The sequence below is a fragment of the Archocentrus centrarchus genome, chromosome 3 (genome assembly GCF_007364275.1).
Source record: "Archocentrus centrarchus isolate MPI-CPG fArcCen1 chromosome 3, fArcCen1, whole genome shotgun sequence".
NCBI lineage: Eukaryota > Metazoa > Chordata > Actinopteri > Cichliformes > Cichlidae > Archocentrus > Archocentrus centrarchus.
In genome coordinates this window covers 14,658,617-14,946,974 of record NC_044348.1, presented here as the reverse complement: position 1 = coordinate 14,946,974, position 288,358 = coordinate 14,658,617, and the positions used below count along the sequence as shown (strand labels likewise).

Sequence of the window (288,358 nt, the reverse complement as noted above, 5' to 3'; positions counted from 1 at the left end):
TGTCATCATCTTGGTGCTTGCTTTTGGGGGTGTCCCCATAAATGAATGTGAAGTGGACCAGCTGCCTGGCAGCCAGGCTTTCTATGCCCTAGGGTAACCAGTAAAACCAGTGCTTTTACAGCACAAGGCCCTTTTGACATAACCTCCCAGCCTTCTTTTTAGTGCTTTTAACTTGTAAATATAACAATATGACATAACAAAGGCTGACCAGAAACTGACATTGACAACCCTTATTTATTTTATTGGTAGTATAAAAGCTGTTTCAGATGTAAATAACATCAAGATCAATTAGTTGTCTTAGACTTGAATCTGTCGTGAAATTTCAGACCATATCTTTATCAAAAATAAAGGTTCTATGTTGTCAAATATACAAAGCAATTTCATAATGAATACTTTGAATATATTTGCATTAAGACAACTGGTGAAATTATAAACAAGTTGGGGTGGCTGTAGCTCAGGTGGTAGAGCAGGTCATCTACTAATCGGAAGGTTGGTGTTTTGATCCTGGCTGCTCCAGTCTGCATGCCAAAGTATCCTTGGGTGAGACACTGAACCCCGAAGTTGCTCTCTGATGGAGTATGAATGTGTGTGAATGTTAGATAGAAAAGCCCTTAGGTGTAGAAAGAAGTGCCTGCATGAATGTGGGTGAATAAGGCATGCTATATAAAGCGCTATCTAAGAACCGTTCCATTTACCAAACATAAAGGTGACCAAGTTTGATTTGTCATTGTCAGTCGCTTTGGTCAAAAGTATGACACCTCTATAACTGCGACCATTACTAATTGATTATTTTTTCTTTGACAGTATATTTGTTTTGGTATTATTTTACCTGTGAATAACATTTTGAGTAATTCTACCAATAAATCTACCACTGTATTAATTTTCAACAAATTTAGTTAGAGAAATCCCCAAATCCTCACTGCTGAGTGTTCTGATACTGAAAATATAAATATCTTAGCAACCGTTCAGATGAGTGCGCCCATAAATAACCACCTGGAAAATAATTAATTTCAAATGTAATTTCAAATTTAAATTCAAAATTTAAAACTTTGTTTCGTGTTTGTATACGTTAAATGCACATATGAGCTCTACACTGCTAGACTTTGTAACATGGAAATTTAACAGTAAAAAAAAAGAATTTGATTTGATTACAACGGCAGGAAAAAAAAATCATGGGAAACACACTCCTCACACTTTTTTGTACAGTCTGATGTTCGGTAAGATAATCTGACCCCTCGCATGTGTTGTGAGGGGTCAGAGTTTGTATTGATGATCTCTGGTATGAGGTGCAGGATCCCCTTATGTAAGTATAACTGCTTTAAATATTAATTTGTTTTTCTGTCAGTTAAACTGATAAAGGAATAGCTTGTGACTGAATGATGAAGAACTTGAGAGGTTTTTGAGGTTAATTGTTTGGATTCAATTGATTATTAATTGTTATTCATTCCAAGGCCTGTATTCGCATTTAGAGTCTTTGTCTTGATTTTGATGGATGGATGGATGGATGGATAGATGGCACTGAGAGATGCACTGAGAGCTAGGCAAATGAACCTCTGCATTTCTTCCTGTTTGTGAGGAACTTCTGTCAGCTGTCTTTACAAATTATGTGTGGTTCTGCCCTTACATGTAAAAGACTTGTTGCACTTGGCAGTGAGCATTCTCAGCATCGACACTAGGGAAGTGTAACCACACTTTTAAATGTTTAGTTTTCTCTGCCATTGTCATTGACAGCCAGTGTGAGAACAGAACTGCCCCGTCCCCTCTGACAGAGAGAAAGACCTCTCTGGATTTGGAACAGCAAAAATGTCTCAAAATGTTTTTGTTGTTGTTGGGTTTTTTTGTTTGTTTGTTTTTTTTTACAAATTATAAACAGGGTTTATGAGACAGCATGTGCAAAATAACATTTATGTATCAATAATACAAACAAACATTTAGTTCATTTCTTCAGTACAAAGACATGCCATAGCTTATCAATAGGATTGCACCTATTTATTGGTCAAACATTAGTTCCAGCTGACTCCGACCTTGCTGATGACAGATACTGATGGCAGTGGCCTTTATTTTTATCTTATGTCAATCAATCAATTTTACTTTGACTGAATGTTCAAAAATAGTGTTTTGAGTTGAATGAAATCTATGTAAAGCTGTAAAAAAAATTCAATTATATAGATTATATAGATTTATTTATTTTTGTGCTATAAAGGTGGAGAAAATAACTTCCAAAACAAACAAACAAAAAAATAGCATCAGCTCAGAAAATTCAATATTATGGCCATCCAGTATTACAGTTTTGGAAAATTAGTTCCATCCCTATACATAATTATTCATACCAAAGCAATTTATCTTTTGTAGATGGTAACAGTAACATTTTTTTATCTGGGTTTAACTTAACTTAGCCCTGCTTCATGAGGTTTTCAGTGTAGATGTTTTTTTCTCATTACATGTGAAAAAAGCTATTTGAATTATGTCAATAAATGGAAATTCATTTTAAAAAAGGGGGGATACAATGACAACATTATAATAACAACAATATATTATGACAATATAATAAGATTTTCCTTTGAATACATTAAAATAATTTTTTTTCACTGCACCTTTCACGTCTCTTTCAGGAATTGTCAACCCAAACAGTGACTCAAACTCTCTCTCTTAACTAATTTTTTTCTTTTCCTTTCTTTTTAACTAAATTTTCAGCTGCAGGCCCCAACAATAGGCAAATCATTCAGAATATTGTATATTTGCAGAATATTAACGGAGATAAAAAATTTAACTTGTAAAACTGAACTAGTTTTTACTGCATGTCTTGTTGCAGTGGGTACACACTGCTGCAGTTCAACTTACTTTCATCTTGGCACTCCATTCTAATGTGCTGCAGCTTTTCAAAATCCAATCCCAAGTAAGAAATAAAAGCCCAGACAACTGCATTACTGTCCAGCCTGTCAGCTTTGTTACATATAAGCTCTATTCTGCCTGCCAGAGCCTAAAAGCTAAGCTGGCAGAGCGCAGGACTGGAAGTGACAAGAGCAGATAGCTGCATCTGTGATTTTAGGAAAGGAGAATGGACGTTTAAATGCATTTTCATACCTTTACAAGGAGTTCATTCTGTTCTCTATGAATCAATAATAAGCAGCATGCAGGAGACTGAAGATACAATTATCCACCCTGAAGTACCTCCCCTGTCTCTGCTAGGAGAATTAAAATCAACATGCTGTCAGATGCTATGGCACTCATGTTTCGTGAGAGCTCCAGTGAGCATGCCTCATGGGGCTGAGCAAACCAAAAGTAGCCTGGAAATAACACAGTTCCTGTTTAAAAATTATAAATCTGATTTTGAAAGATGGAAAAAATACCTATACTCTGTGTGTGTTTTAAAAACGTGCTATGGAATAATGAAAAACAAATATAAACACTTTTCTTGTGACCATTTTACTGCCATTATAATAATATTCAGTTAGCTCATCCCACAACATGGAACACTGAGTTGGCTATGCTGGTATTGCTTTTCGGATCATACTCATAATTCATTAACCATTCAGAATTTAATTTATCTTATATTAAGTTCATACACACTTGCGTATATTTGAAAAGTGCAGCTGTGTCTTATGTTGGATCTGAGCACCTGTGCTTGGTTGGAAGGCACAAATCCCACAGTGTTTCACGTGGATATTGACATGCTTCATACACTAATGGAAACCTCACTGCTCACATAAAACATCTATAAATTCTATCACAGTTTGTCTTTAGGTTGTGTTGCACTTCATCAGTGTGCTGTGACATTTATTCCTATTCAGTGAGTTGTTTAATCAAATAAAGAATAGAAATCTAAGCAGATCTAAGCAGAGATGTCCGTAGGGGATGAAAGAGTCTGAGCCACACTGATAGATATGAATAACAGAGTAAATTGACTCCCACTGTATAACTGTGATAACAATGATGATGTGATTATCCAACCCTTTTTCTATAGATTTAATAGAATCCTCTGGATGTACATTAAATATGCAAAAGTAAACAAAATTATGAGGAAAAATATCATATCTACAAGTAGGATATTTTAATAAAAGTAGAATTTTTACATGTACAACTGTTACTTTAGTTAAGAGGCAGAGTGTCAGAATACCTCACCCAGCTTCCTACCTCTGACCACTATATTTATTTGTATTCAAATTACTGCTGCTGGAAACCAGATAACATGTTGTATAGGAGTATTTGACGCTGTGTCAAACGTGCAGAATATAACTAATACTAATATATATAGGCTCATTGATGGGTTTTATTTCCGTGCTTATGCATTTTTATTTTCTTTATTTTGGCTATTTATGTCGAGGGAAATTGCTGTTACATACTGTCATATATTCCATAATTTGTGGAGTATTGAATATATATATATATATATATATATATATATATATATATATATATATATATATATATATATATATATATATATATATATATATATATATATATATATATATATATATATATATATATATATATATAATGATTTTTTTGTCTGCATATTTTGTCTTAAAGGAGCTGTTGATAATTAAGGAGGCGCAGGAAATGTGGGGTAAAAGACAAACATGACATGCAACAAGGGTCAAACCAGAGCAGTTGCACTTGTGATATGTTCTTCATTTCTTGTCAGTGGATTAAAAAAAAATGGAGAGAATCGTTGATTGGCAGCAGTCTGTCATTTTCAGCTGCACACTGAATTGCCTTGCTTTAAATGCTTCAAAACACTATTAAAAGAAACTTGAAGGTGTGACCACACATGCTACGATGAGGCACACTGATGAAGAGTTGTGTCAAGCTCATTAAATTATTGGGTTACAGCCTCTTTGAAAGCAAATTAAACATTGTTGTTTTTCGTAAGTAAATAGATAGAATTAAATGGTTTACTGCCATTCATATGCATCTTTTTTGTTTAGTGTATCTTTGTAGCTCATGTAAGAATGGCTTCCTCTTCAGTTATAGAGGCTACATAATTAGTTAGTTTAAAATTGACTCCATACTGTACCAAAGCAGTTCAGTTCATAGCTCTCTTCCCTCTTTTTCTTTTTTAAACATGTTGATCATGCATTTATATTGCTTCATATGAACTGATTCCAGTGCAGCAGCACAAAAACCCTGAACAGAATGGTCCAGCGACAATATGCTTGAAAGATGAGGAACTCACCCCTTTCCAGCCATTTACTGCAACCCTTTTTCTACAAAGTGCTCCAAACTGAGCCATTACACGATTGAGGTGAAAATATTTGCTTTTATCACCCATCTATTTGAACACTGGTCATATCTTCAGCCAGCAAAATGCTCTGTGTGTAGCAATCACAGTCTTGCTTTCCGTGTCATCATTTCCAAATAATTTACCAGCTGCAATTAGCAGAATCTAGTTGTCATCACAGTGCTTTATGGAGTCTTTAGGAGAGGAGTTAATGTATTGAAGAGACAAAAATAGGAGTGCACAATAAAAATGTACATAGACATATAGTCTATATGTGTATCAATGATGATTGCGCACATCAATTCAAAGTAAAAATGACCTGTGCCTGACAAATTAGAAATAAACCTGTTTGACAGGCCCCGTTTGGTTAGAACAAATGTGAGACATGAAAAATTGTTTGACACACTTTCATAAAAGCAAGTGGCGGCAACCCATCCTTTAGCATGTGGTAATGGCCTCTCGTTGTTAGATTCAATGGAAAAAGCTATTCATACTGTTATGTGATTGAAAAGAAAATTGAATCCTTTTGATGTTATAAATGTGTCTATTACCGCATTTGCACACAAAATTTCTATGGAAATTATAGAGAAAGGAGCGATTCTCTGTAGGAAATGTTTGGGAATGACATATTGAATTCTATTCCTGCCTGAATATCAATATAGTGTTCCAGAACAACTCTAAAACTACATGATTTTTCACTGGGCTGAAAGGCTAAAATTACTATACTATATGTATATATATATATATATATATATATATATATTATATATATATATATATATATATATATATATATATATATATATATATATATATATATATATATATATATATATATATATATATATAAAACGTTAATGGTTAGATATTTCTTGTGTTCTAATGAACAGGCTCTTCAGTTTATTTCTAAAGTTATGAGAAACTTCCTCTCTCTTTTACATGATGAGGTATATCTGCAGCTACTGTTAAAGTTCAAAAAAGGGTCATAGGTGGTGTGGGTCAATGTGACATTTAGTGCCTGAAAAATGATTTCAAAAAGATGGAGCTGAGGGTGAGCACTATTTTTCTTCACCTCATGCTGATATTTTGTTCTGGGTCAGGAGTGGGGTGGGGCAATAGCATCTAATATCACTGTCACTTTGAATTGTCCCATGTAGTCTACGTCAACAACAGTTAAACTAAATACACGTGTGCACACATTTTAGCTTTAAAATGGCCTTTTAATTATTTTAACTGTACTATAGAGAAACAGTGATAGACCTGCACCTTTATTTAACATTCAGTAGTTTGATCACTTACTTAAGGCAAAGTTTGTTCCTGCTTTTGGTTCTTTTGACAGTAAAATTAAAGGTATCGAACTGTCAATCTCTTTTAAGCATTTGCTGAAATAAAAGCCACACAGTCATTACTTCAGGAAATTAAAAATGTAATAAGTTTAATAGCCAAAATAAATGGTTGATTTGTTCGGGTGGGCGTGGCATTACACTGGCCTATATGTTGTCTGATAGGGTGAAACTCTATATGTATTTGTTCTGAACCATTCTTTTTATGTCGATGGTCCTGGAATAAAGTTCTCAAGAGCACGCTCCACTCCAAATGTTTTGGTGGTACACCGCTGGTTGTCCATCAGCTGTAGCATGCTAGCATGTTTTAGCCTTGCAAGATACTGATTTGTTCCTACCTTTTCCACTGGGTCAACATTTTTATGCAGAGCCTTTAAATTAACAGAAAAACTATGCTTAGAGTCCTTCACCACTCTGGATAAGGCGGATACTGTATTACCCTGATTAAAAGTGGAGGTTGACCATATAATAGGGGTCTAAACAATTTAGTGTTTAGTCAAGTTTTTGAAATGGAGGATTGCAAGTCTTATTTGTAGCCTTAATGTTGCCATGTTAGCAGTCCATTTTGGTCTGTTTACAGCAAGCATTTCAAGTTGATCTGCACTAAAAGTGTTTGGTCTGCCCAGCTTGACCTGCAGGGAGGTTTTAAAGGTTCCTGTAATGTGTTTTATTTTCGAGGTAGATAGTAATTTTCGAGGTAGAAATAAATGCATGCCAAGCAGGGAAAATACTGGCTGTAGCAGATAATGAGCTCTGTCTTCAATTCAGTTCAGTTCAGTTCAGTTTTGTTTTATTTATATAGCACCAAATCACAACAACAGTCACTTCAAAGTATAAATATATAAGGTATGGACCCTGGAATAACACAGAGAACACCCCAACACTCAGACGACCCCCTATGAGCAAGCAGTTGGCAAAAATGGTAAGGAAAAACTCCCTTTTAACAGGAAGAAACCTCCGGCAGAACCAGACTCAGGGAGGGGCAGTCTGCCGTGACCAGTTGGGTGTGAGGGGAGGGAGACAGGACAAAAGACATGCTGTGAAAGAGAGCCAGAGCCTAATAATAACTAATGATTAAATGCAGAGGGGTGTATAAACACACAGTGAAAAGAGGTGAGTGAAAAGAAACACATGGTCACGTGATGCAGCCATAATAACTATAAACTTTGTCAAAAAGAAGAGTTTTGAGCCTAATCTTAAAAATAGAGAGGGTACCTGTCTCCCAAATCCAACTGAAAGTTGAAGGCTCTTCCTCCCATTCTACTTTAAATACCCTAGGAACCACAAGTAAGCCTACAGTGTGAGAGCGAAGTGCTCTATTGGGGTGATACGGTACAACAAGGTCTTTAGGAATTGGGGCTTGATTATTTGAGCCCTTGTATATGAGTTAGACAGATGTAAAATTCAATTCTGGATTTAACAGGTAGCCAGTGAAGAGAAGCCAATATGGGAGAAATATGCTCTCTCTTTCTAGTCCCTGTCAGTACTCTCGCTGCAGCATTTTAGATTAACTGAAGGCTTTTCAGGGAGCTTTTAGGACAGCCTGATAATAATGAATTACAACAATCCAGCCTAGAAGTAATAAATGCATAAATTAGCTTTTCAGCATCACTCTGAGACAGAATGTTTCTCATTTTAGAGATGCAAGAAAGCAGTCCTACATATTTGTTTAATATGTGCATTGAAGGACATATCTTGGTCAAAAATGACTCCAAGATCCTCCTCAGTGGTGACGAGAAAATAAAATAAAGGTCTGAAAAGGCTCAGACTCTGCCGTAATAGCTTAGTGTAGTAGTAAGTAGACCATATTTTTAAGGTTGGTAACTACACATGTGTACACCCATTTTATTTAGTATAATATGCAATTCAGTAGAGATGCACCAGTCACCTGGCCAAGGACACGAATTGGCCAATTTCCAGCATGCTCGGCCCTGACTAGTGACCAGCCTGTCAGCCTACCATATCTCTGATTACAAGCTGGTCCCTTTCATGTGCAACACACGCACAGCGGCACAGGCTTCACCACATGCGAGCATGTCATTAGCATGGAAGATCTTCACTGCGAGGCCCCAGCAAGCTGGTTACTCACCTGACAGCTCTGGAAGTGTACCTGAGCCAAATGCTCTAACCGCACACAACATAAAAACAACAAACTAAAAAACAAACCAACAAGTCCCAAAAGGACCATGGTGTTATACCTACAGAGGGAGAGTCCACATCAGCCCAAAACTTACTGCACTAGAGAACCATGCAATCATTATTAATACCTCACACCTACCTGGGTGTCCTACCACACACACACACACACACACACACACACACACACACACACACACACACACACACACACACACCACACACACACACACACACACACACACACACACAAGTTACTGTACCTAAACTCACCAGTCTGAGACACAACTCAAATTACCGACAGAGTTCAAATTCAAATCCAACTCAAAATGCATTGCCCTGGACATAGGGCACAGCAAACAATCCACATTGCATGTTTCACACAGAAGTGTCCCAGCAACACTGCCACAACAATAACAAATCAAAATGGCCACAAACAAATCCAATGTGATCCCGGACGAGCCCCCACTTGTTGCAGCCAACCTCAAGAGAAGGACAAAACTGGAAGAGCCCACACATGATAGTAACAACATTTTTATTTAACTTTACAGAACTAACATAACCAAAAATATATCAGTCAATAGAGTGTGCAATGTCACAAAACCAAAAATGCATCAAATGAACTGTGAGCACTTATATAGAGCACTGGCACACATTGGGCCCAGGTGTTGCCCGTTTCACTGACTGGAAATGACCCACAGCCCTCCAGTACTTGCAGGAAACCTGCTACACAAATAGGCCAAAAGGAAGACATGGCAGAGTGGGTGGTCACAGTGAGTGAAGACAAAAAGTTTGCCAAAGTAAACTGTGGGGAGACCGCCGCAAAAATGTTTGTAACAACAAACCTAATCAGACACCTAAATCACCCTCACCCAGCTGAACATGGATAAGCTAAAGAAGGTAATACAAATTGGCTAAAGCTGAAGCTATTCAGAGCTCAGAGCCACCCACACGGATGAAGATATAAAAATACTGGAAAAATGATGTAAGTAACTGACATTAGCTTTGTTATTGTTGTTGTACCTACTTTTGCTCGGTGAGATAAAATGTGTCAGTTAAATGTGGGTGTACAGCAGCTCATTTTCACTCAATTATTTCCAGTAGCAGAACACTATATATTCATTGTTTCAGTGAGAGAAGATCCTGTAACTTACTGTGGTGTGGGGGAATGGAAAGTTTAATAATTTGTTTTGTTACAAAAATATTATTTTCCCCCGAAGAAACAAATGATTTTTGTTTATTTGTGCTGTCATTTCTAGTTCTTCGAAAGAAAATCAGAATCGGCAAAAGCCGATACCTACCAATAATAGTCAGAATTGGCCGAGAAAATTGCAAAATCGGTCAAAAAATTGATACGCTTAAAAAATTTTCACAAAAGAGAAGAATAATATTATTGACTGCTGATTTGAAAAAAAAAACAATTAAACACAAAGATGAGGTGAGTAATGAGGCCATTTTTATTCCTGCTGTGGGATCGGGATACCTCTGTTGCACATGTATGGAAGTGAAACAAATCTTGTGACCCTGTGAAAGCACTAAAATAAGTCAAAGAGGTAACCACAGTTTTTAACTCAACTTTAAGGAAAAATATTTTACTCCTATGTGTAATGTGTATTTTATGCAGCCAATCAGACTTTAATCTACCATTTTAATTGATAAGGCTATTACTTTGTTTGAGTGTAAATTTAGGTATGAATCTCTCATTATATGGAACTTGATTCTATTCATTTGAATCTTTTTTACTATCAATAACCTTGAAAGAGGATTCTTTGATAAAGTTTCTGGAGAAACCATTTTGAGTGTTTTAATAGTGTGACAAGTAATATGTGCTGCATGTGGCAAAACTACTGGCAAAATAAAAAGGAATCTGTATTCAAGGTAGTACACCTCATAATTTAACCCATCGTTGAACACAAGCTGCTTTCTGATCACTACACCACAACATTATTCAATTGCCTTAATGAGTGCATTTAAAAACTATTCAGCTATGCTCATATTTGATGTTTCAGGCCTGTTGTAAAACATTTTGAAGTCTCAGAAAATGGTTGTAATAGCTTCCTTTCAAAATTGTGATAATGATTATGGATGTATTCAAATGAAATTAAATCTCAAAGACTGTGATGCAAGTCAGTGACTAACTCGAGCGCATCAATCATTTTCCTGAATCTTACAGGAACAGTGTCAATTCAGTCTGAGGTACTTTTGATGTCAGACACAAAGGAATAATAATTGCTTTAATTCAAAGGTACACTTTTTACTTAAAATTTTAATCACACTTCAGTATACGATCAAAAAGATTTGTTTGCATTATGCTCTTGAGCAAGCCAATCCCCGAGCTTGCAGACAGATTTTTCCCAGAATGTTTCTTTAATAGAAAAGCAGATGGCAGTCCTTTTTTTCTGCACTCATTACATTAAAAAGATGCATAAAGTTTCCACCCGACAGAACATAAAACCAAAGCATCATGATTAGAATTGAGTATCTTATATGAGATGTAGGAAATATAGGCTCTGATGAATAATTTCAGAAAAAAAAATATGCACCAATTTTGGTAATTTGCTAAAGAATTGGATCAGAAGTGCTATGATACCAAAAGGAAACACTTCAAGGCTGGACAGAAGTAGGCACTGCATGAAAAAAAGCATAAAAACGGTCATACTTTTTTTTTTTCGAAATTACCATAGGAATGGCGAGGAAGTCGGGCAGAGTGGTAGATTTCGTTGTTAACGTGATGGATGTGACCTGAGGACAAGGGGATATTAATTTGCATGTGATTAGCAAGACTGTGATTGAGTGGATACAGAAGTGGCATGCTGTGGTGTGTTGTTGCCGTGTCATGAGGTTGTCATCCGGTGCGCATGTGTGTGTGAGCGAGAGAATGTGTACTGTATCTGCGCGCATATGCGTGTGTGTGTGTATTTGAGTGTAAAACAAGCTCAGTGGCTGCAGGTGTGAAAGTAGCCCAGGCTGTGAACTCCACACACTCCTGCATCCTCTCTCACTTCCTCTCCAACTCATTTATTTTTCTTTTTCTCTGATTTGGTTTTACACTGCTGCACTCTACTCATTTGCATCTGCTCCTGACACCCTTGTACCAGTCACAAGGAGCCCGTCTAACATACAGTACATAGGCTTTTTATCTTCATATGCACATGCACATGTACGCACATCCTGTACACATACACACATACACACACACACACACACATTAGTATAACATTAGTAAATTGTAATAACTATATCTAAGTAAAGAGACAAGGCATGCGTCATTGATCCAAGCACCATTCTTCTAAGAAACTGTGTGTTTTGTTAATCACAGCTTATTAGATAAGCAAGGAGACAGATTGGCCTTCAGCTTTGTTAAGGTGAACGCACCAGTCTCTTTTTAAAATCCAGTTCAGACCACAAAGCATTTGTCTAAAGCAACTTGAGATAACACAGAATCAGATTGTGGTCTAATATCGAACAAAGCCTGCAATCTTCTGTACTTAGACGCAAAGATTTCATCAAATTTGGATGAATTTAAGCTGAATTTTGATCAGACATTTACAGCATCAGGCACTACAAATGGAACACATTTACATGATCAGCTGTAGATCTCTTATAAACAAGGGAGTACTGCTAATGAAAATTATAAATGTTATTTCTAGTAATGTAATTATACACACACACACACCTACACCTACACACACACACACACACACACACACACACACACACACACACACACACACACACACACACACACACACACACACACACACACAGGCTGTCTTACGTTCATCAGAAACACTTTTTACAGTTTAAGAAAATGGATAAACTAACAGAGCAGAACAATAAGCTTTTACAAGTCACAGGTCAGACTAATTATGTCTTCTCATGAAAGATAAGCCTGACCCTGTACAACTCATACAATCGTGCATTGATTTTCTAAAGAGAGCGTGTTTAATAAATTTAGCTACAGTAGCAGGACCAGGTGGTCAATCATTGTCCCATTCTCAAAGCCCTTGATGAGCACGGAGAAAGATCACAGAAATAATACACCATTGTTCTGTCTAATTACAGCATGTCACAGACAAGAGCGGATTAGCATTTTAAACAAGCACTTGTTCTGATTGAGGAACAATTGTTATATATTTCATTAAATGTGTGAGCCACGCAGAGCGCAGCACAATCCCCCCCCAAACAGCAAGAAGGGGACATAAACCGCAAAGCATCCAGTTTAACTGGAACATCCTTCTATCAGCAGTTCAAGATATTCTTTAATATATGTTTGTTTGTTTTCATTTCTTTTACACTTATGCATACTTTAGTGATATTTTTCCTCCCATCAGCGATTAATTTAATCTCTCAGCCTTCTTCAAGGTCTTTTTATATCACCCCCACTCCCAGTTCAAGCAGAAATGAGAGAGGGTCTGAGGAGAAAGGGAGAGGAAGAAGAACTAAAACAAGATGCTAGAATCAAATACCCTTTAACAGTTTGTGACTGCTTTTGCACTATTTTCTTAGAGTGGATTTGAAGCAGGGCTGGGCTGCTTCCTGAATATCTTACAGCCTCCTCAGTGTCTTTATCTACAATTCCACTTATTTACAGATCACTGGAGGAACATCTGCTCCAACACTTGCCCCAAATCTAAGAAGTGATGTTTTGCAATATACCATTTAATTTTTAATGCCGAAATTCAGTTCTCCTTCAAAACAGAAGAACTTTCATGGATAAGCTCCTTTTGATGACAACCAAACAACATCCAATAGCCTGGAAATATACTGGAATTCAAGGGATAAACAAAACTGCGGCAAACAAACAACTAATGGTAAACTCTGCAAAAGTTGACAATATCACAGAAACATTAAAGTAGCAGCACTATTTAATCTTAGTCATAAACAAGTCGAAATGCAGATAATGAAATGAGATGAGTCACGATATGTCAAAGAATGCACAACAAATATACAAAAAGTCCTCATTTTAGTTTTATAGAAATAACCACACAGGAAAGGTCACGAATGCTCCAATATGATCAGAATCCAACAACAACAGCAAAAAAAAAAAAAAAATAGACGATCTTGACATACATAGATTTCAACGCATACACATATAGCCCCAAAACACCTGCTTCACAAAGGAGCTTATGCAATTACTCTGAAGGAGATAGCTGTCATTGTTACAGATCCATTTTGTTACCCTGACGAGCACAGGAAAGTTGTGATGCACCTGCATGTGTTCATCTGTACAGCAAATAGGCTGGCCTCATGCCAACACTCGGCACTTCAGCTACTGCCAAATACTACACATATTTGATTTGCAGTGCAGCATAATAAGCCATCAGCTTAATAATTGCCGAGCAGTTATCATGCTGAACCTTTCTGTACAGAATTGCAGGAATGAAAAAGAGTGGCTGATAGTACCAGCATTTGCATGGGGGCTCAACAACAATGTCGATTTTCAGCTGCTCGTTGAGCCAAGGTTTCTTGTTTTATTGTTTTTCAGTTCCTGTTGTGTTTGGGAATACAAACAGCAAAAGAAACTGAAGTTGTACAGTTACGCTGTAGTTTCTGGGAAAACTGAGAATAATAGATTCAATTGCAATTTGAGTAATTGAAGCAAATTGAATTAAATGAAAGTTAAAACAAAACAAAATAAAGGATTAACATTTGTGTTTTATGGGTGCAAGAATGTAATGCAATGTTAGTTTTTCAATTTAATGTAATGTAATTATGCATGCTGCCCATATTCTAGTCATTAAAAGGAAAAAGTTTTAATAATGTAATTATGGAAGAATGATGGACAATGTTGTGGTAGTTTTGACTTAGAACATTATTAATGTTGACTATTAACATTGTTATCAATCAATTAGTCACTTTAACCACTGTATAGATGCATTTTTTTAAAAACCTTGCAGGTCATTCTATAGATTGAAAAAATATACACTGTATAATAATGTACCTTTTTAACAGTTTACCAGTCAGCTCTAATGTTTTTGCATGCTGTGACTCAGGAGTTACACCCTGATCAAACTGAAACTGTGAATAACACTTCTATGATGAAGTTTGCCAAACATTTATACGGCTGTTTGTGTTGGATGAATGACATGGAACTGATTCCACAACAGCTAACTGCCTGTGCCCTGCAGCCTGCAGTTTCTTTTACTTCAGGCAACATTTATCTTCACTCCAAAACACTGTCAAAACTGCAATATGTCATTAAATATAGTTGTGTATATTCACAACTGCAGTTACAGTATACTGATATCATACCACAAAACCTATCTGCTGCTCTCTAGAAAACAAATTGCGATTATCTTGCCTATCTACACAATACGAATAAGATCTCCACATGCTATCACTGAACTCGCATTTTAGACCCACCTAACCCAACAACTCTACTGCTGACATTTACTAACAGATATTCTGCAGCTGCTGTTCTTATAAAAAGTGAAGTCTGACCATTAGTCAGTTTCTACTTTTGAATAGATAGCACATGTCAGCAACATTTAAATCATCCTGACAAAAGAACTCTTCAGAAATCTTTCCATCTGCACTGGCCTTGTAAGATCTCAGGACAGAAGAATAGGGCGGCCGCTTCCCACTGTACCTGCCCCTGCCTGGCGTTCTTCTCTGTTTTAGTTGGCACAGTTCATACAATATATCCATCATAGTTATTCTGCTTTGTGACTGTAGTCTTGCAGAGGGGAAAATGCTCAAAATAAAGTCTAAAGTAAGTAGAAGTATGTAATCTGATGAATGGTTAATTCAACAAAGTATAGCTGAGTTTAATTTGCTGAATATTCTTGCAGTTTCAGTATTTCTAGCTGTTGTGGTGATTTGACAGTAAATCACATTTTAAAGAGCATTACATATTTTTTCTTTTACTTTCTTTGTATTTTTCCCTCTATCTCTTTCTCTCTCTCTCTCTCACACACACACACACACACACACACACACACACACACACACACACACACACACACACACACACACACACACACACAGACACACACACACACACAAAGGCATTCTTTCCTGTGTAATTGGTGCATGCTGATGCTACCTATGATTGCTGAGCAGCTGTTATGAATTTTCTCTTTAGCAAACCACTCACAGAAGATGTTGTCCACTAAGCTACAGGACATAATTATAATAACCATATGCTTGCTCTGATATACTAGTTTGGCCCTCTGTGCATGACTCTGCATGCCACAGACAGGAAACACAAATTTGGTGGAACAGGTATGTTTTTCTGCACGTAGCTAGAAATGTTTTAATATTACTGCATATGTGACCATAGACTGTTTATAAAAGACAGACAAAGGCTCTGTGTCTGAAAATGAAATCAGTGTGGATGTGTCTTAAACCTGCATTCATCGTTTTAGCCAGCAGAAGGTGACTCTTGAAACAGGGGGAATTTACCCTGCCTCTCACTTGATTTATGGCCTCGGTAAATGTTTTTTTCATGAACTTGTGCTTTTTAATCGCTTGTTTAAATTCTTATCTAACATAGTATGATGTTCATTTTCTAAATGATTACATTTAAAATTAAAAAAATGGTGATGATTACCATTTGGGGCATTGTTCCCTTGTGATTGATCGATGCATAAGCATGAGCTTGAAACTTCAAACAAAACAACAGATGACGCTTCAGATATATTTCTATAACTTACAAGATTTAAAGACAAAAACAGTCATTGTGACACTTCAGTAGCCTTTTGGCCACATTGCTTCACTGTCATACTGCCTAGTGTTCTACATCTCCTCATGCAGGGCTGCAGTTACTGTTGCACTTTGACAGTTTGACAGAAAACAAAAGTATAACTTTTGTGGAATTGGAAACAGTCAGCCCTCATGCAGCACAGACCTGAGAAACAGCCACTCAGAGAAATCACAGTAACTGCTCACCCTTGTTACACAAAACACATGTGCTCACATATAAACACACAGTGCTTTTTAAAGGCTGCCTCTCAGTGGTTCCAGGTTCTCAGCGAATACACATCAGTGGTCATTCCCACTGTGAGTGATGTCATTGTCAACTTCCTCATGTTTGTTTGACAGCTCCTAATCACACCTCTTGTGTTTTGGGGACTAGCCCTTCAGCATTGCAGAGCACTGCTACTTCTATGTGCCAATCACTGTCAGTGGGTGATAGTTTCCCTGACGTGCGGTTGTCTGTCAGGATAGGGTTGGACACCGTATTCACATGTGGCCCATCACCTGTTTTTAGATTGATACCATACAAACCTGAGTGGCCTTTCAGTCTTATTTTTCCTTGGTTACTTCAGCTCTTTCAGACTAGCCAAGAATGGGCTGCTAGCCTTGTATTGACAATGCAGCAACACGATTCAAACAAAAACCCAAGTCTTTCTACTTTCTTTTTTTTTTTTTTTTCTCAAAGTGTGATCAATATATTGTGCAGAGAAGTTGCTCCCACAAAAGCAAGAATATGTAAACTTTTGTTTTACACTATCTGTCTTTGGAAAAACTTCAAATAGAGGATACATCAAACAGAGAACCAGAACACTTTGATCTCACTCTGAATGCAATGAAGTTACATTGCATTAAAATTTAAGAACTGGACTTGAAAATAGAATACCATGGAGAAACCTGTATAGTAAAAAGACCTGTGTATTGAAAAGAATATTGTATAATACCTTTGGAAAACGCGAGCTTCAAAAAAACTTGTGTACCTGTGGATGATAAAAGCCAGATTCACTGTGAGGTCCTGATAGGTGTTATTAGAAGTCTGCTTCAGCATATCATTTGATTTGTAGACAAATCTTTTAATTGTGTGTTGCATTATGGCAGCGTATTGATTAGTCTGCAAAGCCCCCCTGCTCCTCATGTGTAGTGGACGACAAAAAGAGATTGGTCCTTTATATTCATCCATCCATTGAAGTCCACTGTTGCCAACAGGCATCTCAATATGATAAATGACCTTGGAAGGCAAGACAGTATAATTTACCACATATTAAACAGCTCTTAACAAAGAGCTAGCGTCCGTACGGTTAACACTCAACTTCATGCAAGCGTATATTATTGCATTACATGGGTGACATGCCCTGGCTACAAACACAAGTAAACACAGTTCCTTGTTCTGTCAAAGTGATATAGCATATAATGCAGCGATCATAACAAAACACAGGAATACACAGGGAGTTCAAAATGCTATTGATAATATGAGACTAGACAGCCGCTTTATTTAGCCCGGAGTGTAAATCAATAAGTGGTGCAGAAAAACAGACATAATAAACAACATGCCAAAATGCATTTGCAAAATGTAAGCATAATTTCATATGTATTTTACACAGAAATCTGTTGTCTCATTCTCATTTCTTCACCTTAATTTAAATCAGCATTTTTACGGCATTTTGTTCAAATGCACCTGCTATCAGTGTCATTTATTCTTGTGTCATTCTAATTAGGTGTTAATGTTTGTATTTGTTAGTGCCTTTGCTTTTACAATTGATTTGTGTGATATGTAAATGAACAGGTATGGGGATTAGGTAAATTGAAACCAGGCTTCCGCCTCTCTGTGCACAACTGCTGAGGTGAAAGGCAGAACAAGCAGACTGATAGTATGAAGTTTACAGCTACAGCTGTTAACATATTTGAAAATGATTAAGTTTGGAGGTGGGTCTATATTTGGGGTGGGGATCTTTTCCATTAGGGAATGATTAAATAATGATAAGCTTGTGAATATTTACTGTGATATTACAGTGAATGCAGTGTGTGACCCACTTTAGACTTTCACATCTAAAAAGGATAAACCCTTTGATAATTCTTTGACTGCAGACACTATTTGACAGTCAGTTTTGGGTAATAAAATATGCCCCCCCCCCCCACCCACCCACCCACCCATACACACACACACACACACACACACACAATCTTAGTTCTGTTGAAGATGCGCTTGTGTTAGACCAAGAGATGTGTATGAGATGTGCAGTCTGAGGTAAATGTGACTGACTGATGTGTCATATAATCTCTTGGACATATCTAGAGGACGTTATTTCAGGAGAGGATATGGGGACTGCCTCATGAAACATTTATCTGGGAAGAGTATCACAGCGATGGCAGCGAGATGGAGTGACAGAATGGAATGAGGTAGCGGAGGGAGAATAACAAGGAAAGTGTTTGTATGTGCGTCCGACCATATTCCTGTCTTTCTGTCATCCTGGTGCTTTTTTTTTTTTTTTTTTGCGTGCGGTACCACAAATTTGATTTACATTTAAAATGAACAATCCCACAACCAGTGGACAAGTATATACATCAGCGGATGATGTGAAGATATACACATCAGACATGCGTGTGCACACAGTTTTAAAAAACATGCTTGCAGAGCTTAGGGAGGCTTTGATAACTCTAACAAAAACCCTGAGGCTGAGCTCTTACACTAAGCTTATAATCCAGCCAAGTGTTCCAGTGGTCAAACTTAGCAACATAACTGAGCTGCACTGGACATACTTTTGTTTTCCAATCACTTATTTGTTTCTTATCCTGTGAGAGCAGCTCTTTAAATATGCTAAATGCATCAAGCATTTCTTAAGTGCTCCAAAACCTGTTAATTTACATTTCATACTTTCATGAAGTGTCACTCAAAATAAGCAGTTTGAAAAATGTCGTGTTGGATGCTCAAAACATGTGAAGACAGTCTATATGTTATCAGATATTTACATCATTTACTTTGGCCAGTAAAAGTCAAAATCTTTATCTCTTTCTAAAATCAGTCACTTGAGTCTTTATTTAAACTTGACTTCTGTTGGTGCTTGTCAAGTGAAGACCAGGACCTTGAAATAAACGACTGTGGGCCATGGGAAAGATTGCTCATCGTAGTCTTGGTTGTGCTTGGCTGGGCCACTGTGGCGCTTCGGCGCTGGATCTTCTAATGCTGACACACACCAGAGCCTAGTGGGAGCCTGGCGGACTGGCCTCTCTCAGAAGCAGGGAGGCTGTTCCCACCCAGACAAGGTCATACTGGCCTCTTGTCATTATACTTTGAAAAGACAGGGAAAAAGCATTCCTATCCAGCTGCTATTAGTGCCAGGCAGAGACCAATTACCTCTAGGCCAAGGCCAAACAGTAAGCGGACATGAATGAAGCCAGACAGGTCAAAGTGGTCATACATAGCAAAGGGCAGTGTTGTCATAATTTTAGACAAGTTAAGCTGTAAATAGCTCCCCAGATAAATACATGAGCAAGAAGGGTTAAATTAAGTACACATTTCCTGAGTGCAATAAATTCTGTCCATTAGGGATCTTATGTTCTCTAGAAGAGCATTATTTTCATTTTATGAATTGTCTTTCTGTAATCTCTTTATCTAAATTATTCGCAATAGGAATTTATCATACAGTAATTTGCTGCAGATCAATAAAGGCTTTTATTCTTTAGATAATGTTTATGTTCTCCTTGAGTCAGAAAATCCTGACCCAGCAAACTGATACCAGCGACCGCTGCTGACACACTTCTATCAGGCCTTCCCTGGGGTATAATGAGACCCAGGAAGTTCTGCAAAGCTTCTGCACAGTATGTACTTCATGCTGCAGGCATAGCTCTGTGAAAAGTTTTCTGTGTCTGGTATAAAAAAGTGTACTTGCAGGGTTTTTTTTTTTTGACAACTTAAAAAATTAAGTAAAAACACGTACTACTTGACATGCAGGATGTAGGGTCAGCGAAGCAGCAAATACAATTTTGGGGGTTTATATACACACGGATCCTTGCGCTTGGCTGTGGAGCACTGTAGAGAAATCATAGTGCTTATCACCGCTCCTCCTTTAACTGTTCTGAAGTGAGAAAAAAAAAAAAACCTCCACTAACCCATTAACATCCACAGGAAAGAATCCAGTTAACCACCTGCTGTTTCACAACTCTAATCTCGTCAATAGCAACATGTTGTCACTAACAGGTTGTTGGGTTTGCAGGATATTCCCCAGGTCTTCCTTACTGTTTAGTCACAGTAGAAAAAAAATAGGTGTAATTATGATCAGCAATCTGTTTGTGATATGTATCAGACATCTTGTCCAACTGCTTAGAAGATGAAAGACCATGTGCCAGGTACATAAAACTCTGTGTGGGTTCAACACTAAAAGTCTTTTCTAAAATCAGCATTTGATATTTTTTCACTCCCACATTAATGCATAAATGGACTTTGGGACACTGTTAACTACTTGCATGCACACTTCAGAGCATCAGCAGAAATATCTCTAACATCATACTCCTCAAACATCAGAAAGGTCAGTAATGTAATTTATTTATTTTTACTTTTAAACAGTTTACAAAGAATGTCTCTACCAAGTGTCTCCATGTTGGATATCCATCTATCCATCCATCCATCCATCCATCCATCATGTATTCATATTAAACCTACTGGAGCTGTTTCAGGTTCTATAAAATAATATACATTTCAAACATAGTTGGTAAATTATGATTTTGAACAGAAAGAATAATTATTCAGTGTTTGGCATAGATATCTCTTTTCAATTTCTACATCACACTATCACCTGCTCATTTTCACTAAACCATGTTAATGCATGTTCTTAAGTAAGTTTCTTTGGGAAATGCCCCCCCCCCAAAAAAGAAAAAAAAAAAAATCGGGCTAGCCTCGACCCTTTGCTCCTGTGAGTTGGCACAGAGGGGGAAAAATGTAGAGGACTGCAGGAACTGCTAGCAATGGGGACCAAATATCATGAATCTATCATCATCTATGCATTTGGTAAATTTTCATCTCTTTCTTGGTGTTAGATGTGTAACTAGAAATTTTCACACACCTCCTCCCACTCTGCACTTCCATGCCACATAGGGGTGATCAGCTGGAGGAAATCAAGCCCCTCTCTAAATTTCCTCTCAACTGATTAAGATAAACTGCTTTTCAGCCATGGTTACCCCCCAACCAATCAATTAAAGTAATCAATTAAAGGCCTGCCGGCTGAGCCTTTGGTAATTGAGGGTTGAATAAACACAGGCTGCTGATACTGATGATAAAGCCGTAACAAAACCATGGGCATGAAAAGGGCTTGAAAAATGTAATTTCTGGGATTTGAGTAGGTCTCAATTGTAAGATATCTAAGGAAAGCTAGCCTTAGTTATTTATTTCATTTCATACACAGCACAGTCCTGGCTGTTTATCCCGTGCTGCCAGAGATTTTGCCCTAAGACTTTAAATATTAAATAAAATCTTCAGCCAGGTCTTTCCAATTGGCTATGGCTACTATTTGAAAAAAGTGCCAGTAGAATTCAAACATGGCACTGTGTTCCAGCATGTCCTCCAGTGAAAACAAATCCTCAGAGGCGAGTGAAAGAGACTCTTTGGCCAAGCTGGCCTTTTCACTCCTGGCTTCAGGTCCAGGAGGTGAGGGGGCTGTGTGTACTTTAGGATTCTGAAATATACCCGCACAAGACTCCCTAATTGAGTCACATCCACTTAAATATGCATTTTTATCTTTCTGCTACTAAGATTTTAAAATGAACTTTGATTTACAGACAAAGTAAACTTGGCATAGAAGTATGACAGAAATATACTAATATATATATATATATATACTGTAAAAATAATTTGCATAATCTTTAAAATAATTACATTTCTTCTTGCTGCATGAATTTGTTTTTGTTTTTCCTTTTTGTTTTTTGTTTTTTTGCTTTTATTTCACTTTGATGCTGTAACTCTATAACCTGTGAGCTCTTGCTGCTTTGCTGTCTGAGCAGAGTAGAGATACATCAGAGAGAGTGGGATAGATCCTTGCTTCACATTTGTGTGACCTTGCTTCTTTATGAGGTCAACATTTACTGTATATCTGTTAGCAGAGCGCAGACCTCTGATAAATCACATCTTGACACGTGTCCTGGATTCTGGAAGCGAAACGGTACAGTACAGAGACACCTGCGTTTGGGTATTACTAAGATGAGTTTTTTTTAAATGCATCCATGGTGCCAATTTCACTAGTAAAGAATAGAAAAAAAATCCTGAAGAAATAAGTACATAAGCAAAAGGGGGGAGAAGCTAATATTAGACATAGCCCTGTAACCTCTTTAAAAACACTCCTGGGCATAAGAATGATGGGGTCAACACTGTGTTCCCTTTCTAAGGTGTTGCAAACAGTAAGACTGTAGTGTATGTGTGGACTGTACTCTAAGCAGGGAGGAAAGTGCTGTGCCTGCTCCAGCTCATTATCTAACAGCTGCATAACATAATTTAACATTTCCTTTGTGTTCAGGGACACCACTGCAATTAGCTAACAAGTGGGTCATCCATTAACCAGGCCCATGGCCCTGGGAGAGATATAAGCCTCCAGGGCAACACTCAACAATTCTCTGTAATAGAATGGCTAAGAGAGAGAGTCCATTAGTAAACATTTAGGAAATCAGTGAGAAGGCAGGTCTCCACGGGTAATTATATTACTGATTATTTACAACAAATACAGTCTACACTTTATTGTATTTTGTTCCTTTATCTCTCTTGTGATGTTGTTTTCGACTTTGTTTTTCTGCCATTTGCAGGTTCACATTAATGAACTAGGAGCTTATAAATAAGTGTGTTGCCTCTTAGAGTGAGACAGCTGGTGCCCTTGAGCTTACAGATGAGTTTAACTAAAACACAAGATTCTTGCTTCTGCTTTTTTTTGAATGACATAAATAATGAAAGCATGTGGATTTTTCCAGAGATTGCAATTATGATTGTGCTGTCCGAGGGCTGACGCTGCTCTTTTGAGGATCCCAGGTCAAAGCCTGAAAGACTGGTAGATGCTTCCTGCTATTGACGTCCTCCTTAACTGTGATTCCACTCTCTCAGACCCATGCACAAAGAATAGGCTGCACTGTTGGACCCTGATCTCAACAGGGGTGATATAGTATGGACACTGCTTTGAAATAGTTTGCTTCAAAAATAAATACTTAATGCAGCTTGCTTTTTCTGATGAAATAATTCATTGAACACACTAACATTTGTAATAGCTAACCAGCCCCTCACAACAGTGTTAGAGTAAGACTCAAGGCTGATCAATAGAGGCCTTAGGGGTTTTATTTTCTGTTCCTTGATCAAGGCTGTCAGATTAGTATAGGTACAGTGTAAATAGGACTGCTCCTTGAGCATAGGCAGCGGCTCTGCAGCCCAGGTTAGAGCATCGCTCCCTCATTAATATGATTAGGAAAACAGCCTTCGGGCAGTAAGGATGCAGAGCAGCCCACACTGAGGCTCGCTGGATACCAAAAACAGTTCACCGGCACAATGGTAGAGTGTCAATGTGGTTTTTTTTTGCCCTCTTTTTAAAAATCAACAAACCCCATATAGATGGGGCTCAGAACGAGGAATTTCTGCGACCGTGACCCACAGTGAGGTCATCGGTTGACATTTATTGGTCTGTGTGGAAATTTGTTAACTGCGGAGAACAAAGATTTTAACATTCTGAAAACTTGCTCAGTCATATTTGAGAGATGTTTTTGATCATTTTTTATCCTTTGAACAGCATTTTGGAGCTTTCTTGTTGTTTGGAAAATATTCCTCACTCGGGCTCTTTGTCCTTGTTTTTCTCATTCTAGTGAAGAAATTTCAGAGCATTCAGTAAAACATTACACATTGTGATAGCTTTGTCATATCAAGTTCAGGGTGTGACAAGTGAGACTATGGTACATTTCTAACAGGTTTTAAGTGCAGATTTTGTTTTTTTGCTTGCTTCATTAGTTGTTAGAAATGAGTAAGAGACTTGAATAAAGTGAAATATGAGTGATAATATAATTGATTAGAGGCAGTAATGCTTCATTTCTCATCTGATTTGCAATCCATTTGGTTCTGAAAATCACCAGACAAGGTTTTTTCTTTTTCTTTTTTCTTTTTTTTTTTACAGTAGCTGTCATCTAGTGAGTAATTATCATTGGTCTGTATGTCATAAGCCAGGAAGGATGGTGACACTTCTACTGATCTATTCATCTTTTAGAGAAGATGACATCTCCCTCCTGGCTTCGGAAACAGGTTGTCACCTCAGTTCAACAGACAGACAACACAAGTGTTATTAGAATGTGTTCCATATTCAGCAAAATGGGTGAAAGTGAAAACGGGCTTTACAGCTTTACATAGCAAAATCACTCCTTTATGGCAGTAATTATGTTCAGAGAAATCTTGTTTATGATAAACAATAATTAATGGAATTTCACGGAGAACATTAACTTACTCATACATCATTGCAGGGACATATTATTCCAGTTTAAATAAACCTCAACTCCTTCAAGTGTTAAGGTAAATAAATTATAATACTAACTTTAATTTTTGCTGTTTTCTGTGCTTTGTATTTTTTCTTTTTTTTTTTTTACTTACATTTGACAAAAAAAAAAAAAAAAAACATTATTTTTTGGCATGTTGGATATCTTGAAACCCTTTTTTTATGTTACCAAAGAAAGCACAGTTATAAATAACTCAGCTAATTCACAATGCAGCAGCTTCTATGTAAAAACCAACAGCACAGTTTTTGTGCTTTGCACTGCAACTTCACTTGATATGTGAATTAAATGACAATCTATAAACTGATCAACAAGCAAAAACCGTGCAGTTAGAAATAAATTGCCTTATTTTAAGTGACCTTTGTGCTGCACATAAGTCAGAGTTCTGTTATGAAAGTGCACAGATGATATGGTCAGTCATATGTGTGCCTTATGATTATATTATTTTAAGGAAGAAGAGAGGATGAGACTATGCAGCTGACTGAGTTGTCTGTTGGTTCTATATGTAATACCACAGAGGGCCAGTAGGTGGTACTCTACTGTGGGGCTAACTCAGATCAGGGTAGTGTGCACTGTTAATGTAGCAAAAAGGGATTCTCAATCACAAGGTCATTAAATAAAGTAAAACATTTTTATTTTGTTTGTTTTATTTTGTTTTTTAAGGAATGATTTGATTCTCCACAGTGCATACTTGAGAATTTTATACACTGCGTGGTGGGGACTGAAAAGCTTTGAAAAAGTCACAATTCACAGATTTAAGTTTGGAGATGGTTTAAATAGAGGCTGTTGTGCCCCATTTCTGGACAATGCTGTGTCTAATAGACAACAGCAAAATGCCCATGGCATACATGGCCCTGTTTGTGAGAATGTTAGGTAGAGGTTACTTTGTTAGGTGATGGGAAAGGCAGATTATTCCTGTCAAAAAGCAGGCAACAATGCAGCCTGGGGCTTTGTTTCCCTGCTTTCAAAGGCATTTGTTCTTTGATAAGGTACCGGAAACAGTTAGCAACATGATGGTGGGAACCTATGGAAAAGAATACACTTTCTATCAATTGTGTGTTTCTTATCCCCTGGTGGTGTTTGTTGGGTGTGGGAATAGGCAGCATTCTGGGCACTGCTGCTCTGAGATAGCATTCACAGACCAGAGCACAAGAACAGGCTGCATTCAGTGTGAGGAACCAGGGGCCCTACACTGCAGAATTGTACACAGGGATGGACAATGTACACTATCTTTGGTTTGGACACAAAGAACCAAGGAAAGATTTTATTGTAAGGTTTGGCAGGTCTTATTTTGCAGACCCTCTCTCCTCTTTCTCTCGCTTTTCTGCCACCCTTACCCACTCTCTCCATTTCCTTGCTACCTTTTTTGGGGCAGCAATTGATTATTTTACATTTGTGATTCACTAATGACAGATGGTAGTTACAGCAACTTCTCTTTCATCGTCTCGCTCTCTCTTCGTGCAACTTCCATCCATGTATTCAGTCATTCTCCCATTCTGTGGCTAAATTTGTGGAAATCTGACAGGAAAAGTGAAAAAAAAATTTTTTTTGTATGATTTTGTTCAAATACAAAAAAAAATAAAAATAAATAAAAACATGGGTTAAGAAAGCTAAATCAGAAAATGCAAAAAACATCCCTGTGGCACTTACTCTAAAACAAGCAGCAAAACATTGTTGTTGATATTGATATAATTGATTCTATTTAATAATTGGCTTCTCTGTGTGCTGATGCTTCCTCTGACTTGTGATCCATTCAGTGCTGGAGCTCATCAGATGATGTGAAGGCTAAGCGTTTTTAATAGAAGTTGGACCCACTGCTGCCACCCACAGAGATACCACATTGCATTGGGTAAATTAGTATTATGATTTTAAGGGATAAATACCCGTTCCACCTAATTAATCCACCACATCACAGGGTGATATGACACCATGAGCCCAATAGATCAAGGACCGCAGATCAAAGGCACCGCCACTGTTAGAATCCTACACAGGCAAGAAGAAGGTTTCTTGTTTATTTCTATATACAGATGGCCTGTGAACTAATGACTAAAGAATACAGCAATATACGCAAATTTGTTTATTGGTTATTGACCGAATGATACTGCATCGTCAGGCCCACCACTAAACATGTGTAATTAGGCGGTGGGGTTTCAAAATACAAGATTGAAATTTAATGCTTGTTGAAATTTGAATAAATGAATTAAATATCATTCACTGTCAATCAATCAATGTCATAAGAACAACTAAAGTGTCTAAAGTGTTTAAAATGAGTTACCAAACTTTTTTTTTTTTTTTTTTTTTAATGTTTCAATCTCAGGACTGTAGGTGAGGAGAAAGGTCAATAAATAAAATCATTAAGTCACGGATATAAAGTATTTAAGTTTATGTGCATCTGTTTTCTTTAAATTCTTGCTTCATCATGGTCAGTGCGTTCTTTTCAGTTTCAAAGTTTTCATAAGAAAATAAATAAAAACAGAATCCTATAAGGGAGAAGAGCATCGTTGCTAGTTGCAGTGGCATGTTGTGATGGTTCATTATATTTCGAGCCTTGCACACACTTTGGCCTGTCCTCAGCTTGATATAAGGGGGGGAAAAAAAGCTAGTTGGAACCTTTTTTTTTATTTAACACAGTGGCTGTAGTCTAAAAATGTCACTGTTCTGCCAAGTTTACCACATATTCACTGTTTACTGATGGCTGTTACACATGTGGTTTTTGCATATGCTCTCCTCTCCCACTTAAATCATCTGCGGTCCCTGGGCTTTCTTTTGACATGTGCAATGTTGGTGCAGCCATTGAAGCTTAAATTTTTCAAGCAAAGAAAAGGCATGCATATGAAATAATAATGACCATTTCAGACAGTTATATTTTCCTCATCCGACTGTCATCTCTTCTCTCCTGTTTCTCTGACTGTGAAATATACTATAATCTCCTACATCTCCTGCACACCTCATTGCTTTAGTTGCTATTGTTATTATACTTCAGCTTTTTGTATATTTTGTGGAGTTTAGCATTGTGTAGTGACTGAAATCCTCAGTTCTCAACATTATTCTTATTTTTATTAACTTTCTAACTGAAATCTGCAACTGCAGCCTCCAACATAGCGGGGTTTTGGGCGGCCCCTGATGTGGCACCCTCCCCACTGTCACAGACTGACTGGACTGACTTGGGACGGTGGTCTTGTCTTTAATAATTCATGCAAAGTATCAGTACCTCATTAATATGTTATTGCAGGCCATATTAAAAAAGGACAATGTATCCCATAAGTGCATCACTTTGAGCTGAATTGTCTGCTTTAAAACTTTAAGCAAATTCCTGATCTGAAAAGATTTATTATTGATGAATTACATGTTGATTATCTTAACATGGTGCTTCAGGTTGAATCACAAATGCCACTCAAATCTCCCATAATTTATTAAAGGTAGCATTGTGGAAATTCCCACTTCTGTCAGGCGACATCAGTGCAATTGATGTACACATGTCTTGTGGCATAAAATCTCTTTCAAGGCACTGTTTGTTTTGTCACTGTTCCTTTGTGCAGGCACAGCTACAGTCTCGGCAGAGTGTGGATGTCACAAAGCATTAGGAAGTATGAGATTCAGGATGTTACATTTAATCTCCTCGACTTCCCCAGTTAGCAGAGGAGCCAGGCAGCAGCTGAGGGAGTCCCAGCATCCTGTAGAACAAAGCTGGCTGACATGATGTTTGCCTGAGGGGCCTGCACTCACTCTCTCACAGGCATAGTCTGCAAGCTTGTAAAACAATGAGAAACCAGTCAGCCGACAGATACACTAAGCTGCAGTCACTTTGAATGACAACAGTGCATAAGAGAAGCAGCGGCAGCCCCAGCCTGGGACTCAGTACAAACAGCTCTCCAAGCAGACTGAAGGCTCTATCACAGCTATCAGTTAGGGCTTCTTAGATCACACTGTTGCCATTTTATTGCATTGTTGGAGAAGTGCTGAGAGATCAGCGTGTGTATTGTAACAATATTCTGCCTGCCCGTGGAAGGAAAACCTGCCTGCATATCGTCACCCTCTAAAAATCATGGCCTAAGCCGTTTTTTTCAGGTTTTTCAGAAAAGACAAAAACAAAAACAAACAAACAAAAAAAACTGAATCAAACATTGAAAATATGATGATTTAGGCAAAAATAAAACTTTTATTAAAAAAATGACTTAGGCCATTATTTTAAGAGGGTGACGATATGTGATGGCGATTTGTTATCCTTCATTGCAAAGGTGATAAATAAAGCACAGTGGTAACTCTGATTACCCTCAGCGTGTTTGTGGCCTGGGGTTAAGTAAGAGCAGATGCCTACTTTGATAGAAGGGTCAATGACTCGCCTCACTCAAGGCTGCCCCCCCATTCCAGTTTTCCTCCAGTGTAATAAGGATCCACGGCAATATGACACCTTTGACATCAATGAACCCAAAGGTTATAGAAATTATAATCAAGCGAGTTATTTAGATTAGCCCAATTCGACACTCAGTTGATGGTAGTGTACCACTGCTGCGTGTTGGTGTCAGACTGACCCTTTCCTGTTTTTCATAAGCTCTGGTTTTAGGTTACGGCAAAAGAAGTGACTGTGATTGAGGTTTGAGGCCACCCTGTGTTTAGAAATGTGAACAATTTGTTACAACAAACCTGCAAAAAGAAAGAGGTTCAAGAACACAGATTTCAGGGTTGCTGACAGTAAAGTCATATATGTGGAGAAAATAGGCCTCTGATAGTCAGCTGGTGCAGGTTTGACCAGTAAATAAAGGATATTCTGTAATAACGATGCTTAGCTGACACACATACACCCCTGTCCCAAGGGTGTGCAGGCGACACCACCATCGCTCCCTCTACAGGTAAAGAGGCCCTCTCAACAGGGTCATATGGCTCAGCCTTTGGCTTTTCTGCCCGTCCTCCTGTGTATCTCTAGGGTACATGAGACTCTGCGGCATCCACCACTTCTCTCATTAACACATGCCAGGCTGCTAGTTACTGTGGTTGAATCCAGGGCATGTCAGGAGCCATGTCTAGGACCCACTTGAACTGACAAGATGAGAATGAGAGGCCAGGAGCTGGCATATGGTGCTGATTTGCAGTCAAGTTTACAGGGGTTCTCCATCCACGGAACATAATCAGGCCTACTCTCAACATCCTGCCCACTGAGCATCATCTCACACACACTGATTCCCCCGTGGATAGCACTGTGCCATCTGAAAAAGAAATGATATTCCATTATTTTAAACATTTGCTCTGAAAGCAGGCACAAAACTTGTGTCTTTTTAAGTGGGTCTTACTTGGCTTAAAATGTACAAATATGTATTTGATGATTTTCTTGTAAACAGGTCTTTTGGAATTAATGAAAATGAAAAGCGAATTCTCAGGCTTGCCCTGAGGGACCTTGTCAAATGTTGATGGATTTCTGTGTGCACTGACAAGTAAAAACTAATATCAAGAAAACAAGAAATCACAAAACTATTCTACATATTAATGAGTGATTTCAAACAGTCTATGCCTGCCCTGGATGCACCTCCCTGCCCACCAGGCACAGAGCACAACTCCCCTCAAACAAAACTTTCGGTGCCACAGTCATAGCAGCAACATCTGGCTCCTCATGTAGACACTTATTAGGATCAAATTAAGTAGAAATGAATGGGATGATACATGACAGGGTGCAGATGTTCAAAGCTGTGGTGTGAAAATCTGAGGGCAGAAAACAGCTTAATGAATTCTGCGTCTACAGCAGGGGTGAGGCTTTGGGTTCACAGGTTAAAAAAAAAAGGCTAATTAAATTCTTAAGCAGACGCACAAGAAAATGAATGTTTGTTGCTTGTTGCTCCCCTGTTTACTCGTGGCACGCTTGGGGACAGTGTTGTGATTTGCAGTTAATCAAGCAATGCAGGAAAGTGTAAAGTGAGTGGTCTGCTCTTTTGTGAGGTATGAACCGATGCATATCAGACTTGGCACTCTCGTGTCCCCGGGTGAAGTGCTTCACATGCAGTATTAGCTGATCCGTTACTCAGACCATCAGAAAATATTGAAGCGCCGGCTCTGTAGGTATAGGTTTATAGGTAGCACAAGAAGAATGTGGAAGAATTTATCATTCATTAGCGGACATGTTTACTAGTAAGGAAGTGTTGTAAATGAAATAAAAGAAATGCTATACATTTATTTAAAAAAAAAAACCCATTTGTCTCTCACTGCAGCAACATGACAAAACTAAAACTGGCAAATATATGTAAATGTTTATTGTCCGCCTTGTTAGAGATCATCTATACAACCCTATCATTGTTCCTTGGGAATAGGCAAAGCGGTCCAAGTACAAAAACATTCAGGATGCTGCAATGGTGACATTTTACCAGGTAAAGTGAGTTTATTTCATATTGCTGTTGGTTGTGCCTTTTAGTGTAATTCCTTTGTTATTTTCATCATTGCTTGAGGGCAGTGTTAGGAAATATCATCACATCTGGCTCCTAATATGGGCTGCAGATAGGTACATAGTGTGCATATGTCTTTCTTAACTGAAGTGATACCTCTCTAAAAGTAGTAAGGACATGCTAAAGGATCACAGTATTCACTCCACTTGAAATGCTAACCTTTTGTGCACCAACCAGAAGTAGTTCCTCTTGCAAAAAATGAAATGTTGAATAAATCTGTTCCCCCGAAACGTTTAACCCAGTGGACATGCTGCCATGACAACCAATCCAAGAAGAGTTTCAAAGATCCACAAAAAAAGTAACTCAAGCTCCATCGCCTGTCTGACATTACATTCACTCCAACCAATGTCCGTGGGGGTGGACATTCAGTTTTCCCTGACCAACCATCAACGTTTCTGCATGAATCTAATGTTTTAAATCTACACTAATGCATAGCCATACCAACATATTGGTTTTGTAGAGTAAAGCTAACATGTCTCTCCATTTGACATTGGTTGCTGAAAACAAATGAGCACTGGTTCTGCAGTTGCTTTAACCCCACTATCGGTGTTGACTGAAGTTGGCCAGTCATTAACTCTTGTGACAAATCAGTCAAGGTGGTAGATTGGACAAATTCAAAGGGCCGGACTCAGGCGCATGTTTGCGCTGAATCATCAACCATTTAAAGAGTGAACAGGCTGCTTTCTTTTGTTTTATTTTTCAGAGCCAAAGTTCTTGTTCCAAAATGGGAAAATTGCTTAAGTGATGTCATCAGATGTCTAGAAAGTGACTTTCACCTGGCTGCTGGGGGTTAAACTGTTTGATAGTTACCTCAGTGTTGAATAACAATTATTTGAAATATATCATCAAGATCTATTATATCAGGTTATTATGATTTTTTTTGGTGTCTTTTAAATCACAGAGGATCCCCTTCCTTGTTAATATCTCCTCAGACTGCGCACTGACTCCTTGAGCTGGGCAGGGCAAAGTCTAATTTACACATTTTCACCAGGATAATGTTTATGGGTGTTTTCCCCCCTACTGACTTCATTACAGATTATGAGTTTGTGTGTGTGTGTGTGTGTGTGTGTGTGTGTGTGTGTGTGTGTGTGTGTGTGTGTGTGTGTGTGTGTGTGTGTGTGTGTGTGTGTGTGTGTGTGTGTGTGTGTGTGTGTAAATCATGAGTTTGTAGATGATGCACGACTAAAGGCTAAAATAGAGCTAGGTCCTTGTTGAGTTCTAATTGGTTAATTGGTTTGTTGTTTATTGTCATTTTACAAAGACATATAGTCTTGATTTGGATTGAATATTTTGATTTCTGATTCCTTTCATTGTCGTGGCGAGGCAAATGCATTCTTACTGTTTGAAATCCTTCAGATGCATTAAAATAAACTGGCTTTTTGTATATGTTGGAATTATAAAAGTAGCTGTAACAGTATGAATAACAGCAGAAACATTTAATACCAAATAATTATGCATGCATGTGTTCTTCCTTTTGTAAAATAGCAAAATGTTAATTTGCTCCATAAACTTGGGGGTAACAAAAAATCTTTTATTTCAAAATCTTTTTTTGATTCCACATGCTGTTCTTTATTGACCCAAGCATAATGCAGTACAAATAGTCATGTCCAAGGCCTTTCTATTGGTGGCATCCAGAGGGAGCAATCTCTTTTTTACAATTCCAAGTAGAGGGCAGGTGAGTTATTTCTTTGGCTGTGTTTTACACATGACTGTATTCCTGCATATTATAGAGAACCCTATAAAAAATTTGAAGTGCAGACCCACTTCCCTGCACAAGAGACTTATCACACTTTGTTCCAAGTTGTTCTCGCACATAAACACACATTTTTGGTAATTCACAGTTAGGGAAACATACTGGATCAGTTTCTTCTATGTGTCTGCACTAGTATATTACTGCATTAGATGATGAGAGGTCTTCAAAATTGGGAATGTTGTGTGCTGTGATACAAAGATATATATATATATATTTGCTATATATATATATATAAACACACACACACACACACACACACACACACACACACACACACACACACACACACACACACACACACACACACACACACTACTGTGAGTTTGCAAGCGCACTCCATCTTTCTGGGTTGGCGCGTCCAACAGGAAACTGACTAACAGTATTATGTGACACCATGGAATGTTCTAGGGAGCAGCAGCCTAGCAGCACTGACCTACACCCAACAACAATACCTCTTTTTGTCCTGCCTTTCCCTTAAATTCTCAGCTCCCTTCTCAAATGCAGGTGTGGTGCTCCACAATAAACATTTTTCAACAGTCATAATTAAACGAAATGAAGTCAGTGTTCCTTAGTATAAATCAGAGCACTCAAGGGAATGACACAATTCCCTCAATTCAGGGATCTGGGAAGAACAGCATGCTTCAATACATGCCAACTCCCATGTAAGCTGAATTTGCAAATAGAATTTGACTGGTGGACCAGTTAACAGTATCTTTTTTCAGCTCTTTAGTATATTCTAGTTGAGAGGTTTAGAACAGAAGTAAGTCATTTGTCATTTTCCACAAGTTGTTGAAAAGTAGCATTGCCACAATAGCTGGGGTAAGTATAATACACAGAAACAGAGTCATTCACCTTTAAAGCAACTTATTTCTGTGTATTTTTTTATGTATGTACACGCTTCATGTGTAGGTACTTTCTGTTGATCGCCAGCAGGACTATAATTTCACCAAACAATATATCCGAGTCCTTTCTGAGAAGGTATACGGTCCATTTTAAAATTGGATGTTGCTTGCAAACAAAAGAAGGAACGTACTAAAAGAAATGGAAGTCTAACACTAACATATTTTAAAATTTAATACACAAATCTTTCATCAATTCATTAGACTTAATTTATTTCAGGATACGATAGAGTTGGTTTTACTGCTTGTCCTAATGTAGGGGATTTGAGGCTTGCCACGGCTTCATTGGGGTTTCAGCCCCACAGCAGGAAGAAGATAAAAAAAAAGGGGGCTTTGCGGGAAGAAAAAAAAATCACAGCGCATTAAAAACAAATCTACTGGGGGATCCACCAGCAGCTTAAGTGAGCCAAGACGATTAAAGGGTCAGTGGTCATAGACTGCAGGTTGAACGTACCTGATGCCACTCACCTTGGTCCACAAGAGGCATTGCCAACACCAATCTTTCAAACTCAGATATGTACACAGGAGACACTGTGAAGGTCAGTACAAAGTTACAATACATAATAGCAACCTGCTCAGCAGATCTTTTGGCTTGTTCAGCCATTCTTGTTCTACATGTCCTCTGGAGTATTAGACTTTTTGGAATTTTTTTGTTTTCCCAACTTACTGTTGGCCTAGTTTATTTGTATTTAGCACTGGAAGTAAACCTAAATATAGGTGGCATGTGGCAGGTTGTTTTCCTGCCTGCATGAATATTTTGTATCTCTTTGTGATTCTATGCATCAAATGAACAAACACTTTTCTTAAAATGTTAAGATGTTATGTTAAAAAAGTTATGTGTTACCATGTATGTAATGCATTTTTGGTGCTGTAAAATTGAAAATTACTGAAGAAACCTGTTGAGAACACATTTCTCTCTTGGAGTTTTTCTTTAGCGAAGCACCGAGGATGGACTGCAGTGACTCAACATTTCACTGTATCAATAAGGGCCTCTCTCTTTCCTCTGTCTGGTGTCGCTAGTGGTGACTGTGAGTGGCTCCCCAGCCAAAGACCTGCTTTATCAAGCAGCCAATTTAACAAGACAGCTCCTTTCATGCTTCTTGGCTTCTCCAGTGGTAATGGATTTCCTCAATGAGTGTCTCTCTTTCTCCAGGTTTCACACTTTTCTTTTTGTACTGCTGGGCCCCACTCCAGATCAGATCTTCTGCCACTAACTTTGATTTCTTAAGGTAAGTGATCCATCGCTCCAGGCCTGACCGTTGCCTGAAATCTGGCCTCACTTTGGCTTCCTGTGCCTGATATTGTACACTCTAATGCAAAGTGAAGGAGCACATCTAAGTAGCCTGTCACGCCACCTCTTGCCCCACCAATCCACCTACCTTTGCTCGCCCAGCCTCCTGGTCTTCCTTGCCACTGCCTTTAGTTTCCATGCTGCTCAGCTTGGCCTCATTTCCAGTGTTTGTAGGGAATGTAAATGATGTAAATGACTTTGGTTGGGGAAGAGGAAGACAGGAACTGAACAGGGATTTTATATATATATATATATATATATATATATATATATATATATATATATATATATATATATAATTTAATAACATTAAAAACTGTTTAAGTCATGTTTTGAATAAACTCTCTTCATTCAACCGCTCATCGAGATCAAGTTTGATGAATTCCATTTGCATTTGCTTTGTTTCGACTGCACCAGTGTGTGGTTTCCCTCTTACATTTTGATTGTTTTCAGGACTCCATACTTTCATTAGGGAATGAAACCGAAGAGTTGAGGAAACGTGTGAGTATATTTTTGTTTAAGTGGCCAGCACAGTTACTCATCCTGGGCCTACTGAACATGCAATTAGGGCGTATGTTTGTCAACACGAAAGAATAAGTTCAGGATCAAATTATAGGAAACACAGATAATCTGGTGCTTCAGTGCTCAGCGGCCTGCCATATGATCTCTAAAACCAAATTACTGCTGGCTGCCTTGTAGGCCAGCAGATGGCTTTGCTCACACTGTAATCGAAGCCAAGAGCAAAATGGCAACTTCTGAAATACTGACATTTCTGTATGCTCTTTTTGTTCTTTTGCAGTATGTGTGTCTCAGTTTACAGAAGCTAGACTTTAGTTTCAACACCCATTATACAAGTTTGATGGTCAACGTTAAAAACTGCTGATTGGCCAGAACTATGATATCATCAGCATTACTGATGCTACCTTGCAACTATTCTTGACCGTGCCCTTCTTTTATAAAAGCACAGCTACCCCTCACCCACCCAGTGCTGAGGTCCAACAACTTATACTACGTGTGAGAAGACTGGTACTTGTGCTTCATAACTTCATAACTTCAGCACTTCAGATTATTTTTAGCAGTTGACAAAACTTTAATCCAGCCCAAAAATGGTGTGTGCACTAATTAATGCTTCGTATTAGACTGATATCCAGTCTAACTGGAATAGCTGGTTTGGGTGTTTGTGATAGATTGTGCCAATTCAAATCTATCACAGTAAATAAATAAATATATTTGCCACTGTCTTTTTCAAGGTTGTCTCCTTGTAAGGCTCTCTGGGTGTTCCAGCAGTCCTGCTTTGTTTGGATTGCACCCTGATAGTCTTGTGCAGAGCACACTGGTTCTCCTCACTGTGTTGAAACGGAGACACTTCAGCTTGAGTTGCATTTTAGAGCAGATGATGCAGGGAACTCAATCTGGTCGGTAGGGCTAGTGGTACGCGGCAGTCGTACTTCATATTGTACTGTACTGTCTTCAAATATATGGTGAACGTATGTATAGTGATATGGAATTACCTGTCTCTTAAGTAATTTACACTCACCACTCACTTTGTTAGGTACACCTTTTTAACTCATTTAGGCATGTAGACATGGTCAAGATGACCTGCTAAATTTCAAACCGAGCATCAGAATGGGGAAGAAAGGTGATTTAAAGTGACTTTGAAAGCAGCATGGTTGCTGGTGACAGGCTTTTCTGAGTAATCCAGAAACTGCCGATCTACTGGGATTTTCTGCATAATCACCTCTATGTTTTAGAGAGGCTGATCTAAAAAAGAGAAAATATCCAGTGAACAGCTGTTCTCTGGGTGAAAATGACTTGTTGATTCCAGAAGTCAGAAAATGATGACTCGATTGAGTTGATAGAAACTCAGCAGTAACTCAAAGAAGTGCTTGTTACAATGGAAGTATTCAGAAGAGGATCTCTGACACACATTATAGCAGTAGACCACATGGGGCACCACTCCTGTCAGCTATGAACTGGAGACTGAGGCTTCAGTTCACCAAAACTGGACAACAGAAGATTGGAAAAAATGCTACCCGATCTGATGAGTCTCCATTTCTGATGCGACATTCAGATTTTAGGATCAGAATTTGGTGTAAACAACATGAAAGCATGGATCCATCCTGTATTATATCAGTGGTTCAGGCTGCTGCTGGTGGTGTAATGGTGTGGGAGATATTTTCTTGGCACACTTTGTGCCCCTCAACTGAACATCACAGCCTACCTGAGTATTGTTGTTGACCACGTCCAACCCTTCATGACCCCCAGTGCATCCATGTACTGATGGCCAGCAGGAAAACGCGTCATGGCACGAAGCTCACATCATCTCAAACTGTTCTTTCTTGAAGATGACAATGAGTTCACTGCACTCAAATGGCCTCCACAGTCACCAGAACTCAATCCAGATGAACAGAAGCAAATTTGACATTCTTGGACTTGATTGCCTTGAAAGAATAAGGGAGGAACTTTACAACACACACACACACACCAGTGACGTGCAGTCAGGGGAGGCAGGTGAGGCACGGCCTCACCTGTCATCGTGGAAATATAAAATTAATATAAAATCGCTGAATTTTTGCATTTAAATTTGCAAATACTAAGAGACGAACGGTGAGGCACCAGCCCGGCGAGCCGCACCACGGATTGCGCAATCCGTGGTGCGGCTCAGTATAGTCATTGCCAATGTCTACTAACTGTGCTGGCATGCTATGCAGTGAGACCGGATTACTTTCCCTTTGCATGTGGCTATTAAAATGTTCTAACACTTTTACTATATGAACTAAATTTCTATATTTTAGCTGGTGTATATAATGCACAGTTTTTTTTTGTTGTTTTTTTCATTAACAACTGTATGTGTGTAATGCATTCTTGTGTTGAGCGATCATGAAACTGCTGCGAAGAGACACTAGGTGAGGCACGCAGTTCTCGTGCCTCATGGTAGGGGGCGCTGGTGATCCCAGGGACTCTACGACTCCTCAGCGGCAAGCTACCATAAACAGTTAGCATGGCCAGTTAGTTTTTCCTGTTGCTTGGCCTTATGTTCAACATGGAAGATTACATAACTCAACTGAAAGAATTTTCTAAACTGGACTTTCAATCGAAGCAGAAGATAATAATTAAAGGAAGACCAACACCGGAGCTAAAAGGTTTGCTTCAGACTATGTTAATGTTAAACAAAACAACTGTTGCCAATCAAATGGTGAATAAGCTATATGTTTGTAAATCTGATGTGATGACGTCAGTGCCTCACCAGTCACGACCCTCACCGCACGTCACTGACACACACACACACACACACACACACACACACACACACACACACACACACACACACACACACACACACACACACACACACACAGGCCCCTTCTACTTCTTTGACATTCATCATCCACTGAGCATAAATTTGGAATAGCTTGAACTTTATACAAGCAAGTAGAAAAAATATCATCATGACTAAAATCTGAATAAAAGTCCCTGAAGCAGGCTTTGAAAACCTGTGTTCACCCTGACTGTATCTTTTTAAAACTAAAACTGGGTCAGCAGAAAACCATACCATCAAATGCTTAAGCTTTGTTCAGACTCCAGGCAAATCAGATTCTTTTCTCAAATGACTGATCACTGGATCCGTGTTTGGATATTACTGGAATATCTGCCTATCTTTGCAGCTACACTGGAGACATGGCTTCAAAATGATTTACTGTGTTCTTGGTTGTTCAGCATGTTGTCCTTCCCATCTCCAGTAGATATTATGTCATCATTGTTGACAAATTTTGTTTCAGCATCCAAGGTGTCCGGACTGGAGCCTGACCAATATAGTATTTTTTTTAGACCAATACTGACATTGATACTTGGTGATTTAAAACTCTGATATTCCAATATTTTCCAATTATTTTCTTTTCTTTCAGACACACAAAACAGATTTTAAAATGCTCCATACCCCTTAATAACTTAAATATTCTTGGTTGTAGAGGAGAAATTAAAAAGAAAATCTTAAAATGAACTTTAATTTGCGAGTGCAAGTGAGTGTACGCTCACTCAGTTCAAACTGGGAAGTCACTGGCTAGTAACTATGGCAATAACTGTAAAATAAAATAACATAATAATAAAATTAAAATTTCCTTTTTTGTGCACCAGTTACTGTTTACAAATGCAGATCAGTTCAAATGACATCAGATACAAGCCGATGCATTGAGATGACGTTTTGATTGTGGCGGATGTGTTCCCTTATATGTTCTCCACACGGACTGTTTACTGCATGTAATCAAGGTCTTCTCAAATGTGATTGGTCAGTAGAGCCTTAAAGCAGACCACGAAGCAGAAAGCTTCAGGTACAGCAAATTTTGTCCCCTGGCTACATATTCTGCATATTCGTATTCAGACATCTGTTCACAGTGATTACAGTAAGTTAAAGTTTCTGAGTTTCTCTTTTTTCAGGAGACAGTCATTTTCTAAGTCTAAATTCTCATGTTTGCAGCCATACAGGTTCAGGTTACTTCATTATTATTAGCCTTTGGTAGATTTAATGTTTGCCATCCCCTGCCTTCCCAAACTTAATGTCACTTAATGCATTTCTTCAGTAAATTTCATCAAACAGATCATGTTTTTTTTTTTTTAACTACAGGGTTAGCTGCTAATCGTTCGCCTTGATGCTTCTATGTGCAGCGCACAGTTTCCGCTGCAGCATAAACTGATTTAATTATTTGTTTCTTTAATCAAAGTGTCACAAGTTGTTTGCCATAAGCTCAAGACTTGTCCATACTCCATGCAGATCTTCATTTTAATCTGTTTTTTGAACGTTCTTGAGGAAAAATCTAAGTCTTTTGGTGAATCATGCAGTGATTAATCCTTGAAACTTAAATGCTCAAGTACATTTGAAAATTCAACCACAGGAGTTACCAAATGGCAATAAAGCCAGTTCCCAAATTCAGTCTTTTTTTTTTTTTTTTTTTTCGAGAAGTGAAATTTAACAGCTTCCATTTCCCTTCCACATCTTGTCTCGTGAATGCTCACTCATAATCATACCTATATGTGAGGCCTCTGATGGGGGACAGAGTCACAAGAAACCAGATGACAGCTGTTCCAGGGAGCCAACATTATATTTCAAACCACACACCATTACATCCTTAACTGTAGGAGCCACATTGAGAACACGGGGTCTGGAAAAACTGCATTACAGTTTAGCAGACTAGTTTGAAGCTTTTAAAACCAGAGTCTTAATATGAAACAGACGGCAAAAGTTTGATTTTGCTGCATTGATTCCAGAAGCGAACATGTGTCTCAACAAGGTGCCAAATTTCTGACAACTTAGATATTCAGGGCACCACCACCATTTATACCATTTATCCCCTGAATTAACAACATAAATGGACTGCAGTAATTCAGTCTTTTTTTCGCTGTGGAAGGTAACTTTTAAAAAAGTGAGTGAGATTTTTCTTTTTCTTTTTTTTTTTAAAGACAAGGGCTTTTATATCTTTGGAGCACAAATCCACAGCGGCGATAGCTGCCAAATCCTTATATGAAATACCCCATACTTAGCTGCAAAACCAATAAACTGATAAATTAATATGTTTCAATATGATCTCAGTTCCTTCTTTCTCTTTTCATGTGTAATGCACATTATATTTAAAAATGCCAGCAGTTTAAATACATGGGAGGTTTTCTCGCTGATGTTCATTATTAAGATATTTTCCAAACTCTGTGCCGCTGACACATTATATCTTTCCTCCCTTTTCCTTCACCTGCTTCCTTTAACTTTCATTCATGTTGTGATGCATTACTTTGCAGCATCTGAAACATAATTCAGAATCTGTTGTCACTGCTTGCAATTTTTATTCCTTAAATTTTCTTAAATGTCTAATATCACTGACATGTCATTGTAACTACATTATCTGATCAGTCAATATTTTTAAAACTCAAAAACATTTTTAAAACAAATATTTCTGTGGGTTAATGATCAACTGAAGCTAACAGTTTGAATCGCTGAGGGGGTTCTTTATTCTGAGAGTAATAAATTGTGTTTTTGGTGCTTTCAAATTAATTGTGATTGCTCATAAGGCACCGAGGCTGAATATTCTGGATATTCCTGTGATCTTTCTCAACGTTTATAATTTGCTGGCCAGTACTGAGGCAGTGGCAAATAATGAGACTTATTAGAATTACACTAGATATTTAAAAGGCAGGGTAAATCAAAAGGCCTCGCAACCTCTGGGTTGAGGGTAATTGAGCTAGCTGGCTACAGAATATAGCCAACTAGCTCAATTACCCCCAGTAGCTCAGTGGGGACTGGGAAACAAAGCCATGCTAATCATGCCATTATAATTGATACTAAGACCACTTTTTGTTCCACTAGTCATGCTGCAAGCATACAAACCCTAATAATAGCATAGTTCGCTTTTCTTCAGTCTTACAAATATACTGGTTTGATGCATGGTGAATACAGCGTCTAATTAGATGATAATACAAAGATGATGCATTTACTTCTGAGTACTTAGCTGTTTGGAGAACCAGTAGGGATTCTTATGTAGTCAGATTTTCTACACGTAAACTTTCAGAAAGAAACCTTCGCTGACATATACATGCGCATCTTTCAATTATTTGCGTCTGCCAAGCACTAATTATTTGCTTTGAAAAGTATATGGTTTTAAAATACATGCAAGGTGCCTGCTTCCTCCCAGTTCTTGTACTATTAGTACTGCATTAAATCTTTTGTTCCAGCTGTTTTTTCAGGTTCTGTTTGTGAAGTACTAAACTACAGAAACAAATTCAATTCAATTTTATTTATATTGTGCTAAATCTCAACAAACAGTCACCTCAAGGTGCTTTATATTGTAAGGTCCTTGAGGACCTTACAAATTAACCTGAGGACATTTTGCTAACATTGCTTTGGATTGCCAGTAACCATTTCATCCTCTTCAAGTAGTCGATATTTCTGTCTCTGTAAAAAATGGGTGGAGGGACCAGTTGGATTTCACTAGTGACACTTTTTCATCTGTTTAGGTGTTTGTAATAATTTTTCATAAAAAAGGTTTTTGTGTTGTATATGTTGTGTATCTTAGGCATAGTGGCTGCAGTAACATCTTTGGCCACTATGTCAAAATCAAAATGTGTGAGTACTTGATTATTAATACTGAACTTTACCACAGCTGAAGTTACAGTAACACGACCAGATGTGGAAAGAAAAGGGACAGTTTCATGTTGCAATAAACTTTTAATCATTTCCAACACAGTGTGTATGTATTGCATGCATCATCTGATTTTCACTGGTCTGACTATGACTCTAGGTTATATTTTTTCACAATATATTTCCTTCCCTTTCCCTTTCCTTAACTTTCATTCATGTTGTTTTTTTTATGATGCATTCATTTGCAGCATCTCAGCACATAATTCAGTATTTATCGTCATTACTTGTAATTTTTTCCTTAACCTTTTTTATGATCAAAGACATCCTCTAGCCTGCTCCCCATCATTCATGCTGCGTTGATGAAGATTTCAGGTGAAGCAGAAAGATTTCATTTTGACTGCAACTGTTTAGATAAACTGATCTTCATACATTAGAAATTGATTTTCAGTGCCGTACTGTCCTTACCTTATCGCAGCATCAGATATGCAAAAGCATTTTTGCCATTGTGTAATATTTGCTCTATAGAAGCGATTCATAACCTCTTTTTTTGTTCACAACAGATGCTTAAAATATGACTGCCATGGATATCATTTTATGGGTCATGTACAAAACATGATCATACCAACTTAGTGTGCTAATGAATGGATATATGCCAGTGTAACAGTCATCTGTGTGAACATCTCCTTTGATGCTCCTTCGAGCAGAAAGCTCTTAAACAAAATGTTTGAAGTGTCTGCCTGTGTAATAATGATTTGTAATTCTCTTGAACTAATACAAAATTTGATGGTAAAATTTTTTTGAAATAAAAATAAATTGTGCCCCGAGGGTCAGGCCAAGATTCAAAAGAAGATCACCCAAGAGCAGCAAATGATTTAATAAGCCACCAGCTCCACTAGGGCATGGAAAAAAGCAGAACGGAGAATTTTAAAGTGTGTCTAATTAACATCAGTTTATTACTATGTCAATCTCTTCAGCTGGTGTGTGAATAAGGGGAGGGTTTAGAAATGTAGAACCGGTCTGCTTAAATATAAGGGAGAACACTTAACTCCTTAGGTTAATATGAAAGTCTTAGCCCAGCCTCCACGCAGAAACATTTGCATGTGCCTGTTTTGCCACAGACACAAAAAATATGAATCTCATCAAAACTGGCTTTTTTTTTTCTTTTTTTTTAAGAAAACAACTTCCAAGATATTTCCATCACCATTATTCCTCAAGGAATGACTAAATGAATATTTAATACCACTTGCATCTATATGATTGCATAGTAATTATTAGAACCCAAATGTTTGACAAGCTCGGTGTAATATAATTTGTAATATGTTAAATTTGCAGAGGAGACAATGTTAAAATCCTCCGACACCGTGTTTTAATCTTAGGTTGACTTTTCATCACCGCTACTGTGTCCACAGAGACCTGAAAGATCCCCAACAGAAGGGAGTAAATACTAAAGAATCACAAGTAAAAGCCCTGAAAAGCAGGAATAATTAATATGTCTCTTCCAACATATCTGGATAACTGAATGGTTTCTTATGTTCCTTATTTACCTCCTACTGTCCTTTTAAGATCGCTAAAGGTTAAAATACTGTACATGGTCTATAAAATGTACACCTTTGAGATCTAACCACTTGCTGTGGTGTGATCGTGGTCCTGGGTTCTAAAAACCTAAATAATAATACATAATAGACATAATACATGTATATAAGAACCAAAATGGAATCAAGGCATATAACAAAATATGAGGAAAATTTACACACACCCATACTGCTTTGGTATATAAATTAATAATGTTCTTGAATGTAAAAGACAAATTGGGAATACAACCATCTTCATCTTTGGTCCATTCTGTGTCCATACTTGACAGAATTGCTGGCTTTCATAAAAGCTTAAACTGCAGAATCTCATTTTAGCAGTGGGGTTTCACCAGTCTTGTATGTTTCACTAGGCTTCTGGATTGTCTTGGCAAATGAATGAACCTAATAATGGCAGCAGCAAAGCTCTGTGGTGAAGTAGAGGGCAGGGATCTTGCGTCATCTTACAGTCTGGACACTAAGTCATTTGTAAAGTTAACCACATGTTTCATAACATACGTGAGTACTTTAGGTAATTCATCCATGAAATCATAATTGAAATCACATTGAGGTGCAAGAAGCTGCATTTAAAGCTTGACTGACGATCAACAACAGCAACAGTTTGGAAATAGGCATGCACAAAGACTAGATCTGCCTGATGCCTGTCAGTGTTGGAGTCATTACTCAGTCAACTTCAAGTAATAATATTTTAATGATTATTTATTACTTATTTCAAAAGTAATTACTTTACTTATTACTTCCTAAGAGAAATCTGTTGAACAATTTGTCATATCATCTTTTTTGTTTCACACTATAATTGTATAAAGCTTACCTTCAGGCCTAATGTGTGCTTTACAGTACCACTGTGTGCTGGGTGAATTTGTAACTGTGTATGTGATAATGACTAATATGATAAAAATCACAGCGCTCATTGTCTGTGTGTTCAAATCATACCTGGCGTAGAGTAAAGTAGATAATGGCTAATTGCAGAAAAACGTTCAGGGGTCTGATAACAAATTCATGTTTACATTGGAAACTGCACTTTATTGCAGGACTTGACTGAAAAACACAACACATGTCACAGATAACTGAGTGGGAATAAGCTATTGGATTTTGGTTAGTGAGCCACAGTAGTGTACAAAAGTCTTGAGTCACCCCCTCATTTCTTTATATTTTGCTAGGAAAATGAAGAAGAGTTGCAGGAATTTATTGAAACATGTACAAATGTATATGGAAATACTGTATATAACACAAAAGCAGAGTCTGCACACAAGCTTCAAAGCAAATATTTGATACGACCATTTTTATTCTTCAACATAGTCTGAACTCTCTTTCGCAGCTTTCTTGTCCTTTCTCTAAGTAGTCTTCAGGAATAGTTCTCCAGGCTTCTCTAAGGACATTCAAAGCTCTTCTTTTTGCTCTGTTCTCTGGCAGGATGATCACACACTACTTCAATAATGTTGAGATCTGGACTCTGGGGAGGCCAATCCATGACTGATAGTGTTCCACTCTATGTTTTGTATCCAGGTAAGTTTTTACTGCCCAGGCAGTGTGTTTGGGATCATTGTCATGCTGATTGGACACTTTCCAGGTGGTACTGCATGGTGGATCAAAATCTGATGCTGTGTTCATAATTCCATCAATTTTGACAAGATCTCTAACACCACTGGCTGAAATGCAGCCACAAACCATGACAGAGCCTCCACTGTGTTTTACAGATGGCTGGTGACACTCACCTCTTGCCAGACCTTCTCAGTGCATATGAATTTAAACCAAAAATGTCATACTCTGTTGCCACTGATTTTCAGTCCAGGTCTTGTGTAATGTGGCATACCTCAGCATTTTCTCCCCGTTTCCCTTCCTAAAGAACGGCTTCTTGGCAGCCACCCTCCCACTATCTCTGATGAGACTTTGGTGATCAGTAGATGGATCACCTGAAGGGCCAGCTACATCTCTCAGGTCCTGTGTCAGGTCTTTGCTGAATTCTTTCCTATTTCTTAAGGACATGACTTTCAGATAATATTCATCTGCTGTAGATAGTTGTTTAGGCCTGCCACTTCTTTTTTCCTTCACTGTCCAGTTTCTGCAAATCTTTTTTTTTTTTTTTTTTTTTTCCATTTTTGGCCACAGCAGCTTTTTGTGACAGTGGAGAGAGACAGGAAATGGGGGAAAGATACAGGGGAAGACATGCAGGCAAATCGGCGCCGGGCCGGGACGCGAACCCAGGCCGCCCGCACCGCAATGCGGCGTGTGTATGTGGTCGCCGGCTTCACCACTAAGCCACCCAGGCGCCCTTCTGCAAATTTGCCGAGATATACCAAGTTTTGGGCTAATAGCTCTTTGGAAATCACCTTGTTGGTGCAAAAAATACTATTTTATTTCATTATCTTTGGCATTTTCCATAGAGTCAACAAAAAAAAAAAAAAAAGGAAACAAATTATGTGATTTTGCAGCAGGCCTCTAGTAACAAAGATACAATTTTAATTGGTTATTTGCTAAGTTGTCTTTTATGTGTAGACACAGCACTGGTTCATCTCTTGAGTTAGGTGCCTTTACTTGTTTTAATAATTTCATAGGTCAGTGTTAAGCGACCACAAACAAAAACATTCCTCTGGACTGAAAATGAATGAAAAAGCAGCAAAATAAAAAGTCAGAAAGCCTGGAGAAATATTGCTTAAGACCATTTTTTTTAAAATGACAAGAAATTCTGGCTCCTTGGAAGCACAGTATAAAGAAATGAGGGGCAGCTCAACATTTTTTCACAGTACTGTAGCTCAGAGAGAGCAAAGACATTAAATACAACCCCACCCCACACAAGCCATTATTCAACAGTTTTATTTAACATCATCTGGATGAATGATTTGATGTTGCACTTTTGAATTTTAATGTGGTATATATTATCATTAAAGATTTTTTGTGTATTATAACTCCCTGACTCACCGTCATATATACTGTTTGAAAGTTTCTTGGCACCATTTCTTTAGCATATACTCATGTTTAGAACAAAGGAAAGCTTGTCCATTTACATAAATATATCCCTGCACCAACAGGGAGTCCAGCACAAAGTGACTGCATGCTTAAGGTATCAGACTTTAATTCCCAGCAGAAAAGTCAACATCACCAAGTGCTTCTGCTTCTATGCCTTCATGTTAAATTCATGGTGTAACACTTTTCTCTGATATACTGTATTTGCACTCTGTCTTGGTTGGTGTGCAATTTTTGTGAAGGTGGTAATGATTTAATGGGTTTGTTTAAACACCAGGACAGTACTGCTGTACACAAGTAGTGTATTTATAAAAGTGAATATCAGCATTAAACACGATGCTCACAACTTCATGGACAAGCACAGACACAAAATAAACCAAGAAAGAAACTCTGTAGATGTGGCATTGATGACTTGCACATATGGGGAGTCATTGATGAACTATTTGTTCTGACAGAACACAGCCAAACAAATGTATTCGCTGCTTTATTGGCTGTCAAATCTAAACATTTGGCAACCAAAATCTGTAGTGAATGTGGGTAATTCTCTAGAAATGTAAATTTAAATTTTATTTAATTCATTTTTGTGCTATTTTATGTCAAACACACGCACAGTTATGGGCAATTTGTATGAACTTGCAATCCTACAAAATGCTGCAAAATGTTTGAATCCTACAATAACTGTTTTTCTATTTTTAAATACAAAAATAACAAAAAAATAAACATTCACACTCTTTCACTGAAGAACGACTGCAAAATCTGGTTGAGATGGTTCTGTGAAGCTCACTGAATTTGTAGCACTTGGGCATTCTGACTTCACATTGCTGCAGCATGTGTTACATGAGATTTATCTTTTGGCATCGCATCACTTTTCTTCATGACTCTCCTAAAATGATCAAAACTACAGAGCGATTACCTTAAAAAGAACATATTGAGAAAAACAGAGATGCTTGGATTTTAATTTTGTAGGCAACTATCTAAATGGAGAAATATGCCTGTTACCATTACCATTAGAAATCTATAGATGGTTGTATCACAGCTGCAGTGATACAACCATAAAAATCTAAACAAGTCATATTCACTGAATCACACAAATTACAGATGTAACCAAATACATCTGAAAACGTGATGATGGATCCCCCTTTTTTAAACTTCTGGCTGATAAACCATCAGTCTACACTGGCAAAGTATTGGGCTTGTGAAAAATGCATGAATTACTAATTAATGAGGCATTCTCGCAACATTTCCATATTCATAAAGGTGTGTAATTCACATATGCATGAGAGAGCTCAGTGATAGCTTTGAGAGAGTAACACATATTCCAAGAAAGAAACCTTTATTTTGTTAAATTCCTCAAAAAGCTGAGGGAGCAGAGATGCTTTTAAAAAAACATTACACATTCATTCTTCCCTACAGAAATGTAGTCAAATGCTTTGGGAGACAAATGCACCGAGAAGATGCAATGATGTGAAACATATGCAAAATTACATTTTCTGAAAGATTGTCCCATGTGGATTTTCAAAAGTTCATTTAGCGACCCAGTGTTCGTAACAACTGTGCTCAGAAAATTTGATTTACAGGGACAGAAATATATTTTCAGTATCATCTCTGTTTAGCAAGAAGATATGTCTTCTTGATAACATAGTACATAGCTTGAATGTTTTTTGTTTGAAGCAGTTTTTAAAAAAAATAAATCTAATCTACTTTGAAGGTCATATATTACATTTAAAATTTGAGCTTGTGACACGATGTCTAAAAATACAAATGCATTCATAATAATGTCTGAACATCATTAGGTCATTATTATTTGCTTTTTCAGCATGGTTAAAATCAGCCATTAGCTCTGCTATGATGTCAGCCTTTTGGATGCAAACGCTTTCAATGAAGCAGGTCCAAGATGGCTTGGCCGGAATTGCGGCCTGTCCCTCATCTGAAAGGGCCTCTCCATTGTTTCAACCTTCTCACAAGGGCTTTGTGAAAGCTGTCCCAAATATGGGTCAAAAAGCACAAATAACATTGAGATGGTTCCTAGGCTTTCCTCACAGCTATGCACCAAAGAATGACAAGTCCAACAAAACCATGTCGAGTTTTTCATCCTATGCAATTGTCTTTTCACATTAACTCCAAGCTGGGCCTTTTCAGCTAGGCCAGAGTTGTGTCAGGCCTACTCGGAAACAGACCAACTATAGCAGCAGGCTTGGCCTGTTCAAAATACCATGCAGAGACTGAGTCACTCCTTTATTTTGTTAAAATGGCTGTTGGATGCATTGTATAAAATATGTAGAGAGAAAGAACACAAAGTACTGTAAGAATCATCTCTGTGGCCAAAAAGGACAAATTCTATTCAAAATGAAATCTGTGCGCTCTAGGGTATTGTTTCACTCATGAACAGGAAGGCTACATTTTACAAGGTGATGTATACACGTAGACGCATACACACACACACAAAACACAAAAAAACCAGGCACCAGGAAACTAAGATACCATTAGCAGAAACAAACTGAAAAAAGGTCTTCATTGTCTTTCAGGTAAGTCAGAAATAGTTCTAAGAAACAGACTCAGACCTAATCTTTTTTTAGATGGTGGACAAAAGAAGAGTTAAGTTAACTGAAGATGCAGAAAAGCTTATAACAAGGTTCACAAATTTTCAAGATACTTAAGTTTGAGTTTAACCTTGCAGGACTTTTGGAAGGCACTTCTGAGCATCAGGCGCAGGGTTTTGGCAGCTGCACAGGGAGCCTGGTGGGTCAGCCCTTCTCTGCGAGCTGCTACTCTACACTAATCTATTTTAAACCATCTGTGAAATTAGCAAGATTTCCTAAGTCCTTCACCTCCAAGGATTAAAACATTGCTAAGGCTGTGGACTGTTCTTACATACTGTTCTCATATGCATGTTTGATGACTCTTGAGATCAGTATCAGCTTCTCTTTTTTCACCTGTACTTGAAATGGATAGAAATAAGCAGAAAAAAAAAAAAGTTAAACATCTGGTTGAGAGGTCCACAGAAACAAATAGGAATTATAAATTTGTACATGCAGTAACATCAAGGAGTTCCAGCCTTTGCTGTTTAAAAGAGACATACCTAGGCATGCAGTACGTCTGCCAAAGCCAGTACAATGAAGTCATGAGTCAAATCTAATGAGAAAATCAGATAAATAGCAGCTGTTCTTGGGGAAATGGTGCTGTTTGACAGATTCACTGGGCGCAGCGGCTGTAGCATTGAGCAGATCCAAATGAGTAAAATATTGTTCCAAGCGCCCCTCACTGCTTTCCTTCCCTCCGGTGTTTAGTCATCAGAGTTGTGAAATAGCAGCCCTGCCGCTACACGACAGAATTGCTGTATTAATTATTTTGCGCTGTTCACACATACACATCTTTGTACTACAGTGACAGTTCATCTAAACAGGCCACTTACAAACAGCAGTTTTACTAACCTCAGCCCACCAGCCCCCAAGTTATTCCTCAAATGTCTTATTTGTTTGATTATTTTGAATAGTTCCAATGAAAAGCAGAAACAGTTCAAATGGGATTTAAAAAAATAAATAAATAAAAGTGTTACATTTGCAACTACAAACTCGACTGCTGTTAAAATGTAGCACACTCAACATGAACGGTAATGTAAAGACAAATATTCCAAGCAAAGAGCTTTGTCTATGCTATTAGATTTCATGCAGGCTTGGAATATTATTAAGATTTATTGTGCAAAGTATATGTCTAGTTTTCCATTTACTGCTAGAGAGCGCTTACACAGGCATCTATTACAGACACAGCCGTTAACTGTATTTTTCCTGTGCACTTGGGAAGGAATGGTAAAAGATGAAGTGAATGATTAGGACAACAAATTAAACAGTTTTCCCAAATGGTTAAAAAAAGACTTAAGTTCCAGGGAGTTATATTTTGTTAAACTGATTTCCTTTTCTGTAGATAAATAGGCTAGCACTGAGCTAGAACACCGAGTGTAATGCTGATTTGTAATAACACTGACTCAAAATTTATTTGAAATGTTTTACCCCTTGCATGATGAAGGAAGCAGGGTGTAGAACTCATGATTATTATGATGATAATGAGCATTAGATGGCAGAGATCCAGCGAAGAATGATGGGCATAGCCCCGGCTTACAAGTCTCATGATGACCTCTGGCTCTGGCACACACACAAGAAACACCTGTCTCAATAGACACACACACACACATACATTCACACTCTGAGCCCTCTGAATGCCTTTCATGAGGTCAAGGATCCTTTGAATGCGTGCTTTCGCAGATTGTTTTTTAAAACCAAACCAGGAATAAATCCTTCTTTTGGGATGAATCTATCAAACTGCATGTTGTGTCTTTTCACCTATGGTTGTGTGTTTTTATGTGCATTATGCTTGAGTGGTATTACAGAGTTCCTGATGGTATAAACACCATTTACTTCTCTTTCTGTTAAACTGATGCGCTTGCTGTGTAGAGGTGTTGCCCTGTTTACCCTCCTGTAATTTAAAGCTAATAAACTAGCCTAAAAGCAAGAAAGCACATGGAGTGTGGCTAACATTAGCAGTGTCAGCAGCTGCCTGCTTTCCTTGAATATTCCAATTGTCTTACTTTGTAATGTCAGTGGAATATGTTTACCTTACAATTTCTTACTCTTTTTCTTCTTGGTCCTATTGCTGAGGCTGGCCTTTTAGGCACACCCCCAGGTTGAAATAATGAGGCAGATTGTAACGTCAGTCAAATCCTGGTTCTTCTGGCATTCATTGACACCAGAAAATGCCATTACTGAGGTAAACAAAGTTGATACAGTTGCATGCAAAGATCAAGGTAAAGGGCTTGATGCGGTCCAAAAATACATATGCTGGTAGCAGTGGTGCATTTCAAGTTTTGCCATGCAGGATGTCTACATACAGATTGTCGTCACTCCTGTTTGTATTCAAATACTGTCTTCATGATCGCGAAGTTTCAGCTCCACAAACAGGTGCACGAGAGATTGTAATTCACAGTCAAGTTCCTATTTTGCTGCATGGCATTATAAACAGACAATAGAAAATATTAATAGAAACACAGATTTTCCATTCAGAATAACTTAAAAGCCCTTAAAAGTATGTAAAGCCTGGATTATAATTTGTACCATGGTTGTCATGATACTAGAATTTCAAACTTGATACTGAAACACAGGAAAACACATGATACCACTTGTATCAAGAGGCAGCATTTTTCTAGATAAGGATTAGAGCAATACTGGTCTGTGTGAATGTATGTGTATTATCTGTATGTTTATTTCCTGTGTTTCTGGTGACCTAGAACCATATTCTTGTTGCTGATTAAGGTAAATTGCGTTGCAGCTCTTTCTGTCTTATTTCTGGCACCTTTCTTAGCTTCAATCTGGGACTTTTTAAGAGAAACTGAAGACTTTTTAGTCACTGCGTAACTGTTACCCTGTTAAATTAAGACTGTTTAATACCATTACAGATGTGCTGGACTGGTAATGTTTGCAGCCAATCTCCCACATTAATGCTATTGTGTTATTGCTAGCTGCTACCTTAACAACTTAGCAGATGGCTAATGTGGGTAATTGCTAATAGTTAACTGGCCAAGTTAGCTCTTGTGGTAATGGTTTAATGTGTCAGTGTTGTTGAAACAGGAGCTTTAGTGACAAAAATCTCACAAAATTCTTCATAAAGACCAGGGTGTCCTTTAAGATGTTTTCCTAGTGAGGTGATGGGCTGACTGCCTGCCTGTCTGCAGCAGTGCTGTGTGAAGTTGGGTGTGAGAAGCAAAGATGGCATTGTTGGTATCAGTACTGTTGCAAATGAGTGTCTAATCTGCAATTTTCCACATCAATTAGTATCCAAGTATAATTTTTATATATATATTCTGTCTGTAGTACCTATGATACTGAAAAAAAACAAGTACTGTGGCATTTTTGGTACTTTGATATCAGAAGGAACCCTAAGTAGTGGTTCTATTGACATCCCTAATTTGTACAGTTGTATACAATGGTATTTAAAAAAAATAAAAACAGTTTACAATGTAAGGGACATCAAATATGTTGAATTATTTCTCATTATAATTTCCTTAGAAATGTCTAAATTAGAAGTAGTATCAAAACAAAGCTGGTTTGTTTTCATGTTCATAAAAGTCTTCAGTTTTATTACTTGAGTATCATCATTGGAAAAATATGAGACCTGTAACATTCTCATGAAACTGTAAAGAGTGATATACTGGTGTCATTTTGGAGAATGATGTTGCCTGTGGTCTAAAAAACTTTGCCCACCCCTCGGTTTGCTTACATTGCAGACTTAAAGAATGCAGTGAATGCCTTGAGAATACAAATAATTACGCAAATCTTAAAACAAAATGTCTCTTTAATTTGTAAGTGTCAACAGCAGTACAAAAGATGGAGTGATGTGAGCTTTTTGTAACACAATTTCTGTCTTCTTTTACAGAAAAGGAGGAACTTCTTGAGGTAAATGAGCTAAAACAGGCAGTTATTGAGCCCACTGCTGCATTGTTACAATGGACTGAGATATTACAGAAATATGGTGTTACAATATGTCTGAATTGATCCTGTGGGGATAATTTAATCATATACAGTATACACATTCTTAAGGTGCCTAGATGCACCCAGTGTGTCCATCATCAGTTTGTTTTTACTTGATATAGTGTATTAATACTACCAAAGCCAAAGAGATTGCTTTCCACACACACACCAATGTAAAATTATTCACCTTAAGTTTACCTCACGTCAATACTGCACATGGAAACCAAAGACTTGCTGATGTACACTTTGAAGCCAAGCAAAACAAAACAAACATAAAACAAAAACTAAATAACATTTTAATTTTTTTTTTTTTTTTTTTTTTAGCAGTAATACCCCTAGCAAATAATTGACCTTTTGTACTGTATAAAGAACAATGTGAACACAAACGTGATGGCAACATTTTTAAGTTGAATTAAAAACTTTACATTGGACTGTACAAGATATTATGATAAACTATTTACATATTCCGACATAAACTTTTTTAAAGCAGCAACAGACACTATTTAATTCATTTCTCTAATAACACCCAAAACAATACTTTCCATGGGCCTAGGTACCTGCCAGGGAAAAAAAGAAAAAACACACACAAAAAAAAGTTTTCTAGGCGGAAAATTGTATCAGGCTGCCAGCAATTTCAAAACAGTGGCTCCAGTGATAGAAGAGCCCCACACAGTGTTGCTTGAGAAACAACGCCAAAAAAAAGCAAAGTACCAAAGACAACTATAAATGTCATCCTGAACAATAAATTTTACACTTTTGAACAGCAGCTACCATGTCAGTCCAGCATGTCAGTGAATTGTGCTGATTAAATTAACACAGAGAACATTCCCACCATATACACATCACAAAGTTCAGATGGAAAAAAAAAAAAAATTATGAAATTACAGTAAGTAATGTTGAAACAGCATAGACGCCTTTGTCTTCGGCTGTTCATTCAAACCATTTGTAAGTCTAACAAGTGGAATAAAGGAAACAAATTGCGAGGGCTACGCTTTCAGATGGCTGGATAATCATGGACATGTTCATTCAAAATTGGCAACGTACAAAAAAGATGGCAAGTAGAGAATTAACTGAGAAGAATGCACAGTCTGTGAATTTTGCCACATTAAAAGAAATAAATACTTGCACGCTCCCACATTTAAAACAAAAAAAAAAAAAACTGATATTTGTGTTTGAAACAGTCATTCATTAAAAAAAAACCACACATTTGTTTGTTACATTAATGTAAATGCAAGCTAAATGCATGCAGATTTCTCCAGATATCTGATACTCATTAAAAAAAATATTTTGCCACGTACTATGAGTGCTGTTATAAACACAAAGCACGAGTGAGCATTGTACAGCATACTTTTTAAGTTCTACAATGATTGGAAACAAATGATTTAATAATTCTTTTAAGTGCTTGTTGTCTGATTAAGTACCATACTTGTTACCAAGTCTGAGTATAGTTTTTTTGTGGATTATTTAAGTGGTCCGGGAACATTATGAAAACATAAGGAAGTGAGGTGCTTCTCTTTGTTTCAGGACCAGCACTGCTGTCTTCTAACAAGCAGAAAGAAAATAAGCATCTACATGAGGTACAGTGACTTGTCGGGCTTTAAAAACATGAAACCACACACTAAACAAAAAAAAAAGGAAAAAATTATAAAAATAAAATAAAATAGAACAGCCAAATACATAAGTTATACTTCACTAATGAACAAAAATATATTTCCTATGTTGTATTTACAATTAAATCTTAATGAGATGGAGAATTAACTGAAAACTTTTAGCTCCAATTAATGAAATTGTCTTTTTTTTTATTTCTGTGATTGTCCATGATGTCTTTAACTGAAAATTTTAGAGCCAGAAGTGGCAAACAATAAATATGTCGTACAATATACAATGCACTGAAGTCTGGTTTTTCATGGCTCACTGAGCCTGCTGCTGAATTTCCTGCTCACTTTTCTTGTGCTGAGTCTCTCCCCTAGGCAGCCCTGAAGATTAAACAAAGTGTTCATTCATCACATGTGTCTTTGCATAAATAAACAAAACAAGTAGACAAAAAAAAAAAAAAAAAAAATGACTCAATCTGGTAACTGTGAGAGCAAACCCACGTGAGTCCAACTGGGGAATTTTGTTCATTCGTGTTGTTTTTCCTCAAACAGCTTCACATTAATCAGAATAGATAAAAATACAATTTATATCCAGTGCTTATAACACTTATGAAACATTGTCTCTTTGTGAGTTCTTGTTGTCATTATTTTCTCTTTTTTTTTTTTTGTTTTTTTTTTTGTTTTATTTTTTTATTTTATTTTATTTTTTTGCTATTTAAGCTCAGTCAAGTTTCAGTTCCATGAAGAGTCTTTTTTTTTTTTAACTACCAGCCCACTAAAGTAGTGTGGCATAGTCATGAAAATATTTACAATCGCATACAAATACATCTAACCGCCAGCAAACAAGAGCAAACAGTTTAAAAATACCGAACAGTTTGACTTGGAGGGAAATCCACTTGCGTTTGTTTGCAGGAGAGCATCCTCATAACGTGTTCCTCAAAATGAGAACAATATAGAAAAGATGCAATGGCAAAAATAAAATCTGAATTATCTATGAGGTGGTAAAAGAAAAGAAAACTTTCATGACTTAATATAAATATTTCCAAAAGTTAAAACAATGTAAGCCAGCATTGAATGGGTATTAACAATAAAAGTACAAAAGATAAGAGAGCATTAAAGAACCATCTGTACCAATTTGAACTAGGAGAAAAAGGCAGTGACCAGCAGTGAACATCTTGACCAGTTAAAGCCAGTGATGAGATATTCATATCCTCCAAAAGGCGCTGCACGCTCTCTGAAATGGACAGGTTCAAGGGCATGGGAGGGGAATAGCTGGACTCATGCATTAATAATGCTGTATTTCAGATGATACCCAGTCGTCAGTCATTTTAATAATCCCCCACAGCTTGATGTACTTGTTCCATCTGCTCACCAGTGCCTGGTGATTGGGCCAGGGTGGGAGCCCTGTTGAGGCCTTACTTCCAGCACTTTGATGGAGAGCACAATGAGGGACACACACACCATTTTTATTGTTTTCCATCCTTCCCTGGTGCTTTCGCTTTCTCTGAGCCAGATGGCGCCCCCTGGGTGCTGAGGTTGCCACAGGCTGGGGTCAGAGCAGGGCATGGCAGGGAGGAGAGCCACTTAGACCTTCTGCCCTATAAAGAGGATCTGAGTCTCAACATCAAGGCCTTGACCGCTAGAGGAGCTTTATCTAGCTGCCGTCACTGGAAGGTCAGCACTTGTCAGGTTTGAAGCTGACATTAAGATTGACGCTTTGAGTCGCCGCTTCCTGATTCTTGCATTAAGTCTTTTTTTTTTTAAGTGCAAACAATAAGTGCAATATAAAAGCTGACCAGATTATTGTAGAAAAGGCTCAAAGGTGAAAGGAGGTTTATCACTGTGCTAATGCAAAAATTCTGTATTTTATGCCATGTGAATATAGCACAGTATATGTACACGACAAACAAGCAAAGTAAGCCTTTTCTTTCTGTCCTTGCAAACTGTCATTCCTTTCAAGACTACTTCAGTAATCAACTCATTGCATCAACCCGATGACTCTGCTCTCCTTTAAGACTTCTTAGTGTCAGTTTAAGATTTACAATGTCTAAAAAGAATTAAGATTGAAAAAAAAAATTACATTTTAAGACCTAAGACTTTAAACTTGCCATCCAAATGGGGCTAAAGTGTTTAACAGAGCGTACTGTAGCTACACATTGTACAACATCAATTTGAGATTGTAATGCCACCAAAGCTGCCTTTCGCTGCTGTTCCAATCCCACAGATTGGAGGCCTTTGGCCCTTTAGCATTCTGGCCTGATTACAATCACTCTGATTAAGATCTTGGTGAGTCAGAGTGGGCTGCAGAGCTGGAAATAAGTGAAGGATGCCACGGTGCTCTGTGTGGACAGGGATGAGAAATGAAAGGGCTGGCTTGCTGGCTTCATTGATGATCACTGCATTGGCCTCCCCAAAGAACAGCTAGCATCACAAGTTACCATCCACAGATGTAACATATTGTAACCTCCTGCAGAGCTTGCTGCTTCCAAGTTCCTGAGTTTAATTTGTTTATTCTGTTTGGGTAAATTAAAGAAAGACTGGATGATGAAGCTGCATTAAGAGATGAAGAGATTGTCTAAGACTTGAAGACTTAAAACAACTTGAAATGTTTGGCACTTGCGCACTAAATTATGTAGTTCTGTAATAACAAGAAGAAAAACAATAATAATAATAATAATAATAATAATGTGTAATTAGCCTCTGTACTACATTGGAATCACTCCTTATTCATTTTGAGATATTTTGTTAATATGTATCTCTTGATTAAAAACATTCACAAGCTGTTGGCTGGCACGCTATACCTGAGTGAGAATATTATTCCCATCTTGAACAGTTATGTAATGTAACAACATCATCAATTGAAGAGGAAAATAAGGTAAATGACAGTAAGAATTACCTAGGTTCATATCAAAGGTTTCAATTTCAAGTTGTCTTTTGTTTTAGGCAATAACCTAATTCTTTTAATGTCCATGAACGTAACAAAAAATAAACAATGAGATTAAAATTATATATATATATATATATATATATATATATATATATATATATATATATATATATATATATATATATATATATATATATATATATAAAAATTACCACAACCAAACTGCTTTACACACTTAAAGAAACACTTAAGACCAAATAGCTTTTGATTCAGGTGAAGCCACAGCTGCATGCTGGCTTCAATATGGTACATCAGTATTTTTTTCAACATTTTCAAACCTTTGTGGTGTAGTTTTTGTTTTCTTTTGTTCTTTCCCTCCCTCAGATCAGACCAGCCCTCTGGGCGTCCTCCTGTATGAGTACTGTTTCTGCACTGGCCTCCTCAGTGAAAAAGGTCTCAGTTGGCACTGACTGGCTCTTGTGTGTCATTTTCACTGCTATAGTCTGATTTGGGCTCATCCTCAAAATCTTCATACATGTCCATTTCATCCTCGCCATTGACCGGCTCGCTGTTGTTCACCATAGCACTGGGCTCTAGCTTCATGTTATAGGTGCTCTGAATGACAGGAATGGATGGCTCAGGACTCGCTGAGGCACTCGAGCACTCTGATGTCATCTGAGGTGAGGGTGTGGTGGTTGCCATGGTAATGGCCCCAGGGTAGACCATGCTGGCGCTTGTGGTGATGGGAATCTGTGGTGGCTGCCTATATGTATAAGAAACAGATACATTTTAGATTAATTGCAATCTGTTCTCATGATGTGCTTGATTAAGCATTGATCAGCCAAATCTGAAAAAAGTCCATGGAAAAAGTGTTCAGTGTTGCTCAAAGTGTGATTGCTGCTTGGGTTAGTGTCTACATGTCTCTAAAAAAAAAAATATATATATATATAAATATATATTTTTTAACAGCACTGAAACTGAGATGGTTGGATTACCAACTGGTTTCCAGCAGCAGTCTGCTTGAAGCCAGCAGCTCTGTGAAAATGATTTGGGAAAAAGAGAGGTTCTCCTGACAGCTCCCGTTCTGAGCCGCTCAGAAACACTGCCCAGTTTATTGGTGACATAAAACCAATACGCTGCTGCTGCTGCTCTTTGCTGCTGTTACGCTGGATAATTGATACTCCAGCCACTGAATCTTATGACTGACATGGGAACACCTGGAGAAGGACTCTCCTGATAACCACAAACAGTAAATTAAAGTGTTAAGCCTTAGACTGCTGCTGTCCAGGCTTATATAAGTATATACTTAGAGCTTATATCCCATAATAATGTCTGCGCATGATGTGCCAGTAGAAGACTACTATTGTCCTAAATTACTGAAGCTATTGAAAAACACAAGTTTATTGTACATATCACCCTCTGAGTTGAGTGGTGAACACTAGTGGTTACTCAGCATTCACTTTTGGAAAAGCTGCTTGTATTGCATGCATATTTTTGGTATTTTTCTCGAGTATTAAGTGTGGTAACGTTGAGGTAATCATGAGTACCTACCCCACAGTAAAAAATTGCCTCATCTCCTGTCGCCGTGAACGCATCATCTGCTTGTACTCTCCGATGCGGAGTTTTTTTCCGTCAATAATGCAGGTCCTCTTAGGCCGTGGTTTGTACTTGTAGTTTGGGTACTTCTCTAGATGGAGCTTACTTAGACGAGCCTGCTCCTCATAGTAGGGTTGTTTGTCCTGGTTAGACATGGACTTCCACCGAGAACCTACGCAACACAGTACATTCAGATTTCAGTAACTGGATAAACAGTTTCTCCAAAGTGAAAGTAGGAAACTGAATGAATGTGATAGATGCTGCTTCAAAATATAACCAAGAATTGGTTCAAATTAACAGAACTGGTGATCTTGTACTTACATCAGATAACCAATAATGCACGTAAAATTCAAAATCCTTTTTACATTTTACTACACTGCATAAAAATGTAATTTAATACAGAATTACATTTAATAGGCGTGGAAATTTTCTAGAAAAATGTGCTTAGATTTACTGTCCATTCCACAACAATCTATTGATAGCTCTGCCTGTGCACATTATCTGAAACCAGAGGCAGGCTTTTTCCTTACTGTCAAACAGCAAGGAACAACAAGCTGGAGTAGTAAATACTGCAGCTCTGTGAAGTGCCCTACACTGGCATGGATGACAGCACTTTTAACAGCTCTGATGTATGGACTCCAGTGTTGAGGGGACAAGACCCATTTAGTCTCTGTCATTTTTCATGACAAACACTTATGGTAGTGATGGGCTATAAATCCATCTGTACGCTGAGGTGAACTGATGCACAGTGGCCTACAAGATAGTGTGCATACTCTCCTTTAGATACCAGCTACTTTCTAAGATATATGCACTTCAGAGAGCGGTAATGTACAAAACTAAAGAAAAAAAAAAAAGCTTTATTAGTCACTATCAGAGAAATATTATTAGTATTAGAAAAGTGTTAGAAAAATTCAGATTGATTACAGTGCTTTTGTACACTGAAAATTAGTTGCGCACCTCCTCACAAGCTATGAAACAAGCTGTGGTGCTTGCAATAAACTATAAATAGTGTATGTGTGTCATTTTTGCAAACAGCAAAGAAGTCAAGTGAATGCATCCAGCTCACAAATACAAATATTTCCTGCAGCTATATTTGTTTTACACTCCTACCCAGAATCTTGCTTATGTTGGAGTTGTGCATGTCGGGGAAAGCCTGGAGAATCTTGCGCCGCTCATCTTTGGCCCACACCATGAATGCATTCATTGGTCTTTTAATGTGGGGCTCGTTGTTGTTTCTTCCTCGGGATTCCCTGAAGACTCGTGCCTCGGTAGGTCCAGCGCCTCCTGTTGGCCAACAATAATAGAGTTGGGGGTTAACTGTAGAGCCACTGACTTCCTTCGACCCTGGAATAGCCAGAGCAGGAACAAGAAGAGAGAGTGTGGCGAGGCATTAATTAAATGATGTGCCATATTTAAACTCTCCTTCATCTGCTATCTGCATCATGAAAATTGTTTCAGATGAGTGCAGAGATGCAAACACTGTGTTCGAAGTGTTAGTTTAAGGGGGGGCTGATCTCTTTAAATTAGGTCTATCCAAAACCAGAAGAGGAAGACCTCTGACTTCAAAGATGCTTTGTCCACAAGTGCTCCAGCTTCTCTGCTTCCGTTCATCAATCCATTTTCTTCTGCTTATCTAATTTGGGGGGTGGGGGTTAGGGGCTGGAGCCTATCCCCGCTTATGCACATACATTTCAGACTCACAAAAGAGTGCCAGCATAAATATAAGATTAAAAAAAGACAGCTCAAGGAGCAAACACAAACTCTTGCAAATCTTTATGAAAACCAAAGTACATTTTACTTATATATGCACAACTAAAATCCTTCAGTTTACTCTTGTTTCTCCCCTTGTTTCTCGCTCTCTTCCTCTCTGCTTCAAGCGTACACACAAACAAACAAACCAAGCACACATTAGCGAGGAGAGAGTGTGCCGATTCTGCAAAGTGCTGTTTCTCAATCAGGGCATTCACAATCAGCATAAGAGAGTTTCTCTCAGTATTAAACTGTACATCAGACTGATAATGATTTCTGTTTGCATGCGCATTTGCTTCCTTTTATATGTAAGATGTGAAAGAATTAAATAAAAGCAATATGAATATTTAAACAAACAAAAATATGTTGATAAACAAGGCTTGAAAAATAAGACAAAAAAAAAGCCTTCCATATGCTACGATACATCTTTAATGATCTCAAATCTGGAAAAGAAAGCTTGGGATGACTCATGCATATTTCATCATCCACATGTGAAGCCTTCTCATTAGACCATTCCACTAGCAGCCTTGGCACACGTTACCTGGGGTCTGATTTCTATTATTATTTCAGTTGATAAACAAAATCAAACTCTTAATGAGTAATGGAGGGCTGTGCAGAGACATTAATTCCAAATCCACAGAAACCTCGCCCTGCTCCAATCACTGAAGGTAATACTGCAGCATTTTCAGCCTTAGGAAGTTCAAGTGTCTTCGCTTCAAAAGAACATGTCCTATTTTCAAAACTATTATAGGAGACAAGTCATAAAAAAGGCAAAATGCTTGCAATACAATAGAGATGAAGGTATGCTGGAACTTTGTTTTTGTTTACCGGGTTAGAATTCTTGAGGTCTAGCTACCTGCTAGGAAAGCCTGTTTCTCGCAGTGCAAAGATGGGCAAATTGACTTTTCAGCAGCCCGTGTTTAAAGAGCCACATTTATGATCTCTTCCTTTGCCTGGAAGGCCAATAAAAAGCTGTATTTACACTGCACCAGTTGCTGCCCAAAGAATGCCAGTGGGTCTGACCAGTGACAGGAGTCATACTCATTTAATTACCAGTGTCCCTGTGTTTGTTTTCAGCTGACAAACATATGCAGAGAAAGAAAGTATGCATATAATAAATGTATAGTTATCCTTAAATTTATGTAATTCATTTTCAATGGTTAAATGACTTTTTGACCAAATATAAAATGCCGTATTTCAATGTGAGATGTTTTTCTCGTGTTTTGTTTTGTCAGTATATAAAAAGAGCGTATTCTTCGAACCTCTCCATCTTCTAAAACAAATCAGAACATTAGAGGCTTTTGTTACTCTTAGAAATACTTTCTCAGTCTCTGGAAGCCCCATGTTTTACTCTGTTTGCTTTGCCCCCTCGAATACCGTTGGCCCGACAGCCATCATGAATTCAAAAATAATACACTACCTTTGCTGCCACCGAGCCCCACAGTACGTTAATTTCATTTAGCATGCACTCACTGTACAGGATGAATTGATTTCACTTTGTTTGGTTTTGACAACCATGTTTATTGTGCAATGAAATGTGGTGTGGCGGAGGGCTGACAGTATCCATCAACGCGGGGCAATCTGCTGACTGCCGGGGCCAGATGAAGGTATTCATTAGCTCAGGAGCGCAGCGCTCACTCAGACACGACAGCCAGTGTCTGCGCCCTGGGATCGCTTGCCTTAATTTACGATGCCTGCCGTGCCATTACTCTATCACTGACACTGATTCAGCAATTTATATACTGGTGCGCATGTATATGGGCAGAGGTGATCTTCTTATGGGGAGGGGGGACAAAACAACTGCCTGCCATCACCTAGTGCCACATCCATAGTTAGCCAGGAAACCAGCCACGTGACTAGGTTCATTGGAAGGAATCCAGATGAGGCATGGTCTTTTGCTGCACATGATTGCGCTCACGAAAAGCACTTCTCTGCTCTGTCAGATGCTACAGAAAACTGTAGACTTGAACAACAGGAGTGTTGCATCCTCTTAAGTTATTCTGAGGCACATGCTGTGCCTTGGATAGGTAAAATATCGAAAGTGATGAAAGCTGCCTCTGGGAAACAGCCTACTTTAGTGAAAGTCCTTTAACCTGAAATAATAGTGAGGTCTGTGATCTTTTTGAAAACGCTGAAGTACAGAACTGCTTCCTTATTCAGCCCCTGTAATATATATGACTTAATCGGAGGCATCCTGTGTATTCGCATAGTAAATTGCTCGCAACTATAACATGCAATTTACTGCCAGGTTGTTCCCGTATTTTCAGAGAAAATCATGACACTGCTCTGACATTTTGCAAATGAGCAATAACTATTGTTTTCCAGGAGGGGCAGGACATTTAGGAATCAGTTAGTTAGGTGTGTGATTGTGTAAATAAACACAGATGTTTAGCAGTGACAGGGCCAGGCCCCCTGGGTGGTAGCTGGGGAGGGAGCGAAACAGAGGGAGTGCTGCTTAATAGAATTTATTGTGATTCATGAGGCCCGCAGCTCAAGTGTGACAGAGCGATATGAGAATCCCCTTTTAATTTGTCTCTCCTGGAAACACTGCAGATGAGCAGCATGAATTACAGTGTGAAAGAATGGGTGTGTGTGTGTGTGTGTGCGCGCGTGTGTGTGTGTGCATGCATGCATGCTGGAATAAAAAACGAAAAGGGAAAGCGAATAATGGGGAAGCAGGAAAAAAAAAAGGGAGAAAAATAGAGAATGTAGTGAGGCCCCACAGCCTGTCACACCTGTGAGCTGCAGGCTCAGACTCGACCATATACCAAGCCAGAGGGTAGCACTGCCCCAGCTGCCCCCTCTCCTCCTCCTTACTCATCTTTGTTCTATGGGTAGACACATAATGTCACCCAGGAATCCGCTCAAAAGGATGAGCCTCAGTAAGCAGGCAACAATCACGCAAACCTGCCAAGCCCTCCCTGTTGGGATCAAATCTAACACCTCTGACTGAAGGCATTTACTACTGACAATAGAGCTTCTCCCTCAGAGCAGGATCAGGCGAGATTAATGTGTGTGGACGGACAGGACACGGCGCTCAGTGCCTCTGCTCTGGTCTGACTTAATGGCATGCTAATTAAATTGTTGAAAACCACAAGTGATGTAAGCCACATTATACCATCTCAATCATTTTACTTTTTGTTACCCAGTTAGGATCATTTGGGTTTTCTATACCCTGTGTGTGCGATAGTGTGTGAATGCATGCACGTGGGAACTTGGGAACAAACAGCCAGCGTGTTTCAACATGTCGGCTGCAGCTTTTACTTTTGTCTGCAGCACCAACTCTTTTATGCATTTAGCACGAGTTCAATCTTTCACAACTTCCCGGCCTCTGACACTCACAGAGAAATACGAACGTTTGCTCGTTTGCTCTAAATTTAAATTTGCCAGCTTCAAAACAGAACTTCCATATTGATTGTTTTGACCTATGCAGCTACCGTTGCGACTTGATCTGTCATTACGTCAAAGCCTCCTCCTCTAAGCTTTCTTCAAGAAAAACTCCCCAGCAATAAAAGCCAGAGCCTGATTCCCACAGACTCAAAGCTGAAGAAAAACAAACATCTTCAAACAATCAACCCATATAACGCTTCATAACAGCTCTGAGCTACCAGTGTAAAGAAGCTCATTGTCAGTGATCTGTAGCAAAAGTGCAAGACTACTGTTTTTCTTATCCTATTCCATGAGGACACTTCTCAGCTGAAGCTTCTCTTTTTTTTCTCTCACTCTGCTTGATATTATCTCATTGGGCTTTTAGATTAATTCTGTTTCCTGCCTCCACACATCTCTCAACAACCTCTTTGTTCCCTGAGTGATGGGGGCGTTTTAGACAAACACACAACCTCAGCTATATGGCAGCTCCATACTGCCATATGTGAATGAACAAAGGGCCTCGGGGCTGAGGCTCTTGTGGTATTTGGTAAAGACCTAATGAATTTGCCGAGGGATCATGTGTGTGGCTTGTGACTTTGTTAAATGATGAAAATCCTATCTATTCCTATTCCTTAACCACTTTCCTCCCCCCATTTTGGTCGTTCAGAGTTGGGTTTCTGCCTGCTTTGCAAATATTAGCTTAAAGAACCTAAAGCTTTCTGTGAACTGCCGCGATAACAGAAGCCACTGTGCCCGCTCAATGTGGTTACTCTGTTCTGGATGGAAAGCTGCTACACACCAAGGGGCTTTCACACCCTATGTATGGATGAGGTGGTGCACCCAGTAATTTTCCTTTTCAGGAAACACCAAAACTATGTGCAGTGTGTTCTGATCTACTTGGAATGTTTCTAAATTCATTTAACTACTATTTTTACACTGAAGTTGTTCCAAAAACTGATGCTAGATTTGTGGGAAGAAACTGCCTTTTTGTTGTAGAATTTATTTTATGACATTCATCTTAAAACATTTAAATTGCAGTATACAAATTGACAACCAAATATTGGTGATGTTTAACCTTCACACCTGCATAACCTTTGACCTTACATTATCTAGAAAGCCTAGTGTTTTCTGTGCTCTTATATTTGTGATATTAAACACAGTACAAATATGCTAGTGTAATCTATAGTTCTTTATGTTATGGTATGCCAGGAAGTCAAGCCTCCATTGGTTCAAGGAGGAGAAAATCCTCACAAGATTTCAACAGTAAACATGTCCTCAGAAGGGTAAACACTTTGTGGTTCACATCTTAAAATCCTGCTTCACATCATTCATCTCTTTGCCTTCCTGTTGGTGAAACTTAAAGACACAGACAGATATATATGTGGTGTAATAGAAGAAATGCTAACTGTGTTTTGAGTTATGTGCACTGCCCTGTCTCCAAGCTCCCCCACCCACCCCGGGAAGAAGACCTCTTCTCTCCTCTAACCTTTGCTTGCTCCTATAATCCATAGCCCACTGGGAACACTGATGCACGGCGTCTGGTGCTAGCCTTTCCCTCGGCCCTAAACAGGACTTAAAAGGACACAACTGCCCTGGTGCGTGCGCTGTTTCAGTCCTGACTCCACAGTAGCCACAGAGGGAGAGTTCCCACTGGGAGAATGAGCATTGGAAACACATCTGTCCGAGGAGTCAGACGGGTGGGATGGGATCTTCTGCTGTGGCTTACATGGGAAGCATGTCAATGCATCCACTAAATGCACCTCTAATTCTCATCTTCAGGATTGGGTGTGATGTGAAACTAGATGTGCTTTAAAAAGGGCTTTGCTTTGGAGTTGGTAAACAAACATTTTTATGGCAAGACTTTAAAAAAAAAGTCTATGTGAACCAATTAAGCAAGAGTGTTTTTTTTTTCCCCAAAACTGAAGTGAAACATGCCTAAAATGTGATTTGAAAATGTTGATGTGTTACATTGTCCTGTGAAATATCTATCCCTCTGCCCCGAGATCTTCTCAGGCATCAAAGATGAGTCAGAACCATTTTCATTTCTGCTCTGGCTCTGAAGTCCCATGGAAACTGCCACAAATATTTATGTCGGACAAATATTAGTTGCACTGAGGTACTCCTCGCTCCTGTGTAGGAGCCAACTCCACAAAAGCAGATGACGCTTTGTCACACTGGTGTAATCAGAATTTACACACATGTGCCGAGGACCTCGAACAAACGCAACAGCAACAGCTCAAGTCAAGTTTGGAAAAAAGCCAGCTTTGTCCTCAGGCACCCTTGTCCTCCACTCATCTACCTGTGAAAACCTCGGAGCCACGGCTCATTTCAAACGGCATTCACCCCAGCCCCCACGTCTCTCTTACACACAACTACATGTTTCTGCATACATCTGCCCCAAACACTCTGCATGCTGTACTGAGCTGCACGGGGTACTGGGCCTTTATTACCCATCAGAACTCTATAATCCACTCATAATTCTTAATGTTTTCTCACAAATAGTTTAGAAAGTTTAGTAAAATTTTACAAATTATGAAGAAACATAAAGTCATCAGATTTAGAAGTAAGCACTTATAAATAAAGAGATCCAACATTGGCCTTACCATCTAGATCCTCTGGCCTGGTGAGGTCAATAATTCTGTGGCCAATCTTTCCTTCCTCACCCAGCTTTCCAAGGTGGTGCCCGATGCTGTCAAAGTGTGCTCTCTCCTACAGAGATATACAAAGAGTCAGGTAAATAAACCAGCACATATACGCCTTTTTACAGTGGAAAAACTGTTTTTATAAAAAAAAAAAAAACTCCATCAGAAATGTGAATATTTGAAAAGAAAAAAAGTGTCTTTGATAAATGCAGGTTGTTTTGAAGAGCTGCTCTTTTGACATGAGCTAGATGCAGCTTTTTCCTCATCTCTCTATTCTGTAGCTGTTATAATGGATGACAGGAGGCAGCGAGACAGTGAGGGCCAGGGGTGCTCTAAATAGATTTACAGAAGGATACTTTGTGATCCCAAGCACACAATGGGGCCGTGGCCCTCTTTGCAGTGCTCAGATTTTCCTCTGTAATCTTCTCCTTACATCCTGCCTTCCAGTCTACAGCGCCCAGAGCTCAGCGCCCATCATTTATTCAGAGTTCATGCTTTGGAGAACACACCGTGTTTTCCCGTTTGTCATGTTTCTTTGTGCTCAGATTAAACTTGGCATCATGTTGTACTTGACGCACAATGAAACCCTGTCATTCAGCGCTCCGTGACAATATTAAATGTCATGTCCGTGTGCATTTACAGAATAAAATAACAGCTTTCGGGGGGTCTCTGAATAGTTGCTGCACATTACACTTAATGTATTATGCAAGGGGAGAGTGCCGACTGCTGCTGGCTCCATTGTTGAATGACCTACTTCCTCAGTGAATACACAGGGCATTAGCAAAGGGCTATCTTCCTCTCTAAAGACTCAACTAGGAGATGGACACTTTGACTCTGCATGATACAAATAATCTCTCTCCCCCCCCAGGTTTTGCCTGGATGACACTAAAAGCAGGCATGTTGCCACCATTCAGAAAAAAGCATTTGTTTTACTCCCAGGGTGCGTGTTCAATCTCTGCCAAAGATGTACTGTCTGCGCTGACCTCTGCCTCTTTTCTTTCTAAACAGGCCTATCACATGCAGTCTGAACAGACACTCAGGTAGAGTCCCAACACAATACTAACAGCTCCCCTGCCTCATAAAGCGACACCAACACACATATTAATCTTTGAGCCCTTCCTTTGTGATGCATTCCACTGTTTTTATTTTTGTTTTCTTTGTTTTTTCATTTTTTTCCCCGACGGGGCAGTTTGCTGTTTTTTTTTTTGTTTTTTGTTTGACAAGACCTAACCACTGTATCTGAACACATTTAGTTTATACCTGCTGCTAACTTTGACTTATTTCATCATCTTTCTATAATAAATAAAATCATGCTGGTCAAAAAAGCCAAAATGTGTTACAGTGTATTTTGAGGCAAGAAAAAAAGAAATCTTTGTGTGTGTGTGTGTGTGTGTGTGTGTGTTTTTTAAATTCTCTTTTTGTGTAATCTTTTTTTTTTGTTGAGGGTTAAAAATTATGACAAGATGAAGAATGAAGATAGTTCAAGTCCATTTGAGGCCTTTCACAGGATTTTGATTTTCGTCATGCTTTTATTTATTCAAGAACTATCCCTCAAAAGAAAGGACCACGAGAGAGACAGAAAGAGCACTGCAATTTACCATCATACTTGAAGGAGCAGTCATTATTTATGGCCAGCTGAGTGATTCTGATATACAATTAACCACTACCTGCTTATGGCCTGTGATTAGAGGCTGTCTATCTGACGGCCCTTTGCTTACTTAAGTGTTTTCTAATTATGACATATGTGGTGGTCCCTGCTGGGCAAGAGGACACGTTGTAAAGTGAAGATGGAGTATGGTGCCTCTCTCTGTGTCACATTCTGTGCAAAGCAACACATGCACGCACGCACGCATGCACAGAGCCGCATTCATCACCCAGCCACATTATTGCTCTTAATGAAAGAAGCTAGCAGCCTGATGACAAAGTGACTGAAGTGCGATTAGCTGGATGGGCAATGGTGCTGCTTCAGATGCTACTTGGACAGTCTGCTAGGAAGACACGGCATTCATGGGGTGGTGTGTGTGTGTGTCTGTAATAAAGTAGTCATCTCGTCCCTCTTCTGCGCTTCGTTGCTCCCTCTTGATCAATCAAGTCCTTTTATAAACTCATGATCATTAAGCATCATGTTGGGCTGAGAAGGAAAGAGAACAGGGGCCATCCGTCAATGAATTTCATTAATGACTAGCTCAGCATTGAACTTCTTTCTCCACCACACAAAGTCATATGATTAGTGAGCATCAGCACATCAGACAGTTTTGGACAAGACTGAATGAAGCGCTTGTCTTTGAGATTGCTTTACTTAATTTGATCAGAAAAAAAGGGTGGGGGGTGGGGGTTAGTTGAAAAACATCTACATATACTTTATACAACCTGTTTTATGTGCTGTAATGTAATGGTCTAATTACAGTATGTATTCCTCTCCTGTGTGCTATGCTAATTAATATCAAACTATCTGTGCAATATGGTACCACAAATTTTCATAAAATTTTATATACTGAGCTTAATATACTTATTGGTTATAATTTTGGTAATTTATATCAGTGAATTAGAAATAGACTCGAAATTAGGGCTGTAAATTATCTGCAAAGCATCACGGTTTTGTTTTAAGGTTGGAAAAGATTCAGTGAACTAATGCTTCTTTACTGCACACGCATCAAGTGCTGTGATAAATTAATGGCAGTTTTATTATTTTATAGTGTCATTAAATTTTTACTGATCACTCTGACACAGAGAAGTAGCAAAGGACATGCAGTATCTGGGGGAAGCTAGCCATCCTGCCAGAGAAAGAGAGGGAGAGACTTTGAAAGAGGGAGCCAATCAGTATATGGCTGATATAAAAAAAGTATTTATAATGTTCAGTACAAGGGAATGATAAGAGGGTTTAAAAGCAGTAAATACCACAAATTAATGCTGCTAAATTCTGCAAGGCCAGCTAAAGAAAAATATGTTTAAATAAAACAGAATAAAAGCAAATCAAGGCTGGTGTGAATAGGTAAAGATAAAGAGACGGGAAACAAAAGATTTAACAGTACACATCATTTCCCTCCCACTCTGACCACAACCGCTGGCAAGCAACTGGTCCCTCCCTTAAATGACTTCAGCATGCAGCTCTCCTCCCCACAACTAAAATTATAGCAGTGCACACCGAGCTGTAGCGGAGAACTGCCACCCACAATAATCTCATCTGCCCTGCCTGTGCAGTCTTTTGTCTTTAAAATTTGGTAACACATGTATCTGTTCAGTTGCACATGGCTGGCTAGTGAGCCAACTCACAGTGAGACTGTGAGTCACAGATGAAGAGGAGAAAACAAAGGGGGTAGATAGCAAAGTTTGTGTAACTTCTTGGGCGAGGGAACCCAAAAGGGCCCTTGTCAGTGCTGCAAGCAAAGCTTTAATCTGGCTGGCCGCAGAACATGTGCCGGAGGCCTGCTGCTCTACCCACAGGGTGTATTCTGGGCAGAGGCGGGTGGCGGACGGCCCTGTGCATTGTGCCTACTCCGCCCTATATTTAGGCAACACATTGCCGGTCCTGACACTCCTTCACTTTCTCCTTTGTAAATAGCTTTAGGCAACAGGCAAAGGCAAATCCATATGGAACTGTGGTGCAGATTGTTGTGCAGTTTTTTTTGTAAGTCAGCTCAGTTTGGTGGATCAGGTTTGGCCATGAAATGAAAACTGTCCTTTATAGAATTTAAAAAAAAAAAAAATATATCACACCACAGTTAAAGTATATACAGTAAATGGCAATTTTGACCTCACCATGAATTTTGAGAGCAGTAACTACTGTACTTGGTGAGCGCCATTAAACTTAAACCTCATCCACATTGGAAAGTGTATGATTGCATATGTTTAAGATCTCATGATTCAACCTTTTACAGCTACAGGACTCCCGCTTATATTTGATAATGTGCTGAACTGGCTCTAGTTATATCACACACCTGGTATGTGGTAAGCTGCAGGCAGTAGTTCTGACCACAATGCAGGGCTTTGTGTATCAAGTGTCAGTCACCACTGTGGTCTTTAGTTCTTGAGTGAAGACTCTGAGGGTCTCAGACTAAAGCCCTCAACAATCTGTCCCAGTCCCGATGGAGACAAAGACTGCACTTTAACATGGCTGCAGCTTCTCACAGCTCAGCACCTCATCTGTTTTGTATTTTTATTGTAACCAGTTGTAAGGTTATTTATAAGTCTGCAGCTTTCCAGTAGTTTTTGCTAGTTTTGACCCATTTAAATGTTAAGTACATCCAGGCATGCGGTAAACCCACAGTGCCTTTCATGCAGGCTGTTGCTCTCTTTTTACCCATAGATGTCCCTTTGCTAAGGCTAATGCAGGCAGCAGCAGAATCAACAGTAGCAGCCACAAAAGGCTGGCATCTGTTCCATAGTAGTCATACTCAACATCACACAGAGCAGAGATGGCCAGCTATTCCAGTCCTATTTGTACTGCCAGGGCATCAACCCATTTGTTTAAAAAGGCCTTTAATTAAATTAAATGAAGGCATTTAAACATCTTGTAAGCTAACCTCATATGTGCTTTGTCAGTTTATTTTTTTTAATGAAAAAAAGATGCACTTTCATTATTCAAGATAATTTTTGTTGGAGAGAACAAGTCAAACCCACACGCTGTGACCCTTAAGTGCTAGTTTGAAATGTGCATTTAGTTTAATCAGTTGAATTTCTTCTACGTTGCTGTGTCTATTACGAACATTTGTTGTTACATTACATATGTGGTTGGATGGAAAATGTCACAATACTGTGTCATTCTCAGTTCAACTCAGATGTGCCGAAACATAAATTGTGCATCAATCAAAGTGCTCTGAAACATTTCTAACACAGTGTTGAGTTCCCATTTTCTTTGCCGCACTGCTGAGGTAATTTGTGTTGACAACATGTACTTTTACGGGTTTCCAATTCTCAATGAACCAGAAATGTTCAATGTTAAGTTGGGCTTAAATCTCCATCCTTATCAAACCCTTTCAGGTTACAAACAGCAGGATGTTACAAACTGCAGCACTACCAAAACCCCCTTTTCACACACAGACAAGACCTCAAGACTTGTCGGACACTCTGGCCATTATGGTCCTACTGCAACAATACCATACACTATAAATGGTCCTTTTATAGCCTATTCTTTTCCTCATCCTTTGTTGAATGTGCCTTGTGGTGAGTACAGCATCACAGGTCTTAGCCACCAGGGCCAGCAGCATTTTTAATCAACTGTAGCCAGCCAGAAATTCACTATGTTAGATGACAACTGCAGAAAATAATGGAGCCACCACTGCCAAATGACCCTACCAAGATGCAGTTTTGATGTCTTTCTGGGGAAGAGACAGGAGAGCAAAAGACTTGACCTGGGACAGGAGCCTGCAGACATCCACACAAATGCACAGGCGCATTTTATCCAGAGTCATACATTATTTTTTATTCTTTTGACTAAGCTGAACAATTGGACAAAGCATTAATGTAAGCAATCTTCACAATAGCACTTGCTGGCTACAGCCAGTGTCTGGGAGCGGAGCATAATCTAATTTGGATGGGCAAACCCTTGTATGCCAAGGATTTACATTGCAGCCAAAATGCCTTGGTTTGCAATTTCCAAGACAGCAGTCGAAAAGGAGCAGAAAATTGCTTCCAGGGCTGCAAACCAGACAAGATTATATTCAAAGTCTTTGTGAGGGCTTTGCCTGAATAGAGTCCTGGCATCACATGCACACACGCGCGCAGACACACACACACACACACACACACACACACACACAGACACACATATTTGTGTGTGCATGTATGCATGAACACACATACAGGGGGAACAGTATAACCACTATAACCAATAGGTTAGGAGTCTGGATTTTTAGAGCACCAATGTAAGCTCCATTTGAATATTTACAGGCTGAGCTTTGGGAAATGGGAAATGGACAATTGTAGTCATCAATACTGAGGAGAGGAGATGTTATGGGGCAGAAAGGGTAGTTCAATAGGTTAATACACTGACCTTTCCCCTTTTGATTCCAGTTAGGTACATGTCAGCAGAGGAATATATTTTATCTGACACCCACAGAACATCAAATATGCTACAGTTTATTGGAACTCAAGCAAAAGAAACCGACACACCTTTACAGAGCGCTGTAATGCATGACTGATCAGGGTTCACAACAATGTCATAGGATAAAAAAAACAAACTAAACTGCAGATTTGGCCAAATGATTGGACCAAAATTGGATAACTTTTATTTTTTGTTTTGTTTTCTGTGTGTGTGTGTGTGTGCGTGCAAGCGCACATAACAGATAAACAGAGGCAACAATGGCTGAGGCTGAAAATTGAATTAACACTCTTTCTTAGTAATAAGAATTCCCCTAGTCATTAACAGGCAATTTACAGTTTCCAGACAATTACACTATTGATTGTACACTTGACCAGTTTTTTAGTGACTTCCAATTAAACTTTTTTTTAAATTTTCATTTAATGTGGCTAATTAGATTAAATGTGAAATTCTTTTACTTATTGGATATGTAAAATGTATAAATTGTCTGAATACAGTTTATATCACAATAATGCAACACTATTTTTGGAAGCTTTTTAAAAATATATGAGATGCTATTATACAGAAGTATAATAGCATCTCTATAAAAGCATCTCTCATATGTTAATTCAATTTGAACATTTCATGAAAACAAATTACTTAAATGACAATTCTTTCCTGCTGAGTCAGTGGAAATGTGTTAGCAGGAGGTACCTCAGGCCTGAAATGATGGCAACATGGCCGAATCTCTGCATGCAACATCTGAGTGAAAACATAGACATAGATGCTTTGTATAGTTCACATGACCCTGAAAGGCAGCATGGCCAGTTGTGTCTATAGTGCATTATAGATGGAAACAATTCAAATGGTTACAAATGGGTTTGGTTGTAGTGTTTATGACTGTAGGCATGCTGGTACATTCTAGGTAAAAGCTTCCACTGTGTGAGAAGGAGATGGTAAATAATGGAACAAAGTAATTGCCCTCTGCAGACAATAATACCTCTAGATAAATATTTTAAAAAGGCAAATTGCAGAAGGGTTGTAAAAGGTTTTATTGTACTGAAGGGATATAGTAAAAACAGACAAATAAAAAGACAAGCAAGAGAATCCGCTCCTGTAAAGCATGAATATTTTACATGTCCTCAGGTTAAAGCCTTGTATACTGTAGAACAGAGAAGTCTGATCTACACACTGTTCTCCTAGGTCAATGGCCAGGAAGGGAGAGGGAGAAAGTGAGAGCTAGAGTCATATTGATAAAGGTATGGGAGGTATGCATTGTACTGTTCAGATACACTTTGTAAGAAAAGATGAATTGATCCATCTCTAAGCAGCACTTAGACCCACTCCTCTGCCCGGTCATTACAGTGGGATAAATCAATATTTAATATCCCCCTCTAACAGCCACACTGAATGATCTTAACCTCTCCTTAATCCCATTTATGTTACCTTTCCAGAATCTTCTTCATGTAAGCTCTCACTTTGATAAACTTCCAAACAAGAGACTGGGAGGGGAGCTATTAAAGACCACACCATATTTATGTCAGGTGAGGAGCTTTCTTAAAATATTAATATTCTGAAACTGACCAAAGTGAAAGCTTTTATCTGGGCTATTCAAACCTTTCTAGTCTGCTGGCTTGTTGTATCAGCAAAAGACCCTCTCTCCTTCTTGCTCTCGTTTCACTGCTGAATTACAACTGACTGTTCTTTATTACAGCCAAAGGATGAAGATGATGGGGCAATTCTTTTGGCTGACTTGATAAAGCGTGCCTCTAATTTTACACCATCCTAATAGGACCAGTGTCACTGAAACTAAGAGGTGACGATATCTCACTATGATTTGCGCAGGGTACCGAGTCGAGCATGTGCTCAGTTAAGGTACCGTTTAACAAGACTGATCCTGTAATGAAAAGGGAACCGTATTACTTGATGTGATGCTTGTTTTTAATTATGGGTATCGGTAGGTTTTTCAAAGGCATGTGTAGGTCTAAATAGCATCAATACTGTGATCCAACTGTTAACTCTTAAATAGTACTTCAGTTTATTGCCTTTTTATTATCGCTATATATTCACTTGCCCCCCCCCCCCAACATATGCACAAAGTTTCTCTCTCTCTCTCTTTTGTTTTTAAATGCATGCTCCCTCCTCAGGTGGAAAATGCAGACAAAAAGGTCTTTTGGAGAAGAATGACTCATTTCAAGCAAAAGAAAAAAATAAAAGCAGCCCTACATGCTGAGATTATTGCTCCAGAAGTGGTTGATCATAGGCTGAGTCTAAAATTGACAGAAAGTAAAATGAAACCTTAAACAGACAAAAAAATAAATTAAAAAAAAAGTTTTACGCTCTACCTACCAAGGACAGTGTAGCTGTAGGTGTGTGCTCTTCTGCTGATTGTGCCATTGTTCTGCTCTTTTCTTGTCATGCCAGAATTGGTTGGCTGACCACAGGCTCACCTCAGTTGTGACATAGGGAGGCAACTCATGTGACGGAGGTTGACTAAAAGGCATTTACACACTCAAAACTTGCTGTGTCACGTTGTAACTAAAAAAAATCGAACAAAAGCTGACAGATCTTTTGTGCAAGGTAATGCGCCTGTTTGCTTAAATGTGGCGGCATTTATTTGGAGTTGTTTGTTGGGGAAATATGAGATTATTAGTTGGTGCCTCAGCTTTGTTCGTGCTTCTAAGCTTCTTCTCTGTCCTCTCTATGGGCTGCATCAATTTATTTGCCTCACTTCAGTAAGAGCATAGTTGATTGCCACCTGCATAGACAGTGATATCTTCCAAACACCAAATTAGAGGGAAATCAAAATAGATATTCATTGACTTTTTTACATATACATTGACCTAGTTGAGGCTGTTGGTTGAAAGTGTCAGGTGCTGAAATATTAATGAGCATCGCTCCCAGTTTCTGCCTGCTCCTCACAGCCAACTGGCAACATGGCATCAAGCTGAAGAGAGGAGGACAGCTTTTTTCTTTCCTTGATTGACTCATCGATTGAAGATATTTTTAAAGGGAATCCCTGGGAGTGTGTGCTCCTGGTACAAAGCAACCCCATCCCGTGTCAGGGGACGGAGAGGGCTGCAAGTTGGCTTTAATTGGGCAGAGACTTCAGAGTCTGCTTAACCCACACCGGGCAGTGCCATGGCCTGTCACGGCCCTCACACCAACATCAACAACGCACAAGCTTCTAAACACGCACACACAAACGTATTCATGCTAATTTGAGTAAACATACATGAACACACTAAACTATGCCAGCTGTTATTAATACGACCACCCTGGACATGGATTAAAGAAAATTATTAGTCTTAAGAATTAATGCTGTAGCAAAATCACCATGTTCCACTTTCTTGCATAGTTTCTTTCCTCTGCTACTTGCAGGGAGAACAAACAATCTCGTGGTCATCTGCTAACATTTTTCACTTTATAAAAAAGTCCTGCAATGGAATCAGTGATTTAAAAAAAAGAGAGAGAAAGATGACATGATACTTGTCCTAACCTTGTCAACTCTGCAGTTGTTGAGGCCCACTGAACTGAGGGCAGACAGCTTTGCCTCCATGCCCTGCTGGTGATGTTGCAGCTGTTCCCTCTGGATCTGCTCCCTCATTTTCCGAGCCTCCTGGATGGCCTTCATCACTGTGTCCTGGTCCCCAAACAGCGCAGTAGAGTTTAGGCTGGACAGAATATCTGTATGCACACAGAGCAAAGCAAAATTAGTCTGCTACAGAACATCGTGTCAAAAGAAGAAAAGGAGAAGAAAAATAAAAAGCAAAGTAGAGTACAAAAGATTTCTAATATGGACTCCCTGGATGTGTGCACGTGTGTGTTTGAACAGAGTAAATCTGTGCTCGTGAAGTGGAAACACTTTGGCGTCTTACCCAGAGAAGATCCCCGGCCCAGACCTCCAAGTGGGCTGGGGGTACCCCCCTTGCTGAGGAGGCTGTTAGGGCTGCTTTTACTGCCGGGGAACAGATTTTGTGTTGGGGACGTAGGAGACTTGACCAGTTCTGTCGTCTTTGGCCGAGCAGACAGGTTGAGGGGCTGCGTTCCCTCCTCCTACGGCAGAAGAGATAGGAGTATGAGAGAAGACAGATGTTAATGGGAGCCCCCACCTCCTCCTTTTGGAGGAGCTCCGGATTTTCAGACAGCACGGTTCTCCTCTGTTTCTGGTTAATTATAGAATCCCTATTGTGACCTGCACCTCCTCCCTGATTCCTCCCTCATTTTGCTTTTTTCCTTCTCTTCTTCTCCTCTCCTACCATCCCCTCTCATCCATCCTTTCTTAGGAGCTGTGCCACTGTGAGCGTCCTCACAGTTGCCCAGCGCCTTTGTTCACACTAATTAAAGCAGATTCTGTCTCTCTGTACATCTTCATCTGTTCTCCCTCTCCTCCTCCCTTCTCCCTGTGTCTGCACTCTGGTTCGAAGAATAAATAATGACCAGATAACAGCGGTGCCAGTGATCAAAGACAGCTGTTCCATTCATCAGATGTCGACTTGCATTATCTACTTCATTAACTTGTTTTCTAATTTCATTCCTCATTTGTGCATACTTGGTTTTATCGTATGCTTTGATATGCCTGTTCCTAAAAAAATATGGTCTGCTGTATGGCTCTGAGATGAGGTCAGAGAGCACGCATTTTCCTGGTGCTGTATTCCTGTGCTGTTTGTGACCTTGTAGACCAGTTAGTGATGGAAGATGAAGAATACTGTTCTTTACTTTACTATTCCCAGTGGGACATTTGGGACCAAGGATGCTTTATCTGTGGGTACCTGAAGACAAATAATGGGAGCCAGAGGCCTGGTATTTAATATGGAAATATTAATTTATGTATAATTAGAATAAAATGTAAATGTAACTATAAAATATTATTTACAGGGTAAAATATTCAATTACAATAAATATAAAACATCCCAAGATGACTGACAAACCGCTCTGGAAGCTAAGATTTGCCAAAAATCAATATGCACAGTAGATTTCCTTAAACCCAATCAAATGCTCAATGATTGTAAATAGGAACAATTCAAAGATCCCACAAGAAAAATGTCACTTTGCTCAGGAAATGTTGCCTCGTGTACACAGCAGTCTTTTAAATCAGATTAGGGCTCATGCTGTCATTAACAGTATTTTTCAAAGCCCAAGTGTCTCCTTGTCCAAACATATGGCTCTAGCATAGACTGCCCCAAGGCCTTGTTATTGCTGTGCCAATAACAGTTTGTCATGCAGTGAAGCTGAAAACAGACAAACAAAACTGAAGGCAATCTGATTCCACTGGACTGTGGATGGGGATGGGAGGATGCCAGTATATGTTTGCCATCCATTTATTTGTGAATAATTCATGTCATCAGAAGTCCTTAATTTTGGCATAATGGGTAATATTTGGACTAGAATTAGCCTTGTATTAATAATGCCATATTTGACAGGCATATACTTCAATAATAGAGATTTGTACTTACACAATGAGTGGTTGAGCCAGTTTGATAGAAATTCCTGAAGGCAGAGGACCTGAATGGGTGTGTGTTTTTGGCTGTGTGTGAGTGCAAGTACATGAACAAAAAGCTGGACAGCTTTCCTGCTATTTCAGGGCATGATTTATGGTTTTTCTCCATTGTGATATTATTAAACTAAACTACTTCAAATGGGCGTATGTTTCTGATTATGGCCTTAATGAGCGGGAGTGATGTATGTGGCCTTTCCTTTGCATGGAGGTCTAGTGGAGTCGTGCCATACAGCAGCAGAAAGCACATCCTAGTTTGTTTACAGGGGAAAAAAGTTGTCAATTCTACTCAGTAGTTGTATAGCACTGTGGTAAGAGATTTATTCCATTTTAGTTACGAAAAAAGAAAAAGTCTTTTTATTGTATAAAAAAAACACGTGTTCCACAAATTACTGGCTTGAAGCTGCCATAGCTATAGCAACCATTTCCACAGAGTTCTGGTTAAGAGAGAGGGCCTTGTTAAAGCCCTAGAGATTGATGGCCTGTTAGAGGTTGGGCTCACCACCGGCCAGCTGTAATACTGAAGTACTGAACATTGTAGATGCTAGTTTACTCAGACAACACCAAATAGGCTAGGCTAGGTCAAGTACCACTCAAGGCCTGGGCTGGTGGGTGGGCTGGATGAAGTAGTCGAGGGTTGTACCTTGACTTGAGTGATGGGGCTGGAGGAACTCTTGTCATTCTTCAGAGATGACGGAGAAATGGGCCCACTAGCATTGAGTGGCTGGGGGAGTGGAGGCATCTTGGCCCCGGGAGAGACCTGCATGCTGGCAAGCTGGGCTGCATACAGTTGCTGTAGAGAGGTGGAGAAACCCGCAAGGCGTTAACATCCAAATCCAGCAAACATTCAAAGTTTTATATTCTGTCTTTTCCTCTCCCTAGAACTCTCTCTGCTTCTGTGTCTGCCTTCATCTCCCCTCTTTTACGTCTTTCCTCTCTTTCCATGAGGCTGGCAGAGAACCTCCATCAAAGGTCTTAACTGTATTTCAAAGACTGAACCCAGAGAGAGACAGCAGTCTTAAAAACCACACAGAGATGGCTTTCATTCAAATACTTGGAGCCCCTATTTTCCACTCATCACAGAGAAAAGTTTGCCGACTGGATGCAAGTGTGTTAGCAAAGATCTCTCATTTCTCTAGCTCTACACAACTTCCAATTGAAGTTTCTGGCCTGTGTTTTGTCTCTACACAGCTACAAGAAACAGTCCCGTTCCACAACCAACCTCGGTTCAATTGCCATCACAGAAAATGTTAAAAACACACATTATTAAGACTTAGAAATCTGTACAAAGAACACTGATGTAATCACTGTGTATTCCTTGGTGTTGATTCAGTGAGATTTCCAACTGATGGTGACATTACTACACAAGAGCATGGTTCAAATGGTGAAGCACTACCTTAGGCAGGACTGAACTTTGAGGGCTGAATTTAAGAGGTTAATAATGTGGCAAATATATTAGGTATACTAATATGAGGGTTTGGAAGTATAAAAAAAGGCAGCGTGAGCCACAGACAACAAACTGGCAGATGCATCACATTTTGGAGGGTACTTTATGAGATATAGTTCAATGTCTTAAAATCAATTTGTCTATTTTTATCTATTAATTTGACAGATAAATTGATATTATTTGATTCAGCTTTTATGTTATTAAAATCTGAGTTAAATAGTAATTATAACTATTTAAATGATCATTATTGTGCTTTTTTTTGGTGCCTAGAGAGCCCAGCACTCTCATACTGCTGAGACTTTTTTCAGTCTGAGGTCTGTTTTGATTGGCCACCAGGTAAGTGATGAAATTGGGTTTTGTCTCCTGCTGCAAATGGCAGGGGTCTGTCAAATAGAGCTACTGCCTGAGAAAATGTGTTACTCCACGTAGCCTTAGCCCTCACTTCATCAGACAGATAGCAGCCCTTAACTCCCCTGCTGGCTCGCTATCCTCAGACTAGGTAAACCTTATGGTTTGCTGTGTTATGCAGTCAGACGGTGCTGTCAGAGAGAATCTAATTTCACTTCCTTACTGGCCAATCAACAAACCTTGTCTCATTTCCTGGTTTGCTTGGCCACATACAAAACGCATTTGTCTGGATGAGAAAAGGCAACCCGGCCGTGTTGTCCTCACCTTTGGCAGTTTAAATGAAGACTTAAACCAAACAAAGCACTTTACATCCACACACATATCTCCAGATATAAACACGTATGCTTCTGTAAGAAACTTTATCACTGCCACATAAGCGGCAGTACAAAAGGGCCATTCTTCCAGGGGACATAGGGATAACAACAGCACATGGGCAGCGGAAATGACAGACTGATTATGTTCCCACAATGATAGCACTGCCTCTACCTCCCTCACAAACAGTCTTTTGTCTCGGAAAGGATCGGACACAGGAGTGGACCTAACTCTGTTTTCTTCTCATCTGAGCCAGACTTAGTTAATGTCACTGTTAAGGGCACTCTTTGTGTCTGCATATGTGTGCCTGTGTGAGAGTGAGTGAGGTGAGGTGGATGGTTGGGTCAGAAACAGAGAAAGAGAGGAACAGTGGCCAGAAAGAGAAAAGTCTGCCTATCACTCTAGACTACAGGGAAGTCTTAGTCAAAGAGTCTGTTGGACAGATGTTTGCTAACAGGGCTTTCGATGGGCATGCCCCTGACCTTGTGTGAGAAGAATTTTATTGTCCCGGAAAAAGAACGTCATTAGACTTTGCCTCAAATTGCACACAGTCAGGATGCTAGCACTGATTAGCAGGTCAATGCCACAGGGGGAGAAGCAATGGCTACCCTTATGATCATGCAGGAACACTCCACGAACCAAAGAACAATAAATACAATCAAGGGGAAAGGCAAATCTGCTAACCTGCCATACACAAATATAAAAAACTGTCAGTGTTCAATGGGTGTATTCTTTAGTATTAAGGTTAGATTTAAAAAAAAACCCAAAAAAAACAGCAAATTTAATTTTTTGGCTTTGTATTTAAATTGGAGACAACAATCGCTGCAGTGTCAGAGGGTTGATGTATTCTACCAACACTGGTCTCCCTGAGCTGAACACATCTGCCTGTTTCCCTCAGTTGACTCTCTCACATCTAATGACCCCTTCTTCATAACTACTTGCCAGGTGGGGTGGCAAGAGGTTCATGGTAATGAGGGTCAAGCTGAAAGTCAGTGCAGCGTACAGGAGGAGCAGTTAAAACTTTTTTTTTAAAAAAAGAAAAATCTCAAAATCCCCTCTTAATATTTGTTATTTTGCACACATTTTTGATGAAAAACAGAGTAGCACGCTGAGTCACAGCTTGCAAATGAAAACAGCAAAATGAACATAATAGCTAATGGGATTACAGTGAATGTGTTAAGGAACTGGCAAAAGGTAAATATGTTGGTGTTTCTTATATATTATATGTTTCCTCTGAGCTTGAACTCAGGAGAAAAACACGCCATTTCCAGTTGTTAAAAGTGTACATGTATAATGATCACAACACAGTATACATAAAGAGCAAAACAGAAACAGTGCACATAAATCAGGGGGCAAACCCATAACCTAATATCCTTCTTTTGACCCCATCATTCCCCGTTTCCCAGTAGAGCAGAGCAGACCTCAGCAAGCATAGATTCAAAGTGAGCGCAACACGCCCTAGGTCAGCCTGTTAGCCTCTGGTAATTAAAAACGAGCCCTCTGGAGGCAGCAGAGGTTAAACGGGGAGGTTCACTTTTCTGCCTGTGACATTAAACTGAGATTACACACTCTGCTGATGTTGATAGACATCTCAAAAGTATGATATGCAATCAGGGCGGGTAGCCCTGTATTTGTTTAGTGAAATAACAAAGCTGATAGCTCAATAAACAATATAATCAATTACGGAATGAATGTTTTTCCTTCTGCAAACACAGGAGCGTAAGCCCTGTATTTTAATGAGAAACTGATGAAAAACAAATGTGCATCTTTCTTTTTTTTTTTTTAAAGGCATGAGTCGCAGCATGGCAATATGTGGTGGAAAATATAGTGGCAGATATTTGTCAGATTTCTTGCTGCCAGCAATGACGGTGCATTGCACATTTCCAACTGTGGCCTTCAAATTTATTAAATAGTAATATAAAGATGCTTTAAAAACCATCACAATTATATATATATTCCAACATCTTCATTTACATTAGATAAGCTTTGTCTCAGCACTGTCTAATAGCCACACTCTCTTAAACACACTCTCATCTCTTTGTGTGCGAGTGTGTCTGTATGTCAATGTCTCATTCACCTCTGTCTGGCCTGGGCACTGAGCACTGGACTGGATATGAGGGCATTAACTGTGCTTCAGTGCACCACACCATTTAAAAGGCAGCACAGCGCCAGCCCAGTTTGCCACAAGGCTTGTACAGGCTCATTGCCCAGGGCGACCATGCAGCCTGACCCAGGCTAAGCCCAGATGTCAAGAGTGGAGGAAGGCGTCCTGGTGCACTGTGCCGATGCTTTCCAGTATGGCTCAACATCTGTCTCATCTGCTGGCACCCAACCTGCTCTGCTCTCACCCCTCCTTCCCTCCCACTGCCTTTCTCAGATTCTCTATCATACAACGACTGAGTATACGGTCCGATCCTTTTCTCATTTTCTTACTTGTATATATATGCACACAATCACAGTCTGTCTTGTGTAGATGTGAGTGTGGGTACTCCAGGCCCAGGAGCCCCAGAGCCAACCCTCCCATTCACTGCTGCTCGCTGCATTATCAACTCTATCTGTCCATCTGTCCCTCTGTTCACCACTGCCTCTATCCAGCTGCTCACCTAGCCTTCCTATTAGCCAGCCTTCCACACACACTCCAGCATTGCTGCTCTGCTCTGGGTTACCTTCAAAGACCAAACTCCTTTGCTCATAAACACAGAAACAGCTGCTCTCTACAGTATGTCTGTTCTCTTTTTCCCCCTCCTCCTTTTTCCCTCTCTTTCAAAGTCAAAAGTGCTTCACTTGTTAATGATAGAAGCCATTTCTTCACATCTGTGCTACACAGGCATTTACATCCAAACAAAAGATAATGCAGGGTTTGCTGCTCTCCCACTTTCTTCCTGTTTGTCCCTGATTATGTAACACTCTTTCTTATCACTCCAGTTGTCTAAGCCTGTGAGTACTCCTTTAGATGTGTCTGTCTGCTTGAGATCTGGTCCGTGTTGTTACTAAGCATATGGGTTTCTTTTCATCTTTACAGTGGGCGCATGAGCTGAGGCTGTGCCCAGGTTTATCGTGGCCCCGGAGAGATGCTGTAGCAAATGTGGCAAAATTTAAAAAGTCTTATTTCTAGCAGCTCCAGTTCCAATAATGTAAAGCACAAGGGTTGTCATGGGCCAGGACAATTCATGGGGAAAAAAAGGCAAGAAAAACATACAAAAAAGAGCATGGAGTAATTGAGGGGAAATACTCATTAGATAGATATACAGTTTAAGAGGTTGATGGAAATTGCAAGCAAGACAAAAACAAGGAGACATCAGGAGATAGGAAATGGACCTTTGACTGAGTGAAAGTGGAGGGTTTCTTTTTTATTTGGTCTGGCAGTGGCACTACATACAGAGAACCCATATGTTTTGTTTTCTACAGTAATGCTTTCTTTAAAATGGCTTAAACTCCAAAGTCTGCTTCCAGTGGGAAAAACAAGGCTTCCTCGAAGGTTCTTCAACTGTTCAGTGGTTCTGAAGACGGGTGATATGCATTAGGTTCACATTTTCCTTAAGTAAATAGTTTTTCACTTGGCAAGCGATGCGAGGAATAGTGTACAAACAGCAAATTAAATGGTATCCCAAATAGAAAATTCTTTTGTGGAATTAGGGAAATTCCCTTCTTGTCTCTTCACTCAATTGAATATAGTAAGTGTCCAGAGAGATTGGGTTACAATCTCAGCACAATTTCCTCTGTTAGGTGAGACATGTCAGTTGTAATCAGTGAAGGACAGGCAGGGATGGAGCCATTGTTTCCTGCTGGTCCTAGGCTCATCCCGCCTCTGTGTGGGCACTAATGAAGAGGGGCATGTCGCGCTGGGATAGTTTACCCGTCTCCTCTCCTGTGAGTTGCGGACCAGAGCCAATCTGTCAGGAAAACATTGAGTGAAATTGCCCTGTGGTACAGCAATGCCTGGTGACAGCCACTTGCAGACTGCCAGCCACCAGAGTGATGCTACCACCCTGTATTGACAAGCAAATTACAGTCTCCCAACACTCAAACGCATCCAGCAAGATTCATTTACATCCATCAGCTCTGAGCCTTTGTTACCTTGTTGGGTTTTCTTCTCTTGGCGAGAAAGGGCGGGGAATGGGGGAGGATCCCAGACTGTTATGACAGAGAAGATTGTGAAGAGGCTGTGTGGCCAACATTAAGACTGACGGAGAAGCTAGCCTCTCTGGCTGGATGGCTGATCACATTACCTCGGCAGCATTGTGGGAATTAATTCTACCAATAAGATAATTTTTTAAGGTTCATATATTGCACAGTCTAAACCGAGTAAATTGGTGAAAATTATACCTTGCCATGCAGCTGACAGGAAGAGATATTTTAATTGAGGGGGGCAGCCTATTCAGCCACGTGTGTGGGATTTGGTATCTGCGTGTGTTCATGTGAATGTGTGTACAAAGATGACAAACAATGTGTTTGGGGGTGGAAACTAGAACATTTCAGGACAGTTTAATGGAGTTAATGGAGAATTGCACTAGATCATTTATAATGTATAAACTTTCCAAAAAATCTAGTGGCACTGGTATTAAACCACACTAATTTCAAGACAAAGTGTGTTTCTTTCGCACTCATCAGTTCCTTCACTCAAAAACATGCACTTATTTAAGAACACTTTTTAATAGTTTAATTTTGATGAAGGAAGGTGCTGGTGGTATTATTGGTTTAAAAAGAGAGGTAACAACTCCAACTTATTTCCATGACGGGGTTGAAATGATGGTTTTAATCATACCGGGCTCTCAGCGCTTTGTAGAGGAAGTGGTGGCAGTCACATGGTTTGTTGATCCCAGCTATGTAGAAAAGGGCATGTTTGATTTGCCTTACTGTTTTAAGGGGAATCTCTATGCAGGGTAAATAGCAGCCAGCAGGCGGAATATGTGACGGGCTGACAGACTTCAATTAATGGAAAATGCACCTCTTTTTGTTTACTGTGTTCTGTAAAGGTCAGCCAAGTCATGGTCTTGGAGGCACTGTTTTTGCCCATTCCCAGGGTTAGATACATAGTCAGAATTAATGACTCTAGACCCATCTCCCGTTCTTACCCCAACCTTCAGATATACGACTATTTCATCTGACCTCATACACCCCTATAAATAGACTGAGTATGCCTGTCTGAACTGACACTCCTTTCCAATAAACTTCACTATGATACACAAAGCCATATATATATATATATATATATATATATATATATATATATATATATATATATATATATATATATATATATATATATATATAATTTTTTTTTTACTCCAGAAAGATATTCAAAAAGCATCATCTTTTACACTTATAGACACACGTCCTCAAACATGAGCAGACTCATTTAACACCTTACGTGCTTCTGATAGCTCTACTCTTGGATGCATAATGACGCACAGCTCTTCAGAGCCAGCTGCGTGCATTGTTTGAACTTGCCAAGGCTCGTTAACACCGACAGTGGTAGCTTCTGAAGGACAAATGCCACATATATCAGCGTGTAAAGAGTCTCCCCTTAGTCTTGAGCTTGCCTTTTCAGCCATGGTTTACTTCTTTCTGCTGTTTAGCATCACGTTCTGCAGCTATAAAATTACTTTCTGGTGTTGTTGACAAAGCAGCAGTGGCAACTTAACCATATGGTAGGAAAGATACTTTTATATTCTTTGTTTGCTTCTTTTGTTCCCAAAGAACTGCACTGCTCCCAAAAAGAAAAGCTACAATTACTCAGAACTGCAAAGGAAAATGAAATTAGAGAAGCAACAATCAGCAATGTTCAGATTTCCATTGCCATTTCTTTTTGCTTTTTTTTATGTAAATAAAGCTCACTAGAAAGTTAGGAGGGAAGTAATTATCTTCAATTTCTTATTAGCTATTTATACTTATTACTATTTATAATAGCAATAAGTTGAATAATAGAATGCAGATAATTATCTACATTAAACATTATGGCCTCAGGTTAAGCCCCGACCTAGGTTTAGCTCTTAAATGCTGTGTGTGAAAACTCCTGGAGGAGCCCGTAGGGCTCGGAGCCTATCTCAACATTTCTCATTGCTCAAATCCCCTTCTCAGCTTTACTTTATATGATACAAAATTATATTTTTTTATTAGACTAATTTTACAAATTTTCTTGGATGTTTTCTACAAAGAGATAAACTATAAATAGCACAGTCATTTTCTAGATAAAAGCATTAAGAAAAAGCTTTTGTCACAGCCAGTTGTCTTCTGATAAATTCACTGGTAGGCGATTAAGACAACCAAAGTGATTCTCATTCTCTTTAATAACTATTATCTTCCTAACTCCTCCGTCTGGCTGAGCCGGTGGGGATAAAACCTCTATAATATGGGATAAATTACATATGTAGGGTGAAAAGCGTGTGTGAGCCTGGAGCCTCCAGGATTATTTAGTGTGCAGCTCATTACTTAGTGTACAGCTGCTTAGCCATCCTTTCTGCCCTGAGCTTGGCGAGCGTCACTAACATTCTTTGTCATGGTACTGTACATACCTGAAGCTGCAGGGGGCTGAGTCCTGACGCTGCTGCAGCTGCCATTGTGGATGGAATGAACTGCACCGGGTAGTTATCACCTGTCAGAGACAGAAAGAGAGAGACAACAATGCATACAGGTTCAGACAATGAGCCGGCCCACAGCGACCAGGCAAGTGCCAACACGGATTCTGGGCCCTCGACTACTTTCGCCACAGTAATGTGGCACATTGCAACGAGCACTCGGCTTCAAGCCCAAACATCTGCATTAACAAAAAGCCTACGGGGGTTTGAGTAGAGCAGAATTACTTAAGAAAGTTCCACACCATTCCCTTCTTTCTCCACCTGTGCACTACAAATCCCATGACAACAGAAAATAAGACACTGTTAAACAAGGTGGGGAATTCTTTAAAGGTGTATCTGTGTGTGTGTGTGTGTGTGTGTGTGTGTGTGTGTGTGTGTGTGTGTGTGTGTGTGCGTGCGTACGTGTGTGTGTGTGTGTTATGATTAGATGCTAAATAGCTCCCCTTGGTATTCAGTTAGTGCTTTTGTAAAAGACCAGCATGTTCTCTCAGGCAGTTCGTACAGCTGTAGACTTGTCTGGCTATTGTTCAGCGCAACATTGTTTGTTTCTGAGTGATAGCTTTGGCAACATAGTGAAAGCACTTGTATGCAAACTGGTTAGAACAAGTGTGCAATCACAATAACACTGGCAAAAAAAACACATTCTTATCTCATGTGCCACTGTGATCAAGCAAGGAGGAAATGATCTCCAAATAGCAGCACTATTCATTACTGTTGGCCTGCCATCAGCACATTTGTTACACAAGAATATAAAAATGGCTGCAGTATGAATGATATCCATAGGGTTGCAGAAGCCTTTACACAGTCAACCTTGTGTGTTGAGACAGACAGAACATCCCCAGTGAGACTGGGCAGAACAGCATTCATAGAGGGGGAGGTTGGTTTGAGGCATAGTCTGAAGGGGGGGTGGTGGGGTGCACAGTGAGACTGGGGAGGGGTAGTTGGCCTTCGCTCAGACCCCACTTCTGGCTGTCACTTCTCCTCACAAACATATGGAGCCATTAAGCCACAGACAAGGCAAATGTATATACCTTCTCTTTCACTTTACCCTCGTCCGCCCGTCTCACTTTGCAATCTTGTACAGCACAGCACAATGTGATACAGGCCATGGAAATCCAATCCCCCATTTAGTAGCAAATAAAATCACACAGCAGAAGTGGTTTCAAATGGTGCTAAGTTGGATGCAGGGGGGTACGCTGTGGTTATTTCTACACGCCTCCTCTTTTTGGTCTCGCTTTTCTCCCTGTCTCATTTGCTGCCTGTGACGTAAGGTTAGGGGATAATAAATGGCTGGATGTCTTTAGATGTCATGTGAAACCTGGGAAGGGTCATGTGCTGCACTACAACTGCTGGGGGACCTTAGGCTCCAAAGTCTGGCTCTTGGGTCACCAGAGTCTGTGTTTAGGCACCAGACTCCAGCAGAATGTGAACTCTTGCAGGTTAGCACCCCTTGTAACTGCAAAGTAATTACATTTAAAATGGTTTATTCCCTTTTTTTAAACTGGCCCTTGTTGGTTGTTGGTTGCTGTTGAGAGCCTGGGGGGGGGGGGGGTCATCGTATTGATGACGCCATGGTCACAACAGGCTATATTTCACCGCTCCTGTGGTTGCCAAGAAATAAGTCGTAGATCTGCTGAGGGTTGACAGATGTAGCTGAGACCTTTCTTAGGGTAGATCAAATTATGATGAATGAACTATGACTTCAACTGTCAAACGTCATTATCTTTTTTTTCACTGGCTTTTAAATTTCATTTAACTAGAAACAAATGAAGCATTTCTTTGTTTTTATTCGAGAGGTACACGTCACGGGAGGGTGACACAAAGATCCCGCATTGCATTGTCATTTGTACCATAGCTAAACTGAATTACAACAACTAGCTGAGCGTCATCTGACTAACTTGTTGTCCCTGCTATTTTTGTTGGGTCGTGATTTTTAGAAGCTGGTTTGTCATTAAGCCTGCACAAATATGATTATATATGCCTTTAGGTAAGTTATCTAATAATAGTTATCATTGGCTATCTCACATAATGTTAACAGCAACAGTACAGAAAAATACCCTATATCAGTGTTTCACAGGGGATGCTTTTGTCTTGCTGTTGCTCTAATCTTAACAAAGTGCTCCAGGATGCTTTCACTTTAAGTGTTTATGCATAGTAGTGGTGTGGTGAGCCATTTAAAAATTATTTTTTTTTTTTTTTTTTTATGTATACTACAGCTTTTTTGAAATTTAAGGTTTTATAGCACCATCTTGTTCTCCCAACCTACCCATGACTGCTCAGTCTTTCTTTTTGTTTAATGAGATCTTCACACTTTTTTCCCGCAACAATGTGAAGCAGATCAAATGAACTGCTGTCGAGTAAAAAACCAGACACAGCATAGGAATGCTTTTTTACATGGGTGTGTGCCCCATTATTGATCTGCTGTACCCCAGTAAAATCTCAGGTTTGAGTTTTAACAAGCTCCTGTACTTGGCAGTTAGTTGGCATTTAGACTCAAAGTAACAGAAGTAAAAAACTTTACATTTTCTTCGAATCCAAAATGTCACAGCAGCAGTTTAAACCAAGACGCAAGTTAAGGTGTGCATTTGGCAGGCACCTGCATAGACATGCAGGCAGCAATCTGTAGATCTGCACTTTGTGTGAAACAAGAATCAGAACTACTGTATCGCAACACAAACTGATTGTAAGTTGAATCACATTAACTTTGCCACAATGAAAAATAAACCAACTCTGTTTGGACTTTTTAAATGAATGAATTTTTATTGTGAAATGCAGAAGAATGCAAATAAATTAGGGGTGGGACTCGATTAAAAAAATTAATCGAATTAATTACAAGCTTTGTAATTAATTAATCGAAATTAATCGCATTTTAATCGCATCTCAATATTTGACATGAGAAATATTAATTTAAGTTTAGTTGATGAATGAATCAATATACATAAGCTTAAACTTCAAAATTTTGTTTATTTTCCCACCAGTCTACTACACAGACCAACGAAAGGTGGAAGTGCTCCTGTGATAAGCAAACACCTGAAACTAAAGTTAAGCATCATAACTGGATAGTTTTATTCAACATTAATGTCTCACTTAATATAGTTGGAAATTAATCATTCGCTTCCTTGATGTTGAAATGTGTTATGCTTGTTTTAACAGCTTATTTTGAATTAAAGACTTAAAATTAAACCACAAAAAGGAGAAAAAGTTCGTTCTCCGTTTAACAGCTGCTTTTACACAGCTGTGCTTCACACTCACGGTTGCTAGGCGACATGAGCTACTCAGAGGTGAGGGCAGGTGACGCTGATATGAAGGCTAGCCGCTCACTTCCGGCCTTTGTGGTGTTCGTGGGCTGCGAAAGACGTGGGCCGGGTCCTTCGCAGGATGCGGCCCCTAATTTGGACATTGTGCGTCGATATAATCTGTATGCCGGGAACTCGCGCACTGAGAAACGTTCCACAGTGCAAAGTGCGATTAAAATGCGTTAAAATTTTTAACGCGTTAATTTCCCCGTAATTAATTAATCGAAATTAACGCGTTAAAGTCCCACCCCTAAAATAAATATAATAATAATATAATGTAAGGAGGCTTCATATTGCACATTGTATAGTAGAATTTAATACACTAGGAAATAAATTTGTGGTTTGAGTAATCCCTGATTGAGCCCCCTGTAGTGACTTTATGTCTAGCAGTGCCCCTCAGGCAGACACTCTGACAAACAAAGACGCATACAAAGACTCCTTCCTCATGGGAAAAAAAAAAAAAATTAAGTTATTAAACATAATAAAATTCTCTTCTCAGTATATCAATAAGAAAAAAAATGTTTTTAATGACTTAACAAACAAACACTGCAAAGGCCAAACAGTTTAAATCTGGCAACTAATAAAATAAGATAGCATGAGAAAACGATCAACTGTCAGCAGGATACCTATGAGGAAGACTGGCAAAGGAACCTAAAGACTATGGGGTCATTCTGCAGGTCCATTAGAGGCACCTCAGCCTGAATGCTGCCATGTCTGTTTAAACAGTGTGAACAGGCTAGGAAGTCCAACTTGTATCTATTTGTTTAAATGATGAGTTGGTGTCTCTATGACTGTGCTTGCCTACCATGCAACACCAGGCCATTGAGCACAGCCAGTGGATGGGGTGATGACTTACCACTACGGTGCCAAAATGAATCTGTTGCCATGTGAGCGCCACAGGGTTGGGGGTCATAAGCAGTGGTCCCTGGGAGCTGTCTCATAATGATAACATCAGATTAGTGTGCCTTAGTCTTGGAAGTAAATGCTTCGCCACTCACTTCATGGAGAAGGGACACGGAAACATCCTGTACACCCTGCAGGTGGTGATGATAACATTGTGCTCTCTGGGTATTTTGTGTATATTGTGTTGGACAGGGAAGAAATAATAAAGGCTTTGAAAATACCTCTCCTGACTACAAGAGTCATTTTCTGACCCCCTTTGCTATTTCTTCATGAGCTCATGAATTATGCAAGAACTATGCACATGGTGACCCCTGAACATGATTCCATAATAGCTCCTGTTATTTGAACTAAAACATTTTCCGTGTCAAACCTATTGCAAAAAGCACACTGGTAAAAGACTCCCCCTCAGGCACTTTGTTTAAGCTGTCATGGCTCCATAGTTCAAAAATAGCTGACTTTCTTTTTCATCCTGTGGTTTTATAGTTAATTCATTAACTGCACTACCACACCTTTTAATGTTCTGTTGCAAACCTGCTGACTTCTTACTGTTTTTCTTTTTCTGTTTTTAGCCCTCTTTTTTCTCTCTCTCACACTTTTTTGTTTTTTCTTTTTGGTTTTAGTGCTGTTTTACAACAAAGACTTTTCTTTTTCAAGCCGACTAACAGTGAGGTCCCATCAGCGTAAAGCACTCTCTCATTCTGCTTTCACACATAGGAATGGAAAAAAAACCTTTTTTAATGGACATAATTTAGTTGAATTTAATGAAATAACTAATGTGCACTAAAAAAAATAACCTGGGCCAGGGACCAAGTACAAATTGTAATGTGGAAAGCTTTACATTGTGTAAAATATGTTTCCAAAATACAGAGGAAGCGAGTGAGGCATGCTGTTACAGGCAGTGCAAACAGCAATTGTGTAGGAAAACCTGTTCTTGCATCACATACAGAGTATCCAGCTCTTAACTGTGCTGTAATTACTTAATCATACACTCACAAGATACAATTGTGTGAAACAGTAATAGGAGAGTTGCTTTTTTAATTTCCATAGATTTGGAAGGCGTTTCTTGCAGGGTTCATTTCCTGTGTTCTTGGATCTCTGACAGTGGATACTTTAAAAACTATTATAGCCAACACACTCCTGTAAGATACTTTCATGTTGATGACATGTTTACATTCCTCCACTTTTCTGCCCATATCTATTGTTCCACAGAGACAAGAACATTCCCAGGCTTTGCGCTCAAATCTGTGTTCAGACACAGCAGAGCATGCCAGGAGCCTCAAGTGTGAATGAAGCATTTAAGTCTGACAACTTCTAGACTGAAAATTATAGCTGTGGAAAAATTTTTTAAGGGGGGCAAAGCAAGCAAGGAGAAAAGAAGGACAATATGACCAAAAGGCTTAAATTTGCAAGCATACCTGGCTTATAAGACATTCCTGGAGGGAAAAGAAAGCCTTGCTGGGCGGCAGCTGCTGCTGCTAGAGTGCGTTGGTCGTGTGGAAAAATGGGGATCATGAGCGGAGGCATGTGACCCTGGACCTGCTGAACAGATAGGGAGCAGAGATCAGAGAGAGGCCTAAGCATAGGCATAGTACACAGAAACACAGAGCCCACTCAGGGGGAGGCCAGATCACAGCTCTTGCTAACGCGTGCTGACAGGGGTCTCTGCAGCAATGACGGCCCTCGTGCGCTCACACAATACCTGGCTGAGCTACGCCTGCTCTTAATCCAAACCACAATTTCACCTCAGTACATCAAAGGCCCCGCATACACACATTGTTCCAGCATAAGTTAGAGGAAGTGACATGTACTGTAGGAGAGAAAGCAGAGAGGCGCAGCAGGTTTATATGACTTCTGTGGCGAGTATTGTATGTGTTGAAAGAATTATTAAATATACAAAATAACAACTCCAAATCTCAAAGATGTACAGCGTGCCTGGTTTTAATAAAACGTAAGGTCAAAGAAAACAGTAGCACCCACTGATGACTGTGCTTCACGGTGTTTGTTAAAGGCCTGTAATAAACCAACTTTCTTTGCCAGAGGATTTTTTTTAATGTTTGGTGCAGATGCAGATCCACAACTGATCAGCATATACACACATGAAGACACAAAAACCTCAAGGGAAGCTTAACATGTAACATAATCCTGAATGATCATTTGTTAATATGATAAAAACCTAAAGACATCCAAGAATTTACTATCACTGTTTTTAGGAGAGAAAATGGTAGGCAGTTGAAAAAAGCTTTTTAAAAATTATTATTATTATTTAAATGTCTTTCCCAGTCTATGTTCAACTCACATATTAACCTTCACCATGCAGCCTGTTGCTGACTTGCCTACTGGGGATATCAGCGCAAACTGCCTGCATTTGTGTGTCAAGGGTGGGTGAGTAGCTTATGTATCAAAAGTGGTGTGTGGGGGTTTGCACACACGCTGCAAGCACAATTTTACTGTCAGTCTCTGCTTCCTGAAACTGCATGATAGGGAGCAGCCTGGCTGCCATGGGCCTGTGAGGGTTAATCTAGGGCTGAGCCAAATCACCTCAGGGGAACCTGCCTGGAAGTGGGTTAATAAAGGTCATCCCCCAAAATAAACACTTTACGGAATGTTTCTCCATTCATCCCTCCTTAAAATCAACTCGCAATAAAACGGGTCTGGGTGCAATTACTGCCGCTGCATTGGGGCATGAAATCAACCTGTCCTACGTTCTGGCTGAGGTCTGCTATGATCTCCACTTTTCAGTCAGTGCCGGTCCCCCTGTAGACCCTCTACAGGAGTAGTTGCACCCAGTTTCTCTCAGAGCTAGCAGGTTAAACCTACTTTAAACAACTTTATTGATCTGTCCAGAGGTGCAAAGCTACACTGAAAACTAAATAAATAGAAGAATTTTATGCCTACTGAGCGTTTGTGGAAGTGCAAGTGCAGAAAGTACATTATAGAAGAATAGAAAAGTATGTAATTCTTCCAAAGGTAATTCTGTAAAATGTGCTGTTGCTGAAGAAAAATAAATGGCCAAGGAGACTGCGACAAATGTCCTTAAATAAAACATTGCTTTATAGGGATTTGTGTTCCAAGTTTCCAGGCTGAATGAAAGAAAGATGTAGCTTGGCCTTGCATGTGTGGAACATATGGAAAAACACAATAATTAATGTCACAACATGAGGTAGGAACACTGACAAGCAGGGGGACACAGCCTTTCTCAGCCTGTGTATATGGACTGTTAAAACAGATGGAGTCTGTTTCTGAATGTGCAGTAGTCACAGGGAAGAAAAGGACTCCCTCAAGTCCCTTTAAGTGCGCTGCATGGTAGTTCATATTTCAGGAGTTAGCTAACATGCATCAGTTATTTAAAAGTCACTTCATCTTTTTTCCTTCAGAATTTAAATTTAAAGTTAAAAATGTTTTTCTGACTATATTAAATAATATAACAAAATTGTTTAAGGGATGTATAGAGACTGTGCACATTTTATATACACTATAATGAGAGGCATCCGCACAAGTAATCTGATCCACGTATGCATTTCTCCAGCAACAGTAAATGATAAACTCTAAATGATATAATTTCATCTGGGATATAAGCTTTTATTACTATTATTACTCTAAAATATGGAGCAAATATACAAGGTTCATCGAGGCACGACAGATCAGAACTGTGCGTTGAAGGGGAAATAAATGCAATGAAGTTGAATGGTTGTGATTTTCGGTAATGAGCTCGATGCATTAAAGTTTAATTTACAGCGGCTAATGTCAGAGAAAGGCAAATCAAATTCTGAGGGGCTTCAAGGTGGCAACAAATAGTGGAGGTTAGCTGAGCTGTCAATTAACAGCTTCCACAGTGGCTGAGTAGATTATAATATTTTCATGAGTCCCGTTTTCTTATTTTTAGAATCAACTGTTAAAGCAGTGTAGCAGAAAAATAAAGTATATTTTAGGAAAATCTACATGGATGTTTAACTTGCACTCTGCTCTGTTTCTACAGCTCCCTCATCCCACCCACCTTATAAGAGTTACACTAAAGTCCATCTATCTGTGGGCAGAGTGCCCGGGATATTTCTAATGCCAAAATGATCTCGAGGAGTCGGAGAATGAAGTGGAGCAGATGTGAGTGGGGCGCTTGGGCAGTATCCTCCCTTTCCCTCATAAATACCGCAGCATTGTTATGCTGGCACTGCTATTCCTTTGTCTTAGCGCTGCTAAGTACTGGATAATGTCATTTCACACCATCTGCCCCCAGGCTTCATTAAAGATACATGAATGGGCTATCTTATGAGGAACAGGTGCTATTGTTTGTCCCTCAAGACACAGCAATAAGGATCTGACTCGGAATACTTGAAGAGGAGCATCTGTAGTGATCAGTCAGACAGACTTGGCTGAGGCCCCCGTCTCTGCCAGCACGCGCTCCAGCAGAGGTTTCCGGGGGAAACGGGCTCCCTTGCAACATGTATCATCAATTCAGATGACCTGATGAAGTCTGTAGCAGCCCAGTACACAATCTGTTTCCCTCTCAAGGAGATGCTGGTATTTGATAAATAGAACTCGCTTGCATCTACTATGTGTGGGATTCCAAACTGAATATTATAAGAGTGTTTTCTTTTTTTTAAAGAGTAAACTTCATTTAGAAAAATATAGCACACACACACACACACCTTTGTCCATTTGTGGTTTCATGATTTGATAGCTTTAAGAGATCGTTTGTTTGAGAGTAAGTTAAGCAAGTTGAATAAGAAAGCATGTAAACTCCACAATGCTATATAGGAGCAGCACATCCTGCGGTCAGACTGCAGAGGGCAAGCAGACGGTTCAGATGTCTGATGTGTAAATACACAAGGTGTAAAAAAAAAAAAAAAAACAGGACAGACTTGAAAGAGCTCCCTTTATTTCTCTAAGCACTTAAAACACATGCAACATGCTCTCAGACACACACAAAGGCAGTCTATACACACACACACAAAAATCATTTTAATACTGCACTAATTCATGCGTGATAAACTCCTCATTTTTATAGCAGTTTCATTAATTAGCATTCTTATAAGGCACCGAAAATACAGATTAGACTTAACGTATTTTAAAGGAAAGATCCACTTTTTAATTTTTTAAAAAGCAAACGGAGAACGGTGAACGGTAGCGTTTTTATAGACTAGCAAGCATCCACCTACAGCACTGACGCAAGCTGCTCCAAAACAGTCAGTGCAAATGGAGATGAACAGCGCATTACAGCACTCACTTGGGACCCTGTCAACACCCATGCTCCTCACTGTCTGTTATAGCCTCCACAAAGCACCCACGAGGCCCCGAGACCCCTGCTGGCATTCCCTTTGAACCCTTTTGCACTTGCATGCACTGACTGATGCTCAAGTTTGCTAATCACTATAGACTACAATGGTCTATGTCAAGGAAACTGTGAGTTTTTTGTTTTTGCTGCCAGAATCATTCAGTATTAACAAGATTCAAATACAAAAAGGGCCAAAAAAAGGCAAACATCCACCTCAGTACCACCACAGCTCACGTTTATTAGCTTGAAAGGACCTATGAGATCCTGAATCTTCCATTCTGATTAATTACCACTTGACTCCTTTTAACTCTTACCTCTTACACGCAGATCCTTATCTTGGATATAATCTGCACAAGTGTCATGAGGAGACTTGAAAGAAGTACTTTTATAAAATTACTGATAACAATAAAACCCCAGGTAGACAGAAGAATGTGAGGACTTGACAGCAATAGTTTTTAATTCTATAAAATTTTGACAATAATAAACAGCTGAAAAGATCACAGTCACCAGGAATCTTTTAAAAAGAGAGTTCACATTTCACTGTCACCTCATTTTAATAGAATGACTTCATCGCTTTAGTAGTTTCCAGCCCTCGCTAATCTTCATTTTCACATTTTCTGTTGGAGTGGTTCTGTAATTTCACCCAAGGAGGATAAACGTAAGCTGTTGGTGTAACAACTATTATCGTTCGCACTTTGTTTCCACCCTTCTCCCCACTGAGTTCCACGCCAAACTCTTTAGTAGAAATCGCCTTTCGTGATTCATTCAAAGGTAAAGCAATCTTGAGTTAGCTGGCTACAGTAGTGCACACAGTAAACTGACACTACACAGCAATATATGTTTAACACCTGCCACTGTGCATGTACAGAGCCTGCTGAGTGTACAGTGTACCACAGCATAACTAGGAGGAGAATCACTCAGTGGAAGCACTTCTGCTGAATACTCTTTCTTCAGGATTCCCACCAATGAAGCAATCAGATATTAATCCTTTACTACTGGTCGCTTACTCACTTACTGCTGTGCGCTGAACAGTTACATCACGCAGCAGACACCCACATTGATCAAACACAGATCTGATGGTGTTTGGATTTGTCTGTAACTAATGGTAATCAGACAAATAGATCAATAGATTTGAACCTGACTTTGATGCTCCAGACTTCTGCTTTTGAATGAAAGGCTTCATATTACCTCTTTATTTATGCTTGGCCAGATTAATGCTGGAAACCCTAGAGAGCATCAGGTCACTGACAAAAGGCCTTTGTCCTGTTCAAGTGTCTGTTTTTATCTTCTCACTTCCTTCCTGCTTCTGAAACCCTTATACAACACCCCATCCTACAAAAATCAGACATATTATAGAAAACCTGAAACTACTGACTAAGTGTGCACTGTTCGCTTAAGCTTGAGTGTGATGACACACATCCCTCCTTTCTGCGTGTGTTACACTACGTAAGTAAAAATCCAGACATTTGAGTGAGGTCAGGCAATCCAGAGGGAATAAGCAATGGTTCCACTAATTCCTTACAAAGTACAACAAGCCTTCTTGGAAAAGTGCCATTCCAATATGTCTATATTAAGCCGACGGGAGCTGAAAGCAGGGTAGTCCAACCCTCTGACCCACCTAACACATCCCACCCCAAATCCCTCCACACTCTAGCCCTCCTCCACATCATGCCTCCTCTTGACTTCCTTGGAATCCTGGATAAAACTGCGGGCTACTGTTTGCTTAAATACAGTGCCTGGCATTTACAGGAGTTCTGCACAGTGCACTCTACTCAGATTCAATGTAGTTTTAGTATTAAATGTTGAAAGAAGGAAATAAAAGTCCAAGTGTGACGCAGACAGGTAAAATAGAAGACAAAAACAAGATAAAAAAAAAACATTATCAAGCCATTGCATATGCCATGCATGAATACAAAAAAGTCATAAAAAATTTATAGAATTTAACGGTCAAGGTCTAGCCTCGAGGTATTTTACTCTGGTTTAAACTTTTTTTAATTAAAAGTGGTTGTATGTTGAAGTGATCATGCTACACTACACCTCTCTGTTTTGGTACAATCTGTGTTTGATTCTGAAAACACACACACACACAAAAAAAATACATGTTTGTTTGTTATTTAAAATTTGTGCACATAGCAACACAATTTTGCATTACATCCTTGAAAAAGAGATGATTGAAAAATACATGTGACACTGACAACTGTGCACTGTGCAAAAATGAGAATAAGTGAACTGCCTCAGGCCTCCATTGCAGGGAATTGGGATCTAAAGGATCACTGGACATCAGCTATTGATGTAACCAGCTTCATGTGCACACAGAAGGAGAAGTGGGAAATTTCACCATGAAGCACTAAAATTCTTTAAAATGTATTAAAATAAAAGGGAAACACCTCTTTTGCAGGTATAAAGTTAATAACAAAAAGTCTCTTGTCTGAATTTGAAACAGAGGGCCACCCCTAATGTGGAATTGTCTGCACGACGGCTGGGTTTCCCCCTCTGTCCTGTCTTCCCTTCATAGACTGAGGCTCTGTCTTCACTGTTACCTCCCAGCTGCTGGGGCCACAGAACACAACAGAGCCCATTCTGTTGTTCAGAAGAAAGAAGGCCTGTCAGGAGGGGCAACTTTATTACACACACAAGTGCGCGGACACTTTCAAATGTGCTCGAATTATGATGAACAAGAATAAAACATCAAATTGTGTAAAAGATAAAACAAAAGAGGTTACAGATGTGTGAAAATCGCGCAGTTTGATTGAATGAATGAAGAGTTAGCAATGTAATTAAAACAAACACTTAAAAAATTTGCATGTGGGGGAAATTGAATTTCAGAAAAAAAAAAATTTGCTACAAAAAAAAGAAGGTGCAGGACAAAGTAGCATTCATTGTGTTCAGTTGGGGAATGCTTGGACTCTCCTCCGCCCCAAAAACAAAAAGCTCCTTTTTTGAATTAGCCATGGGCTGAATGCTTTGCTTTGCCACCCCTGCCCTAGGAAAACACGCGCCCCTTTCTCCCTGCCGGCTGCCTGTACACAGTAGAGTCTATTAATGCGGCTCCTTCTCCCTGTGAGAGTGCCCACTGCTGAGGATGACGGCCACGCAAAGCCAGCGCAAAGACAAAACAGTTTGCACAACATTAGCAGAGAAAACACAGTCCATGCAGTGGGGGAGAGGAAACTGAGTCAACAGCACACTGGAGGATGTGTTCTCCCCTAACTGATATTTTTCCTCTTGGGGGTTGAGGTACAATGGTTGTTAAGTGTAGCTGCTTTTCCACGATCCAGGGAAGATTTGTGGAGCTCTGAACAGGTGCTTTATTGTGATATTCGGACCTAACGTAAAAGCGCTCCATTCATCATCATGTGTGTGTGTGTGTGTGTGTGTGTGTGTGTGTGTGTGTGTGTGTGTGTGTGTGTGTGTGTGTGCAAAGAAGAGATATTCAGCTCTCTAGATTATTTAGCACCCTGATTCATTTTAAAGGCAAATTCACATACCTGTATGCCAGGCAATCTTCTATGTTGTGTCAATTATTCTTGTCACTTTTGAGAGAGAACTGACAGAGTGGGAAGTTTGTGTCATAAATTAACCCATCCCTCGGCTGCTTTAGAAGCCCCTCAGGTGACTAATTTTAAGTACACCCTCATGTGTGATTTCACACATGACGGCCTTTCAGGTAGCACCTCTGATATGGAACCTCTTAAATTATCGCTGCTTAAGCTGCTGAGGTGTCTGAATACAAAAGGCCAATTACTCAAATGCACGGCTCCATTGTGCAATTTACAGTTTCACAAAAGAGCAGTAACTGATCTGGGTTTGTCACAGTTCTACCTTATTGGCAAAGACACAAAACAAGTAGTATATGTTACATTTGAAAGACACCTCGCATGGATCTTTCCGTCTCCTTTTAATTCAATTTTTCTTTCTTTTTTTTAACCAATACAGTAGAATAAGCATGTTTAGAATCACTCAGAGTGTGTTAGAAGAGATGGCGCATTAAATTGATAAAGAGGAGGCTGGGAAAACCCCACAGATCCTAAAGCATATCTAAAGCAACAGACAAATGGCATTACATATTAACTGCCCATCCACTCAGCTTCATTTGCAAACCATCACTGCCACCGCTGCACCTTTTTGTGCATCATTAAGTTTTAACAGGGCCGTGATGGCTTTATTGTTTAAATTGCACGTGACTTTGTTTAACGTCAGCATTTCTTCTGCTCCCTGACAAGGAGTCGCATTTCATAACTAATTAAATTGATCCGTCCTACCTCGCTGATAGAGTCCACTAAATGGAATTATTTGTATCCAAGTGTCAATATATTAAATCACAGGGGCTAATGAGTCGGGTCACCGCTTTCTTTTATCTTCGGTCTTGCATGTGCACATCTTCATCAGCTAACAGTCTCCTTAAATGGAGGATGAACATGCTGGACTGAGCCTCCCTGGGCGAGAGCCAAGCCTGTCTGACTAGGCTGTTAATGCCCCCCCACATAATCCTACTAGCAGGCTAACACGGAGCTCTTCAACACAAGGGAAAGAACAGAGTCTGCACAGACGCGAGTGCACACACACACACACAGCAGCACAAACTTCCACACTTAAACACACACACATTATCATTCCCCTGCTCTATTATTCTCTTATTATCATGCTAACACTTCCAGACTAGCTGTGCTAATTGGGGGACTTACACATTCTCTTTAACAATGTCTATTTTTGTGCTCTGTTTTTTTTTTTTTTTTTTTTTTTTTTTTGCCAGTGCATTAATAAGAGTCTCACACTGAGAAAATCATTTGTGCCGGGGAGAAAACAAAAGCATCAGAGAATACACAAATTAGCACTATTATCTTGGAGCAATTACCATACGGCCCTGTGTTTATTTAAACTCATCTGACTGATTTAAAATATTTACCATTATGCTGTAGTTTTGGGGGTTTTGTTCCTCTAAATTGGTGACCATACAAAATCAGAGCATTAAATTACTGCAAAGGATTGGACGCATATTCCTTTTCATGATGATAAAAATGTAAATCAAACAGAAATACTAAAAGACCATTTATTACATCGACCAATAGAATTTGTTTTTGTTATGGTGGAAGATCTGGTGCGATAACTGTTTGTGCAGCACTAAACAAAGATTTAATTCTTCATCTGTGCAGGGCTTGTTAAGATTGGAATACTGAAAGGAGGCCAATTATGTGTGGGAAACTACCAAACACTGCCAAAGACCTTGTACTGGCTTGATGATTTGTGTTGTAACAGGACCATGACCCTGACCCCAACCATCAAAAGCTACATCTGAATAACTATGGAATGGCATCACAACAAGAATGCAGAAATCTTGGAGCGAGCTAAAGCCAAGAAAAGCTGGATTTGATTGAAAATGCAAAGAATGACTTGACGATAGCCTCGGGTTAAGCTTGATGTCAGTCGTCTGTCATGCTGCAACTGCACAGGACACGTGAAGAAAAGTTCAAATCCAGAATTGACAAGGTAATACAGATATTTCCAGATGATGTACAAAAACCTGCTTCAGTGTTATGCATGTAAATATAAAGTTTATTGTTTGTTTAAAGAAAGGCTATCAGATGCTCCTCAACCTTCAGGAACATGTCCTGTGTCCAGCTGACTAAAACACATCACAGTAACGATTTTTTTCCCCCATCTTAGAACTGTGTTAAGTGACATTAAACACTGCCATGTCAGATATATGTTTTCTACAGTAAAACTATAGAAAAAAGTAGACAAACGAAAAGAAGCATCTATTTACCTGCATTCATTAAGTATTAGACTCTGCAAATCAAAGTTTTTTTTCTCAAATAACCAAAACAGTGCTATACAGTAGTATGCAGTGTACTGCTTATTACTGTATGATACATTGACATGAAGGGGTAGATGTGTTAGTAATAACTTGCCATTGAGGTCCTGGCTCAAATATAAACTCTATGAAGAATTAATGTAGAGCTTTTTCTATCAAACTGCACGTCTGCTATGCTCATCTCGTCTCATCTTCAAAAATCGATCTCTATATTGTCCACCTTATACATTTTCGGCAGATAAATGCCGGTGTTATTAAATTTCTTCTTTAATCTTGAGACCTTTAGTAGTTTCCCCCACTGTTTCTTGACACCATTAAAGGCACATGTGAGGAAGTCACTAAGACTTTGAAGTGTGCAGTGGACACTAATACACTGGCCTTTTCTCTTTTAATCTCTGTTTTTCATTTTCAGCAGAAGAGACATACAAAGAGACATGCTGTGTTTGTGGACACGAGGTTAAATGTACGAAAAATATGTGCTTCCATACAGTGAGGTTCGAGTTTAAAGCCAGGTCACGTGTAGAGAGAGAAGAGCAGGTCAAATGGAGATAAATTGAATGAGGCCCAGCTGATGAACAGATAATTCATCGGGTGAGAAATAAATGTGGGGAAAAAAAAAAAAAAACTTTTGTTGGCCTCCATTGAAAGCATTATCTTCCAGATTTTGGACCTCACAGTGTCGTCGGAGTTAAAGCATCAATGACAAGTGACAATGTCATGATATTGTGATGTTTTTCATGGATTAAAAAAAAATGAAATTAAATGTCCTGAATTAAAAGTGTCCCTCTGTTTCATGTGGGGAGCTCTGCTTTCTCCAGCCTGTTTGTGAAGATAAAGTTCACCCTGACCTTTCAGCCAGTATTTATTCCATTGATGTGTGTATCAGTGCGTGGGTCCCTGTGCGCCTGTGTACTGTACACCATCACCTCTGTGGATGCATATGTGTATTTACTTGCATGCAGAGTGATACCAGGGATTGTATCTTAACAGACCCGTCCTTGAGGAATACATGAACTGGGGTCATTACCGTGTGAGGTGCGGGGATTTGTTCCTTCGGTCAGGCCATGGGTGGTGCCAACACCTGTGTCCTAAAGCTTCACATCGCATAATTTATTTATCTTTTTAAATTTCATGTCCTAAAATGATGCCTTGCCTTTGCTGCTTATGCACTAGAAAGTACAAACAAAGAGAAACAGAGGAGCGTTAACTCCTCAGGATCTCTGAGTGATGATGAGCTGAAACAAATGAGAAAAAGACAAGCGTGTGCATGCTATTATCTCTTCAAGTATATGGAGAGATGAAGAACTTCTGGGACAAACCAGCTCATGGCTAATATATATATTTAAGTGTCTCATAAGTCTTACAAATCCTGAATGGTGTTTCAAATTTTCAACTTAAATCAACTCGAGAGTTAATCTAATCCCAGGATTGAATTAGTGCCAAGATGATTTCGACGAGGAGGATGAACTGAAAAATACAAAGAAGCTGAGGGGAAAACACACAAAGCCTTGAGCTTTAACTTTTGATAAGCCTCTAACACTTCAATCAAAACATCTGCTATCTTAAAACAAGTGACATTGTAATCCCAAGGGACAAAGACTAAATCTCTCTCCGTCTCTTGTTGGAGTGATGAGAAAGGATAAAACGAGAGATGGCTATTCAAAAGGAAAACTCAATACTTGCTGCCTTGCTCCAAACCTCACTAACTAAACCTTTATAACTACCTACTTCTGATAGAGTCCCTTAAAAGTCCTTGACAGCGCACGTCACAAAAACAGTCTCGACTTGCCGTCCCCTCGGTTTTATTGTCTGGCCCGTTTACGGTGTCAAATGTCACATCATCAGTACAAGACCTCAGCGAGAAGCTTTCTCTTCATTTTCCTTCGAGCCAAAACAGAAGGACTTTGATGGCAGGAGTGTCTCCTATAAAGTTTAATGCTCTCCTTGCTAACAGCAGAGTAACTCAGTCCCTCAACACTGCTTACCAATTTGCTAAAGGTCTGCGCAAAGTACAGGATGGAAGCTTGTTTACAGAACTAATTAAGTCAAAGCTGTTATATATTAAGATGGCCAGGGCATTTTTAAGAGGCAGTAGTAATGAAAACAGAGTGGTAGAAACTGTTTCACTAACTTGCCCCTGACTCTCTTTTATCTACACTCACTGGTACTCCAACTTGAGAGGAGTGGCCATAGGTTAAGGACAGAGAACATATTCTTCTCTAAATAACTTGTCGTCGGATAAACAATGTTGCACACGATGAAACTTATTAAAGTCTCGGGAGTGACTTGTTTTTGCATGGTGTGCGCCCAGTGCAGCCAGGAGAGCCTGATGGGCAGCAGAACAGATGGTCTGAACATGAGATTCTTTTATTTAATTGTGGATGTGGCTTTTTTTTTTAATCAGGAAAGATCACATTTTGTCAGGGGAAAACTGGCTATCTGGGCTCTACAAGAAAGGGCTTTACTTGTATCTCTGTTCAAGTGTTTGAAATGGATATTTAGAAGCACTTTCCCATAAACACTTGAAACCCCCCACCCTCTCTGAAAAGTATCCATCAAGGGGAATTTTCAGGTAATATTTGCCTATAACTCTGTGATGAAAGCAATGGCCTCTAAAAGTGAGCTCCTTTAGGGCTGTGCCCTTATGCTCAATGTGCATAAGTAAAGAGCTCTCTATGATATGAGTATTACCAGCCCCTCAGCCATGTATAAGGTATTTCATTTTCAAGGGTTTTCTGCACAGAGTGGCATGCTATGTGCTTGTCTGTAGTGGAATCTAGTATAGAATTGTTTTTCCAATAGACTGTCCACTGTTGAAGTGAGCGGTCCAGGCCAGTGGCTTCTCAAGAGGAAGCTGAGAATGCAGTCTTTCCCTTGTAAAGAGCCATTGAAAGAGGCATTTTGATGCCCTGGACATAAATCTGGTTGCAATGCCAACTGTTCTTTGAAAACAGAGGTTTTCTTTGACTCTTTGAATCAGAAGGACAACTTTTATATGTGGTATGATGCCCCGTATAATACACATGAGGAGAAACTACTGTTTATCAAAATGCCACAGATATCTTCTGAGGGAAGATATCTCATGAAAAGCACAATATATATATATATATATAATCACGTAACAAGATGCTCGATGATATATTGATTCCGCAAGAAGAATTTGTTACGAGTGAGTATTTAAAGAGAGGCTAAAATGAAATGAGATGATGGGGAGAGTTCTGAGAACAAGCAGAGGAGGAGGAGGTAAATGGAGAAGGATGTGCCTGACACCAAACACACCCAGCAGGATAATGTTAGCTTTACAAAGGCAGACTTGCAGCCTTGACCACTGCCAGTGAGCAACCCTGGATTACCCTGCACATATCCCTGGCCACATTCAGCTACATGCTGCCTGGGTGGTCTTCCTCTGCACCTTTGTGCTTTGTACTATACCACACAGAGCACACACACAGACAAGCATACACACGGTGAGTATGATAGCATCTGGCATGGTGCACATTTGAAAAATAACAACACATAAAAGTGCAGGAGGCAGAATGAGGAACTACAAGAAAAGGAAAGAGCACAGTGGCGGGCACACGTCACGGTGACAATGTAAGATTCAGTTGGTCTCGCGCTGTGTGGAAGCATGCCATATCACCCTTCTGGGATCTACTCATTTCAGAGGCATTTACCAGCCTCTTTCATGTCCCCCACCTCCACGCTCTTCTCCATCAACACAACTCATTAGCTGTTGTTACTTTTCCCCATTTTTTTTTTGGGTTCATTAAGATGTGCTAATTATTCACCTACATATTTTTAAGTCCTCCCGATTACCAACAGCCAATTAACATTTGATGAGAGTGACGAATGTTAGCGTGACACAAAAATCAGAGATAAAGGAATTAAAAAAAAAAAAAAATACAAAGAGAGCAAAAGAAGGAGTGGGAAACTTAAGTTAGCAATGATATTTACTTTAATGTCTAATTTTATTGATCTGTGCAATTAAATCCAGACATTTGGCTCCTGGTGACAACACCGGTGCTCTAATTATACTGAAGAGGTAGAAGTGGAGTAGTAATCATTGTAAGAAAAAAGTAGGAGGTGTAAGCTGCTGAGTGTTAAAGGGCCAACAGAAATGCATTCACTGACCTGGATCTGCTGCTGGAGGAGGTTGATTTTGTGCTGTTGCTGCAGAAGCTGCTGTTGTTGTCTTGCAATCTGGTTGGTAAATGAAGTAAAAAAAAAATAAAAAATGGGGGATTAAAACACTTACATAAAGTAGATTGAGAAGTAAATTAACTTAATATTCTTGTTCTCTATTTTAAGAACGTCATCAAACATTAATTACAGTGTAGCAGAATGCGTGCTGAGATGGACGATATAGGGCTGGATGGGAGGTGGAATTCAACATAGCAATTTTTATATGAATAAAATGTATTCTTTTATCTAAACCGCTGCAGTCTGTCAATAATAAACCAGCAAATGTTCTAAATGAACTGTCGACCTGCAGAGTCAAAATTTGTGGTGAAAGAGAATAAATGATTTACAGGACAGATGAACGTGGTTATGATGGAGGTGGCGAGCTCAGGAAGGGTGACAGGGGTCCCCGCTGCCCCCGAGTGACGAGCAACCGCACCGCAATGTTTCTCATCCCAGCACTCCCTCTTTCTACATGCTCACTTCATTGAGCATGACAACCTAGTTTTAAGTGTCATTTAATTTTCATTTTTAAATATAATTACAAAGTGTTCACTGTAAGATATCGGCCGTCTGCAAATGTGTCAAGATTAATTTGTGCTGGCTTCCTCACGAGTGTCAACAGTTAATTACTGTGTTGTATCTTGATGGCTTGATGACATCCCAGATCTCAGCGGGCTCTGTTACTCCCTCCCATACCCCCCCACCCCCACCCGTCTCTCGCTATCGCTCTCCCATTTTTATTAATATCAGCCCATATTAAGATAAGCTAAAATAATAAAATGTCTTATCTCACTGTTCACTTGCTCTGCAATGTCTACAGAGCCTACAGACTTGACTGTAGTTTGCAAATGAACATTATTGATTGAAAAAGAAATCAATACTGTTAATGTATTATTAGTGTACTATGACCAAATGCATCACTCCAAGGTATATGGTGTATCTTTTCATTTACCACAGGAGGGTCTGAGAGTGTGCTGAGAAAACTCTGAGTGAACTCCTTGCTGATAATTGACTCATAGCCATTAGGGTGGCGGGTGATAATAAAAGTGTCGCCCGTGTGGATAGTTTGTGTCCTTATTTCTTCCCAGACATTAACACACTTCATGGCCTGTGCTAATTTGCTGATTTGTACAATATGGCTCATTGGCCTGATTTGTGCCGCAAATCTAATGCCAGGCTTGTTCTAATAGGAGTCGATTTATAAGATATAGAGGACTTCCATATTTAATATAACGTTTAATTCACACATTCCCTCGCATTTGTTAGTACAAGTCATAATAACATTTTTCCTACCACGCAGCATAACCGTGGGCGAGAGAGCATGACCGAAATATCTCAGGCAATATAGAATATAACGACTCTCAAATCTAATATTATTCCAAATTTCAACCAAGTAGCAAGGTTTTATTGGCACATTTCAGGCATGAAATGTAATAGGAAATAGAGAGCTAAGCACAAAGAGTTGTATTTAAGCGGTTTATTATTGAGGTGAAAGAGGAAATTGAGTAAACAAGGTAAAAGGAAGGGGGGGTGTGTGTGTGAAAGTTTCAAATGATCAAACAGCCTGGGTTAGGAAAAGGTAAAAACAAACGAAAAAACGAAATAGTGTGGCCTATTAGCTGGCTTACACAAAAAGACTCAGTGTTTCTGTCAATGTGAGAAGAGAAAACAGCGAGCGTTTACCTGCTCCTGCTGCTGACGAGCTAACTCCATTTGCTGCCTCTGTTTCTCCATCTGCGAGGCGGCGAGCTTCTTCTGTTCGTCGTGAGCAGCCAGGAGCTGCTCTCGCAAGCTGATCAGCTGCGTGATCATCGTGGAGAGCTGGTGTTCCTTTTCGGCCAGGCTCTCTGGAGTACCTGTTGAGAAGACAGGGAGAAAGAGAGAGAACAAGGTCTAGAGTGGAAATGGGTAAATGCAAGGTGGGGGAAAAAAAAACAAAACAAATATGACCACAAGTATGTGTTGGTGCATACCTGGAAAAAAAAAAAAAAAAAGTAGTCAAAAGTTTTTATTGTGACTGTGACTAAATAACCAGGGTGTAGGCTTTTGGAGGAAATACTGCATTATATAGTCCTAAATATAGAACAGTGACCGATCATCACATTGTGCTATTGTGCAGTACACAATATTTAGTACAAAGAAAACCACACAGGCAGCAACCGACTGCAGGGAATTCACTAGAAAGTGTTAAGGTCACACACAGCCTGGAGTTGTCTGTTTTTCTGTAGCTGGTGTTCACTGCTTTCACAGGAAGAAAGTGAAGGAATTGTTCCGAGCACATAGACAAAGAGCTGCAGGGAGCTGTCAAACTGAAGTCGCAGCTTATTTCAGACTTCCATGGGTGATTATAAAGAAAGTGTTAAGAGTCACTGTTTGCACTGGCCTCTAAACAGAACTTTTATATACAGCATTTCCACCAAATATTAGAGGAGGAAATGCCTGCCGGTTTCTGCTGAATGGAATGTAGAAACTTGCTGGGAAAAAAGCCTCAAAGCAGTAAGTATGCACACAAAAATAAATGTTCAAAATTCACTATAACCATATGCACTTTATATCATAATAACTTTTAAAAACATCCTCCCTCTTTAATGCATCTTTCAAAAACAAAAGCAATGACAGTCCAGCAGGCTCGCTTCTCCGTCTACAGTTACATGTCCGCACCGTGCGTGATATAGAGAGGGGCTCCGCTGCACTGCTCTCTCTCTGCCTAATCAATGCTAAGTGATCCTACCATTGACTTACACAGCCAACATAATTGCCAGTGAGAGGCTAGACAGTAACTCACTCTCCTCCCACTGCACTCCTGTGTGACAGCTGGTATGGTGGAACGCACAAAAAACTGACAGGAAAACTGACAGAAAGAAAAAGAGACAGTTAGAGAGAGAGAGAGAGAGAGAGAGAGAAAGAAGAAAGCACAGAGGTCCAGATAACAGTGCGGTGAAGTCTGGCCTGAAGCCAGCAGGAGCTGAATTCTTTCCTGGGTGTCTTCCTCTCTTCTCTGACCACATCTGTCTTGAGTTTCTCCCGAGAGCTCCCAGGGGCCCTCTCCACTCAAACTATTTTAATTTGACTAAACACCTGATTTATTTTATCTCTCCGATGAGGAAAGCTGTTTGTCTTAATAGGGCCTGTCAACCTCCAGAACCCATTCAGGGCAATTTACTGGCAGGCTTGTCTGAACCTCAGTTCGCCTCACTCTGCCTCTGCTGCGTGCTGCAATGGAAGAGAGCTGCAATTCTCCATTTATCCTCCTAACGAAAAAAAAAAAAAAAAAAAAAAAAAGCACCTAAAAGCAGCTATTCATTGGGCCTGTGTGCAGTTTCCAAGGCCTCAATTGACTTCTTATTCACCCAACTACACTTGTTGTGAATGGCTTATCTATAAAATTGATACAATCAGCACCAATTTTATTAACCTTTGCCTGTCTTCATGAAGGAGCTGCTCAACAGCAAAATACAAAATACGTCAGTCATTGTCACAATAAATCACTATCAATACTGTTTTGCGGGAAGGAAGGAGAGGCAAAAAGAAAGAGAGAAAGGTAAAAAGACAGAGAAGAAGAACAGGAAAATCATCATCAAGATGAAGTTCCTTGGGGTTATCAGGCCATGGATGAGTTTGAGCTGGGGGAAAAAAATCACATCTGGACTCAATGATGCTCTCCCAGCCTGTCTAATTACATATCTCACACTAGTTTGGGAATATAGATACTTTGAAAAATAAGATAAAATTTTAAAGCTTGTGCAGCATGTAGAGCACATGCTGCATATTTTGTCATTTGAGCACGGATATGTAGCGGGACTTGAGCTAAGGGTCCAACGAAGGACCCGATGGGCCCGTCAGAGTGTGGGGTGCTCACTCCTGCCCAGACACCACAAGAATACTAACAGAGGGCCCATTGTTTTGATGTTGAGCTGAACTGTGGGAAGCCCAAACCTTCCTCTGCACCACAATTTAGGCCATCTCTCTTTTCTGATTTCAGTTATAATTATCGATGTCAGTGCTTAAATTCGACAGTGGTTTTTAGATTAGTCGTCAGTGCTACACACAAACATAATTTTGGCATTTAAATATCTACTAAAGATGAGCACAGTGGATGAGACTGTACAAAGTTAAAGATAAAATGGGACACATATGGTTTTTGTTGGCTGGTTAGTGTTAAAATCCCTTTCTTCCTGCTTTTGAATTATGGATCAGCTTTAAAATGCAGATAAAACTTTTATTGGGTGGTACAGAAGAGGAGAGTCGTGGTCTGTGTCTGACCAGGCTGCTGACAAAAGAGGCCGTTTCCTGCATATTGCATGGCTTTTAACAGCGGTAGGGCTGGGGTCTGCCTGTTAACATGTCTCCTCACATTGCGCTTCCGATGGCAGACAGACAGCCCAGAGATGCCTTGGCGCTACATAAACCCCAGCAGTCAGCCTAGACCTAACATGTTGTGACATCCTCCTGGTAGACAAGTGAGGCTCAGTAGGACAATACCAGCCCAAAGCAGGAAGAGGATCCCAGGAGTAAGTGGTCAAGCTGTGCTGGCACTTTTCTTGTTGTTTTTTTTTTCTTTTTTTTTTCATGACATTGGGCCAACTTCAGAATTTTTAGATTGACACATAGAAGGAGGAGATGGTAAAGCTAGGTTGTTCAGTCTAAGCCCATTCAGGATTCACCTTTTGAGATTCCTGCCTCTTTTAAACGTCACAAAGTAGGGCAGAAAACATCAACGGGTGACTAAATAAATCATAAGAGAAAAACAAGCAGAGCCATGGTTGCTTGGGGAGGGACGGGGGTATTTGAGCCTTGGGGTCTTTGGATAAAAGGCACTTTGTAGGGGTGTGATTTGTTTTGTCCAATACCCACATCTCTCTCTCTCTTGGCTCCCTCCTCTCTGCTCTAATCAAGCAGTCTCTAATTTGGGTTCCAAGTCCAGTACCGGGGAAAAAGAAGGAGGCTTGTTACTTTGAAGAGTCCCGAGTGAATAACACAGATAAAAGATTCAGGCACAAAAAAAAAAGAGAAGAAAACGAGGAGGGTGAGGGTAAAAAGGGGGAAAATCACAAGGCACCCTATTCTCTTCCCTTCCTTTGGTTAAGACAGCTGAGCCATTATGACCAGATCTGAATTGAGTTTTTTAGCACCAGAAGACTGGAATTTCTTTGTCTCTCTATCAGTCAGCTATTGTGGATGCTTCCATATGCTGCAAGCACATCCTAAGTAAATTAGGACTTGTCTAAATGGTACGATTGTACCAAGCTGTATCCGCACACAAGACCGCACATAGCTTGAATGCCTTGCATGCTGAGACGCTCTCTCACTCTGCTCTCTCTTAAAGTGTGTGCGAATGTAGGCACGAGCGTGCACAGATGTGTGTTGCACGTGCCTCCAATCAATAAAAGGTACATGTCTCTGAGTAAATGCACGTGTGTGAACTCTGTGGTCACCTGACCCTTTGTCCATTCTTTCTGTGGAAAACACAAAGAGCTAACTCAGTAGCAGCAGATGACATCTATTGGTACATGCTTTACTATTTTTAAAATAGAAGTTTTTTGTTTGTTTTTTTCCCATCCCCAGTCCTTTTACCAAAACCATAAAAACTGCCTAACAATTTTTTTTTTCATCAAATTTTCTTTTGTGATATTTAATATGACCAAAACCATTTTATCCTTAGTTAAAAAAATGTCAAGTTTTAAACTGGCAGAAAAGATAAAGTAATGGGAGCTAGTTTACCTTGCGTTTAAATAGTGTATGCACTTGTTCAGCAGTGCTACAAGGCTGTATGTGTTCCGAGTAATATGGTGTTAATGTGTCTCCATGTCCTACAACCAAGACAATATGAGCAACAGCTGTTTTACCTGGCTTGCTGCCTCTGCTATGATATAAAAGCTGTTAATCTTGCCAATAAAACCCCATTAACAAGCACGAGCAATGACTCACAAGCATGTCATCTACTGGCAGCAAATGCTCTCACTCACTAAGCTTACCTATATGATAGGGTGAACATACAGGCTGCTTTGCAATGAAAAAGTACCTCTTTTAAAAAAGTCAGATGTTCTCTAAAACTTGGTTGTCTGGATATAATAAGTTTATTATAGCATTGCGCATGTGTGACCTGTGTACGTGCATATAGGATATTTGAATATTGATGCGACTGCATCAGAATCATTGAAATGTCTCAGCACCATCTTTTAAACCTAAATGTTCTGACTGGCATATGGAGAGGTTATTAATAAAAGTACACTTCATCTACTGAGGTTCTGCTGTTCATGGTGAACAGTGATCAAGACTAACATTTTGATGATAGAGGAAGCTTCACTCTTCAGTATAATTATGCTAATGTAAGAGCTCCAGCACTTAACTGTCTATCCATGACACTGGACAAGGTACTTCATCAAAGCCAAGATAGAGGCTCGACCTGAGCATATTAATCCACGGGAAATGCCGGTGACCCTTAAATTCTCACTGAAAAAAAAAAAAAATTTCAACACAGCAACTTTACTGAATGCATCGTTCTTTGAATCTAGAACACAGTGCAGTACACCATACATACTGGCACCAAGATGTTGTATAAGGCAGTATGTAGCAAAGATCATTACATAAAAACAAAGATTATCTCGAAACCTTCTTTTCATCTCTTATGGTCTTTATAATTATAAGTCTGACCCCTGTGACCTTAAAATATAAAAAGAATGCACAATTTTCAAGGTCTTTCTCATACATAACACTTAAAGCATGTGAAACAGTGATCAAGGCAATAACTTACTGTCAGCAAATCCTTGGAAGGGAATTAGGAGTTAGATGTTATCTCATTCTTTTCACAGAACGTTTATTCATTCGTCTTACCTATACAACTGATTATTAAAGGAGAATGTACTTGTTTCCTTGAACTGCGCAAAAAGAGATCTTTCAAAAGACTTTCAGACTGCTGTCTTTCATGGATAAGTGCATCAACAATAGCCCTGTTTTGTCTGTGTTTTATCAGATCACAAGCGATAAACTGAAACAGCAGGGATAACAGGAAGCAGAGACAGATGAGCCCAAAACACGTATTCACAATAGCTTCCCGAGACCTTCTGTCCTCTGTAGCGGTCGCACAAAATGAGAAATTGAAAGATTCGTGGTTCAGGTCAGAGGTTCTCAGGCATTTAATACAAATCTAGCCTGCCAGACCTAACCAGAGATCATAAATGTTTGTATTAGAATTTACCAATGTAGCATCAGAGTCGTTTAAGTATTGAACACCAAGAAGACCCCACACACACACACACACACACACACACACACACACACACACACACACACACACACACACAAAAAACATGTCAGGGTGCAACACAAAGATGCTGCTCTTTATTGCAAAAAAATAGCTGCTTGACTTTATAGTGTGTGCATGGATGGATGGATTCTGGTCCAGATTTGTCTAATTTGTTATGCAGTCTTCAGAGTTTGGAAAAGACCAAGTATTAAATACTATTTAGTGAAGGTCTTTTCTAAAATCTGAAGACTTTAGATTTTACACTGGTAAAGATTTTAACAGTGTACTTGAACAAAATAAATAAACAAATAATAATAATAGAATCACGTGAACCCAACCAGGAAGATCATTAACCCTTATATTCTGGTCATATTTCATACCTTCACAGTATGGTCCGAGTCAATTTTGACATAATAAGAGTCGATACTGAATTTTGAACTACAGATCTATTTAGTATATATAAATAGCCTATCTGACATTGGTAAATGAATGATTAATGCCTTGAGAGAGCAGGGAGGTTTTATGACACTCGTTTTTGGAGAAAAACATCTACTATCACACAATAGCATATCCTGTTTTATTTAAGCCATGAAATCGTAACAGCCATAATGATTTAAATATATTTTATTAAAAGTAAAAATGGCAACCTGGAACTCTTGCATACCCATGTATAACCATTACAACCGTTAAACACTGTCCAGGCTGCAAAGCTTTAAAAAAATGCACTCATAGCTCATATGTTTGGCACAACAGTGCATTTGGGTCATGATTCTGATTGTGAAAACTGCCAGACATGACAGGCTAAAAAAAAATAATAATAATAATGCTCATAACTACTGTCTATAATTATCAGTATTAATTCAACATTAATTAACACTTAGGGCACAAAAACTGTTTATTGCAAACTAATCTGTGCATTCAAAGCAGTGGTAGGAAACCCTGCGTGTGTGGGAACTGCAGACGTGTTTCCCACACTCACTCACTTTCTCAGCTTATTTAGAATAAATGGATTCTAATTTAGTTACACTGCAGGTGCTTGTGTTGCAGGTGCAGATCTCTGTATCAAGACAGCCTCTGACCTTTGTGTGACCTCTGTTCCTTATGTGTACCACATATGATCACTTCTATGCTGTTCTACGATTTCACTTTTTTAGAATGATGTTTAGGGTTTTTACTGCTGTCTAATCGCAAAATGGGGCAAATTTGACCTGAACAGTATGTAAGGGTTAAATTTAAAAAGAAAAAAAAAAAAAGAAAAAAGAGAGAGAACAGTGTATCTGTGATGGCCTGAATCAAAATAAATGAAATGGGACATAATAGAGCATAGTGCTGGTTAAGAAAGAAAAAAGTCGAGATTGCGCATTCAGTGGTTTGAAGTTATTTTTGAGATCCTCCTTAACTCCAGCCTGCTTTTATACTTAAATGTCAGCTCATGAGTAAAAAATAACACCTGTTAAATTACTGATGTTCTTTTCTTTAAAAAAAAAAAAAAAAAGACCTAGAATAATGCTGGAAAGTGACAAGAGAGCTGCCACACTGGATGGTATAAAAACTGGACTGTGCTGCGCATTTATCCTTAAAGGCATTTAAGGTCTAGCTAAAAAATAAAGCTTGCTTATGGAGCCTATAAAAATTAGACTTTAATTCTGAAAACCTCTCTTGGCCATTTTCCTAAAATTTGGTTGTTGTCCATGTCTTTTAATATCTGAAAGGTATGTTTGCATTCTCTTATATCCTTATGTAACTTAGACATTTGGCTTTACGTGCTTGTAAAAATCCAATTTGCTTTGCTGAGGGAAAACGAATGAATATTTTAGGAGAGGCTCCTTCAAAAATGACATAAAAATGTTTTTGTCAGCTCTATTAATGGTTTACATTCTCTCTAACAGAAAGGAGGATTAATAAAACAATATACTGTTAAATGACTTAAGTTGAACCAACTACAGGAAAATGCGTAATTCTAAACATAACGATTTTTGTCCCTGTATATACAAACACACACTACACACATGAGCACAGCGCTTCCTTTTTTACCTCCATCACCACAAGCTAAATTCCTCAATTCATTAGAGGAGAAAAACACACAGTCCAACACTCACATGCATTCATCTGGCAAATGTGGCCTCAGGAATAATGATTTACTGTGGCTCATATTTCACCTGAGTGCACAGGGCAAACAGTTGACTGAAGTGTTGTGGAGAAAATGCTAACTGAGGCATTTTTGACTGGAGCAACAAGACAGATAACATTTTGTGCTATTTGTGTGAATGGTTTGTATGTTGGGTATAATAAGCATATTATATGAAATACACAAACCTTTGGAAATATCCGAAATTAATTTCTTCCTTCTCCATTCCAAAGCTACATAAACTCACTTTTGCTGGAGAATGTATGCACAAATATGCAGTTGTGTCCAGTAGCATCAAAACCACAATTTATAGAGGTCGTTAAGAAAAATTTGAAAGTGCATAAACATGTTTTGCAACAAACCCACACTACTAAACAATCTGCGCTCTGTATTCTCACTGTGGACTCTTTTCTGCTTGTGCAGGAGTACAGCCAGCACAGGTAGGGCCAGCATCAAATCAGTCTCAGCTGCCTCCTGCCCTGCCCTCTGTTCTCCTCCTAAAGAGCTTCCACTTATCTGCCTGCCACAGGACTGTATGTTTGCACCCGACCACTGTCATGTAGACACCATTCTCAAATTGATTGTGACAGTGCAAGAGCCCTGATTTTTCTGCTTCAGAATTCGAGCTGCCATTTCAACGGTAGTATACACTGTTAAGCTTTTTTCTTTCTTTCTTTTTTAGAAGATTCCAAGAGAATGAATACAGCTTGTGTTCCAATTTAGTAACTACATATTTTCCTCCAGTTTGAGTAAATGCTTGAGCAGTTTATGTGTGTGCTTCTTTTTCTTTTTTTTTTCCTTCTTTTTTTTTTTTTTTTCTTTTGCCCCCAACGGGGGGCCGGTAAACTGCCACTCAGCAGGGAAACTTAAACAGCTCTGTTGAGTATGAAGCTCAAAGACCCTGCACAGAGCAAGCCAAAAGACATATAAGCATATATATGTATATATATGTGCATAATGAATGGTTATTATCAGTCACTTGTGATCGTGTAACAAATAACAGATCTCTTTGAGATATATAATTATGAATGTCAACTGTCCAAGTTTCCTCAGCTGAAATCTTTTTATCTGTGCAGCTCTTTCTTGTGCACTCTTTCCACCTTGCCTCTTATTATCTGTTACTTTGTGTGGTTTGGAGCCTTTCCAGCTAGCCTCCCTTTCTTGCTCTTTGGTTTTGTTCAGGAGATTTCATCGTTCCTGCAGATTGACAGCTAAGCTCAGGTATGAAACAAACAGTTAGCCCTGGAATTGACTGGTGAAAAGAAATCCGCCACTAATGCTCCTTCACAAGCTCTCCTTTTCGCCTGCCCGTACTGATGCTAAGCCCTAACGGCATACAAGAAAAGCCAGATGGAGATTTGAAATCATTAACCCTTAATAACACTCCCCCTGTATGTCTGGATTAAGCACATTGCCTCCACTGGATTACAGCACTTTCAACTTACGCTAAAACATGAAAAATGTTTTTACCTCAAAACACCACAATATGTAGTCAAACACTCACACGACAAAAGGCTATAATTATACATCTGTCGTCTGCAAGGGGGAAAATGGCTGGTTGGGTTTTGCAGACCTTGAAAAGCAAATCTCTGATGTCGATGCTATTGTTTTGTTTGTTGACTGTACATGCATGTTCAGCTCAACAGGATAAAGTATTCGGGGCATGTTTGAACACAACTGCTGCAAAAGAATGTATTTATTTTTCATGGGAAAGCCTCAGGTCAAATTCTTGCACACCTATTGTTTTTTTTCTCTTTTCTAAGAAATCATTTCCTCACCAGTCAGATTCCACCATTTGCCTCTGCTATAACAATTACTTGTCTTTCAAGGCTTTGATGGGACAATGTCAAATGGAAGCCTACAAGGCGCTTGGTATAATTTGCTGAGGAATCAGTGAGCGATCAGCGCAGAATATACAAGGCCACGCTGCTACTAGGCACTGTAGCCTTTATCTGCATATAAACCTTTTTTCTCCGCGACCTTTCATTCATTTGTAACCTACAGATATGTTTGCCTTTTGTACTGATTTTAACCTAACAATTAATGGGACCTCTGATTCATCATAACACTTTAGATCTTAATCATAAGGTGTTTTCTGCTTGGTACCTTTGTTTGTGTTTTAATTAGGTGGACCTTGTGCATCTCCAACCCTGGGCTTCTTTTTAATTGCCCATATTTACATCAGGCAGACATCAAACGCAGAGAGAGAGACATTTGTAAGGGTGAGCACAAAGCAGCCCTTTGAAATGTCTACAGTCATATGAAATGGCATGCTAATTAAAAATCTAAGGCTGCCTCTGTGATAGGAGAAACATTTATATTTGTAACTGTGGTGTAAAGACTGTCTTCATAACTCATCAACAGACAGAGGCCATAATGTTTATTATCAGGCTCCCTACCTGTTTACAGACCACCAAGTAACCTTCCTGTTCCCATTCATCAAACAGAAAAAAATGCCCTGCCTGTAATTTAACAGACCAGCTTTCAAAAGGTGAAATCATTTTAAACATTTTACCCCCCCCCCGCACTTTGATCTATACTGGCACACAGCATACCAGCACAGGTACAATGAATCTAGTTTATCAAGCAATGATTTATCCCATTCTCGTTCATTAAGGTTATTGCTAATGAATATACTTATTAGAACATTCAGCAGCTGTTTTTCCCTGTCTATGAAGGTGGGAAAATGTAAATGGATCATTAAAGCTCAGTGCTTCTTATATTTCCCATCCATGTTTTATGAAAAGAAATAATTAAGCAACCTCCTTGTTTGTGAATTATTTTCATGAAATGTTAATTAAAACGTTGAAGTGCAATAATATAATATTATCTAAATGGTTTCCAAGAAATTAAAACAAGCCGCAAGAAGTTGAAAGGATTTACTGAGAGCCACTGGCGGCCTAGTGTCAGCAGCCAGCTGGTATTGTGCTTCCCTGTGCTGTATAAACACATCAGCTTTCTGTAACAGTCAGTGCTAAGGACTAAGCAGCTGCCCTGCCCATCCTCAGCCCACCTTCACCCTGTCATAAACAGAAATTTTGGGGGGAGTGCTTGAGTTGCGCTTTGCTGCGGTGCATTCGATAGGCTGCGCGGGGAGTTCACCGTCAGCGTCAAGACATTCCACTCAAACGCAAGCTCACCAAGGAGAAGACTCTGTGCGTCTCCGCACCGTCTCCTCTCCTGTCTGAGCAGCTTCTCCCCTTTCAGCTCAGCCATGGTCTGTTTACATCAAGCACACTTTGGGTTCAACAATTACCAGAGCAGCGTGAACGCACTGCATGTGATAGAGCAGAGTAGCAGGGCTCAGGGCCGTCTGAAGGGACAACAACAATAAACTGCTGAAAAGCAAAGAGAGCCTTCGAATCGGTCTAAATGGGCTGGAATCTCGAAGAAAAGCACTTTGGACAGAGTTAAGCATTCCGACAAAAGATAAGGCAGGAGAGAAATGAATGAGGAGGGCAGCCAAAGGCCTTTGTTTCATTTCAGAGTACAAGGCTTTTTTCTGATATTAAACAGCACATATATTATGTAAGTCTGATAGGAATGATGAACTCATGGTGAACGGCTATTCATACCTTTTACTTCTGCCAGCAGTTCACTGGTGTTGAGCCTGTCCATCTTCTCCTTCCAGTCTTTAGAAAGAAGTTTCTCCATGCACGAGGATTCTAAAAAAGAAAAATGATAAAGGAAATATAAAGTCATTTCTAATATTTGACGTTTTTATGTATGCAATATTGTGTAAAGTACGCAGTTTCTCTTTTTATCATTTTGTAGATGTCATAAATCCATTCACTTAAATGAAAAGTCGGTGAATCAGATGAAAGAGAGGTATTTTATTTGATGGCATTGCACGGCAAACATTAAAAAGAGACTCTCCCTGACAGTTGAGAGATGAGCTAGGGGTGGAGTGAAAAGGAAAGCAGGCATTGTGGGACTACCATAAGGGCAGAGACACACATTAAGTGGAAGGCAAGGAGTTAGACTGGGTATGTCCAAATGTTCACATAGCTGCCAATGATGAAAACAATTAACATTTGTCCAGCAGACAATGAATCAGACAAGGAATGGCTGTAATCTGCCATGCTGTCGCTGGTGTAGCTGATAAAGAACACACTGGGCTGGCTGACCTAGGCCTCCACCATCTCTGCAGTGCTTCAGGTTCAGCCTGTTCCCATCAAACACCAGCAGCACAACCCTCCACCTTGAGTCACTGCCTCCAATCTGAACCAGAGCAACACATCCAGTCCTGCTGAATTATGTGTTTTAAAGCAGCAGCCTCATTCATTTTGTGAGTACCTTCAGTACAATTAAAATAATAAAAATATAAAGGTTCTGCTGTTTCTATACAGGTTTATTTTAAACACTGCTGACATAATTTGTAAAAAATAAAATAAAATAAAAAAAATCAGCTTCTTTAGATATGGAGCAAAATTCAAAATCAAAGCACAGCAAAGCTGTGGAGCACCATAATGTTATAGTCTAACCAGCATCTGACAGCGGATCATTCATCAACATATTTCTGCCAACAGGAGGAGGAGGAGTCCAAGCTGCACATGTTAAAAAAGACAAACAAGGAGAAGGACTGAGAAAGGCCTGTCACATGCAACATCTGGATTCTTCCAGTTTCACCATTATCATCCTTGGCATCAGAGGAGATTTATACAGCTGAGGATGTATACAAATGTTGCTTCCTTTTATCCTTCTGTATCATCTCTTGCCCGCTTTCGCAAACCAAACACTGTTGCTCCATCTGACAAACACACTGACTTCAGAGGATCTGGGAGTAACAGGGGGTCACTAGTTCTTGTGGCCTTGTTTAAGGATGGCTTTCAGCGAGCTCAAGCAGAGTCACCATTTTGTTTGATTGTCCACTTCCTCCAGTGTGATGGGGGTCGACAGGACATCTTCAGCTCGGGGTCATTATAACATTACTTCTGCTTTATTGACTTTCCAATTCCCAACTCACAGTTTGTGCCCTTGACCCTAAGGAAGGGAGAAAGAAAAGGCTGTGTTTTGTGTGTGTTTTGTGTATGTGTTAACTCCCTGCGTGGCACAAAGATCACAGATCTTAAAACAGGGGGGTTACGGGCAGGGGGAGTAGTGTAGCTCAGCTTTTCTTTGCCTGCCTCTCACCCCTGGGTGAGACGGCTTCCTCTCCCAGAACAACAAACTCCCTTCAAATCATGATCTTCTGACAGACAGAGCAACACCAGTGCTTGACATTTTCCCCCTGAAGCTCAGGCATATTTAAAACAAAAAAAATGGTATAAAGGGGAATTAAACAAACACATCGAACATATGCTAATAAGCAAACATATGCTCTGACTCTCTCACACATACACACACGCATACACACACACATATGCACGCAAACAAACACACACTTTCATCACAGATGCTTCCCCAGCACTTGATCATTAAGGAATGCACCAACAGTTGGAGATAATGTGGTGCCAGCTTCCATTCTACTCCAGTCCTCCCCCTCCCTTCCACCTCCTTCCCAGGAGAGCTGCCGCTCCCTTACTTCTCTATCCCCTCCGCTGGGCCAGACACGACCTGCCAAGTCCTCCAACAGGAGTAACTACAGCTGGAATGCACTGCTGTCCTCCCTGCCTTCCACCTGGGAAAGGTGAATAATGGCCCGGATTAGTCCATAAAATCACTCTCAAACACCTTTCAGTGTTCGAAGTGTGAACAAAACAGGCGACCAAAAATGGATTTGGTAAAAGCAGAGACACTTTTTGCGCACGCGTGCGCTAGGAAAGCAGTAAATGAGTCAGATGTCTGGCTTTTTTCAAAGCGCCCGTCCACGGCCTATTTTCCTGAAGAATTTAGATTAATCCGAGGAATGCTACTTCAGTTTCTAAAATGTCTTTCTGTTTTCCCAGGAGAAATTATAGATGCCAGTGAAAACACTGGTTACCATCAACATGCTAATTACTGTCAGGTTATGACAGTGTCAAAATTGATACGCAATGCATTCACCATAAAATAACAGATTATTTGTAATAAACGATTCCCACTTGACTCCTGATTTATTTTTTTTTGTATGTGTTTTTTTTTTCTTTTTTTACTTAAATGTTCTGCGAGGAAAAGCGGTAAACTTCTGAAGTTTTCAGTGTTAGGAAGAGTTTGCAGCTCTTGTCCTTTCAAAGTAGGACATAACAAACTAGGGAATTAGCTTAAACAAGAGAAGAGTCCAGTGAGTTTATTTTTATTTTCCTATGGGGGCTCTTAAATCTCTCACACCCCCCCACCCCATCCATTTTTTTCTCCCCCCCTCTCGAGATAAAATGCTCTGTGGCTGGGGAGCAGGCCATTCAGCTGGGATGAGAATGGAATGAAAACAATAGCCCTTATCAGGCTCTTATTTACATTTTCCCAGCGTCCCTGCAGTAGACAGCTTGGCTTGTCACCAAGCCCAGATCGCCCCACTGGACCCAGACCAACTTCCTCCAGCCCCAGCGATTCCAGTGGTCCCTATGGACCCTTGGCACAGGCCCCCACCGCTCTGCAGCTAGCACAGATAGCAACATAGAAGACAAAACTACTGGAGTGTGTGAGTCCAAGATGTGTTCCCATTGAGAGGGGAATGGTTTCTTGACTACTAAGCCTGTCTGGGTCTCATTGTCTGGGACTGGTGCTATATAGCTGGAAAAATGCCCTGAACCCTTTCCCGATTTTATTTTGCCAAAATGGCATGCAGAAGAAAGTGAATAGTCATCAACACTGCCAAATTCAATATGTTTATCTCCTATCGGAGCTGTCATCTCTGGTATACAGCTCTCCTATGCAGGTACTGTGTGATCTTATGATCTTATTAATGTGGCTGAACAGGCGCAGGGATTGAGACACCTAAAGCTGAGATGATTCGATAGATTAGGCTACTTTTTTTTTTTTTAACTCTATAAAAAACAAACCTAATGATCCTCATAAATCTCAACAGAGGAATGTTTCATGGATGATGTGTGACATAAACAAAGCTTTCAGCACCTGGCAGTCAGTGGTGCCAGAATATCATGTTCAGTATAAACCACAGAAGCTAAAAGGCAGGTTGCTACTATCTGTCCTGACACCGACTGACTCCCCCGACAGTCTTGAAGAAAAATACAGATAATCATTTTTGCTCTTTGTCCATCTTTCTCTGGTTTATATCTTTCTCATTCAGCACTTTCTCCACTCCTTTAAGGGAAAAAATGCATAATCTAAATTTGTTTAGGTTTTTTTTTCCCTCTGATTTAGAAAAAGTTTAAAAAAAAAAAAACAGATCCTGAAAATGAATGACATGGAGTTACAGAGTACAATGTGGGTATTAAAGTTAGTACTCCACCACTGTTTGGGTGGAATCATTTGCATTTCATTGGTTTCAATCTCTAAAAAAGTTGAATATAACAAAGTCTTGATGCAATAAAACACATCATGTTTCAAAAGGCCGTGAATGCCTCAAAGCCCAAAAATGATTTGTTACAACATGCAGCAGTGGGTGTTTTATTACCCCGTGTTGTCAGCAGTGAAAACGTTTCAACTGTCTGCCACCACATTTTGAGCGTCTCTGCGTGCACCATTCTCCTGGGGGAAAGATGATACTTGTGTTTGAGTGTTTGTTGTGTTGAAAAGCTGCTGGCAGAGAAGAAAGGGTTATCTGGGAGGGTCAAATTAGCCATAAGTCATGGATTAGAAACTAAGAGCACCTCCCCTTTACCATTGGCCTTGTATATCAGTTGTCTCAGCCTCGAGGGGAAACGTGTAATTACCAAATCAATGATCAACTGACACTGACCTTATAAATAATTTCCTCCCCACAATGCAGAGGATGAGACAGTGAGGCAAATAGGGAAACAATTTACCCTTTGCAGTGAGGGGCAGAAGGGCCGAGGAAATTGAGTATGCTTTATACAATTTCACCTAATCCAATTATAGTCAAACAAAAGAAAATAAAATGAACAGAAAGACTTTCAAATTCCATCCATCCAGCCATCCATTTTCTTCCACTCAAACAAAACCGACAAGTTTAAAAAGGAGTTACTCAATGACAAAGTAAATTTAACATAAACTAAGAGTAAATTTAACATAAAACTAAACTGTATCTATAGCTTAGTGATGATTAGTCTATGAATCCAATAAAGTTCAAAGGTTCAATAAAGCAGTAGGGTGAGGACAATCCACTGATATCTTGATTGAAAACTACACAAATCTTTTATATTTTACAGTGGATTATAGAGCCATAGATTATACATAAATGATTATGATGATATTAGGACATTTGATTTACTTCAATGTGTCGACTTTATCATGTGACTGCACATGCAGAAAGTATCTGGGTAAATCTAAAAAAAAAAAACACTAAACAAAACTGGAAGTATTTAAACAGATTAAAAAGGCTGTCAGATTTGTTGCATTCCTGCTTTTAGTCTTACATACAGTCTAATCCTTTGATTCAGGCATAAATTCTGTCTCAGAAATAAAACTGCCAGAATCTCAGTCAGACAATGATAAGCTAACGTCTAATTTTCCATCCACTCCGCACTGCACGGGAAACAAATCAAAAGTCGAGATTGATAAAAATGAAAATGACTGTGACACACTCCAAGGAATCCTTTGAATATCTTAATCACAGACACACTAAAAACAAGACCCCATCATCAAACCAAATAAAACATAATAATTACAAGAGGCAGCCAGGGAAGTGAAATGCAGAGAGAAAACATGTTTTTGTCATTCAGCCGGTAGTCCCTGAGACAACAGCTGTTGGATGCTGCAAATACTCCTGAAGTCTCCATAATCATGGCGTTATTGAAGTGAGGACAAAAAGGGCACTAATTGCAAGGGAGCAATCGGAACGCAATAGGTTACACACCCGGGTGATGCTGCACAATGCAAACGCTAAAGAGGGAGCTGAGGTGGGGGCGGGGGTGGTGAGGGGCCGGGGAGGTGTGCGTGTGTGTGTGTGTGTGTGTGTGTGTGTGTGTGTGTGTGTGTGCTCTGAGCACAACACTGCGTTGTCGCTCATTTTCAGGCAATTACCTTTCCTCGTTGTCAACAGTTGTAATAACCTCTACCATTTCCAGAACACTCGTCGGTTCTGTTAAATAATTCTGTCTTTTTAGATGTAATTACGAGTGCTGGCATGCGTAAATAAAAAGGTCCAGCTCCTTGAGACATGTCGGTGCATTGTGGAGCACCTGCACCTCGTGGTGGGCTTTCTTTAACTGACACCTAATCATTATTCCACTTGGTGAACAATTCTGTTAGTTCCTATTACACTATCCTGTTTGGTCATGTAAATAGTTGCTATAAATATTACATAGATAACTGAGATTAAGTTGTGAGGGAAAGTGTGTCACCTCTGTTTCCTTACTTCTTTTATTTTTCTTTCTGTCCTATTTTCCTTAACTTCTTAGATGTAACAATGCGAAAATCATTTTTTTTAGTCTCTGTCTTTCTTTTCTTTTCTTATTTGAATTCAGTGAATTTGAATTTTAGGCTTTGTAGATGCTGAGGTGAGGGAATGACATTGGATTAGCAGTTTTAATATAAAGTAGTTAACACAGATTGCACTTTATTCATAGCCATCCTGTTATCAAGTGAAGGTTTCAGAATTAAATGTCAAGTGGGCTGAAACAGTTTGACACATGCAATCACAGACCAAAGCTATTACTACCTTTATTACACAAACCTTGCAGTTTTAGGCAGAAAAAGTAGTAACGTGCAGGTAACCCTTTGAGTGTTTGTCTGAGGCAGCTAAACACTCTGGCCGGTGTGGCCACTAACTCGTCCCTTTTCCCTGGTTTTTATCTGCACTGACCAACGTGTTAATCCCACACTGTTGACCTGCCTTTTCCGAGGAACAGTACACACACCCAGCACAATGACCTCTCTAAATAGGACACGTGTCTATCAAGCATATATGAATTAACCATCCCCAAGAGGCTTCACCTCCTGAGCTGAGCAGCATGTGACCTCTCCCAATCCATTTTACTGCGGCACTCTGTGGCAATCAGGCTTGAATTATTAAAGTGAGCAGTGAGCAATGATCAATTCATTGCGGCCCTTGCTCGGAGACTGCCCGGCCGTACTTCAGCAGAAATGACATTGAGAACACTTGAGTATGCTTCCAGACAATGCACATAAATGTGAAATATGTCAGACCCAATATGTCAATAATCATAACTGTACAGGCTGAGGCCATGTCCGGGCTAATCCTACAGAAATGCTGTTGGATGACTATGGGGTGAGCACGTTTCAGCGCTGCGATTCCTTACAAATGCTTTCTTGACAGAAAACGAGGAGAAGCTGTGGGGTACACGTGTGGAGACGAGTTATGCAGAAGGCCTCTGGTATTGCTACTTATAAACAGTAATCGTTATATATTTTTTTAAACATACAGTATTTTGAACAAACACTCCCAAAGAACTGTAGGTCTTATAGAGGGTAGGAGGCAGAAAAAAAAAAAAAATCAGTTAACTGCAGTCTTACCTCCCTCTTATCTCCACAAATTAGAGAGGAGAAAAACAAAAGCAAAGACGTTGAAAGAGAGAGTAAGATTGCAGGCAAGTATGCAACTCAAGGAACCTGGAAGTAGGAGGAGGGTAAGGGGAAAATATATATATATAATCAAAACTTCGTGAGGAGGAGACGAGGAGCCAAGATAAACCAGTACTCAGAGCCCCCAAAACTGCAATCTCCCCTTAAGCCGGAGAGTGGCAGCTGGCAGAACAGCTGGTGAATAGGATTAATGTCAGAAGAATGAAATAAAACTCAACATATGTCCGAGCCTGAGGTGTTGGGACTGTGCGTGATTGTGCCCCCGATGGATGCCATGTGTGCAGCTGGAAGGAGCTGCTGTGCTGCTCTGCTTTCTACCCCACAAGGTCACTTTTAAGAACTAGGACCATTAAATGCTTGAATAGCAAAATGAACTTTTCATTTCCTCTCCTCTCTGCTCCTCTGCTTTAAAGCCTCTATTCAGGCAGCAGAGGGAGTCTATTGAGCACAGCTATCAATACAATGCACTCTAAAATTCGTCAGAAAGAAACAATTGCTGCTTTGATTGAATTAAGAGAGACCAAATAGGGCATGTTAAAAGAATCAGACAAGGTTAAAGTGAAATGGAGGTTTTATTAAAGCAAAATAAAATTTATCCATCCAGTGTCTTTCTTTAAACAATTTCTGAATTAAGGGGAAAAAACTTTTATTAAGTAAGACGTCTTAAAATACATTTGGTGCGACATTCATTCGTTTATTTGTTAGCTAGATAACAATAGTGCAAAAAGGAACAAAAGATGGGGAGTGCATGTATAGTGATGCATGTGTTTGGTTTGCTAGAAAGAAAAAGTGGACTTTACTTTTTGAGTCTAAGATGATGCTGATTAAGGGATCAGCACTTGGGAACATGAACATTACAAGGAGAAATAAGTAGACTAAATTTCAAATTATAATTTCCATTTGATGTTGGTAATCATTACGGTCCACACACTGTAATAAATTATAATAATTTCACACAAAAATTAAATTACTGGGTACCTTGCATTGGAGAGATTTTTTTTTTTTATTCTAGGGGTGGGGTTGGGGGGGGGGTGGTTCCATGCAATTTAACTGTCAGATATAAACTTGCCTGCTAATCAATGCCCAAAAACATTCACATTTATTCATCTATGTTAAATTAATAGATGTGTGAAGACAACGTGTAGTACTGTGATCATGGCGGTTCAGTGTTGATTTCGTAAATTAATGGGTGTCTGAATCTACAAGGACAAAAAGAGACTAATGGGATTCACATGAATGCGTTACAGTTTGCAGTGGAGCCAAGTGTCTGGTACTGTATAGACAGTGGACAACAAACACGGTACTCTTCAAAAGCTGAAGATACTCAAAACGAAGCAACCGCAATATAAATATCCAGGGTAATATACTGCATTGTTCATAATACACCATAGTGCAAATGTGTTATTGTGTGTTCCTTGCTCATTTTAGTTTAAGTAAACAATGTGTTGGGTGGGAGGGGTGGCTGCAGTGTGTGTGGTGGACATGATTGTTGGAGGGGATCTGAACTCACAGTGAGGGAATTATTAATTTCCATTCTGCAGTTTGGATTTTTCATCCCGAAATAGCAATTAAAGTTGTTTATTTAATCACGTAGCCAACTTTGTTTACTAAGATGCCAGAGTCCAGGATGTACAGATACAGTTTACTGGACTGTAAGACCAAAGGTCACTATTTTTAGATTATGTTTTAAGCTGAGAGAGAGAGAGAGAGAGAGAGAGAGAGAGAGAGAGATTCCTGCACCCAACAAAAATCCCCCTTTTTTTTTCCCCTCAAAAAAACTTTAAGATTTATAGGACTTTTTAAAAATTTGACCAACATATTTGACAAACAAATAAAATACACTAAAAAAAAAGTACAGTATACTATTATTTCTTGGGCCAAAACCACTAGTTAAAGAAATCATGAAGTTACCATAGCAATTCTAAAGGTTAAGCATTCCAGCTACTGGAAAGTGTCTCAATGTGCTGTTGTTCAAGTTCAGCAACAATAGAAGCTGTATTTTTCTTTACCCTTTTTTGTGGGATACAGAGCCATACAGACTACAACCTGCTGGCAAAGATGGAGAAATTTGCTTCTCATAAGAGACTGAGCTCATTGGTCCAGCTCACAACGATTAAACTAACGACAGACTCGCATTATTGACTTTGTTGCGCAAAGTGACGACCAACGAGAAAAAAATGACAAAAGAAGGAAGGAAAGGAGGAGGAGTTGTGCAGTAAAGAATGTAAAGTCCCAGTTTTCTTGTTCTAAAATAATGAAGATAAGAACGATAACAAGTAATGCTGATAACAAATGATTCACTTTATTTATTAAAATAATATCCTCAAGCTATTTTGTTGATCTCCAGGATATGAAATTGATAATGTGATATCAATTGCATGTTAAACACTGGAGAAATTATACTGCATTGAAGGTACTTTTAAAGAGCGATGACATTAGTCAACTGATTTGCTTTGCAATGCAATAAAAACCTATTTCTATTCATTTGTTCTGACATTTTCATTACATCTCATTGTGCGTGTAATGTTATTGAACAAGGAGAAAGAAAAAGCCTTGAGTGGGAGGAAACAAATGTTTCATCACTACTGATTAAATAATCTCTTTGTTCAATAGGCAGCCTGTCAGAGTTGGATGTAATAAATTCACACTTGCTTTTTTGGGGAGAAAACAATGCAAATATGTTAATAGGTTGCATCTACATTAGTTGTCATGTTTGGTTGTGTCAAGGTGGATCTCTTCGCTGGAAGGCTGACGTATCTCTGACTTACAGAACAAGTCTGAAATGTGCTCTGAAATCATTAGCAGGCAACAGAGGCCGTCTGTGCCCAGGGTGTAAGTTACACTCACACTATTTTGATCCTCGGTCAGATGACACCGATTCTTTGTCGAGTTATGTGTGGAGAATGCTTGGGAGCTGAATGCCACAGCTAGGACAGCGATACTTAGCTGGCACACAGTTTTCAAAGTGTAACCCAATTGCAGACGCACGCAAATGCGCACACACATGCACACTGCAAGGTACACATGCCCTCACTCTGCCCCACATCCCACTGAGGAATAGCCCCTTTCCTTTCCATTTCTGACTGCCACAGCCCCTCCTTCTCCACTTCTCTGCCTATGTAACTATGTGAAGTTTGACAAATATATGACCCTCATCGTATTCACTTCCTGCAAAACTGGCCTTTTATCTCTTAGTTCTGTGCTTCATGGTCCAATGACAAATATAGCACCTTATATATATATATATATATATATATATATATATATATATATATATATATATATATATATATATATATATATATATATATATATATATATATGTGAGCATTTCACCATCTCTGCTTCATTACAAAAACAGTAGTTTCATACTTGTAAATCTAAGAAAAAGCATTAATTCAAATTCTTCCAGATTTCTGCTGCAGAAGCAGTGATGTCATTAATTGCGTTTCTAGGCCGTTCGTTAGAAATGCAGTTGATGAGGCATACCTACAACCAGCGTGTGGGTGTGTGAGCATATAAAGACAAGCAAGCCTCTGTGCAACCCTGGCTGTGATTTGTCTCTCAGAGACACCCGTTTCCTCCTATCAAGGGGATCCTGTGCAGCCAGTAAGCCAGGATCACAATGGGTGTTTTGTGCTGCATGGGTGCAGGGGGACATGCTCAACAGCTGAAACCCGGGAAGATGGCCCCTGGAATGCTCCACAGCAGTTGCTACTGTTGACTAATCGGAATATGAGAACTGGGGAAGGTGATCTTGAATGCAAAGAATGGCACATTGAAGAAGCAGCTGCTTGTTTTGTCATCTGAATGACCAAGACAGCAGAAAGGGTTCCCGTTTTAAAAGGGGCAACAAAATCTATATCTTAGCTTGTGTAAAGTGAAACCTGCATTGGCCTCCGTTGCCCTATGGGGACATGCCTGTGTTATGTGAAGGCTCTGTTTTGGAACAGATAGTAAATACATAATTCAGCAGTGGACCAGGCTCTCGGAGCTGCCTATTTCTCTCATGAAGCCACTCCATTTAGCAGTGGGCTCTGATCTCAACCTGGCAGAGGAGCAACTTTGTCACTAGAGAGTAAGAAAGGGTTGAAGACAAAATTTACAGGAGGAGGGAATATGGTGATCTGGAAAGATAGTAGTGACGGGAGGAGAAAAACCCCCTGAAAAACAACAGAAGGGAGGATGAAGATGGGGGTAGGGGGCTGACGGGACAAGAGGAAATGCAGAAACCAGAGAAGAAGGAAGAGGATGGCAAAGTCAGAACAGGGAGGAGTGAGGGGCAGGGTAGCCTTTTTTGTGAAAGTTCACATGTCAGGCTGGCAGGCTGCCCGCGGCATACAGCCGAAAAATCTATTTAACGTCTGCTTCACGGGGTGACAAGAGGGTTGATTGGCAGAGAGCAGAGAGCCACTTTTGATCATGTGTCCTAACAAGCGATTCCAGCTCATGTCTCCTCAGCCTGAACAGAGCTACATTACCTATTCAAACAAAAGTGACAGACCAGAGCACTGCTCCGCTGAGCTGGTGCACCACGCCACAGGCCAGCAGAGAGCACACGCGCACACACAGACACACACACACACACACACACACAGACACACACACACACACACACACATACAGGAAGCCCACCCCCATCCCCACTGACATACAGTACCATATGTAAGCATACACACAACTACACAATATGGACTATTTGATCAACTAGATAACTTACATCAAGTAAAAGAACCTGTTAAAGTATTTAACGACAATGGAAAAAACATTAAAGGAGGTGGGAACGGGCCATGCAGAAGATATGCTGATTCTTCACTGATCCTTACTTAACCTTTGTGTGCATCCTGCCAGGAGGGTCCTGGCTTTACACTGTCCAGTAGATGCCACAGTGATAGGCAGCGTTGAGCTATGTGTGAAGAATGCCTCAAAATCTGCAACCAAGGCAACTGGGTTTCCAGCCCTCATTGCATATGCATAGAGTCAGAGGCTCATGCTCAGATCATTATAACAAAGATTCCTATTAATTAGGTGGGATAAAGCAGAACCAGATGACATGGCAGCTGGGATGAGACGAGAGGGGAGAAGGGCGGGAACTAAAAGAGGAGGTGAGAAAGTGCAGCAGTCTGTTTTGGGGGGAGGGAAGGTATATTTTTGCGAATATAATGTATAATACAGGTTATAAATATGCATTCGGAAAACCAAGATTCTTTTGATGCTGCATTTAAATGCTGCATTTAAACAAAATACAAATCAAAAAATAAATCCATTAACACTGCCGAGCACCTGCAGCCAATTGTCAGTGAGCCTCCATGTAGAGTCAGAAGAGGTTGTGACACTGACAGGGGAAAGTGTTACAACAGAGTCAAGAGTTCATCAGTGCTAATCAGACCACAGGCTTAGAGCTGATCCTATTCTCTTCCAAAGCTTTCACCCATCCCTGAATCTCATTACACGCCGTGTTGTAATAGAGGATAATGACCTGGGGCCACTCACACAATACTGATCACTCCCCCACACTCAACCTACTACACAGTCATTATACAGTGATAATACACAATCTGGCCAGAGGGATTATGCTTACAAATAGAGAAGAGGTAATAAAAGCAGAAGGTGAGGAAGACACGTCTATGTAGTAACACTGAACCACACACCGTTTGCACATATGACCGAACACAATCATTCCGGTGGCACACCCCACTGTGCTGCTCGATGTCACCGGCAATGGTTCGGTAGGGGGAACTCTTTTCTTAGTAGAAGGATATTTAATTCCTTCTACCTCGAGATAAAAAGCAGTTGCAGTTTGGCTGGTGGTACGGCTTCCCCTCGCTGAACTAATTAGCCATGACTTTGTCAAAGGGCTCCAGGTGTTGGCTGTTCTGCTGGTGCACCTACTGAATCCACTCTGACTGGTCTTGAAAGGCTGCAGTCTTAGAATATCTGCCCATCTCTGCGTCTTGACACTTTTGTTATTGTTATGTTTAGATAAAAGATTATATGTGAAAACTCTCCACTATCAAATATTATCAGGCTACCCCTTTTCCCAGTACGGTTTTCTGAATAGCATCCTAAGAACTGAGCGGCTGTATTGTAATGCTGAACACTAAAGCTTTTGTTGTCAGCAGTGGTAAAAACAGAGTAAGGTACAAAGGGGATTTTTGGATAGGAACTTTTACTGAATCCTTTTTAAATTAAAAAATAAATAAAATATATAGAATATTGATGTTTTCCAGCTGTTTGTACTCTTTACAAAAAACTACATTACTTAACAAAGAGATGGAATTAGATTGCCTGTGTTTTAAAACGTAACTGCACTGAATATTATTCTTCACTGGGCTGGCAAGGTTTCAACAAGTAGACAGTGACTCTGGAAAATCCCTAAAAGGTAAAACTGGATGCTGAAACCAAATTAGCCGTCCTTGTCTTGGGGACGATCATAAAGACTGTACGCACAAGAATTTCTCTGTTGACTTGCACAGTATTGATTCATACTTTAGTGCATTATATAAAACTGTTCTAATTGCATGTGAATCAAATCAAGGTCACCTTGGGTTTTTATAATCATGGCTATTTTTCTTTTTACCCTAATACTTTATACTGACATTTTTAACTCTTGACAAGTGCTGTCTGGAGACTTATCCATAAATAATGCATTTACAATACCTAGTAAATAAACATGGGGCACAATCGTTAGCCCTGCTGGCAACTGGGCCTGATAGAGCTTTTACAGCAAAGGTGACTATTCAGCTAAATGCAGTGCTCGCTGCTGGGAGGACATTTTCATTCATTAGCACAGTCACAAGCACTTAAAGCACTTTAAGGAGCAGAAATGGAGAGTAAAGGTGGAAGGATAGAGAGGGTGAAAGGGTACGAATATATAGAGATGAGGGGATAAAGGAATAATAGCTAATACTGAGCAGTGGCTCTATTTTATTTTATTTTTATTATATTTTACTTTTTATTATCCATTGTAGTAAACAAAGACACCTCACCAATCATTTTCAGGAATACAGATAGACTACATCCAATACTATTGGAAGAAGTCAAAAAAGTACCATCTATTAACTTAGGAATTGTCTTCACACCCTCATTCCTACCCCAACCATTCATGTACTGTATTTTTAAGTTTTGTTAAGGCTTTGAGAAGGCTGCCACTATTCTCTAACTGTCATTTGTGGTTCTTGCAGTATAGAAAAATTGCCTCTAGAAGCTCAATAGCAAGGAGACCAGAAATAGCTATTCAGGACTGTCAACAATATATGCCAAGGAAGCATTTCAGACCAAGGTTTTCTGCAATCTTCATATAATTTTACGTTTTATGTTCCATCTACAAGCAATGTAGTGTGAGAAATATACCGCAGACCACTTGCTGTCCCTCTACAACTGATGTTACTGCATTTATCCTCAGTCTATCAAGACAATGAGCTATCTTGACTAGACAAGGAAGGCCAGGGAAGAATGGTACCAGATGGTGAGGAGTCTCTGAGGACCTCAGTGACCCCGACCAGGCAGACATCAAAGCAGCAGAATTAGACACAACAGTTGTCATGTGTAGATAAGCTATATATTTAGCTCATCTGTTGCTTGTGGTATATTAGCAACATCATTAAGACAACAAATGGCATTCTTGCACGTTCTGTTGTACATTAATCCTGCCCTTTTTCATTTTCAACTGTGCCCCCTGTATAGAAACAAAGCCATAAGATTAAGATTTCTCAAAGGTTTCTCTGAGATTTTCCTTGGGCAGTTTCTTAGAGTTCTTCTCCCCCGTTTTACAGTAATCACATATCATCACCACTGAGGCTTCCTCAAGTGCTCTCCAGAAAAGAGTGTCCCACAGTTCTTGTAGCTTGGGGACAGCACACTGAACCTTGTGAGCCTCTTGTATTCTGCGTGTTTCCAGCTCAGAAACTAATTTCTGCCAACAAGGGAGTTTATTTTGGTGATGATGATACACAACACATGAGGCGGACCAAGTCACTATTATTAACAGGAGATTAAAACAGCTGTATGATACTCTAAAGCACCCTCTCCTCCCTGCGCCAACATACGGCACTGGATTACAAGCTGCACTTGACCATTTAAATTACTGCAACAACCAGCCTTCACCAGCTGGGGCTCATTACCATAATGCCCGCTGTTGCTGCCGAGAGCACTGACAGTCTTGCCCTGAAAATCAACTCCACAAGAAACAAGACACATGAAAAATTTTCTTACCTTAGGGTAAAACTCAGCAGTAGTAGCAGAACCACTTTTTAGTAGCAGTACTAACTTTCTTCTGACCAGAAATTGTCCTGCATTGGTCAGTCATTCTTGTCTCGTGGGATCAACTCCACATCTCCAAATCGCTGTCAAAACTAGTAAGAAGAATACAGCCTGCGCCTAATATGACGTCTGCTGGTGTGGAGAAAAAACTGGAGCCTTCGGGAAAAACACCCCAAAAACATGGGGGAGACATAGCAACATATCTACTGTCTGCATTTTGATATTTATTAAGAGCTTCAACTGTTTTTTCAGCTAAGTATGTTGGCAAATTGCCAATATGAGTGGTCATTAAATGAAAGTAAAAACAATTATTAAACTAATTAACCTATCTAAATCTAGCTTGTTTAATGTTGTTTAATATCTCAACTTTTATTTGTCATTGTGATCCTTTTTACATAATCAGGTTTTAAAAAAAAAAGGCTCTAATTGATTGGTATTCAGTGGAATATGGACTGTCTTCTAATATCTAAATGACAACACAAATAATCAGTCTCATATCAGGATGTGGCTAAATGATTAACTGATGAGAGGCCTGTGACGCTCTGATACAAAGATCGCCAAACGAACACTTAAAAAAGAAGTGGCAAATTATTTTTAGGCTAACAGAGGTCTAATTTATTCGTCTGATGAAGTGCTTAAGCTAAGAGCTCCCCAGACACTAAATGAGACACATGCATTCCCGAGGGGGTTTAACATTTGATTGGATGTAGTTATATTACTACAGCCCTAATTAAGAAGGGGGATGTGTTTCAGCAGCTCTTTCAAATATTTGTTTTTCCGCCATACTCTTGATAGACTGCAGGCAGTAGGAGGGAAAGCCAAGCAGGGTGAAATGGCAGCAGATATGACAGAGACCTAACAGTCTCATCACAGAAAGGGATTTCTTTTTCTCCATCTCTAATTGTAGCAAAACTGAAAAAAAAAAAAAAAAAAAAAAAAACTGAACTATTCACGGTGTATTGAATAAGATGAATTAATTAAGCACATGAAACAGGTAAAATCCTTGAGAAGGGCTTGGGTTGTTTGCGGTTAGCAAACTTTGATGAATAACTGCGCATGGTGAAAAGTGTTCTATGTAGCAAAATAAAAAGGAGGTAATGTTCCTGGCATCAGGTCAGCACTATAAGTTTTATAGTCAAAGAGTTTTCCTTGGCATGGAAGAAGACCACACTTATGTTGAGGTGCACTGCCACACAGTCTTTGTCATGTTGGAAGAAGTTCAGGACAAACTGGAAATAGTGTAACGTCAGAATTCCCAGCTTGAGTGTGCCCGCATGAGTGTTTGAGACAGAGAGATACAGGAGAAAAGAGGCAGACAGTCAGGAAGCGTGAAAACTATTAAAGAAACGGGAAAATGTGGAAAGATCAAGGACATTTAGGGGGGAAGAAGGTAAAGTATTCCTATGCCCATACCTACACGCACACACACACACACACACACACACACACACACACACACACACACACACACACACACACACACACACACACACACACACACACACACACGAGTGACGAGTCATACCGTCTTGCTCTGTCTTTGTCATCTCCTCTAGCTTCTTCTGCTTCAGAGTGTCCACTACGTCTGCCAGGCTTCCTTTGCGGCGCTCTGGAGTTCCAAACGCTGATCCGCTCAGCAGGTCACTCCGCTCCCGGGCCCCCTCCTCAGGCTTGTGTGGGGAAGTGGAATTGTTCCGGAAAGAGTACAGGGAGCATACTTTATTGCTGTCAGATTCCTGTAAGACAAACAGAAGTTGGGAGGGGAGGCAACAAGGGATGGGATTTGTATTAAGTGATGAGTGTGTTTCTGTGTTCTGTCAGGGGCTCCATTCAGTGTTCTGACAGTTTTTCATTCAAATGCAGTGATTGCTAGGTTTTTGCAGCTCATGGGCGATTTGGCCATATTAAATGGCTCCTCTCTGGCTTTTCATGCAGCAGCTTCTGTATTCTCAACAGTGATAGCTGCTCTGATAAATGAAATATGACAAGTGAAAAAATTGAGATGAAATGATGAGGTACACTTTCATGGGGCATATCCATAATGTGGCTCAGGCTTTACTTTTCATCTGCAGAGACTACACAGAGAAACCGCCCAGCTGTAATCTCTCAAATTGCTGTTGAGTGTGCATTTGTGTTAGGGTGACTGCTGTGTAATTTGTTCATTTTCTAGTGGAGACCTATTCTCAGCTGAGTGCCTCGAGCCATCGTAAATCTGTGTCCTGTCTCAAGCTGTTGTTGTTTTTTCATCCCACCTGTGTATGGTTTAGTATTTAACTAAGGGTCCTGTCTCAGGCTGACTGGCTGAGTGTTCCCTGTGCACAAACAGAGACATAAAGGAATGGGGGAGAAGAATGGGGGATGGCTTGAGGGGGAGAGAGAGAGAGAGAAAGAGAGGGGAAGAGAGTACTCTGCACATGGGAGTGTATAGTCAGCGCACAGACGATGGCTGAGAATTACATTTGACAGAAGGTGGTGTTAATTATGGTTTGTGCAGTCTGAGAAAGCAGAAGGTAGCTAAGCAGCCAGGAGTTGCAGCCTTTAACAGGGGAACAGTTACTGATTTAAACTTTGGCCCACACAGTGAAGATCTGAATCCAAAATATACTGCAGGCCTGACATGCAAGAAAAAAAAGAGGGAGCTTTAATCAGCAGCAGTGTGATAAGAGTGTATTACAACATGGTTAAGTGATGCAACCATGTCTGGAGATGCTGACAGTCCCAAATAAAAAGTCGGGAATGCAGTAAACCAGGCAAGAGTGTTGACAGTGCCGAGTTCTCATCCCCGTGTGGCACGCTGAGCTCGAGGCAGAGTTGCAGTGGAGTGTAGGGTGGTCTGGTACCAAGTGCCAGGGTGGCACGACCAACCGGCCTACTCTGCACCTCCCAGCCCGGTGCTGGATCATTATGCAGCATGGCAGAGACAGTTGAGAGTGCTCGAGGGGAGTGGAGCAGTGCTGGGTTAATCAGCTGGCGTGGGTTCAGGGCACAGCCCACACAGAGGCATGGCACAGCAATAGAGTCAGGTAATCAGCAAAGGCAACACTCTCATTCCTTCCACCTTATGCCCTTTTCTTTTCTTCATCTCTCACTGCCCTCTTCCATATTACTGTTTTTCTCTTTGCCTCATTTTGGCTTTTTTACTCTCCTTTTGAGTCCTTACTTCCACTTACTATTCAACCTATTATTCTGTTTAAATACCTCTCAAGCATAGAAGATGGCATAGATATAAAGAAGTACACTCCCAACTGCACACTATAACATTTAAGAGTGTCCTAACACAAAGGCAAGACAAGACAGTAATATAGAAATAATAAAACACTTAACCTTTAACATTTAAAATAGCTACTATCCACTTTCATGCGATGTGCTTGACTCAAATTCAAATAAAACATTTTCAGACCTGCAGACTCTTTGTGTTACTTTGATGGCTGCTGGCCTTGTTTATTTCAGTGAAAGATCAGTTTTATACTTTCTTTAAACATTTTGGTGAGTGGTGTCCTCACACTGCTTCTTCTTCTTCTTCTTTTTTTTTTAAAAAAGGTTTTTTGTATTTAGTTAAGACTTTAAAAATCATTAAGGGCTTACAACACTCAACGTTCAGTTTCTGAAATTTTCTTTAAATTTCTGTGATCTACTCTGTAAACATAGTTTTACAGATATAGTAATAATAGTATCGCTAGTATTATAGTATTTACGCTTCTGATTAGATACTGGTTGTAGGTGTTGATAAAGCATTTTTATGGCTCTACATCATAAAATTCACTAAATTCCTGTTGCTGACATACTGACAAGAACCTGAGAAATCCTGTGCCTGTGTGTGTATGTGTCTGCATGTGTGTTGTGTTAAGGTGTTGAGGGTCTCAGTGGCAAACTGCAGAGCTACTTCAGAAGCCCTCTGGGTCTCTTTACTGCAGGCCCGTCTGTCACAGACAACCACCTGCCTCCTGTGTCTATAGCCCACAAGTGCCTGTGCTCTTCCTCACTCTGCTCATATCAAAGCAGCGCTGCACTTAAAATGCGCAGCATCTGGGGGTCTTGCCGCAGATGTAGCTTACACAAAACACAAGAAACAACACACACACTGAGCATTTTTTTTTTTTTTAACAGTAACGCGATTCCAAAGCAAACCAAAGAAAGCAGATAAGACTACATGCCCTTTCCAGCTGCCATAAAGTAATTTTATGTGCTGTTCACATTTCACAGAGGAGAGTTAGAGATACCCTCTTTAACCTAATAATAGTTCATGGTTTAGTGTTTGGCAGAGTTGCCTATCTGAAGGCTTCAGAATCCCTGAGGTTTCACAGTATTAGAGAACCATGGGGCTGGAGCTGGTGATAGAATATCAGCTAAGCTTCTTTGTACAAGCCAGGAACAATGAGTGCTGCTCTGCTTGGCTCTTGAATACCCCCGAGAGGACAGTAAGACATAAGTGCATGCTCATAGCTTTCTGGTCTTTACTTAAATAAAACTTCATCATTTATGTCCCACAACAGTTCTGACAGTTTTCTTTCACTCCATAGGTACTACAGAGCCGCAACATAATAATCAAGAGGTTTAAAAACTTACAATATAATGGATAACTTTAGCAGATTTCATCGGCAGGGTGTCAAACAGATAGCTGTACTGGCTCCATTATCTTTTGACTTGAAAATTTTGTTATTGCAAATATATATTTTATACTGTGTGATGCTCTATGTGAACCATTTGCTGTCCCCAGTGACTGGTAGGAAATGAGCTCAAATCAGTCTGATTTTACAATTATTTTCATCTGAAAAAAAGGGGTTTTGTGAAAATGTGTCAGACTTTTGAAATGTTTGGCATTAGTGGTTAACCAGCATGGGCTTTATTAAAGGTTTGTTTTGCAACTATGTATGAATGTCTCACCATGCGCTGCTGGGCCGACACCAGGCTGTCCCAGTCGCTCTCTGATGGTACACTGCTGAGCGGCTGCAGTTCATCAGGGGCTTTTCCATGGAGCAGACTGTGCAGTGGCAGCTGTGGTGTGCCGTGGGCCTCTGCGCTTTCCTCTTTCTCCCAAGACAAATGCTCCTGACTCATGGCATCATCCCCATCAACCACAGAGGCAAAAGGAGACGTGGCTTGCTTGGAAGACATGACTCTGCTGTGGAGCAAAGAAACAAAATAACAGTTTAAAAAATGTTTATGACCTATAGATGGATGGATGGATGGATGGATGGACAAGCTTATAGCTGTTTCTTTAAGTGTTTCATGAATGAGTGGCAATAATATTTTTCTTTTTTTCCATTTCTGGGATTACAGGTAGTGCACCTGAGCAGATGATGCTTCATGAGCTGAATGATTAACTGGCTGTCACCTGTTGCTGAGTTTGGGGTCATGGGGTCCCTAATCCTTTGTTTAATGCAGATGGATGACTTGATCTGGGGCTGGAACCATGCCTATTTGAGTTCTGGTCCAAACCCCACAACAGTTACTCAGGCAGCAGGTCAGACAGAGAGGAACTAAAATCCAGATAAAAAGTGAAAAACCTAACAAATGTGCTAACTCCTCGTACAAGGTTGCTTTTTTCCTCTTTCCTCCTTCTCTTTAATTAATAAGCTACCTAAATAATGTTCTCTAATTTTCAAACATATTTGGCTTTGTCCTCCAAACATCTTAATTATTTAGTAATTTTCCTCATGTGGTTTTCTTTCACTTCGAAGCAATCAGATACAAACAAAAGCCAGCCTTGTCTTCTTTTGTTTCCGCGCATCAAATGAGGAAATTATTAACATTTTGGTGACAGTGTTCCCCCAGGCCATCAAATCCTACTTAAGCGGCTTAAAAACCAAAGCTCACAGGAGGACTAAATTCACAAATCTGTCACATGCTTTCATGAATATTACAGTGAAGAGTGCACTTGACATATCAGGTGCAAAGGAAACTCATGCTAATTCTAATTTCTTTCTCTTTTTTTTACAATCCAACTCTTTTCGGTGTAAAATTTATACAACCAATTCCGCGTTTTCTCACAATTAATGAGCCTGCACTCATGCTGTGTGCTACAATGAATGAAATTAAACACTGTGCCAGAAAATCTAATTATGTGTTTGGTTTTAAATTAAAAAGGGGATAATATGGCCTTCCTACTGATCTGAAGTGGAAAGAGGGAGCCAGAGCATATTTAGCTGCTAATCTACCTTTCCCTGAGCTGTTGTTCTGTTTATTCTTCTCAACTATGGGACATCGACTGTTAAAACCAGGCTTTAAATACTCAGAGTGCAGTCATATATGAGTGTAAGTCACTCTGTGTTAGTATAAGAAAGGAAATGATAGATAGATAGATAGATAGATAGATAGATAGATAGATAGATAGATAGATAGATAGATAGATAGATAGATAGATAGATAGATAGATAGATAGATAGATAGATAGATAGATAGATAGATAAATAGATAGATAGATAGATATCTGTGTTTGTATGTGACAAAATGCTCAAGGTACTTCTTGTACTACAATTCATCACTAATCAACATCTGCCCTGTTCTCCTGCTCTATCCACAGGGGTCAGTGTGACAGCACTTTAGTTCCACCCTCAGCTTGACATGTGGGGGTGGGGTGGAGGGTGGGAGCTCTCAAGGTTGAGGCAAGCTGTGGTGCGATGGTGTCCTTGCACTTTCTGTTGAGAGCCCGGCACCAAGAGATAGGCAAAGATATTTTCACATTAAGAAAGGATTTCACTAACAAGGTCTTTGAGTGTAATGGTTCTTGGTCTTTCTCAAGGAAGTCTGTCAAAAAAAGATGTATTGTCCATACACACACACACACACACACACACACACACACACACACACACACACACCACTGAATTGTTATTTTCTGTGGATCCTCCAGACAGGATTATTTATACATCCCTTTTCAGAATCGGGTGATCCAAAGTGCTGTACAACTTTCATAAAGACTGTAAAAAGTTCATAACAGAAGACAATATAATACAAATTAGTAAAATGAAGATAAATGTGGAGCAATATTTGCAGAAAGTGTCACAAAGTTTTCTTTTAAAACAAATCTTAAACACCAATTCCAGAAGATCTGAGATGTATGGTTGGAATTTATCCTAAAGCAAAGCAAATTCTGTACTGACTATTAAATAATTTGCAGTGGTAGAGTATATTTAAGTGCGACAGTCTCTATGCATTACCACCCTCTCTATGCCTCTTATTTACTCACTCACTCACTCGCACATAGTCGCAGATCAACCTGGGCACTGAATTGAGACCTAAACAATAGTAGCCTAAGCTGAGCTCTTGTGTCTGAGCAGCTGTACAAACAAACCCACCAAGTCAGGTAGACAGCACTCCGGGAGTGGACCCATGCCTGACTGCCTGTCTGCTTCTCTGTCTCTTCTTCTGTCTTTTTAGCCTGTGTGCCTAGAAATGTTGTTGGCCGGGTCTTTTAGCACAACTCAGCCCTTCATTTCAATCAGTCATTAAATTGTTTCCTCCAATTATATCAAAGAGAAAATGAGCTCAAAATTGAACACAGTTCAGTGGCAATCAGAAGTCAGAGCAAAGTTCAGAGCATGCATGTAATGGTAAGTAGAGGGAGTAGGAGCTGGTCTATTGGCGTGGAGTGTGTGTGTGCGGGCATATGTGTGTGTGGTGGGAGTAGGCCGAGCACATATTCTGACATATTTTTTATTCATGCTCTCAAAAAGCTCGAGCCTGAAGCGCAACAAGCACCTCGTCCTCAATGGAGTGTGAGAGTGAAACAAAGCACTGCTTTTGTATTACACAGTAAATCAAGTGGTATTATTTTACCACTAAAATATTCAGTCTCTCAGGCACTTTTACTTTGGTCTCCAGCCATCAGTCAAACTGGTGAGGCGTGAGTGAGAGAATGGGATAGAGAGAGAGAGAGAGCGAGAGAGAAAAACGAAGAAGAGGGAGCAATGGAGACTCCATCCTCCTGTAACATGTGTCTACAGCAATCTTGTTAAAGAATGCAACAGATCTGCAGCTCCATAACAGTATTTGTCAGCAGGAGTTAATAATTTATTAGCAGTGCTGGGAGGGCTGCGCTCAGGCAGCTAAAGAGTGCAGAGAAGCCCTTCTGCCCCACCCCCACCTCTGACAAGCCCCATACAATACTACCTCATATTATTAAAAGGGAAAGGGGGAAGTGTGGCAATAATTCTCTGGAAATATCTGAGGGCAACCGTACAGTATTTTATTTCTCATATTTGGAGTGCAGATCGCACAGAGCTGTGATCTAAAGGTGTACATGTGCAATAGATCAGCACAGAAACAACAAAGACATTTGATGAGGTGCAAAAGAGAGAGCAGAATTTAGCTGAATGAAGGTACCACCAAAGCATGTAAAATCTGATTATATGCTCTGATCAAATACACCCTTTGAATCTCGTCCGTTCAAAATAAAATCTACAAAACAGCCGGGTTTTGTTTTATCCATCTTAATACCTGACTCGGGTTTGCTTAAAATTATGACGAAATTGTGCTTTTATAAAACAATAAAAATGAGGTGAACTGAAAAGCCAGCTCATCAATTCCTTGGCAGGCTGTGCACTAATTAAAGTCATCATGATAAGTCTAAGATACACAGCCATCTCTCTCAAAGACAAAGCCCCAGTCACTTTGATGACTTAAGACAGAGATGAGGGAGGGTCAGATTGAAAAGATACCCAGTCTATATATAGCTGACAATATTGCGCACATTTGAAGGATTAGGACTTAAGTTCCCCAGCCCATGGGCTCATATGACCTGGAATGCTTTGAGTCATGAATTGTTCCCTGAGATAATGTTTCATCATCGTGCAAAGCAACCTCTGCTTAATTGGTAAGTATTAGAGGAGTGTTGTGCACTGCTCATCTTGGGGGTCTTGTGACTGGCAAGTCATATGTCCTCAGATATCCCATTTCCTCTTTCATCATAAAAGGGTCTGACTGACTTTCACCCTCTGTCTCTACTCTGTCACACAGTTTACCTTTTATAGACAATGGCCTAAGTAACTCCACACCGTCACTCCCATCACCCCACCCCTGCCCACTTGTCTGTCTCACTGCTGATGTCTTTTGCCTTCAAGTTTTGATTATGATTCCCAGAAATGAGGAGGAGATTAGACTCTTCTTTCATGTGTTTTCAGTGGAGCAAGGAGTGAAAAATTGAAATTAAATTTGAAGGGATGGAAAAGCAGACAATGACAAATAAAGAGGTTTCTTTCCCCGTGTCTCAGTGTGCACATTTGGCCAATATGCATCACGTATGACGCATTCACACTCAGCACTTGTAGTGTACTCACATGAGCTACTGATACAGCCAGTTAACAAAAGGGGTATGACTATTATCACACTGTTATCATATTGTCCTCTATTAACTGCGTACTACACATACAGTACAGCTAATAATAAATCAAAAACACAGGGTCATAATATCTTAAATTAAGCGGGGAGCAGATAACTATAATAGCGCAGACGCTTAGTGTGTGTGCATGTGTGCGCGGGAGACACAGAAAGCAAGAGAGAGAGAGAGACAGAGAGAGAAAATCATCTGTGTATTTCCCTTCAGGGGTTCCTCCTGTTCTAACAGGTGTCATGGTAGGGTTCCTCTGGGTTCTTCACCTGCCATAATGAGATATTACTACCTGACAGCTCCCAGCTGGAGGAGCATTGACACGGATTCCACCGTTTAGCACAATTAAATTATCACCCTCCATTGTGATTGTGCCATGCTGTGCAGCAGCCAGGTTCCTGGATACATAATCAACTCATAATACCGGCTGTATACCGTGCACAGTGAGCTTCCTTTTCACACACATGCACTTGCACATCGACGTGCATGCAGACCCACACATACGGTACATATAATGTGCGTACACATAGGCTTATTTTTTTTAAATGGTCAGTCCCTAAAAGAGAGCTGCTTTTTGCAAGTCAGTAGCAGCCAGTAATACAGAAGTTGACTTAAATCTCTCGCATCTCAGCTGACCAAGTATAGTACTATAGTACTGAAATATAGTAAATGCTTGAGAAAATACAGATTTTTCCAACTTGGTAACCTACTGTACAGCGACTGGAGAGTTGTCTAAATGAATTGTTTAAATTGTTCCTCCATTATTGTTGACCTTCCCCTGCAAAAAGTCAACTCAATTACGGCGCCACTTCATCCTCACTTCACTTTCTCTCCTAATGCCTTCTCTATTAGAAACTGCCACAGTTACCGCAGCTAAAAATCCACGCTCAAATGATAGCCACCCAGAGCAAATTAAGCAAGCCACCTGAAGTGCACACTTTACATACTGAGCAGAGCATTGATAATTACTTTGCAGGGTAAATTATTTGCAATAATATGCCGCAAGAGGAACTGTCTTGTATCTCACTTTAAACACTTGTGCAGCTGCTATGACAGCGTGGTTGGTGTCCTCGCCCCCCACGATAGGCAAAGGCAGATGCAGGTGTAAGAGTGCTTAAGTGTCCCTGTCTGTCTACTCAGGAAGGGTCGATGAGCACTCACGCACTGAATCCCTCTTTTACCTCCTCCCGCTTCTCCTCCTCTTTTGGTCCTCTGTGCCACTGGCCCTTTTCCTGATCCCAGGACACAAGCTCAGAGCTGGATGGCATAACAGCCTCTCAGTTCCCCGGGATACACACAAGTTCACTCATGCGTATGCCCTCACAATTGAGGGATGGCCATCCAAAAAAAATCACCACTGGCCTTTTCTCTGGATTCGCACCATAGGAGAAATTATCCGCTAGAGGAGCAGTGCAGAGAATAATATGAATCAGCCGCTTAGGGAAATACACACACCAGAAGATGCTATTTTTTTTTTTTTTTACTAATCACATTTCTTGTTTTCCGGACCTTCTTTGATGGATTTTCCAAACAGCCTTCTGTTGCTGTTGCTGCACTTAAGCAAACTTATTTGCTGAGCAACAGTGAAGCTTTGTGGCTTGCCTAATAGTTTGCAGTAAGTTATGAGCCCTTTGTGAACAGGAGAAGGAAAACAGAGATTGGAATTTGGCAGGAACATAATAATACAGAATTCCTCTGTTCATGGAACCTGAAATTTTTTTATGGAAAACAATCGAGCATTGTTTAAGGAAAGAAAAGCAACAGTGACAGATGAAATATAGAGCGGGCCCCTTTTTGTGAAACATTAAACAAAGCACTATTCAGCCCATGTCCACTTTGTTATTTATAAAGATAACTTCTTCTGTGCACTAGAGAATGCACTTCAACAAACCCAATGTAACATCTCTCATAGCTGCCAGAATAGTGAGTAGAGGAGATTGTGCAGAGTGCCAAACAGAAGTAAAGGGATGCATCCCAACTCGCCAAAGAGAAGAAAAATAAGTCTAAAGGGAGCATGGAAATCTCAAAAGGGAGGAGAAGTTTAAAAGAACAAAGCAAGTCTTGAGCAAAAGCATCCATACCACAATGTGGACAGCAGCTAATTATAATGGAGCAATTTTACAGGGAGCAGGAAAACCAATGAAAAATCGGTGACTACGACTGATTTATGAAAGTAGAGGGAAAACTGTGCTGAACAGCAGTCAGAACCTCATTCACAGGTCTCGCAAGGACGTCACCGGCAACTGAAGTGTCAAAGTGAAGCAGCAGAACTGGGTTTGGTAGAGCTGCTGTTGGTCGGTGTACTGTATGCATGTATTCTCAGTCACTATCCTTGTTCCTTTGTTTTTATCCTAATGTAGAAATGTACTTCACAAGTTCTTGTCAACAAATTGGATAGTTTTCATTTTATAAAGAAAGAAAAATAGTTTTGTGTTCCTCTGTTGGGATAAGCGAGGAAATTACCTTTAACTCTGCTGGAATTAAGCTGCTCTATTCATGTTCTAGGGGATGGGAGGATAACAGCTTATTATCTGCAGTTAGACCTACTTGTACTTCTTTGGCTTTTTTTCCTCTCTTTCCACTATTCTTTTTCTTGTTCTGAATAAATTAATGGATTTCATTGAAAACTGTTGCTCAAGGGGAAGGGACTTCTTTTCCTCTTTTGTCTTTGGGACCTTGTGTTTTTTTTTTTTCTTTTTCCTTTTTAAGGACTGTTAGGAAAACGGCTTGGATAGAACCAGGGAGGACACACAGAGTAGCCATGTTTCATGTGACATGTCAATTGGAAAATCAAAACAGGGGTAGTTCATTTGCTCCACCCAGATGAGGCCATCTAGCTGAGCCATGATGAATAGGGGTCAGACGAGCCACACCTCAAAGATTTATGATTAAGGCTTATTATGTTGGGAAACTGACATTGATTGCTGATTTAAACCTCTGAAACCAATTAATTTGCCAGTGCTGAATAGAAAGCATGGTCAACAGTGTGTGTCATTCTGACAGGTTGGATGTGAAGAAAAAGTGAAGGGCTAAATGAATGGCTGGCACCCAGCTCTGTTTGGAGGTGGTTAAAAGTTACCACATGTGCTTGACAGCTGATACAGAAAAAAAAAAAAAAAGAGAGAGAGAGGCTGGAGAAAAAATGAGATCTGAAGAGCAAAAGGAGAAACCCCAGCCACTGATCTGAGTAATTGCCCAAAAATTTGGTTCACAGAAGACATGTACAAGCTGCTGTTTTAGCAATGCTAAAATGGTTTCATTCATGGGGCCGCGCAGAGAAAACCTGAGTAAATGAATGTGAAACATAGCTCTAATAAAATCAGAGAGCTGACAGACATGGTTGAACAGGAAAATGTGCTGTATTTCCACTCCATGGAAGCGGGTACTGTAGTGGATTAGATGCTGACTGAAACACAAAATGTTCAGACCGGTCTGCTGCTAACCATGTGTCTGACCACTCGTATTGTGCTTCAGCTCTTCTTTGTATTTGTCCAGAGCGATGCAAAAAGAAGCAGGAGCCACAAGCGTTATACCTACCACAGTCTATTACCCATGTGATTTTTGTGCTGTGTTCACAGCGAATGCCACATTACACTTGGATGTATGTTATTTTTCTCTGTGGTTGTAACGGGGGAGCTTGTGTTTACTAATACCCTTTCCTCTGCATTTGCTTCCCCTTAATTCTTTTGCTGGCTAGCTCAGAAGACACATGCATCATGACAGGGTTCCAAAATGAAATCATTAACTAAATTGCTTTCTTAAAAAGCCACAAGTGTGCAGCAGGATTTGTGTGTATGTGTATGTGTGTGTGTTTGGCTGTGGGCCATGGGTCTCTGGTTCCCAGGCAGCCTGTGCCCCGGCTCTGTTGTGGTTCCCTGCCACCACACTCATTATACTCAGCCTCAGCACAGCACGGTGCAGGGCTGCAGCTTGCCTTGCCTCACTCACTGGTCTAGTAGGAAATAATCTAGTAATCTCAAACTACTCCTCCATTTCAACTGGGCCCCCAGTAACACAAAGAGACCCTTTGTCCTAAATCATTTATGACCACTGTTTGGATCTCAGTCAGGAAGTCAATCAAAACTACATAAAACAAATATGGTTTCGTATATTATGTTAAGTCTTTTCTGCAAAGTTGAACCAATTTTATTGTGCTGTTGTATCAAACAAAAATACCCCACTCTGGCTCCTCAAACTTAAATAATTTAAATAATAGGAGGAAATATCCATATCATTGTCAGATAGCCATGAACAAAGTCTCAAGTACAATACATGATAAGTATGGATAATTTGCACACAGAAACACAGTAAGTGTAAACACAGACAAAATGTTGCAAACTTTCTGGAAACTTTATCAATCTGCCTGAGATAGATTTCACTAAACAAAGCAAACAGAAGGCAAATAAAGAGTGAAGGACAGACAAATATTTGATAAGAGGATAAGGGCGTAGCTCAGCTGCTCGGCAGGGTACCTGAGGACCCCATTTACACACACAACCACATGCACACTCACAACCCTGACTGACTGCCTGCGCTCTGCTGAGCTAAAGGTAGCAGATGTGTCTTTCACAGCCTGTAGAGTGTGTAACCAGTCTGCAAACAATAGCTGGAACCTGACAAAGGTCGTTGCACTTGCAACCCACTCTTTGCAGTAAAGGGCAGTCAAATCTTTTGGCCACTTCTGTAAACCATTCCCTTTTTCACTTTATAGAAAACTAAGGCATTTAACACTGAACACAAGCGCTGTCCAAAAGTTGTGTATCTTCTGTAAGTGTGTCAGCCAATTAGTCACCTACTAATGCTGCTATTGGAACTCCTGTGTAATCCCCTTTAAGAAAGTTAAGCCACTTTTTTTTTAACCTCTTATTAATATAAGTTGGTGTCAACATGTTCAATCCTATTAACCTAAAAATATAGCATGGGGCTAGGTAAAGTGCCACAGCACCCTGCTCTTACTCTTAATTACGACATCCACAGCAGTGAAGATCCATCACCACTGTGAACACAAGGTATGGGGAAAAAAATTGCCAATTGGTGATGTTTTTGTTTTAGTTTGCTTTAAAGATAATTTAAAGATTCCCAGTTAAACAGCTGTGAACGTATTTAAAAGGAAAATTACAAACATGCACTTTTTTGAGTAAACCAAATATAGTGAGTAAAATGTGCCTCTTGACTCCTCTTTAGCAAGAAGTGGTGTCAGGTGCATGTAGCCAAGGTGAGCTGGTATTAAAGAAAACAAGAGTGAAATTTAAAAAAATAAAAAAAAATGTTTTGCATCCAGAACGTGACAAGGTGAAAAATTATGAACATTTTATTTTTTTGGATCATCAATAGCATAAACTTTGGTCACTCTAGCTACCTGAATTCAACAATTTTTTTTTTATTTTAACAGTTAATAAAATATGCATTTTGGTAAACTGAATGATGTGTTAATCTTGTCCTTATTCCGTTAGCATGTATTGGAGATCGCGTTGTGCAGCCAGTGTACATTCTTTACACTCTCTCTCTCTGTGGTGTCAGCAGGGCAATCACCCAGCATCAGGCATATGAGGCATAGCCGCTATAAATGGCAGCCACATCACTATAGCGCTAAGCTAAAAATACAGGGCCTGGTTTCTCCCCCTTCCCTGTATTCTCAATTGTGTGTGAAGCTATAGTTAAAGACTGGCTTTATGTGGAAAAAATGAAGGCTTTTTTGGACCTGTTGAGGAGTTGCAAATCTAGTGTATTTCAATGGCAAAATGCAAAGAAAAAAAAAAATTATAGCACGAGCCCTTTTTCTTTTCACTTACAAGCCAGGCTTTAAAAAAGCTCTCTAAAAGCTATCAAAAATTTAAACATTTCCCACATTCCCCTTCTGTGGGTGTGCCTGTAAAGTGCTTCGCTCCCCTCTCTGGAAGCCTCTAAGGGATTGCATCATTGGACGATGGTAGCAACATACTGTAACATGGGGGAAATACCTCATTTTGGTTGATTCATAAACACCTTGTGCACTGGTCTGTGCTGTGCTGGTTGTAGTGGCAGAACTGGGTGCTCCAGGAGTCAAGTTCCAGCTTTAGCGGCACACAGACTGTAGCGTGGCTCTGTTGTAATCGAGTCTCAGCCTTTGTGGTGTCTGTTGTCTCTGACTAATGGCATACATTGGCCCCCTCTCATTATCAGAGTGGGTCTTTATCAGAGACTCTTGTTTGATACAGTTAGAGCTGATGCATTATGAACTGCACACCAAGAGTCAGCAGTGATCTGCATATTCAATAACTTCCGTAATTATATGCGCAATTCATCAGATGGGATGTGATTGCAGGGGAAGTGGAATAGAGTGGAATAGAGAGGAGCAGAGAGGTCTGATTCCTGGAGGACTAAAGTCTAATCACAAAACTAACATGATAATTGAAATCTAAATTGAAAGGCTTAGCTCTCAGGGAGAGTATGTCAGACATGGAGAGCAGAGGCGTTAGTGAAACAGAGGGAGAGTGAGAGTGGCAGGAAAAATCAGATTTAAACTGTCCATATAGATATTAACAATTCTTGTTGGGGTCAATATCAAAAAAGTAATCTCTTCCATATAACTTCTTCCTGATTTTGCATTACTTTGCTTATTTTCTGTCTGACTTATTTACTGCATTGCTTTTTTGCGTTGCTTGGAAGTTGTTTTTTTCTTCTTTTTTTTTTCCTTCTAGAAAATTTGACTTTGTGAGCCTATAAACAATTTTCTTTTTTTGGGGGTGCATCTAATCAGAGAAAGTATTTTGTCATGGCATTGTAATGAAACAAAGATGTCTTCCATTTCACCTCAAACGCTGTGCCGTCTCCACCTTCACCTCCCACATTCTACTTGTTGTGAGGAAAAGAGACAGTGCAGAAAAAGTCCTCTGTCTCATCTGTCTCCTCCCCCCTTTCTCTGCTGTCTGTCCCGACCACAGGATTCATATTCATCCCTCAATAACATTTAATTAGTAATGCCAAATTCATTAACCTATACTGCTGTTACGCTGGCCTCAGCCATAAATTAGCTTAATGTGAGCGGACGTATTGCAGCTGTAATAAGGGACATAAAACTCAAAGAGAAACGCATAGTGTTCCTCCATAGTCATGGATCATTATAAGTCAGCAGTGTTTGAGAGCAGGAGTTTTCCTTTTTAGTGTAGCAGCTCTTTAGCAGCTCTTAAGTGTAAGCCCATTTTTCTAGTAAAGCATAAGAAATTTGTGTTAATGTTGGCTGGAATTAAATGAATGTTATAGAAAACGAGTACTCACAATGAAACCAGCATTTTCATCACCTTCCAATCACCTTCAAGGCTTTAACTAAAATATTGACACTATAGTGCTAAAAGGGTAGTTTTTTTTTTTTTTTTAAATTAAAGCTCTTTTACATAATCTGTTTGCACGTAAAAGTTCAGAATAGCTTGATGTAAGAAAGTCATGTGGACAGAAAAAGCACAAAAGACGATTTGAAAAGCTTCTGTCAGCTCCATCAGCTTTAAGTCGTTGGTGTCTTCTTCGTGTTTTTTCAGTCAGCTGAGGACATGTTTTTATATTTTGGCTGTGTGTCATAGTATTACACGAGGAGACTTTTAATACAGCAGCGTTATCTGAAAATTTCATTTTCCTTTACGCACCCTAAAATGGCCGAACATGAGTTTTTGTTTCTTGGACAGACGCATAGATTCACGAAACAAATAGCTTTTGTAAAAACCCTCGATGTCCACTGACCTTTATTTTTGTATTATTTTATTTTTTCTTTTGCTCTTCTATCCTCCGGGGATCTCGCCTAACAACTCGCACCAAAAAAAAAGCTTATTAGACCTGGATCCCACTTTGTTTTTTAAAAAGGGTCTTGTCCTTTCAGTACACTCACTTCCTTGCTTTCTGTTTTTCAAGCATAGGTGGTGGAGGAACACAAGTTCATTGTTCCCTCACAGATGGAAGTTGGAGTTACCAGGGTAACAGCGCTAATCCTCCTTTTTTTTTTTTTTTCTTTTACCATTTCTTTCATATTAACAGCCTATCGAGTGCTACCTTTTAAGTTACAGGCAAGAGCGCTCACTCACTTTTAATTAGCTATGATTCTGTTTGCCAGGAGACAGCGTGATGAGCTAATCGAAATTTACGAAATAATGACGTACTACAAGCAGCTACTTCTCTCTCCTGAGGCCTGCTCCAAGAATAACAATAATGAGGCCATTATTGAGGATCGCACTTTAAAACGCTGCCCTGCCACCAAAACAGAGGGCATAATTGTTCTGGTGTTTTCCATACAATCAACTACCCATTGTGGATGACTTGAGAACTAAGGGAGCAAAGAATGGGCGCCATAATGATTGGTCTGTGCTGCCATGAAGATCCTGTACAAAGTGTCCACAAAGGCAGGAGCTCGATAGACTACTGATTTGCTTGGACTGTGGATGGAGACAACTGTCTGTCTTTGTAGAAAAATGTCCTTACTGCTTTTTGCTCAAATAGTCCCTGGGCTACATTAGAAGAAGACTCATTCAAACACTCAGAGTCACACAGGCTCATGTGAAGGGGCCACAGAGTCACTGGAGAGAAGGGTCATTTATATAACCTCCACCCATTTGAAAACATATAACTGTTAGGACATATTTAACCAGCACCTCCATACATGTACTTTAAAAAGCCAGTTTAGCTTTGTAGTAATTGTCAACTGAGCTTTATCTTATATCAAGATTACGCCATTAGATAATCACATATCTGGCCTCTAAAGCTAACTGCATTATAAAAATGGAATCAGCTATGTGTTTGGAAGTTAAAAGATCCCAGAGAGGAGACAATGATTAAAAAAAGAGGCTGAATAATAAAATATTTTATCAGAAAGTTCCACATCTAAACTTGCTGGGTGAGAGCTCAGTGGGGTTGTGCAAACACAGTGCTATACCTATTAGCTGTGCTCCATTGTAAAGGAGTGAGAGAGACAGAGCTCGAGGGCAGGAGGAATGCTAAGTGGGCCCCTTAGCCCAGTCAACCTTCAGTGGGTTTCATTTATCTTCATCTTGTTAGACTAAATTAATTAACAATCTCAGTGTTACACACTTTCTCCTTTCATTACATCAAATAATGGCAGAAATGTACGGGGAGGTCCTGCCCACTGGGAGTAGACAGAAACTGAAGACATCTCTCTCTCTCTCTCTCTCTGTCTCCCTCCTCCTCCTCGCTCCCTGATCTACCTTTATGCTTATCTCTCTCTCTCTCTCTCTCTCTCTCTCTCTGTCTCCCTCCTCCTCCTCGCTCCCTGATCTACCTTTATGCTTATCTCTCTCTCTCTCTCTCTCTCTCTCTCTCTCTCTCTCTCTCTCTCTCTCCCTCCTCCTCCTCGCTCCCTGATCTACCTTTATGCTTCTCTCTCTCTCTCTCTCTCTCTTTCTCTCTCTAGCTCTCTCTCTCTCTCTCTTCATATGTCTGCATTCACTCTTTCTTCCTTCCCCTTTCTCTGTCACACTTATTCTCATTTCCCAGCCTGTGTGACTACACAAACAAAAACCTGTTAAATACTTATCATAAACCTATAAAAAATTGATCTGAAGTGGAAACACACCATCTTTTCAACATGAGAGGCTTACGATAATGCAAGCAAAAACAATTGTCCTTTAAAGATACCGTCTCCACTGCATGCTGTAATTTTACAAATACCAAGAATTTGAAATGTATGATATTTTCCTTATACAATAGAAAGTCTGCGAGCTGTGGGGTAAATAAGGGTATTTCTGTTTGAGTTTGATGTATTTTTCACGATGGCTGTGTATCAGGTGCCATTAGGAAGCAGCAGTTGTCAAAAATGAAAGTGGATACTTTTACAGCTAAGAACTCTCCGTATGTGTGACTCAAAAGCAAACTTGTGATTCATTACAGTAATGAAAGGCACATCTGGTATGCTTTCGTGATATGAAGTACACTATAAAAAAGTCAATAACAAATGCATATAGGAGTAGATATGAATGAGTTTGTTCAGAAAACTCCCTTTGACCTAATTCTGCTGTTTGAAGAAAGATACTGGGATTGTACACTGGAGGAATGTCTAACTGCCACATCCATCTGCCCCTGTTTCCATCCTTTTCTCCCCTTTCACCCCTGCCCCCACCCCACAGCCCACTCCAGGACACAAGTCTTTATCAAAGCAAAAGGGCTAACCCTGAAGCAAAGCCTGCCTTTAATCTTGGCCTGATTGTTAAGGCCTCCAATCTCCAGCCAGTGTGCGTGATATCTTTCTGCTGCTGCTTCTCCTTTAATTAAAACAGACATTGACAGAAGGATGTGGATTAGCAGCGCAATAATGTGTTTACTTAAAATAATCACAGTGTTTTCTCTCGACTGTGAGAACAAAAGGAAATTGTTGAGAGAGCCACGGTCAAAGGTCACGTTCCATTATTTGCCCTCTCATTTTTGTACATGCCGGACATGGAAGTATCACTTTAAGATACCCTTCGCCCACCATGCTGGCTTCATCCTGCACCCTGCCGAATGCAGTTCAACTTTAATACAGTTAGTTTTCCACCTGAATTGTATTGACAGGTGGTGAGAGTTAAACGCTGTCATTCAATGGAATGCAATAGCAGCATGCTTTCAAAAATTTAACATGCTGTACACCTGAATAACTCCTGTTAAACCATACTAGATATACCACACCAAAAATAAATTGGTTCCATGCCCTGAAAGATAAAACAGTAACTGTACATTTTTGCATTACTTATTTTATTTATTTACCACAGTGAGCAGTACTGTAAGTACACATAGAGACAATATAGGTAAATGCCTAGGTAAAACATTTGCTCTTTCAGTTTTTCACTTTCAGTTTAAAGTCAGAGATGCCTACATTGAAAACAGCCTTCTAAGTACAAGTTGTGCAGTATGATTTTACAAAATTAGGTTTGGACCAAATTTCAGTTCTGTTAAACCTCTGAAATCAGCTAGCTTCTTTCTTAAGTGTATAAATGTGGGACTCAAGCTTGTTGAATTCTAAAGATAAATACATTTAAATGCATGAGAGATTTTCCTATTGAATTCCTGAAGGACATTTTGACTAGTGAGAGTAATGGTATCAAATTGTCCTTTCTTTTTAAAATGCCCCCAACAGTTCTGAGGAAGAAAAAAAAAACACTGTTAATTTAATCAAATAAGTGACCTTTTGAAAAAGAAATCAAAGAGGATTCATTAGCTTTAGTAAAGTTTGGCTGACAGCAGCTTTGAAAGGCAGATGCTGCTGCTGTGGCTTTTAATGAGCCAACCCTAATTAGGGAGCAACACTGGAGCCTAGAGAAGGTGGTTGACTAGGAAAGGAGCCAATGGTAAATAAGCTCTCTTATTTACTTCCTCTGTGTGTAATGACAGCACAAATTTTTAATTAGAATCACAGGAAGGGTAAAGACAAAAATGTAAATCTTTATGTCACGCTGAATACAAACACAGAGCACAACAGGAAACAGCAGTACATCACCAGAACAATATGCCAGCAACTGCCTCACCCCAGTAACCCCAGCATCCCTGATTAGGGGTGGTTAGTAGGGGAGATGGAGAGAGTGGTCAGACAAAGGCATGCAGTTTAAAGACAGAAATCCTGACCTGCAGTTTCTTTAAGCTGTGAAATGGAGAGGAAGGAGGGGGAGGGCGGGTAGGGGTTAGGCCAGCTCATGTGTCCCTCAAGCTGTTGATGTGTGCTTTCAGTCTGACTTAAGGCTATCAGAGTGAGCATGCTACTCAGTCACACACTACATGAGCACAATCATAACAAACAGGTTGGGTAAATATGTCAGAATCTGTGTTTGATAATGTTCAAATATACAGACACATGCGCACACACAGACATGTGCACGCACACACGGGACAAAGTCTAACGCTAACATGTGTCAGAGAGTTTAACCCCTGTTAGCCCGCTACCACCCTCGCCCGACCTTTGATCCTAAATGGCAATAACGGAAATGAAACTAACCTCAGTAAAAAGCTGCTACGAAGAAAGCCCTCCATGTCAGCGTGTGGGGTTCTGGCAGGAGAAATCACAGAAAACCATTTTCACTATGAAATGAGTATTTTAAAAAAAAGCATCAACAACAAGAAGAGAAAGAAAGAAAGAAAAAAAGAAAGAAAACACAGAGATCATACATCTTCTTCATATGAGATCTTATGTCTTTAATTAAAGCAGAAATATGACTCGGAACCCATCCTGTCCTTTATGAACTGACATCATTAATTATACCTCTTTCCATCCAGGGAGTGGATTTGCATACAGCATCGCTTTGCACTGAGAGCCTGATGATATGTTTGCATCAAATAAACTCTGCCTACTGATCTCCATACAGACTCTTTCCACTGCTGTGTGCGCATATAAGCATGTACATCCAGCAGTGTAACCGCAGATCCCAGAGCAGCCCTAGTCTCTTCAGAGTAGCCAGCGGTGGTCCAGCTGCAGCCCATGTGTAGCGAGGGTGCTGTGGCTTCTGGGAGCCTGGCCGCAAGGGGACCCAAGCTGGAATTCACAGCGCCAGTGAGGCAAAAGGATGTGGTCATGATGTCACCACTTGCAGGGGTCGTTCAGAAGCTTTACCCACAAAAATACTGAAGACACATGACTAAAATTGACTTACAACAGGTTTCCATTATCCCGTGTTATTGGTCTGTATAATCTGTGCTTTTATTGTGTTAAGATTGGCTGAAAATTGATTAGGACTTCCATGTGCTTTGCTTTAAGTGGGAAAAACGGGCAGAAATTTCAAGGAACAGATTTGTCAGTGGAACTTTTATCCGTGGTTGAAAATTAAATGTCTCTCAGATCTCACAACAAGCCCAATAAAGATGTTCAGCCTCTGAAATATGGTGGGGATCTCTTGCAGAAATATTTTCAGCATTATAATAAGCTATTTCCATTCAACACTTTTATTTCTCCACTGTCCTTTTATTCATTTTCATATCTTTTCAATTCAAGAGCCATAAAGACTTCATACCAAAATTCCTGCAGTGAAAATCACTACTTTTTAACACCATTGGAAAGGAAAATACTCTTTTCTGAAGTTATTCTCCTATTGCACTCACTCATCATCATGAATAACACAAAACTCAACAGCAAATGACATCTCAGTCCTTAAACACCTTAAGTTTTAGTGACATGGGTGTAATTTGGCATTTTCTCCCCTTGCTCTCTTGGCTTATGAGACAAAGCCTCTGAGAGAATGGAAAGAATGAGCCGGGCCCAAGGACACAGTGCCTTTCAGTCTGGCCAGCACTTAGCAAGGCAGTGGATCCACAAGGCCCAGAGGGCTCAGCCGAGACTTTTCTCACAATAAGGTGTCTGGGGAGGCGGGAGTGGCATAGCCAGGGGCGCTGCTGCTCTGCTCTTTTCTCCACTCAGCTGGGCCCAGTGCACATAATACCATCACCACGCCAGAGCACACCAAGCCAGTGACAACGTGAGAAAACAACCGTCAAACAGTGCAGAGCAGATCAAGCGTGTCTCCTCACTTCTCTGAGTGCAAAAAGCACACATAGTCAACTGCTGGCACACACAAACTAAAACAATTATCAACCCAAACATGAATTCACTGTGAAGCACATAAAGAAAATCTGATACATGTATACATATTTTAGACATACAGAAAAAGTTTAGAAATCTGAAACAAGCCAAAATGTTTAAATTAAAAGAGCAGTAGCCTATTCTTTTGTGTGTGTGTGTGTGTGTGTGTGTGTGTGTGTGTGTGTGTGTGTGTGTGTGTGTGTGTGTGTGTGTGTGTGTGTGTGTGTGTGTGTGTGTGTGTGTGTGTGTGTGAGTGTTTTACTGACACCTTAATCCTTCCGCATGCTTGTAAAAATAGTGAAAATTAAATTGATAAGGCTGTACTCAGTTTCTATCTTTATCTTTGGTTATATTCCATAACCCTTGCTGTTTTACTCCGTGTGCTTGTGTTTCCTCAGCTGTGCCTGCTGTCTACGGTCCCATTGTGGTCAGAAACAACTGAGCTTAGGCTATGGAAGTAAAGGTGCGGTTTGGAGAGAAAATGAAAAAAACTAAGGAAAAAGTGACTGAGCCATATTGTCTTTGCTCTTGTGTGAATGCAAAAAAACAAGAATGTCTTTAAATTAAAGCTAGGCTGCAATTCAAGGGCAGGCTTTTTGGTGAGAAAGAAGCAGGGAGGATAGACATCACTAAGTTGGCCTGGCCCAGTCTGAGCAGCGCGGCAGCCCTTTCGAAGAACGGGCCTCTGCCAAAAGCTGCCTCTGCCTAACCAAGTCTCCCACCATCTGCAACAAATGTGCTCTATTAAAGCAGTACCATATGGACAACAAGCTAGCTATTAACACGGCTTCAGCACATCCCCTTAACCTAGCCCAGATTTCAAACTTCCAGTCAAATTGACTGCTGATTTAATGCACCGCCAGCAGCAATGTGGGTCTTGGCACGAGACAGAACTCTCAGCCTTCAGTCATTAACAGGCTCACATAGTGCGGGGTGCACAGCGAGACACAGAAGTTGGCTACACAGATCCAGCCAGTAACTACATCCCAGGTTACTTGGTATATCCTTTAAATAAACCCCAATGAGATAGGGTAGCAACATCCAAAGAGGAGGCGAGCAAGAGTATGCACTGATCCAGGAACTCCAGCCCTTTTAAAACAAGTAAACCAGAGCTCAAAACACTATATTGTACTGAGTGGAAAGAAGCTTATGAAGTACATCTACCCACAGTGGCAGCCTAACTGGTTGCTTATGTCTCAGTTGTTCCACAGTGATGGAGAGTGTATTTGCTCCCTCTGCATGGATCCAAAATGGCAGTGATTAACCCTGCAGGGTGTGGGGAGGGGGAGGCACTTTAATCCCTGTGGGCCAGGCGGCCATGTTGACACCTCTCCCTGTTCTGAGTCACAGAAGGACCCACCCACCACTCACAAAGCCGTGTTCTCTTCTCCTCGACCATGACGCCACAGCTATGAGCCCTCTGTTCTGTGACCCAGAGACAACACACACCAAATCAATTACAGTTCTGTGGTTTTAACCCAACTCCAAAGTTCAGCGAATTTTGTTTATTTTTTGGGCTCTTGTCTCAGCTGCTTCAATACTGTACATAATTAGAGTAGAGACACATTTCTTCACCGAGAAGCCCGAATAAATACAATGCTGTGGAGTTAAATAGGCCAGGTCTTCACAGCAGTCAAAACAATTGCAACTGTGTTTTGTTTTGTTTTTTAGGGAATTTTCGTATGTATGATCATTGTTGATTTTGTTGTTTTGGACTAGCAACACCTAAAAATGGATTATACAACGGTTTTAAGGCCTTAAAGATGATATTATTGTTCCCCAGCATCCCTGTCAGTGGTGTTCCCATGAAAGCTGAGGTGATGTGTTAGAGACTGCCTGATGACAGTCTAATTAAATAAGCCTTTCATTACTTTCAATGGAGAAGCGAAATGTGTGAAAAGGTAGTGTAGGTTTGAGAGGAGGGAGATCCAAATAGGGGAGGAAAAAAAACTATCCAAGCAGACTCAGTGTTCCAGTTTTACACCAACTCAACACCCAGTCCACTGAAATATGGTGATACCTGGTGCAGCATGTCATCATCCACAGACTTCAGGGATATATATATATATATATATATATATATATATATATATATATATATATATATATATATATATATATATATATATATGATTATACACATAGTGAAGTAGTGGTGTGCACACACACAAGACACACATGCACACAATCTATGTTACCTTTACTAATGCTAATGGTATCCCAGTGACCCCATCCCCCATCCTCTAAAATACATGCACTGCATATATACATATGCTTGCATGTGCACACACACAGACACACACACACGTACACCTCAGTCAGAGCTGCCAGATGAGTAGTGAATTAATTTGTGTGAGCCACTCCAACATTAGGAAGGTGTGTTGAAAGGTGTCTGCTCATGTTTCAAATTAAACGCGCTGCTGGTCAGCATTAGCACCTCGCCACCCGTCGGCAACTGACACTTAGGGGGCTGGGGGTGGGGGCTGGGCGGGGGGGGGGGGGGGGGGGGGGGGGGGGAGCCCATCCGCCGTTCACACTGGAATAATTAGAACATGTCAGGAAGAATTAATTTCCTCATTTTTCAAAAGGATACACAGAAATTACCATGTTATTATATGACAGGGTCCCTGGGAGGATTGGATTAAATTTGATTTCTTGCGCAGCCCACACAACAAATTAAAGTCATAAATAAGATGGAAAGAAGCGGGGCACAGAGCATATGTTTATGGCAATGAGTGAAGCCAAGGGAGCAGAAACAACTATCTTCATTTCATTTTATTTAAATCAGGCCGACACCGTGTGTCTGAATGACAGCACTTGCTAATGGGTCGAGATTAGAGGCTCCTTGATATTAACACAGCGATCCAGCAACTTCAACTTAAACTCAATGGAACGTAAAGAGTGTATGCTGCTAGATGAGCCTGCTATACGCAGCTATAACTTGATAAATGCTTTACCACAATAAAACCTTATGAACATACTTATTTTATTGTACTTTGTATATTCAGCTTGTCCTTTAAAAATTGGTTAAGCCACATAGTATGAAGTATATAAGTAAAATGTAGGTGACGGTATTTCGCCCTGTCCATGTCAGTAAAGGCCTCATCACCAGTCAGCATTGAGATAAAGGGTTAATGGCTCAATGTGCTACAGTGGCTGGCATACTGATGGCCAAATGACAACATGCTTTTGTAAATGGACTCTGGTGACAATGTTCAGCCTTGTGTCTGAATCATAACCAGACTGCCTTTCATACTGTGTGCTTTACAAGATAAGATAAAAGAGCCACTAAGGAAAAAAAAAAAACCTTGCAAAAGCAGAATAAATGGCAATAAAATTATATCTTAAATTAAGGATGTGAATTATCCTAATTTAAGCAGTACTCAGCTAACCCAATTTAATACTCAATACTTACACATACCTCATCTTGGGGCTCAGTTTGGACTTGTTAGCCTACTATTACAAGTTAATACTGGCTTGCCTGGGAAGAGTTTTTCAGCTCCTTCAAAACGGGCTGTCATTAGAGCCTAGCACTCCCCTGGGCCCCACAAAGTTTAAATAATTTGCGAATCAATTAACTGGCTACTCTCAACGCAACAGGGATTCCACACTCCAGGGTCGTGGTGCATTATCAGTTGGAGACGATTCATGGCTTTTTGGGAGAAAAGTTCATGGTTGAAATCATTAATTCATTTTACAGGACTTTTAGTTATGCATTACTTTCCACAGCTGGGGTAGCAAGAAGATTAATGGCATGTTCTTTGGTCCTGTTTTCTGACGTGAATAGCTACTAGATGAAATTCTGTCCTACAGTACAAGGGAACAGACAGGACAGCGGCCAAATCCATATTAGAATTTTATTCTTCTGGGAGTGAGTCTGTAAAACACTGTAACAATAATAAGAATAATACCCCATCTAATCAGATTGCCAACAGTTAGTTTAGACCCTTCAAATGAGGTCATCTCTGAGTAATACAGAGAGCAAGTTATTAATTAAATGCCACATATAGGAAGATAAATAAAGTTAAGCAGGTTTTTATACATTCTTGCCAGGTAATGACATGTGCAGCAATTAGTTTCCCAAATTCACTCTGGGATTCTCTGAAGTAATTGAGGCTGATGAAATTAAAATCTTTGTTAGGCAGTCTTTGTCAAGCAGTCTCTCTCCGGCATATTGACCATAATCATTGCAGGGTCAGTGGACTGAAGAGGCTCATTTGATAAATAATAGCTGGAGAATAACCATTCAAAGGTTGTTCATTTTCATTTTATGGTGAAGTGCTGTTTATTTAAATTCTGACAAACTGGCTCCCCACAACCTCCCCTTCTGTCTAGCTGTCAATAGTGTTCTCAAAAGCGGTGAGACCATGTGGCTGTGGCTTATTGGATAAATGGCGCATATTAACAAAGAGCGTGTATGACCAGTTTAGAGATGGTCTAACATACCCCTCAGGTGTTTCTAAATGACTCTGCATGAGAGTAATCAAATATGTTATACAAGCAGCACAAACTAAATTACTTCCACTCTTATTTTGATTTTAATTAAACCTGCAGGTCAAAGGTTTTAGATCGTATAAAGATCCAAATTAATGTCTCAAAAGGTGGGGTGCCACTACTGCCTGTCCACACGGGCATCTTGTTGCATTTTCCTCCTTAACAAATAGTGACAGGTGCCTAATAGCATTCAATAACCATTAACCACAAACACTTTACGGAGGAGTCTTAATTATGCAGACTTCAGGGATCAATCCATTAACTACCTGAGCACAATTGTTTTTACAAGCAGCTTGAGATTTTGCTTTGTTTCTTGCTTGCAGATTTTGGCAGCTATACTGATACATCCAGTACAAACACTGAAAACTATTTCTTGCTGCTTTGCAGAAAAGCATCTTATCTCTGGTGCATTCTTATAGATCTTCCTGTGAAGGCAAAGCAAGACGTAGGTCCTGGTTTGAATTAACACAGCCTTTGATGAGCTGATCACAGAGCTTCTGCAGATAAACTGGGATTTTTACTTTTGCATATTTTCAAATACATAAATATATTATTATTACTATATATTATTATATCTCAACGGTGCATGCAAGTGTTGAGAGCTTCTGATAACTTTGATTAAATAGAATGGCTGTCTGTCTCAACAATGCTAACATGCAGCCATAGAGATAGGTCACTGGTAGACAGGTGCATGTTCATCTGAGCAGAAGGCACATGTGTGATGTGAAATGGTGTGATTAAACAATGGTAAATGGCCATGAACTTTGAATTCAGAGCGACATTTCCAAGCTGTTATTGAAGAGCTTTCCCGCCACATTAATATGACTCCCATGATATCTCCAACTGACATTTGGAAGAAAAGAATGATATGAACTAAGTTCCTCGCCTTTATTTGTTTAATATCTAAGATACATTTTTATTAGAAAACCTGCACGAGCAGTAGCTGCACAAAGGTTGTTAAAGTAATATCATATCGATGCGAAAAGAACTGTGGTGTTTCTGTTTTTTTAAGCAAAATGCCACATTTCATAGAAACTGTCTTACTATATTGCTTTGAAGATTGTCACATAAACCCATTTTAAATTCATATTTTGGTATAAAAGCAGAGTTATACAATGCTTGATCTGTGACTCTGACCTGCTTTAAACATGGAAGTGATACTGCTTTGGTATAAAGGATGGATGTGTCTCTTTGGTACCTAGAGGATTAGCATTCATTTGTTGTATATGTATTATGGGATTATCCATCATAATCTCACCCTCTTCTTTTACATGTCAGAGATATTTAACGAGGATTTTTAGTGGAATGTAAGTCGTGTGTGAACGTGTTATAACGGGACAGAAAACAGGTTACATTATTCCAAATAATTTTAATTGAATTAGAAAAGCTACAGCCTTGTCAAAGAAATATATTCATAATAGGCTGGCATATATCTAGTGGTCTAGCAGTGATAGCAAACAGTACAGTGCAAATGTTGACAGTTATGGATGTTAAAAACCTCTCCTATATGTATATTTGTACAATTTTAGGAACTGCTGTCAAGATCAGAAAAAATTTTTAGATATAAATTATATAAATATGTTTACAAAATACAATATTACTCACATCACACAATATCACCCAGTATTACTGTGAAGGTGGATTTAGCTACTGTGTGTGTGTGTGTGTGTGTGTGTGTGTGTGTGTGTGTGTGTGTGTGTGTGTGTGTGTGTGTGTGTGTGTGTGTGTCATAAGGTCTTTAAAATATTTACAGTTAATAAACAGCAGAAGATCTGATTTGACCATAAAAGTGCAAAACCCACACAAAGAAATTGGACATTAAGACACAAAAGCAAAACAACAGTGATGAAAAAAAAAAACATGAAAACAAATTCTGACTGACCACAAAACAATACTGAAGGAATATATGAGGCAAGAAAAATAAGTGTGCAAAGGTGTGTCAGTAGCTTTGCACCTATATAACTGTCTAATTGTGCATACATTGTGTGCCTACTCAATTGTCCACTTCATTTAATGCAGGTGTTCAGTGTGGGTGAAAGACAGCAGGGGTGTATGAGACATGTGTGCAAGACAGAAACAGCTGAACAGGCAAATTGATACTTACAAAAACTGAAAGACTCAATCCCCAGCTTCCAGCGATCACTGGTTGGTTGATTTTGAATTCATGTAAATAACCTGCAATATAATTTTCAAAAAACAGGGGAAAAAAAGCTATTTAGTTGTGTCCTTGTATGCAAAATATTGCATAACAGATTTTTTTTTTTTTTAAAGCAGGGGACTTAGAATATAAAATCAGCATGGGCCTTAGATAACTCTATTTACCTACATTAGAACAAACAGAGACAGAACAAGAGGAAGAAAATTGGGACCATATTGACTGTTGGCTGAGGGTCAGAGTTTCCACAGCTGAGCTAAAACAGCTTTGTTAGTGTCTGACCTCCAGTCTTGACAGCTGTTACCAATAGGAATCCATATTAGACAATGTTTAAAATCTACTTCTCTGCTACCTCATTATTCTGTCTTCAAGTCTGCAGATTCCACTAATCAACAGTTTTCATGTACGGCAATTGTTTTATTTAATTTAGCTTTCTTTCATCAAGCATTGCCTGCTAATGATTTATTTAGGGGCCATGCTAAGCTCATTTCAGCATGTCTGTTGAAGTGCTGCAACTTTAAGAGCTTTGTTAGAAGCTCTAGGATAGAATAAGTGCACAGATTGAGGCATCTGAGCCAACTCAAACTTAAATGTACCCACAGTTAAGACGTAATAGAGAGAGAACAAATATAGAGAGAAGACAATTCAGTGATGAGAGCATATACTTTGGGAGATGAAAAAGCTTGAAGCCCATTCGTGCTCATTTTCTCACATTATCTTGTTTTTAACAATAAGCCAAGATCTCATTACCAGCTTATTTATACAATTAGTCTGCCTCAACACCGCCAATTAAACAAGGCCAAGGGTTTTTTGAGGTCACGCTTAACTGATCTGTCACTAATTTGCTCTACAGCACCTCAGTCTTCTATTGCTGGGGCCAATAAGCCACCATCAACAAGACAGGATAAATATACTGACTACTGCTGCATTGTTGTCAAAGCACAGTACAGTCTGCTGCGTGGGAGGCTGGAGGGCTAGTAGAACGAGACAGATAAAGGCAAGAGTCGCAGACAGGTCTGTATGTGGTAGCCTTGAGGCTGGATGTAACAATGGCAGAGAGGGGACCCAGATGACCCCAGCTGAATGTAAAGCTGCAACATATGGCAATGTGCTGCTGCCACCATGAAGAAAATCAATTTTTACTCAGAGAAAAATCCTTTTCATATTATAACAAGGCCTATTTCTGATTATTATGATATAAATAATGACATAAGGTTCCTTATGACAGAAAATATCCGACAGGAATTCAGTGACGACAAACTCAAGAAATATTATTCTTGTCATGACTACGCTAGTTCACTGTTGTGAACTATGCTCCAGCTGCAAACACCCACTTCTGTATCCACACGTACACATTAAATTATATTAGTAGCTATTGAGTATAACTGCATCCATGCCCGCTGGATAAACCACATATTACATGGATGGTAATTCAATAAACAGTTTGTCTTTCTTTCTATTTGTCATTTGACTATAGGCTGAATTCCTGTTGTCTCTAAATAAAAGAAAGCTCTACTAATTACAGAGAGTAGATATTAACAAACCTTTGAATTCATAATTTGATGGTAATTGAGAACAATGGGGTAAATAATACATGGGGAACTGGGTTCTTTATTCATTGGTTATTTAAGCTAATTATTTGTGTGAGAGGGGGGGAATGAATTTATAATTGCAAATAATGAGTGAACCCAAATGATATTATAATGAAGCCAGTGCAGCAATCCCTGTGGTGTAATAAGAGTCGGTGTCAACTGGCCTATTGTAGAGGCATGTAACAGCTCTTTTCCTGCTGTGAATTACACCTACAGGCAGGAAACATAAAACAGGCGCTCTCCATTCCCAATTACAAAGATCACAGACTCAAACACAAACTCAAATTATTAGACTCACCACATTTTTATAAACCTTCAATACATTAAACTGTTTATTTGCATTCTTTTCAGTTAGATAAAGGAATTTTTGCAGCAAAAGAAAGAGATGCAAAGTAAATTAGGCCTTTTTAGACCACAATTGAACACTCAAAGTAAAGCACAAAGACTATTTTTCTGTTAAGAAATTTCACTGCATTGAAACCACTGGAGGTTTAGCTCATAGGTGGAAAAATCCAAACAGACTGATGCAGCTAACATCAAAAGGAACAAGCACAGAGAACTCTTTTGTCAGACAGTGGCCTTTTCTCCCTGTTTGGCATGAAACGGCTACCACACACACACACACACATACACACGCAATTATGCACACACACTTAAGTTACAATAAAAGTTTTCATATGCAAAGAAACAGCCATAAATTATCGCATATTTTTTTTACAGCACTGACATTTGCCAGTAACACACAAACACATATTTCAGAATCCGTATGGCCTCGATGAAACTGATGTGAAACAAAACTGAAAACTGTCCCTGATCCAAAATTTTCTGTAGCTCAGAAATCATGCATTTGCCCTGGACACAACAGGTTCAAATTTCAAGGTTAACCAATTAACTTGTACTAAAACCACCCGTTAGAACCTGCTGCTGAATCCTTGTACTGTATTACACATCACACGCACTGCACAACTGCTAAAATTGGGATTTGAGGTCAAGCCTTTTATGTGTTGTGGAGGAAAGCAGATTTTACTACCACAAGTCAGAAAGATTCACTTTTAAATCAACTGAACCTTTAAATTCGAGACATGTGTTTATGTATGGCAAGGGCTAAGCTTAATTTAATTTCCCTTATCCATAACAGAGAGCTGTGTTTTTGTAACCATCATGTGACAGTGGCTCAAGATCAATAGAAAACATCACCACAACTGTATACATCATAGGATAAAATATAGATGCCCTGACTTTGGGTTTTGATCTCTGTTAACTGTATATTACAGTAACACTGTGTGTGTGTGTGTGTGTGTGTGTGTGTGTGTGTGTGTGTGTGTGTGTGTGTGTGTGTGTGTGTATGTTACGTGTGCACATATGTACATTTCACCTTCCTGTAGCTGTGTGTGGATATGCATGAGCAAGCCAAAACTTCTGCTTCAACTTCTGTTTGGAATCCATCCAGATCTACAACATGTTAAAAAAATATATCCTCCCAATCCTCCGTTCCAAATCCTTACTCTCCTCTGTGTCCAAACACGCTAAAGTAGAAATTCTGCCGAGTTAGTTATTTTGACAATAGAGGTAATCTATGCCATCAGCAGGCTGCTCCCTACCTGGATGCAGTGTGGTTATCTCTGCAAATGCAGCAGCCACACAGTCAGTCAGGCTGGGGACTGCATGGGGGAGTTTGGGATGCATTGGGGTGAGGCTATAACAGTAGCTATCCCAGGGGAAATGGGGAAATGGGAGGAAGGGGAGGGTTGAGTGTTGAAGGCAAAGGTGTGAAGTGAAGAACATCCTGGCACAGAAATGGCTGATATAGTAAATGAACACCATTGAAGAGGATTGTCTATTAAATATCCACTCTCTTTCATAAAGTAGATTCTGTATGTACAGATGCATCTGTGAAATATGAAACAACGGCTTTTACGCAGTCAGAACATTACTTGTCAGGAAACACCTAAAGCTGAGGTTTATTCACTTCCTGCAGATGTGATTTATACAAAAAAATAAATAAATAAATGAAATTTTTTAAAAAAACTGGTGCTGTGATGTCAGAAAGACAAGGTGTATTTCTGAAAGAGATCTATCATATCACTGAGTAACTTGGAGTTTAAAATGTGGCCGGTCATATGCCAAACAGCTGTTTCATGCTCCAACACACCACACCACACCAAACTGTCACAACCTTACAAATCTCTCTTTTCTCTCTTTTTATCATTACCCTCTGTCTCTCTCAGACTTGCCCTTTTCTGTGTTACGTCAATCCTGTTTCTGATGCTGGACCAGACCAGACACTCACAAAATGTCTAGCACCAGTGCGTCAAGAACGACAAACCAGAGTGTCACTCCAGTTAAAATATCTTTGTCGAGAGTGAAACAGTGACCAGTATTTTGGCAGAGCTGAAATGCAATAATGTCAGATAAAGCTGTGAAGAAAAAAAAAAAAAAAATCACTCTCAAGCAACAGCTATTCTACCCAGAGGTTGTTAAAAGTAATACTCTGATACAGATACAGTGCTGTGGCTGAGCGAGGTTTTCATGTGCTGCTTGGCAAATACATTATCTGTCATTTCCTCAGCATCAAATAACAAGAATAAAAGTCTATTTACTGAGCAACTGGGTTGAGGCAGGGTGAAGGGAGAGAAACGACCAGCAAGTAAAATGTTTTCCTCTGCGGTGGACAGCATTCAGTCCCCAGTGCTCCTGCATGCGGGCGTGCAACCTATCAATTCTCTTTGATTTTCTTTCACATATTCTTTACTCCGAAGACTGTAAATACAGAAAACACAGAATAGGCTTGTCTTTTTGCACACTGATGAGGCCTCTTTTCTTAACTTCCGAGATGCGCTCACAAGCCCCCCTTTCCCTTTATTCTCCACTTTTCTTATTCGGTGTGGGGTTTTTGTTTTTGTGTATGCTGGGGGGCAGGGGCATGAAAACAAGTCTCTCTCTCTTTCTCTCCCAGGTAATGTGTTTATTTTCTTAGGTCCCATCTTCTAGTTTACTGCGTGGTGGTGTTTCTCCCCTCTTATCGCCTGGGCCTCGCGGGGCACTTTAGCCCCTCAAATCCTGTTCACCACATACTGGTTTTAGAATCTGTGAAATGAGTGCTAGAGAAGCGTGGCCACAATGTCTGCCTGTGTTGCTACTGGACTCAAATGGGCTTGGTGCTTTTTTTGTCCAGGGAGATGCATAAATGGAAGTTTTTAACACCTCAAAGGAGGCTGGGCCTTTGTGGAGCCACACTAGAGAAGCCTGCCAGTCTCCCGAGGAGGCAGACACACTGAGTGCTGCAAGACAAAGAGCTAGAGGAGAAGAATCAGCAGGGGCATCACTCTGCTTTGGGCACCAGCTACACACACATGCACACCCACATATATGGTTGCACTTACATACAGTACATAGCGCACATATGAACACATGCACTCACACAACTATAACAAAGGGTGGAATGATTTGTATCTGAACCGCCTAAAAAGAAAAAATAATAATCCAATGAAAAACTGATATTTTAACAGTTACTGTATATTTGAAATCTGAGAAATTAGCCAGCTATAAATTCTTCTCACACCGGCAGTGCAGCCTAGTTCCAGATAGAAAATCAAACAGCCTGTGGCAGTAATAATATTACAAAAATAACATGAATATAAATACTGTATTTCCACTAGTTAAAATCATCATACAGTGCTAACTGTAAATAGATTCATATGTGATTGTACAAACAGACACAATAAAAATATACAACCATCACAACACCATTTCCTACTTATTGATTTCAGCTCCACTGTTTGAAAATAATTTCCTCATTTCCATCCCAATTTTCCTTATTGAAATTCTTTTTTTATTCCCCGAATACAGCCAAACAGCTGGCATTTACAATCAGCCTTTATGCTGTTTGGATGTCTACAATAAGCATTTAGATGCAAATATCTCTGCCTTGTACAAAGGACTTGCAACTTCTGTCAGAAGCAACATAATCAACCTGCAATTGTCTCCTGGCTCCAAGTGGTTTCCAGTGACAAGGCCTAAGCCGTAAGCATCTGTATTCAAATGATTCCCTATTTCAGGCACAGTTTAGTGTGGATATTTTCCAGCAGTACTGCACTGAAAATCAATCACATGGTGAATTAAACCAGAAAGGAAACAACTGATCCATAAATGATCAGGTTACAACAAGGCATTGGTGTCCACAAATTATTCAGTGTTCTCCTTGTTCGAGGAGAAGCAGGGATGCACTATTTGATTGTGGTTCTTTTCCACCAATGACTTGTGTTACTGTCACACATTTTCGATTGGCAAAAGCAGGCTTAAGTTGGCGAACAGCTATTTTAGTAGTAAGCTCAGAACAATACAGGCAGACAACTTAAACTAAGGGCATGAGGGACATCTTTTCATCGTGTTACAGAGAGAAAAAACTGTGAAGGACTAGTCCATATTGAAAAAGCTGTATTTATTTATTATTAATACAAAGCAACACTTTACACTATATTGTGTAAAGGCCTTCCAAAAGTAGTTTTTAGTCTTTACACTTTAAATAATGCGGAGGAGACACAGAGTATTTAATTTACTTTAGAAAAAATACTTAAAACTTGGATCAGATTTAAAGGTCATGTAAATAAATAACAAAGCCTGTAAGTGTATGTGGCCGTGCAGTAACTTTCAACAATTAACATTATAACCTCTGTTTTTATTTACAGTTGAGGTCATTAGTTGTTTTGTTTTGTTTTTTTTTAAACCCACACGTAATAGCAACATTTGCAAATGCAAATGCGGTCCATTTAGGAGGAGGGAAAATGATCAGTTTGAGAATATTTCTGCCTTCTTAATCTTCTAAAGAGGGAAATGATTTAAAAGGAGGGCACAAATCTCCAGTGACATGTCAGGAACTGTAGGGCACTTCCCCCCACCCCCTTTCATTCTCCCTTTCTCATCTCACTCATGTCTGGCTCTTGCCCCCATCCCTATTTCTTTCTCCTTCTTATTTACCTCTCCCCCCCTTGTGGACTTGAAGAGGTGGAAGGGCCAGGAGTCAGTGACAGGGAACTGAGAGTAGGGCTCTACTGGGCTTGTCCCCTCAGAGGAAACAAATGTAGTGTTTGAGCCACTGATCACTGGTATAATTGAGTTTAACACTCCTTTTCTGGATTAAAAAAGGGCCTTTGAAATGAAAGGTCAAATTACCTCTACAGTCAGGCAATAAATAAGTCAAACAAGGTAAGAGGTTCCTGCCAGCATATGTTAGTGGCAAATTTAATTAGTGGGAAAACAGGAAGCTCTTCCATTTTATACTGAATTGTAAAAAGGCAGTGTCAGGGCCAGTTGTGCAGCAAAGAAATACAAATTATTAAAATTATCAATTAATCTAATCACTTTAAGGAAAACTTCACACAAAATCCATTTAGTTGACGTTATCTGTGCAACTGTATAAACACATAAACACCTTATGATCATGTGATGATACAGTTATGTGCATAACCAAATTACATGTGGAAAGTAATGGAGTCTGCATTAGATTCTTAGTTAGAATTGTTCTTCACACTCGCATGATTTTTTCACGATTATGTAAGACATCCTATAGGTCCATTGTTCATTGACTGCAGCACAAAGAAGGGAAATGGGCATAAAGTAAGGCTGCAGTCTGGACTGGAGGCAAACAAGGCACAGAACAAGGGAGAGAGAGAGAGAGAGAGAGAGAGAGAGAGAGAGAGAGAGAGAGAGAGAGAGAGAGGGAGAGAGAGAGGGAGACACCACTCCTCTACACCCAACTAGCTACAATGTGGCCTTTGTGACATAATGCACTCTGTACAGCGGATTGTGGAAAATAATCCAGAATTTACTGGTTTACATATCCAGCAATAACAACTGACATCACAACCTGTACCATATATTCCATGTTTCTGGACACTTTTCACATTTACTGGAGAATGAGGGGGGTAAGAAAAACATTGTCAGGCAGTTATTCCCATCATGTCCTGGGAGCCCATTACAGCATGGCACAAGCAATGGTAAAACTGAGAAAGTCAGCAAGCTGAGCCTACATGCAGGCAGAGGGCTGGGGAGCACTTAGGCTCACAGTACAAACCTGCTACACACTGTTAACTGCTGGAGAAAGATGTAGTTCAAACAAACACTTGGCACCTACAGATTATGTGTGTTTAAATTCTGGTAGCCATTAAGACTTAGTTTTTCAGTTCAAGCGGTTAGCTTCTGTGTGCTGCCGTCAGTGTTAGGCCCAACGCCTCGCAAAGCTCCTAAAAAGGAACAATGCAATGCAGAAAAAAAAAAGCAGGAGAAAGAGCCTCTTTTAATTATCTCTCCAGGTATTATTAACTTCACTCAGCCCAGCCCTGAATGTTAAAAGCACGACAGGTGGGTCGCAAGTAAAAAAAAAGTTTCTACTAGCACATGCTTCTCATTACTTCACTTCTCAACAAAAACTGACATTTCTCCAAGCAAAAGAGAGGGACCTCCACAGCCACTGCTCACCACAAATGACTTTTCAAGTGTACCTTACATTATAAATGAGTATACATTTTGAAGCTAGCACACGTTAAACATTCCAGTGGAAAAAAAAAAGGAAAATGTAAATATATTAAATCACATGTCCAAATGCGGAATATGTGCTGCGAGGTAAGTATGATCTATTTAATAAAAGAAAAACACTTTTCAGGATTATTTTTCTTTTAAACACAACTAGATTTCAATCGAATGAGCCAAGCACACTTACAGACTGGTTTCCACAACCTCTAGAAATTTGAGTTTAAATGTAGACTGAATAAAACATAATAACATAAATAAATGTGCTAAAATACATGACTTCCATCCAGCTAAAAAAAAAAAAAAAAATCCACAGCTCTACCATTTCAATATTCCAATTGCAAAAATAATATTTCCAAGGAACAGCCACAAAGAAAGTGTGTGTGTGTGTGTGTGTTGGTGTGTGTGTGTGTGTGTGTGTAGGCATGTGCTTGTCTCAGTGTGTAATGTGTATATGTATGTGTCAGTATATACGTGTGTGCATGCCTGTTCTCCACAACAGCCCTGCAAACGTGGTTTTGGGCAGAGTAAACGGTAAAATGTTGAAATTGGAAAAAATATTAGCCTTCTTTCTCTTGAATAGTAGAGAGATAAGCACCCTTTAGCAATGAAGCCAGTGGAGTTTAAGCTTATTATGAATACCTCTCGGAGCGCAGAAGCATGTACTGTAGAAATCAAAGGGAGTAATAGGCAGGTAAGCCAGTGTCATTTTAAGGAGGAAGTCAGTTGTGAAATTGTAAAATCGCAAGGCCCTGCTGACAATCTCCTGCCCTCTGAACACTCCCATAAATGATTTCTAATGGCAGTGGCTATCACATATTTGAAAAAGTTAGAAGTTTGTGAGGCGAAAAGAAAGAAAATCCAATGCTAATCTCTCCATTGATGGAGACTAATAATAATAAGACCATTTATCTCTTTGATTAAACAGCACATACTCTGAAGCTTACAAGAATGTGTGATTCTTTGCGATTGCCCTGAGCTTCCCAAAGCAGACCCCGCTTTGCAGAACATTCCTTATGGTTTCATGTTCAATTGGCTGTGAAAGTCCACTCTTACATGCTGGACTGAAACCATAAAAAAGGTAACGTTCACATTTTGTTTTGTTTTTAGCAATGTTTGTGGTACCAGAGCTGCTCGGCGTCATTTTCTTTTATAATTTCTACATGAAAGAAGAGAAAAACATCAGCTGGTTTTAGTACAATATTTGTTGGTGCATTTTTACCTAATAGCTTAAGTTGTAAAGCTCTTCTACTGAGATCTGTGGTAAAGATGATATCATAACATGACTGCTCTGAGGCAGCGTGGACTCTGCAGTGCTTACATATTCTGCAAAGGCACACACAAACACACACATAGAACACCCACAGGCTAATACATACTATGTTTTTTCTCCTCTGAATATTCATCCATGTTTCCACATCATCTGCAGGTCTTCTAATCACAGTCACTTCCCCTTTAATCACAGTGCTCTAATTAGGTCCTAATAAACCATTTTGCCATCCTCTTGGAGCGCCTCTGTGTCACTCACACATCAAACCATGAAATACTATATTAAGGGGCTGTCAACCTCAAAGGAAAGCTCCTCCAGCAGCAGTGATACAGATACTGCAGGCACACCCTCTTACACTAATTGAAATTATCGAAAGCTCTGCTTACATGTGACACTTGGCCATGTCTGAAACCATAGGCTGAAGTACAGCCGGCAGAAGCATGACGGTCGTGCCAGCGCTGAGGCTCTACTGGTTTCTCTGATGTCGGATAATTGTTTAAACCTGAGTGGATATGGCACAGGGCCTCATGCTGTTTGTTCTGCCAAGAGAGTACAGAAAAAAAAATGTTCTCACTAGCACTTTGCTCCTCTGTTTCTTCTATTCTGACTCAGTCCAGAATGGGCTTCAAGGAAAGCCTCATGATTCCATGTTCATCTTGGAGAACCAGTGTTGGGGATGATGATCACTGACCACAAGTTGATAATGATGACTGTTTAATTAGAAGCCTTTCTTTGGCCTGGCCACAACCCAAACTCCTCCACCCTGCAGATGGTAACCAATAAATTTAGCTTTGCTGAAGATGAGGAGGAACATTGTACCTCCCTAATCTACCCCACCCCTAACCAAGGACACAAAGCCTTTCTCTTTACTAACACAAAAACTCAACCATAGCTATACTGAACAAGGAAACTTCTGACTACATTGGTGAAGTCTAACTGTGTCTTGCAGTCTGTGCCCATATACATCTAATTCTCGAGTGGTAATGTTTTTACAGGCTGTCAAATATGATTTTTATATATTCTTTTTAATTCATCTTTTTCTTTTTCTGGTCAATGTAACGTTTGTCATTTGTAACATCCTCGTAACATGTAACATCCTCTTCTCGTAACTAAAGCACAATTTCATTTTTATGTTTATGTTTAAGAAAAACTAACGAGTACCTGGTTACAGTTACGTAAAAGCTGTGCTCGCTGTAAGTACATTATGGGTATGTTGAGAAAGTAGGAACCTCTTTAGGGTTTGCAGAAATACTGCGACCATGCAAGTATGAAATGTCAACTTGAATCTTGCTGGGGTTCAAACTCCAGTTGCCACAGAAGACCTCATATGCCTGGCCATCCACTCTGCCCTCCTCCACATGAGCTGACATGCAAGAGCATAATTCTGCAAACAGCCTTTGACAGTGAACGTAAACTGCAGTTGCAAATTAGACACATATTGTAATGTGTAGGAGGGAGGATTTGAAGGGCAAGCAATATTGGAGTAAAAGCATAATGCATCTCTTTTTTTAAAAAGTTGAATGTTTTACACACAATCCTGTCTTGTGGGAAAAAAAAGAATAAGTGTTGACATTCCTTCCCGTCCCATCCCTCTATGTCCTTACCCACCTCCTGTCAATCATCTTGCTTCACGCAGGCCTCCTCCCAGAGACTTCTACGATCGTATGCCTGGCAGAAACACCACTCTGTGTTTTGTGTGTGTGTGTGTGTGTATTGTATGTGGGCGGGTGGCGTGTGCCAAAGTGGCTATCCCGTAAGATTTTCAAAGACGCTCATGGGAAACTTTCTACATGGGCCAAACCCCAGTCTTTCTCTGTCATTTCAGCAGATTTCTCCTTTTTTAGTACCATTCATGAAATGGGAGATTGTCACAGATGGTACTCTCTCTGATTTTATTCTTCAAGCTCTGACTTAGCCTTTTGTTGGTTCTCATTGCTAGAACTGCACTTTGCTTATAAACGTACAGCTGAGCCAATCAGAGGTTTCTTGTGCAATTTAAGACTGGGTAAAATGTTTCCACTGCCTCCAACAGTTGTTTCTAAAGTATGAATGGATCTTCAAAGAACAAGCAGATGGTTGTTAATTCAAATTTGGTTTTAGACGAAAGTTCATATTTTCCAGCATCCGTGTTTCAGTTATGGTTCTATAACAGCACAAGTCGTCAGAGTGACGGATAAAATTATTCCAGTCATTTGGAAACAAATAAAAGCTGCTTTTTGATGGCACAATGGCACATACTCGTAGACTCAAATAGGGACACTACATGTTATCAGCCACCTTGAAAACGCAAAATTGTGGGCAAAAAAAATCAACTTCTTAGACTGAAGAAGACCAAGTTTAATCTACTTATTTAACATCAGATCTGCGGTTCAGATCATTATTTGTGCAGTTTTTAGTCTCAGGAATTCTCCGGGGGCTAACAAAGACAGACAGAGACCAAGAGAAGACTGCGGTTGAGTCTGCTGAAGCCATTTTCTCATAATGCACATTAAGCACAAAGATCTGTAACACATCCAAGTTAGTGCATAAAGAAATTATTCAGAAAGGAAACAAAAGACCTGGGCAAGAAGAGATGCTATGGTTAAACTCATCAGAATTTTAGCCACAAGACCCTTTCCATTTATTCCCCCACCCGCCCTCTTTGTCACTTTGATTTATTTTTGGCTTCGTAGATTAGTGTTTTCCCTGGGAGAAACTGTTGGGAATATGATTTCTGGCCCAATACATCCTTTCTTTTCCATAGCTTCCTCGCCTGTTTTAGATGTCACAGTAGCTGCTCCATGATGCAAGCGGTTGATCAGTGTTTGTTTCCACCCAAGACGGATAACACACAATATCTGGAAAGCTTAAAATTCTGCAGCAGCAAAGACAAATGTAGTTTTTTTATAAAGGCCTGACTTTAAAGAAAATAATGAACTCTACAGGTGGCATTTGTGTAATAACATATTAAGGGCTTTGCAGATTAATTCTGGTCTTTGTTATTGCATTTACTGTGCACACACAATGATAAATCATATATCTCAACCGGCGCTCCACTTTTAGGAATCCAAGTTAGGGATTATGACAAAAGTGATCATTATTTTCACTTAGCTTCAGTGCATGGTAAAGAAAACAACAGAGAAGTATGTGCATATGCATCAACACTATGTACGAGCACGCGTGCAAATATGCACACAGAAACAATCGTGTGCAAAAAATAAATATATATTGCTCCCAGAACCCTTAATGCTGCACCGTAGAATAATGAAGCCAAATTGGCTGGCTTAGACACAACTGTGAGGCATATTTTACATCTCATGTCAGATCAAGCTGGCAGACGCCAAGTCGAGCTATTAAACTCCACCAATTGGATAATGCCTAATTGTTCGGCTTTAAAGGACCGTTGAGACCTGCTTAACTTGGATACAAAAATAACTACTGCCTTCTGAGACTACAGAGTGCATGAAACATTGTAAAAACATTAATACTTGATTAAACTGGAAAAATTATTTCAACCCTAAATGTTGAAGTGCTTGACACATGCTACAGTGTGGGTATTCGTGACAAATCAGAAATTCGAATATGTGCTATATGCCATAATTGCATAGCTTCTTCCTTAATACAGTGAGGTTTTTATGGCATTCTCTCACAGTATATTTACACGAAAACTCTTAGTGTCACAGCTGCCCGTGCTGGCTCAAGTTGTTTTCATGGAGTGTTTTAATGCTTCCTCCAAGGCAGTAGCTTGCCCATGGGATGGCCTGATCCAAACACAATGGGGGGAATCACAAGGAAAAGGCTTGTTGTGACGCTTTTGTGTGCGAGCAGCGCAAAAGCCCACATTACACTAATCTCTTTTCCCTTGTTCACTCACAAGACACAATCTCAGGTCTTCAGAGCTTCTCCAGTTCTAGCAGGCAGAAATCACTTGGGGCAAAAGATCACAGCTTCTTCTTCTTCTTCTTCTTTTTTGATTAGTCCCAGTATGCTGCAGCAAGGTCACTAATACGCACACATATGTAGACCGTATATCTATCTATCTGTTAAAAGCAGATGCGCTGACAAATGAGCAGATTTTCTCTGTGGCCGAAATTAAAGTTTAGCACAACCACAGTCAGTAAAAGCTACTGAGTCAAAATAATAATTAATGCATGACTTTTTCAGACTGTAGCTAACAAAATGGTTGCCACAAAAACAGGGAGAAAGAAACTTTTTTTTGGTACCCAAACAGCAGCATAAAAATGAAAGAAAAAAAAAACAAAAACACGAGGCCAACATTAGTGTTTTTTAAAATGCAGCTTCAACCACCTGCACTCTTTTTTTCTGCACAACCTGACAGTTCTCAGCCTTGGTCTGTATGCCGTTTGCGCAAGTGTACTAATGCCTATGCCCCTGTGTGTGAGAGAGATAGTGTGTGTGTGTGTGTGTGTGTGTGTGTGTGTGCGCGCACGCGCGCACGCACACAGGGACTCCAAACTCCACCACATTTTAATTACTGCCCGGCTGCACTGTGTTCCTCTTTGATATGGAAATTGAGGCAACCATCTTCACACAGACACTGTACAAATCTTCATCTGATTCATAATAAACAATGAGCCCGGCTAATTCCTCCACCTGATTACAGTCCCAGACCTGTGTCAGAGAAATGCGGCCACCAACTCCCTTCCAATTAATTCTACATATTAATAGGTGATTAAAAAAAAAAAAATCAACAAAGACTACTTACCATAGCCTAGACTGTTGCATTTTGAAGTCAAACTTAATTATGCGCAACTATGCTATGGACTGAAAAAAAATGTCCAATTATTTTGAGAAAAACATATTCAGTGGGAGAGTGAATGATACAGATCAAAATGGGCCACTTACGTTACTTGTGCAATTATACAGTTCCTGTGATGATACACATATTTAGATTTTTTTTTTTTCATCTATAATCCTGTAATGTCAGCACTACTGTTCACTCACAGCAGCCAGGGGGACACACAGATCTAACAGAGCAGAGGAAAAAAAACTGCTGCTGCCTTTGTTGATGTTCACTAAGTGTTGGCGCATATATGTGCTATTACTTTCCAAATAAAAAAAAATAAAACATACAATAAAGTTGAATCTTTGACATTAAAGGAACCTGTGTTCGAAGAAAAAAACATAATGCTTTAAAAAAAAAAAAAAACTCTCAGAGTCAGATTGAGGCAAAATAACGGCCAAAGCTGGATGAAATTCAAACTGAGGAACCTTAAGATGCTTTTTCAAACAGCTGGAGTATTGCACTCGCTCCCATCTATCTGCCTGGCTCCACATTATCAGAGCTTTTCATTTAAGAGGGCGCTTTCATGGAGGTGATACCCCACTGTCTGCTCTTTGTGGCTCTGCTGACCCTTAATTGTATTTTCGCCTATGAGAGGTGACAATTTTCCAGAGAAGAGGCATAATTAATTTAGTGACATTAATTAGTGACATGTTACTAACTTGTCAGAAACTTCTTGTTGAAGGGTAAAATTACCAAAGGAAAATGCTTCGAGTTTTTGAGCATTGTTGGAATATTCTGCAGCAAATTAGATAACACTTAAAAAGACAGATGTCACAACATGTGCTGCCACATTTATCAACTCCTGCCGTCCTTCAACGTTCTCTCCCCCTCTCGCCTCTGCCTTTACCAAACCTGCTGTTCTTTACCTCCTCTTATCTTGTTTATCATTAGGTCTCAGCTACCACCACAAACACAGGGACACTAGTACCTGTGGACCCCTCAGCCACCTTTTGCTTCTATAGCTTCCCCTCTCCCAGACCACACTCTACTCACGACATGTCACTTGGAATAAAATAGCTGTCTTCCTGAAAAAAAGAGAGAAAAAAATGGAAGGACAAGTCTCCAAGGTCTCAGTTATGATGTCTGTGTTTGGAGAAAAGTAGTGACTTTTTGGATTTTGGTGTTTAAAATCACAATCAAAAATAGTTTTATCTGTTACAAGAGTGAAGACATTCTTGCAGAGTATCTGTGAGATGGAAAGTATCACACATACATGCAGGCATACCAAGGTATAAAGGGACTCTCTCTCCCTCGCACTGTCTCTCTCTCTCTCTCTCTCTCTCTCTCTCTCTCTCGCTCACACACACACACACACACACAGACACACACACACAGTGGATTAATAACAATATAACAAGAACAATTTTAAAGAAATGGAAAATGAAAGGGCTCAAAAAGAGTGGTGCCACCTCATTACAACATTTTATGAAATAATCTGCATGCAATGCTGCACATATTGTGCACATATTGTGGCAAAAATATTATTTGTGTTCCCAATAAAGAGATATGTCGCTGTGAGTGCATTTTATTTGCCTTCTGCGCGTGTCAAATCAGCTTATCATGAGTGGAATTGGTTGTAATATCATTAAAGAATTCAGTTTGGCAAGGGAACACACTCCGAGTAAGACTGTTAGCAGAAGAGCAAGGCCGTAAAACGAAACCTACACACACCCGCACATTCATTTGCATGAGTGTGTGGCTTGAAGTTAAATAACTGTTTTTTAAGCATTAAAATAAAATAACACGGCTAAGATAGATCACCACTGACGCGGGGACTTTTTCTATTTTTTTCCCCCTTTTACAGTTATGTCAAATGTACCCTCTGTGTTAACAGAATCGAGCATTAATAATCAGGTAATCACATATATGAGCAAGGCATTAATATTCACATTATCACATGAAGCACATTTCTTTCTGCGCCCTCTCCTCTCCCTCCTTCCCTCTCACTCGCTCCCTCTTTTTCTTTGATCCCACCAATTGCTGGCACAAGAGCTTTAAAAAAATTCCTACCTGTATATAAGGACAGTAAAAGGTTGGATTTTTATATTCAGTTTGTGGCTTTTAGTCTAAACTAATTTTAAGATGGCCTCATGATTCCTCTTCTGCTCATTAAAACAAATATAAATTATATATATATATATATATATATATATATATATATATATATATATATATATATATATATATATATATATATATATAAAAGATTTTCACCAGCTCTTGCAATACTGGAGACACTGGACATGGACAGAGCAGCAGGATGATTTTAGATCAACTGAGAGAGGACGCTTTCACCCTTTATGCCAAACTGTAAGTCCTGAAAAACTTTGAACCTACTGGCACATCAGCACCAGCGACTCTACATCTTATGCTGAGTCCAGGTGAGAAATGCTGCCTTATTTCTCAGTCTTGCAAAAAGCTCAACTCACCCGCAGATAAGTCCTTGAAAGTACAGAAAATGAGCAAGGCCAGACAACATGTCATATGATTTTATTGCCTTATCTATCTATTTTATATATATATATATATATATATATATATATATATATATATATATATATATATATATATATATATATATATATATATATATATATATATATATATATATATATATATATATATAATTTTTTTTTCTCCCAAGTGATCACACTGCCAAAATTAGTTACACTTCACGTTTCTCCGATTACAATAACGCACATTTGAGCTCCATGTACCGATTGTAGAGGACCGTATAAAGGAAGAAGGTCATTAATTAAGTTGCCGGTAGTTCTCATGTGGAAAAATAAGTGAGAAAGGTTCAATAAAAGCCAGCGCGGCTGGCATCAAAGAGCTCTAATGCCGCTTTTCACTCTTCCCTCTCTCGCTCTTTTGCTGAGCGACACGCTGAGCTGCACAAGCCGTCAGACACAAACTCTTACAGACACAGAGCCGAGTGTCCCTGTATAGCAATCAGGACAATGTGCTGAATGGGCAGTCTAATTATAAATGTGCCATTTAGACTTGCATTTGGTCTCCAGAACCGCCTTACCTTATGAGGAAACCTGCGTAAACAGCTACAGTAAGGGCAACTGTTCAAAACAAAATGCCACACGGACTGAAAACTTTACTTGGACTGCTGAGTGTTCTTGGTACCCTGAAAAATTGCGTGGGCTATTTCTGTTTGAGGACTTAAAAAAATACTAAATACCGGAGTTAATTACAGTCTCATTAATTAGCCACAGGTGTGTCGTTTGTGTGAATGAAAAAGGTACGTGCTCGGTGCTGAATAAACAGAAGAAAAGCCTTTCAGCTGTAATAAACAAATAAAAAGTTTAAACTTTTGTCATAGTGGATTCCCTTCTTATTAAAATGTTATTAGAAGTCCCGCAGCAGCCTCGGGGGGGCTGTTTTCTGTACCCTGAGAGTGTGTCTGATTTTGGAAAACATCTTAAAAATGAGGGGCCGTCTCCGCGCTCCACACGCTTATCTTTAAGAGATATTTTCGGAAATCCTCGATTTATGATGAATCTGCAAAACTATTTGACGTGTGTGCAAAATAAATATTTCCCAGTGAACACTATGTGCGAAATTTAAGTGCTTTCACTATACAAAAATGAGCAAAGTTTGGCATCTAAAAATATCGAAACAAACATTTTAAGTTGAAAGACCTGACTATTAATTATTGGAACTGTCTTGCGGCAACAAATGCGCAAAAGGCGAGAAAACAACCCCTAACAGACACATGTACAGTTCTCACAAGAGAACTTTGTTCAGCCCGGGAGAGAAGAGCTCCAGAGATTTGGGCTTAAATGGAAAACTGGCTGTTCGAGTACATCTTCTCTAAATGGACAAGCCCTGCGATTGTTCAATTTAATTTATGGCTTATGCATTCTTTTGGGGTCAATTCCCCTGACCCCCGGAGAAAGTTAAGGAAGAGCAAATTCCCAGGCTACAACGGCTTCGTGAAGCTCTGAGGTTTCTGACAGAATAAAAAGAGACAAATATCTACAGGCAACAGAAATCCTGGATGCACGAGGGTATAATGAGACATCAGCGAAAGGTTCAAATAAACTTGTCCACCTCACTTGTAGACAGGAAACCTACCAGGGCGCACGTCACTGTCAATGAACGGTACCGCTCTGTGGACAGAAGGGAAACTGCCACCAGCAGAACAAAGTTACGGGACACTGTAAACACGCACATCAAGGCGCCGCCAACCTTTAAATATTTAATAGCTGATTAAGAATCAATACTCAGAGATGATAGTTAGTTGAAATGTTATCGCTGGCAGCAGTCGGGGTTGGTCTAAGCGCTGCAGTTTACACTGTGCAGCTTGTGTCCGCTCGCACGCTCCCCGCTGCTGAAATATAGAAGAAAAAGATGATTTCAAACCTGCAAACGATGAATCAGGCTGTTGTGGAGTTTACTTGTGATAAAGTTACGTTTCTGATTACGAGGTGCACCGGAGCCACTTCGAGCCAGCACTTCACGCGCCACTCTCTTCTCGCTCGTACTTGGCTTGTTTGGGTGAAAGCGACGCGTCAGACAGTCTCGAGAATTAAAGTTTTGACATCCTTCTGGTGGCATAATTTTCTAATCGGAGTATGCTTTACAAACAGGTTACTTTGTTTTAAAAAAATTAGTTTTAAAGCAAAACGCGTGCGCGGTGCCCGATCGCTGCGCTGACAGCGCGCTCGCCTTTTAGGAATCAGCAATTAAACACAAGGTGGAAATATAAGGAGAAGGAGGCATATTGAAAAGTAGAGAAAACGTGTTGTTTACCTTGTTGATGTGTGCCGTGCTGATGATTGCCTACTTTTGCGTCCTTTCCCGTGCGCAAAGAACAGCAACTAGACTCGGCTAGACTTGATAGAAAATGATCACCGAGCTATCTGTTGAGCGAAAACTTAAGTCTGCTCACACGGGGCCATAGGAGGGGATCCCGTCCACTCTCTGTGAAGTTCAGTTGTACAAAACTACAAGTACCTTTTGTTACTCGTCTATCTGGTCTTTATCTCTCTCTCACACACACTCAGACAAGAGAAGACGATGGCTAGAGCTGCTGTCAATCTTGGCAATCAATGCGCGCAGCCATGTCGCAAGTATTCAAAGCATTTCCCGTCGTGCAACATCAGAAAGTGAGTGGCCAGGGCATTGATCTGAGGAAGGCAAAGAGGCAGGACTCCCCCTCCTCCTCCCAGACAAGAGATACGGGAGAGAGAGAGAGAGAGAGAGAGAGAGAGAGAGAGAGAGAGAGAGAGAGAGAGAGAGAGAGAGAGGTGGCGAAATAAAAGTGGAGACAGGGAGGATGGTTGTTAGCCTACTGCCCGCTTTTAGTAAGTTTAATAAGCTTACTTATATTAGCATCACTTACAAGCTACACAACAACTGAAAAGTTAAGGGCGACCTTTCCACCCCAGAGTCGCTGCACTTTCACTTCAGTGACACTTTTTTTTCATTTGTGTTGTTAGGAAACAAGTAATTCAGCGACCACCCCCACTTCAGTGAAAGTTTATTATTTTCATTACTATTATTTCTTCAGAGGAAAATGCGAGGATAGGTGATGAGGACAGGTGAGCGGAACGCTGTAAGGGGCGTTTTCTTGACCTTGATTAAGTTTTGTGATACAGCAGCATGTGTTTGTATTATTTTAATCACCATTTAAAATATACCAGCAATAGATTCCGTTTTCTTTATGCCTTTTTAAAAAAATGGTGTCATATATGCAGTTTTGATTTTCACGCCATCCAGAAGGCTCCAGCATCTTCTTCAGATTATTGCAAATTTAATTGGTTGGATCTCACGTTATGTATTTTAGGGTTTTTTCTTCTTTCTTTTGTTTTTGTGTAGATTTGAAAATTATTATCATTCACCATATGCAGACGTCTTATCACGACATATATTTATTGCAAAATAAATGAATGATTATATTTTGATGTCAAAAATAAAACACTTGCAGTTACGACTGGTAGTCATGCTATTTAAATTTACAGAGCAATTTCAGAATTTTTATACACATATATTATTGTGTAAATAATAATAATAATAAAAAAAAAGCATGTTTTTATATTGAGCACCTTAACGTTAGAAAATTGTAGAAAATTGTTCCCGGCATTACATTTAACTTTTACTTTCATACACTAATACATTTTTCTGTAGTTTTAGTTTATCTGTTGTGACGTTTTAAACACAGAAGCTAAAAATAAAATAATCATTACGTAGCATCGGCACGTTGATGCAGAGCCACTGATTACCAGGGTGGACAGGTGTCAATTTAAATACGTGATGTCAAATTTTAAAACAGAATCAGCAAACGATTATAGACTGGCGACTGGCACCTTACAGGCTAAGATCACTTGCAATAACACAAGATTTTACAAAGAGGCGTTTATCTCTCATGAACAGAGCATGTGTTTTAGATAATCAGCTGGCTTTGGAGGAGGCCCACAGCTATCATTCAAAAGGAATCTCGATAGAAACGTGCACATTTTTTTTTTTTAAAGAGATAAGTGACAGGAAAGTTCTAGCTATAAAACATCAGCAACATTTTGTGACGAGCAGAGAAAGCGAGAGAGAGAGCGAGAGAGAGAAAAGGCAGAAGTACGTGAGTTAACATGCCATAAATGTAACACAATAGAAATGAGAAAGTTACTTACAAAGAGAGGAGACAGCAGGAAAAAATTCTGATTGTTAACTGTAGAATGACATGAGCTGAGCTGAAAGAAGGAGGGGAGGCAGAGAAAGAGAGACAGAGATAGAGAGAGAGGGGGAGAGAGAGAGAGGGGGAGAGAGAGAGAGAGAGAGAGGGGGGGGGGGAGAGATAGAGAGAGAGGGGGAGAGAGAGAATACACAAGCGCAACTTCGCGACAGATCCGAGACCTGAGCGTCTGACTTCCCTTTTCTTTCTGTTCCAGGTGAAGTAAAGCACATCACATCTACATCAAAGAACTTCAAAATTCTCCTGTGCGCGTCCGCGTTACAGTGCGTAAATGCATTTCTCTGTTGAATCTCCAAAACACCAGGAGCCTGTAAGTTAAGTATCAACTTATTTTTCGGCTGTGTCTAAGTTTACATTTCTCCACAAAGAAAGAAAGAAAGATTTACCTTTAACAATGAAACTTTTCAGTTGTGACAGCGCCTCTTGCTAAACTATAAGAATCTGATACCCATCAACAAATTTAATATATGAAAACTCATACAGAGTGAAAAATTTTGTATAATAAAATTGCATATGATCCTATGAGAGTCTGACACTGTGTTTTTCAGATGTATACATGATAATTCTATGTTGTGTTTGCTGTTAGTGTACTCTCTTTAAGGAGCGGAGTTTCACCGCCAACACCGGAACGTGTGTTGGATGAGTCTCATGCGCCACCTATTGGACACTGTGTGAAGCTGACCTGCAAAAAAAAGAAAAAAAAAGAAAGAAAGAAAGAAAAGAAATCACACCTGGAAAAGGGACAATCAATGCATGTAGGACAAAACCTTAAATTTTATTTTATTGTATTTTCTTTTTAAGTTGAACATAAAATTTTCGTTTGGTTAACAGGGAACATAGCTGGTGCACTTTCATTTCAAAGATCACATCTTAGCAGTAAAATAATTTCCTTCAAACTACTTTTAAGGAAATCTGAAATAAATCAATTTACACACAAACAGGTTGTCTTTGTGAGTTCAAACAACACTGCAGAGTACAACAGCGTTACCACTGAATTCCATTGTTGTTTCCTTCAAAAGTGACACTCTGAGTCTGTCAGTAGAAAAAATATAGGTGTAAAATGTATGAGTCATTACATTTGTTTAACATGGTATTTATTTCCAGACTTTGCTCTGATGATTGTGCACAAGCTGAACAGGTGCCAGCAAGTGCCAGATAGTTCTCTAAACACAAATATAGGCTACTATTTTTACAGAGGTGACTGTAATGGCTTCCTCTTTATAGCTCAGATGGTAGTGCATGAAGCCTGCACGAAGAGCAAAAGACAGTCCAACTTGTTGGGGGGTAAGGCAGACACATTTGCATACCCTGTGAGTCTTTGATGCATCTTGAAATTCAAGTCTAGCCCATAAATATTTGAAAAGGAGAGTGCATGAAAATCAACATTTTTGTTACATTAAATTAACATGTGTTCTTCTCCTGTTCTGCATGGTTAATTAGAGAACACCATTCAGTCAGTGAGTGAGGATGGGGGGGGGGGGGGGGGGGGGGGCTGCTTTGATTACACTGCAACCAGAGGAGGTTTCAAAGGTGTGCAGCTGATTCATGCTTAGGAATACAGTCATTAGTATCTCAATGAGTACCTATAATTATCTAAATTCCAAAAGAAGAAGATTTTAAAAGTTCTACTTTAAACCTTTTACTTTAATTCTAAAGCAGTTTAGGGAGATCTGTCTCTGGACACAGGATCTCCTTTGATATGCAGCAGTTTATTTTAACCCCAGATTTATAAGCAGTACACACACAATAAGTATTTAAAGTACACTTTGTTGCAGTTATATGTAGCTACACAGCAATTTCAAGTATTTACTGATGTCCAGTTTAATATCTACACCCATAACAGGTCTGTAAATGGCTAATATTTGTTTGATAACTGTGTATATAGGCCTACTTTCAGACCCAGCTGTGGTAATATACAATGATTTCTTTAATATTTTCTTTTGTGTGTTAGAAAGTGATCAAGGCTGCTAAAACCACATTAAAATATATTTACCTTCATATAATCCTAATCCAGCCTAAATTTAGAAATGTGCAGGTGCACAGACATGCCTTTGCGTTTCATTTTTATGCAGTTACAAGACGTTTGCAAGCATTAGTGAATGCATCAGTGTTTCCCTTTAATTTGCCCCATGACAAGGGAAGTGAGGTGGTCCAGGTAAAAAAGTAAATATAATACAGTAATATTAATACAGGATATATTGATCTTATGTAGAAACATTGTATGCGCCATGAAGTGTAAGTGTAAATGTGTAACCTACTGCTAGAAGACTGTCAGTAACTTCTGAGAAGACCCTTGCCTACTACCAGTAAGTAAGTAAAATGTTTTTATAGCATTTTTCACAGATAAAAATCACAAAATGTTTCACAATAAAACACAAGAAATAAACAAGTAGCGAGACCATCACTCCCACAGTTAAAACCACCGACGCGGTTCAGTTGTAAACGACTAATGTCCGCACAACCAACATAGCTCGCTGAATGCCAGCTATCGCAATTAACTCAAACACTATTTGCATACATGCAAATGATCTCTCTCCCAACTGGACTTGCAACGTGGGATGCTCTGTTCTCATTAGTTGACCCAAATCTCTTCCTTGTAACTCTGGATTTCATCAAAGTTTAGTCAGGATCTAATATTTCCTTTCAAGTTAACAGCGAATCCCTGATAAATCATGTTGAAATAAGGAGTGCAACATGCCAGTTCTAATGATGTAGTTATGAGCGAAATCATCAAGCTGCCTGTGCCAACAATGCTGCAAATGTACACATACAACAAATATAAGCTCATGTATCAGTGATATATGGTATTCTATATTTAAAGTACTTCTGAGCTCATTTACCTGCACTCTCTTGTTTAAGGTACAGTCAGAAATCTGGATATGGATTTTATGCGAGGTTATAATATTTATGTGTAATTACCCAGAAGAATGATGTTTTTTCTTCTGCAAAAAAAATACAACTATTATGTCTTTCAGTAAAACACACTGTAACACAAGCAGCAAAGTGAATGTCTTTGCATTGCATTCATATTATGCCCACAGATTACGAAAAAAAAAAAAGGTTACATGTTGTGATTCTTTTGTTACGTAGAGCTGGAGATATAAGATGCACAGCCTTCTCAGTGAATGCAGTAAATTAAACTCATTTTAGTGTGTATGTGTGCACGGAGCTGCTAGACTAAAGATGAAGCCCAGGGGCATTTGGTTCATTTGCAAAGCAATTGCTTTTATGTACAAAAATCCAATTCACTGTAGGTATTGTAAAAACCTTCCGTTTAGGGAAACATGAGATTAATTCATTGTTTAGCGTTACACAGCACCTTTTCAACTTAGTTAATCATTCATGTTGGAGGAATTGTGTTCTCTATAATAGGCCAATAAAGAAATGATTCAATATGTAATAAGTATTTGTACCTCCCCAATGACCTCGTCATTTTAAAAACCAACAAAGTGACTTCATCATAAAAGAATTCAGAAATAGGTATTGTTTTCTTTTTTGGAGAAAGCGAGGCCAGTGTGGTTCAGCATGAATGTAATTCAGCTTTCCCTCTATTCTTTTTATAGCGTGCGCACACGTTGGGAAGAATATTCAGTGATTCCTAACTCTTCAATTATTCAACAAATTCCATTTCTTACATATTAAAAAATGTACCGTATGTGGAACTTGAAAATGATAAAACAGCATAAAATACTATTTTGAAATCAAAGCACCTATTGCATGGGCTTTCTTGGTTTTGTATTTGTACAATTGGACTACAATCTGGATCCCCACAGTGTGCAAAGGAGGCGCCAGCTGGGTTTTCCACTGTAGTCTAATTCTTATCCGCTATAACAATAATATTTGTGATTTAAATAGGCATCACTGGGAATCACAGGTGGATTTCTCCTTTCTTCTTCATGTCATAGGAAAACTGTGAATATGTTACAAATGCATTGTGCACTGCAGTGAACAACATACACCTGAGAACAAGGTCTGACTCCTCAGCATGGTGTCTCTTTCAAGCAAAGACCTTTCAAAAAAGCAAGAAAAAGTCAAAGTCTTAACCTGATCAGTGTCATCTGACGCGTACCTTAAACACTCACATGAGGCTCTTTTTCTTCAGGGTTTGAACTGAGTCATTTTATGTTCTTGTACTCTAAAAGTTGCTCTCTAACAAACATCCCTGTCAGGAGACTGAGCAGCAGATTCTCTCTCTCTCTCTCTCTCCTTCTGAAAAAAATCACTTCTGAAGCCAGTAAGTATTTAGTAAAGGATTAATGCGGGAGGCCTTGATTGCGTTTAACAGAACAGGACCCAATTAGCATAATAGGCCCTCTTTCATTCTCTTTGAAGTCCAGAGCATAGAATAACAAATGTATATGAACCGCCAGCCAAACGTCAATACATGGAAATGCCACAATCCTCAGTGGAGGGTCTTCGGCGAATTTTTGCAGGAGGAGGGGAAAACATCCCATCTTATTGCAAAATAAGCAGAACAGGGGATCTGATTGGTCTTCTAGCCACCAGGGCCAGCGAGCTCTGTGGGGCCCTGATCCTGGAGGAGAGATGGAAGCTGAGAGGATGTGGCTGCTGAAGGAGGGTGCATCCTCTCTCTCAGGTGTTTTCAAAGTGCACCACGATGCAGATGAGTGAAAGTAATTACTCTTCAATTAAAGATAAAGATGTTACTCGGGAGGGAGTTACAACACAAAGGCTCCCTACGCAAAGGAGGGCGAGGGCAAAGTGTATGTGCATTGTAACCCACTAGTGACCGCAGAAGGATGATTCATGATAAATGTAATAAATATTTGTGTTGAAAACCGCAGTATTTGGTAATAACAGCGCAGTTGCGCTTTCCATTTAAAAACATATTTTCTGTATTATTTTTCCTTTTGAATCCGAGGTTCAATACATGTATTTCTCAGAGGTTTCTTTTACAATTGCAATGGAGACATAGTTCATGATTTAAAGATATGAATTCTGTACTTCAGAATCCAGAGTTATTAGTATCCACCTTCTTGGTTGAAAATACACGGAATTAAAAATGCCCTTTTGAGATGGAAAAAGCTTTGAACTTAAGAAACATTTCAAGAAGCCTCTTTCTTTTTTTGTATTGGAAGTTCACCTCCTTTGAGCATGCCATAGTTTGGTTCCTTTATAAAATAATAGAATGGAGTTTAATAGGTCACGGCAATCAATGTGAAGGTTCAAAGAGAATCTGGGAGCTATGAAGAGTGTATATTTTGTAATTTTCCTTTGTACATGATTTGAATAAAGATACCGTCAATAAGCAGCATCAGTGAAATCAAATAAAGAACAAAGGCTCCTTCAGGTTAAAAGTTAAAGTCACAAAATTTGCTTTGCTCCTGCAGAGGACATTGATGATAAGGACCAGGGAACCCAATGATTCTCAGGGTGGGAATAAACTGTCCATCTCAGGAAGAAGTTTATGTGAGGTTTTTGTAAGCTTTAGCTGTCAAACCCTTAGCGGTGGAGGAATACCTGTGTTACTGTGCTATCAGATAAACTAGCATCTTGTTGTTTTTATTTGTTTTTGGAGATACTCTCTCTTGTACAGTGCGGTAGCTTCTTTTTACCAGAGACTTTTAGGATTATAGTTTTAACCCTAGTATGTCTGCAGCGGGTTGATTTGTTGGGTGCACACACCACCGAGTTTTGACATCTGGCATAACATCAAAAGGCACTGCCAGCTGTGTCACAAAGAACTGCATCACTAATGCAGGGAGCGAAATGGTCGTTTTCATTCATAAACTCTTGGATAACGTTGCGAGAAAAAGGTATTCTCCACAGAGGCACAATCGAACATCACAGGGGCCCAAGTGTATCAGGGTGTCTGAGGTGTTTTTGTGTTATGTCTGGAGAAGTCCAGGGCTGCAGCGCATCCGTGAAAACAGCTGAAGAGTTTTAAAGTTCCTTTGAAAAATAAAAGAATTTTACACTTTTGGATGCCGTCTAAAGGCTGAGGTGTTCAACCCACTCAAATAAATTTGAAGTAACTAAAATCACTCAAATGAAAACATGACAAAGCAAATGCTGTGTTAATAACTTTAATATTCACATTTTTAGAAATTTCCATTGCCCAACCTTCTCAAGTCACACAAAAAATATGTCTGGGGTTATTTTCATCCTGATGTAAGCAAAAATAAAATTTCTTTTGGCAAGCCTAAAGGAGACTGGCAGTGCTACAAGTACATACATATGGGATTTCAAGTGGCTTGGTTTAAGAATATTATCTGACTGAGTGCTGACAAAAATACTATTATCATGACGCATTTAGTACCTCTTTGCTCTACATACCAGTTGAGTTTCCAGTTGAGATCACACTGCAAGAAAAAAGCAATTCAGTCATGTCTTGAAAATATGATACAGTGCACAATTAAAAGTGCAATAACTTGTAGAAAATATTATTTTTATTATTATGAGATTAACATTTGTTAGACATTTCCATATTCAGCAAGCACAGCAGCTCCCATAGCAAAGTCCTCGGTTTTTCTAAAGAAAGTTGCCTTCAGCAGCTTGAAACACTTCAGTGAGTTGTTGCTGCATATATCTCGGAGAGCAAGTTCAAGGTGTTGCTACCATTTTTCTATTCCTGCGTATAAAAAAATGTCCCGAATCACACAAAATCCTCTTTTCTTTCAAAATCCAGTAGATTGCTGTCCCTGTGAAATAGCACCTTAGTGTCCAGAAATTGCTTGAGCTGAGAAGTGATAAGAGAGAGGAAAAAGTAAGAACAGGGGAAGAAAATATCAGAAACAAGATAAAAAAAACAAAACAAAATACAAAATGAGATAATGCCACAGTTTTCTTTATTTTTTTTTCTCTTTTTGGTTTAGAGCTTTGAATGAATCCCAGAAAGACAATTAACAGTCCCAACTTTTACTATTTCTCAATAAGTAGTTTTTCTTTAGGATGTAACATACCTGCACATTATTAAAGGCCACATTGGAGGACAACCATTAAACATATTATCAGATGTCAGAAGTGAAAGCCATATTATAATCAGTAAATACTATAAATGAATGAGTTCCCTCACAGTTGTGCATGCATAACCTCATACCGTACTACCCAACATGCAAACTGAAACTAACATGCAAACTGTTAAAGGACTTTTGTGCAGAAGGACGTGCTGTGAGTGTGGATTTTTCTTAACTTTTACAACCCAACCGCACGTTAAAGCTCACCTCTGAAAGCAAACCCAGGATATAAAGAAAGCGTGCAGCGCCATGAGAAGATAGTGTCTTACATCCACATTATAGAGATCTGAAAAGAAGCTATTTCATGCTTTTAACATGATATGAATGCTGCATTACTCTGCAGGTTAAAGCTCAAATACATGTTTGTTAGTGTGGGTGCTCATTTATCAGGAGCTGATTATTTTGTGTGTGTTTAATCTACATCCATTTAATCTATATGTATTTGTCAAAAGAAGGCTGATGCTCGTACAGCAAAAATAAATAAAAATAGGAAATAACATTTTGTGGTATCAAGTATTAAGTGATGGACAGCTTTTTTTTTTTAAATAAAGCAGTAAAATGACACAAGATTTCTTTCTGCATTTACAGTAACATTTTTTTTTTTTTTTTTTTGCTGCCAGGCTACAGATGGGGAGCTAATTGGTGCAGAGGAATGCAGCTGTGCTGACTGCTGAACTGTCAAGGTGCTAAATCAAAAGGTGTCTCTTTTGTTAATTATACACAATGCTACAAACAGTCATGTTCGTTTGAGCCCTTTCTTTGCACAGCCATCCATAAATATTTTGGCAGTGGTACAAAAAAAAAATTTACACACAATTATCACAGTGGGATGAGCAGACTGCCTGCAGATGTTTGTTTTGATTATAATGGGAGCAGAGGCAGGGCTTCCCTAACCTAGCGAAGATGTGTTTCCGACAATCACGTCGGAGCGGTAAGCATGCGGCGAGGTGCGAAGCACACAGGAACCCCTTGTTTTTGGGGGAGTTAGTGAGAAGCATTAGCACCATAAAACGTGCAGTTAGGCCTTACTTTATGTTTCTGATTAGACAAATGTGTAGTGAATCCCGTTGTTTAGAGGAGAAGGAGGCGCCAGAGATACAGGAGGAAGAGGAGGCGGCGGAGGAGGGGGTGGGGGAGGAGGTGTAAGGATGTTAACCTGTGGAGGAACTATGAGGAGAGGGGGGAAAAAGAGAGAGGAAACATTGGTTGCTAGAAGCCAAATTAGTTACATAGTTTCATATTTATATTATATATAAGTATGAAACTATTTAACTGTACTTACAGTTTCTATGTTGTGTATCTATAACACTTGGGATTGGACATGTGGATTAGTCCATTAACACTGCTCATGTTGTTTTTTTACATTGTTATTCTTCAATGTTGAAAACATTTTTAAAAAACAACTGGATCAGATGTGATTTCTGCAAAGTTTTGGTCATTTAGACAAAAATTTAGAACTTTTTCTTGTAATTTGCTATTTTTAAATAATAGCAAACAAAATAAGAGTAAGCTTTTCCAGTTTTGCCTGATGTACATCTATGATCCAATTTTCTGTTGTCTCGGCAAATAAACATAACACCCAACGTTAAATCGTAGTACACCTGGTGAAAGATACTAAAGAAATCTGTAAATGTAGATGGAAAAAAAAAAACCTGAATGAATGTAATTGTAATTTTTTAAATACGCAGTTAAAACCAGGTTAGGACTGAGGTTAGAACTGTGACAATTATGTTCATTTTTAATTCATCTGCTTATATTTTTCTCTTTTTTTTTGTCTAATAAAAAAAATCACAACAATATCCAGATTGTTGATATATTTTCCAAATTTTAATGATTACACAATTAAGCATCAAAAAATATGGTCTAATGACAATAAAGGCATTCTATTCTGTTCTATTCTATTCTGCCAGCAGAAATTTGGCTTTTTTTTTTAACTGAAGCATCAAAAATAAATTCCTCAAGATCATTGTTTTTTTTTGGGGGGGGGGGGGGGGGGGGGGGGTTGGCATGAATGGTTCCCTTTTCCAAATCAGGAAAAAAGGTCCATGAGTATGGATCAAATGTACAATAAAAATATCTCAACAGCATATTAAGTTGTGGGCTTCTGTTTTTACCAGGTTTCTTCCTTATGATACAGAACTAGTCCATGCAAATTGAATGACATGCATATGGCTTCAGGTAGAGCAGTTAATTTAAAGATATCTGATAAAAACTGTAGTAAATGCCTACAGGTAAAGCTCCATCAGCTCTTTGAGGCTTATTGTGATTGGTTTGTAAGTGCTGTGGTTTGGACTTTCCATTACTTGGACATTTGATCAAAAAACAAGAGGCACAACACAAGGAAGGTTATTTCATAGATCCTTAATCATTTCCCTGCACAAAATTAGAGATTTGTTTCAATATTATTGGCAAGTAATTACACAAGACCAAATGAATAAAAGAGGAATTAAAAAAAAATCCAACAATCAAAACACCTTTTTAATATATACCGCATGTAACTGCAGTGACGAATATTCCTGCTTTTATGGCGGCATTACTGATGTCTCTCATGTCTCTCATACGATGGAAAAGACTCTTCTTTTAATTCGGGGATTTGAAAGTGCACCAACATACCTCACTTTAACACCAAAGGGAGAGAAAGTCATTGATTCAGTCTCCACTGACAAGATGCCACCAGTTACATTCTCTGGCATTTCTCTATGCTGGAAATAATGTTATAATTGTTGACTTTGCTTCACTGTGCATATTAAACTTCCACACACGCTGACAGCTTGAGTGTTACTGTGTGTGACAGATATATGTGTGCATAGGTGTGTGTGTGTGTGTGTGCGTGAACAAGGCAGGCAGACTGACAATCTGCTGCAGCTACAGTGAAAATTAACTCGCCTGTCTGCTGTAGAGTATGAAAGAGATGAGATGTGGGCGCAGTGTCTTTAATGCAGGTTCAGAGCTACGTTCAAAGCAGCAGCAACAGTATGCAGATGTAGAGTAGAGTTTGACTGGGTCATTGATCAGATCACAAAATGGCCTCATCAAGCGATTCCTCCCCAGCCTAAAAGATCCTACACGAATTGCAATTAGAGACTATCTGAAATCCTAGTAAGGAATAATGTTCACTTATTAGGAAATGAACAGCTTTATTGCTTGACTCTGCACCTTACGCCCCTTCTCATCAATCCAGTATTCCTGAAAGGCTGCTTTCCTCTCTTTATCCCTTCTTCACCAAAAAATATGTCAGTAGGATCCCAGGAGGAGTTCCACTCAAGCTGTCAGCATTTCTCTCTTTCTTTTTTTTTTTGGACAAATACAGTAATTATTTCTTTAAGTGTTTCTTTGGAATGATTTTTCACAGTCCACTTATCAAGCAAAGCTATATAACCTAAAATGAGTTACAAGCTGAAACAATCAGATAATAGTTTCAAATTAGATAAACGACCAACCTGCGACGAGTTTGCTCTTGAGCGAAGCCTCTGAGGCGAGAGCATAGGACATGGTGATGATCCTCTCCTGTTCCTGCAGGGCTGAGTCCAGCGCCACTGGCCCCACCTCCGGCTTCTCCGCAGACACCGCTGGCGCTATGTTTTGCACACTGTACCAGAAAAGAAGTAAAACAGCAGATGAACAAAACATGACAGACCATAGAAATGTGAAAGGACTGACAACTTGTCACATGCCCAGGGAGGTCAGAAAGAAGCCTGAGATATACAGTGTTGTGCAAAAGTCTTGAGCCACCCCTCATTTCTTTATATTTTGCCAGGAAAATGGGAAATAGGTACAGAGAGCTCCAGTGAAGAAATACAGTATATAAGGCAAAAACTGAGTCTGTAGAATTATAACAAACTTGAAAGTCAATATTTGGTATCTTCAATATAATCTGAACCCTCTTAGACAGCTTTTTTATCATTTCTTTAAGTAGTCTTCTGTTCCACTCACTATCACACTGTTTCAATAATATTGAGCTCCAAGCTCTGGGGAGGCCAATCCATAGTATTTCATTGTGTGTTTCCCTTCTATCCAAGTATGCCTTTACTGCATTGGCATTGAGTTTGGGATCACTGTCAAGGTAAGAAATGAAGCTGTTCCCAATCAGACGCTTTCCACTTTGTACTGCATTGTAGATCAAAATCCGACGGCACTTTTCTGCATTCATAATTCCATCAAGATCCCCAGCACCACTGACAAGATTCCCAAATCAGTCCCACAGCATGACAGAACTTCCTCTGTGTTTTACAGATGGCTGTAGACACTCACTGTTGTATTCCTCTCCTGATCTTCTCCTTAAATATGGAAGATGATTTGATCCAAACATTTTAAATTTGGATTCATCACTCCATCAGACCTGTTGCCACAGATTTTCAGTTCAGTTCTTGTGAACCTGGTATACCTCAGCCTTTTCTCCTTGTTTCCCTTCCTTAAGAATGGCTTCTTGACAGCCACCCTTCCACTGAGATCATTTCTGATGAGTCTTCAGTGAACAGTAGATGGATCAGCTGAAAGGTCAAATGCATTTCTCAGGTCCTGTGTCAGGTCTTTGCTGGATTTTTTTCCTATTTTTTTAGGACATGACTTTCATATACTGTTCATCTGCTGACATTTTTAGGCCTGCCACTTCTTCTTTTGTCCTCCACTTGTCCAATTTCCTCCAAAGGTCACAGTGCACACCTTGTGGAGTTATGCATGATGTGCATATCTCAGGTAATAACTCTTTGGGAATCACCTTGTTGGTGCAAAAACACTATTTTACGCCTGCCAAACTGTGATAGCTTTGGCACTAAACTAAGAAATGAACTAAAGAAATGGAACAAATTGTGTTTTTGCGACAGACTTCCAGTAACAAAGTGCCTAAAGATATAATTTAAAATTGGTTCTTTGCTAAGTTGTCGGTTATGTGTAGACACAACACTGATTCATCTCTTGAATTAGGTCCCTTTTGTATCCTTGAATGATTCAGCATTAAGTGCCTAAAAAACAAAAAAGCATTCCTCTGAAAATGGTCAGGTACAAGGACGAGACTGAAAATGAGTGAAAAAGCAGCCAATGTCCAAAGAACAATGTTGAAAAAGCTTCAGAAAGCCTGGAGAACTTTTGCTCAAGATCATTTAAAAAATAACAAGAAAGTCTGACTCCATGAAAACAAAATATAAAGAAATGAGGGGTGGCTCAAGACTTTTTCGCTGTACTGTAGTCCAGCATATTCAGGGCCTATGCATCTGTAGGGAGAAAGATTTCCTTCAAAGGCCCTGAAACTGATCACACTGGTTTGCTCTCCTAAAACCCCAGAATTAGCTGAGCAGCACTCCAATATAACTTAAGTGTTAGTTACACTTCATCTACCTGGACTTTGCCAAGATGCTTTTGATGCGCTCCACCTTACGATGACGATCCTCCACTTCCTGAGGACTGAGTGGCTCCTCAGGCTCTGAGTCCACGTAGCGCTCTGGAATCAACACTTTCTGAGGTTTGGACAGCTAGAACACAGAGGGGGTGTGTATATTAGGGATTCATCAAAATTTCAGTGGAATATCAGTATCAGCCAATGTCAGTCATGTTGACTGCTATCGGCCAATCAAGAAAAAGGGCAACATTTACAGATGGCAGCAGCTGATGCAAATCTGTTGTGTCCCATTGAAATAGTTAAGTATTTTTATAATCAAGTTTCTTTATTTCGCTGGTATAAAAGTGACATCAAAAATCACAAAAATTAACCAAATATATTGGTAAAAGAATCACCTGTTGGCTAATTTTTCTTTAGCACCTTGACTAGCACAGAATTTCAAAATCAGCGTACTATCAAAAATCTGATATTTCACGTCCTTTTAAAACCAGTCTTTTGGGGGTGTGCAAAGCCCCTTTTTACAATGTTGTTCCTATTGTCCTTCCTATTCTCTGTAGTTTGTGTTGTTGAACAGAGGAGGTGGATTACATCACCAACTTTCCCCCGCTTACAGTGCTGTCCTGAGCTCCCTTCCCAGACGTCTCAACCCCCATTCACACCTTTGTTCCAGTGACCTCAATAGGCCACAGGAAACAATGGAGCGGAGTCCTAAATTGGTTTCAACTGAAACCACTGATTAAATATGACCCACGCCCCCTTCACACCTGGGCACATGTGTTCACGCACATGATCAATAGAGGGTCATAACCACCTCCAGGGGACTACGCCCACAGGGGTTTAAATACCTGGGTCTCTCCACCATTTGGTTGAGAACTGAAGAAGCCTTTCGGATGAGAGGTGAAACGTCTTCAAGAAACAAAAAAGTCCAGTCGCCTTTTTTCAAGCTCCAGAGACTACGATGACCTGGATGACTGAGAATCTACACAGACATAGCCCCTTTTTATACTTTAGGGCACTGTCTGTGTCTACCTTCCTGTGTTAACATTTACTTCATCAGTTGTGTTGCTTAGTTTAGGAAACAAACAAAAAAAAAATTACCTCCTTGTTAAGGTCCAGGTCATAGTCCAGAGGTTCTAGGTCAACCTCATGGGTGGGAGGGGGGGTTGTGGCTGTGGAGCGGAAGGTCAGCCATTCATCAGAATGTGAGCGGGGTCTCTCTTTGTGCTCTGGAGGTCTTTCCTCCCCCTGGACACTCCTAACTCCCTGAGCCTCCTCCCCCTGAACCGCCCTCTCAAGCAACTGCAGGTCAAACTCCTGCTCTCTCTTCCACTGGACAACGCACACAGGAAAAATGTAGACTGTGAAACAAAATGACAGGGTGCTGCCATCAAGTTTTCTTGACTAACAGAAAAAGTGAAACTTGTTTCACTTGCCTTCATGGATATTTTCACAGAACACATACCTGTCCTATCCTAACATGATATTAAAGACTGCAAAGGATGTGTTTGTGTGTGTGTGTGTGTGTGTGTGTGTGTGTACCAGTGTGAAAAAGTAAAAAAAACAAACAAAAAGAGGGCACATGCATATATGAGTATGCATGCTTATATGAAAGATCTTAAAACACAGCATGCTAGAGCTCAACACCTGTGACAACACAGCACTTCACTCAAACTGATGACAAATTCACCAAACATATGGAAGCTGTGCATTTTCAGAGAAAAAAAAATGCAGTAAATTTAAAAAAAAAAAACATGGCAATGACTTCTTTAGAAAATATTTTTTATTTTTTGCAGTCACATTTGTAAAAGGAAGGGTTCCTCTAACCAACAGCAATTAGCAGATAAAACACTGAGCAAACGATGCAATCACCTAATCTGCTGTATGTTGTGATATGCAATGGGTCATCAGTATCAGTACATCAGCACTGTCCAAGAAAGTGTTAAATGGGGCAAAAGTAAGTCCCAATCTATAAACACTCCAATCCAGTTTTATCGTCATTTAAGTTAAAAAAAAAAAAAATCAGGCAAGAAAAATGGTGGGATGAGGTCGGCATGAGTAGGCTTAAGAATGGATTGCTCAGTGTATGTAAATGTTTTGGTCAGTAGAGTACTAGGTAGGCACTTTTTTCTTTCTGTTTCACACACACACACACACACACACACACACACACACACACACACACACACACACATATAAATGGACTGCTTAAAGACAGCAATAGCATGAAATTGAGGAACAGTTGGATTTAATATCTACATGAGGAGAGACAGGACTCTGGTGAACAGACATCTGGATGTTATCTGACAACACAAAACACTTCACTGGGTTAGAAAATGATGCGGTAGCTAACTAATTAAAGGTAGCACAGCTTTGTGAAATAAAAATGAAAAGATCGGTGAGGAATGGTGAAAAAGGATGGGTAACGCAAAGTTAGAATCTATAGCAGAGAAATGGGAGAAATGCAGTGTCTGAGGTAATTAATGAGTTATATGTTTTATAGCCAGGATCTCTTTTTGTAAAGATATTGTGAAAAAAATGTAATACAAATGTTATTGTCTGCACCTCATTATAAACACATTAAAAGTTATATATGTGTGGTATTTTGAATGCTACAGAAATGTATCCACTTTTCTGTATAGGTCTTTTTCACTGAAAGGCATTTAGGACAAGCACACCAGAAGGACACTAGGAGACCACATGCTCCGCCTACATCACACACATTTCTGTCAAGGTATCCAAGTCTGCAGCAAAACTGAGTGGATTCTTTCTTTGCTTTTTTCTACTTTCACAAATCCAAATGTCTGCAGTGAAAAAGACCTACGAAAACCTGAAAACAACATGCGCTGAATAAGCACAGTTAGAGCCATACAGTGAATTGCCATACTCCACTAACTTAATGGTTTAATATGAAGTTCATAACAAAAGGAGCAGAGAAGACTACACTGAATAAAGGCGTGCATTACTGCCGTAGATCGCCACTCTCAGTTTTTCTGTCGTCATGCATGAGAGTGTGACATGTGAGGCTGTTCTAGTAACATACTGATCCCAAGTCTGCTGAAAGTGGACGCGAGGATGATGTGCGCGACGATGAAGAGGCGTGGCGGTCTCCGTGACTCAGGGTGCGTTTGCGCTGGCGGACGAGGGCCTTCTGGTGCCTCTTCATCCTCTCTAGCTGCTCATCAGCACTCATCTTCCCCTTTTGCTGCTGCTGCTGCTGCTGCTGCTGCTGCTGCTGCTGCGCCGGGTCCACAGAGTACAGACGCTCCAAGGCACTTTTTGGTCTCTCCTGAGCAGAGTGGGAAGAGAGAAAGATGATGACAAGAGCAAATTGTGCAGCAGAAGGCATACAAGTGATAGAAGACTGAGGACTGTTGGAAATATTATTGCAATAGCATATTTTTAAATTATATAATGCTGTTAAATTGAATACATTTGGCTTTGAAATGCTTAACTAAGTCTTATTGATACAATTAATGAATATTACATTTCAATTATATCATCTGGGGTCAGAGTGACATGTTACTCTGTCTATGGATCTGCTGTTTCTACTAATTCAGGGTATTCGCTCTTTTTTGTGGTTTACTTGATTGCTTTCACTCCATTCTGACCCTCACCTTCATGCCGGCTGCTGACGTTGCCCTTCTAAGAGTCACATATGAGGAGATACTTGAAGACTGATTTAATCTAAGTGAAGATCCAGCCATTCCTGAAGGGAAGTCAACAAATATTAAAGCTCTGTCCTTGCTTTCACAGTATTGTAATGCATTTTGGTGGGAGGAACTGACTCTGTTATTTATGTACCTCTGCTAGGTAATGTCTTGTAACCTCCATCATGCGCAGATGTTACAACACTAATGTGACTTGAGCCATCTCCAGCTCCCATGAGCTCTGGATCACTCAGGAAAGGCCTGAGTTCCACCTGACATTACAAGTAGATTTAGATTAGCAACAACATGGAATGCAAGCATTTCATCAGACCTGCAAACATAGCAGTACATGCATGCTCTGTGTACCTTCCCGTCCCCGTTTGTGTACTGGCCAGTCTCTCGGTCCCTTTTACGTTCGTCTGACTGTCGTTTGAGGCCACGTACAGAGGTGTGTCTGATAACTGTTGTCTCCCGGGGCAAGGGAGGCACAGCAGGGGGATGCTCATCAGGACTGTAGAGCTGAGGTAGAGGAGGTCTGGGAGGCACGTCTTCCTCATTCTGCGCAAACAATAAATGTGAACTACTTATAACAACTGAAAAAAGGCTCCAGCCCTGCAACGACCCTGAAATACGATTAACAAAATGAATGGAAGGTTTCCTGAACCAGTAGCACTACAGAATATGGAGCCTTATACAGTCATACCTATGTTGTTACACTAGAACTTCTATCAAACATGGGTATAAACAGTTCAGGCTATAAATGAATGAAAAATACCAATAACAAATGTCCAAATTGTTTAAACTTTTAAACGCACATTGATAATTTTTCAGAGCAATAATCCATCCACTTTTGTAACCGCTTATCCAACTAGAATCGCTGGAGCTTATTCCAGCTGACATGGGGTGAGGGGTGCAGTACACCTTGGACATAGGGCACCCATTCAAAAATTATAATTTCTTTGGATTATGGTAGGAAACCAGGGACCTCTGACCAAATCCACACAGGGGGAAGAACACATGGTCTTCACATGTAAACTGCAATGCACAGGTTGAATATGGTCATAATTAGTAAGCTGCAACATTTCCCAAATTATTCTGGGATTGGAGAATAGCCCGACCACACGCACAACTTTTCTGCAAAATTGCAGTAACACTGCTGGACATACCTATGATGTCATGCAAAGTTAGGGTAATGTTATTAGATTAGATTATCAAATGCAACATTTTTAGAATGCACATGTAGCATATTTACAAAGTTATTTTATAATGGCACTGCATTGGGGTCCCAGTCTTACTTTTGTACATTAGTGTCACACAATTTGAAAAGTTAAGCAGATGTTAGAGGACATTACCACTTCTCTGCCCCAAATAAATTTTGTTTGCATGGAAGACCTCAGGCAGGGGGCCTTCTTGCTGTGAGGTGACCCTGCAAACTAATAAAAAACACAGAACCATGAGGGTCCTCTAACCCGGTGAAAGGTTACAGCCCATAACTACATTTTTCCTTGTTCGATTCCAGCTAGAGGTATTTACTGCATGTCAGTCGAATCTTCTCAACTTTTTTCTTGTCTTGACTTTATAAAGTGTGGTGTGCATTTCTCACTATTTTCTGACATTTTATTCAATAAATTTATCAATAGGAGTAAACAGACAAATTTCAAAGGAAAATAATGGGTTGTTGCGACCACTCTAACTAGCGAAAAATGGGGAAGAAACATAGAGACTGAATTATTCTTAATCAATCAAAGCTGAACACACAATTGCAAACTGTATATAATTCAACAAACCTGCAGAAACTAGCCTAAGTTTACTGACTCACCCATTTAGGCCCACTGATGATGGCTGTAGAGTGGTGTAATGGCTGCAGGCTGGGACTAGAGCAAATGGTGGGGGTGTGGCTACTGGGGCTGAGGTGGGGGCTGTGCTGCTGCTGCTGGGACAATCTCATCTCCATAGCAGACGCACTCCCAGACAGAGAAGGCACTGATGACACTGACACCGAAGGCACAAATTTCCTCTCTGGGGAATATGATGTACATGAACACGTGACAACAATACACACACACACACACACAAATGTGCGCGCGCTGTAAAGACAGCATTTTTTTGTTTTCTATAGGACATATTCAGGACATTGGTAACAAAAGCATAACTACAAGCTATAATGAGAAGTACAGTTGGATGGTCACATGGTTTACACAGAGGCCTGCAGTCAGCAAATGTGATTTGCTTTGTACACATGGAACCTCCAGGTAGCGTTTGCCTCACCTGGGTTGGTAACAGAGGAGATGGTGACTTTGTAGTTGGCTTTACTGTTGCTGAGGCCTGCAATAACATCCTCAATCCTCCAAAGCTCCTTTCTGATCTGGACCTTCTCTTGCTGCTTGCAGAGAAACACAGAAGCACGCACGCACGCACGCACACACACAGGTGCATGAAGACACGTTTTCAGATTTTACAGGTTTTAATTTGAATCTGATGCCTGACCCTTTGCTTTGTCTGTGCATACAACATCAGTAGTCTGTAGCTCATTCCCACTCACACCCATCCATGGAAGTGAGAGACTGCTTGTGTGAGTTATTGGAGATCACTGAGCCACAGACCTGAGAAAGATCACAGCGGTTCATCTGTCCCTGCAGGGCTGACTTCAGCCAGTCCACATCTTTCTCCAGCCGGCTGTACTCATTCCATGCATTCTCCATCTCCTAAAGAACAAAACATATCACACTCTGTGTTATAAAAAGAAATTGTGTTCATGTACTGTACTTAGTTTATGAACCCAAAGCTGTTTTAGTGGTGCTGTCGAGATTTGCAGTTAAGAGTAGTACAGGGCAGGTGTTTGAGTCACTTAGTGATGATTTATCATTTGAAAAGATTTTTTTTTTAAAAATTACAGTACGCATTGACAGAATTTGACTACAACTAAAAACCTTAAGCTAAAGATACACTTGTTTGCTTTCATGTAATCTTGCGGTTTATTTGTAAATGTTCTTTTGAAACCCGTAATTCTCATTTCAGCACTAAATATTTTGAATATCACTGAACATTTTGACCAAAGAGGTTTTTTTCTGAGTGGCTGAGAAATGTGCTCATGAGTTTCTTTGTGGCTGCAGGTTTGTCCCTAAGCACTCATTTTGATAGTGACAGTCATCCTGAAACATTGTGCCAGTTGCAGAAACCATAAAAAAGGAACAACTAAAAATAGCGGTGAACAGCTTGTTTTCAACCAATAAAACATATTTCATGTAGGGGCATGTACTTACTGTAAGAGTCTTGATTAAGAGTACCTTACCTGTCAAAACTTAAACTGCGTGGAGACAATGACCCACTATATACAGTACGGTGCAAAAAGTCTCGAGTTGGCTGCTTTTTCACTTATTTTCAGTCCAGTTCTGACTGTTTTCAAAGAATGTTTTTTGCTCTTTAGGCCAGTTAACACTGACCCATGAATCATTCAAGCATAAAAAGCCCCCTAACTCAAGGGGTGAACCAGTGGTGTGTCTATACATACCAGACAACTTAGCAAAGAACCAATTTAAAATTCTTTCTGTGGGCTTTTTGTTACTAGCAGCCTGTCACAAAAACATATGATTCTTTAGTTGAATCTATGAAAAATGCCAAAGATAACACAGTTTGACAGGCATAAAATAGTATTTTTGCACCATCTAGGTGATTCCTATAGAGCTACTACCTGAAAACACGGCACAGTGTGCAGTGTGTCCTGAAAAAATTTTTGGAAACTTTACAAGTAGAGAACAAAAGAAGAAGTGGCAGGCCTGAAAAACTGTAGCAGATGAACAGTATCTGAAACACATGCCTCTAAGAAACAGAATGAAGATCTGCAAAGACCTCACACTTGAGAGATGCACAGCCCTTCAGCTGATCCATCAGCTGTTTGCTGAAGCCTCATCAGAAGTGGTCTCAATGGAAGGGTGGCTCTCAAGAAGCCATTCTTTTTTTTTTTTTGCGTTTTTTTGGCCACAGCGGCTTTTGTTAGCAGTGGAGAGAGACAGGAAATGGGGGGAAGATACAGGGGAAGACATGCGGGCAAAATTGGCGACAGGCCGAAACTCGAACCCTCGCCGCCCGCACCGCAACGCGTGGCATACGGATGTGGTCGCTAGCTTGACCACTAAGCTACCCGGGCGCCCAAGAAGCCATTCTTAAGAAAGGGAAACATCGAGAAAAGGCTACACAATAACTGAGCTGAAAATCAGTGGCAACAGTCAGTATAAAATATAGAGTGATGAGTCCAAAATTAATTAATTTATTTTTTTTTGTTTAAATCATCTTCCACATTTAAGGCAGAGGTCAGGAGACAGGTACAATACAGAGTGTCTGCAACCATCTGTAAAACACGGTGGAGGATCTGTCCATCTGTACCATCTGGAAAGTATCTGATTGGCAATGGTTTTTAGCATGACCATGATCCCAAACAGACTGCCAATGCAATAAAAGCATACCTGGATAGAAAAAAAATAACCCACAATGGAACACAAACAGTCGTGGATTGGCTTCCCCAGAGCCCGGACCTCAGCATTACTGAAGCAGTGTGGGATCATCTTGACAGAGAACAGAACAAAAGGCAGCCAACATCCAAAGAAGAGCTTTGAACATCCTTCAAGAAGCCTGGAGAGCTATTCCTGAAGACCGCTTAAAGAAATTACAAGAAAGCTGCCTCAGAGGGTTCAGGCTGTGCTGAAGAATAAAGGTGGTCACACCAAATATTGACTTTCAAGCTCATCAGAATTGTACAAACTCTGTTTCTGCCTTATATCCTGTACTGCCATGTATGTCTGCACATTTCAACAAATAAAGAAATAAGTGGTTGTTCAAGACTTTTGCACAGTACTGTATGTCGATTTTACTGAAGAAGGAGGCTGTAGTGTTTGCTGCAATCAGAATGAACTTGTGAATTTTGGGTCTTACTGTGGAGACTTGAGATATTTCTGCCCTGATATGGACCACATCCTCTTGTAGTAATTTCTGCTGATATGCAATTTTCTCAGCATGAGCCGGCTGATCTTTGTACTCCTCCATCTGCTGGTGGGAAACATCCAGCACAGACTCCAACTTGTCCTATAGCGGGAGATGAAAGACGCAGTCACAAACACAAGTAGCCTTCACAGACCACACAACAACACACGCTGACGTGCGCATTTAAATGCTGTTCAAAAAGGTATATACAACTAAAACCTTGTCCTCTTTCAGAGTGCGTATCCTGGCCTCTAGCTCCTGTAGAATCTTGTCTTGCTCACACAGTCGACTTAATTTCACCTGAAGGAAAAACATACTGAAATAGTAAGATTGCGGGAAACCTCGGGATAACATCCATGTCCTTCCTATCGCTTCTGATAATACCGCAGAGTGTTGACATAAAGCAGCAGAAAATAAAGAGATAAAACAATGGCTGGGATTTTTAGACACGGCTTCTTTACCCGGCTTCACAACACGGGTAAACACTCCCGTTCTTGTCTTTGTTCAACTCTGTTCTACAATACACCCAGATAACACAAATTGATCGTCTACTGTAGTCTTCTCAGCCTGTCAATAAGGCTCATCTGTGTACAAAGCTCAGAGGAATTCCTCTCATCCGTGCAGTGCCAGATATCAAAAGGCTCTATACTATCTTGTTTGGGGGGTGAGATCTGGTAATACCCATTATGAGTAATCATAATCAAGAATCCATATTTTCAATTCACTTTTGGAGAAAGCCGTGTTTACTGAGAGTGACAGATTTGTTTTCCCAGAAATGGGTTATGTGTTTATGAAAACAACATAAGACTGCCTAGCTCACAGTCTTTCTAAAACTGTTTTTTTTTTCTTCTCAGATCTATTTATTATTCTGTTCAATTAATAATTAAGCTGTTTTTATTTTTCGCTGCCATATATTGTTGTTTTTAATTGCATGAAATATTCATTGTTCAGACAAATTTACTGGCAATTTCTTATAAATTGTTAAAGTGGAACAATGCTAATGATGAAAAGCCAGGACATCCATCTTATTTACCTCTATTCAGCAGAAAACAAAGAATGAGAAAAGCAGAATCTGGGAAATCAAACTGAAAAATTTAACAGCTCAACATCTAAAACTCCCATTACATGTATTTTTCCCTTTAAATTGCAGGGAGGAAAATAAAAGCTGTGGTCGATACTCTCAGGCCCTCACTGTGCAGCGTGGATGGGTGTCCCCACAGTGTTGCAACGCAAATACGTTCCCTTCCCTTTGCAGCCTCTGTTTACCACAACTTAAGAACACACACGCAGACAAACCACACTAAAACACACAGTAAAGTCAGACTAAAGTCAGCTGCTTCTCTGTAGTGGATTGTCAGAAGTGAAGAAGAGAAGGATAAACAGGGTGCTTATCTGACTGTTTTTGTAAATCCTGGGAACAGAATGATTTACTTACATCAGCATCACTTTCTGCTATTTTCACAGGCCTCGATGCTCTGTCTTTTTTTAAACTGTCACGTCCAGTGACCTAAAATGGATAATAACACAAAATAAAATATTTAACAATATTTAACATCTGCAGTGAAAAATGTGAATACCTTTATTTTAATATTTCTAGTTGATTTCTGATGCACAAGTGAAGCTGAATTAAATAAGGAGGAAAATAAAATTAAAAAAAAAACGTGTTATAGCTTAAGTTTAACATTTATAGATAAGAGTTTCTACAGCTTTGTGTTTGGAAAAAAACATAAAGCTCATATGCTGCTATTTACAGGATGCTTATTATGGTAAGTTTTTTTGTTAACCATTATGATCACTGTTATCTTCTTCACCTGAACAGCCACCTGTTTACTCCTCATATCTCCACGGCAGTCTAAATGGTATCTCTCAACTCTCAATCAACTGTGAGCTCAAGAAACATTTAGAAGTCAAGTATCCAATTATTTTTGAATACTTTCAAAGGTATCATTATGTGTTAAGGACTATTTCCCACACATAATATTACCAAAAATTACCCTAAATGACTCAAATTACAGATAACAATTAACACTTTAATATAGCATTGATTTTTTTTTTTATTACAACCTGAATGTGCTGTAGCACAGAGGCTAAAGAGAAAAAAACAGTCTAATCATCTGAAAAATGTATATGCTTACCATTACCATGATAAAGAAGGGAAATTTTAAAATAAGCTGTTTATACTTGGATAAGCTCTAAAGATTATGGAGAGTGTGTTTGAGATGTGTAAAATTTCTGTAACACGCTTGTAGCACCATTAAACCAGAATAATAAAAATAATTAAATAATTATTGTTGGGAGCACATATTCCTATTGAACAGTTATGTCCATACTTTTTGGGACAGTAACAAGTTTTGCCATTTTGGCTCTGTACGTCACCACAGTGGTTTTTGAATCAAACAATCAGTATTTGACTGAAGTGCAGACTTTCAGCTTTACAAAAACTTAGCATTAATTGTTAAAGAATTACAGCCCTTTTTTATACACAGTCCTATATTTTCAGAGGCTTGGAAGTATTGGACATTTTAAATATATAGCAGCCTTCAGTTGCTGCCTTCAGTTTTGTCTTCAGTAACTGAAAAGCATGGTCAGCTGGGTTGAGATCAGGTGACTGGCTTGACCATCCATCCATCCATCCATCCATCCATCCATCTTCTTCCACTTATCCGTTTCAGGTTTGCGGCAGGGCTGGAGCCTATCCCAGCTGCCATAGGCCGAGAGGCTTGACCATTTAAGTATATCCCATTTCTTTTCCTTTGTGTTATCCATCTGTACTGTGACCCTCCGCCTGATCGGCTGAATCTGAGCAGAGAGTATAGCCCTGTACACTTCGAAATTCATTCTGCTTCTTCTGTCACAAGAACTAGTGACCCGGCTCCACTGGCAACCATACATATCCATGCCATGACACTGCCTCTGCCATTTTTGGCAGATCATGTGGTATGATTACAAAGGATCCCAACCCCCACCCCCAGAATTGTACAGGGTCTTTTAGACAAATTCTAATCTGCCCTTCCTTTTCTTGTGTGTAACCAGTGTAATAAACCTCCACATTTACATTCATGAAGGTATCTCTTGATTGACAATGATATACTTACCTCCTCGAGAGTGTTTTTAACTTGGCTAGATGTTGTGAATGTGTCTTTCAAGCTTTTTGGTGTTCCTTCTTTTTGGGAATGTACCAGAGTGTTGATTTGGCAACACCTAAAGTTTTTTGTTTTTTCTCTGTGACAGGTTTAGTTTGTTTTTTTCCAGCCTAATGATGGCCTCCTATAACTGCAACAACAACTTATTTGGACCCTAAATTGAGAATACTAGTGTACAGACCCCATTCAACACTTGGAATCAACTCTTGATATTTTGTCAGCTTAATTTGTCATGGAATAATAAGGAACAGGCCTCACCTGACCAAGTATTAAAAACAATTCTTATATATGAAAATTATGTTAATCTGTCCAGTTACTTTTGAGCCTCTGAAAAATGGGGACCACGCCTCCTGAAAGTCTGCATTTCAGTCACATCTTTATTGTTTGATTTAAAGTCCACTGTGGTCATGCACAGAGGCAAAATTACTAAAAAATGAGGCTCTAACTGTATCCCTTGTTTCTATAGTGTAACTGATATTTTTCCTTTCATTCTTTTTAAAAAAAAATACTTGCTGCTGTAAGTTATTACAGAGACTGATATTACTCTTCATTAGTTCTGTTGTATTTTTGATATCAGTCTAATAGTATACTGTATTTAACAACTGCCAGTCTGTGCATCCTATCCAGAGGATCACGAGATAACAATGCAGAGATTTGTCAGCTTATCTGTCAGAGTTAGTAATCCATGGAGCTGAAACATTGATTATTCATAAGTCACCCACATTAGGATCAGCACACAGTGCACAGCAGTATGGACCAGAGCAAATGGAAGACTCAGTTAAAGGTACATTCCACTTATTTTACATGTCATGGTCAATTAGTAGGCTTGTGGGGGTACAGCACAGCCTGTGAGAACAGTTTTATTATGTATTCTGTGGTTTTGGAGGGATCGTCATAAAGTCTGGGAAAATTATTACAGCGATCACCAGCATATTTCTTCTTGGCTTTGGAAACTTTGAGTTCTCAAAAGAAAGTCTCAGTTTCATTTTTGGGGCACTGAGTTTAAAAGGCGTGGGTGCTTACGAATTAGGACCTGCTATGCAAAAATCAACTGAAAAATAAACAAGTTTTGACTGCGTTTTTTTGCAGTCTGTCCTTCTGCCAGCTTTAATTAAGTACAACACTAAGCGTCTGCAGGAGTTTCTGAAGACCATGGTGAACTTACACCACTGCACATTCTCATCCATTTCCTCCAGTTACCACCATAAAACCATGACCCACCCTAAAAGGTAAATTGTTGTATCATAATCACATTGTCAACATATTTCCTAATGAGCCTAATTAGGCCATCTTTTTATGCTTTAACAAGTAAAACAAAAGCAGAAAGTTAATTTCAAACAGACATTCAGTGCAGTTAGTAGTGCTTATAAGCATGCAATTCAAAATCTCAATGGTGTTTATCACACGATGGATGATCGGATGAAGGGATTCATGTGTAAAATCCTGCATAATTTACTGGGATGCATGGCATTCCATTTGAAAAACAGTACAATGGTCTATTTCACTTTGTATGCACATCATCCTCACATTCCAACAAAACATAACGTGGGGATTTCAAACACATCGTGTACTGAAATGATCACCGGGCCAATACTTTGGCTCTTTTTCAAAACCCGAAAGCAATCTGTGTTACTAGCTGTACTGCACATCACTAGATGACTTCCCTACATTTTAAAACTCAACTCCCTTTTTTTTTAATTTATACTGATGCAGAGCCATGTTAACCACACCAAAGAATTAGAATGCTTTGTACGGGTGCAGATGGGATACATCTCAATTTCTAGTTAAATGAGACCAGGTTGCTTCAATACAGCAGTGATATTACTTTTAATACTCATATGGGATTTGGAGCTCATGTACTTCAACTTCAAATCCCTTCAGAATAGCTTCAACACTATCAGAGGCTCAGTCATTACCCCACTATATCCAGTGGAAAACATGACAACCTTTCAACATCATTATTACTTTATGCCAGCTACAATGGGCAATTTTCAGGATCAGAGCAAGATTCAAAAAAATTGCTTTTTTTTATCCTCAAATTAATCATTTGCATAATTGGAAAACAGTTAAAAGACATGTTAATTCCATCTTAAAGAGCAAAAAGCACAGCGCAGAACAGAACAGAGGAAAGAAGGGAAAAGAGGGAAACAAGGAGGCAGATGTTGGAGGCAGCGACAGGAGAACGAGATTGTAGTCCAGAGAGGAGGGGTGGAGAAGAAGATGAAAAGGATAAAGTGGCATTTACTTTGTTGGGGCCCACCTTCAGATCTAGATACTCCAGGTCCTTCTTCAGTTGTATGTAAGTATCATCAGCCTTTAAATGAGCAGTGGAGAGATAAATCATTTGAAATGAAGCTGCAAAGGATAATGGGTGATCAGATGACACTTAAGGCCTTTATTTGCCATTCAGGATTTACTAGCAGAACTTTAATTAACTTGGTCTCAATTACAGTGCGCTTCTACCTCTGTATTTTTATCTACAGGCAAACTCTAATTAAGTAATCAAGTAATTGTTTTGATGTGGTTTAATGTCTCATGTATGACCTTATGCACAACTGAGAAACACAGGCATGTGCATGACATGCGGTCAGACTGAGAGTTTTTACTTCTTCATAAGCATGGAGGATAGCCAGAGAATGGTTGGATGGTTAAAAACTGGGTGGAGTTGTCCTTGCTGCTCTTACAGCATTGTACTTGCTTCACAGGCTCATACAGATTATGGCCCGATGGCTGCTTCAGAATGATAACACCCAGAACTAAACATTTATCAGAGCACACAGAAATGTCAATACAAACATGTGCTGATAATTAGACATTGTTTTCGTATTGTGGTTGTGTAGAGTTATACATCTGTGAAACAAAGCAAAGCAGAAAATACAGGCACAGGCCACAAGCAACATGCTTCGAACATGGCATATGACTGTTTACAAACAGAATCGCACAAGGCTCTGTCAAGTTTAGAAAAGAGGTGCTTGAGTGACACTAACGTATAGCTATATATACAAGCTCATGTCAACATAGTTAAGTAAGACACCAAGCAGAACCAACAGACTGCACAGTCTGTAATTATGATAGGGTAGTAATGTATGGAAATGGCTGGGGAGCAGGGGACCACAATGCACTGGCAGAGGATGCAGTGGGCTGCATTAGGGAAGTATGAGGGTCCCTGACCTGCATGCTGGGGCCTAGAAGGCCGTTGTGCTGGTGGTGCTGTAGGTGAGCGAATGCATTGCTGGGGCTATGTGCACCAGCCATCTTGGCCTGGTGCCTCCGAAGCTGAATGAGGAGCAGAGTCAGCTCCTCTGGCTGTAGTGTAGCCCGGGTGTAGGGGCCAGTGAAAGCACAGAGGGATGAGAGAAAATATTTGATAACTATCTGGGCAGTAAAGTGGCTGAGCTAGAGTAGCCAAGTGGCAGAGAGGCCAGTATACTGCTGCTTCCAATAATGTAACGCTTTATGTGACGGGTACATGAATTATCACCTATTCATATATAACTTCATGCATTAAAAGCATTAATTAATTTATGAAAAACTGAGGAATTCGCATTAAATAACAGAAACTCATGCTCACCCTTATCTAACACGAGCCCTGCCATTGACAAAATATTCCAGAAATCAGTGTTTTCATGTTGTGTGATAGTGTAAAAATTCTAATTTTCTGCCCTTTCTTTTGTTATATACAATCAGAAGTCTTGAATCACCCCTCATTTCTTTATATCTTACTTCTAAGGAGCCAGATTTCTTCAGAAATTTTTCAAAGTGGTCTTGAGCAATAGTTCTCCTGGCTTTCTGAAGGTCTTTCACGGGTTTTCTTGGGACATTGGCTGCTTTTACACTCATTTTTAGTCCAGTCCTTGTGCCTGACCATTTTCAGAGGAATATTTTTTTGTTTGTTGAATCACTGACCTATGAATCATTCAAGCATTAACAAGGCATCTAACTCAAGGGATGAACCAGTGTTGTGTCAGGTGCTGACAGTCAGGCTTGTCATCATTGGAGGTAATCTCAATGCAGAGAGATATTGAGATGAGATTTTGCAACCAGTGGCATTCCCATATCTCCACAGTCTGGGACTGAACTCTATCCTGTAAGAACACTTGTGGGATCAGGTTGGGCGTGCTGTTCATGCTAGAGTGACCAACACAACCACATTGGCTGACTAATGCTGGTTGAAGAATGGGATGCAATCCCACAGCAGTGTGTGACCAAAGTGGTGTCCAGCATGAGGAGGATGTGCCAGGCTGTTGTGGCTGCATATGGTTCTTCCACTTGCTACTAAGGACCTTGTTTGTTAAATGAATAAATTGTTACAGTGCCAATATGTCTCGTTTCTGCAGACTTCAATCATCCAATCCAATAAATGACACCAAGCAAGACTCAATAGCAGAATTAACTGTTTGGCATTAGCAGAGATGTTTTTCATGGGCACAACCCCATACTCAACTCTGCTGCTCAACCCACAAATTCATTGTCCTTACAAATGTGGCACCATTTACTGTAAGGGGAAATAAACAGGCTTTCCAATGGTATAACATTTATTGCCACAAAGTATTGTTACAACAAATTAAATGATTGAGCAAACACAAATTTCCTTACTTTTGGTATATTCATAGAACACACACTTTCAGAGGAGTCTCGATGATTGTAAATAAAGAGTAATTGGTTCAAAACAGCATTCTGGCAGGAAAGTGTTGCATTAATTGATTAATGAGTTTTTATCATTTTTGTCTTTTTTATTATTGTGAAGTCTGTATTTTGTGGGATGGGCTAAAATGGGAGTGAATGTGTATTCTCTTGATTTCTAAATGCTGCCATCATGATGTATTAAGTGCAGTTTCTCACGTTATAAGGTTGTGTTGTGTTGATTTATTACAATTATAATTACTCACAATTACTTACAATATTACTCCTTTTTTCACTAAACAATTTCAGGTGTAGTCTGAAATCTTCAGAGGCTTTTTTCCTTCCTTGATTGTGTCTTTTGTCAAACTCTGAAGTTATTCAGCCTCAATTTTGCATAAATTCTGTATGTATCCAATTTACTAATGTGTAATACATTTTATTTTCTGCATATTTGTATATAGTTTCATTGTATTTTCTTTATAGATTTTTTTATTTTCACAAAATTATACACTAATTATTTAATTTACGCTTTATCATGCATGAAGTCATGCAAGAATTTATGATAATTCATGTACCCTTAGCACAACGTATCCTAATAATAACTGAAAGTATCAAATGCAGACATGTGAGGGTGACTCCTGAACAGAAGGGCTGTCAGGAACTAAAACACTGAAACAAATTCTGCATCTCGACAATGTCACCGAGGAGCCCATTAATTATGTTTGGGAGTTATTCCTGTTCTTACCTGGAGTCATTTTCCTAGACTATTACAACACCATCTTAATATTATAAAGCAGACATTTTTAATATTGATCCAAGTAGGTAACATTAAAGTAATGGAGGATCATACCGTTTTGCCATGCAAGCTGGGAGCACTGACAGTGTGTGTGATGTAGCCCATGGCTGGCACGGACCTTCTCTCTATTTGGGAAGTCTGTGGAGAAATGCAGTTCATGGACTTATTCATGCAGATCATATAGAATGAAATCAAACAGAATATCTAATTTACTAAATAATCTTCAACAGTGCGTTGTAAGTGAGATATGGATCCCTTTTTCACACCGAATCAAAGTTAAACTATTGCCTCCAAGTCTGCAAAACAAATCTGACTACACAGCAGATTTATTTTTTCATCTATCCCTTTCTCCCTTTCATCACTCCTACTCTTATTCGAAACAAGGTGAGCCCTGAGTTTTTAGATGCTACAGGGCTTGGGAAAAAATTTGACGTTTTTGCTTAACACACAGAATTAGCGAAAACCAGGCCCACTACAGAAGCTTAAAAGGACACAAACAACAAGAGATTTAATTAACTACACATAAATTATACTAAACCTGCTTTCTTAAAATAACATTTGTTTGCTACTAGCAAGAGAAGCACTGTAAGCCATTCCCTTTGAGATTCCCATGCCACAATTTTTTTGCTGTATAATAGGTTTTTTATTTAAATGCGAGATCAGAAGAAAGAGACCGCTGCTGATGTTTGAGATACAGTAGAGATGTTTATAGGGTGCTGAGAAGCCCTGGGCAAATTGGATTAGCTGCTAATAAAACACACTTCTTAATGATATTCCACAGAAGCATACAGATCGCTATTACTTAAGTGCACTCCAGCCAGAGAGCACTATCAGCCTCAGAGATGCTGGGTGCACCAAAACTAAGTTCAGTGCCCACTAAATTTAGTTCCCATAAACATCGCTCCCTTGCATAGTCACTGTGGCTACCTTTGTTAAAAATGTATCCTCTAAAGGGTTTTCCATAATTGCGCGTCACTGTATTTTATGGTTGTAATTAGAGTCCTGACACTTGGTTGAATGATGGAGGAAACAGAGCATCTGCAACACTTTGTTTACTTGTGTAAGGCCAACGGGTTGGTTATGAGGGTTGTGTGTGTTGGCAAATGTGGTGATGGTTTGGAGGGAGATTTTTTTCACATGTGGAGGGTGTGGTGGGGAGACAGAGCAGGGTGTGGATTACAGGACGTCCTCCTTGGCTTCGTCTCCTGCGGCGGTGGCGGTGATGTCTGAGCGCTACGACGGTTTGGGGGGGGAAACGGCAGAGGAGCGAGCTTTTACTCACACATGCTCACACCACCTGTGAAATAGGCCTGGGTGTGGACTGTGTGAATCTGCGAACGATTCACATGAGCATCAAAGTGTGCTGGGCCTTCTCATGCTCCTCGTGCTATCTTCCCATGGCGTCCTCACAACATCCACCAAGTTGTGATACCTCACATCCACTATCCAAAGCTACCATGAGAATGAGACCTTTGTCATTTGGCTCAGAACATGTGAAACATTAAGTTTTGCTTCAGTCCCATGTCAATGACAGGCCACTGCTGTTTACTGTCTTGCAGTATTACTAGTGTTTAAGCCCCAATTACTGTGTATCTGCACATAAATTCATAAAGGGTGGGACTTTCATCTTTCCATCCAACACTATGGACAGGTCTCCAACCAAGCTTACTATGGGGGGGTGTGAACACACCGACTGGTGCCCCATTCATACCATCGCTCCTCTTTTCCACATCAGTGGCACTGTTCCCAACATTTAAGATAGACTAAATAGATTAATTACACTAGCTGGAAACCAAAACTAGTATTCACAGTTAATCTGACATTTATTTTGTTGATTGGTCACTGAATTATTTTGGTGACCAACCAGGCAAAACACTTTTAGTTTATATAGATAAAAACAAAGCAGGGCGGGGCAGCAAGAGAACTTAAACCAGTAACTGATTTAAAAAATAAAAAACACCATTCATTTTCTGATGATTGACTAATCAATACACCACCTAATCTTTTCAGCACAACAGCAACCACATACCAAATTTTTCAGTATTTTATATTAAATCTTGTCTTCCACCACCCGGCTGACAAATGACCAGCAGTTTAAACAAAGACTCAGCTGACTGGATTTTTCCATCCCCAGTGAGTAGTTTTGTGTATCGCAAATGTTACTGAGCAAGCAGTGTTATGTGTTTGCACTGCTAAAAGGAATAAATTACATTGGTCACATTCATCACTGTGAATGCCACATCATAGTTAACATCCAGTTAATAAATGTCCCCTTATAAAAAATGAATTTTAATCTCTGGATGGTATTTTTTGATACTGATATAAAAAAAAAATGAACTGAGATCAGCATTAATCATTACCTGTTAGATCTTAACAACAATGTAAGATGAAGTGAATAAAGATAAAGACAAGTATTAAAATTTTTAAAAGAAAATGCATATTAAATTATTATTCACTGAATGCAACATTGCTCTGTGCATTTCTGATGTTATCCTGAACAGTATTTTAGTATTAAAAGTAACTATTAAGCACCTAATGAACTAAGCGTGCTACCTGAGAAAGATGGGCACAAATATGTCCAGGGGAGCTTGATCTTGTGCTGTCCCCTGGTACCAGTTCGTCCAAGGGCCTTACTGTGCGTCTGTCTGAAGGAGTGTGTGGCCTGCGTGGGGACAGGGGTTTGAAGGATGATGGTGGGACTTCACATGGCGATGGAGGAACAGAAATGGAACGTGGCATTTCTACAGTAACTCTGAAAGATGAGGAGTCTGTGAAGTTTGGGCCAGTGTAAATAGGCGCGGTGGGGCTGCCGTGACGAAACTGCTGTCGTTGCTGCCATTCATACAGCTGCCACACCATTCCCTCCTTGGTGGCCATTCGCTCGTCAGTGGACATGCGGAAGTGGCTGAGCCGGTCGTGGGCGTACTTGTAGTCGCTGGGCAGATTGCATGTTGCTGGAGGAGAGCTGCTGCCACAGGGTAGACGGGGAGACTTTGGCAATGACTGATAGGTGACATCTGCTGTACTTGATTTGGGCTTTAAAGGAGGAGTCCACCGAGGGAGGTGGTACTCAGCAGGGGGAGCACTATGACAGACAAAAAAAAAAAAATCAAAGAAATTGTTCAGCTGTGTATAAAGGGGTTTTTTTTGTTTGTTTTTTTAATATTAGATCCACAATGAGAAATATTGCTCTACATAAAAGAAAAAAGAAATTCAATAAAAAAATTTAAACCATTCTAATAAACTAGCCCTCATAAAGGCCACTAGAGGGAGGCATACTCTCAAAGATTCTTTGTCATTAGTCATGCTGCTATTATAAAGACATGTTAATTGATTCAAACTGACTGTGTGAAGTCAGACTGACCTCTTGGGGGGGTCTCCTTTTTGAACTTTGACCCACTGCTCCACCTGAGCCAATGTGTTCTTCCTCTGCACATGCTTCTCAGTGTCTGCCCGTGTAACGAAACCCCTCTGATAGACAAGATTGCCATTTTGTTCTGGTGGCAGAGCCACTTGGATTACAGTCTTTTGTCCATTATTGTGGACAGCACCATTAACAGCATCTGGAGACAGTCTCTCTACTCTCTCCTGTGGGGCTGTCTGGCTGGTTTTCCCCTGGATCTCTAATCCATACCTCGCCTCGTCGCCATGAGCCAGTCTGATACCATTATTCTGAGGTTCCCCTCTGTCTGTCCTGTGAACGTTTTCTGGCTGAGATGAGCTCTGGTTAATGTGGACGTGGTTGGTCTGTGGGACTGCCTTTTGTGCAGCTTTCTCTGGCTTCTCCACCTCTCTGTGAAGATGTGGGATAGGACTGATAATATATATATTTAAACAACGGTTAAACCTGCCAGTAAAAATTTTAATAAATACAGTTGCAATCAAACTGTACTCCACTTTATCCTCTTTATCCTGTATTACAATGATGTGGAGCACTTTTCTTGATTTAAGGGATTACACAGGATTAATCAGTGGCTAGAGAAGACAATGAACACTCTAATCTAAAGTGGTCCTAAAGGTAATTTCTTAATCCATTTGCAGAGACACAAATCCAGAGCACCTGGGTAATATCAGTCACTTTGTCTTCATCAAATAGTTTGGGTTCATGTGCCACTCTTGTGAATGAATTGCAACTTATACTAATTTATCCTTCTTCCACTCAAGGCAATAAGACATTCTAAACATCTAAATGTCTGATTTTGCTAGTCTCTTATTTACAGTTTCACAAACTGCATACAGATGCTACTTTCTGAAATGCATTTAACATAACTTGTGTTTCATTTCAAAGAAAAAAATGATGGCATGTTGAGTGTTTCTGAAAATATATTTAAAAAATTAGGCACTGACATGTTTTGGTCTCTAGATGGCAATACTGCACAGATCATTTAAACTATGCAGTACAGACTGCTAATCTAAGATAGTGCAGTTCACTATTTACAGAGTCTCAGACTATATAGTAAAGTGTTTCTGCCATTCATTATGAACTTGAAAAACTTTGCACACAAGTCTACTTTGTGACCACAGCTGGCCTTATTGTTGAAGTTTGATAATGTTAAAATACGACCCATTAAGGAAAGCACAGTTTTATTAATGAAATATATGGACACTAAAGTGTCTGACCCTTGTCTAACAGTGTACTTAAATCCTTACATTATAATGCACTAGCAAAAGTTCTAGTTGATGTTGATTTTGCATGTGTCACCCAGGTTCCCTTTATGATATAATCTGAAGAGATATCAGTTCACAGGCTGCTGTGCTTTTCTGAAAACATACTAGAAGCCCAACCAATTGGACCCAGTAGAGTGAGACCAACCTCTTTATAGTGTGACTCTGCTGCATCAGCGCAGCCTGGTTCATGGCCCGGATCCAGCCATTCATGTCCTCCTGTGTGTCCGCACTGAAGAAATATGTCCGCATCCCACAGTGTTCTGCCTGTGAGCCAATCACAGAGTTCTTATTGTAAATGTAGGAGCGCATTCCCGTATGGCTCGCCTATCAAAGAGAGAGAGAGATCAAGAGGCAGAGAGAGAAAGAGTGGGGATGGATATGAGAGCGTTTTACTAAAGACAGGAAAAAAGCTGCCAGAAAGGTTGATAAGTGCTTTATTGTTCAATGATGGCTGCCAACCCAGTGAAGTTTACAGCAACGATATACTGAAAAAGAACAGGGGAGAGAAAAGTGCTGCAGCAGAAAAAAAAAAATTGAACATTTTGTTGTTTCTGGCAACAACAAAAAAGCATAATGCAGGTTAGAGTATCCCACTTCTTAAAAAGAAAAAAAAAAGCATTTACAATCCTTCTAGCGACACAGAAATTATACAGCAGCTGCAGTGAACCACGATACAGCAGCAAAGAAAATACAGTCATGGGCTCCTTTAATCACTTTAGACAGGGCACACACACACAAAACCACAACACGAAAAACTTTAGCTTACCTATTAAGTTATGTGTGGGGGTAGAATTCTAATAGTTTGAGTGTAAAGTATGGCCACTAAATCCCCCAAACTCCACCAAAACCCACCCAGTGCCACAATAAGTGTGAAGCAGCCTTTTGCACTTTCACAGATTCTTTTTTTTAACCTCCTACTGTTCACATACTTTTCTTTACACTTTATAAATCTGTAAAATGTTTTACTAAAATACTCAAAAGTTCCAAAGCAGTTAATAACATTTACTCATACTGTGTGTGTGTGTGTGTGTGTGTGTGTGTGTGTGTGTGTGTGTGTGTGTGTGTGTGTGTGTGTGTGTGTGTGTGTGTGTGTGTGTGTGTGTTTGTGTGTGTGTGTGTGTGTACTGTTTTCCAGAATTTCACATGAACTGTAAGAGGATGATCTTCACTGAGTCCAGTACAACACACTACCTAAGGAGAAGCAAAATCTGCATACAATCTTTTATGTATCTATAAAGATCCCACTCCAATCTTGATTCATCATATGCACACAAAAGCAGAACCCCATCTATGATTAAAAAAACTGATGTAGTTCATTGAGCTTGTGCAAAGTTGACTTTATTAGAAGGAGAAGTTTCTATTTTCATTGAGCTGTTCAGAAAAATATTGAGTTCTTCACTATATAAGTGTTACTTATAATTTAAAAGTGGAACCTAACCATCCAATTATCCATCATGCTTTATCACTTCTGGTCAATGTTGAGTGGGTCGACTAAAAATTCAACATATGAGAAGCCAAACGTCACAAAGCAAACTCAACAAGACCTGCTTCAAAACAAATGTAGAGAATTAAGGTAGTTTAATACTGTGGCGTGTATTGTACAACACTATAAAATAAACACATGTATGGTAGGTGGCAAATTTGCTAATGGCGACACACATTCCATGAAATGAAAATAAATCAGAGGGTAAAAATGGCTGAGACGCTGCCATTCTCCCTGTTCTTTAATGATTACAATGTGATGGGTAACAAGCAGCCTGATGAGACAAATACCAGAGCCTCTGAGCATTTACTTTACATGTTACAAGTGATCAAATAGTAAAATGAGCATCATCATCTGCCAATTGATCCCATTTATACAAACAGGAAATGGTGAAGCTGATAAATATATGGATATTTGAGACGTATATATGAGACGCTCCACCATATTGGATTTGAAATGAAACCAACATTTGAGGGTAAAGTGCTGACTCTGAATTGCAGTGTCGTCATGGACCTCTCGTGCTATCCAAACACTGGGAGACTATGTGAAGAGTTATCAGTCCTCTAATCCTGCTCTGAATATGCAGTTATGTGTCTAAAAACAGTGCTTAAACATTAATAAATGTGCTATATATGGTGCGCGTAAAACAAAACCACTCTGTTATAGTTTCCTACTCAAATGATTTATCAAATCTAAGAATCATTCATATTTGCTCTGGCATTGTCCAAATATGGCTTGTTGTCTGTCATTCATTTCCTTGATGAGGCTTAAATGCACATTTAGAAATGTGCATTCAGAAGCTAGCAGCAACAAAAGGAGGTGAAGATGGTGCTCTACTGATGAGGCTATAGTGAAATCAAATACCTATTCATGCAACACAGGAAGCCTGTGTGATTCAGGACGGCCGCCCACAGAGAACAGTACTCACTCCGCCCGCGCAAACACACCGGGTCACAATGGAAGGCAATCGACCAACAGGGAATGAGAGAAACACAGTGAGATGAGCAAAAAATAGGAGAACAGAAAATAACAGAAAGTCACAGCTGATCAGTGCTGATTCAGATAGAAAGAACCACAATGACTCCAGCTGGAGTCTCCTTGTCATCACAAAAGTAAGAATGAGTAATAATGGTAGCATCACAAGTGTTTTGATAACTTACAAGTACACACATCATTGTGGAGTCAACGCACAAAGCATCACAGTACCAGAGTACTTACACAACATCTCAAGTTTTATATATCCAGCTGCTCATCAAACTGATTTAGTAATTTTAATAACAGTTTTTGACTTTATTCACTTCACTTCATCCATTATTTTAACCCATGTAAAACTCTGATATCTAACTAACTCTACATGTCAGTAGCTCTATGAGAGGGATATCCCATTGCTGAACTCCACCAACAACTCAGCTGTTTTCATGCTTGCTTAGCAGTAACTGAAAATTTCCAAAGCACCTGAGACACACATAATGAAATCTCCGGCTCTTTAACGCATGATGGCACAGGGAGAGCTGGGGTGGGGGTGGGGGTGGGGGATCTCTTAAATACAAGGTAGTAATGCAAAGCCATGGCTCATTTCACCTAACTGTACATACCCCTGCCCCCCAAGTGAATATGCTGAATTATTATTAATATTCCAAGCAGCACAATTATCATAGAAATGTCAGTGTCTGTTATATGAACTTTAAAACACAGTACATGCATATCACATTTAGTAATTTCCCTTTGGGATCAATAAAGTATTCTGACTGACTGACTGACTGACATCACATGAGCGCAGACATTGTATTTCACACTGGCATGCACTCACAATCAAACGTATTTACAACAAGAATTCAAGAACAAAAAGCTCAATCCCAAAGGAGCTGAAAGGATTGCAGCAGAATGCCCAGGTGCTGCTGGGACGCATCAAACATTTAGGCACTATTGTTCTTCCCAGAACTCTCTGTGCTTCCACAAAAGAGGAGTTAGATAATGTTAACACACAAGAAACATAATTCTCCATGCTCCTTTTGGCAGAATTTTAAAAAAAAAGGAAAAGAAAAAAGTATTTGTTGCATCCAAGAAAAATTTTAGCCACATACATTACATTACATTACATTACAGATACAATTACTGCCATTCAGATTTCAGTGACAGAAAAATGCTCTTGCACTTCACACTACTGAAGACAGTCATGCTGCAGCCTCTACAGGACACTGATAGAACACCTAAACTTGTTTTCCTCCATTCACAATAGTGAATAAAATTAGATAACAAATAAGTTTGATATGTTTAAAGAATGAATAGTTGCACTGCAGCAGTTCACTGTAATGCCCACTATTGAGTTTGCGCTAGCAAGATCAGAGACTAGGACGTCAAAGATCCCACCAGACTCTGCAAAACTGGCTTGAAAAAGAAGTACTTATAGAATAAAATAAGAATAGCTGAGTTAAGACTACCTTAGGTGCAGGGAAAATACTTGTTTTGCAAAAATCTGAACATACTGTAATAATCACGAGTGGGGTCAGCTGTTTGGTTCAGATGTAACTTTCTCCAGTCTTGACATTAACAAACCTCTTTTTCTTCCCAATACAACCATTTTCACTAAATCAAGAAAAACCACAAAACTTTGCAGCTGCACTATATTGCCAAAAGTATTTACTCACTCATCCAAATCATTGAATTCAGGTGTTCCGATCACTTCCATGGCCACAGGTGTATAAAACCAATCATGAAATTTCCTCGCTACTAAATATTCCACATCAGCAGTTAGTGAAACGATTGGGAATGACAGCAACTCAGCCACAAAGTGGTAGGCCACATAAAATCATAGAGAGGGGTCAGCAGATGCTGTGGCACATAGTGAGCAGAGGTTGCCAACTTTCTGCAGAGTCAATCACTACAGACCTCCAAACTTCATGTGGCCTTCAGATTAACTCAAGAACAGTGTGTAGAGAGCATCTTGGAATGGGTTTCTATGGCCGAGCAGCCGTATCTAAGCACCAAGTGTAATGGAAAGTGTTGGATGCAGTGGTTTAAAGCATTCTGCCACTGGACTCTAGAGCAGTGGAGACACATTCTCTGGAGTGACAAATCACGCTTCCGATGGCAATCCAATGGATGAGTCTGGGTTTGGGTTGCCAGGAGCACAGTACTTGTCTGACTGCCTTGCGCCAAGTGTAAAGTTTGATGGAGGGGGGATTATGGTGTGGGGTTGTTTTACAGGAGTTGGGCTCGGCTCATTAGTTCCAGTGAAAGGAACTCTTAATGCTTCAGCATACCAAGACATTTTGGACAATTTCATGCTCCCAACATTGTGGAAACAGTTTGGGGATGGGCCCTTTCTGATCCAACATGACTGTGCAGCAGTGCACAAAGCAATGTCCATAAAGACATGGATAAGTGAGTTTGGTGTGGAAGAACTTGACTGGCCTGCACAGAGTCCTGACCTCAACCCGATAGAAAACCTTTGGGATGAATTAGAACACACTCCTAAACCTTGTGGAAAGACTTTACAGAAGAGTTGAACCTATTATAGCTGCAAAGGGTGGGCCGACATCATATTAAACCCTATGGATTAAGAATGGGATGTCACTAAAGTTCATATGCATGTGAAGGCAGACAAACGAACACTTTTGGCAATATAGTGTATACTAGTTCTTCATGTTGGGTCACTGTTATACAAAAAGCCATAAAAGGTACCACAAATATAATCAATATGAGGTATGATCAAAATCCTTACTTTTTAAGTTTTAAGTTCAGTTCCTTGTGAAATGCTGAACCTTGACCAGGCACTTTTGGTAACTATCAACAAGCTTCTGGCATAATTCTGACTGGATATTTCACCACTCTTCTTGGCAGAATTGGTAGAGTTCATTCAAATTGGTCTGTTTCCTGACACGGACCCAGCTTTTAAGCATAGTTCAGAAATTTTCAATAGGGTTGAATTCGGGGCTTTGGGAAGGGCATTCCAGAAGCTAAATGTTAGCCTGGTTTATCCATTAAAAATCCAGTTTTGATGTTTGTTTGGGTTTACTGTACTGCTGGAACACCCAACTGTGTCCAGGTTTCAACCATCTAGCTGTTGATTTGAGGTAAAGTTGAAGAATTTTAAGTAATACTTCTATTATTAAATCCACTTTGTGCAATGTCCCAGTACCACTGGCAGCGAAACAGCCCCAGAGCATGATGTTACCACCACCACACTTGACAGTTGGTACTGTGTTCTTAGGTTTAAAAACCTGTCTTTTGCTCCTACACTCTTTTTATTATGGACAAATAGTTCAATGTTTGTCTCATCTGACCATAAAACTCTTCTCCAGAAGGCATTCGGCTTGTCCATGAGGGCAAGCCAAATGCAAACTTCAGTCAAGCTTGAAGGTGGTGATTTTGAAGCAGGGGCTTCTTGTCTTGGCAAAGTGGTGACACATCCAAATAACTTATACTTATGTACAACCGTTTGAACTGATGATCTTGGAACCTGCAGTTGTTCAGAAAGGGCTCCAAGAGACCTTCACAACTTGTGTAAATCTTCACTGAGTTCCTTGGACTTTCCCGTGTTCTGACTATTGGTCAATCTAACGAGTGCTCTCAAACAAATCCCTTTTATGCTGGTAAAGCGAAACGACCAGTTGTAGTCAATCATGATCACTAATGAGAAGTTAATAGACCTTGGCCTTGTAAATTCAAAAGACACTGTAAAACCTTCAGCACCACTTATTAAAAGATTTAAGTCTATGTTGTACAATTATTCCACCCTGGAAAAAGAACAGAAATTACCATGACATTTATGCCCATGATGAATGTATGTAAACTTCTGACCGCAACTGTATGATCTGATTGACTGTTTTTGATGATCTGTGCTATAGACACCAGTCAAAACAATAACTCATAAACATATAGAAAGATGAAAATGAGATATGAAAATGAGATTTAAGCAGCAGGAAGTACACAAACAGCTTTTCTGTGTTGCAGTGACCACAGTGAGGGCAGACCAGTATGTGAGGATTGCTAACAAATAGCAATGCAGCAATAAATAATCTCTGATGAAGTTTTGAAATCCACACGTGTACATGAAAATTTCTTTTATAGATCTGACTCAATGTCACTTCAGCGTTACCTTGAAAGCATATTTGCGGTTTATGTGGTCCTCAGGCTCAACTGGTGAAATTACATAACTGGGCAGGGGGATGCTGCCAAGTACTGTTTCCTCTCGGCTGTCTGTGAAGTCAGAACACACACACATACACACACACACACACACATACACACACACACACACACAACATTGTTGCAGGAATTCAAAACAACATCTAATTCTGTCAATATATTTTACGATGTTTACAAATGGCTGCAGATTTATGAACAGCAGGAAAATTAGCAAGGCATAATTCATGGGTGACTCTAGATTCTACAAGGGCATGTGGCTGCATGTGGTATGATAGGGCATGTATCTTATTTAATATTCAGTATAATTAATAAAGGAGAGAAGGTACATGCTATGGATGCACAAGAAGAAAATCCCAGGGTAATACGGAGAGAGAGAAGTTGGTGGAGAAAGCAAGAGAAACTAAGAGACAGCAGGAGATGGTATATATCCACTTGTATGCCATCAATCAAAAATGGCAGCAGATGGGATCACTAAAGGTTTCTATGTCTGATTTGACAACCAAGTCAGTCTTAATCTTTGTCTGTTAAACCCTGACCAAGTGCACTTTTTACAGACTCACCTTTGTAGTAAAACAAGCAGTAGTCTGACAAAACAAACCATTTCCGTTTCCACAGTCGCATTCCAGAGCTGTCCTAGAAATGGGGTGGGGGGGACACAACACAGAGAGTATTTAGAAATCCTTCTGCAGGAATACTTTTTATTAAAAAGTGCAATTTGGGAACAAGATCCTTATTAATTAATTGGGATTGATTTGGCAAAAAGCTGCAGGTGCTACATTTAACCCAGTACTGTAACTGTCGCACTTTAGTCCTTATTAGGACTTAGGATTGTGAGATTTAAAGGGTTTTGTAAGGTCAATCTGAGCATTTAAATTCTACGTGTACTGTTAAATTAGTGTTTAATAAACGCGCAATACACAGATGGTACACAAGGAACAGAGAAAGATTGCTTCCACACTTCACAGTTACACCTCTTACACAGGGAAGGATGGTAATGCTGACCGTTTGACAGATTTGCTCGTTTGACATGTGCGCAATCTTTAACACGTGCTCCTACATAACAGATCTGCCTTTTGGACCCACCTGTTTATACAGCCAGCCTCTCACTACCACTGGGATATTGAGGTTTCTTTTAATAGCATGATCCCTCTTGCCAAAACTGTGTACTTTCCCCGTACCTCTGGAGCTCTGCAGGAGCCACAGAAAAAACCCAGTCAGAAAAAAACATGAGGCAATGTAAATTAACATATATAAAGGGATCTTGAGTGGCACTAGCCTTCACAGTGCAAAGAAAACAAACATAATTTTGATACTAGGAAAGGAAAGAGAATATGTCCTTTAAAACTGTGAAACGTCCTTCTTTCCTAGAAGCTCCTTTTTTAAAAAAACATCCTTAATGAGAAAAGGAAATACCAAAAGTATACTCCTGTGGATTCACTTATAATAGAGTATATTTTTAGACAAAGTCAGTCAGTTTCTCAGGCACTTTTATCTGACAAATATGTGAATTTTCCTTTTGAGAAGCAAAGTATAAAACATGAAATGCACCAAAAAAAGAGAAAAGAAAGAGGCACAGGAAATCTTCAAGGCATTATTCATGGGTGGCTCTAGATTCTACAAATATAATGTATTTTTAAAGATACATAAGAAAATGTCTCTGTTGCCACTTGAAACGAGTTAACTTGTTTTGTAACTGGGAGATAAAATGTGTTACAGTTGTGGCATACATACTTAGCTCGGGTGGTATGCTCCAGATTCAAAGATAAAACATGTTTGCAGCAAAAATGTCCATCATGAGTACGGAAACAACAGAAAGTGTGTCCAGCCCCACAGGATGTGAATATGAGTTTTATCACGCTTGAAAAATGATCTCTTGATATTAATGTAAGTTTGATGATGCATTCCAGAACTAATTAAATCAATGTATCAAAATGAGCAATATCATAATTTACTAAGAAGAAACACTGCATTGCATCGGATATTACAAATGTAACAAAACATCCTGAAACAATTCTAATTTAGGGTCAGTAATCCATTAACAGGATCATGCTCTACAGTAAATCTAAAGGCCTTGCATCTCAGGGGAAGAGAACCGCTGAGACTCACCTTTGACCCTGAGGAAGCATCTACTGCTGCTGAGGTCACGGTCTTGGAGGACTCTGTGACCATGCTGGGTGATCTCTGACGGGCTGCTGACTTGGACATGCGGGATTCTATCCTACAGTTGAGACGACAGCACAGAAGAAAATTAGTTTAAAAAAAAAAAAAAGCCAGAAAAAGGATGAGAAACACTGAATAGTTTTGTTCCTTCTCAACTCCTCTGACAAGCTACAGACATGCAGTGAAGCAGAACGCAGTCCTCTGCTAAGCTTTCACATATAAAGGATATGACTATTTCCTGACACCAACATGAGACCTGTCATAGCCAATGCCTTTGCAGTGGATGTGTTAACACTGAGGGAAAAACTCCAATAACACTTGGCCTGACAGTCACCCGGGGGCACACACACACACACACACACACACACACACACCCACACACACACACACACACACACACACACACGCACACACACACACACACACAGATAACAAGCCAAAACAAACTGAAAAGACAAAACCCCCTCAAGAACCAAGAGTAAAATTCATGAGAATGGCGCATACACATAGCTTACAAGGAATCCACCTACCTACACCTCATGACATCATCATATTGAAATGATCCTGAAGTATTAACACCGAAGCACATGCCACAGACAAGCTGGTGTCAAATAACAAATTGCTTGCGACACACACTAAACACTTTAAACGGGGTATTTTGGACTGCAGCCAACCATTGTGTGTTTAACAGCACATCTGTTGCTGAACAACAATACTAAATGTTTGAGTGCAATGGCAAATTACCAAGAAGAACATCTTGTACATCACAGTGTTAAAGACACTATAGAAAACAGGCAAAAGCTTAGTCACCGGGGCCTGATATGTGTGTGTGTGTGTGTGTGTGTATGTGTGTATATCTGTGTTAAGGTGGAAAGACTAACATTTTTACAGTAGCAGTTATTTTTAATCAAGGAAAACTAGAACTACTGTTGGCACAATTTTCCCAAAGTCTCCTTCTGTATTACTGTAGTGATTTTTAAACAGAAGATCATTTTTCATACCCAAGTGCCCCGAGCTCTCCTCTGCTTCACTTCCCTGCTGTGTCATTACCATATTCTCCATCCAGGAAACAATAATGTTTCCTCTCTTACCTACTGTGGTCTAATTAGTTTTGACTGATTGCAAAGAACTGAAGAGAGAAATCGTGTCGAAGTACAGATTACTAATAGGGGTCAACAACACTGCAGCTACAGCCATTTGTGTGAAGTTCCTGACATTTTTGTATCCCATATGCAATGTACTTACAAGACAATGAAAAGAACAAAACTGAGAAGCCTGTAAAATGAAAGATTGCATTCAGCAGTCTCAACATTAGTCCACTTAGAGCCACCAATAGCATGCAATGATATACTTCAAAATTAATGCTCTCCTTACATGATGTTACATCATGCCTTTTCAAAGACTTGCATCAGATCTTCTTAACAGAGAACTCAGTTAATGTGAGGAGTGTTTTAACCTGAAGTATAGAACAATGTGACAGCATTATGGTTGTGGTTACTGTAATATCCACTAAAAAAAAAAAAAAAAAATCTTCAAGCTGGACATCATTTTAGGCCAATAAACACACAAGACCACCACCCCACCCACCTGCTGTTTGGACCTCCTGTTTGCAAAGGGCAGGGAATCGGGAAAAAAAAGAAACTCTTGGCTTGGAGTCCAGGACATGATAAGAATTAAGTGTAAGAATTAATTTGAACTCGGATTAATGCAAAGCCATTAATCCAAGTCCAAGAATAAAAACAGGGGGCTAAAAGTGGCCATAATTATTCCACTTTCACCATTTCTCTCTAGTTCTCATCCATGTTATTTACTCCCATAATTAGTATTTAATATTTTATTTTATTCTCATCAACTCTATTGCCTCAGAAGAACAAGAACTGCTTTTGCCAGCTGAAAGAGTCACTGGAGAGGCAGGTGAATGACATGATGGACTGCCACACCAGTGGCCCACCCAGGCTGCAGGTAGGAAAAAAAGAAAAAAACTTTCTTTTTCACATGACTGTATAACTTGATAAGAAGAAGCTAGAGCCAAACTGATTTATAAGTATAGTAATCCCTCGCTACTTCGCGGTTCGCTTTTCGCGGACTCGCTGTTTCAATCAGTATTAGTGTAAGCTATTTATTGCGGTATTTTCGCTGTTTCGCGGATTTTTGCGGTACTCGTTCTTCACATGCGTAGTTGTACAGTAATGTATATATTTGGTGTATAAGTGTGTGGGGAGGGTTTATAAAAACTTAAAATAGTCTATAACTACTAAAATAATGTATAAGTATTAAAATAAATATAGCATCCCTACTTTGCAGATTTTCACTTATCGCGGGTGGTCCTAGAACATAACACCCGCGATAAGTGAGGGATTACTGTAGGCCAATATTGTCAGCCAATATTAGTTAGTTGCCTGTCTGTTAGTATCAGCATTTAATAAATAAAAATAAATAAATGAAAATTTAAAAAGTAAAGAAGAGATGGAAGAAACACCATTCACCCATGCAGTGTTGACATTGCTTCGCTATTCCACCAGAGGGCACCCTTCAACCTGCTTACAACGCACGCTGAGCCAAGCAAACTCCAGAATGTAAACAAGTAAATAAATTACTACACATAAAAAATGTTAGGGAACGCAGTTTATGTTTTGTGGGTCTAAAAGAAAAAATATCAGCTGATACATCAGATTTTTATATCACCAAATATTGGTTTCGGTGTTAAAAATTCTATATTGGTCAGGCTCTAGAAGGACTAATTTATGTGTCAGCGGACCTCTGTGGTGGACATGAAACTTAGCAGTTTGTACTTACTAGAACCTAATTTACCAACAGGAACTAATGTGACCTGACAACACTGTCATAAGCGTCCTGCATTGTTCAATAAATAGGTTAAGAGCAGCTCTTGTGCTGTTGATTTTTCCTAGTTTGTGTGCCGCACTACACACAATCTAGGGAAAAGTAGGTAACACAGTGGTATCTGTCAGAGACTAAAGCAAAAAATACTGGTAGAACAAGGGGAAAAAGAGAGGGACGCCGAACTGGAACACAGCTTACAGTTCTGCACTCCAAGCTTGGACTGCTGCCAGCAGTTTTACAGGATGTTTCTGTCTTATCAAGGGGACTCTGCTGTTTTATGTGAAGTTTTCATACTGTTTACCACCACTGTCATTGGAGCAGTTCCCCAGGAGATTTGTGGTGGCATGTGGATGAGAGGAGCAATATTTCATAGTGTGGTGTCGAAGAGGGAAAGTCACTAAGTTCCATCTCTCCGTGCTTCTTTTGCTATGATGGAAATTGAGGTATACTAGATGGTTTTAAATCCTTTTAGACAGTGGATGTACACGAGACTCAATGAACCAACCATGGTAGAATAATCTATAACAAACTCAAAGGCTTCAGGCCAGTAAAGCAGAGGCTCATCGATCTTTCTGTGGGGCAGGGCTTCCTGAAGCTCCTTTTCCTGATCTGCCTGTCCTCAATCCGATGCATATCTCCAGGGAACGAGTGAGTCAGTTATTAATGGAAGAAACCCACTTCCTATTCAGATATTATTACGTGCAGAATGAATCCCTAATATCACAATGTTAATGAACAAAAAACCCCAAAAAACATTAACATGTAAGCTTGCTGAGGTTGAGCCTGAATTGCAAACTTAAAGCTACAACTATCAACATGCGACGCTCAAGTCTACAACAGGACTAAATCAAGGAGGGTGAAAAGGCGTTTGCTAAAAGTAGGTCCTAAAGTAAGTAGGGACTGAATTCAGCATGCTTCTGCTGCCTGAATTCTGTCTAAGGTAGCAGACTGAGGCTTGGAATACATGAGCATTAGATGAGCTAATTTGACATGACAGAGTTTTGCATCTACTTCTAAATTTCTTATTTTATGACTGAGATTAAACCTGTCATAAATTATACTGCTTTTATATTTCCTCAATAATTTAATGCAGGTTATTAACCTTGAGTAGTTATAGGTTATTAAATGTTCACATGTTTGGATGTGGCATCGTTTTACAATTGTCACAACTTCACTGATGACCACAGAAGGGAACTGTGTCATATCAACAACTGATGAAAATATTGAACTGTAGCATCTTGCAATCATTTATTATTTACCTCCGCCAAGGAGGTTATGTTTTCGGTCACGTTGGTTTGTTTGTTTGTCTGTCTGTCTGTCTGTTTGTTTGTCAGCAGGATTACTCCAAAAGTTATGAACGGATTTCGATGAAATTTTGTGGAGTGGTTGGAAATGACAAGAGGAAGAAGTGATTAAATTTTGGCGGTGATCCGGATCACGATCTGGATACAGGAATTTTTTAAAGATTCTTCACTATTGCGGGAAAGGGGGTTATTGTTGTCTGGGAAAGATGAAAGATTATTTCACAGTATTTAGATACACGTATTACAGCGTCAGTGACCCTATGGCCTTGGCGGAGGTTTGCGCTCTCTGAGTGCTTCTAGTTACTTCTAAATTTCATGTGTACAGTTAAAAGCAAGTTAGATATACTACATTTAATTAAAGTACATTTTCCACATAACAAATTGTGCACACATTAGTTAATACAGAAATTGTTCATTAAAATTCAACAGGAATCAAAAAGCTAACCTTATTTCCTAGTGTGTGCTGAAGACCTGCTGGGAGGGGTTAGTTCACAAACATGTGACTAACCAAGTTTATCCAGAAACTTACATATCTACAGTACTTGGCAAAAATCTTGAGCTATCACTCATTTCTTCACATGTTGCCTATATGGAAATAAAACATATGAGGCAAAACCAGAGGTTGTACAATTCTAACAAGCTTGAAAGCCAATATTAGCTATGACCACCTTTATTCTACAGAACACAGTCTGAACTCTGAAAGGCACCTTTCTTCTAATTTCTGTAAGCAGTCTTCAGGAATAGTTCTCCAGGCTTCTTGAAGGACATTCAAACCTCTTCTTTGGATGTTGTCTTTTGTTCTCTGTCAAGATTATCCCACATTGCGTCAATAATCTTGAGGTCTGGGCTCTGGGGAGGCCAATCCATGACTGAAAGTGATCAATTGTGTGTTTTCTTATCTACCTATACAGTGTGCTGTCATACTTAAAAATTAAGCCATTGCCATCAGATGCTTACCAGGTGGCATTGCACCGTGTGTCAAAATCTGATGGTACTTTTCTGTGTTCATAATTCAGTCAATTTTGACAAGATCCCCAACACCACTGGCTAACATGCAATGACAGAGCCTCCACCATGTTTTACAGATGGCTGTAGACACTCACTGTTGTACCACTCTCCTGACCTCCTCCTTAAATATGGAAGATGATTTGAATAAAAAATTTCAAATATGGATTCATTACTCCATAAGACCTGTTGCCACTTTTTTTCAGTCCAGCTCTTGTGTAATCTGGCATACCTCAGCCTTTTTCTCTCTTGTTTCCCTTCCCTAAGAATGACTTCTCGAGAGCCATCCTTCCACTGACAGCATTTCTGAAGGCCATGTGAATCTCTCAGGTGTCAGGTCTTTATTTTATTTTGTCACATAGTGTTCATCTGCTATAGATGGTTTTTTAGGCATTCTTTTGTTCTCTACTTTAGTTTCCTCAAATTTTTTTAAGGACATACTGCATGACGTGCTGAGAGATGCCAAGTTTTCAGCTAATGCTGAATGCTTTGGGAATCACCTTAATGGTGCAAAAATACTATTTTATATCTGTCAAACTGTGTTATCTTTTGGCATTTTTCACAGATTCAAATAAAGAAATGGGAAGACATTGTGTGTTTTTGCAACAGCCTGTGAAAGATACAATTTCAAATGAGTTCTTTGCTAAGTTGTCTAACTCACGAGATGAACACTGGTTCATCTCTTGAGTTAGGGCCTTTTCATTGCTCGAGGGATTCAGAGGTCAGTGTTTAATGGGTTGACAAAGAAAAAAAAAATTTCTCTGAAAATGGTCAGGTACAAGGACTGAACTGAAAATGAAGAAAAAGCAGCCAATGTCCAAAGAAAAACTTTGAAAGACCTTCAAAAAGCCTGGAGAAATATTGTTCAAGACCACTTTAAAAAAAATACAACAGTCTGGCTGTTTGGAAACAAAGTATAAAGAAATGGGGTGTGGCTCAAGAGTTTTGCACAGTAATATATCTTTATGATTTTTTTCTAGCTTTTACTGATTTTATCTGCAGTACTCTATCCTCTTTGGTGTGAGTGCAGTGTTTCCCTTAACTGAGTTCACACAGACAGTGACTGACATGTGTATGGATTATGTCAGTGATTTTTTTTTAAACAATAAATACAAATATAATAAGATTGTAGTATGCTTAGTGTATATGCTACGACTTGGTTTCTTTAACTTGTGCAATGTTGTTGTAGGGCGGACATAAAACAGATCTTATTTGATGAGCTTAAAGAGATCAGAACTTGCATTTTGTTGCCGTTGAAAAATATGCAACTGAGGCAGCCACAGCTTTAAACCCCCTTTGATGTATACAAATCCGTCTCTCAGCAGAACTGAACAAGGGATGATGGAGAGTTTCAAGAAGTGAATGACAGTGGAGGATGCATATGAATCGCTTTAATCAGGTTTGCATTGCTTTAACAGATGCTTGTGTCTTACCATGCCCCTGTTATAGTGGAATATTTGGTATGCATGATCATCTTACACCAGACAGCTTAAATACAACCAGACACCTGCTGCCTTGAATTGTGCAGCTTTAATGGCTTTGCAGAACATGATTTACACAATGACATAAAAGACTATAAATCCAACTGTCGTGTCGTGACAATACAGTAATGTTGCCGCCTATTAAATCCTTCCTTTCAATCAACAGTTCTCAACAATTCAGTGAGCCCCCAGTTAGGATTTTGCTTTTATTATATCAACAACATTGAGAGAAACAATAAACTCACTGTTATAATACAGCCAGCGTTAGCATAACAGATTGATGAGTCAGATTGATGACGACTGACGTGATATGAATATGTTGTGTCATTGCCATAGATTCAATTATGGATTTATAAACACCATAACAGTGATGAATAAATGTGCTTTAATAAAAAAAAATGACAGTGACCATCCCTTAGTGTTATGACTATGACTGCTACTCGTGTTGCTGATGAACAATAAACTGAAAATCAACCATTTTTGATCTTCTTGTTAGTGCAGAATAGACACTCACATGCCCTGTTGTGGTATGTTTCAAAGAGAGCAAAGACTAACACTAAAGGTTTTCTTCTCAGTTAGTTTTTAAGTTTTTAAGTTAGACTCCCATCTTAGGTTCTTGATTTAACTTCTCTATATATTTAAGCATGCATGATATGCGTCATTCACTTGAAAAAGGAAGACCAGCTCACCTGTCCTGTAGTGTGTATTCTATGTTTTCAGGGGATATCTGTCCAGTCACAGGATGCCGAAATGATGTAGTCCTCAAGTTGTGGCTGCAGGACAGAAGGAGAAACAACACCAACACAGATAAGAAAATGCATATTAAGTCATTAATTTTTTTTCAAGATGTAGTCCCTGTGCACCTGTGTTTCTATATTCCTATCTGTCTGTTGGTTGAGGTTAAAAATATCGCATGAAGTTCATAACCTTACAGTAATGCTTCAGTTAACAGTAAAAAATAATCTCTGGCAGACCTGTAGGCAGCCACAGCCCATATTCTTTTCCACAAAGTGTAGAGCTCAGCATTCTCCCTAAGCCAGCTCACCAAGCTTTATTGATTTCAATTAGACGGGCCATTCATTGCTTTAACTAGAGCATAAACACATGTTACTGTCACATGAAAGAATAACAAACAGCAGCTAGTCATGCCGGTGATGAGAGGACTGAGACAGCATGACATGATGACTTTGTGTTTGTTGTCTGCTGTCTAATTATACGTGACTAAGCTATAATTAATTTTAACAATAATTCTTTTTTTTTTTTTAACACCAAAATAAAATACATTTCGAATCTACCATGATCACAAACTAAACACTATATTGCCTTGTCAAACTAAGCTTAGACAATTCACATTGATTTCTAGAAATGAGAGCTGCTCCATCCAAAGTGGGATGGATGCCACAAGACCAGATTTTCCCCATAAAGTTTCCCAATTATCTATAAAGCCCACATAATTTTTTGGACACCACTCAGACGGCCAGCAGTTTAAGGAGAGCACGTGGCTAAGCATGACGCTCCCGGTCCTACTATGTTGCCTGCTCTGGCCCCTGGAAGACATCCAACTATGGTTGCTGTGTCGCTAGCTTCATGTTTCTCAAAACAGAGTCACCAATAACCAGAGTTTGTTCCTCAATGGGTGTGTCACCAAAAACAATTAGCACTCTTATCTACTGTTGTTTTTTCTTATTTTTAGGCACATGAGAAGTTTTAGAAACATCATATATATATACAGGGGTTGGACAATGAAACTGAAACACCTTTCATTTTAGTGTGGGAGGTTTCATGGCTAAATTGGACCAGCCTGGTGGCCAATCTTCATTAACTGCACATTGCACCAGTAAGAGCAGAGTGTGAAGGTTCAATTAGCAGGGTAAGAGCACAGTTTTGCTCAAAATATTGCAATGCACACAATATTATGGGTGACATACCAGAGTTCAAAAGAGGACAAATTGTTGGTGCATGTCTTACTGGCGCATCTGTGACCAAGACAGCAAGTCTTTGTGATGTATCAAGAGCCACGGTATCCAGGGTAATGTCAGCATACCACCAAGAAGGACGAACCACATCCAACGGGATTAACTGTGGACGCAAGAGGAAGCTGTCTGAAAGGGATGTTCGGGTGCTAACCCGGACTGTATCCAAAAAACATAAAACCACGGCTGAATTAAATGTGCACGTCAACTCTCCTGTTTCCACCAAAACTGTCTGTCAGGAGCTCCACAGGGTCAATTTACACGGCCGGGCTGCTATAGCCAAACCTTTAGTCACTTGTGCCAATGCCAAACCGACATTTGGCACTGGCACAAGTGAGCGCAAATCTTGGGCTGTGGACAATGTGAAACATGTATTGTTCTCTGATGAGTCCACCTTTACTGTTTTCCCCACATCCGGGAGAGTTACGGTGTGGAGAAGCCCCAAAGAAGCGTACCATCCAGACTGTTGCATGCCCAGAGTGAAGCATGGGGGTGGATCAGTGATGGTTTGGGCTGCCATATCATAGCATTCCCTTGGCCCAATACTTGTGCTAGATGGGCGCGTCACTGCCAAGGACTACTGAACCATTCTGGAGGACCATGTGCATGCAATGGTTCAAACATTGTATCCTGAAGGCGGTGCCGTGTATCACGATGACAATGCACCAATACACACAGCAAGACTGGTGAAAGATTGGTTTGATGAACATGAAAGTGAAGTTGAACATCTTACATGGCCTGCACAGTCACCAGATCTATATATTATTGAGCCACTTTGGGGTGTTTTGGAGGAGCGAGTCAGGAAACGTTTACCTCCACCAGCATCACGTCGTGACCTGGCCACTATCCTGCAAGAAGAATGGCTTAAAATCCCTCTGACCACTGTGTAGGACTTGTATATGTCATTCCCAAGACGAATTGACGCTGTACTGGCCGCAAAAGGAGGCCCTACACCAGAGGTCCCCAACCCCTGGGCCGTGGACCGGTACCGGGCCGTGGGACATTTGGTACCGGGCCGCACATAAAGAATAAATAACTTAAATTATTTCCGTTTTACTTATTATCTGCGCCTAAACTATATTTTATTTTGAAAAATGGGCGGATTCACTCCGTTACTTCCCTCCATGACTTCCTCTTGACGTGTCAAGACGTTTCTGCTCACATGATACGTCACCGCTAAAATTAAACCCAGAAGCTTCAGGCCTGTCTAACGAAATCGGTTGGTTGACCTACATAACGCTTCTTTAAATTTTTGAGTGCTCAACAAGAGTAGAAAAGCGCTATGTAAGAACTAGTCCATTTACCATTTTTATTTATCAACACCGGGGATAGCAGTGAGGTAGACACAGCCATCAAACTGACTCTCCAGCGCTTGACACCGCGGCTCTGCAGCCACGCTCCATGTGAAATCGGCCGAACCCAGTCAAACCAGAAGCCAGCAAAAATGAGTATCAGAGAAACAAGCTCAGGGGGCTTACACTGATTCAGTGTTATGGTGAGTTGTATTTTTCATGCGCTTTATACAGTAAAAATCACCTAAGTCGAAGTCGCACAAATCGGGTTTTCGCTCTAGTTGGATGGCATCTGCAGGTCCTGATTTTCCTAACATTAATTCCAATAAAATCATCACATAAATCCGTTGGATATTCACCTACCTCGGATGAAAAATCTGGTCCCATTGTAATAAATTTCCAGTTAAATGTGATCGCATAAACTGGATGAGTTTAGCGCTAAAACCCTCCTCAGCTCCTGCCCGCCCACTTCCATGCATCGGCTCATTCATGCACAACTACACACACACACACACAACGCCTGGAAATTGTTTTAGTGTTTATATCAGTTCATTTCACCGGGGACAATCGTGGCAAGTGTAAGCTACAAACTTGCACTTACGAGTAAAATTTCAGATTATAAAATTTGCAGAAGCAAATTCATAGATGAAGCAGAAGCCATTGCAGCGAAATTCGATAATAGACCCCAAACTGGGCCATTTGAATCCGACTGAGGTGATTTCTACTGTATTTGTTTTTCCGGTGTATCTTATTTTGAAGGCATGTTTTACCATGGCTCTAACAGCTGACCAGGGAGCGCTGTGGGCAGAGAGCCTGTTATTCATGTTGAGGCGGGATGTTACGAGAACGCTGCTGATAGAGTTGCATACGAATACAAAGTGGATTCCCGTTTTTTATTATTATACGTAGAAAATATCACACTTGGTTATGGTCGTATCATTTATTTTGACGTATTTATTCGCCACACCTTAAAAGCCGGTCCGTGGAAATATTTTCTAACACTAAACCGGTCCGCGGCTCAAAAAGGTTGGGGACCACTGCCCTACACCATACTAATAAATTATTGTGGTCTAAAACCAGGTGTTTCAGTTTCATTGTCCAACCCTTGTATGTATGTATATATATATATATATATATATATATATATATATATATATATATATATATATATATATATATATATATATATATATATATATCAATATGTCAATTTTATATATATATCAATATCTCTATCATCTAGCAGCAAAGCCAGGTTTGAAGTCTCTATTGGGAGCAATGATGAGTTAAACAGCAAAATGATCCTTTTAAGTTATTTTTTTTTTTCTTTTATTGATTTATTCAATTTTTCCACACTGTCTGTTTTGTTTCATCATCATCATCATTTACAGCATACTTCTCCACCAAAGCTGAAAAATACTGTGCACAAGCCTGCTGTAAAACCACAGGGTAAATACTGCTTTGCAGAAGCTAAACACTTTCATACGCACTTGCACAGGCATGGATAAACACATTGCTGAGATAAAAAATGTTTACACTATGTTCACTTTAAAGCGTGCCAAGAGTAAATAAATGATTATAATGCAGTGAGGGGCGAATCCTCTGAAGGAAAGCTGCAAAATTTCAGTACCATACAGACGCAGAATGATAGAAACAGAAAGTGCTTCTTCACTGCATCACCATGCAGCAAAGGGAGGGGAAACAAACAGAGCAGGCTGGAAAGATTTATGAGTCGACATTTCAGCAAAGTTCACAGGAGGAAAAAAAAAAAATGCAATTCTGTGAATGTAAAAACATGACTTCAAATATAAACTGTACACTAAATGCACACACACAATCACGTTTATCACACATACCTCATGATCAGTGTATTCAGAGCTTAAATATCCATAGATTCACAAAAACATACACACAGATACACACACACACTGGCTTGACCGCTCATAATTTGCTGAGCTGCACTGGACACATGCAGGCAGCACTGCACCAGGCTCCCCTGTTCATTAGGAATCTGCATTCTTTGAGGCTTTTGTTTTAGCCGCATTACTTCTGAACTATTTGTCATGGAATTTGAAGCATCCCCAGCTAATGTCCAAACAATGCAGCACAGTGGGTCTATTTGTTTGTGGAAAATTAGCTTCCTTGAAAGCTTGTGATTATGCTTCTTTTTTTTTTTAAAAGGGGGGGAAATAAACTCTTGCTGTATATGAGCTACCAAACAGCCATTTAGATTATGTAGTGGGGAAACATCTTTGCTGTCAGAAGTATGGAAGGTTTCATCTATTTACCAGATTTATTTACCAGACTGCCATCACAAAATGCATTATTCAAAGGGAAAAAGAAAACTCAAAAAAAGAAGACCGTCTTTTCAGTCATCCTGCAGTCGTGGCTGTGTCATGTTAACTCTGCTCCTATGAAGTCACATGTTATAATGAGGGACACGTTATCTGGTAAGAATGCAGTATATATTATCCTGGCAGAAGTTCAAGGCTCGGGTGTTTCAGTTTTCAGAGCACTAACTATTGGGTCAAGAGTTTCTGCTTTTACCAGATAAAGTAAAGAATGACTGACATTTCTCCTTGCAGTGAACTTCACGAAGGGATGTCTCATTGCATCAGTTTAAACCGAGCCACAAAAAGAGGTGGCTATAAGTAAAAATACTGGTTTAGTGGCCAGACTTTGCCCAAATGCATACACCATTACAGAAGCATTTTATATCAATGTGAACCAAACATTTTCCTGAGAAATGTGTAAAAACAGCAGCACTGCTACTCAGTTCCTAAGAGCATGCTCTATCTCTCTGTGCTGCAACAACTGGAGTCCACAGCTCAGCCCTGGCATGCTTTGCAGCAAAACAAGAAGCTCAGAGCAATCCATGTCCACGTACACAGGTTAAGTCCAGACAGAAGGGTATCCAGAGCAAGACTCTCTTTCTCACACCAACAGAAACACAATGAGGTTCCTAACTACTTCAGTTCTACTGTAAGAAATGAATCACTACTGTCTAAACGCCTCTATCTATTTACACAACTTTTCCTAAGAACAAAAACTCCAGTGGAAAAAAAAACAAAACAACTTTGCCCACAATGAGAACATATCCCTACCATTATACACTGCTCTATAACACACATACTGTAATGGCAACAGTCTCACCTGTTGTGAGATTATAAAACATCATGAAGCTGCTGGACTCGCTGTGGTGCCTCAGGTTATCGAAATCCTCTCTGCATTATATCAGGTGGAAGATGCAGAGTGCCTCTCATACAGGCTGACACTCACAAAGAGCAGAGCAAAGTGGAGCCATCAGGATATAGGCTGAAGAGGGAGCTCTCTATCTCCACTTTGTCCTGCGTGCTATCTGAGTTTCACCCCACACTTGCTGAGTGGATGGTAGAGAGATATCTCCCTCCCATCAGGGGAATGCCTCAGTTACTTATCAGATCTTCCTCCCTTTCAATTTTCTCTTCATTCCTCTCACCATCTCTCACCCCCTATTTCGTAGAATTGAGCTTTCTAGTTTCATAAATCTCTTTCAGGAAAATATAAGCTAAACAGCTGCTGTTAAATTGAACATACTGTATCTTAGTCATCGATATAGCCTTGTTTTGTTTTGAACTTGGTGGAGTTATTCCCAGTGCCTTGATATAATGTTGCTATTGCGGTCTAAACATTTGTTAAATAATGAGTTTTTCATGGTATTACCATTTGTTTTGGTTCATGAGTGTCAGGCTGGTATACTACTGATATCCACTGAGTGACAGCACTGCAACTAGAAGTAACAAAATGACTTGTTATTAGTAAAAATTGTTTTTTACAGATATGACTAGAATGAGCTTTAATTGGCCAACTTTTTCCAGTTCTATCATACTACTAATTTGTTCTATGTACAGTCCCAATTTCCAAGTTCAGAACACTGTGTATTATGTAAATAAAAAGAGAATGCAACAATTTGCAAGTCTCATAAACCTATATTTTATTCACAAAAGGACATAAAAGCATGTCAAATGTTTAAACTGAATAAATTTACTATTTTAAGAAACATATTGGCTCATTTTGAATTTGATGGCAGCAATACAACAAAAAAAAAATTGGGACAGGGCCATGTTTACCACTGTGTGGCATCGCCTCTTAGTTTAACAACAGTCTGTAAAAGTCTGTGAACTGAAGAGAGCAGTTGCTGGGCTTTTAGGAGAGGAATGTTGTCTTTTCTCTCCTTAGTCCAGACTACACAGCATCTATGTTTTCCAAAAAGAATTCCACATTTCAGTTTGTCGGAACCATGAAACAGTTTTTCAAATTACCTCAGTCAATTTTAAATAAGCCTTGGCCCAAAGAAAACAGCAGTGTGTCTGGATCGTGTTCACATATGGCTTCTTCTTTGCACAATAGAGCTTTAACCTGCACTTGTGGATGGCATGGTGAACTGTGTTCACAGACAGTGATTTCTGGAAGTGTTCCTGAGCCCAGGCAGTGATTTCCAAGATAGAATCATGCCTGCTTTTAATGCAGTGCCGTCTGAGGCCCAGAAGATCATGAGCATCCAACACTGATTTTAAGCCTTTGAGCACAGAATTTTTTTTTTTTTTTTTGAGACATGCACCTGCCATCAAATTTAAAATGAGCTAACGCTTTGATGAAAGCGTTAGCTCATTTTGTCGTTAGCTCATCTGTGATGTTTTCTGCATTCAGAATTGGGGCTGAATGCATTTAAAGTTCACATTTTAAACAGTGGGCAGTGGAATCTGTTAAACACACACACAGACAGACACACACACAGACAGACAGACAGACAGACAGACAGACAGACAGACAGACAGACACACACACACACACACACACACACACACACACACACACACACACACACACACACACACACACACACACACACAGCCATGGCAACATCAGTTTTCCATAACATCTGCTGTGCAGTCAGTGGACTGCTTTAAACTGAGATTCTTAATATTGTTAAAATAATTATCACAAAATTCACATCAAACACGAGCCAAACTAGAGTGTTCACAGTTTAAACCTCAGGGATTCTCCTTTTGAAGTACTAATTTAAGAGCAGTACTGACCTATGACCTATGCTAAAAGGGAATTAAAAGTAATCCAGGGAACAGGCGGTACTGTAGGCTTTTGAAGAATATTCAATCCAACGGACAACAAAGGATTGCTGGGAGCCCCCAGTAACAGGTGTCACAGTATCAGAGCAGTGCCTAAAAACTCAATGGAGGAATGAGAACGTTTGTACACTGCCAACTTGACATTTTACCAGCTTCAATGTTCAAAGAGGTGTTTCCCACCATTGGACCATGTGTTCTCAAGATAATTAACAATTCTTTAACTTCTGGCTGTGTCCCGTCATATTTTAAACAGGCTGTTATTCACCGTCTTTTAAAAAAGCCCAAGGCCGACCCTTCCCTCATTCAGAATTTTAGGCCAATTTCAAAACTGCCTTTTATCTCCAAAATTTTAGAAAAAGTGGTGGCCAACCAGCTAACAGAAGTTTTAACTGCTCATAACATCTTAGATAAATTTCAGTCTGGGTTTTGCCAGATGCACTACTTAAACTGCTCTCCTTAAAGTTTCAAATGATATTCTAATGCATAGAGTTGCAGGTGAGTATTCAGTTCACGTACTTCTGGATCTCTCAGCTGCCTTTGATACTATCGATCATGGTATCCTGATTGAGAGACTTAGAACTTGTGTGGGTATCTCTGGGTTAGCGCTTGACTGGTTTTCTTCTTACCTCTCTCAGAGGAGCTTTTTAGTTGCTTCTACTAATGTTATGTCCTCCACTGCTACGCTATCTTGTGGTGTGCCCAAAGGCTCGGTCCTGGGACCAATCCTGTTTGCTCTATATATATGCTCCCATCCTGAATAACTTTGAAGGCATCTCATACCATTGCTACGCAGATGATATTCAGTTCTACATGTCTTTTAAACCACAGAATTTAGCTAAATTATCTGCAAGACTGCATTATAAAGAACTGGATGGCAGCAAATTATCTATCTCTTAATACACTAAAAACTGAATTTCTGATCTGTTCCCCTGACAACTTTGTTCCCACAGTAATCCAAAATCTTGGACCCCTTTCATCTTCTGTTTGCCCCACTGCGAGAAATCTGAGTGTTACTTTTGATCAGGCATTCACCTTGGAGAAGCATGTTAGTTGTCTTGTACAAACTTGTTTTTATCATCTGCGCAGCATTGCTCGTCTTAAATATATTGTGTCTCAAAGTGAAATGGAAATGGTTATACATGCATTTATTTCATCTCACCTTGACTATTGTAACTCATTATTCCTCTGCTTAAACAAATCATCTCAGAATCGCTTACAAATAGTCCAGAATGCTGCTGCGAGACTTCTAACCAGTTCCCCTACAAGGTCCCATATGACACCAATTCTGGCTGCTTTACACTGGCTCCCCATAAAATTTAGGATTCATTTTAAAGATTTGGTGATCACTTTCAGAGCCCTCCACAGTCAGATGCCTCCATATATTAGTGAGCTACTACAACCTTACTAACAATCTAGGTCTCTAAGGTCTGCTGAACAGTGCCTGTTGGCTGTGCCTAGATCCAGGTTAAAGACAAAAGGTGACTGTGCTTTTGAGGTTGTGGCCCCCAAGTTGTGGAACTCATTTCCACCGGATTTAAGATCTGTGGACGCTGTTGATACCTTTAAAAAGAAACTGAAGACCCACATATGCAGGCTAGCTTTTATTTAATTTTAACTATTTATACCATTTTTAATGTAACATTTTATTCTGTATTGTAAAGCACTTTGTGAACTTTGTTCTTGTAAAGTGCTATATAAATAAACTTTACTTACTTACAAGGTGAAACTAACTATGAAATGAATTCTGAGACAGAACAATTATTTGAATTTTGAAAAGTCTTTAAAATATTTTTTCCATATTCATTTAAAGAGTCATGGTTTTATGAATTATTCAACATAACAACAAAAACAAGAATTATTTGGCAAATATGAAGATAATACTGTATATCTACTGTTCCACAAATATTTAAATAACAATCGTGAATATAATTAGCTCCGCCCCAACTCTGAGCTAATCCGGTATGAAATGTTCTATACGATAAAATGTCTGCAGCAGTTTATGTTATGTACAGATGAGGACATAATTATTAGCCCCCCCAGGTTAAAGGAGCATAATTCATGTCAGCATCATTCTTCTATCCTATGCAGCCCTAGGCCTGATTGTCCTTTGATTGTTAAGGGATCCACTGAATCAAGAAGATGCACTAGCAACGATAGCAGCAGAGCAGAACTTTGTCTCTTGAACCAGTGTGGTAACATAAATGTTCTGCCTGCATATGACCTCTGAGAGAAATAAAACATACAAATCAATGTTGTGAAATTAATCACAAGATAACAGCAATCATTTAATCGAGCTGGGCTGCTGATTTAATTTCCAGACCAGTGCAATTAGTTGTAATGAATGCACAGTATCATTAGTTTTGTTAGTGTGCGGATGATGTGCTTCAAAAGAACAAGATAAAAGCAAATCAAAGAAGTGCTGGAGATATGCACACATGACACGCCAAATGAGGTGCCACAAGCTGTTAATGAAGTCTGTAATAATACTCATGTCTGCGCGTGTGATACCCCACCCGTGCAACGAGAGTGTGTTACAGAGTGTGACAGGACATTACATCATAAGGGAGATATCACGGACCTCCAGAAAACACCCCGGTAGCATAGGAGGCAAAAATAATTAAGCCTTAATAATAGCGGTTTGTGCACAGGGAGCCATTAAGGAGATAAGCATTCAGCAGCAGGATTTCTGAATGTTGACTGAGCTTTATCAGTTTCATAGACGAGGACTGCAGCAGCCTCGCTCAGCATCAATTCCCTGACATTTGTGGAAGAATTATCTGGGCAGTCTCTCCAAGAAAGCTATCGGGAGATTCGACTGCAGTTCAGTATGGAAATGAGGGATACAAGCTTCACAGTGAATGACTGGATTTTCCCCGTCACTGCACTCATTCATCATCATCTTTTTTGTTTTTAACAGCAGCAACACCAAGCTGAATTGGTAGCATGACACAATGATTGCAGCTGAAGGACAGCTGTGTCTCTAAGATGGAATAAGTTAAACAGGAAAACCTTGGTCCAAACTTTACATTATGGAGCACGGTCAATCAGAAAAAAGGGAAAAATAAACTATTCAAGTAGCACTGGACAAAGACAGGCTCAAACAGGCCCAATGTGGCTCAAAGACAGGTGCAAAAACTTGCCAGTGTCTGAAACTCTGTCAGACAAAGGGGTTGGCAGTAACTGAAAGAAGTGTAGTCTTATTAACATTCAAAGCATACACAGTTCTGACACAGCACATTTCATTGGAGTCACAATTGTCCTTTAGTCATGCTGTTGCAAAACAAGTCTGGCAACAGCTAATTGTTTTACAGTTAATGGAAGACAGACTCATGTTGCACCAATAATAATGAATTTGGATGCATGGAAATGCTAACGTTTTGGATCTAATTCTGAAAAAGAATCACTCCATTACATGTCAATAAGCATTAACTCCTGTTGTACACTGGTAGGAGATTGCTATAAACTGCAACTGCCTTGTGCTCAAGGCTGAGAAAATGGCATGGGAGGGCAAACAGAGAATGACAGGGCAGAGCTTTTCCACAGGCAGAAGTTTTAGCTTGCTGATAAATATTTATGAAGGGTGATTAGCAGTGATTCATCAAAGGCATTGTGGTAATATAATGCCTCTAAACATGACAATAAAATGGCTTTCGAAAGCACTTATCTCAGGGATCAATAATGACAGAGATGTGCTGTGACAAAGAAAAAGTTGGGAAGTTTTCTGAAGTGAGCATTACTCAGGTAAAAAAAAAATCAATGACTGGTCCCTGCAGCTTTTTGGGTCAATATTTAATACCACAGATTTATCCTCACCTTACTCGACGAATATTTGTGGTTAAGATCAATGACGAGTCACATTTATTTAATTTCTTCATTTTGGCTAACAAGAATTGTCAGAATCCTTCAGGAAATGCAGGAAAAAGGAACCAAGTTATATGACGCTCTTGCAGCCTTAAGATCATGAAGTCAACAAATTGTGCTTTCTTTAGACTTCACAGCAGCTTTGTGAAGCGTAAAGTGCTCATTTCCAGCTCCGTATTCTTATTCTTGGGCTCTATTTGAGTAGCCCTGCATGAGTCACTTCTGAAGTAAGATACCCATATACCGAAAGGCTACTTCATTCTGGCCTGAGCCATTTTCTGTGTCTTGTGCTCTCTTTCCTTTTCTGTTTGCTCTGCTGTCTTGTCCAAAATAAAGGCTAAAAAAAACCCAAAACATTTGACAACCACCACTTTAAGCTAATGTTCTCATAATAGGCTGCCAAACTGAACTGACGAACATCAGGTGGATATCACTGCTGTGCTCACAACCAGAACTGTGTGCCTGAGATCACCATTATATAAACTGCTCAAAAAATTACAGGAATACTTTGAAAACACATCAGACCTCATCCATCCATCCATTCTCTTCCACTTATCCTGTTCAGGGTCATGGGGGGGCTGGAGCCTATCCCAGCTGTCATAGGGCGAGAGGCAGGGTACACCCTGAACAGGTCGCCAGCCTGTCACAGGGCTAACACAGAGAGACAAACAACCATTCACACTCACATTCATACCTTTAGAGTGGCCAATTAACCTAACCCCAGTAAGTGCATGTATTTGGACTGTGGGAGGAAACCCACACAGGCACGGGGAGAACATGCAAACTCCACAGAGAGAGAGAGAGAGAGAGAGAGAGAGAGGCCTGGACCAAGGTGGAATAGTACCCAGAAATTCTAGATGTTATTCTAACGGTGAGGCAGCAGTGCTAACCACTGCACCACTGTCCCTCAATGGGGAAAAAACTCATGCTGGATATCTATACTGATATGGATTGGGTAATGTGTTAGGAATGAAAGGATGCCACATCCTTTGATGGAAATGAAAATCATTAACCCACAGAGGGCTGTATTCAAAGACACCCCGAAAATTAACGTGAAAAAGTGATGCAGCAGGACCCTCAGGCCACCCTCATGAAGTCTGGTTCTGATTGTCTGGTCAGAGACATTCACACTAGTGGCCTGCTGGAGGTCATTTTGTAGGGCTCTGGCAGTGCTCATCCTGTTCCTCCTTGTACAAGGGAGCAGACTGGCAATGAGGCAGTTCCTGAAGGAATTGGACTACCTGTACAACCTCTGTAGGGTCCAAGTATTGCCTCATCCTACCAGTAGTGACACCGAACTGAGCCAAATGTAAAACTAGTAAAAAAACAGTCAGAAAAGGAGGGAAAATGCCAGTGGCCTCCACCTCTAAAACCATTCCTGTTTTGGGGGTTGTCTCATTGTTGCCCCTGTAGTGCACCTGTTGTTAATTCTATTAACACCAAAGCAGCTAAAACCCTTTGCTACTTAACTGACGAGATCTATATCCCAGAAGTTTATTTGACTTGATGCTATTCTCTGAAAAGTGCTCCTTTAATTTTTTTGAGCAGTGTAGATATCTGCTCCCTTTGACATCATACAGATCCAAAAGTATCAAAACTGAGTATTGCCTGTAGGGCTGCACCTATCAACTATTTTAGTATTTTAGTATTCTATCGATTATTTCATTGATTAATCGAGTAATCGGATAAGAAATACTTTTGTCTTATTAACAGTTGATCTGCATATTTTAACTTTAACTTTTAACCGTAGCTTAACTGCAGTCTTTCGCTGTGTGAAACAAACTGCAGTGGATGGAGCAGCTACAAAGTTCTCTTTTCTTCACGTTAACACTTGCTGATCAGGTGGTTGATGAAGAACCTCCAGCTGTTTCCCAGTTACAGGAAAAAGTGCTGCTGCTTTGAACGCTAGAAAAACATTTCCTTTCGCTCCACCTGAGCTCACCATCTCAATAACGACTCCGCCTCTTTGTGCGTGCGGCGTGCGTGCAGACAGAGTGCACGTAAAACTGCTGCTGTTGTGTTATCAGTATTTTTGCTGGAAAAACTGCATGCGCTTAATGCATAAAAAATATTTTGATAGGGCCATACACACGGGTAGAGAAGTGGAGGTGTGGAAAATTGTGTCAGGGTTGATCCCCTCAGTGTTAAATGGTCGTTTTTTCCAAATGACGGAAATCCAACCCAGCGACAGAGAGCTTTAATGCTGCTAATGTGGGTGAAACACTCCATGTACACGGAGACACCTGAGCTGCAGAGTTTAAAGGAAGCATCGAAGCAACAAATTTGTGTCAAGGATTTTTTATAATCAAATCATTCGAGTTACTCGAGGAATCATTGCAGCCTTAATTGCCTGCACTAAACTCTATTTGCTTATCCAAATTATGTAATTCAGACTAGTAAGGTTTTTTTGTATACCCACAGAAGGAACACAGTATTTTGGCTGTATTTTCCACTTTATTGTGATTTACAAAGCTATTTTTCTGTGGTCCTGGGTAACCAGGAAAATAATTGCACCTTTTCAGGAATACTGACACTCAACTTTTTTGAAATAATTCCTTTTGTAACCAGTGAAGCTCAGTTTAAGGTTTAATTTGCTTAATTTTCAATTACTTGCTATGTTTATTCCATAAAATTAAGCAAATTAAAAAACCCAATAAAACCTCCTTTACTTTATGGATGTATACACAGCTGACAAATAGAGTACAAGGAGTAAATCAAAATGTTTTGAGTAAGGGGGGTGAGATACTCTTCTCTATTGCAGTGCTGCATTCAGAATCAAACTATAACTGACTGACTTTCCACACATTATAGAAATCTTGTACTTTGTCATTCTAAACAATGCAGAAGCATGTCTGGTTTCAGTGTTCTGACATTTGAGCCAACATGCCAGATCTCCTCTTGGAGTACCAAATAGCTGCGGGAGAGAAGATTCTGCAAATCAAATGTCTCCTACTGAGACAAAAACACACCATCAGCAGAAGTATCACAACCTGACAGTGCAAAAGAGACGTAATACCATCTGCAAGCCCATCAGAGGATGAAGTTAGTCTCAATTGCAAGTGTGACTTGCACATGAGTAGCTATTTTCAGTAGAGTTCATCTACTATCAAGAGATACTCTCAACCACTTCAGTGAGAGCATAGCGAATGCCTCCTCCTTTTCCTTCCCAAGTCTTTAGGAACAAATGTATTCTGCTCTCCTTCACCAACTGACAAAGTCATAAACATACCAGTCTCCAGAGTAATGAGTCAAGCTCTACAGTCAGAGGTTTTAGCCAATCTCAGATAAAGAGCTCAAGGACACCAAGAGCCATTGTCTAGGAACTCTGGTTAGTGAGAAGTGATACAGTGACTTCCAGCATCTGTTCTTTAGAGACCCCATGACTGTGATCCAATCAACTACTGTAAAGCAAAGCAAGATGTAGACAAGCGACAAACACTAAAAGGAGGAATTTGTCAATGAAAGCTTCAGCACAGGTAGTTCATTACAATATAAATACCCACAAAGAGAGAACTACACATAAGCACACAACAGAAAAACAACACCAGCTTGTGTTGTTGTTAATGTTCCTAATGGTACACAGTACATCAAGGATTCCCCTACAATTTTAGTTAGGTTTGAGTCCAATTCTAATTTTTTAAATTTGAAGTCTTCAGCTTCTCAAGTAAGGCAACATTTTTCCATAATACAACAAAATTAAAATCACTATATTGTCTGTTTTTCAATGATGCTATCAGTTTTTATTTTGTAAAGTATTTCTATCTATTTCCATCACCCTGCATAATCTAAATGATGAATGACATCACCAACAAAAAAGTGTCAAATTTCTCATAGATTTTTAGTGTCTATAAACATGTGCTGATGAGCATCAGTAGGCAAACCCGCAGACGTGCACGCTACTTAGCTAAGCAGACTGATTTCAGGAGCAAACTATTCCAAATCGGGAATTTAGGTTCCTTGATCAGCCAGCCAGTCCTGATCAAGGAGAGTCCTGGACAGGCTGTCTCTCAAATGCAAATGAAGTGGGGCATGCTCACAAAAGTCAACTAACAGAGCAGGATGGATGATCAGCAAGGGCCATGCATCTAATTATCGCCCCTTTCAGATATGCATTCCTGCCCGTTAATCTGAGGGCATATGAACCTTTCTACTTCATGTCTGACTGAATCTAGTGACATTAAATTTTTTTTTCAATGGCATGAGTTCGCTGTTTTCCATCTGTCTCACTCACATGATCTTCCAACTAATCTCACACCAAATATGAAAAAATATCAAACTTGCTCCTTCATGGAAAAAAGGGGTTTTCATTATTTTCTGCACATGAAAAAAATCTGAACACACGGCTTTTTCAGCATCAACACACAGAACACAAAAGATGCAGTTTGCAAGCCTTTAGTTGTCAAAGGCGCACACAGATTTGTCCACAATCCCCAAACTCCTTTCATGAAATTTCCCTCATTCCCTTCTAGTTATTAATCAATTAAATACATCCATTAAAGACTGAAATTAGATTTTCCCCACATTTCCAGAGTAAAAGAATTGCACACATTTAAGCACACAGCAAAGAAGTGGAACTTAATTACTTATTATAATAAATTATCCACGTTGAGACAGATCTGATCAGGAGCTAACCACAAATGACACCATGTTCTTCACTTCAGAGTCACACTGTTTGATAATTTGTCTGATCACTCTGATAAATTTAAATGTCAGTATAGTGGGAATGTCTGAATGAAGCCATGAGGAACATTAACATAATAAAAATGAACTATTTCTGAATGGCAGAATGCAATCACTCTAACAGATGAAGCCACAATATTATTATAATTATAGATTCCATGTCTACAAAGGCTTAACTCTTTTCCTGCTGACAAAGGAGAGTCTTCCTGCCAACGAAGACAGGAAGGCATTCTAGGTCATTCTTTGCATCTTGATTGTAGAATATTTTTAAGCTGTAAATGGGACATGCCTGGATACATTTACACTCAAGTGGACTGAGACTGCTTTAATTCAATTCAGTTCACTTCAATTCAATTTAATTCAGTTCAATTCAATTTTATTTGTATAGCACTAATTCAAGACAACAGTCAGCCAGTGGTGCTTTACATTGTAAGGTAAAGACCCTACAATATAAGAAAGAAACCCCAACAATAACATAACCCCCTAGCAAACACTTGGTGACAGTGGGAAGGAATAACTCCCTTTTAACAGGAAGAAACCTCCAGCAGAGCCAGGCTCAGGGAGGGTGAGGAGAAACAGAGAGACAGGACAAAAGGCAAACTATAGGAAAGAGCCAGAGTTTAATAATTACTAATGATTCTGTAAAGTAGTACTGTATAAACACACAGAGAGTGAAAAGAGATGCTCTGTGCATCATGGGAAGCTCCCCAGCAGCCTAAGTCTATTACAACTAAGGTATGGTTCAGGGTCACCTGACCAAGTCCTGACTATAAGCCATTTCAAAAGGAAAGTTTTAAGCCTAATCTTAAAAGTAGAGAGTATTTGTCTCCAAAATCTGGGAGCTTTAGACTTGCATATCGTCACCCTCTTAAAATGATTTTTTCAGGTTTTTCAGAAAAGACAACATTGAAAATATGATTTAGGCAAAAATAAAACTTTCATTAAAAAGTGACTTAGGCCATTATTTCCAGAGAGTGACAATATGAAAAAAACCAAACAAAAATAGTCAAAATAATTAAATCAAATATTAAGCACCACATCTAAAATGACAAAGTAGATCAATTTCTTTCTTTGATAACCTGATTTTCCCTGTGGCTCAGGAACACTGAACTAGAGCATACGCTTGAGTTTTACATACTGAGCCTCAGGCTCAGCAGCTAAATACAGAGCCCAACCCACATCACAAAGCCAAACGCAGCTAAACGCTTAGCTGTGCAATGTAGGACAGAAGGGGATGTGAAGTGTGCGGGAATACTAAAGCTGAAAATCTTTGGGCAGGAGATAGACAAAAGGCAGTTAGCTGTGCTGAATCCAGCCCTCTGTAGCTAAACATAACACCAATATCCACCAGTCAGATCCATTTTTACCAGAAGGCACCAATTTAAACTCTTTCACAGGGTAAAAATGGTTAATGGTAGTAACTGATTAAACTTTTATTGTTTCTCCTTAGGTTATAATTCATTTGAATTTGACAGGCTCACCCTTGAATCCCTCCCTTCCCATCCATGTGTAGGAGGCTTAACTAGCAAAGTGATCATCGCACTGTCAGCAGAATAAAATATATTAAAGAGCATGAGGCTGTGAAATATAACAATGAATCAGACACGATAAAGAGCTGTTAGGTCCCCCATTCCTTCTCCTCTACTCCTTCTATTGTCCTCACTCATAGCCTCCCATCTCAGTCACTTATAAACTAAAGGAAAAAAGTACATAATAGGAGCAATGTGTCATTCTGGAACCAAGACAGTCAAAATAGATAGAAGATAAAATACTTCACAGGTCAGCAATATCCTGTAAACCCCTTTTTTTCCATCGAACTCTAATTAAAAACACACACACAGTGCAAGAACATTAAAGAGTGGCTCATATAAAACAAAAACACTGACAGGTTTTAATGAGCTCTCGTGCTTTCCATCACATGATGTACAAAGGTAAATAAATAGAAAGAAAAAGTGAATTCAAGCACAAGTTGTGTGCAATGAAGTTTGTGAAACACTGACTTGGGAAAAAAAAAAAAACATAAAAAGTTGTGCTTTTAAAAAACATTTTGAACTGGGACACCATTTCAGCTGAAACATTTATTTTCCCTCTAACTCATGTAGAAAGCAACTGCGGAAAAGTTTTCCTTTTACCCGATTTTCACCTTACATTTGTCTTTGATGGCAGCAGTGGTAATAAATATGTGGTGTAACATATCCTTAAGGAGGGAGATTAAGAGTAAAAAGTCTGGCTGCACCAACCTAGAAAAGATTTTTTTAAAGCAGAGGTCTGTCAATAATAAGCAGCCTTCATTTGCAGTTTCTGTATCCGATACATAGCAGCAACATTTAAGTTCAAATATTTTATGCCTAAAAGAAAAAAAAAAACAGTGTTTGTTAACAGTCCAGGACAACACAGTTAGGTGGTTGTTTAAATTATAGTTTTTCAAGCAAACCTGATGAAAAAGCATAGTTGTGGTATGCTTTCTAAAATCATAACTATTAACTACGTCCCACTATGTCCTCATCTACTCTGTGCAATCCTATGACAGCCATTCACCATTTATGTTTACACAGGAGCAAGATTATTGAGCCGTGACACACATACAGGTCAATTTACAGAGTAGACTCCTTCCAATATCCTATCAGATGAGTGCCAAAGCAAAATTATGAGAGAATTGAAGATGAGAGTATTCTTGGAAAATGGGCTCTATTTCTTTCTTGCACTTAAGTGCATTCATCATTGATATTCATAAAACGTGTCAGGACTGTCACAGAATCTTCCCTATAAGCATAAAACTGATTTTACATCAGCAAAAGGGTGGCACATCACTGCACGGCCTCTTAACCCGCCTCCTATATGCACACCCATGTGTAATGCTTACTTATGCTGCCAGTAAAACTTAACAGAATTTGAAATAATGCAGCTTGTCTTCAATCGTGCAGATGACAGTGAGAGATGATTGCTCTGTCTTCAGGATGAGAGGGTAAATTGCATATGGTAGCCATTAAAAAGATTAAAAAAGAGAGATAGAGGGTTGCCAAAAATGTTAAAACAGTTGAACAAAAATACAAACTGAGATGGGTGCATCAGAGTTTGCTGGAATAGTGTCACCCAGTAAGTAGGCATATGCATGTTGCAAACACAAATCGAGCTATGACCAGAAGCACAGCCTACCTGCAGGTTCTCAGTGCTAGCCCCATGCAGCAGCAGTTATGATTTACGAGGTTTACACCAAGCATTCTTCTGTCTTCGCGCTCACAAGAGCCGTCTGCGCCCAGAGTTTTGACTGTACCAAATGATGGATCTGCAGAATGAATCTGTCTGACTCAGCCAAGGCGAGAATGTCTGTCACGTTTCCCTGAGCGCACACAGAGTGACAAACTGCATATGTTCATGCACAGATTATCTCTCTGATCTCTAAACCCCATAATCCCACAACATCAAAAACTGAACACCGACAAAAAACCCTCTCCATAATGTAACAGACGAGCACAGCGTGAACGAGAAACCACACATACATATCAGATACAGAGATTCCAGTTCATCTTTTGCAAATATTAAAACAAACAAAAAATTGAATATTTTGAGTCTTTTTCACAAATATGGAACTGGAGTAAGTTTATTTTGTAGTATGCTTGGCTGCACAATATAAGAATATACAGTAGTAATTAACAGAACTGTTGACTGCCCTGTTGAACTGGTAGGTAAAGAAGGTGGGGTTTTATTTGTGTGTGTGTGTGTGTGATGGCACAAGGAGGTGTAAATGCTGTGGCTCAACAGCACACAGTTGAATACAGCACAGCAATTTGTTCTGTCTTCTGTGTGAATGTTTTATTTCAGAAGAGTTGGCAAAGTTGGCATTACACAAAAAACCGTCCCTCCTCCATTTCCCGCGAATGTAAAACGCCTTCCAAAACCCTTTATACCCGGTTTATTGCTGTCTCGCTGCCACTTTGATGCAGGTGGACCAAATCTTCCTTCATTTGAAACCAAGTTGTACAGATGTTTTTAGCGCATTGAAAAACGTTAGCAGCTGTTATCAGTCCCTGCAAATCGCCCCCCTCTACCTATTAGCAGGCTCAGAAGGTGCTCAACTTCTATTGCAATCAGTGATGAACAGGCAACCCAGAATATGGAGGAGAGCTAAAGAGGTGCATATAAAATCCCTCATGGAAAATGTCTTAGTGAGTTAGCCAGCAGAGCTTTGTACTGTGTTTTAACACAAGCAGTTATCTTTACCTAACCCTAACCAAATATTTTTTGGTCATAAACCTAACCAAGTAGTCTGTTGTTGTTTTATTCTAAACTTAACAAAGTAACCTACTTTGGGTGCCTAAATCTAACCAAACAGCACGACAGGTCCAAAAGGCTCACTACTACCAATCAATGGGGTAGTCTATTAGCAGGCAAAGGAGACCATGCAATAGTGATATATGTGTAAGCCAGGCAAATATGTAAACTGCTACACTACAGAGCCGCTCAAATTGCTTCTAACAATAAATTAATAAAATAATAAATAGGAACGACTCAATCCAAGCCTGAAGGTATTATAGCTTCAGATAGCTGTCGTCATGTGCCTTGCAGTCACCATAAGCTCGCTACAATGTCACGAGACAAAACAGGTATAGCTGTATCTTATTGTAGCCTTAAGGCTTACATTATCTGAACCAGGGTAATCCCTGTTTTCCACATTTCGTGAAAGCCATGTCACTTGCCAGTGCTTTTGTCCAAAAGCAGAGAAGCAGATAAACAGCCACTGGATCCTCTAACAATCGGATTCAGCTAACCCTCATGCTGTGAAACACGTCTAAATCTCTTACACAATAGTGTCAGAGACTTTATTATATCATCCCACCACTAAATACCCTCTACTTAACCCCGACCAGCATGCGTGCACACACGCACACACAAACCCAAAGGAATGTATGAAATCAGCCAGATGCTGAAAAATTAAGTTATATTTATTGTACGTGTCTTCAATTACATTTAGTGACAGTCTTCAAGTTCTTTTAGCGTGTTTTTTAATAAGCAGCATGAAAAAAAATGATTTGCTGCAGAGAATCCTAGGCCTGAGGCTGTCCAAGTTTGTATAGCAAAGCACTTTTTTTTTTTTTTTAGCCTCAGTAGGACTATCTTTACCACTGAATGTGTACAGTATATCTATACTAACAAAGACATTTCTGAAATCTCATCAAGGATGGTGAATGTTTTCTTCTGTCACATTCTTTGCTTTGCATGACTGAATGGGCTCCTTCTGTGTTCTGGGAGCTACCTGTGCCCAGATTGCCTGAGGCTTAGAGAAACCTCTCTCCTGCAGTTCTCATTACAGAATCTGAGAAGACACAACGCAGAGTACAGGCAGCCAATGAACACACTCCCACTGGGGAGTTATATTACAGAGATACACGGGGTTAAGACAAAACACAGCTACTCCACGACTGCAGTGCTCTTTGGCAATGAACAACACCCAGGCACCGCACACAAAGGCCCTGGCAGTCCACCACCCAAACAACATCAATTAGAATGCAGACAAGCTTCATGTCTGCTGCACAATTACCTATAAAAGCAGTTTCAGTTTCCTGTAAGGTTTTTTTTTTCTGGTATTCCCTTACTGAGACCAGAAGAGCAGCACAGTGATGACATTAAAACCTTGATCACTAGACTGCATGATTACACATCAAATATTCATTATTACAACATAATGCACTGTTACCATTTTTTAAAAAACATGTAATAATTTGTTGCATCCATCCCTCTTGACTGCTAAAGCATGCATGCAATCACATTATCATTTCAACATGGAAATTAAACTGATGGATTATATTAATTAGGTGAGGTTCCACTTGACTGGCAGAGGGTAAATGAAGGCTATTTTTAGCCCTCTGTATTCTGTATGTGGGGAAAGCTTGCTGTGACTTAGTAGGTTTACTGAGGTAGGAAAGGTAGGCCACATCTGGTGCACAGCTCGAAAACTCTTAGCAGCCAGCAGGATAGCGGGATGGAGATTTTACTAGAACAGTCCCTTCCATGGAATTTCTATCCCACTCACAGAGGCTCAGCTAAATAACAGTCTGAGGGATTTAAAAGGTCATGATCACCAAGAAGACACTCCCTTTTCAAATGCTTTAACCTTCTGTTAAGTTTCACCATTATGTCTATTCTTAGAAGTAGCAAGTCTCTCTGAAAATGTGCAGTACAGTATGTCTGTCCTTTTTTGGGGGGTGGGGGGTCACCTCCCTTTTTTCCCTTGTATTCAAAGGTATTCTATCCACTGCACCTATTTTTGGTGTTGCATTTTTCAGCCTGAAGTGCGCCATCCATTCAATCAAAGACATGACCTCTATGTCAGATAAGCATACAAATGAAGCACTATGGCTTTTGGCCACATTCCACCCTGTGGCCGAGAACTGAAGCAGGAAGGATGAGCTGTGTGGGTGTGACTGGGCGGCAGTCAATGTTACTGGAAGTGTTTTGGTGAACTAAACATTGAGTCAGATGTTCAACACCCTGAGCAGAACTAGGCTAAAGTTAAAGGTGAGCATCACAAAATCCATTAAAACCAGACCGCTGCACAGATCTGGAGAAAACTCACAAGAGGCTCATTAATTTTATTTCAAAATTTATTTCTGCTATGTTGTAAATGTAGTATCCTGCAATTAAAAAAACTATTGATTCAAAGATGGTCCAAGCCGTCACGCTCTGTTATTTGCTGATCTTAGAAGAAATTCTGCAGTGTTGTGTTTACTGCCTCTGTGGCAGAGAGCGCTGCGGGAGGTCTGGCCAATGCAGAAGCATATGTAGGAATGATAAACAGGTTAAGTAACCCTATCGCTTCAGCTAACATAAAGACCCTGACAGAATGGCAATAAGCTTGATGTAGTTTGCACAGATCAATAAATGGATGGTGTCCATGCCACATCCCATTTAAAGGTGATATTAGCCACACCAATAAACCAAAGCACAGCTTCAAAAATTGCAGGCTTTAAGCTGCTCTTTGGCTTTTCATATACCCGAAAATCTGACCATTCGTAAATCCCTGTACTTCAGGCTATGTTAATGTAAAGCTGTCTGTGTACATCAGCAGCATGCATACTTTATGCTGCTGTATAAATTATATATGATCAATTTTGTACATTTATACTAACGTAACACTTTAGTCTTCGGTTTAAGTCAAACACCCACAGCATGTAGTTTGAAATATAGAACAGTTGGTCAGTGCATAGATGAAAAGTGTAACACAGAGCATTTAAGGTGTGTAAGAAACATGTAACATACAGCAGATGTGATGTGTGTCTGCACACTGAAAGCATGTCCCTGTGATTCTGTGTTCTGGTGCGCTGGGCCCTGACAAACAGCAAGTGTGTCGAGAATTCAGGAGCAATCCCATGTAAACTACATTCTTTTACACGTCTGGCTCACTCTGAAGTTAGGACTGCATTAAACCTCTGCAATAGTCTAGCCTATAGAGACATCTACATTAACGTATATAAGCCCAAGGGATCACAGTTCTGCTGACATCAACACAGCAATCAGTGACCTGTGATCATGAGGCACTGCAGTGAGCATCTCTCTCTCTTTCTCTCTCTCTCTCTCTGCCTCTTCATTCCTGTAAAGACTGATCCAATTCACACAGATACATGCACCCTCCAAAAGCAATCAGAAGGTTTATAAAGGCATAAAAAGCCAGATGCCTTGTTGGCAATGAAAACATGTCAGACACTTTAGCATGCATCTGAATTCTCCTGCCTGCACATAGACTTTCTACAAACGGTTTACAACAAACAACCTAAAGCATTTTATTTCCTGGCTGCTGAAAAGCTTTAGCACACACACCTCCTGAGAAGCTACGCAGCAATACAGTCCCATTTATGTGCTAGGAGAGGGGCTGGGATACACACCTGTGAGTCGCCCAATACACCGGCTGCCTCTTGTAGGGGACGTGTGAGGTTGATTGTCCTGGCTGGCCCAGCATGTTAGCTGCAGGTCTATGATTTGCTGTGCTGTGCGCGTCTCAGTGGTGCCTGTGTATGTGTACTTCTCTCAGCTGGTAGTGCTGCTGTTGCTGACGTCCTCTGCTGAGCCCCGTGGCGTCAGTTCATTCAAAACATCCTCTTTCCCGCCTGTACCAGGCGGCTTAGGTGGAACTAAAAATATATGCAACCACTGAACTGTCCCCGGTTTCTGAGAGTGATAGTCTTGTGATTGGTATTATCAAGGTCAGTCAACCTCAGCAATAAATCATTCAAGGGGTCCCAAAGCGCCAACTAACACCGCAGGTACAAAGCATAAGCCATTACAATATAATCATAATCTCTTCCCTCGTTCCCTCCCTTTAATGGTACTCTTTTTCTCCTCTTCGCTCTTCTAATGTATGCGCTCCTCAGCAGAGCTCTGTCGTCAGAGCACTTCCCTGAACTGGATGCTTTCTTTGCTCCATTCCCTCTGCAGTCATGCACCCACTACACAGCATAAAAAGGGGGGAGGAAGGAAAGAAGGATGGATAAGGAATAAAGTAAGAAAAAGAGCTGGGGAGTGAGGAAACGTGAAAGAGTGGGTAACAGCATCCAAAATGCTGCAGTGAGAGTACTAACTGGGACTGGAGAAAAAGATTATATTTCTCCTGTATTAGCTTCTCTTCACTGGCTCTCTGTAAAATCCAGGAATTATTTTAAAATCCTTCTCCACAATACATGTGTCCCATCATATCTAAAAGGGGAACTATTATGCTTTTCCTTACTTTCTCTAATAGATAAACTGTTTCAGTGGTGGCTGCTCATATGAAAACTTGGCCAAAGTTTATAAAATGCAGTCAGTCAATGTGCAAAGGCCCAGACTCCAGGCTGCTCTAAACACTTTGTTTCAAACAGTTTTTTCTACTTTTAAATCTGTATACTCTCAATGAAATAATATCATTAATATGCTCATCTCAGGTACACAGAACCCCCACCCGTATGCTGTTCAAACCTTGTCAGGGAGGAGCAGCCAAACAGAAAAAAAGCTTGAAAAACTGGGCTTAAAAGGACTTGTTTTAGACAGGATAAACAGAGGGGCTGCACTAAAGCCCAGTACAAAATACACTATATTACCAAAAGTATTTACTCATCTGCCTTCACATGCATAAGAATTGAGTGATATCCCATTCTTAATCCACAGGGTTTACTATGCTGTCGGCCCACCCTTTGCAGGTATAACAGATTCAACTTTCCACAAGGTTTAAGGGTGTGTTCATGGGAATTTCTGACCATTCTTCCAGAAGTACACTTGTGAGGTCCAGACAGTGATGCTGGATGAGAAGGCCTGGCTTTCAGTCTCCACTCTAATTCATCCCAAAGCTGTTCTGTTGGGTTGAGGTCAGGACTCTATGCAGGCTGGTCAAGTTCTTCCACACCAAACCCACTCATCCATGTCTTTATGGACCTTGCTTTGTGCACTGGTGTGCAGAAATGTTGGAACAGGAAGGGGCCATCCCCAAACTGTTCCCCCAAAGTTGGGAGCATGAAATTGTCCAAAATGTCTTGGTATGCTGAAGCATTAAGAGCCCAGCTCCTGAAAATTAACCCCACACCATAATTCCCCCTCCACCAAACTTTGACACAGTGCAGTCAGAGAACACGTCTCCACTGCTGTAGAGTCCAGTGCTGGTGTCCTTTACACCACTGCATCCAACACTTTGCGCTTGGTGATGTAAGGCTTGGATGCAGCTGCTCAGCCATGGAAACCCATTCTATGAAGCTCTCTACTGATTGACTCTGCAGAAAGTTGCCGACCTGTGCTCACTACGTGCTTATGTTTCAGTAGAGTATAAAAGTATGGAATTTGAAAGGTACCATTAGTATTTTAATACCTAATGGTACCACATTATCCCAATACAGCACTTTACCCTCAGAGTGCAGGCTTACTTATGATTCCTAAAGTTATAAAAAGTAGAATGAGAGCTTAGAATGAGAGCTGGGATATTCAAACATCAGGCCCCCTCTCGTGTGACGAGGCTTATGTTTTTCTTTATTTCTTTGATAAAGCCTTAGTTATGCTGCAATAGGCTCAAGCAGATGGAGGTTTTACCATGATGTACTGAGCACCTCTCCTCTTTTCCCCTCGCTTTTACCCCCATGCTACTGCTGGATGTCATTAACTGTGTCTTTTCACTCCCACAGTTTGTGCTTTGTCATGTTTGTTGTTCGTCATCTCTCTATGCTCTTCTCTTTCCATTTGCTTGAAACAGATGGCTGTGCCTCCCAGTCATCTGTTAAATCTGCATCTATAAAACTGTTACAATAGGAAGTGCATTGCAATTACTATTGTTGTGATTTAGAGCTATACTATTAAAATTGACCTGAGCTGAAATAAGTATTAGAAGTATACTATATACTATGGTGTAAACTCTTATTCTGGCAGCTAGTATGAGGGAAATTTTTAGAACATGAAAAGAAGATGACTAAAGTTTATGCCATTATAAAATATTTCTGTAATGGCTATCAGTTTCCACATTTGCATGTTACCAGTCACTACAAATGATCTTCCAGTGATGTTTTTCTTTTGCAAAGATGACCTCAGCTCCTCCGATGTTACACACATGCACTGTAGGACAATAATGTCCAACAAGATTACTTTAAACATAGAGAAAAGATGAAAGGGGGAGACTGTGAGTAGGGGAGACATAAGATAACACCAGAAAATTTAAGTGATGACTATGACCCAAACAGACTAATATGACTCTGCCATGCGTCAAATTTCAGCAATCGGCTATTAAGGCAGTTAGGTTTTAAGTGAAAATTAAGCTGATGGTACCTGAGCACACATAGACACATGAACATGTTGCCCTCATTTCCTTAGTTTCACCCTCTGCTGCACTTTCTCATCCATCTCCACACTCCTTCACATCTCATTTGCATACCCCAGGAGTCAAAAGCATCACACAGCAATTAAAGTCCTCTTCAGCACTGTGGGGATAATACCAGTCTGACAGACGTCTGGGTCTGACCATCACCAAATGCAATCTGAGTTGTGCATTTGGTCCCTCTTTCAAAAATATTCATTATTGTAATGTATTGCACATGTCTGGTAGTTTTTATGGTAGTTAATTTCATTGCATGGAATAACTCCAACATATAAATCACATCAGATATCAAAGAGCTTCTAAATGTCATGGTTATTGTTATATTGCTGGGTATATAGCAACAACGGCTACAGGTGTAACCTCAAAAACTCATCAGGACTATATATCAAATTATACAGTCCCATCTAATGAGTGAAATATTAAAGTGAATTATTAAGAGTTAAGGGAATAGTATTGTATTTTGTATATATTCATTTAGTGTTCTTTGTTCTTCTTAAAAATACTTTAAGAACTTTGTAGTGCAGCAAAAAACAGATAAGGGCAGCATTACAGATGTTCATTTTAAGTACACAAACATTATATAGGAGTAGGTAATTGATAATAGGCATTGATTTATAAATAACTGGACATGAATAACAAGCTTATTGTATAATATTATGCTACAGAATATTTCTAACTAACTAGGCAGCTCATTCTCTTTCTCTTGACAATACTTTCTTTAAAGAACACATTTTTGGGTCAACTTAAAAGAAAGGCAGAGGTCAAATGTAACACAATAATTGGGTGTAAACTATAATGTGATATTTAGAATCCCCATATACAAGTATCATTTCCTAAATGCAGTAGAATTTTAAGCGGAGTTTTAAAGATAAAAGATAAAGATATATTTTATGAAAGTTTGACCTTATTTGACATTGAAAAGAAGTCAGAGGTCCAAAGTAATGTGATATTTACAGTCCCCACATTTTTCAGTTTTGGACCAATAAATCATTAAGTTGACCTTGAAGACCTTTGTGGATCTAAGACAAATTTGAATGGACTGTTAACGTGACCTAATTCTACACCCCTACAAAGTTTGATCAGAATTCATTCAAAATATTTCAAGCTATCGTGTTTACAGACAGAATGACACACGCGTACACACACGCAAACGCTACCAAAAACATAACCTCCTTGGCAGAGATAACTATCCAATAGAATATATTAGCAATATTCATCCAGTAGGATTTAAATATTAATACACCAGAAGAGCAATCACTGCATTGCATTATGCACTACCAGAAATTAGTACCGTTTTCTTACTACATAAAATACTACATTTTGCTTTTATTACTTTCCTGCTTTGAGATTTTGGATGCAGAAATGTTACTAGTAACACACTTGCATTTTACCACTGTGATATTACTTATAGGAGGTGAAAGATCAGAGCACCTGGACACTAGCCACACAAGCAGTAGCATTTCATAAAATGTGAAACTACTGAAATTAATCTGTAATAGAAATCTATTTATATGCATAGAAGGGAATGCAAATTCCCTTCTTTACATACTTAGATAAGTAATAAAAGAGCAGAAAGCAATGCTTCAATTTTAATGCGGTATACATATGATGAAGATAACAACAGACAGAACAATGCTGCTCTTCAGAAGTTGAAACTCTTTGTAAAACAAGCTATTCTATTTTTTGTCCAAAGACAACTATGTTGGACATTAAATTCACTAAATAAATCTAAAATAGACTAATCATCATACTCCTGGTATGTGTGTAAAAACTATAAAATCCTACATCTGTGCATGCTGCTACTCACCAGCTTGTGATCAGATGTGGAATGCAGTGAGTCCACTTAAAAAGCCTCAAATGTCGAAATCTGTCCTGATTCTGAAGACAACCAAAAGGGAGTGACCCTTTCTGCACTCTTAAGATATGAAAACTGAGCTTGTTAAAGTGTATGCTGGTGGGTGTGCTAGAAAGAAGACAAAGAGGGGTGTCAGATAGGAGTATAACTGCTGTTTCAGCCCTCTCTCTCTGCTCTTGATCAATCAGTAAGACTGCAGGCCCTTATAGAATGCAGCTCGACTTATGCTCACAGGGGAATAATAAAATAATACTTTGCTGTTTAGTGTCTATGTAGAAGCTGATGACGAGAAAAGGGGAAGGGCCTGCGACTAAACTCTAAAGCTGTGACTCTTTTTTTATCATCGCAGATGAATAGTTATCACCTCTTTGTGTTGTCCAGCAAAGTGCTGACCTTGGTTTTTGACTGCAACCAGAGACTTCCGTTTCACCCAGAGTCCTCTTTATCAGATCACATCCCAGCCAGCCTGAGGGAGCGAGGGATGGACGGAGAGCAGACCTGAGTGGCTGGCGCAGGCTGCTACAGTGCCAGTTCAATAATCCATAGACAGACATATAGATAAGAGCAGAGGGCTGAATGACAGTGGTCAAACCTGAGGGTAGGTCAAGCCATACAATGTCGAAGTCCATACACTGCTTTTATGCTGGCTACCGTATAGCAAATTAAAGCTGCTTTCAATATACTGTATCTGATCCATCTAGTTAGCACATGAGAACCCAAAAAAAGGCTTTGGAAATGCATCACATCTTGAGTTACCATGCTAAAATAGTTCAGAGAGACAGGAAATACTGATTTTTAATGATGCATTACAAAAAAAATACAAGAAATGGGTAGTCTGACTGTGAGATGATTGGTAAATGATTATATCATGTAAAGACATCAAGACATGTAACTCAAGCCTGAGTTAGAGCCTGTCAGAGGATGAAGCCATCATAAAATTATACCCTATTCAACATTTTATGCGTAATCTCTGCCATCTGACCTTGTCATCACAGGAGGTGAAATGTGTGATAAACCATCAAACTGCCGAGTCTTTGTCAACTATACAAAGACTCATCAGCAGTATCTAGTGGCTACATGCAAAACAGCACCACACGTCTCATTGATCCAGTGGTAGATGAGGGCGGTGCACCATCTCTGAGACCTCGGGTTAAAAAATATTAATAAAGTACTAAAATTAGCACTTTTTCATCAATATACAACTTACACACAATGGTTGGAGGCAACGCCTGGTCACAGCAGGCTTAATTCATCAATCACAAAGATTGATAATAGGAAAAAAGAAGCATTAAGGGAAAAAAAGAAGCATTAAGGGAAGAAGGCTCATGAATACAAATTTGGCCATGCATCTCTGCAATAAGGCAAATTAAACTGGATTGGTCTGCGAGAAATCACACTGCTGTGTGGTCAATGTGTTCGATAAATGCTGCAGTGAGAGAAACTGCTCTAATCCTCACATCTGCTCTCAGTAGCAGTGGCCAGGCCAGCCTTTTCATTTCTTTTTTTTTTTTTTTCACACTCAATATTCCATTAATGGGAACAGCAATATTAAATCAAGTAATCCACAGTGAGCAACATTTTCTCACAGCTTATACACTCAATCTGCTGCTAACATAAGCTTATTAAACTGTTTGGTTTTTCGGCTTTCGTATAATACTCCTCCCGGAATATATCAGCAGTAAATCACACATCATGATTAGAAATTGTGAGCAACTCTGCACTCAGATAAAGGAGGCACATGTGCATTGTCGAATGCACTGCAGTAATTAATATGCAACTTTATAATAACATTTTTTCTCCACTTGGATTAGCATAACAAGCTGTAAATGCTGACATGCTATCACCTTTCCTTTCACCACTTTTTTTTAGTACACAGCTGTGTTAGAGCCTAACTAAGCACTGGCAGTGTTTCTGGCTATTAATATTCCCTTGGTTGATAGCTTAGTCAGCTTCTGAATCTAATATCAAGTGGGTCACTTTGCCCACTAGTCACAAACTTATTGTTTGCCTTTTTGTGGTTGGTAGGTAGCATACGGACAGCTTCCCTGCTGAAAATTGCTGCCTGCTTTTAAAAAAAAGACAGAAAAAGAAAAGAAGCAATGACCCGAAAATGCTAAAGCACCCCAGATTTATGCAAGAGCTTTCATGTTGAATTTGAAGCCCATGTTAATAGTTGTAAACTACACTTAATAACAGTACATATATTCATTCATCCTCTTAACTGCTAATCCAGTTCAGGTGGATTGGATAAGGGGTTGAGGTGCAGTGGAACATATCACAGCTGACAACTGGCAAGAGGTGGAGTGCACCCTTGACAGGTCACCAATCCATCACAGGGCTAACAGAGAGAGAGAGAGAGAGAGACAGTTCACATCCACACCCAATTTAGACTTACCGATTAGCCTAACACTCACAGCTTTAGACTGCAGGAGGAAACCCACACAGTCACAAGGAGAACATGCAAACCCTACACAGAAAACCTGGCAGACCAGCAGGTTTGAACCCAAATCCTTCCTTCAACTAAATTGCTCATTGTCTGTGGTAGTTGAAGCACATGTTCTGTTGCAGTTTCACAGCACACTAGAAATGCACAGAGTTATAAAACTAAAATACTTTTTGTGCAGTTTTAATAAGTGGACACAGTTTCACTGAAAATACATTCCTGTAATTGTGGCGACACAGTAGGACTTGCCCACATTTAAACAACCTTTATACTGTTCATTACTTTAAAGCAAACGCTGGAAACGGCTGGACAAAACGGAAAGTATTCCACAAAGAAAATGTAAGTTCAACAATATGCCCTCATTTCCCCATGTTATAGAACATCCATCTTTCCTTTGTGCCAACTAATCACTTCTCCTGTCACCCATCTGGTGAGATGAGGACACGGTGGGACCTGCTTCTCTCTGCAGTGGCTCCAGTCACACTCAGGCTCTGACAGAATGCGGCAGAAAGAACTGTCATCTGAATTTAATCAGAGAGAAAGAGTATACAAACTGCATTTCCTCCAGAGAGGTAGCTGAAATTACTAAGGTCCAGAGCTGCTTTCTTTAACAACTTGAAAAGAGTGATACAATAAATAGCATTTGACAACAAAAAAAAAAAATGCAGCATATTTTGATTTTTGTCATATGTTTCTGCATCCTGGTTAAAGTCAAAGTTGCCATACTTTACCATAAACATAGCAATATAGTGACATAAAAGCACTAATCTGGCACAGAGATACAATTCAAGTGCAAGTATTACCTTGTCTCAGTCTGCCTCTCCTTCTCCACCAAACTAGAGTCCTCCAGCTCAGCAGTTACCTGTGCTTCATGATCAGCCCAGTCAGCCCCGCTGCTAAGGGGCAGACAACTGCAACAGCAGGTCCCCATCCCGGCTCGGGCATCTCCCCTGCCCTGTTTCTGCTCTGACTCCTGCTGCTCCAGCTCTGACTTCTGAACCTGCTCAAGTTATCCAGACAGTGAGTGACTCATTCTACATAACGTACATCATCACACCGCGCACACCTCAGGCCTGCAGCTGTTAGGCTCCCGGGTTAAATATTGCAAATCCAAACAAGGCCTGATGGAAAGCTTCCTCTGTATTCTGCAGAACAAAAGTCTACTGTACCAGACACTAAATCTACTCTTTGTTTTCATCATCTTTATTCAGTCCCCTGCTTCAGTCTCCATCCCTATTTGTAGGCCCAAGCAGTACTGAACATTATTTTTTAACTGTCACAACTGCTGTAATAAGTCATTGTGGACATGATATTGACAATAAAGCCCTTTTTTAGAAAATCACTCTGACCTCAAATAAAGGTCCTGGCTGCCTCACAAGTAAGCCATGAAGATGGATGCACAAACATAAGAGCTTTAGACATGATCTACTGATAATACAGTCAACATCAATAACCCCACAAAAGTGAGAGCACCTGCTATCTCACTAAAAACACATTTGCAATTCCTTGGCCAAGAGTCCAAATATCAATTTCAGTGTCCCTGCATTTGCTGCTTAGATGACGTTATCACGCCCGCTGTCGCCACTCTCACAGATTAATATTTCATGCTTCTAGGCAAGTTTGCCATATTGTCGGTGTGTCTGTTTGAGGAAAATGTGTTGTCCATGTAGGCTGCATGCATGTGAGAGTGAGAGTCACACAGGACAAAAAGAATGCAAGAAGATATTTTGTAGACTGGCAAAAGAGCAGGATATCATATTGCTCTTTCGAATACCCTGCAATGCGTTAGGCCTGTTGAGTTCATATTTTAATTCCAAGCATACCACAAACAGCTGTCCAGAAAAAAATAAATAAATAAGGCTTGAGTCATAAGCCAAAAAACACAGACCAGTTTGAATCATTTAGATATTTGATTATGGTGCATTTTATTCACACAAACAAGACAACAAGAGCTGTAACTACTTGTATAGTAACATATACATAAACATTAACATATATTGTTAAAGATGCAGTAACCTATACATTACAAATAAACTAAAGTCATATAAAAATGACATGTGATGGCCGGAGCAATCTCTGCTGTGCAAAACACAGACCAAAGAAAAATCCTCTTTTCCTCCACATGGAAGGGGAAATAATTAAATACTCAAAAGTATTTCCAAAGAGGAGTCGAGTGTAAATCCCTCTTTCTGGGGTTGGAATGTGAGCTCTCTGCCATCACTACCACTCTGTTGTTAATGAATTATTCTAGACCTAAACTGACACCCTGCGAGGCCTAAGTATCATATTTTTAGGATGTTGTCTTAGACTACTGCTGAGTCAGCTAATGTTTTTCATTAATCTAATATTACTTTTAACTGTTTTTCACACATATAAAAATAAATGGTTCCCAAGTTACCCTGCAATTCAAATGTGCTGAGGCTACACTGAAAGTGATGCTATCAGATTCTGAAGACACAGCTTCAAAAATACGGTTCCTATAGACGTCTGTAGAGACCAATGGATACAGTTTAACAGTCAGTTGGCAAATGTAGACAAGAAAAGAACAATGCAAATGAAACATGTGGGGGCAGAGCAGTAATTTCCAATAAAGAAACACTTAGGAAAAGGTTTAGTCTCTGCTATAAACAACAAGTGAGAGGGCAGACCTGCACATCTGCACATATTAATATTTGCTCACTGGAGCACAGAAATGAGGAAAGCTGTTTTTGGTTTGGGATTTTAATCACTTGAAACATCTGCCACAGGAGGCTGTATGAATCTAATGACATACCCAGTGTCACCAATATGTTTCTGTCAATTACACCATTAAATAATGGTGGAGCTGATGACTCTCAGGTAAAACTAACCTTCACCAGTGCTTTGCTGAAACAAAAGCTGTGCACTGATCCCAGTATGTTTCTTCATGACCTCCCATGGCACCAGACACTTTCAAAATATCTATGTTTACTTCTACAATCAGATCCATGAGGTCATTCAAAAGTAGTTAGTCTCGTCTACCATAACTTTATGCACTCTCACACTAATGTCAATAAATTACATTGTTAAGGTTTAATATCCAAGGACATCACATTCTGCGTCTTAATGTGACAGTTGATCATTTCTGACAGGATGAAAAGCTTGATCATGTCACTCGAGAGTTCCTGCTTCTTTGCCTCAATGAGAAACAAAGAAACTGGACTGGCTTCCTGTCTCAGGGCCAAGGAGGAGCAGTTGGGAAAACACTTTTTTTAAAGTGATGCCTGTCAGAGACTCGTTTCAGAAAGAAGGGTCCTGCACAGAGACAGGTACAAAGTTTGACTTCACTTTAAAAGTTTCAAACTTAATGCCAGGTACCTTTTTTTTTTGGTTTCTGTTTTGTTTTGTTTTACAGAACAAAAAAATGCAACCTTACAGTTAAACATGTCCATATCTCACATTAGAAAACTTAAAATTTGGAGAGGAAAAGCTAATTTAATGAACCTTTGAGCTCTATTTTGGCAATGATGTTGTGGCCTCAGCAATGAGGCATAGATTTGATGTGTTAGCAGAAAAAGAAAGCTTCATTAAGACAGTGTTATGATAAAGGCCTGTAGGGACATTAAACTTCTTTTTTTTTTTCCATTTCCTGTTAAAAAAAAAAATTCTTCAAAACATCTCATGGCTAATTAACTCACAGCGTCCTGATCAAAAAAGTCAGCTATTTTAAAAAAAATGCAAGCACAAACTAAAATCATAACAAGCTGTGGGACAAAAGGAAGATAAATATTCATCAGAAATCTCAGGCAACAATGAAATATTAACTGAACTTTTTGACAAGTAAAAAAATTTGAGAAAGAAGCTGAGTAAGCCTATTTCAGTGTAAAGGCTATGTGAGTTTTAGTGTGGAAATTAAACACTTCCCCCACAGACTGTCCCGCAACATTGTTAACCCATTCAACAATGTGGACTGTGTCCTCAACAGGACACCATTGTGCCTCGGTCTGGTAATTTTCTCCCTGGGGGAGCTATAGAATTGCACATTTCTTACGCTCAGTGAGTGCCAGTGAAGTGGTCAAAAATGAACCTAAGTGTGCTCAGTTTCCCCAGCTTTTACAAACAATGAGATAACAATACCTAGTGTTTACTAATCATTAGAAATATTATAATTTGTTTTTATATTATTATTTTGTGTAATGTAAAAAAGTTACTGCATGTCAAAGGTACTGGCATCTCAGATCAGAGTATCCTTTGGCATCAGTTCATGATGTATCATGCAACAGTGACACAGAGCTCACTTGTAATAATAATAATAATAATAAAATTTATCATATACTAGCATATGTGCTAGTATATAAAGTGCTTCAATAGAGGTGCAAAAGCAGCATACTCAAAGGGGTAGGATTTAAACAGAAAGCTCTAAAAACACATGTACAACAAAGGGAATAAAAGATATAATTAAATAAATGAAAGACTAGAGGCAATTAGTTTGCAATTAGCATGAAAACGAAAACCAAAAGATCAAAGAAATCAGATGTAACAGAATCAGTTAAAAGCAAGTGTTTAAGAAGTGATTTAATGGAAGTCTGATTCTGTGAGCCTGATCTCCTCAGACTGGTCATTCCAAAACCTGAGAGGCCCTGATGGCAAAAGCATGGTCACAGTCGAGTTGTCATATTTGTGTTTTCCTAAATCTGACTATGTAAAAAGACCTAACCAATCGAATGGCCAAAGATAAAGTAAACAAGTTAGGTGCAGATCTACTAACTACTCCCAGAATTAGATCTCAGTGTGCTGACGGTGCTTTCAGTTACTATGATCCTGTTCTTTGGAATAAGCTGCATACTGACCTGAGGTCAATTACAACTGTGTCTACAATCAGAATCATACTCAAATCTTCTTTATGCTCACTGGCTTACACTTGATTATTGTGTGTGTGTTGACTTGTATTTTATTTCTTTTTAAAGTTTTTTGTTGTTTTTTATTGCCTTAAGGCATTGTAGACCTACTTAGCTTCCTAGGTTTTTATCTTTAGTGTAGTGGTTTACACATTCGCTTGTCAAGTGAAAGGTCGCTGGATCGATTCCAGAGACACAAATCCCCTTTGAGGTCGTGTCAAGACGGGGATCTGGTGTCAGGAAGAACGTCTGCCAAATCAAACATGTGGAGCAACCTGCTGTGGCAGCGGAGCAGTTGAAAGTAGCTACGTTAAGTGCACTGAGTTTCTGTGCAATAAATAAAGTTGCTGCAAGTAAAAACAAAGCTAATCAGTGAGAGAAACAGAAGGCACAGAGGTTCACAGTCTTGTCAAATACACCACCACATCTGCCTCCTTGTACAACAGGTACAAACATCATCTATAAACAGGGGATGGTTATTGTAAAGCTGCAACTGTAACGAGTATTCATGATGGTTATTAAAAATTGTTACCATCCCTAAATTTTCAGCTTTGTCTTCCTTTCCATTTACTTAGATGAATCCACACCCATCAGACTTAAGACACAGACCTCTTTCATCTGTGGCATTATCTTCAGGGATTGAAGTGGGTTGATTTTGGAAGATGGTTTTGAAATTGGGTCACTCCCTGGGAGATTTGCCGGAAGTATGACAGCCTGACGAACTCTATTTCAATCTGCTGCCACACATGACAACAGACTCACCCATTAAGTTGGATGACTTTATCATTTTCCACAGTTAAGTCTCATAATAATGTGAGAGTTTCAGATGTACTGTACTAACATGTACTAACATTTCATAGCGAAAACATACTTAACTTGTGCTACATGCTAGCCTAAGTAAATCATTCTTAGATCAGCTGATAAAGTCTGAAAATCTTACACTTCCAGAAAACTGAACACAACATCAGTAACCATTAACCAGAAAGTTAAGGGCTGGGGTTTGCATGGCTTACCAACAGTGAGGTGTAAGCAAATGTGAGTTTTGCAACAGCCACTGTGTCAGAACAATCCCTTCTTTGTACTTCAAGTCAGCTAAGTTCCACTATCAACACACACCAAATCTACTGACTGTTGTCAGGGCAGCACTATGTAGACTTCAGTGCAGAGTTTTTGTTGCATACTTCCTGGAAAGCTCAGAGTTAAGAAAAGAAGCAAGACAGACAGCATATCAAACAGTCGTGCTAAAAGTCTGATCCCCTTCAAAGATGCTAAATTGTGATTAATTCATCACATGCACAAAAAACATCTCCAATTCTACACAGAAAACAAGTTACCCCTGCAAGATAAATAAATCATTTTAAACGCTGAGTTCCTGTCAACTAAAAGATAATACATAATCATTCTAATGGTCTGAAACAGATCCATAGTCCAAGTAGACGGCCCCATTACATTTTTTTTATTGAGCTGAAGCCATCTTCACCATCATTAATGTTTCAGTTTTGCCAAATAAAGTTGTAATAAGTAACCCATCTTGTGAGTGCTAGAAACTGCCAGGTATCTGAGGATTAAGTGATTCTTTTCCTAAAATTTGGGAGCTCTTCCCCTGTCAAGGCCAGTGTCTGATTTCACAGTTTCAAAAGCTGATGGGTTCTCCCTTTGCCCATGTGTCATGGTCCCTGGCATTTGAGTTTTCTGTGAAGTTAACGTTTCCTTGCATTTTGTGAATGACATGTTTGAGTTCTGCTTCTTTGCAACCTTGTTTATGTTACTTATTCTTTAGTGCCTCCATTGTGGCCTTGTATATTTAGTTTGTCATTTGAATTTCTCTATTTGTCCATGTTCTATTTAGTATTTAGTTTATTTCCTGTATTTTGAAGTTGAGTGGATGTAGTATCTTCCTCTGAGTTTCAGTTCTTGTTAGTTTTTAGTTTCCGATCACGTGCAGGTTGCTTCTAGTTAGTTCACTTTTGTGTTCCTTAGTGTCCCAGTCGTGTCTGCTTTTGTCCTTTGTCCCGTGTCTAGTCCTTCTCTTCTCCCCTGTGTCAAATTAACACTTGTTTCCTGTTCAGTTGTGTTTCCTGTTTTATTGTGGTAACTGTTGTTTTCTGTGGCTTGTGTTTCGTTTACTTCCCTTGCGTCGTCATGTCTATGGTTTCCAGTCGTGCATCCCACCTGTTGTCTCTGCTCTATCCTGTGAGTGTTTATATTGCCTCTGTCTCCTGCTGTTCTGTGTTGTGTCGTCCCTCCTTCCCCGGTGCTGTGTTCTGCCTGAATTCTGCTCATGTTCCTGGTTTGTATTCCTGGTTCCAGCACAGCTCTGTTGGATTCTGTTTTCGGACAAGTCTTCAGCATTAAAGCTGCCTTTCTCACGTCCTGTGTCCCAAGTCGTGCAGTTTGGGTCCCACTCTGCATGCTGCACAGTGCTATATGTCACCATGCTTAATCTCTTTGCCAAGTTTCATGAAATTCAGCTTGGTGATTTGATGCAATCTAACAAACAGCACTAATAGCACAGCTTGAGGAAAATTATGCCTTTAGCAGCTTTTTGTTTGTTTGTTTTTTGTTCATTCATTTTATTATCAGTTTACTATGATTGGTTGGCAGTGGTGCTGTGTGTTTTTGTTTGTTGGGGTGGGAACAATTTAATGTAACGGGTGGATGGCTGTGCTATCCACTTGCTGCAGTGTTAATTGTGTGGTGGCAAGAGTGGAGCTGCCTATGTGCATCTCTACTAACAGGAGGCGAGACAAAGAGGGAGACAAAACTGAAATTATTTCCCCCCTTCCAGCATAAAGAGAAAGTGCAAGACAGTTCATGAAATGGTCACAACCTTTAATCTGCCGCTTTGTGTTTCTGGATATGAATTCTACAGTTTTTTTGTGTCCCTCTACACGACTTTTAATCAGCCCGCTCTGACTCATGTCCATGTCCACAAAATGAATATTTTCCACTTTTAAATCCCCAAAAATTCTGCATTTACATGCGGAGGGGTGGGTGGTGGAGTGAACTATTTTTGCCACTCATGCCAGAAACCGAAGTTTAATTCATACACCTCACAGTTTTTCAGACATCATTTGTGTAATTCTTAAATGTGTTATTAATTTAGGCTTAGATATTAACAACAACTCGTTTTTGGTTTATTAATTCAAAACTACAACAGGTGTGACATTTTTTTTTAAAGCTTTGTTTTCTTTGTTTCCACTGTGACACCTCCCCATTTTCTCTGGAAAAAATAAGTGCTTCTGATACAAAATATAGCACCTTTCTATTGAAAATACATTACTTACAAATTTGCACTCATGTTCATGGAGAAGAATTGTCATTGAAAAAAAATAGACTGCTTTTTGTGATTATTCACACTTTGTTATGAGACTAGGACCTGTAGCAGCAGTAAAGCAGTGAATTGTATATAACCTCATTTACATACAGTGACCTTGTTTAGTGGACGAGCAGAAATATATCAGCTAAATATGTTAAATAGTATTGAGTCACAAAACGTCTGGTTCTTTAAGCCCCTTTTTAATATATGTTATACTTAATTTCTTAATATATGCCATACTTAATATACTACAATGCAAAGTTATGCTGGTAAATTTTGAGTCCTGGCATTCATGGTGATGTTTCTTGGACACGTAGCACCAACAACTGTTGTAAACCAAACACACGCTCCCCAACAACAGCCTCTACCAGTGCGCTCACACCTCAAACACTGCACAGGAACACAAAAAAGAACACAAGGCATTGATATGCCCTCTAAGCTTAATGATCCTAATCACAATGAGCATGAAAGTGATGCAGCAGTACAAGCCCAATCCACAGATGCCTGACCCCACAAACCACAAGACCTCAAGTCCCACATCCATGTCAAAGGGTGAAAGCTATTAACTTGGAAACATGGAAAAAAGTCAGCTGGTGCTCAAAATAAGCTGAAAGGTACCAGAGAACAGTGCTGGTGAGTTCCTTTCTACTGCATGAACTCGCAAGAAATAAGACCTCCAAAACAAAGAAACAAAGGCAAAACAGGATCCTTCCACCAAGCCAAACGGGCAACAAGTAGCTGAGTGATTTCACAGCATTGACATTTAGGATGTCATATATCACACAACTTCACTGCCGTATTGTTCTCAGTGCTTACAGAGAAAACATAAGCGAATGAGGGAAACACAAAGACCACTTTTATTCTGTACACAATACGTGTCAGCAACAACAAATTTGTTAGCTTGAACCACTTTAAAGCCACTTTAAGGAAAGAAAAATTCATTAGTGTGGTGCAATACTACCTGTGTCTGATCTGTATTATTATTGTAACATGTAACACTCACTGACACAAAGTGTCTGTGTTGTTAATACAGAGCTGCAAACTGGTATCTGAAGAGTATTGTGTGTCACTGAATAACAACCAGTCTGACACTGAGACTGCAGCTATGAGGATGTAAAATTCTCCATATAGGCCTTCCATCTGCAGCAAACAGGGCAAACTAAGAGGGCTTTAGGATAACATGTTAGGGATGTAGAGTTTGTAACCATGATCCATATACAACACAGATGTCTCCAGTCTGTTTCATAGTAGGCTTTAATGACCTATCTGATTGATTTTGGTGTGATTTCCAGGTTGCTCTCCTCCACTGGTTCCCATCATAGTAACTGTCTTATATACACTGACAGCCACAGACCAGCATCCAATAATCCACTGCATGATATCAACTACAGTAAATATAATAGCAGTTCTAAGTACACAAAAAATAATGTCTCTGCTGCCTTTCACTGAAGCAGACCTTCAACCAGAATCTTGCTGTTTTCATGTGAAAATGTGAGAAAAAGAAAAACTTCACAGTGCTGCATGTGACTTTGAAAATTCTGCCCTCTCTGCTTCAATAATGCAATCATGCCATACATCTCTGTCACCACATGGTCACACCCCTCTCCTCCAACCTGTACAGTCCTCTCTCTCATTCACATCTCCACACAGAGACACACACCCCAAGTCTGCACACCTATCGGAGTGAGTAGAGGTCCTGCATGGTGGATGTGAGGAGAATTTTAATAGCCTTCTTCCTGTCCTGCCGGGCTCTGTCACTTTCCGTTCACAATGCCGGCAGAGATAATTGGTATCTAATGAGACCGCTGTGTGTTAATCCATATGATCGTGTGTGCATGCCTGTCATTAACATAGAGCTTTTAGATAAATCGGTAGGTTTACAATGCAGCCTTAAATGTAGTTTGGTTGTTGCAGAGAGCAGCAGCAGAGAGCACTTTGAAACCGAACAACCGCCTGCATGGGCTGAATTTTTTTTTTTCTACACAAGGCAAAAAAAAAAATGCACAAAAAGCCACTCACTTGATAAAGTAACTGGCTCCTTCTTCCGTGAAGCCCTCTTCCCAACCTCTTGGTAAATCTATAACACGAACAATAACACGTTGAACGACCCGCTACATACTGCAGAAAGAAATTCTCCCGGTATCCTGCAAAATCAGATAATTTTATCGCGTACCTGAACGTATCATGTGTCCCGAGTTAACAGGTTCGCCAGTGCGTGGATGCAGCCAAGTAGTACTTTGAGTTTTATCACTGCAAGAAAAGACACCTGTTACTGAAAGCCAATAAAACAACGAAGAAAAAAAAAACAAAAAATAAAAACAACCTTCACACCGTCTCGTAAAGTACCCGGAGAAGAACAAGCAAAACGGCTCACTTAATGAAGAAGACCCGTCCATCTCTGCAAACTCCATACGACCACTGGTCAGGTAGGGTGTCCCGTCCGAGAGGTGCCGCCATGATCTCTCGTCTCCAGCTCGGCTCTTCCCCCCCTCTCCCTCTCCGCAGACTTTTCCCTGGGAGCCCACATAATACCGCCGCTAGGGCTGCATAGTTTTTTTAAAGGGGAAGAATACCAACCAAGAGCAGCAGACTCCCTGCAAGACTCCCCCTTTTGTTGGGCAACCAACTCCTCATAAATGGTAAAATGATTAAAAACAAAGCTGGTAGTTGTATAAGAAATTAATAAATTAAGCCATACAACGCAGAAAAGTGTAGGCGGGTGAGCTAGATCTGGACTAAAGCATTAGAGCCTAGGAGTGGGACACTGCAAGACAATGATTTCAGTTCTTGGGTGGTCCAGTTGTAAAAGTAGTTATACTAGAATTCGCACACGAAACCAAAACGTGCAGGTTTTCAAAAAATTGTTGGAATATGTTAAATAAATGTATAATTCTGCTTCAATGGTCTTTATTTAAGAGGAATAAAATAAGAGAAACACGAGTTATAGGTTTCATCTGAACATTGGTGGTGGGGTAGGGTGACAGTGTTCCTCACCAAGGAAATTTTGAGTATCACATCTTCCATTTCCTGCATTGTGCTGACTTTTTATCGCAGTGTAATTCTGTCTGATATCAGGCTACTGGGGACCCCTATGTTACCAACACTGTAAACCCAGATTTTGATTCCACTTAAAAATATTGAGTTCATTTTACTTAAAATTACCTAGAATGAGAACATTACTTGTTAATGCTGAGTAGACTGTACTTTTTGATGGTCTATCTTATTGCAATCATGTGTTTGAGTTCAAACAACTTAATATCATCAAGTTTTGCACCTGCTTAAAAAATCTAGTTTATACCAGTTTAAAAAGACTGAACTAATGAGCACCAGCATGGTGGCATGATGGTTAGCACTGCTGCCTCACAGGTAGAAGGCCTGGGTTCAAGTCCGCCTTGGCCCAGGCCTCTCGCTGTGTGGAGTTTGAAATAGCAGATATTTGGTCCTTTTGTTTGGTTTTGTTCACAACGCTCTCTGGTACAGTTTTTTATTGTTCCATGGACAAACGTTATTTGTAAATGTTAATGTACCAGCAGTCAGCAGGGCTGAGTTTTATCATGTTTGTTTATTTACCAAATTTAAACAGACACAGTTCAACACTGTAAAAAATATTTTTGTTATTGGGCAGCACGGTGGCTTGGTGGCTAGCTCTGCTGCCTCACAGCTAGAATAGCTATCTAATAGTCTGGGTTTGATTCCACCTTGATCTGGGCCTCTTGCTGTGTGGAGTTTGTATGTTCTCCCTGTGTCTGTATGGGGTTCCTTCCACAATCTGAAGACGTGCAGTTACTGGGGTTAGGTTAATTGGTCACTCTAAATTGCCCACAGGTGTGAATGGTTGTCTATCTCTCTCTGTGTCAGCCCTACAACAGGCTGGTGACCTGTATGGGGTGTACCCTGCATCTTACTGCCTTGTCTGCTGGGATAGGCTCCAACCCCCCCACCCCACCATGAACATGAAACTGATAGGTTAATTGATTGATCAAAAGACATTTTATTTTTTCACGAGCTATAAAAGATAAGTTTGGTCAATTAGAACATACAATTTAGTTCAATTGGAAATGGAGTAGTGCTTACTTAGTTAATTAACTTAGTTAAATAAATGGGTGGTGATTGCTCAAACTAAGTATCTTCAGTTACTGAAACTCTGTTATTAGTACATTCAACTTAGATCTTTCATTCCATTCCAAAATGTCTCGAGTACACTGAACATAGTCCCCTGCACTTATTCAACTGTTTCATTACTTAAAAAATTTAAGGCAACAAGTTACCTTGTTTTTTTTAAGTAGATTCAACTTATCCGGGTTTACAGTGAAGGCTGAATGAAAGCAACAAGGACAGACAACATGTCTTAGTAGCAAAATTAGCAACAACCCATCTAAAACTGAAAAACAGCAACTAACATTTTACTTAGCTTTCAGAGTGAAAAAAAAAAAAAAAGCCAGAAGATCAAACTTCCTATGTCTTTTGCTTTTCTGGTTTATCCACCCTGCCTGTACATGTGTGTGGTACCAAATGAGAAACTGTGTAGCTGCATGTAAACACTGTTTACATGTGTTTGTGTGAGGCATGGATAATTATGTTTACCAAAAAATATTTTTTTTATAAACTTATAATTTAAATTTTAGCATTTTAAAAAAGGCATTCACTGTGTATTACTGTAGTATGAGTTTTGCTTTTCTAAATAAGTCCTCTAAAAAAATAGTGTGTTCTATACAGAGCATCCCCCAAAACCAGTGATAATATTAATGCACACAAGGCTGAATACTCAAAATCCACTTTTTCACATCCCGAGAAAAGATATGGAAATTGGTACACATTTTCAAATTATTTGGAAGCATATTCTAGACTTTAATTGTGAGGAGAAAGCTGATTGTGCAAAAGCAGTGCTTAGGCACCCTACAGTCCCCCCTTATGGTGGACCTGGTAACTCTGCTCGTGAAAGCATTATGTATAATCTTGTGTACTAACCCAATATCTGAATACAAAACTTGATTGTTAAAATGTAACATATTATATTTTGTAAGTTTATGACAATAATGATATTGATTAGCTTGTTTATAAAGTGATTTGATGGGTTTTAACTCAGTCTTGTTTGCTTATACCCAGCACGTCATACAATATTGATACAAAAAAATAATTGCATTTAAATATGTTTTAGATGCATCAACAGTCAATTAATTCCTAATATGTTTAAAATTAGCTATGTTGTATTTCATTATATGACACATCTTTTTAATATGCTTTTTAAATGTCAAAGTAGAATCTAAAGTAACCCCTAAGTATTTAAACTCATCAACATTTTTTGACTCTTTTCCCTCGACATAAATATTTGGGAGAACACTTTGCATTTATTCTGGAAGTACATGTTGGGTTACTGTTTTCTCTATATTCAGAGTAAGACATGAATTGTTCAACTTTTTGCATAGTGAATGTTAATTTAGCTGCAACTTGTTCAGGATCTTTAGTATGTACAGGGTTATAATAGTTTTGGATTTTACATTATAGTTTAGTTTTAGTTAGTTTTTACTTTTTCTTCTCTAATTCAGTTAGTTTTAATTAGTTTTCAGAGTGGTTTTTCTCATTTTTATTAGTTTTTATTTTTGGTTTCATGCTTAGTTTTAGTTAGTTTCAGTTAGTTTCAGTATTAGTTTTAGTATTTTCATAGCTAATCAGGTGCAAGATTCAAGGCGCAAAAGTGACTATTGTGTAATGAAAACTTGACAAAAAGATACCATTTAAAGAAATATATTCAACAACCAACTGTTCACAAGACATGCTAAATTTGTGTAATATTAAGGACACACATGAACATCAGCAGGGAGAAACAAAGAAAAACATGAACTCCCAAACTCAATAAATTCTACAAAAAACTCCACAATAAACTTCAGCATCAGTGCAGCAGATTAATAACGCCTACATGTGGTGTTAAACAAAAACAAACTCTTTGAAGGAGTCAAAGCTCAAATCCAGCTGCATCCTGATGTTCTCACCACCTGAAGCTGCTTCTGTTTTGGAGCTAGCTTGGTTAGATGCTCGCTAATTAAACTTGCAGGGTCTTTGCGGCCTCTGTACACAACCTAGGGAAGTTGTCGACCTCATGTCCACATTTATGCTTGTGTAGCTGGATTGTGTGTCAATTACCTTATGGTCGTGTGCAGGTGTTTGTACTCAAAGAACCTCCATACGGGACTCTGCCACTTTCTCTGCAGACCGCAGCCATTACTTTGCGGACCAGCACATGCGCACTCACACAGTTGTCCTGTGGCGCTCCCAGCTTAAACTCGGAGAGCGGAAAAAATGATTTCATATCAATCCACAAGGCTTAAAAAAAAAAAAACAAGTAAATGAAAGTCAGTTTATCGATAATTTCAGTTAGTTTTAGTTAGTTTTGTAAACTCACAATTCAGTTTTAATTAGTTATCGTTTTTACCTTTTAATTATAGTTTTTATTTATTTCAGTTAACGACAATGTTTTTTCAATTTCAGTTTTCGTTATTTCGTTCCTTTTTGTTAACTATAATAACCCTGAGTATGTACATATAGCACTCTGTCATCAGCATACATCAAGATTTCAACACCAGCACACACAGATGGAAAACCATTGATACTAAACATCAACGGTCCTAAGATGGAGCCTTGTGGCACTCCTGTAGTACAGGCTCTAAGAGATTATATCTTGTCTTTTATCCTGACACACTGAGAGTGGTCGCATAAAAAGGACTGAATCCAGTTTAATACATTAGTAGACAGGTGAAAATGACATATGTTTGACACACAGTGCAGCCTCCGCACTTCAGGCAGGATGTGCTGCATTACAGAGACAACTGAGACCACAAATTGACCTTGTGGCCACTCAGTAATAACAATATTACTTTTACAATAATATTTTTCCCACCTATTTCACTGGGGGGGGGGGGGGGGGGGGGGGGGGGGGGGGGGGGGGGGCTGTGTGTTTAAGCACAGCAATGATCAGATAATGACAAAATAACATTAAAAAGTTGGCCACAAACAAGGAAAAAATCTCAGATTTTCAGGCTGGTCTAGGTTGTCTGGGATCTAAATTTTCATCAAGGTGACACTGACTTAAACTAGAGCATTAAACTACTGTCCAGCATGTGAGTCATGAAGACAGACCATAGTAAAACTTCAGGGTGAAAATGCCATGAGTCTGCTTTAATAAAATCTGGATCAAAGTCGCCAGTTTAGACTTCTAGAGATTTTTTCACATAAATAAATGTTGCAATAAGCCCTCTTTTGCTGATGTAATTTTCTTAAAACAATATTTACAGTCAACAGTAAAAAATAATACAAATGTAGATAAAGTTGCCTATTGATTCAGATTTCTTGCCAAAATAAAAAAAACTTTTCATGAATATAGGATACCAAGAAGACAATCAAATGAGTTCTACTGAAATTTTATATGAAGTGTCTTTCCCCCTTTACAAAAGAATGTCCCAGTAAGTACCACACAAAAACCACACAAAGTGAGATAAATGCATTTTGATATGTTTTCTCTAATGGAAAGAAGAGGACTTGAATTGTGGAAAGTCAGTTAACTGGCAGGATATGTGTGTGTGTGCTCAGAACTGACATGTCTGCAGGTCAGGTTGAATCTACATCATGTCCATACATTAATTGTACGGGAAGCTTTAGGTGAAGTTTGTCAGCCTCACATCACCTTCATTGGCACTGCAGTCAAGCTTTAAGGACAGAAAGCCTCTCTGACCATGACACATTACAATAATGCTTACACTGCATCAAACAGACCTGCCCAATTTACCACCGCTGCTCATAAATTTTCACAGAGCAGGCAATGTTCAAAGTCACAGTGGTGTTGGCACAGGAGTTATTTTGCTGACCAACAAGAGACAAGCAGCACGGTTTCACCTAATCATCCCAAGCTCTCTTATTAATGTATTATCATTATTATTATTAATCTCAGTGTGTAACACCATGTGCTTTAACTTGGGGTTTTGATTCCCTTTGGGGAGGTTTTGTTGAACTGTTCTCCAGTGGTTCAAGGCACAGCTCTTTAAAGATAGTGGAGGATAAAACTTTCTCCAAAGCTTATAGAAGCCTTTATCAGAAACCATTTTGCTGAAAATCTCCTGAAGTCTTACCTACATGAAAGAAAAGTAAAACTATTTTGGGCCATATGGGATTTCTGATCATATATGACATGTAATAATGTAATTATTAGGTAAATAAGATCTACTTACAAGCAGCAAGCAGAGTATTTTTTTTTAACGAATGTACATTTCATATACAGTACAGTGCAAAAGTCTTGAGCCATCCCTCATTTCTTTATATTTTGCTAGCAAAATAGGTGCAGTGATTTATTGAAACACACAAACATACATGGAAATACAGTATATACGGCCAAAACAGAGTTTGTAAGAGTTTGAAAGTCAATATTTGGTGTGACTACCTTTATTCTTCAGAGTAGTCTGAACTCTCTTCAGCAACTTTCTTGTCATTTCTTTAAGCAGTCTTCAGGAATAGTTCTCCAGGCTTCATGAAGGACATATCAAAACTCTTCTTTGGACATTGTTGTGCGTTTGGGGTCATTGTGATGCTGAAAAATGAATCTGTTGCCAATCAGATGTTTTCCAGTTAGTATTACATGGTGGATCAAAATCTGATGGTACTTTTCTGTGTTCATAAATTCTATCAATTTTGAATAGATCCTCAACACCACTGGCTGAAATGCAGCCTCAAACCACCACTGTGATTTACAGACGCCTGCAGCCACTCACTGTTGTACCTCTCCCCTAATCTCCATCCATATTGATAATAATTTCAACCAAAAATTTCAAATTTGGATTAATAGTCATACCTCACCCTTTTCTCAGCCGTTTTCCTTCCTGAAGAATGGCTCTGAAAACGACTGGACTGAATATGAATGAAAAAGCAGCCAATGTCCCAAGAAAAACTTTGAAAGACCTCCAGAAAGCCTGAAGAACTGTTGCTCAAGACCACTTTAAAAACATTAAAACAAAGTCTGAATATGAAGTATAAAAAATATAAAGAAATGAGTGGACTTTTGCACAGGACTGTAGTGCCGTAAATAGGCATATTCTTATAATTATTCATTCATTCATATAATTCATATAACCTTAAAGAAATAAACAATAAACTATATTGTCACATCTGTTACAATGTTATAATATCACTACCCAGTTACAACACACTGCAGATAAAAATATGATGCATATTGGAACTTTTGCTCTGTAGGTCAGGCAGGTAGTGGTAGAGACCTGCAATTGAAGGAAATAAAAATCTATATTCATCAATAATAACACCAAACACTTTACATTTGGTATTTTGGTCTCATTTGATTCAACTTGTTGTGCATTACTCAACCAATCTGCATAATGTGTTACACAGCCACTGAAACACCATAAATACTGCAGTGTAATCATCTCGTAGCCAAACTCAGTTGCTGTTATTTGACCTTGCTATGATTTATTATCATCCCGACTACATAGACATGCATCTATACATGCTAATTTACACAAACAAATACACACATATTTGCTGCGCAGTCCAGCGCAGCTCTGCAGTGTGCTCTCTGCTGCTACTGCTGCTGCTGAATCCTGGCTCTTGGCTGCCAGAGGCTCACAATGCAGCAAGGTGACTCAATGTTATTGTCTTCTCCTCAGAGAGCCTCCTCCCACTGAATCACTTACTTACACTCGCTCAAGGTGCTGAGCTGAAAATGAAATAAAGATTCTCTTGTTCTGACTTTCAGCTCTTCAGTGGAATCATTTGGATCGTAATCTAGTTGGCAGAAGCCCACATAGGAAATCAATAACATCTTTTCTGAAATGCTTTTGTTCCAAAATAGACCTTAATGTCAGCAGACTAAGGTATATAAATGAGTGTGTACAGGTTCCTAAATTATTAACACACACTATAGCGTAGTATTCAGACAGTAGCCTCCTCTTCATTATGCAGCACATTTTATTATTATATAGTAGCTGATTAAAAAGAAATGCTGATCTTCCCATCCACTCTAGTTTTTGTTCACTATCAATTTCACTTATGATCTATGACACTGATTAATTGCCTTCCAACTCAGTGAACTATTACACTGTCATCTAAAGAGCAGGGATGTTATATTTAGTCATAAGCTCACTTGTCCAGAAAGAAATTAGATTAAATGTCTTGCTGTACCTGCCAAAGCTCATAAATTGTCTTTTGGGATTTTTATTCCAGCACCCAGAATTCCAGGAAGAAGCTAATGTTCATACAACTTCCGGGCAATAGATCTAAGTCTTCTTTCACTCTGCTCCAATCAGCTGTTGAAGGTTTAGCAACAGAAGGAGAGCATTTAATTTGAACAGAGTTTAAATATTTCCTCTGTAATGAGGCTTTCATATATGCTGATTCTCAGAGAACTATAAACAACAGCAGCAGGTATGGATGCTAACAAGGTGCATAATTTCATAGTTGGTGCTATAGTCATTTGCCTTCCAGCATTTTTGAATAATTAAGCTAAACATCCAGTATTTTTTACAGACGTCAACATGATGGCACTAATGGACTCAGACAACATATAACAACAGCGCCCTCTTCTGGGAAGATGGTATCTTAGCGGGTGAATCAGCACAGACCAAGACAAAGTTCAAGCTCTGCTACAGACCATCCTGCAATGGGATGGCAGTATCTGTGAGTTTTCACAACTATTGTGGAAAATATCTTATGTTACACATAGAGTTATACATAGATTAAAAATACAAAAGACAAGGGTGTACAACTGAAAGGGGGCACTGGCAACTTGCTTTCCCTGCTACTTCCAGCACCCTTTACTAGGTATTCATGGGTCAGACTTCCCGTATCTTCAAACGTGACCTTCATTTTCATCCAAAGTACACACCTGTAAAGTTTTGTGGCTATATATTGCACAACTGCAGTGTCATCAAATGGATCGAATCTGTACATAGACAGACATTGAAATACTCAGACAGGAAGAAAGACAGACACACAAAAAGAAAATAATACCAGCCATATGTTTGTGGCTAATCAGCCTGTGAGATGAAGTACAGTTTGATCTTCTATAAGCACACACACACACACACACACACACACACACAAAGTTTCATGTAAGATCTTTCCAGGAAGCCAGTGAACAGGACTGGGGGTGAGAGGTGAACTTGGACCCATTAATCACAGACTGCTGCTTCCTGAGCTCAGAAAAAACTGAGGCAGAGCTGCACTTAGGGGGATTTTTTTCACAGTGGGAGTGAAGCAAACACTTACTGAAGAAAGAGTGTCATTTGCAAACTCATGACCTTATGACCTTAAGTATCGCATACTTAAAGCTGCTGGTGAAGTCCCGGCAGAAGTTTTGAGCCATCCCTCAGGTCTTTGTATTTAGCTTCAAGAAGCCTGGAGAACTATTCCTGAAGACTGTTTAAAGAAAGCTGCCTAAGAGAGTTCAGGCTGTGTTGAAGAATAAAGGTAGTCGTACCAAATATTGATTTTCAAGTGTGAGAATTGTTGTGTTAGAATTTTTCCTTATAGACTGTATTTCCATCTATTTTTGCATCTTTCAATAAATCGCTGGACCTATTTCCCATTTTCCCAGCAGAATAAAAAGAACTGAAGGGTTGCTAAAGAGTTTTGCATCTTTATTAAGACTGGAATGTCTGCATGACTATGAGTCAAGTGGCTTTACAAAGTGTGTTTATATACTCTATTGTAGAACCTATTGCCCATGATTAATGCTCCCATATTATAATAAATAAACAAAAACTAAATCTAGAACTAATAAAAACTCATCTGAAGCAAGCAAAGCAACTCTGACAACTATGATAAACGCAGTTGAGTTGAAAGCAAAAAATTTGAAATAAAATAAAATGAAATGAAAAATACTCAACTATAATAATGGTTAATTGAGTATTTATTTATTTATTTTTCCAACGTAAACACTTTCCTGTTTCTAATTATCAGAAATGAATGAGGCATATAATTAGCAAACGAAATTTGAAACTGTAATATTTTTGAAAAAACAAAACAACACAACTATATTTAAATTTTTTTTTTTAAAAAAAACATCACGAGTGTCATCCACCCACCCCAGCGTGTATTTTCCGACTTATTTTCTTTCCATAAGACCCGCCCACCTGCTCCCCTGTCTTCTCGCCACGTACGATTCAGTGCAACGCAACTTGCTAGTGCATTTGACAGACGGCTTAACTAACCAATCAGGTTAACCGCCAAACGACGTACCACGCTGACTACCGAGCTGGTGGTTGCTGCCGATACCTCTCCACCTGAGAGGAAGCGACGGGTTAAAGAGTAGATGAGGTCCTGTGTTCATACTAAAGTGAGTATACCAGCGACACATCTCTGGGGCTCTTTAGTGAAGCTTTAAAATCCACAATGACTGTTAGGGAAATGCTGAGTAAGCTTTGCTGCTGAGGCCAGCGGTCTAACGTTACATGAGTATCTGATTTCTTCATGCTTGGCACTTATGAGCTAAATCTGTCAGTGACGGTGCTAAAGGCTAACACCAGCAGCTTCCTCTGGTTATTATTAGCCAATAATGTGCAGTGTGTGGAGGCTAGAGGGACTGCTTGAGGAAGATCGAAATGAGGAAGCTGGGTACATGATGAGGCTTACACGCATTACAAACATGAGGCTGTTTATCTTCAGGTACTGTAACATCAAACACATGCCTCCTCTGCCAACACTGCTGTGATTGCTCTCATTTGTAGATGTGGTGGAGCCGGGCCTTTCTCACCGGCTGGCTGCTGCTGCTGGTCCAGCTGCTGTGTTTGGAAGCTGTACCCATCAGCATCGACAAGACGAAAGTCCAAGAACCAGAGAAAAAAACTGAAGAGCCTCCGGCCAGTGTGGTAAGAGATCATATATATAGATATATAGTGCACAAAAGCTGAAAATTCATCATAAACGATAATCCGTGTCCTCTTACGTTACAGCCCTCTTTCACTTGTGGTGCTGGGAG

At 39.5% G+C, this 288,358-nt stretch overlaps 3 protein-coding genes across 4 annotated transcripts in view; 1 reads left to right on the top strand and 2 right to left on the bottom strand.

The window, feature by feature from the left end:
* Positions 1–58,180: 58,180 nt before the first annotated feature.
* sox6 (SRY-box transcription factor 6) lies at positions 58,181–183,977 on the bottom strand. 2 transcript variants are annotated; one of them, XM_030722782.1, is made up of 17 exons: positions 183,635–183,977; positions 164,644–164,714; positions 156,471–156,521; positions 140,086–140,323; positions 136,727–136,937; positions 119,970–120,059; positions 108,704–108,876; positions 106,970–107,038; positions 93,173–93,296; positions 87,496–87,575; positions 79,457–79,606; positions 77,195–77,372; positions 76,816–77,003; positions 67,259–67,364; positions 60,648–60,821; positions 59,493–59,709; positions 58,181–58,704 (listed from the first exon to the last, which is right to left on the bottom strand). In XM_030722782.1, exons 3-17 carry the CDS (start codon positions 156,503–156,505, stop codon positions 58,398–58,400), a joined length of 2,340 nt encoding a protein of 779 aa, XP_030578642.1. In that variant the 5' UTR covers positions 156,506–156,521; positions 164,644–164,714; positions 183,635–183,977; the 3' UTR covers positions 58,181–58,397. The 2 variants fall into 2 exon arrangements, with proteins under 2 accessions (XP_030578642.1, XP_030578651.1); XM_030722791.1 differs by having other exon boundaries at positions 58,398–58,704; positions 93,173–93,293.
* A 9,612-nt stretch (positions 183,978–193,589) lies between these two features.
* Positions 193,590–277,847, bottom strand: plekha7b (pleckstrin homology domain containing, family A member 7b). The gene is made up of 28 exons (XM_030726462.1): positions 277,760–277,847; positions 277,559–277,635; positions 277,405–277,462; positions 235,851–235,934; positions 228,477–228,588; positions 227,454–227,558; positions 226,931–227,003; positions 226,321–226,421; positions 219,882–220,060; positions 218,433–218,861; positions 217,622–218,153; positions 215,123–215,206; positions 212,821–212,955; positions 211,910–211,963; positions 207,942–208,013; positions 206,726–206,806; positions 206,459–206,608; positions 204,133–204,234; positions 203,798–203,909; positions 203,349–203,548; positions 201,896–202,087; positions 201,684–201,801; positions 201,497–201,588; positions 200,923–201,168; positions 198,981–199,211; positions 197,882–198,015; positions 195,988–196,136; positions 193,590–193,714 (listed from the first exon to the last, which is right to left on the bottom strand). The coding sequence occupies exons 1-28, from the start codon at positions 277,840–277,842 to the stop codon at positions 193,590–193,592; spliced, it is 4,110 nt and encodes a 1,369-aa protein (XP_030582322.1). The 5' UTR covers positions 277,843–277,847.
* A 9,733-nt stretch (positions 277,848–287,580) lies between these two features.
* The window catches only part of nucb2a (nucleobindin 2a), an 8,478-nt gene continuing 7,700 nt past the window's right edge, over positions 287,581–288,358 (top strand). Inside the window, exons 1-2 of the mRNA XM_030719597.1 lie at positions 287,581–287,716; positions 288,108–288,248. Of these exons, the coding sequence (XP_030575457.1) occupies positions 287,693–287,716; positions 288,108–288,248 (165 nt within the window). The 5' untranslated portion in view covers positions 287,581–287,692. The remainder of the gene's footprint in view (positions 287,717–288,107; positions 288,249–288,358) is intronic.

What these genes read in the sequence shown, in the direction of transcription:
- sox6 (XM_030722782.1), bottom strand. Translation starts at nt 156,505, where the DNA reads ATGGAGGGCTTTCTTCGTAGCAGCTTTTTACTGAG. An exon ending in CGTAGCAGCTTTTTACTGAG is followed by an intron (nt 140,324 to 156,470) that starts GTTAGTTTCATT and finishes TTTGCTCCACAG; the next exon opens with CAGAGTCATGTCTTCCAAGC. An exon ending in TCAGCCCCCTGCAGCTTCAG is followed by an intron (nt 79,607 to 87,495) that starts GTATGTACAGTA and finishes ACCTCTCTACAG; the next exon opens with CAACTGTATGCAGCCCAGCT.
- plekha7b (XM_030726462.1), bottom strand. Translation starts at nt 277,842, where the DNA reads ATGGCGGCACCTCTCGGACGGGACACCCTACCTGACCAGTGGTCGTAT. An exon ending in CTGCTTGTTTTACTACAAAG is followed by an intron (nt 226,422 to 226,930) that starts GTGAGTCTGTAA and finishes CTGACTTCACAG; the next exon opens with ACAGCCGAGAGGAAACAGTA. An exon ending in AAATATCTCAAGTCTCCACA is followed by an intron (nt 204,235 to 206,458) that starts GTAAGACCCAAA and finishes TTTGTTCTTTAG; the next exon opens with GAGATGGAGAATGCATGGAA.